The sequence below is a fragment of the Phycodurus eques genome, chromosome 7, assembly GCF_024500275.1.
Source record: "Phycodurus eques isolate BA_2022a chromosome 7, UOR_Pequ_1.1, whole genome shotgun sequence".
NCBI lineage: Eukaryota > Metazoa > Chordata > Actinopteri > Syngnathiformes > Syngnathidae > Phycodurus > Phycodurus eques.
In genome coordinates, this window is record NC_084531.1 from 1814461 (window position 1) to 2100727 (window position 286267).

Consider the following 286267-nt stretch of genomic DNA (forward strand, 5'->3'; position numbering starts at 1 on the left):
TTCGTTGAACTTATCGTTCGCGATCTGTTCGACACGAGTGATTCAGTCGTTGAACTTCGCTTGTGATCCGCTAAGGAGCTATGTACTAGTACGATGAGTGATTCGTTTACACAAGGGACGGCGTACTACGCCGTGAACGTAATCATGAGTGATTTGAACCGCGAGGAGCTTTCACTAGCGGCCGTTTCTTCACGCTAACGTTGAGTTGGTCAAGTACATGAAAACAAGCACACGTATTTCAAATAGAATATTTCAAATACATGTCAATTCATTATTACAGCTTTTTATTTCATACTAGTACATTCAACTTTTAGAGCAAGACATTCAGACGCTTTCCACCAATCAGATGACAATAACAGTCAGGTGAGCCCGGGCGGCGGGGTCTGGCGTCAGGGGACGCGGTAGGATGTTCGGTGGCTGAGCTCGCTGCACGCATGTTCACGTCTCACAACCGAAACCGAAACTACCACTGAATTGAAAACATTCATTGAAAAAAAAATCTATGAGATATCGCAACAACAGTCCAGTTCTGGGGGACACTCCACCACCCCGGGCCTCCAACAAAAGTGGTCCCACCCAAATCTGATGTGGCATTTCAAAATAAAAGTCCCCTGAAATATTCCTATTTCACTGTACCGACCACTGAATGAAAACATGAATGAAGGAGCCACGCACGCAGTAACTGCTTCACGTGCACGAACAACTACTTCGTTGTAACTATTTCGTGCGCACGAAGAAGAAGTTTGTGCATCCAAATGAGTCGCTCGTGTGCACAAATGAGTAGTTTGTGCGCACGAACTAGTATTATTTTGTACATGTCATGTCTGGGGCTCCGTCGGTAGGTGATAATTGAGATCATTTTTTTCAAAATGTCCCCGCCTTTCCTCGTTTTCAATACGGGACAACAACGCATAGTCATTCGGCGAACGTGTTGAGTGACCGTGAACCTCAGGATCGTTAACTAAACGAGGAAGCACTTGAATGCCATCGCTTCTCCTCGCTAGGGTCGTTGACTCTTTCTGAATTTCAGTTTCCTCTTTCTGAATTTGACTTCTTTCTGGAACATTTTCTTATCTGGGTTGTCATCTGGAGTGATATTGTCTCAATTGAGCACATTTGTCATTGGGACAGCATCGGTATCATGTTTTACAAATGCTGTACACATACACAGCATATGGATATATGTATAACGCACCAAACACTTTTTATGATGTATTTATATTTCAAGTTTATTATTGATGTAACTAACAAATGTGTGGTTAATTCCAAAATAATGACTCCCCCCCCCCCCCCCCCCCGAGGAAACATCCAGGGGCCCTGTTGATGCTTTGATTTAAAATTAAGCAACCAAAATGTCCTCAAATGTAATGAGTTATATTACTTTGGGAAAGTCATTGAAATACTAGTTACCCTACTTTGGAATGTTCAACTCGGGAACTTATTGCAATCAACTCATTGTCATATTATTTACCTGAAAATAACCGTGCTCGTCGTGTCGTGAATTTAGGCTTAATTCTAAATTCCACTTGCTCGAGCGTTCGAGGCACACTCCATCCAGCCCGGTAGGTGGCGGTGATGCACCTGAACGCTGGTGGCCAACCGCCATTGTCTCGAACCGACGCGAAGAAGACCTTGAGTCGTTCGTTCGCCACCAGGAAGGAGATTATTTAGCCATTTATGAATGAAGAACTCATCAAACACGACTTAATCCCCCGAAAATGAGGGGAGGATGGGAGCCAAAGAGTCGAGGATTGGCTTCCTTCCGTACGACGAGGCAGTCAAGAGAGGTAAATTCCCAAGCAACGGGCCAAAGCCGTTATCATTTGCACGAGATAAGGTAACGAACTAACTGCTCGAGCGGAGTCTATTCCGAGGGTGCGAGCCTTACATTTTCGCGACCCAAGAACGTCGACTTTGGCCGTTTTGCAGCGACAGGCTACCGATCACTGACGTCCTTTCATTTCACAATGTCACGGACATTTTGGAGCCCTTATAAGAGCGGCACCTTTTTGAATTGTTTTCCAAAATCTCGTGAACAGGTCAATTGTGCTATCTGGAAATATATGTGAAAGCAGGCGTCACACCAGCCGTGTGACGCGATGGTTAACGGGAGCATAAATGCTACGTTTGACGTCCTCAATTATTCCGATTTGTCTAATTACGCCGACAATGGAGAAGTTGAGCTATACGTAACCGGGAATACTCCTCCTTTTATGGACTTGAAAGCAATATGTGACCCGTTCTTCTCCAGCATGAACAACTCCACAGTCGGAGTGACTTCCCATTCAGAGGCGAGATTGCACGAGTTGGGTCACAAAAGATACACTTCAAGACCAAACGACGACTTTTTCCCCTTCAGTGTCGGCGCGCCGATCCGAAGAGAGATCCTGCCGCGTCTGATTTGGTCAGTGTGCGAGAAAAGACGAGGAGGAATGTGGCTTCTTCACCACGGCGAGGCCGGTACCGACTCACAATGCCCCCGCGGACCTGATAGTTCCTGGCCAAGAAGAATATCGCCATGGCCCGACCTCCCCGCTCCGTTGTGACTTGTTTTCCCTCTTCCGAAAGTTCAATTTATCGAGGGGACTGACTCGTTTTGAAGATGCGGAGGACATTCAGATTAAGCATTGAGGACTCCTTCCGGGACTTGCATGAAGGCGTGGCAGAGAAGGCTGGGAAAATGTGTTACAAGCCAGGGGGATGACTTCCAAGAGGAACGTTCGTAGTTTGGATTCTGAGTAAATCTTATGCGACGCCCGACACTTTTTGAAAGTAAGACACAAGAAATCACCTTGACGCTTGTGAATCCACGATGACACAAATGAGGGCAAAATCTCTTCAATTTGAGACGCGAGCTATTGTAAACCATGGAAATTGTGAAAATCTGTAAATCTTAACAAAGGTAACATATTCGGAAGCGTTTCATTTTTAGACACCCCTGTCCCCTTTTTTAAAGAAAAGATACCCTGACTATGAAATGACGTGTACAGTATTCTATTTCTGTGCATAAAACTCTGCCTTTAGTCACAGTGGTTGGTTGCACTCCAAAGTTGAGGCCTAACACCTCTCCAGATCCTTTGGACAGACAAGAACGTATCAGTCTTTGTATTTTACTTTAATGCATTTGGTGAGGCATCATTTTCTATTCTTTAAGTCAGGGCTATCAAATACATTTTTTCTAGGGGCAACATTGCACTTATGCTTTCCTACGGCGGGCCGTTTTGACAGGGAAACCATATAAATATATAATTGACTTATATTATTATATACAGCAGATGCGAAAAATTGATGGATAATTTGTTTTGAAGAAAGTCAAGGAAAATAGTTTGTCCAACTGGTGCTGAATGTATTTTAAAGAGGGGTTTGTTCCCGAAAATGTTTGCAATCTCTCAGCGTTGTTAAAAGTGAAGCCAATTTACAGTATCGGTGCAGATTTTAGCAAGAAACATGACGGACAGTCCTCTCCAAAAATATTGGAACGACAAGGTCAATTCCTTGTTGTGGACATTTGGGTTTCAGATCAAAAGATTAATATGAGGCAAAAGGTCAGAATTCCAGCTTTTATTTCATGGTATTTACATTGAGATGTGTTAAAAGAACTCAGGACAGAGCACCTTTTGTTGGAACCCACCCACTTTTCAAGTGAGCAAAACAAAAGTGTGTCTTAACTTTGTGAAAATAAATGACAAGTCCTCCCCAGTGCAACACTTGGAATAAGATTATATTGTGCAAAGGAGTCTGACGTGCACCCTCCCATTCCGAGCCTCACCCTACACCGCGCGGAAGTTCAGTGAAGTCAAATTGGGTGAGTGAAACAATAAAATAGGTTTATGCCAACATTAAGGCAGCTAACAAGTTAATTGGTTGGTTGCACTTTTGAGCTAAAACTTCACCCACCAAAGGTCAAACTAGCAGTTTTACATCAGAATTAATTGGGCCAAAATTCCCACACTCAAACACTAATCTTGTGCCTCATTGGTGGGTAGGTAAAGGAATCAATTCCATTCATTATTCTTTTTCTTGCCGTCTCGATTAACTTTTGCTTTCAAAATTCTCCGGTTGCACGTGAAGTTACCTTTCCTGCCAAAACGATGAGTTGCGGTGCATACCCTTCAAAATAAAGGGCTACAAGCTTAAACCGGGAAGTCAAGTGAAACCTTGCACATACAGCGGCTGCAATAAATATTTAACACGTCACCGCTTTTCTCACTAAATACAGTGGGTACGGAAAGTATTCATCCATCCATCCCTCCATTTTCTGAGCCGCTTCTCCTCACTTGGGTCGCGGGTGTGCTGGAGCCCATCCCGGCTGCCATCGGGCAGGAGGCGGGGTACACCCTCAACTGCTTTGCCAGCCAATCGCAGGGCACATACGAACAAACAACCATTCGCACTCACATTCACACCTACGGGCAATTGAGAGTCTCCAATTCATGCATGTTTTGGAGCGCCCGGAGAAAACCCACACAGGCACGGGGAGAAGATGCAAGCTCCACACAGGCGGGACCGGGGATTGAACCCCGGTCCTCCGAACTGTGAGGCTGACGCTCTAACCAGTCGGTCACCGTGCCGCCGGAAAGTACTCAGACACCCTTAAATGTTTCACTCTTTGTTATGTTGCAGCCATTTGCTAAAATCATTTGTTCATTTTTTTCCCTCATGAATGGACACACAGCACAGAAAAACACTGAATTGGTAAATGTTTTGTGGATTTATTCAATAAGAAAAACTGAAATATCACACAACCATAAGTATTCAGACCCTTTGCTCAGTATTTAGTAGAAGCACCCCTTTTGAGTGAATACAGCCATGAGTCTTTTGGGGAAAGTTTTTCACACCTGGATTTGGGGAGCCTCTGTCATTCGTCCTTGCAGATCCTCTCCAGTTCTGTCAGGTTGGATGGTGAACGTTGGTGGACAGCCATTTTAAGGTCTCTCCAGAGATGCTCAATTGGGTTTAAGTCAGGGCTCTGGCTGGGCCATTCAAGAACAGTCACAGAATTATTCTGAAGCCACTCCTTCGTTATTTTAGCTGTGTGCTCAGGGTAATTGTCTTGTTGGAAGGTGAACCATCGGCCCAATCTGAGGTCCTGAGCAGTCTAGGGAAGGTTTTCGTCCAGGATATCCCCGTACCTGTCCGTGCAGCTGAAAAACACACCAACAGCATGATGCTGCCACCACCGTGCTTCACAGTTGGGACTGTATTGTACAGGCGATGAGCAGTAACGCTTTGAATTAAGGCCAAAAAGTTCTATCTTGGTCTTATCAGACCAGAGAATCTTATTTCTCACCATCTTGGAGTCCTTAAGGTGTTTTTTTTTTTTTTAGCAAAGTCCGTGCAGGCTTTCATGTGTCTTGCACTGAGGAGATGCTTCCGTCGGGCCACTCTGCCATAAAGCCCCGACTGGTGGAGGGCTGCAGTGATGGTCGACTTTCTAGAAATTTCTCCCATCTCCCGACGGCATCTCTGGAGCTCAGCCACAGTGATCTTTAGGTTCTTCTTCACCTCTTTCACCACCTCATCTCCCCCGATTACTCAGTTTGGCCGGACGGCCAGCTCTAGGAAGGGTTCTGGTCATTCCAAACGTCTTCCATTTAAGGATTATGGAGGCCACTGTGCTTTTAAGAACCATATGTGCAGCAGAATTTTTTTTTTTTTTTTGTTACCTTGGCCAGATTTGTGCCTTGCCACAATTCTGTCTCTGAGCTTTTCAGGCAGTTCCTTAGACATCATGATTCTCATTTGCTCTGACATTCACTGTGAGCTGTCAGGTCTTCTATAGACAGGTGTGTGGCTTTGCTAATCAAGTCCAATCAGTATAATCAAACAGCTGGACTCCAATGAAGGTGTAGAACAATCTCAGGGATGATCAGAAGAAATGGACAGCACCCGTGTTAAATATATGAGTGTCACAGCAAAGGGTCTGAATACTTATGACTGATATTTCAGTTTTTCGTCTTTTAATAAATCTGCAAAAATGTCAACAATTCTGTGTTTTTCTGTCAATGTGGTGTGCTGTGTGTACAACCCCAATTCCAATGAAGTTGGGATGTTGTTAAACATAAATAAAAACAGAATACAATGATTTGCAAATCACGTCCAACCTTGAATTGAATACACTACAAGTAAATTACTGTAAGTTAAGACACGTTATTTCTGTCATGTTGTAATGTTGATTTGACCTCACTGATTAGAATACATGAGCTGACTAGAGCAGTGATTTCCAACCTTTATGGAGCCAAGGCACATATTTTACAATTGAAAAATCTCACAGCACACCAACAAACAAAAATGTCACAAAAAGTGGATACATTAATTACTGTATGTACAACCCCAATTCCAATGAAGTTGGGACCTTGTGTTAAACAAATAAAAACCGAATACAATGATTTGCAAATCATGTTCAACCTATATTTAATTGAATACACTACAAAGACAAGATATTTAATGTTCAAACTGATCAACTTTATTGTTTTTAGCAAATAATCATTCATTTAGAAGTTTATGGCTGCAACGCGTTCCAAAAAAGCTGAGACAGGTGGCAAAAAAGACTGATAAAGTTGAGGAATGCTCATCCAACGCCTGTTTGGAACATCCCACAGGTGAACAGGCTCATTGGGAACTGGTGGGTGCCATGATTGGGTAGAAAAGGAGCTTCCCTGAATTGCTCAGTCATTCACAAGCAAAGATGGGGCAGTTTAAGGACACAACGTATAATTGCAAGGAATTTAGGGATTTCATCTACGGTCCATAATATCATCAAAAGGTTCAGAGAATCTGGAGAAATCACTGGATGTGAGCGGCAAGACCGAAAACTAACATTGAATGTTCAATACCCTGGCGGCACTGCATCAAAAACCGACATCCATATGGAAAGGATATCACCACATGGGCTCAGGAACACTTCAGAAAACCAATGTCAGTAAATACAGTTCTTCGCTACATCTGTAAGTGCAACTTGAAACTCTACTAGGCAAAGCAAAAGCCCTTTAGAAACGCCGCCGGCTTCTCTGGCCCTGAGCTCATCTAAGATGGACGTCGTGTCCTCCGGACCAAAGAGGAAAATAACCATCTGGACTGTTATGGACGCAAAGTTCAAAAGCCAGCATCTGTGATCGTATGGGGCTATGTTAGTGCCAATGGCATGGGTAACTTACACATCTGTGAAGGCACCATTCATGCTGAAAGGTACATACAGGTTTTGGACAAACATATGCTGCCATCCAAGCAACGTCTTTTTCATGGACACCCCTGCATATTTCAGCTAGACAATGGCAAACTACATTCTGCACGTGTTACAACAGCATGGCTTTGTAGTAAAAAGGTGCGGGTACTCGACTGGCCTGCCTGCAGTCCAGACCTGCCTCCCATTGAAAATGTGTGGCGCATTATGAAGCGTAAAATACAACAACAGAGACCCCGGATCAGGCAAGAATTGGAAAGAATTCCACCTACAAAGCTTCAACAATGAGTGTCCTCAGTTCCCAAACGTTTATTGAATGTTGTTAAAAGAAAATGTGATGTAACACAGTGCTAAACGTGACCCTGTCATAGCTTTTTTGGAACGTGTTGCAGCCATAACATTCTAAGTTAATGATTATTTGCTAAAAACAATAAAGGTTATCAATTTGAACATTAAATATCTTGTCTTTGTAGTGTATTCAATTCAATATAGGTTGAACACGATTTGCAAATCATTGTATTCGGTTATTATTTATGTTTAACACAACGTCCTAACTTCATTGGAATTGGTGTTGTACATCAGTCTACCCCCCTACTGGTCCCCTTAACCCCCACAGTCAACACTGGTAACCCATGTATTTGAAGCGAGCTAGCTTTAAACAACAAACAATGGCAAGCCATCTCATTTTCTGGGTCAAACTGATCAAGCGCATCATCAGATTTACTTGAAACTTCCCAGAAAACGAGAATAATAATGGAGAATCACATCCATATGGTTTTCTGTTGTCTGAGTACTATGAACGTGTGATTTTAAACGCTGAAAAAACTTTTTGCAGTCAGATTTGCGCTGTAACAACCCCAATTTAATTTTCTGCAATGCGTTTTTCATCCAACAACAGAGCAGGAAAAATTTAACGGTAATAGTTACTAGACAACTTTAAATGTGTGAGCGGATGCTTTCGTGTCCGAATCCTATGAACGTGTAGTTTTCGATGCCGAAATCGAGGAACATTTTCATCTTTGTCAAAATGTTGAATGAACACAAACGTAATGTAGATGGCGTGAATGAAAACCTCCTCAGAAAAAGTATTCCTGCACACGTCATTGTCTCCGATCCAATAAGTTGCCGTTATTCGCCAGTGTAATGCAGTCACTTTCACATTTAGTTCTTCTGCAATGCGTTTTTTCCTGGTCCATCTTCATTCAATTGACAACAAACGGAGCTTCCAAAATTAGCAGTAACAGTTACTAGAATATTTTCCAATGGGTACGGAAAGTATTCACACCCCCCATAAAATCTTTCACTCTTTGTTATATTGCAGCCATTTGCTGAAGTCATTTGTTATTTTTTTACACTCATCAATGTACACACAGCACCCCATATTGAGAGAAAAAAACAGAATTGATGACATTTTTGCTGATTTATTAAAAAAGAAACACTGAAATATCACACAGCGACATGGTAGCGAGGTGTAGTTTCTGCTCTACACCGCGACACATCCCTCATGGGCTTCAGGCCACAAATCCCATCTGAACGGCTTACTGGGACACAGGTAATGGATGTCTTTTGTGAGGATGCACATGTGCAAATTTGGCGCCAGATACAGATCAAGATTACTATTGTGATAGGCGACTACGGCAGGAGTACGGATTCAGACGCAAGTGTCGCTTTGCCAGATGCCAACATTAATTGCGTCTTTTGGCGATAGATGTTACAGGAGTCGGTAATTGGGAGAGTAACAATCTGCGTGTGAGCATAATCCTTTAGGAGCAGCGACAACAGAGAGGTTGTGATCTGCCTATTACGGTTAAGGGTTGCACTGCAAGCGTTGAGAACTAAGTTGGCTACTCTTAGGGGGGTGCTTAGCGACCAGGAATTGGTTGCTGTGTTAGCCATGCGTTGTCGTGTGGTGGAGATTTGGATTGGAAGCTGCGAGGTTGTGTCGCCGTCCCCCCCCCTCCCCCTTTTGCACCGTGAGGGCACGAATGGCTGTGAAGTGGAGGCGCAATAACCAAAGTCCACGATAATGCAAATGAGCAGGTGCAAAGCCAAGGATAAACCTAAGTCAAGCTTGCGCAGCGTGCAGGAAGGAAGAAAAGAATGAGTTCCATCCGAGGCGAGCCACAGAAAGATCAAATGAAAAGCAGGCAACTTCGACATCACGAACAACGTGGAACAGACAAGGAAGACTGGGAACCAGCACAGAAGGAGGCTTTCAACACCAGAGGTTGCTGCAGGTGCAATAGAAGAGTTGCCTGAGGGAGCAAAGGGTGGGTTGGGAGGGTAAAATGTCGCAGAGGTGCCCTTTGCAAGGTCCAGAGAAGCAGTGCACAGGAAGTCTGAGGTCTCGAAGGAGAGGCAAAACCCACATGTCCTGTACTGTTGAAGCCTAGCATGTGTGAAAGTCACGAAAGAAGCAACTTGACTTAGCGGCCATAGACGGAGCAAGCCAGCTATTTAGAGAAGTCACTACGCAGCGCCGCGTGATGGCTGAAAATGCAGTCCGTTGTTTAGGGACAGAGTCCACAAAATGCGTTTCGATAGGCGCAATTTTCCTATTCATTAGGGGGTCGAGTGGGCTCAAAGGGCCGAGAGCAGGTCCCGTGTCTCAAGCGCGACCCCTGGTGGACCTGTTTGCCATCACCGGTGTGGTCCCCCCTTTTGTAAAATCGTCAACTGGTTGCGGTTGTAATGGAAGGGTCGGAGTGCGGCCCATGTGCAAGTCGGTTAGGCTGCAGTCGAGTGAGTCTTTAGCGAATGAAGCGGCGTGTTTGATGAGCACTTCCCTCAAACGCTGTCGTTCGTCATCGGAACTCAGGGCGACAGCATCCGCTAGTACCTGCTGCACTTTAGTTTCAGAGTCGGGATAAGGGAGCGGGCGACGATCACACGGTGTTACCGGTGAGTTGGTTCACGAGGAGTCCGAGGGAGTGGGAGGATTCGCGGGAGAACCGTTTTCGGGTGCAGCTGGGATTGTACTGAGCGTATGGATCACCAGGTGTTGGTCCGTAGCCAGGTCCGCTCTGATAATGTCATCACCCTCAGTAGGTCTCATTGGAACGATAGCAATGTGTCGCGAAGGAACAGTGAGTTGTACTCCACCAGAGCTCGGCAACGGGAAGAGGTCTTGTGGAAGGTGACCAATCATGGGGACCGTGATGTACAATTTTGGCTTCTCTCTTCACCTATGGTGGCAACCTAGTCTGCTCTAGACATTCGCCTGGTTTGTTTGTCTCAACGACATTAATAGCCAAATGATGACTTTCTAAATGTGTTCTTACAGTGACTTTGTTTCCTTTTCTTTTTCTTTCTATGAACTATTCTTTTTTTTAAATAAATGTTTTTTTTTTTTTTTTTGATAACCCTACCCCTATAAACTATTCTAAATGACTGTTTTCACTTAGTATTTACTGACAATTGTTCTCTCATTGTCCCTCTGTAGTTACAGATTTGGAATTGAAACGACTGAAGGATGCCTTCAAGAGAACGAGCGGCCTCTCCTTTTACATGACTCCACAGTGCTTCTACAGGGAGGTGTTGGGAAATGGAGTTCCACCAAATGTTGCAGAAGTAAGAAGTATTTTCTAGGACTTTTTCAAATAAACAGTATTTTTAGATGCGATTGTCATGTTTGACAGATAGATAGATTTGGGTACATAATAGGTTTAAACTTCCTCTAGCAAGTGTTGTGGATCAATATCTTGGCAGTAAATCTTTAGATTTTAAAAGCATGCATGCGTGTCTCATAATATACATACTCTATCTACAATATATTTTTTTATATTTGGATATACATTAATATATATATATATGTATGTATAATATGTCATACATATATAAATACTATCAATTTATTAGACTTGACACCGATCTGATCGGGTTGATCGGTATTGGCCGATAATTAGTATTTTATGCTGATCGCCTGTTGGGCTTTAATGTCATAATTCAACGATCCGATCAATGACGTCATTGATTGGCTCCCCAAAAGACATTTAATCCGCATCGCCATCGTGTAGAGTATATTTAAATCCAAAAGCTAGTTTATTTTTAGCCTTGTCGCGTGTCTTTTGACATTATTTACGATTACTGAGCTTTGCCACGACGACAACGCGTGTGTATTCTGTTGGTCATAAAAGAACAAAATGGGGAAAAACCTTATGGTGGTGGTGGTCACTGGTGCTCGGGACAAGACGATCGTTTTAAGGATTCCTTGAGGTATGTTCACGTAGTTTTAATACGATACGGCACACAAGCAGCCAACAAAACATTATGTAGCCTAGCAAGCTAGTGCTAGCACTGACGGTTGTACGTAAACATGTCAGCATTCTGTCGAATCATGCTCTAAAGTTTCGGTGTGTGTGAAGTAATGTAATTACAATTGAATTACAGTAAGTTAGCACCCATTATTTCTGTCAACATGACGATACAGTTTGTTTCCTTATAAACATAATTTGGTGCGGCGCATCCAAACGACACACTTCCTGTATCGGTCACATGGTTTTTTTTTTTTCTTCAAGTGATACACGCACCAATACGGGGTTTCACTATTGTGCGCTCGGCACAGTGCTGACGCACCAGTGTTGTTCGTCCCATCACTGAAGTATATACAGTAAATGAACAAGTAATTGAAAGAGACGCGTTGCTCCATCTTGTGATGGGATTGGTGAACGGTTATAGTTTCTTTTAACTCGATGATCAGTGATCGGCCCCAAAAATCCTGATCGTGTAAAGCCTAATAGTTATAATATACAGTGGGGCAAAAAAGTATTTAGTCTCTCAGGTGAGGTATACCTATGATGAGAGAGGTATACCTCTCTCATCTTTTTAAGTGGGAGAACTTGCACAATTGGTGGCTGACTAAATCCTTTTTTGCCCCACTGTAGTACTACTACTGTTGTTTAAAATGTGGATTTCATGTGCAGTTTAGTTGTTTAAAGTACAGAACAACTACAAATGTTACAACATTTTGCAATAGGCATGATGTTTTGTCAGGTGATTGACATTCCAGAAAATAAGTTGTATGTATGACTCGTGTTGATCAGGTAGGCATTTTGTTAACAATTCATTATAGTTTAGCCATGACTTTAAATAGAAATTCTGCAATGTTTTTATGTTTTTTATTTTTATAAATGTATCAAAAACAACTTTTGGCCCACCCTGCATATAAAACAATTGACCTGTGTTGTCAGCCACTGCTTGTTGCAGACAGACCTCTTGTTCCCAGGAAAATATTTTGACAAATATCTTAGAATATCTATCTTGTCCATTTTTACTTCACAAAACTACGCCATGCCAATGAAGACAACTATTCATCAGCCTGCATGGTCATGCTGTACCTTCCCAAAAAAGGGTGCGAACAAATCATGTGCTGGTGTGACCAACTGAAAAGGTTGGTTGCACAAGCGCGACCAGTGCAAAAGTTAGTGTAGAGCCCTGTTGTGGATTATGTCACACTACAAGGATTTTTGTTCCTTACAAAATATGTGGAGCCCGATCTGGGAAATTAGCCCAATTGTAAGGCAAGCCTTATCTTATCGCTATTTTTTATGGTGTGCTAGAATTCTCGTCAGCCCCTGCTTGTATATCAACATTGACTTTACTGGTGGCCCGCAATGAAAATTATCCAGTTGTAATTACACAGCACAAACTCTGAATTGTTCCGATTTATTTTTGCTGTGTGAGGTCAGCGACACATTTCTCCACCTACTGGTGGAAACCTTTATAACTACACTCCTCTTGCACCTGGGTAAATGCACCAGCGAACACCCATCTGCATATCGACATGAAATCCAAGCTCTATAACTCCAAATGTTCAGATTTTCCCAGGGTTTTGCCTGTTCGTTGCTGTTTCCAGCTTGAATTTTATCTATTTTTTCCCTGTCCATTCAGGTGATCTACACTTCATTTGGGGGTGCCTCTAAAGGACTTCACTTCAACAATGTTGTAGTGGGTCTGGTACTTCTGACACGGGGACGAGACGAGGAGAAGGCCAAGTGTAAGTGTAGCTTTTGTTGCAGCCTCTTTTGGTATGTTCTGTTGTCTCAAATTGAATGTTTTTTTTTATTTCCTTTGCTATCTTTTCTTAATTCTGAACACATTTTATATCTTTTCATGGGACAACACTGAAAACAATGACACTACAATCTGGAGTGGTCACTGTAACACTGCAAACTTACTGTCCCCTGAAAAAAACTCAACACACAGCCAGTGTTGTGAAAGTTCATTTTCTATGTGAACTAGTTCAAAGTTCAGTTCACTGTTCCAAAAATAAACTAGTTTATAGTTCATGAATACAAATTTTGAACAAAGTTCAACATTCCAAAAATGAGCTAGACCTGTGAGTAGCTATTAAGGGCCCTCGCACCCGTGGCCACGTTGGGGTTAGTGGCACATTGCGGATCCATTGAATAGCACCACACAAGTCTGCATATTGACAAGAAGTGAGACGGCTGGAGCTGAACACGCTCAAGACTGTAGAGATGATCTTTCCGTCCTGAAAAAGGCCCAGCAGAGGATGTACTTCCTGCGGCTTCTGAGAAAGCACAGCCTGCCACAGGAGCTGCTGAGGATGTTCTACACAGCGGTCATCGAATCAGTCCTGTATTCTTCCATCACAGTCTGGTTTGGTGCTGCTACAAAAAAGGACAAGCTCCGACTGCGACAGACAATCAAAACTGCTGAAAGGATTGTCGGTACCCCCATACCCACCCTTGAGGTGGGTATGGGGGTACCGGTACCACCCTTGAGGTGGGTATGGGTCATCTCGGACCCGCCACATCCCGGTCACCAGCTCTTACAGCTCCTTCCCTCAGGTAGGCGCTACCGATCAATGCAAACTAGAACGAGCAGACATTCCAACAGCTTCTTCCATCCATCCATCTTTTACTGCTTATCCGGGTCGGGTCGCGGGGGCAATAGCTTTAGCAGGGACGCCCAGACTTCCCTCTCCCCAGCCACTTCATCCAGCTCTTCTGGGGGGATCCCGAGGCGTTCCCAGGCCAGCCGAAGGACGTAGTCTCTCCAGCGTGTCCTGGGTCGTCCTCGGGGTCTCCTCCCGGTGGGACGGACACCTCACCAGGGAGGCGTCCGGGAGGCATCCGAATCAGATGCTCCAGCCACCTCATCTGGCTCCTCTCAATGTGGAGGAGCAGCGGCTCTACTCTGAGATCCTCCCGGATGACCGAGCTTCTCACCCTATCTCTAAGGGAGAGCCCGGACACCCTGCGGAGGAAACTCATTTCGGCCGCTTGTATCCGGGATCTTGTTCTTTCGGTCACGACCCACAGCTCATGACCATAGGTGAGGGTAGGAACGTAGATCGACCGGTAAATAGAGAGCTTCGCCTTTCGGCTTAGCTCCTTCTTTAGCACAACGGACCGATACAAAGTCCACATCACTGCAGACGCTGCACCTATCCGCCTGTCGATCTCCCGTTCCATTATTCCCTCACTCGTGAACAAGACCCCAAGATACTTGAACTCCTCCACTTGGGTCAGGATCTCATCCCCGACCTGGAGAGGGTACGCCAGCGTTTTCCGACTGAGGACCATGGTCTCTGATTTGGAGGTGCTGATTCTCATCCCAGCCGCTTCAGACTCTCCTGCGAACTGCTCCAGTGAGAGTTGGCGCTCACGGCTTGATGAAGCCAACAGAACCACATCATCAGCAAAAAGCAGAGATGCAATGCTGAGGCCACCAAACCGGACCCCCTCTACGCCTCGGCTGCGCCTAGAAATTCTGTCCATACAAGTTATGAACAGAATCTGCGACAAAGGGCAGCCTTGGCGGAGTCCAACCCTCACCGGGAACGAGTCCGACTTACTGCCGGATATGCGGACCAAACTCTAACTCTGGTCGTACAGGGAGCGAACAGCCCGTATCAGGGGGTTCGGTACCCCATACTCCCGCAGCACCCTCCACAGGACTCCCCGAGGGACACGGTCGAACGCCTTCTCCAAGTCCACAAAACACATGTAGACTGGTTGGGCGAACTCCCATGCACCCTCGTGGACCCTGCCGAGGGTGAAGAGCTGGTCCACTGTTCCACGGCCAGGACGAAAACCACACTGCTCCTTCTGAATGTGAGATTCGACTTCCCGACGGACCCACCTCTCCAGCACCCCTGAATAGACCTTATCATGGAGGCTGAGCAGTGTGATCCCCCTGTAGTTGGAACACACCCTCCGGTCCCCCTTCTTAAAAAGGGGGACCACCACCCCAGTCTGCCAATCCAGAGGCACTGTCCCCAATGTCCACACGATGTTGCAGAGGCGTGTCAACCAGGACAGCCCCACAACATCCAGAGCCTTTAGGAACTCCAGGCGAATCTCATCCACCCCCGGGGCCCTGCCACCGAGGAGCTTTTTAACTACCTCTGTGACCTCAAACCCAGAGATAGGAGAGCCCGCCTCAGAGAGCACGCCTTCCTCATGGGAAGGCGTGTCGGTGGAATTGAGGAGGTCTTCGAAGTATTCTCCCCACCGACTCACAACGTCCCGAGTCGAGGTCAGCGGTGCCCCATCCCCACGGTACACAGTGTTGGTGGTGCACTGCTTTCCTTTCCTGAGACATCGGATGGTGGACCAGAATTTCCTCGAAGCCATCCGGAAATCTTTCTCCATGGCCTCACCGAACTCCTCCCATATCCGAGTTTTTGCTTCAGCGACCATCAGAGCTGCATTCCGCTTGGGCAGCCGGTACCCATCAGCTGCCTCAGGAGTCCCACAAGCCAAAAAGGCCCAATAATACTCCTTCTTCAGCTTGACGGTATCCCGGGGATTTCCGCCACGACCGGCACCGACCACCTTATGGCCACAGCTCTGGTCGGCCACCTCACCAATGGAGGCGTGGAACATGGTCCACTCAGACTCGATGTTCCCCGCCTCCCCCGGAACATGAGCAAAGTTCTGTTGGAGGTGGGAGTTGAAACTCCTTCTGACAGGGGATTCTGCCAGATGTTCCCAGCAGACCCTCACAATACGTTTGGGCCTGCCACGTCGGACCGGCATCTTCCCCCACCATCGGAGCCAACTCACCACCAGGTGGTGATCAGTTGACAGCTCCGCCCCTCTCTTCACCCGAGTGTCCAAGACATATGCGGCCGCAAGTCCGATGACACGACCACAAAGTCGATCATCGAACTGCGACCTCGGGTGTCCTGGTGCCAAGTGCACGTGTGGACACCCTTATGCTTGAACATGGTGTTCGTTATGGACAATCTGTGACGAGCACAGAAGTCCAATAACAGAACACCGCTCGGGTTCTGATCGGGGGGGGGGGCCGTTCCTCCCAATCACGCCCTTCCAGGTCTCACTGTCATTGCCCACGTGAGCATTGAAGTCCCCCAACAGAACAATGGAGTCCCCAGCGGGAGCGCTCTCCAGCACCCCATCCAAGGACTCCAAAAAGGGTGGGTACTCTGAACTGCTGTTTGGTGCATAGGCACAAACAACAGTCAGGACCCGTCCTCCCACCCGAAGGTGGAGGGAGGCTACCCTCTCGTCCACCGGGGTGAACCCCAACGTACAGGCGCCGAGCTGGGGGGCAATAAGTATACCCACACCTGCTCGGCGCCTCTCACCGTGGGCAACTCCAGAGTGGAAGAGAGTCCAACTCCTCTCGAGAGGACTGGTACCAGAGCCCAAGCTGTGTGTGGAGGCGAGTCCGACTATATCTCGTCGGAACGTCTCGACCTCACACACCAGCTCGGGCTCCTTCCCTGCCAGAGAGGTGACATTCCACGTCCCTCGAGCCAGCTTCTGTAGCCGTGGATCGGATCGCCAATGTCCACGCCTTCGGCCGCCGCCCAGCTCACACTGCACCCGACCCCTATGGCCCCTCCCACAGGTGGTGAGCCCATGGGAAGGGGGACCCACGTTACCCTTTCGGGCTGTGCCCGGCCGGGCCCCTTGGGTGCAGGCCCGGCCACCAGGCGCTCGCCTTCGACCCCCACCACCAGGCCTGGCTCCAGTGGGGGGCCCCGGTGACCCGTGTCCGGGACGAAGTCCATTGTTTGTCGTCATCATGAGGGGTCAACAGCTTCTTCCCTCTTGCAATCAACTTCTGAAACACTGAACCTACAATTCCATTGCAACATGCTGGCAATTGAGTTTGAGTTTGTTGTCAGATTTCTGTGGGGCCAATTGTACATTACTCGTGCACTCACTGTCGTAGTCTCGCCACGCTGCACTATTTGCATATCTGTTTTTGACCAATACTGGCCACTCATGCCAGAGTAGCATCTGCTCCATTTGCACACTGACTGAAGAGTATCTGTAACATTTGCACAATCAACATTGTCCCAGATTATCGTACTACTTGCTTGAAGTCTCGGCGCCTTTTGAAAGTCAACCATCATTGCAGCCCTCCACCAGTCGGGGCTTTATGGCAGAGTGGCCCGACGGAAGCCTCTCCTCAGTGCAAGACACATGAAAGCCTGCACGGACTTTGCTAAAAAACACCTTAAAGGTCTCCAAGATGGTGAGAAATAATATTCTCTGGTCTGATAAGACCAAGATAGAACTTTTTGGCCTTAATTCAAAGCGTTACTGCTCACGGCCTGTACAATACAGTCCCAACTGTGAAGCACGGTGGTGGCAGCATCATGCTGTGGTTTTTTTTTTCAGCTGCAGGGACAGGGAGACTGGATGCAACCAAATACAAGATGAATGCGGCCAAGTACAGGCATATCCTGGACGAAAACCTTCTCCAGAGTGCTCAGAACCTCCAGACTGGGCCGAATTTTCACCTTCAAAAAAGACAATGACCCTAAGCACAAAAATAATAAAATACCGAAGGATTGGCTTCAGAACAGCTCCGTGACTGTTTTTGAATGGCCCAGCCAGAGCCCTGACTTAAACCCAATTGAGCGTCTCTGGAAAGTCCTGAAAATGGCTGCCCACCAACGTTCACCATCCAACCTGACAGAACTGGAGAGGATCTGCAAGGAGGAATGGCAGAGGATCATTGCATCATGGCATCATCATTCCCAAAAAGACTCATGGCTGTATTAGCTCAAAAGGGTGCTTCTACTAAATACTCAGCAAAGGGTGTGAATACTTGTGGCTGTGTGATATTTCAGTTTTTATTTTTTAATAAATGAGCAAAAATGTTCTGTCAATATGGGGTGCTGTGTGTACATTAATGTGGGAAAAAAATGAACTTAAATGATTTTAACAAAGGGCTGCAATATAAAAAAAGAGTGAAAATTTTAAGCGAAAGAGGAGCAAATGGGACAGCGCGTGTGCGGCTGTCAATGTTGTGGGGTCGGAACAGCGCACACATGCTGAACTACAAAAGAAATGGTCAGACATTAAGGTGGATGTGAAGCGGAGGAGAGCATATCAGCATATCAAAGAGGATATCAAAACTTTGAGTCCTTTTTCCATCCATTCATCCATTTTCCTCCGCTTATCCACGGTCGGCTTATCGGGTCGCGGGGGCAGCAGCCTCAGCAGGGAAGCCCAGACTTCCCTCTCCCCAGCCACATCGTCCAGCTCTTCCGAGGGGATCCCGGGTCTTTTCCAGGCCAGCCGAGAGACATAGTCTCTCCAGTGTGTCCTGGGTCATCCCCAGGGTCTCCTCCTGGTGGGACGTGCCCGGAACATCTCACCAGGGAGGTATCCTAATCAGATGCCCGAGCCACTTTATCTGGCTCCTCTCAATGCGGAGGAGAAGCGGCTCGACTCTGAGCCCCTCCCGGATGACCAAGCTTCTCACAGAGAGCCCGGGCACCCTGCGGAGGAAACTCATTTCGGCCGCTTGTATCTGGGATCTTCTTCTTTCTGTCACGACCCGGCGCTTGTGACCATAGGTGAGGGTAGGAACGTCGATAGGGGAAAATAAAGTAATTCGGGAGCTTCGCCTTTTGGCTCAGCTCCTTCTTCGTCACAACGGACAGATATGAAGTCCGCATCACTGCAGATGCTGCACCGATCCGCCTGTCGATCTCCCGTTCCATTCCAAAAATATCAGTAGTTACCCACTATTTACTCAGTACTGGAGTCATTATTTCACTGTGTACTTTTGACTCTAAAATCATTTTTGGGAGGACTACTTTTTACTTTTACTTGAGTCACATTGTCAACGAACAGGATTCTTACTTGAGGACAATATTTGGCTACTCTACCCACTTCTGGAGCGGACATCCTCTATTGCTACTCTTACGTTTAAGCTACATTTTTGCTCATCAGATCAGCCAGTGTCGTATTTGTTCCACTGGTCTTTTGTATTTTCGCAATGAGGTGCTGCGGGTTGTGGCACACGTAGCATCGTACGCACACGTAGCATCGTCGACGAGTTGATCCACTAGTACATCTTGTATTAATTAGATAAATTTAGGCGCGTTTCCTAATTAGTTTACGGACGTTAAAGTTAAATGTATTAAGCGACGGAGCGATGTTAGGGATTATGTCACAACACAGAATGAACTCACTTCAAATTCTGAAATGGCCAATAAAAACAGACAAATATTGTACTTGATATTTTTCCTGGAGGATGCATTTGGGATGAGCCTTTGAAGTTGGTAATAGTGAAAAGTGAAGTGAAACAGACAATGGTTTTCATCAATTCTTTTCCAGAATGAGAATGCTTAAAGAGGAGGGTGCTTTTCATGTGGGACAGCTTGAAGCAGGCATCAGGTGCAGGTGAGATGGGCCTGGCTCAAGTTGGAGGCCAGAACAAAAACTTTTTAAATTTAATCTTAAATTTGTTCATCAACATGTACTAGAGCGGTGTAAATAAATGTTTTTCTGCGTGAAGACAATTTGTCTATTTTGCCCTATTGTACTCGCCAGAGTCTTCCACATTGCTTGCTTTATGTTGGAATAGAAAACATTCTCTGCGGGAGCCCAGGGGGATCCGCCCAGATCCTCCCTCTGCAATGTTTTTTTTTTTTTTTGGGTCACCTTTTTCATGCCTTTGGTGTTTGCATGTCTGGAATTGACAAAGGGTGTGTGTATAGTAATTTTAAATAGATTGGGTACTACGTGTTCTTTGTTGTTGTTTTTCTTGACAGTTTTCAGAAAATATTAATATTAAAATATATAATATTTAAAGAGGGTGAAACAAACATAGAACATGGGAAACAAACAGTAATAAGGGGATAATATGGTGTGTGGTAGTTGTTTGTAGTGCACAAGGAGAGTTTTGTGTGACTTGTGTGTGCGGAAACAAGCAGAGCAGGAAAACAGAAAGGAGTGAGAATTCATGCTCGTGGCATGCATGATTCCGTTCTTTTGTCTAAGCAAAAAGGAAAGAATGAAACAAAATACAATGCAATTAATGACAACTGATCGGACGTAGTACTTATCTAGAAGAGCCAGGGTGTGATGTTGCCATCACAAAGAAGTTGGCCGTCGACGTTTAGCTTGTCGACAATCAGCCACGCTCGTGTGCCTTTCTCACGGCGGTTCGTCATCACTTGGGTACAAGATTTTACGCCTTTCGTTCATTTCCTTGGGGAACTGGTCGTTCGTTCCAAACAAAGTCCCTTTGAGCTCACAAGCTTTTGATTTCACGAATACTTTTTGTTGAAAGTGTTCAAACTTTGCAACGATGGGATTTGGTCGGTTTCCTGGACAAGGCCCTCTTAATCGATGAACACGGTGAAAGGTAATCTTGTCGACTGTATCTTGGTGTATCTTGAGCGCGAACATCATGAACTTTTTAATTGAGCCTCAGGGTCTTCCGCTGCGTATTGTGAAATGCTTCGTGACTGAATGCCCAGCGTTGTTTCTTTCTTAGTTTTGTATTCCAGTCTGAGTTTGAAGTTCCGCTGACGTTGACGTCATGTTTGATAGGAGCGCAGCATTAACTAATCCTCTCTCTCCTCCACATCCGACTCACCACCTATTCCAGCTCCTTCCGTCAGGAGGGTGTTATTGAACAATGCAAACTAAAACCAGCATTCTAACACCTTCTAACCCTCTTGCCATGAACCTCTTAAGCAGTCGACTTGAAGCTCGAATTCACTGCTTTTTTTTATTTCCGTAAAAAAAATATTTTCACCCAAGACAATACTAGAGAAGATGACAAAATGCTTATTAAGCCTGTCATCTCCTCTAACATCTTGCTGTATTCTTAAATCGTTTATTTTTTCATAATTTGTGAATGCCCGATTCATTTACCGCGCGGGCCCAGTTGGTGGCGCACCAAAAATGACGTAGAAAGGAAACGACAGCACGGAGATGAGGCATCTTGCCGAGCAATGGCCGGAGCGTGGTTGTAAAACGCTCACTAAAAGTTTTATTTTGCGTTTCTGTAGCATAAAATAGTCATATAATAATTACTGTGTAAATGAAAACACTAATAAAAATGGTTGCAAATGAGCAACATCTACCTCTTTTCGAGGAGCTGTTGGCTGCCAGCAGCTGTGTGAGGGTGGTCACGACCCAGCACTCCTTTCGTCATGACTAATCTGTTTTCGTTGCTTGGGTTGATCTCATTTCTTTTCTTTTGCTTGATCCACTTGATTATAACTGAGTGTTGTAACGCTGCTGGCACTTCACCACCTGAGTTTCTCCCTGCCGGCTGCCGCAACTTCCTTATTCTCCCTACGGACATTGATCGCCGTTGACATACAGCTGAGGTCCGGAGACATGACACGAAAAGCACGATTGAGATCGGAAAGAGGAAGAACTGGACGAGAGGCGAAAAACGTCTTCCACATACGCGAAGCCCGTTTTATTTATCTCGCTGCTTTCAACAGCTTTATTATACAGCACGTTGGTTTATATTCACCCGCAAGGGCTTGGGAGAAGGGCAGGTGGGGACAGTTGGACTTGGTACAGCCTACGTCATATCGAAGAGATGGACCACTTTGTTGTAAGGCCGAATTCCAGCAGTAGGGTGTGCCAAAAATCGCAGATTATAGATTTAATATTTTCATGGTAACATGCTGCCAATTTTGCACATCTCTGTCATTTTTTTTCAGCACACCATCCAGAAATTATGGCGCATGCGCAACCAAATCGGTCGCACTATAGAGTCCTGCTGAAGTTGGCCGGGTTTTGTGTAATTCACTATTGCCATCTTGCGGTGGAGTAAGTCACATTTTTGCCCGCAATACAAAGCTAAAAATCTAACAAGCGACCGCTCTTAACTCTGAAAACCCATATATTGCACTTTTAAGTTAAGGTTTCATTGTCTTGTGAATGTACAGTACGTGGACATATCCCAATCTTGTCTGTGAGCTACTTTAATTTGCAAAGTTGAGCTTTTTTATGGAATTTCTCCAAATTTGCCACTGACATTTGCTCCATTTGCCTGTGATAAAGCAGCATTTCTGACATTGTGTTTTAGCCCTTCTGTCCATGCTCATGTGCCCACAGACCTCTTCAGTCTGTTCACCAGTGATCCGGGTGGATATGCTGCCAAGGAGGACGTAGAAGCCGTGCTGCAGGTTTTGGATGGAGAAGTTCCAGCCTCCCTTGGGAAATGCTTTAACAAGGTTAGCAAACAAACTTGTCATAAGGACTGTATGTTTGGATTTTATACAGGCACCACTATGTTAGTATTTTTGTGAAGGAATCTATTGCAATAAAAATTTTTTTAACATGAATCATGTAGAATTATGCACTAAAACTATTGATTGAAGTCTGGGCGAGAAGATTATTGCACTTGAGATGCACATACTAGCCTTAATGAATTCACTGCCCTCGGTCACATTCTCTCACACTTATCGAGTAACTGGCTGAGGAGGAGGAATTGCAGCAATTTTTCAACACAGCTTTGTTGACAAATCCAAAAATTTAATTTGAAATCATTTGAAAAAGGTTTTCTTAATTGCTTAATTCAGCTAGAAAAGGGAGAAAAAAGCATTTTGTCCACCACCCTCCTGTTGCTTCCGGAATTTTTAATTTATTATCCTCATCATAACCCCTCAGGGGGAAATTCAACTTTCACTCTGCTGTATGTGGAAGCTGAGAAAGGAAGAGTGTTGTGCCGCTTTTCGAGAAGAAGTGAGACAGGCTCTAGGTGGAGAGGAGGAGCTTCCAGAAGACTGGACTACTACAGCCAAGGTGATCAGATAGAGAGGCAGGAGAGTACTTGGTGTATCTTCTGGTTGGTAAGGGGAGAAGGAGACTCAAAGTACAGGAAATCATATACGGAAACAGCAGATGGAGGAACAGTTACAAAGGTGGAGGCATGCACTGGAAAGGAGAGGAATGAAGATTCGCCAAAGTAAGACAGAATATAAGTGCATGAAGGAGAGAGTTGGAGAGAGAAGATTGAGGCTAATGGAGAAGAGATCGCGAGGGTGGAGGACTTTAAATACTTGGGGTCAACAGTCCAGAGCAATAGTGAGTCTGGTAAGGAAGTGGAAAAAACCTGTCCAAGTAGGTTGGAACGGGTGGAGGAAGCTGTCAGGTGTGTTACATGACAGAAGAGTGTCTTCTAGGATAAAAGACAGTGGTGAGGCCAGCCATGATGTACGGATTAAAGACAGTGGCACTGAAGAGACAACAGGAAGCAGAGCTGGAGGTGGTGGAAATGAAGATGTTGAGGTTCTCTCTTGGAGTGACCAGGTTGGATAGAATTAGAAATGAGCTCATAAGAGGGACGGCCAAGGTTAGATGTTTTGGAGGCAAATTTAGAGAGAGCCGGCCACGATGGTTTGGACACGTCCAGAGGAGAGAGAGTCAGTATATTGGTGATGAGGATTGAGCTGACAGGCAAGAGAACTCGAGGAAGACCAGAGAGAAGGTTGAAGGATATGGTGAGGGAAGACATGAGGGCAGTTGGTATGAGAGAGGAGGATGCAGGAGATAGGCTGACATGGAAAAGATGACATGCTGTGGCTACTCCTAACAGGACAAGCCAATCGGAGAAGATGATGTTAAAATGTAACTTTTTAAGCTGTTAAGATGTTTTGGCCTCCTCATGCTTCAAATTCAACTAACGACTTTTTTCAGCTCTTTAAAATCAATAATGTCTTGAAAATCCATTGTGCATAATTTGGAACAGTGAAATTTAGTTTTTTTAATTTATTTATTTATTGAAACCGGGGTCCTCAGAACTGTGAGGCTGACGCTCTAACCAGTCGCCCACCGTGCCGCCACATAGAGACATAAAGACATTTAATAAACAAACAAACAAAACAAAAAAGTCACGGAGCAATAAAAGGTTGCCAGTAATGTGGTAATGCCGGTACAATTTTATTCTATTTATTTTTTAGACAATTGTGCAAAAAGATGCAGAGTCCTCTAGCAATTAGAGCAGTTTGAAATGACAGATTGGAAGGTGCTGACCAGGATGTGGAGGGTCCAAGAGGATTTTGCATGCTCTTAGTTCTGGCAACGTGCAAGTCTTCAAGGGTGGGTAGGCGGGTACCAACAATCTTTTCAGCAGTTTTGATTGTCCGTTGCAGTCGGAGTTTGTCCTTTTTTGTAGCAGCACCAAACCAGACAGTGATGGAAGAACACATGACTGATTCAATGACCGCTGTGTAGAACTGCCTCAACAGCTCCCGTGGCAGTCCGTGCTTCCTCAGACGCCGCAGGAAGTACATCCTCTACTGGGCCTTTTTGAGGACGGAGTTGATGTTGATTGCCCACTTCAGGTCCTGAGAAACCTGAAGTGGGGAATAATTCCCAGGAACTTGAAGGTCTCGACGGTTGACATAAGGCAGCTGGACTCCTGAAGTCCACGATCAGCTCTACCGTCTTGAGCGTGTTCAGCTCCAGGTTGTGTCGGCCACACCACAGCTCCAGCCGCTCCACTTCCTGTCGATACGCAGACTCGTCACCGTCTTTGATGAGGCCGTTGACTGTGGTGCCATCTGCAAACTTGAGGAGTTTGACAGCCGGGTGCGTTGAGGTGCAGTCGTTCGTGTAGAGAGAGAAGAGCAGCGGAGAGAGGACACAACCTTGCGGCTCCCAGGTGCTGGAGGTGTGTGTAGATGAGGTGGTGTCCCCCAGCCTCACCTGCTGTTTCCTGCCTGTCAGGTAGCTGTAAGTCCACTGGCAGATGGCAAGCGAGACGCTGAGCTGGAGAAGCTTGGAGGAGAGGAGTTCGGGGATGATGGTGTTGAACGGAGAGCTGAAGTCCGCGAACAGGATCCTCTCGTAGGTCCCCGCGCCGTCGAGGTGTTGTAGGATGATGTGCAGTCCCATGTTGACTGCATCATCCGCAGACCTGTTTGCTCAGTGCGCAAATTGCAGTGGGTCCAACAGGGGACCTGTGACTCTCTTGAGGTCGACTAGCACGAGGCGTTCAAAGGACTTCATGACCACAGATGCCAGGGCGACAGGCTTGTAGTCATTCAGACCCGAGATTGCAGGTTTCTTGGGGACTGCGATGATGGTGGAGCGTTTGAAACAGGATGGTACGTCACACATTTCCAGAGATCTATTGAAGATCTGTGAGAAGACTGGAGCGAGGCAGAATGGGGACACAAGGTCTGGGCCTTCCGCTTTGTTAATGTTTTGTTGTTTGAAGATGCGTCCTGTTCGTGGATGGTCAACGCAGAAGTCAGAGGTATGATGGTGGTCGGTGGTGCGGCGGTGTGGGGTGTGAAAGTGGCCTTTTCAAATCTGCAGTAGAAGGTGTTCAAGTCGTCGGCTAGTCTTTTATTGTTCTCAGCTTGGGGGGTTGGTCGCTTGTATTTGATTAGCGATTGTAAGGCATGCCAGTTAGGGGTAAACTGTTTTTCTAACCCTAGAGAATAGTTTCTCTTTGCAGTGTTTTCACAAGAAAGAATATATAATGCAATAATATATATAACATAATATAATATCATATCAGTTTCATAATCATTTGGAACAGGTGTAGTTGTGTATTCAACCAAACTTCTGAAGTGGGAGGAAGGAGACTGATGTCCATCCAATCTCAAATCTAACAGCAACGGCATTAGATTTGTGATTGAGATTTAGCGGGAGTACTGTACTTGGCAGCGCTCATGTCTGCTTTGGCTCACGATAGTTGGGTCAAACTAGGACTAAACACAGCATCAAAACCAGTGCAATCTGTAACAACCCATTTAAGACGTTTTTAAACCAAGGTCAATTGTTTCAAACCCCTAATATGTATTGGCTCTGTTCGTATTTTCATTGTTGTTATTTTACAGATTTTTGAGTCATTGATTTGCATGCATTTTGCGACCATGCTGCCTCCACCAACACACACAATAGCTCACTGCCAACCTTGGCAACCTCCGTGGTCGATGGGTTTCCAGAGCTGCCAAATGTAACGCAATGTCCGTATTTTGTTACGGGAATCACTGAACATTGACTCGTTACGGCCGTAATATTGATCGTTCCGGATGTTGGGGGGGAAAAAAAATCCAGCGTCTGACATTTACCGTCACGTCCACATTGAACAGCTGCTTAATGCACGCTGTTTTACTGCGCTCCTCGCCTGTCAAGTCGCGGAGGCGATCGTTCTCTTTGAGTTGAGTGTCAACTCGTGAGATGTGGCTAAACATCTAAATAAGTGATTCGGTGATACAGGGATGGAACAGACTTTTTGCTGAGAATAACCAACTTTGAACAGCAAAATAACAGGCCAATTAATGTGTGTGTAGAGATATAAAATAATACACTTTCACACAGGACACCGCATCTGAACCAAAAATTAATTAGTATGTCACTGCACACGTCACTTCAGAATGTGGGCAGGTTAAAAGTGTTGCGTTGTTATCAATAAATATTTGTAACATAACCTTTATTAGTCTCACAGTGGGGAAATTTGTTTCGTTTCAGTTGCAATTGTGGATATAGGAAATATAAGTATGTTCTATAAGTGGCATGAAAGAGAAGATGGACAAGAAGTACTGTACATTGCACAAAGTAGAAGCCAAAACTATTGTCCATACATAAACTATCAAATTCAATCTATCAGCAATGTTAGTTGTTTGTTTGCAAAATAGAGTGCTGAGTTTTAATTTTGACGTTTGAGTTCTGATTACCCTGCTTTAATAGACTTGCTTTTTTTGGTACCAGGGTTGAAAACAGAATTGGCAAAATGCAAATTAATCCATCGACACAGATATTTTTGATAATGGAACGACAAACTCTCATATACTGGTACTTTGATTCAGGCTGCAACTGCGTCCCCCATTACAAGGTTGGTACAATAAAAACAAAACGGCAAATATTGAAGCCATAAGTTATTTATGATTATGACTGTCGCAAGGAAATGTTCTTGACTAAGTTTTGAAAATATGGAAATTAAGACAAGTTTGGACAAATTGTTCTGAAAGTGAATTTTTATAGGTTGGCAGCTCTGGGTTTTCGATTTGTCGCAAACCATTTAATGTCAATTATACCTATCACAAAAGCAAGGCATGTTTGTGAGAGTTTGTTTTGAAATTCTACCTTTCTAGTTTTGTCTCTGCGGATATTTACTTTTATACCTTATTCATACCCACTTTAGCTGAATTGACAAACCTTTTTTCCTTGCGTTTGAATCTTGGCAGGGGGATAAGGTGAACTATGAGCACTTCAGGGACTGGCTCTTGGAGAATAAAGAAGCCTTCACTTTGTCCAGATGGCTTCTGTCAGGAGTGTGTGCCATTCTAACGGATGACAGTGACACACCTACTTTCTACCAGACCCTGTCAGGCGTCACACACTGTAAGTTCAAATGGCACTTGTATCCATTTTCAAGACAATGAAATAATTGTTCAAATACTGTCTGGATCATTTAAAGGGTGTAAGTGTTCAACGAGATACTTGCAGTGGTGAAACCTAAATGGTGTCGCTTTTGTCAAAGTTACTACCTGGTGTCTGAATTGATGGATTATGGAAATTTGCAATACAGTGGAATTTCAATTTAACGGACTGAAAGGACGGGGGGTCGACAGTTACAACCGATTGTTTGTTATATTGAAGCCCTTGTTTTGTGGCCATATGCACCTATATTACTTACTGTACAGTACAAAACTATTTAGTAATTTTTTTTTTCGTGGTCTAAAACAGCCAGTACACTACAAAGTTACTGTAAATAAATCCAAATTTACCACGCTGGTGTGCTTGATGGTGACTTTTTTTGTTTTGTTTCTTTTTTTTTTTTTTTTTTTAAACCTGTCCTGTCCAGCTGCATGGCCTTGCAGAATGGTGGATCTGTATGCCTTTGTGCTGGAACTGTTTTGCTGTGCAACAGGGAGTTTGAAATACTCCCTCTGCTTATTTTCATTTTTTAAATTTTTTTTTTACTCTGTTTATTGAAAATCCAGCCGGACAGAAAAGGGGACAGACAGACGGAGAGAGTGGACAAGGGGACTAGGGGCAAGAACCATAGCAGAACAATAGTGAGACAGTCTAGATATTTGGACACAAGTAACATGACAGCAGTTATTTTTAGATTGGGGGGGGGGGGCATGCCCCCGGTGAGGACATGCAATAACAAACCCAGAGAACAAGAAGACAGAAAAGGGCAGGACAGGATGTGGGAAAATGAGCAAGGCAGTGCGACTGACTCGTGGTGAGTTGGGGATTCTTTTTTTAGTGTCTAAACACCTGTAAGAACCTGTGAGTTGATATGTTTGTATAACCTGTGTTGTTGTCAGTGATCCCAGCACAAGTAATTAAAGCCTATAGTGTATCTATTGAACTTATTAGGGAATGAACACCATATTACATGCTTAATCAACTAGTGTACGGAGTTGCCGAGGAAGGGTGAGAACGGCCCCCCCCTTCCCCCAGCCGGCCAGCAGGGGACCCAGCCATGGGGATGTTGTTTTTTTGTCCTTTTTGGCTGTTAGGTCAAGCGGAATGGAGGATCTGTATCCCTTTTATGCCGGAACAGTTTTACTGTGTCACAGTGAAGTTTTTAAGCTTCCGCTGTGGTTTCTTAGTATTATAATTGATGTTAATTGAGAATCAGAATCGATCAGTCGAACAGAGCAAAGTTTCTAGAGGGGAGCGAGAAACTAAGACAAAAGACAAAGCACTAATTGTAAACAGGATGAGAAAAGTAAATCATTACATATCTACAACAATGAAACCTTAGATATGAATGTTGCATGGGACTGTAGTGCTCCACCCTGTGAGGGAAGGACAGGACAAGATAGAACAGGACAAGGACAGGAGAAGAAGCATGCAGGACAAGGGTCGTGAACGACTGAAGTGTGGTGGTATTGACTTTATAAATGATAGAAGTCTACAGGACGAGAGTGTGAGTCAGGGGATACACAAGCAATTTGCATATTCATGAGTTATTTGTCGCAATAAGTGAGTGGCCCCACACCCAGCGAAAGAGTCCCAAGTGCGTGTGCCTGCGGACACATGCAAATGAATTGACACCGTTTCGCATGCACAAAGACTGACAGAAGTGTCCTGTAATTGCTGTGCCTGCACTGCGGAGACTGGGGACCCCACCCAATCAATTGAGAGGCGGGATCGGGCCCAGGGGTCCACCGAGAGCAGGCCGGTGGACGGGACACGTCCCACACCGAGGGACCAAGGGTGGTCCGCCGGCCCTATCAAGGCACCCCGACAACTGGCCACCCGGTGGAGGCCGCAGGGACCCAATGCCACCCCCTGCCAAACCCCCCTCCACCCACAGGAGAGCCAGATGCCCCCCAACCTGCTGGGACAAGAGAAGATCCACACTCCATGCATGTGTCATCCCACCTTGCGAACCGATCCAAAATGTGAGAAAGACAAAAACAAAAAATGGGGAAAAGAAAAAGAAATAAATAAAAAGAATTATAATAAAACAACAATCTTGAAAACAAAGAATACAGAAGTCAAAAGTTTACTTTCACACTTACAAAAATAGTATTGTTATTGTCAGAGGTCACACTACCCAGGAAAAGTAATCAAGAGTCTAGATTTAGCATGTTGAGGAAAGGTGACCAGCTTTCTACGTATATATATATATATATATATATATATATATATATATATATATATATATATATATATATATATATATATATATTGATTACTATATATATTCTATGATGAGATTTAGCCACTGATTGATGTTACTAGCTTGTTTGTTTTTCCAGTTTAATAGAATTGTTTTCTTGGCGGTAGCTAACGCGACGAGTAATGATTATGAATATTTATTAGGGAGGTCGATTGTCCTTAAGTCGCCAAGTATGCGCAATCTTGGGGAAAGTGGAATCCTGAAATTCAAAATATAAGAGTGTTTTTGTGTAACCGAAGACCAAAAGCATTGAATTGGTGTGCATTCCCATATAGCATGAAAATAGGTGTCTGGGGTATTTTTGGTGCATTGCGCCCATATATTAGATGGAGAGAAGCCCATTTTATGCATAGTGTACTGAGTAAAGTGTGTTCTATGGAGCGCTTTATATTGTAGAAGCTGTAGATTTGTGTTTTTTATTGTTACATATCTGTATCCAGTAGCTACGGTCAGCCGACATGGAAAGGTTATCTTCCCGTTTGGTGATTGGTAAGTGCATTGATTTAGGGCATGAAATTAATTGATCAACTTTTGAGAGATTTCTTTTACTTTGCGGGGTAAGCTTCACTATTTGCTTGACAAACTCCAGCAGTTCGAGGGTGCTCTGGAGTGTTGGTATTTTATTCTACTTTTTTATTGCTGCATTTAATTTATTGTATTTCCGCCTGTTATTTTGGAATTCTTGGAACAGTTCATCAGAATCAGAATCATAGTCATCTTTATTTGCCAAGTATGTCCAAAACACACACAAGGAATTTGTCTCCGGTAGTTGGAGCCGCTCTAGTACGACAACAGACAGTTAATTGACAGAGAACACATTTGACACATAAAGACATTGACAAAAAAAAACAGTCACTGAGCAAAAAAGGGTTAATAGTTATCTGGTAATGCAGGTAAATAATTTTTTTTTTTTTTTGACAATTGTGCAAGAGATGCAGAGTCCTCTAGCACTTGGAGCAGTTGGAATGACTAATATAGCAATAGTCCGGTGCAATGACCATTGTGCAAAGGGCGCCGAGACTTCAAGGAGTGTATGCGGTTTAAAGTGACGAGTAGCGCGATAATCTGGGACAATGTTGATTGTGCAAATGTTGCAGATAATCCTCAATCAGTGTGCAAATGGAGCAGATGCTACTCTGGCATGTGTGGCCAGTATTGGTCAACAACAGATATGCAAATAGTGCAGCGTGGCGATACTACTACAGTGCGTGCACGAGTAATATATAATTGGTCCCACAGAAATGTGACAACGAACTCAAGTCCCAAAAATTGCCAGCATGTTGCAATGGAATTGTAGGTTAGCTGTTTAAGAAGTTGATCGCAAGAGGGAAGAAGCTGTTGGAATGTCTGCTAGTTCTAGTTTGCATTGATCGGTAGCGCCTACCTTATGGAAAGAGCTGGTGACCGGGATGCGGAGGGTCCGAGAGGATTTTGCACACTCTTGTCTTAGTTCTGGCAGCGTGCAAGTCCTCAAGGGTAGGTGGGTAGGGGGGTACCGACAATCCTTTTAGCAGTTTTGATTGTCCGTTGCAGTCGGAGTTTGTCCTTTTTTGTCGAAGTACTGATTCGATGACTGCTGTGTAGAACTGCCTCAGTAGCTCCGGTGGCAGGCCGTGCTTTCTCAGAAGCCGCAGGAAGTACATCCTCTGCCGGGCCTTTTTGAGGACGGAGTTGATGTTGGTCGCCCACTTCAGGTCCTGAGAGACTGTAATTCCCAGGAACTTGAAGGTCTCGACAGTTGACACAAGGCAGCTGGACAGCGTGAGGGGCAGCTGTGGCGAAGAATGCCTCCTGAAGTCCATGATCATCTCTACAGTCTCGAGCGTGTTCAGCTGCAGGTTGTGTCGGCCGCACCAGTGGTGTCATCTGCAAACTTGGAGTTTGACAGCCGGGTGCGCTGAGGTGCAGTCGTTCGTGTAGAGAGAGAAGAGCAGTGGAGAGAGGACACAACCTTGGGGCGCCCCAGTGCTGATGCTGCGTGTGGATGAGGTGGTCTTTCCCAGCCTCACCTGCTGTGTCCTGCCTGTCAGGAAGCTGTAAAACCACTGGCAGATGACAGGTGAGACGCTGAGCTGGAGAAGCTTGGATGAAAGCAGTTCAGGGTTGATGGTGTTGAACGCTGAGCTGAAGTCCACGAACAGGATCCTCGCGTAGGTCCCTGCACTGTCGAGGTGTTCAAGGATGAAGTGCAGTCCCATGTTTACTGCATCATCCGCAGACCTGTTCGCTCGGTAGGCAAACTGCAGGGGTCCAGCAGGGGACCTGTGATGCTCTTGAGGTGGTCCACCACGAGACGTTCAAAGGACTTCATGACCACAGATGTCAAGGTGACAGGCCTGTAGTCATTTAGACCCGAGATTGCAGGTTTCTTGGGGACTGGAATGATGGTGGCGCGTTTGAAACAGTATGGTACCAAGCACAGTTCCAGAGATTTATTGAAGATCTGCGTCCGCGCAGACTTTGAGGCAGGATGGGGACACATGGTCTGGGCCTGCCGCTTTGGTAATATTTTGTTGTTTGAAGATGCGTCTCACATCCTGTTCGTGGATGGTAAACGCAGAAGTCAGACGTGTGATTGTGGTCGGTGGTGCGGCCGGATGGGTGTGGGGTGTGAAAGTGTTAGCCCAGCTATCTTCGGGCGAGAGGCGGGGTACACCCTGAACTGGTCGACAGCCAATGGTAGGGCACATATAAACAACCATTCACACTCACATTCACACCTATGGGCAATTTAGAGTCTTCAATCAACCTACCAAGGATATCTTTGGGATGTGGGAGGAAACCAGAGTACCTGGAGAAAACCCACACGCAGGCACGGGGAGAACATGCCAACTCCACACAGGCGGGGCCGGGATTTGAAACCCGGTCTTCAGAACTGTGAGGCAGATGTGCCAAACAGTCTTCGACCATTCTTCCCCTTAATAAATCGAATTTGAATATAGTAGACACAGTTACCATGCACACGTTTCTTTGACTTCCTTCACTACAGTGTCCAACTCGTCCTCAATTCGAACAGGGGTCAGAGTCCATGGTCTCTCAGTCACTTGTGAGCCCCCAGTAGCTCTGCGATAGTCAACGCTGGCCGCATGTTCCAGGTCCTTCAGTTCAGGAGAGGAAGCACTGTTGTTGACGACGACCATGACTCCGTGTTGTTTTCCACATCAAGTATGAATGGAGGTGAAGCAGATGACAAATCTGGATATTTGTGTTGCTCTTCCCTGTGTTGTGGGCATTTGAGGTTCTGGCTGCTGTCTTTGCCGTTGTCTTTCTGGCAGCGCTGGGTCTAGATCAGGATCCGGATTCGGATCCATGATTCAAACTGGGACTGAAATGTCAATGGGGCCGCCCTGCCATGGCACGCACTTCAGGTGGCTGGATCAGGCCAATTAGTATTAAATTTAATGCGCCTTGTAAAAGTTTCTTTCATCATTTGGCGTAGCTATTCTTTTCCTTTTCTTCTAAGTTTATTTGTACATCATACAGTCGTGCTCACCATTATTGGCACCCCTTCATTTTTGGCATAACCTGTATAATAGCTTCAGAAATAAATGGAAATGTACCAAACAAACATATATCATCACAATGTTTGAATTGGATGATTGTTTTCAACTTAGATTTTGTCATTTCAAAGATAAAAAACAGAAAACAGCATTTTCAGCTAGATTGGCACCCCTCCTTAATATTTGGTTGCACACCCTTTGGCAGCGATGACAGCCTCCAAACATTTCTTGTATCTATCTGTAAGCTTTTTGCACTTCTCAGGTGGTATTTTCTCCCACTCTTCCTGTGCTGTTTGTTCATGCTCTTGAGCATTTGCAGGGTTCTTTTCCTAATGGCAGATTTCCCCCCCCAAAGATTTTCAATTTGATTGAGATCAGGACTTATTGTTGGCCATTTTAAAACAAAGTTTTCCTTTTTAACGGTTGCTGTGTGCTTTTGGATGTGTGCTTTGGGTCTTTGTCTTGCTGGAGTAACCGTTAGCTTTTCCTCAACCCAAGTTTTCCGACACTGGATAAAACATTTCGCTCTAAAATCACTTGATAATTTTGTTATTTCATGATAACTGTGATACAGTCAAGGCCTCCAATACCAGATGAAGAAACCCCTTTCCACCCTGCTAGATTTTTGGTAGGGTGTTCTTTTTCTTGAAGGCACTGTCTGTAAACATACTGTTTGTGTGCATTGCTATAAAACTCTATTTTTGTTTCATCTGTCCATAAAATATTATCATTTGCTCTTTTGTATCAAACACAAGTTTTCTCCAGAAAAATGTTGTTTCACTTGATTTATTTTCTTCAGGAGATATTCCACATTTAGTACTTAAACTTCATGGGTGCCAAAAATGGTGAGCAGGATTGTACATGAGTAAATTGAGTTACAAGCTTCTTCAGACTTTTTTTTTTTTTTAGGATTTAACATATTCCAAACTAATCGCTCTGTTTTTCATTCTTTAGTGGCAGAATCTGACATTATAGACTTGGAGAAGCACTATTGGCTGCTGAAAGCACAGTCAAGAACTGGCCGCTTTGACTTAGAAACTTTCATCCCACTGGTCTCGCCTCCAATCCATATCTCCTTATGTGAAGGTTGGTGGAATATTTCTCTCGTGTTGATAACTAAGGATTAGAAACTGCAGTGGTAATGTTGCTTCTTGTATTTTTAGTTTTTGTATTGTTCTATTTTTTGTTTTTCCAGGTTTGTTTTTTGCCTTTGATGAAAATCGGGACAACCACATTGATTTTAAAGAAATATCTTGTGGACTCTCAGCCTGCTGTAGGGGACCTATTGCTGAAAGGCAGAAATGTAAGTCCATCGGTCCGTCTTTAATACGGAACCCTTTTCTATATAAATGTCTGTATTTTCTATTATACTGTGGATATTTGTCTAAAGGAAATCCTCTCACTATTCTGGCATTGAGTAAATAGAAATAATTTTGGTAATCGAAAGGTTTAGTCTGATTTCATGTCAGATAGTCAAGAAAAAAAGCATAATGTGTCATTTTATTGACATATGAATTCAGCTAAATAAATAATTCTGGGGAAAATGTGCATGTTGGTTTTTCTGTCTATTTAGATGACTATCAATCTCAAACATATTTGCTAATTAGTTTCTAAGGTCAGTATCGTGAAAGGAAAATCAATTTGAAGTTTTTGAGTAGAATATACTTAGAGTAGAATATTCGCATGCCTTGTGAAAACAATGAAAACACTTGACATTTCAAGAAAACAATTGCATTTTTGACTTCTTAGGCTTGTTACTCAGACACCAAACAGGTTTGCTAAGAATAAGGCGAATAAATGAACGTTGCTGTCAGGCAAATGCACATTAAAGTCCCTGTAAAGTGCAAATAAAAATTAGACACACAGAGAACAGTGTTGAATGCCAAAGACCGGCGGCAGTGTCGCTCACTATGCCACCACCTCGTTTATTGAACACAGTGGCTTGCATTATTTAGCCTGTGGATCACAAATCATAACAGACATTTTCGCACATATTCTTGCGAGTGAGAAACCCCGCAATGTTTTGCGTTTCAACTTATTACGGTATATATATATATATATATATATATATACATACATCTACATCTATACATATGTATGAATATATGTATGTATATATATGTGTATATATGTATATATATATATATACATATATATATATGTATGTGTATATATATGTGTGTGTGTGTGTATGTATATATATATATATATGTGTGTGTGTGTGTGTGTGTGTGTGTGTATATATATACACACATACATATGGAAAAAAAATGAAATGTTGCAATTTTAGCAGATTTATTAAAAAAGATAAACTGAAATATTACACAGCCATAAGTGTTCAGACCCTTTGCTCAGTATTTAATAGAAGCACCCTTTTGAGCTAATACAGCCATGAGTCGTTTTGGGACTGATGCAGTTTTTCACACCTGGATTTGGGAATCCTCTCCCATTCCTCCTTGCAGATCCTCTCCAGTTCTGTCAGGTTGGATGGTGAAGGTTGCTGGACAGCCATTTTCAGGTATCTCCAGAGATGCTCAATTGGGTTTCAGGCCCTGGCTGGGCCATTCAAGAACAGTCACGGAGTTGTTCTGAAGCCACTCCTTTGTTTTTTTAGCTGTGTGCTTATGGTCATTGTCTTGTTGGAAGGTGAACCTTCAGCCCACTCACAGGTCCTGAGCACTCTGGAGAAGGTTTTCGTCCAGGATATCCCTGTACTTGGCCACATTAATCTTTCCTTCGTTTGCAAACAGTCGTCCTGTCCCTGCAGCTGAAAAACACGGCCACAGCATGATGCTGCAACCACCATGGTTCACTGTTGGGACTGTATTGGACAGGTGATGAGCAGTGCCTGGTTTTCTCCACACATACCGCTTAGAATTAAGGCCAAAAAGTTGGTCTCATGAGACCAGAGAATCTTATTTCTCACTATCTTGGAGTCCTGAAGGTGTTTTTTAGCAAAGTCCGTGCAGGCTTTCGTGTCTTGCACTGAGGAGAGGCTTCCGCCGGACCACCCTGCCATAAAGCCCTGACTGATGGAGGGCTGCAGTGATTGTTGACTTTCTAGAACTTGCTCCCATCACCCGACTGTATCTCTGGAGCTCAGCCACAGTGATCTTTGGGTTCTTCTTTACCTCTCTCAATGAGGCTCTTCTCCCCCGATTGCTCAGTTTGGCCGGACAGCCAGCTCTAGGAAAGTTTCTGGTCGCCCCAAACGTCTTCCATTTAAGGATTAAGTAGGCCACTGTGCTCTTAGAAACGTTAAGTGCAGCAGAAATATTTTTGTAACCTTGGCCAGATCTGTGCCTTGCCACAATTCTGTCTCTGAGCTCTTCAGGCAGTTCCTTTGACCTCATGATTCTCATTTGCTCTGACATGCACTGTGAGCTGTAAGGTCTTATATAGACGGGTGTGTGGCTTTCCTAATCAAGACATTCAGTATAATCAAACACAGTTGGATTCCAAAGAAGGTGTAGAACCATCTCAAGGATGATCAGACACCACCCAAGTTAAATGACTGTCACAGCAAAGGGTCTTCATGCTTATGGCTGTGTGATATATCAGTTTTTCTTGTTTAATAAATCTGCAAAAATTTCAACAATTCCGTTTTTTTTCTTACAATAATGGGGTGCTGTGTGTACATTAATGAGGAAAAAAAATAACTTAAATGATTTTAGCAAATGGCTGCAATGTAACAGAGAGTGAAAAATTTAAGGGAGTCTGAATAGTTTCCGTACTCACTGTATATACATATATATATAATTTATACGGCTCATGAGACCAGGAGGAGAACGCTGAAATTGTACTCGCGATCTCTACATTAAATAATTACACATAATGCAAGACTCGTTTTTGTATCTGTAATTGTGACTACAAAAATGTCAGGAAAAGCCACTTAGAGCAGCTATACTTTATTTGGGTTAATCAGAAGCATTTTCAATGGTGGCAGGTGTCTGCTGCCCAATTTAAGTTTGAAACCTGTTGCAAATTTCACCAAATTGTGTGCCGTTATGCACATTACCATAAAAATAATAAATGAGTTTTAATCACCTTCACTCACATTATATGAAAGCGTATATTACGTCTTATTTTTTGTTGTTGTTATGTAGCTCATATTTTGTTATTCTTCACATGTTTTTCATTTTTAGTCTGCTTCAAAGTGTTTGATGTGGACCGGGATGGAGTTCTGTCACATGATGAACTCAGTGATATGGTTCTGGTCTTGCTGGAGGTCTGGAAGGACAATCGCATTGACATGGTCCCTGTAAGCTCACTTTCGTTAACAATAGAATGAGGATATACAGACCCTTTCCAAAAAATAAGAATATCATGGGTAAGTTTATTTATTTCCATCATTCCATTATCAAGTTAAACTTTCATAGATTATAGATTTGTGGCCCAAAATCTAAACAATTTCAAGTATTTATGTTTATTTTTACATAATTTGGGCTGCCAGCTCATAAATCCCACAAAATCAGAAATTCAAAAAAATTAGAACACTGAGAAGAAATCAACATTTACTTCAGTTTTTGTAGAAAAAAAGAGAGAAAGAAAGTTGGGTCACATTAAATCAATCCAAATATGGTACTTTCAAAACAATATGGTAATCTTCAATACTTGGTTGGGAATCGCTTTGCTTTAATCACTGCCTCGATGTGCTGTGGCATTGTCTGGGAGTTATGGAAGCCCAGATTTCCTTGACGCTTGCTGTCAGCTCTTCTTTGTTTTTGGGTCTGGTGTCCCTCATTTTCCGCTTAATACCACATAGATTCTCAATGGGGTTTAGATCTGGCGAGTCGGCTGGCCAGTCAAACACTGTGATGGCATGGGCATCAAACCAGGTTTTGGTGCGTCTGGCGGTACGGGCGTGGGCTAGGTCCTGCTGGAAGAGGAAATCTGTATCTCCATAAAGATCCTCAGCAGAAGGAATCATGAAGTCGTCTCAAACTTTCTGGTAGACTCTTGCGGTGACCTTGGATCTAAGAAAGCAGAGTTTACCAACACCTGCACGAGACATTGCACCCCAAATTATGACTGACTGTGGATATTTCACACTGGACCTCAAGTAGCTTGGGTTCTGTTCTTCACCCATCTTCCTCCAAACCCTCTGACTTTCATTCCCGAATGAAAGGCACACTTTACTTTCATCGGAAAAGAGGACCTTGGACCACTGGCCAACAGTCTAGTCCTTCTCCTCTCCTGAGACGCTTCCTACGGTGTCTCAGGCTTAGAAGTGGAAGGATATACCCCATCTCCCGGGTGTGTCTGAATGTGGTAGTTTTTGAAGCTGTGAACCCGCCTCATTCCACTCATTCTGGATCCCTGCTAGATTCTTGAATCTTCTCTGTTTGATAATCCACTGAAGCCCACGGTCATCTCTTTTGCTGGTCCATCTTCTCCTGCCACATTTTGTCCTTCCACTAGACTTTCTATTGATATTCTTGGACACAGCACTCTGTGAGCAGCTAGCCTCCTTAGTTATGAACGTTTGTGGCTTACCCATTCTGTGGAGGGTATCAATGATGGTCTGGCTAGTTGTCAAGTCTGCAGTCTTCCCCATATTGAACCCAACAGAGACAATTGAACCAAACTGAAGCAATTCGACACCTGGGGAAACCTGTGCATACGCTTTGAGTTCGGTAGATGATTAGTGTGTGACGCTCAATTTAAAACATTTATGGTCTGCAAAATTTGGTCTGATTTCTTCACAGCATTCACATTTTTTGAATTCCTGATTTCGTGGGTTTTATGAGCTGGAGGCCCAGATTATGCAAATATAAACAAATAAATACTTGAAATTGCTTAAATTGTGGGCCCTGAATCTATAATCTATGAGAGTTTAACTTTTTGAATGGAATTATGGAAATAAATACATTTTTCCATGATATAATTTTTTGGGGGAAAGCGTCTGTATATGGATACTGACTATAAACTAGGGCTGTCAAAACGTTAACGCCTATGATTAATCACAGATTATTATTAATCCCGCCTGTGTGGAGTTTGCATGTTTTCCCCGTTCCTGCGTGGGTTTTCTCCGGGCACTCCGGTTTCCTCCCACATCCCAAAAACATGCGTGGTAGGTTGATTGAAGACTGTAAATTGCCCGTAGTTGTGAATGTGCGTGTGAATGGTTGTTTGTTTATAGGTGCGCTGCGATTAACTGGCGACCAGTTCAGCGTGTAACCCGCCTCTCGCTCGAAGACAGCTGGGATAGGCTCCAGCATGCTTGTGACCCTAGTGAGGATAAGCGGTATGGAAAATGAATGAATGAATGTATTGATGCTGATTAATCACACAATTAATTTTACAATCATGCTCCTTCACCTTAGCCGTGGATGGATATCTGAAAGTCGGCGCAGGTTGCTTTTACGTCAGTGATCAGGTCGTTGCTTTACGCCAGTGCAAAGATGAGTGCGAAGACTCCAGTTGGTGTCCTCAGTGGCAAGTTTCTCTTCAAAAGTCACCCCAATGGCACTTTAGCAAAGGTAATTTGCATATATTGCAGCACTGACTTTTCTTTTCTTCAAAGCACATCAAGTTTGAAATACTATCTCAAAGCAGAACACGTTTTTGAGGCACCCGCCTAGCAAGAATGCTACTATATCGGCAACATTCGCAGGACGACAAACAACGCTGGAGGGCTGTACCTGTGGCAATGTTATCAGCAAAAATACCCAGGATAAATTCAGCAACACACTTGCTAAATTGATAGCCGTCGGCCAGTTAACATCGTTGAAGACCAGGGGCTGCAAAATATGTATATCGCCACAGGTGAAATGTGCAATGTCACTGCAGAATGGTTCAAAATGTCCACTTAGTTCTTACTAGGCTGTTACAAATACATCCATCCATCATAGATCGCTTATCCTGTTCAGGGTCACGGGGTGCAGCAGGCAATCCCAGCCGACTTTGGAGTGTTTGCCAGTCAGTCGCAGGGCAGGCTGTTACCATGTTTTGAGCAAATAAATTGAACACGTTACACATTGAAGTCAAACATTTTAAAACATGTCCTCGTATGACATTTTGTCAAAATATTGGGGTCTTTTTAAAAGTTGCTTCAAATTCTGCAAGAAAGTAATGAATCGTGATTCATCAAAATTTTAAAGTGTGATTCAGTAATAGGATTTAAAAAAAAAAAAAAAAAAATCTATTGACAGCCCTAATACAAACATTGAATTATTGCTTATTTCTGTTTTATGACCAAACTTGTTTTTTTTTTAATTAAGCATGGCCTCATGTAAGGATTATAGCACAACTATATATATATATATATATATATATATATATAATTCATGGAATAGTTTACTGTCCTGAGAGTTACTGTGCTTCATTTTATTTTGTGTCATTTGTTTGTGACTTGCAGTCAAAATCTTTCTCCGTAAGTAATCACCAGCGATAGTTTACTGGTATAGTTGAGTTCATTTCCTCATTAGCTACTTGAACATAAAAACTTACAGATTTTTCAAGGTTTTTGTACAGTGACTCAACATTACAAAGGTAATCCTGTTGTCCTCGGGCTTTCCTTTTACTACCTAATGGTCTGTCTTGCAGGAGCTGTACAATAATGTGTCAGACATCGCCAAGGGCATTTTAAAAGTGCATGACACAACCAAAGTAAGACACAACTCCTGCCGATTGCTTTTGTTTGGAAATATTCTCCTTGACGATAGGAATTAGTCGTTACATTTTATATTTGAACAGAGAAATGTCACTAACTCTCATTTTCTTTCATTCTTGGATTTTCTTTTGCTCTTACTGTGTATTCTTTTGTGAATTAGTAATTCTGATCGTTTTCTTGTTTGTTATGCCTACCTCCCAGCTCGGCTACCTGACCCTGGAGGACTACCAAATCTGGAGTGTACAGAATGCTTTGGCTCATGAATTTTTAAACCTTCTGTTCCAGGTCAGGAGGTGTTGATTTTAGGCTTTGAATAATTAGTTTTGCCACACTCCGCGAGTGGGATGCACAAGTTCAGCATCCGATTCAAGATACCGTTACCCATGCCCCTCCCTTTGGGACTGGTCGGGGTGCTTCATTTGGGATTCCCTGGGTCCTGGGGAGTGGGTGCCGTCGGTCGAAGAGTTTTTAATAGCTAACAAAATGTATCTCTTTTCCTGGCACATTTTTGCCCACTGGGCAACAAGAAGCAACCAGTGCTACTCTAAATTTAGCAACTAAAATTACATAGATAATCGCAGTGCATCTTTTCTGATGAAAGACAACAACAGAGCTGACTTAGCTTATTAGTTGAAAGTTTATTGTTTTTCTCTGGACCACAGCAAACTGCCATCGAAAACTTGTGGCTGTTACACCAAGCTGTCAAGGAAAACAACACATCTTCTTATTTTGACAGACCAGCCACACTTTTTGCCACACTTGACTGTGTTGTTGATCGTCGCTCCCTCGAGTGCGTGCCTTTCTCGTTGAGTACAATACAGTAGACCCCCGCATATTTGCGTTTCTGCACCCACGGATTTAGCTATTCGCAGATATTTTTTTCCAATTGTATTTATTTATTTATAAAAACTGTTGGGGGGGGGGGTAACCAACCCCCCCCAAATGCTTATTTGTAGTATATCCCCACTTATTCAAGAATTTCTTTGGGTTATAAAAATAATAAAATTAAAAAGATATATATATATTTTCAAATTGATGTTAATTATTTGCGGATTTTCGCTCTTCACGGTCAGGCCCAGTCCCTATCCCCCTCAAATAGCAGGAGTCCACTGTTTTTCCATTGGGATGTGTTGTGGTGGCCAACCATTCTTCTTTTATGTCTTTTCCAACTACAGTGGTGCCTCGACATACACGTTTAATCCATTTTGTGACCATGCTTGAAACTCAAATGACTCGTATCTCAAATCAACTTTGTCTGTTAAAATGAAGAGAAACGCCAATTATCCGTCCAGCCCACCCAAAACATCTCACATTAAAATGTTTTTATAATTTAAAAAAAAGCACTTTATCACAAAATATTGAAACAAAAACGGAATAAAACATAATAAAAGTGAATGTGAAGAACTGTTTTTATGAAGCGTAATTAAGCCGAAAGTGACACACGCACGCTCGCGCGCACACACAGACACACGTACACACTGTTGTACATGCATGTGTTGATGTGACGTGGAGCTTCCCCCCCATACATTTCTGTACCGTCTTTATTTTGGAGGTGGTTATGTTCCAAAAACACGGTTTGCTCTACTGGAGACTGGCAGCGACCACTTGGGGTGCTGCGTTTCCTTTGTTGTAGGAGCAGAATTCCATCCCTCTGTACTGCTTTTATATTGCTCTTCAGAAGAAACAATTCAAAAAGGTGCTGTGGCGCCACGTGCGCAGCCCCGCCCGTGAGAGCTCAGTGGACACCGCCGTAACTGTGGCACTTTGCATAGGTTCCTCATAACACAATCAATTGCACTTTTCACTTTCTTGGGAGCCATATGCAGGGTTAATTTACAGCAAAAGAAACCTGGTACCACGTTTACACTGTGTGAGAGACAGCACAACTGAGCATTCCACGTGGATGCCAAGACATGGGGAAGAGAAGCAGAGTTTCGACCTGAATCGCACCACTCGAGCGGTGGCATATCTGAAGCTTGAGCAAACCTCCGATTTCGGCTCGCAACACAAAGCAAAGGAAAATTGACCAAGCGACGGCCCGTAACTTGAAAAACTCGTCATTTAGGACATTCATAAGTCAAGGTAACACTGTACCATATTTGAACAGTTTTGTTGTGTTGGTTGGTGCAGGTTTGCCACATAGTATTGGGGCTCACGCCTGCTACCTCTGAGGAGGAGGGACAAATAATCAGGTAAAGAAATACTGTTTCTTCTTTCATGCAATGTAAGTGCTGTCTCTTGACATTAGAATGTGTTTGTGTATTTATGTGCAAATAGGGGTTGGTTAGAGAGAGAGAACAGACTTGGGCTACAGCCTGGCCAGAGCTGGTTTCTCATATCTGTGCAATGGTGGCAGCAGTGGAAGAACTACACGAATTACGTGAGTCAGATTAAAGTCGGTCCGAGTTTTGCTTCAAACAGAGGTCCCCAACCACTGGGCTGCAGGCCATATAGAACTGGCTGCACAGATAGACTGGTTCTGATAATCCTCAGCCCGGTGGTGGAGGACTAATGTGTGTTTGCGTGTACGTGTGTGCGTGTATGTGTGTGTGTGTGTGTGTGTGTGTGCGTGCGCGCGTGCGTGTGTGTACTCACACACTATATTGCCAAACGTATTCGCTCACCTGCCTTGACTCGGCTATGAATTTAAGTGACGTCCCATTCCTAATTCATAGGGTTTAATATGACATCAATCCACCCTCTTAAAGTCTCCTGGAAAGGCTTTTCACAAGGTTCAGGAGTGTGGTTATTGGACTTTATGACCATTTTTCCAGAAGCGCATTCATGAGGTTACACGCTGATGTTGACCAAGAAGGTGTGGCTCTCAGTCGCCGCTCTAATTAATCCAAAAGTGTTCTATAGGTTTGAGGCCATTATGATGCAGGCCAGTCACGTTCATCCACATCAAACTCTTTATGAACCTTAATTTGTGCACTGATGCACAGTCATGTTGGAACAGAACACGGTCCATCTCCAAACTGTTCCCACAAAGTTGGAAATGTCCAAAATATTAGCCCCTGAGCTCGAGTGTAAGGAACTCTGAATGCTTCAGCATACCAAGATATTTTGGACAGTTTGGGAAATACCCCTTCCTGTTCCAATGTGTCTATGCGCCACTGCACAAAGCAAGGTCCATGAAGACGTGAATGAAAGAATTTGGCCTGGATGAACTGAACTGGCCTGTACAGAGCCCTGCCATCAGACAGAACAACTTTGGGTTGATTTTGAGTGGACAGTGAGCCAGACCTTCTCGTCCAACATCAGTGTGTGACCTCACAAATACGCTTCTGGAGGTTACGTGCTCTGTCGTACTGTCTGTTTTTGTGTTTTTCGTTCGTCTTTGGAGACATTACGCGACTCACTTACACAAGGGAAGACTTGCTCAACAATAGGGACTCTACCCCGGACTTTCTTGCACCAACTTTTGCAAATCCGCTCAGTTTTTTCTCCGAGTTACTCACCGGTGGGGCGGCTGCGGTCTACGGCGCATGGAGGCGAAGAAGGGGGAAGCGCAGCAACATCCAAGTGACGCTCCGTAAGAGAGGATTTCGAATGGCGCTCCCGTCGATTCACCTTGCGAATCTATGCTCCCTACCCAACAAAATGGATGAACAGTAAAGACTTGGAACGTACCGCAGCAATGTGCCTTACGGAGACATGGCTTTGTGAACACGTACCTGATGGCGCCGTAATGCTTCCGAGCTTCCAACTACAGCGGCAGACCGCGTCACGGAGTTATCGGAGGAAAAATAAAGCTGCTTTATCAACAAAAAATGGTGTACCGACGTCACGGAGCTCAGCACACACTGCAGCCTGGAGTCGCTGTTTTTGAACTGTAAGCCTTTCTACTCGCCGCGTGAGTTCGCATCTTTCATTCACACTGGTGTTGACAGTCCTCCTCAAGCTAAAATGTACGCCGCACTGCTAACACCTGCTGAACAACGAAACAAAATTGAAAAAAAAAACACCCAGACTCATCCCTCATTTTTCTCGGGGACTTGAACGAAACTAAACTCAACCACGAACTCCCTAAATACAAACAACACATTGACTGTCCTATCAGGGAAAATAACATTTTAGACCACTGCTCTACTATGCTAAATAACTCATACCGTTCTATACCTCGTGGAGCTCTGGGCTTGTCTGATCACTGCTTAATTCACTACGGTGATAACAGTGAAGAAATGGACCAACAAAGCAAAGATAGAACTTCAAAGCTGTTTAGACTACAGAGACTGGAGTGTCTTTGAAAATTCAATTGGCAGCCTGGATGAATATACGGACACTTTCACATCCTAGATCAATTTCTGTGAAGAGGTGTATGTACCAACAAAGTCATTTCGCAAGTTCCATAACAACAAGCCGTGGTTCACTGCCATACTGAAGTAACTTTGCCAGGCTAAAGAGGATATTGCATATCGAAGTGGGGATACAGCCCTGTATAATTGCACGAGAAACCAGCTGACTAAAGAAATGAACATCGCAAAGAGAAATTATGCAGTAAAGTTAGAAACACAGTTTACCGCAAATGACTCTAAATCAGTCTTGCATGCATTACAATCGCGAACCAATTACAAGCGACCATCTGCCAAAGAAGAATAAAAGACGAGCTGACAACTTGAACGCCTTCGACTACAGATTTGAAAAGGACACTTTCACACCCCACACCCACCCAGTCGCACCACCGACCACCAGCACACCTCTGACTCCCCCTCCTTCGTTGACCATCCACGAACAGGAGGTGAGACGCGTCTTCAAACAACAAAAGATCAACATCGCGGCAGGCCCAGACCTTGTGTCCCAATCTGGCCTCAAAGTCTGCGAGGCCCAGCTCACTCCAGTCTTCACACAGATCTTCAATAGATCTCTGGAACTGTGTGAAGTTACCAGCCTGTTTCAAACGCTCCACTATCAACCCAGTCCACAAGAAACCTGCAATCTCGGATCTGAATGACTACAGGCCTGTTGCCCTGACATCTGTGCTCATGAAGGCATTTGAAAGCCTTATGCTGGACCACCTCAAGAGCATCACAGATCCCCTGCTGGAGCCCATGCAGTTTGCCAACCGAACAAAAAGGTCTGCGGAAGACGCAGTCAACATCGGATTGCATTTCATCCTAGAACACCTCGACGACGCGGGGAACTATGCGAGGATCCTGTTCATGGACTTTAACTCTGCATTCAACACCATCATTCCCAAACTCCTCTCGTCCAAGCTTCTCCAGCTCAGTGTCTCGACTGCCATCTGCCAGTGGATTTACAGCTTTCTGATGGGCAGGACACAGCAGGTGAGGCTTGGGGACACCACCTCATCTACATGCACCAGCAGCACTGGGGCGCCCCAAGGTTGTGTCCTCTCTCCGCTGCTCTTCTCTCTCTACACGAACGACCGGCTGTCAAACTCCTGAAATTTGCAGACGACACCAAAGTCGTCGGCCCCATCAAAGACAGTGACGAGTCTGCGAATCGACAGGAAGTGGAGCGGCTGGAGCTGTGGTGCAGACGACACAACCTGGAACTGAACACGCTCAAGACGGTGGAGATGATCGTGGACTTCAGGTGGCATCCTTCGCCAGAGGTGCCCCTCACGCTGTCCAACTGCCCTGTGTCAACCGTCGAGACCTTCAAGTTCCTGGGAATGACAGTCTCTCAGGACCTGAAGTGGGAGATCAACATCATCTCCATCCTCAAAAAGGCCCAGCAGAGAATGTACTTCCTGCGGCTTCTGAGGAAGCACGGCCTCCCACAGGAGCTGTTGAGGCAGTTCTACACAGCGGTCATCGAATCAGTCCTGTGTTCTTCCATCACAGTCTGGTTTGGTGCTCCGACAAAAAAAGAGAAACTCCCACTGCAACGGACAATCAAAACTGCTGAAAAGACTGTCGGTACCCCCCTACCTACCCTTGAGGATTTTCCTTGCCTAAATACCCTCAAATTGAAGCTGAAAGTATGCAGTTAAAGCACATCTTGTTCGTTTCAATTAAATCCATTGTAGCTGTATATAAAATGCTTAAAAATAACAGATGACATGGGGACAGACCAGAAGTATATCCATCCATCCATCCTTTTTCTACCGCTTATCCGAGGTCAGGTCGCGGGGACAGTAGCTTTAGCAGGGACGCCCCGACTTCCCTCTCCCAAGCCACTTCATCCAGCTCTTCCGGGGGGACCCCGAGGCATTCCTAGGCGAGCCGAAAGACGTAGTCTCTCCAGCGTGTCCTGCGGCGTCCCCGGGGTCTCCTCCCGGTGGGACATGCCCGGAACACCTCACCCGGGAGGCATCCGAATCAGATGCCCCAGCCACCTCATCTGGCTCCTCTCCATGTGGAGGAGCAGCGACTCTACTCCGAGATCGTCCCAGATGACCGAGCTTCTCACCCTATCTCTAAGGGAGAGCCCGGACGTCCTGCGGAGGAAACTCATTTCGGCTGCTTGTATCCGGGATCTTGTTCTTTCGGTTACGACCCAAAGCTCGTGACCATAGGTGAGGGTAGGAACGTAGATCGACCGGTAAATTGAGAGCTTCGCCTTGCGGCTTCGCTCCTTCTTTACCACTACGAACCGATACAAAGTCCGCATCATTGCAGACGCTGCACCGATCCACCTGTCGATCTCCCGTTCCATTCTTCCCTCACTCGTGAGCAAGACCCCAAGATACTTGAACTCCTCCACTTGGGGCAGGATCTCATCCCCGACCTGGAGAGGGCACGCCACCCTTTTCCGACTGAGGACCATGGTCTCAGATTTGGTGGTGCTGATTCTCATCCCAGCTGCTTCACACTCTGCTGCGAACTGCTTCAGTGAGAGTTGGAGATCACGGCTTGATGAAGCCACATCATCTGCAAAAAGCAGAGATGCAATACTGAGGCCACCAAACCGGAACCCCTGTACGCCTCGGCTACGGCTTGAAATTCTGTCCATAAAGGTTATGAACAGAATCGGGGACAAAGGGCAGCCTTGGCGGAGTCCAACCCTCACCGGGAACGAGTCCGATTTACTGCCGTATATGCGGACCGAACTCTGACTCCGTTCGTACAGGGACCGAACAGCCCGTATCAGGGGGTTCGGTACCCCATACTCTCGAAGCACCCCCCACAGGACTCCCCGAGAGACGCGGTCGAACGCCTTCTCCAAGTCCACAAAACACATGTAGACTGGTTGGGCGAACTCCCATGCACCTTCGAGGACCCTGCCGAGACCTGGCCCACTGTTCCACGGCCAGGACTAAAACCACATTCCTCCTCCTGAATCTGAGATTCCACTTCCCGACGGACCCTCCTCTCCACCACCCCTGAATAGACCTTACCAGGGAGGCTGATGAGTATGATGCCCCTGTAGTTGGAGCACACCCTCCGGTCCCCCTTCTTAAAAAGGGGGACCACCACTCCAGTCTGCCAATCCAGAGGCACTGTTCCCGATGTCCGCGCGATGTTGCAGAGGTGTCTCAACCAGGACAGCCCCGCAACATCCAGAGCCTTTCGGAACTCCAGGCGAATCTCATCCACCCTTGCCACTGAGGAGGTTTTTAACCACCTCGGTGACCTCAAACCCAGAGATAGGAGAGAGAACCCACACTCTGCTTCCTCATGGGAAGGTGTGTCGGTGAAATTGAGGAGGTCTTCGAAGTATTCTCCCCACTGACTCACAACGTCCCGAGTCGAGGTCAGCCGCACCCCATCCCCACTATACGCAGTATTGGTGGTGCACTGCTTTCCTCTCCTGAGACGCCGGATGGTCCACCAAAATTTCCTCGAAGCCGTCCAGAAGTGTCACCGAACTCCTCCCATACCAGAGTTTTTGCTTCAGCGACCACCAAAGCTGCATTCCGCTTGGCCAGCAGGTAACCATCAGCTTCCTCAGGAGTCCTATTGGGCTTTTTTGGCCAACAGAACCACATCATCTGCAAGAAGCAGCTTCTTCAGCTTGACGGCATCCCTGTTCGGGGATTGCCGCCACTACAGGCACTGACCACCTTATGGCCACAGCTCCGGTCGGCCGCCTCAGCAACGGAGGCGCGGAACATGGTCCACTCGGACTCGATGTCCCCCGCCTTCCCCGGAACATGAGCAAAGTTCTGTCGGAGGTGAAACTCCTTCTGACAGGGGATTCTGCCAGACGTTCCCAGCAGACCCTCACAATACGTTTGGGCCTGCCACGTCGGACCGGCATCTTCCCCCACCATCGGAGCCAACTCACCACCAGGTAATGATCAGTTGACAGCTCCGCCCCTCTCTTCACCCGAGTGTCCAAGACATGGGGCCACAAGTCCGATGACACACACGACCACAAAGTCGATCATCGAACTGCGACCTTGGGTGTCCTGGTGCCAAGTGCACGTGTGGACACCCTTATGCTTGAACATGGTGTTCGTTATGGACAATCCGTGATGAGCACAGTCCAATAACAGAACAGCGCTCGGGTTCTGATTGGGGGGGGGGCGTTCCTCCCAATCACCCCCTTCCAGGTCTCACTGTCATTGCCCAGGTGAGCATTGAAGTCCCCCGGCAGAACGATGGAGTCCCCAGCGGGAGCGCTCTCCAGCACCCTCTCCAAGGACTCCAAAAAGGGTGGGTACTCTGAAATGCTCTTTGGTGCATAGGCACAAACAACAGTGAGGACTCGTCCCCCCACCCAAAGGCGGAGGGAGGCTACCCTCTCGTCCACCGGGGTGAACTCCAACGTACAGGCGCCGAGCCGGGGGGCAATACGTATACCCACACCTGCTCGGTGTGGAGGCGAGTCCGACTATATCTAGTCGGAACTTCTCGACCTCACACACCAGCTTGGGCTCCTTCCTTGCCAGAGTGGTGACATTCCACGTCCCTAGAGCCAGCTTCTGGAGCCGGAGGTCGGATCGCCAAGGTCCCTGCCTTCGGCCACCGCCCAGCTCAGACTGCACCCGACCCCAATGGCCCCTACCACAGGTGGTGAGCCCATAGGAAGGGGGACCCTCGTTACCCTTTCGGGCTGTGTCCGGCCGGGCCCCATGGGTGCAGGCCCGGCCACCAGGCGCTCGCCTTCGAGCCCCACCTCCAGGCCTGGCTCCAGAGGGGCGCCCCGGTGATCCGCGTCCGGGCAAGGGAAAAACAAGTCCATCGTTTGTCGTCGTCATAAAGGGTCTTTGAGCTGTGCTTTGTCTGGTCCCTCACCTAGGACCTGTTTGTCATGGGTGATCCTGCCAGGGGCATAAAGCCTCAGACAACTTAGCTCCTAGGATCATTGGGACACACAAACCCCTCCACCACGATAAGGTGACGGCTCAAGGAGGGAGTCTCGCACCTGTAAAATCCATTGCTCTCTACAATCTGTCAGTCAATACAGTTCAATGGAGTGCTCTGGCAACTCTACTGGCACATAGACGCCATTTCCGTTCTTCAGCCGATAACAGTTTCACGCAACATGGCGCCCCCCTTACGTTGATCAAGTATTCTGTTTAATTCTTAATCCAAAAATGTAATATTCATCAGAGTAGCGTCTTTTGACTAGTGCTGGCACATAAAATGTATTCTTGTTTTACACATTTTTGGATTTAGTTCCCCTTTAAGTTACAATGAAATAAATTACTTTCACTGGGAAACTTGGTAGCTTGTTTGAATTTTGTAACTGCTGGAGTTGTTGAACGCGCAAACGTTCTGACCAGTATGGCAGAAAAGATGAGATGTTGGCTTGGTTGTGCTGTATGTCAATCAATTGACATGTTAACGTGAGCATGGATGACAGGCTGACGTCAGTTTGTTTCGAATGCCATGCCGTCCACCCACAGTAACTGCGATCAACCAATAAATCATGATCGTTGTTATGGACATGCATGTGCTATACATATTTCGTCTCACAACTGGTTCTTTAGTTGCAAATGTGAAAAATCTAATGAAATCAGGGAGAATAATCATCAGTTGATCTGGTGCTGTGCCTGCCAGCTCAGCAAAAATGTATATTTGTTCAGTTTTTGTAAAAAGCCTGCTATTGTTCCTTGCCCAGGATCAGCCATCCATCTTAAGCTCTCTTCAAACTCTGAAATCAACAGCCACCTTAGCAGCTGCCTCTTCTGATAGATCAGATGAGCTGGAAGGAATTATTCATGCACCTGAAAGGTCTCCTGATGGTCTGGGACGTGCAGAGACTGCAAAAATTGGTCAGTATTTACACTTGTTGTTGTTTTTTTATACAGTTTTTACAGTATTTACCAGGGAAGTCAATTGAGAAGCACTTGTCCTTCAGCATGACAACTTTGCCATTAACAATGGGCTCTTTGCACATAATCTCTCATGTTATCAAAATACTGCTGTCTTTTCCTGATTTGAAAAATGACATTCTTCACTCTGTTTTTACAGGACTTGCCCAAACTAACCATTCCAGACATACATTGTTTTTTTAAATCCTCCTTCAAAGCACCGAGCAGAAATTTAGACAAGGGCTTTAAGATCTAGGCCTCTTCTTAAATCCACAGATATCAAGGTACAGTGGACCCCCGCGTACTTGCTGTTCGGCACCCGCTGATTCACCTATACGTGGATTTGTCCATGAATGATGGTGGTTGGTGGTGGTCAGAGGGGCCATAGGTGCAGAATGACTGCCATGCTTCCATCAGACTGCTGCCTCCCACCAGGGTGTGACTGTGGAGTGAATAAATAGTGCCTGCAATTGTAACTCCTCTTTGAGTGTCACGAATAGCGCTATACTCATTTAATACTTTTGTTTGTTTTCAAAATTCCTTTTCCTTGTTTTTTTACTTTTTTTATTTTAGCAATTTTTCTTTTTCTTTTTCCAGGGGAACCAACCCCGAAAACACTTTTTGGCGGTTTATCCCTGCTGATTCAAGAATTTTGGGGGGTTAATTAATTTATTCATTTTGTTCAATGCAATTATAATGGGCGCAAATGGCAGGATTCACTCAATATTCTTCCAAACAATGTGGTTACATTAGATAGATCTTATCAAAAGGCAAATGAACAATCCCGGTGAGTGATAGAATAGGCGTGTGGCATTGTATTGATGTTAGTATGAACATTTCAGTTATTTAAGCAGAAAATATATCGAACATTGTGTTCTGTGTATTAAATTTTTTGTTGTTGTTTTTTTTAAATCTGTGTTCGGCATTAGTGGTGTCAAATAAAGACAGACAGACATGGGAAGTAAAATGGCTATCTGCTTCAGATCCATAAAGAAGCACGGAAAAAGCTCACAAATGTAAACGCTTTCCCCCACATTACCTTAAGAGAAGCAAATGGCAGAATCGGATTGGGTGAATGTTTGTCCATCCATCCATTTTCACACAAGCCCTAAACTGAGTTACGACCACCACGACGAGACTCGCCCTGCCAAATCAAACCACGCGGCTCGAAGTCCCCAAAGAGGCCATTTTGCATATTGAGGACGTCGCCCTCTACCACCTGCCAACTGAAAATTATGAGAGCGATATCGAGATTTCGAACTTTTTCGGACAGTACAAATTGGAAGTTGATCCCGAGACGTTTACACAGATTCAGTTTGAAGGAACTCAGGCAATTGACATCACCCACATTGACAACACATTACGCGCTATTAGCAGTGAGGACAGAACACCCGAGCTCCGGCTCATGCATTTCTGGTCCACAGCAGATAACATCTTATTTGCCCTGGTCAGTCTCGGTTACTCCATGACCTTCGGCAACGCCTACCTGCGCTACCGAAAGACTCAGAACTTGCAGGGTCATCTTAACCAGTGCTCAGGTGCGCGACCCAAAAATTTCTGTCGGAAAAGAAGGACTGAACCTGAACCTAACCCCATACAGACGGGAGGAGGTCCTCCTTGACCTAAATTGCCCCCAGGACCTCTCTACCCGATTTTGTATCTAGACTAGGAATCAGTTCTCCCCAAGATCAGAACCTCTACTTAGCACCTTCCCTCTCATTGATTGATTTGTCGGGTTCTGCATCTCACCGCTGTGCCCCCTACGTGCCAAGTTGGAACTAGCTACCTTTTCTATCTATGTCTTTCTCCTCCGTAGAGCCATGTTGAGTTCTCCTCTTGTTTTTGTTTTGCTTTTTGTGTGATTTTTACATCGAGCCGGATCCAGCCGCCGAAGGGGGGATATGTGGCGGACATGCCACGCAAAAGATGCCACCCGGCACCCCAGCCTCACACTACCGCCGCTCCCCGCCGAGGTAGACGTTAACTACAGAGTCACACGCAGACTCTAAAAGGATCAACACCATAAACTATCTTCAACAAGACACAGACATTTGCTTTGCCATGCCGACGCTAAGTGAATCACTGCTTCCTGGCGCTTCAAAGCGGAGACCCAAGGATGCAGAGTTCGCCCCCGGACACTAAATTAATTAACTCCCCGCCAGTCGAAGGATTTCACCAACAAAGGTCCCTCCACCCTGTTGAGTACTGCCACTTGGGAGTTGGAACAGGCAACAGCGACACCCACGGGCGACGGAACGACACTACAGACATCAGAATCAGAATAATCTTTATTTGCCAAGTATGTCCAAAACACACAAGGAATTTGTCTCCGGTAGTTGGAGCCGCTCTAGTACAACAAACAGTCAATTTACAGAACACTTTGGGGACATAAAGACATTGACAAAAAACAATTGTGCAAAAAGATGCAGAGTCCTCTAGCACTTAGAGCAGTTCGAACGACTAATATTGCAATAGTCCGGTGCAATGACCATTGTGCAAAGGGCGCTCAGACATGGGTTCATAAGGACAGTCTGTGACTCGACTGGGAGTTAATATTTTAAGAACTTTACATGAACGCCACTAGTGACTGTATTGCTGCAAACTTGAAGGTCTAACGTCGAATACGTTGTTCACTGAACCAGATGAGATGTTCCACCCCACACCACAAATGTCACATGGGAAATAGTAATGTTCTCCACATCACACAACAGTTGAAACATTAATCACAGGTATGAAAGAGGATGAGCGTGGAACAATGCAGGGTGAGGGTATGGTCTCGTTATCTTAAATCCAATAATTAATATTCTAGTCCACTGATTTTAAATCACAAAATAATCCTAAAATGGAAAAATAACGCTAAAAGGCAGTCCAGCCCTCGATCTTTGCGAAGGTGGTAGAAAAGGAGGGGGGGGCCTTTTGGACCCGCTCCAGCCATAAAAGGGGCCAGAGCTGGGATCAGTGGAGAAGCTTTTGGGAGTTTTGGTGGATAAGTCTTCCTTTGGTCTCACCCGACCAACTCGCCAACGACAGGGCCAGGCAGGACGCCCACCTCGCCCGAGGTGGCAAGGACACATCGGACGATCCCCGCCTGCAGCGTTTCCTGCAAGCACTGGCCCGAACTCATTCCGAGGGAACGGAGGTGGACGCAACGTGCCCGCTCCGAACGTAACGCGCCCGCTCCAAACATCTGGCAAACAGAGACACCCGAGAGACGTCCTGCCTGGGAACTCGTTGGCGTCCTGCTTTTCCTCCCTTTTTTCTGTCTTCGCTTCCGTCGAATCCACCTGTGCCCGGTGCGGACCGGGCCGGCCGAACACTCGGGAGCCTGACTCGCCTGCCTCAAACGTGTTCCAGACACGTAAGTCTGGAACACGAAAATCCTCTCGGAACCTCCACATCCCGGTCTCCAGCTCTTCCAGCTCCTTCACTCAGGAAGGCGCTACTGATCAATGCAAACTAGAACGAGCAGACATTCCAACAGCTTCTTCCCTCTTGCAATCAACTTCTGAAACACCGAACCTACAATTCCATTGCAGCATGCTGTCAATTTTTTTGTCTTGAGTTTGTTGTCACATTTCTGTGGGGCCATATATATTATATTATTCGTGCACTCACTGTAGTAGTCTCTCCACGCTGTGTTGACCAATACTGGCCACTCATGCTAGAGTAGCATCTGCTCCATATGCACACTGACTGAGGAGTATCTGCAACATTTGCACAATCAACATTGTCCCAGATTATCGTACTACTCGCTTGAAGTCTCGGCGCCCTTTGCACAATGGTCATTGCACCGGACTATTGCAATATTAGTCATTTGAACTGCTCTAAGTGCTAGAGGACTCAGCATCTTTTTGCACAATTGTCAAAAAACAAATACAAAAAAATATGTACCGGCATTACCAGATAACTAGCAACCCTTTACTGCTCAGTGACTTTTTGATACATTATAGTCAAGTAACAGTACTCTTACTTGAGTACAATGTTTGGCTACTCTACCCACCTGTGGAGTGGACATCCTCTATTGCTCCTCTTCAGTTTAAGCAACATTTTTGCTCATCAGATCAGCCAGTGTCATATTTGCTGCACTGGTCTTTCGTATTTCGCGTTGAGGTGCTGCAGTTCGTGGCCCTGGTTGTGGTCCCAGCAGAACCGCGAAGCACACCTACATAACATCGCCGACAAGAGTTGATCCGCGAGTACATCTTGTATTAATTAGGAAACGCTCTTACAATTATCTAATTAGTTTATGGGTGGTGATGTTAAATGTACTAAGTGAGAGAGCGATGTTAGGGATTATGTCACAACACTGAATGAAGTAACTTCAAATTTAGAAATGGACAATAAAAACTGAAAAATATTGTACTTAATATTTTACTGGAGGATGCAGTTGGGATTAGCCTTTGAAGTTGGTAATAGTGAAAATGAAGTGAAACAGACAATGATTTTAGTCAATTCTTTTCCAGAATGAGAATGCTTAAAGAGAAGGATGCTATTCATGTGGCACAGCTTGAAGCAGGCATCAGGTGCAGGTGGAGATGGGCCAAAAGTTGGAAGCCAAAACAAATAGCAAAGAAATGAGGCAACTTTAATTTTAATCTTAAATTTGTACATCACCATGTACTTGTGTGTAAATAAGATTTTTATGATTTATTTATTTTTTATTTTTTGCCTTGTTGTACCAAACCTGTATTGTTCCAAATTGCTTAATTTATGTTAAAATAAAAAAGGGACCCCCGCCCCCACAATATATTATTTTGTCACTTTTTTCATGCCTTTGGTGTTTGCATGTCTGTACTAATAAGGCAAAAGCAGAGTAGAAAGTAGTGTCTAAAACAGGGGTGGGCAAACCTTTTGGCTCATGGGGCCATATTGACTTTTGAATTTGACAGGCGGGCCAAGCCAGGACCAGATGCTTACATATAAAAAATAAACCAAAACAGGCATTTTTTGGTACAATTGATTATCATGTAAACTGAATCTTTTCGGATCGTCCTTCAGAATCAGAATCATCTTTATTTGCCAAGTATGTCCAAAAAAACACAAGGAATTTGTCTCCGGTCGTTGGAGCCGCTCTCGTACGACAACAGACAGTCAATTGACAGAGAAGACTTTGGAGACAGAAAGACATTGAGAAAAACAGTCACTGCGCAATAAAGGGATGCTAGTTGTCTGGTAATGCCAGTACATTTTTTTGTTTTTGATTTTTTGTTTTTTGTTTTGACAATTGAGTCCTCTAACACTTAGAGAGCAGTTTGAATGACTAATATTGCAGTAGTCCGGTACAATGACCATTGTGCAAAGGGCACCGAGACTTCAAGGAGTGTATGCGGTTTAAAGTGACGAGTAGCGCGATAATCTGGGACAATGTCGATTGTGCAAATGTTGCAGATACTCCTCAATCAGTGTGCAAATGGAGCAGATGCTACTCTGGCATGAGTGGCCAGTATTGGTCAGCAACAGATATGCAACGAGTGCAGCGTGGCGAGACTACTGCAGTGAGTGCACGAGTAATATATAATTGGCCCCACAGAAATGTGACAACAAACTCAAGACAAAAAGTTGCCAGCATGTTGTAATGGAATTGTAGATTAGGTGTTTAAGAAGTTGATCGCAAGAGGGAAGAAGCTGTTGGAATGTCTGCTAGTTCTAGTTTGCATTGATTGGTAGCGCCTACCTGAGGGAAGGAGCCGGAAGAGCTGGTGACCGGGATTCGGAGGGTCCGAGAGGATTTTGCATGCTCTTGTCTTAGTTCTGGCAGCGTGCAAGTCCTCAAGGGTGGGGAGGGGGTACCGACAATCCTTTCAGCAGTTTTGATTGTCCGTTGCAGTCGGAGTTTGTCCTTTTTTGTAGCAGCACCAAACCAGACTGTGATGGAAGAATCAATTGAATCGGCAAACACAAATCGTTATACAAATCGAATCGCTGCTAAAATGAATCGTTACACCCCTATTAACGCAAAATTCAGTTTGCCCATTCTCGCACATGCACACACATTTATTCAACAGGACCCAATATTTAACAGGGTTAAGATTTTTTACTCAGTGAACTTTGCAATCAATTTTCTCATGATTTATGAATCCCTCCCAATTGACACATTTCTTAACGTACCCAACCCACATTTCCCCATGGCATTATTTGGGACCTTTGAGGTCATGCTGCCAAAAGCTGTGTCAGATGTAAGAATGACAGTGAACATGTTTGTTTGTTTTTTTCCCTCAGCCCATGGGCACATTTCCCTCCAAGCAGCACAAAGGCCTGGAGCCATTGACAACCAAGATCTGGTCGCTATTGACCCCATCAAGGTAAAGGATTTCCAATGATATCTGCAATAGCTGTTGCAGCATTATACTCATATCAGTATTTTATTTGCAATAGAGTATATTGTACGAAGTGGACTGCTTTAGACACAAAGTGTAAGATTATTGTCATTTTATTATTTTTTATTATTGTAAATTTTATGTTTCCATGTTCATGGCTGTTATGCTAAAAGCTCAGTCATAATGTTTACAATAATTAAGCAAAAGACAGCAACAAAAATTATGACTATCTCTACAGAGATAAGGAGGAAGTTTTGGAATCTCAAAAGATTTGGTACAGTGGATGAAAAGTGACACTCACCTCTAAAATGTTCATGTATATTTCATGTAATGTAAAAAATGTCATGACACAATTTTACTCTACTACTTTTTGAATTTAGTTGAAAAACTAAATTCTTTGGAAATAAGAATAAAAGAGTGCAAGTCCAAGTCCTTTCTATTTTGTATCATGCATTTCTCTTGTATTACAACATGTAGTCTTTTTAGGAAGGACCCTATCATCATAGCATTTCTTGATTTAAACATTTTCCCAGCCAAGCAAAACTTTTCAATCTCTCAGATCGCAAAGTCATCTCGATAGCACTTTTCAGGTCTGAATTTTACCGTTATTGCAAATCCAAATTCCTTCCATCATAACTAATACCCTGAAAAAGAATTGCTTGGTGATGGTGTACTTTTGACAATGTGCTGCATTGTACATTTTGAATTAAGTCAATGTTATTTGAAATAATCCATCCATCCATTTTCTTCCGCTTACCCGAGGTCGGGTCGCGGGCGCAAAAGCTTTAGCAGGTAAGCCCAGACTTCCCTCTCCCCAGCAACTTCCTCCAGCTCTTCCGAGGGGATCCCGAGGCGTTCCCAGGAAGCTGAGAAACGTAGTCTCTCCAGCGTGTCCGGGGTCTTTCCCGGGGTCTCCTCCCAGTGGAACGTGCTCGGAACACCTCACCGGGGAGGCGTCCAGGAGGCATCCTAATCAGATGCCCGAGCCATCTCATCTGGCTCTCCATGGCCTCACCGAACTCCTCTCATGTTCTAGTTTTTGCCTCAGCGACCACCAAAGCTGCATTCCGCTTGGCCAGCCGGTACCCATCAGTTACCTCAGGAGTCCCACAGGCCAAAAAGGCCCGATAGGACTCCTTTTCCAGCTTGACGGCTGGTGTTCACCAACGGGTTCGGGGATTGCCGCCACGACAGGCAGCTCCGGTCGGCCGCCTCGGCAATCGAGGCGCGGAACTCAATGTCCCCCGAGACGTGGGTGAAGTGTTGCCGGAGGTGGGAGTTGAAACTCCTTCTGACAGGGGATTATGTCAGATGTTCCCAGCAGACCCTCACAATACGTTTGGGCCTGCCAGGTCGGACCGGCATCTTCGCCCACCATCTGAGCCAACTCACCACCAGGTGGTGATCAGTTGACAACTTCACCACTCTCTTCACCCGTGTGTCCAAGACATGTGGCCGAAAGTCCGATGACACCCTTATGGTTGAACATGGTGTTCGTTATGGACAATCCATGGTGAGCACCGAAGTCTAATAACAGAACACCACTCGGGTTCTGATCGGGGGGGGGGGGTGTTCCTCCCAATCTCCCCCTTCCAGGTCTCACTGTCATTGCCCCCGTGAGCATTGAAGTCCCCCAGCAGAACGATGGAGTCCCCAACGGGAGCGCTCTCCAGCACCCCCTCTAAGGACTCCAAAAAGGGTGGGTACTCTGGACTGCTGTTTGGTGCATAGGCACAAACAACAGTCAGGATCCGTCCCCCCACCCGAAGGCGGAGGGAGGCTACCCTCCCGTCCACCGGGGTGAACCCCAATGTACCATGGGCAATTCCAGAGTGGTAAAGAGTCCAACCCCTCTCAAGAGGACTGGTACCACAGCCCAAGCTGCATGTGGAGACGAGCCCGACTATATCTAGTCTGAACTTGTCAACCTCACACACCAGCTCGGGCTCCTTCCCTGCCAGAGAGGTGACATTCCACGTCCCTATAGCCAGTTTCTGTAGCCGGGGATCGGATCGCCAAGGTCCCCGCCTTCGGCCACCGCCCAACTCACACTGCACCCGACCCCTCCCACAGGTGGTGAGGTCATGGGAAGGATGACCCACGTTACCCTTTCGGGCTGTGCTCGGCCGGGCCCCATGGATGCAGGCCCGGCCACCAGGTGCTCGCCTTCGAGCCCCATCTCCAGGCCTTGCTCCAGAGAGGGGCCCCGGTGATCCGCGTCCGGGACAGGGAAACCTACATCCGTTTAATGTATTCTTCATCGGGGTTTTGGGAGCCGTGCTCTGTCTGGTCCATCAGCTAGGACCTGTTTGCCATGGGTGACCCTACCAGGGGCGTGAAGCCCCAGACTACTTTGCTCCTAGAATCATCGGGACACACAAACCCCTCCACCACGATAAGGTGACGGTTCAAGGAGAGGCTTTCAAAATTAACGAATTAATAAACCAATTCTCATTTGATCATTACCTCTGTAATTAGTTGTAATCATGATCATAAATGCATTAAAAATATAATAATAATTGGTGTATTTATCTATCCTTCTGTTCTGTGCCTGCAGGTTCCAACATTAACGATGGAGGGCGGTCGGCTGAAACGCAGCTTGCGGAATCATAGACATTTTGAGATTGTGCCAGAGCCGGTTTGGCGAGCACTTTACCACTGGTATGGTGCCAACCTCAGCCTGCCACGACCAGTGAGTCATCCCAACAACATGGCACATCTTCGCCAGAGCAGCTTCCCCTCACTTGATTAAATCTTGTAGGAATCAAATTTAATCTGGTTGAGCAGATTAGGCAAACCATCTTGCAAATTGTGATAGAAGCAAGCATTAGAATTGTTCTCCATGTCACTTTTTCTGAAAAAGGTCAAGCCACTGTTAAATGTTTTTGCTCGTAAACCATAGTGTTAATTGTTTTATAAACAGGAAATTTCCTTGTGGGTCACTTTTTGACATCAGTAGTCGTGTAAAAAAAATCAATATGACAACCTGAGAGGTCACTTTTTTATAAAAATGTGCTAGCAGAATAGAATCTATTTTTAAAAGCTGCCTTGAACTGACGAAGTGTAGATGTAAGATAAATTGTGTTGTCGACCAATGCAAGTGCTCAAAGCTTGGCAGAATAGTTTGTTGTAGTTGATTAGCCAAGTCTAAAGTTGAAACAATCAATACGATCAATACGTGAGACAGTTTCAAAGTTCCGAATCGTTTTTTTTTTTTTTTTTAAATGCTGAGTCTCAACCCTTACTAAGGGCGTGGCTCACGCAGTTATAACAAAATTAACAATGAAAGTCGATGGGTGTCGTGTTCTTCCCCCACCTCAGTTGGCACAAAAAGCCTCAACCCTTCTTCTCACTGTTCTTGGCTTTCTCTTTTTCCTGGCTAACATCTTTCCAGTTACGGAGCTTGGCTTCAGCCAACCCCTCCCCCCCTTCCTCCTCCTTTGTTGTCACCATATAACTTGAGCGACCCCGGACCATGACGGCAGCGCTGTCCAAAGCCTGCCATGTGGCGTCGATCTGTTTTTCCGGCCTTGATCTGTTCACGGGGCACCCAGGAAGTCACTCCTGGCATTCTTACCAGTTACGCCTGCAGTTGATAGCAAGAACAGGGCCCGTCAAACGACAGGAAAGGTTACGAGTGCACCCTAACGGGACAACGACTTTCTTTTTGCATCTCTTTTGTTTTTACTTTTTGTGCATCATCTTCTTCAGCTACCTCCGTTCTTCCTGATACGACTGTGAAAGACCAGACCTGGTCGCGAGGAAAACATTGCAGTGATTACAAGAAAGTACAAATGCATGCATAGTAACTTGGGGGTTAAGTTAGCGAGCTCCCACGAGTCCCAACTTTACTCTCCCTCACTATGATTCAACTCATTTCACGGTCACATTACGAGTTCAGTCATTCACTCTATCTTGTTCTTGACGTACGTTTTTCTGTCATTTTTGTAGTTAAGTCCCTTTTCATTTGTCCCCGAATTCCCCTGTAGTTTTATTTGAATTTTCTTGAAAATTCCACTTCCTGTCTGTATTGTTTATTTGAGTCCAAAACAGTTGACGGCTGAAATCGAGAACCTTTATTTCTATTAATGTGGCGAGCCTTCTAAAATACCGAGATTGATTTGAAGTTTTTCGTCACTTTTCCTAACATTTATGAGTATAAAAAGAGACGTGGTGCCCTACACGAGACAAAGATAGTTTGATTGTAACCTTCGACGTATGTCAAATCACACCGGAAGTAAATGCAGGCGTTTACTGTCCGATGTATTCCTTTTCCAAATGAATTACACTTTTATCCAAAGCCAATATACGCACACAAGTGACAACTGCACTATGAAACATGAGAGCTTTGCTTTGGTAATAGTGAGCAAGCTCGCATGTTTACATGAATGTTTTCCATGTACAACACTAAATTAGGTCACAAATAGCATAAAGGCCCCTCCTTGAGCCGTCACCTTATCGAGGTGGAGGGGTTTGTGTCTCCCATTGATCCAAGGAGCTAAGTTGGATCAACTTTATGCCCACGGCAGGGTCACCCATCGCAAATAGGTCCTAGTTGAGGGACCAGACAAAGCACGGCTCAAAAGACCTCTATGATGTATTAAAATATTGGAAGATGTCTTCCCTTGCCCGGACGCGGGTCACCGGGGCCTCCTTCTGGAGCCAGGCCTGGAAGTGGGGCTCGAAAGCGAGCGCCTAGTGGCGGGGCCTGCACCCATGGGTCTGAAAGGGTAACGTGGGTTCCCCTTCCCATGGGCTCACCACCTGTGGGAGGGACTATAGGGGTCAGGTGCAGTGTGAGCTGAGTTGTGGCTGCAGGCAGGGACCTTGGCGAGCCGATCCCCGGCTACAGAAGCTGGCTCTAGATGCAATGTCAGGAAGGAGACCGAGCTGGTGTGTGAGGTCGAGAGGTTCCAACTAGATTTAGTCGGGCTCGCTTCGATACACAGCTTGGCCTCTGGTACCAGTCCTCTCGAGAGGGGTGGGACTCATTTCCACTCTGGGATTGCCCACGGTGAGAGGCGCCGAGCAGGTGTGGGTATACTTATTGTTCCGGCTCGCGCCTGTACATTGGGGTTCACCCCAGTGGACGAGAGGGTAGCCTCCCTTCGCCTTCAGATGGGGGGACTGGTCCTGACTGTTGTTTGTGTGTATGCACCAAACAGCAGTTCAGAGTACCCACTCTCACGACAGGTACCGAATACCTTACGGCCACAGCTGCGGTTGGCTGCCTCAGCAATGAGGCACGAAACATGGTCCACTCTGACTCAATGTCCCCATCTCCCCCGGGACGTGGGTGAAGTTCTGCCGGAGGTTGGAGTTGAAACTCCTTCTGACGGGATTCTGCCAGACGTTCCAACCCTTCCAGGTCTGAGCGTCATTGCCCACGTGAGCATTGAAGTTCCGCAGCAGAGCGATGGACTCCCCAGCTGGAGCGCTCTCCAGCACCCCCTCCAAAGACTCCAAAAATGTGGACACCAGTGGTGAGCGTTGCTGTCAAGCCAAAGAAAGAGTCCTTTTGGCCTGTCGGACCCCTGAGGGAGCGTCATACAGCTTTGGTGGTCTCTGAGACAAAAAGTCAGGCGTGGGAGGGGTTCGGTGAGGCCATTGAGAATGACATCTGGACGGCTTAGAGGAAATTCTGGTCCACCATCTGGCATATCAGCAGGGGGAAGCAGTGCACCATCAATACTGTGTATCATGGGGATGGGGCGCTGCTGACCTCGACTCGGGACGTTGTGAGTCAGTGGGGAGAATACTTCCAAGACCTCCTGAATTTCACCAACACGCCTTCCCATGAGGAAGCAGAGGCTCTCTCTCTCTGAGGCGGGCTCTCCTGTCCCTGGGGTTGAGGTCACCAAGGTGGTTTAAAAGCTCCTTGGTGTGAAGGCCCCGGGGATGGATGAGATTCGCCCGGAGTTCCTAAAGGCTCTGCATGTTGTGGTGCTGTCCTGGTTGACAAGTCTTTGCAGCATCACGTGGAGATCGGGGACAGTGCCTCTGTGTTGGCAGACTGAGGTGGTGGGCCCCCTTTTTAAGAAGGGGGACTGGAGTTTGGGAGACCATGGTCCTCAGTCCGAAAATTGTGGAGAGCCCTCTCCAGGTCGGGGATGAGCCCGTAGTATCTTGGGGTCTTGTTCACAAGTGAAGGAAGAATGGAATGGGAGATCGACAGGCAGATCGGTGCAGCGTCTGCAGTGATGCAGACCTTTTATCGGTCCGTTGTGGTGAAGAAAGGATCTAAGTCGAAAGGCGAAGCCCTCTATTTACCGGTTTCTTACCCTCACCTATGGTCCACGAGCTGTGGGTCATGATCGAAAGAACAAGATCCCGGATACAAGCGGCCGAAGTGAGTTTCCTCCGCAGGGTGTCCGGGCTCTCCCTTAGAGAGAGGGTGAGAAACTCGGTCATCCGGGAGGAACTCAGACTCAAGCCGCTGCTCCTCCACGTTGAGAGGTGCCAAATGAGGTGGCTCGGGCATCTGATTAGGATGCCTCCTGGACACCTCCCTGGTGAGGTGCTCCGGGCATGTCCCCCCGGGAGGAGACCCCGGACTTTATTTATATTTGGAATGATTTCCTTATGAACCCCTGTCAAAAATTGTCACTGAAAAAAATCTATATATTCAACATGTAACATAACAAACTACTTTGGGGGTCAACATCTTAACAGTGTCAGTAATGAACACAAGCACACACTCATGGAATAAATATGAATTGGTGTTTTTTTATTTCTGTGTGGCTTTCATTTTGATTTAGTTAATGAAAATAAAAAACTCACAAAGACTGACATTTTAACCATTGACCTTCCATTTCAACAGGTAATCCTGAACAGTAACACAGGCCAAGCTGAATTGGAGCTTTTCCCTTGTTACCTCCTCTTCCTACGGCATGAGTCAGCCACGCCCTCCTCACAGTCCAATATCTGGAGCAATATAGGTAAGAAAGCCTGCAAATGTTTCCCGTTAGATCAGGTAGTATAAACCTGGAGCAAGACTGGAGCATGTAATCATCTACATTCTACAATTACTTGATCAAGCAAAACACCACCTTTGAGTTGCTTGAGCGGCAGTGAAACGTGCCAAAATCCGATGTCAGGAGCTCAGACAGGGTGAGAGACTTATTCCATACTGGGTGAGGTTTAACCAAATGAGAAATAACTGAAATTAAGGTTTAAACATTTCTACAGAGGTAGCCGCTCTAAGTAGAGGCAGGAGAGCCGCGACTTCCCTTTCCAATAGCCACTTAGTCCAGCTCTTCCAGGGGGATCCCAAGCAAGACTTACTACGTCCAAAGTTGAGGTCAGTCGTGCCCCATCCCTATTCTTACACATTATTGATGGTGCACCGGTTCCCACTCCTGAGCTGCTGGATGGTGGCCTATCATTTCCTGGAAGCAATCTTTGTTCTTTCACCCACGTTTTGCCTTCTCAACTGCTGAAGCCGCATTCCGCTTGGCCTGCCAGTACCCATGAGCTGTCTCAGAACTTGAACTTGACGTCATCTTTCACCAACGGGTTCAAGTACTACTGCCACGACAGGCACTGACCTTACCTTATGGCTGCAGCTGCTGTCGGGAGTTCAAACTCAGATGGAGAACTCTTGGACCTGAATCCTCCCCTACCATCGGCGCCAACACACCACCAGCGGGCCTGGCAGCACGTGGCAGCAGCCGCCCATTGGTGTATGAATGTGTGTGTGAATGTGAGCCCTCGGTAAAGTGCTTTGGGTACCGCGGTGGTAAAACTAAAAGTGCTTTATAAGTGCACTCCATTTAACATTTACAGTTAAAATCAAGTGTTTGCATACACTATCGAAAAAGACACATGCACCCCAAACCCCCACCCCACTGTCTGTTTTAGGTCAATTAGGATAACCAAAATTATTATCATTTGCTAAATGTCAGAATCAAACATTTACATACAGTAAGAATTCTATGCCTTTGAACTATTTGGGAAAACCCAGATGGTGTTATTTCTTTGGAAGCTCCTGAGAGATTTATTTACAATATTTGAGTTAATTACAGACCTACAGGCCCCTCCAAAAATATTGGAACGGCAAGGTCAATTCCTTTGTTTTGGTTGTATACTGAAGACATTTGGGTTTCAGCCTGCGTGGGTTTTCTCCGGGCACTCCAGTTTCCTCCCACATCCCAAAAACATGCATGCTAGGTTAATTGACAACTCTAAATTGCCCGTAGGTGTGAATGTGAGTGCAAATGGTTGTTTGTTTATGTGTGCCCTGCGATTGGCTGGCAACCAGTTCAGGGTGTACCCCGCCTCCTGCCCGATGTTAGCGGGAATAGGCACGCCTGCGACCCTAGTGAAGAGAAGCGGCTCAGAAAATGGATGGATGGATGGTTTTGATCTTATCTCTCAGCTCAGACGCACCATGTAATCCATGGTAATGTGATTTTTGAGTATTATAATGTCACTTGCGGAGTCGCGCAGGGATCGGTACTTGGCCCTCTTCTGTTCAGTATTTATATGATGCCACTTGGAGATATCATACGCAAATATAAGATTGGTTTTCCACTGTTATGATGACGATACTCAGCTGTACATGCCATTGAAACTAACCAACCCACAACTGCTCTAATCTGGAGGCGTGTTTTTGAGTTTAAACAATGGATGTCCTGCGCACCTTAACCCTGAGAAAATTGAGCTGTTGATTATTGCTGGATTAGGTTTGAACTCATCTCCTAACTCAGGTGTGAACTGCCCCATCTTGTCACCATTGTTCTGTAAATGAGGCAATTACTCTCTACTCAATTACTGAAAGGGAACTGATGTTTCTTTGCCTTTATCTTAATATATCAGTATGTTGTAATGTAACAAGAGAGAGGTAGAGGTTTAGAACTAGTGTACAATATTTTATCACACCACAGTATATTCAACAGGCTCCAATTAGTAATAATATTTCCACTTTTGTGATCACAATGAAACATTATTTTATTTCCTTTTTTTTCCCCCCCAATTTGTTTTTCATTTGTTGCTGATATTTATTGCTGATGCACGAGGCTTTTTTACTTCGCAATTACTGCAATGAAATATACATGAACACAAATCTGTGCTTCATGTGGATAAAGTGATGTAGAATAAAAATACCCAATGCAATTAGGCTACAAAAATCTCACATGCCGAGACGGTGGCTTGTCCTTGTTTGTGTGTTTGACCGTTGTTTCAGCGCTTCAACCGTTGACATTGTCTGAAGATACTTGGCACTGCCACACCCATCTCCGTTCTGCATTTGACACGTGTACTTGTAGAAATCAACACAACATAGAGTGGCGTGATTGTTCTTGCACCTGCAGTCAAGGAGTCAAGCCAAGAGAAATGTGAAAACCAGGTCCCCGACTGCCAACCATTATCGCTGTACCGTAATTGTGTGTGGTGGAGTGTAGTGCGTTCAAATTGGAGAAACTGTTGGGGGTGAGGCAAGACGGTCACAGGGTAATACTGACCCGCAACCGTCACCCCCACCCAGGCCAACCAGCACTCCAGGGACGTGCGAATGTATGTAGTGCGTTAAAAATCTGGGGGAGGAAGGCATGGCTGGGCAGATAGCAGGCCGGAGTGCCGGGACACCTGGCCGAGTGTCCTCCCCAGCCCGACCCTGCACTCCCCCCCACAGACTGGCGTATGATCCATTAAAACTGGAGGACCGGCAAAGCGGGTTGGGGGGTGGAGGATCCTGAGCATATGGCTTGCAAAGTGGAGGGATTATGGAAATTAGTGAGTTATTTCCACTCTCTCTGAGCAAGGTATTGGCCAAAAAGTATTTGCAAACTTCGAGGAAGTTCTCCAGCAAGTCTCCCACTGTACTAGACCACAACACACACATGGATCACTGTGCCTGGCATTTGACATTACCTAGTGCTGTTCTAGAGCATCGTATCAGGTGTGGGAAATTGCTGAGTGGCTTGGAGTTTCGAAGAGGGCAATTAGAAGGCGCAAGTAACATACTTGCCAATTTATTCATCGTTAAAGCCATAGCTTTTACTAAAATGTCTCGATTATATTATGGAAGAGCTCTTGCAGGAAGATCAGGCTAGATCAGCTCTGGTTTTTTCTCTCTCTGAAGCTGTTGACTGACATTGGACCCCTCGACGGGCTGGTTCTGACCTGTGGACCATATGTTTGACACCCCTGATTTAGAACCTAACTTGAACCTAACATACAGCACTACTGAAACGTTTGGACACACTTTTCCACTCAATAGGATGGAAGATGGTTTTGACTTGTACTGGTATGTTGTTTTGCTCTGAAGTAGGTCGAGTGTCCAAACAGAAAGCCTCAAGCTCAGGTAGAACATGCAAGCCTTCAAATTGGTCTGGTCTAACAGATTCAAACTCATGAACTTACGAGGTCAATGACTCTTCAAGGTTTGGATAGTGTTCCTTTGGCTAAATGAGTAAAATGACTTGTTCCCCTGCTGTATTTCTAAATTAGGTAATGTGCCACCCCCCAGCGTTCCTCTGACGCGAGTGTTGGTCTACACTGCCTGCTTTAGCCGTAAGGCATCCATCAAGGACATTCATCTCTTCGTGTCTCACAGACTTCGCATCAAGGAGGAAACCATTAGACTGTGGCTCTATAACAGCGAGGTAACTATTGAGCCGGACGTATGTTGCCTTTTTTTTTTTTTTTTTGCTCAGGCACATCGATGTACAGTGGACCCCCGTTATTTGTGCGAAATAGCCAGGTTAAAATTTGTGATGAAGTCATAGTTATAATTGCCTATGTTAATAGTTGAAACCATAAATGCACCACAAACTATGATCTAAAAAACACTCATAAAAGGGGACGGAAACATAAAAATGATGGGCAAGAAAATGTTGTATGTGCCCTCAATAGTCCAAACACAGTACTCTGATTAATATTGCGTTTGTGGTATAAGAATTAAACAGACGAATTCATCAATTTTCACCGATCTCAGCGTGCGGCCATGTTGGGCGATATTGCCCTCTGCTGTCGACTGAAATGAACATCACAGGTGCTCTCGCGAACGTCACGTGACCAAACCCAGAAACCAGGATATCTGGCTCCCTTTGTATGCAGGCTGCGATAACTAGCAGAACTACAGGTTGATTACATGATGGTTTGAATAATATTCGAGCAAGTTTGGGTTCAAACAATCATGTAATCAACCTCTGGGTGGGGTAATGGAAGCCAGTTATTTTGAACTTGTTTAATGCCAGCCGTTTTTCCCAAATTGTGAGAGCCGGGTGCCAGCCATTTTTGACAATTCTGACTGATTTTGAAGGCCTACAGAAAATTGTGTTCTGTAGTTATAGTAACATGGAACCCACCAAAAGAAAGATTTAACCCTCTTCTTTCATCAGGAAAATAAAATCCATTTCCACCTTCTACCATTCTTTTGTAAGCAGCAGTTGAACGTAGGCATGTTTCTTGAAAATACCCGTTTCCAAGAAAAAAACAGAGCTTTTTGTGAAATGGTCCATTTCAAGCAGAACCTTCACTTTGATGCGAAATTTTTTTTGACTTTTATGATAGCTCAAATAGCTAAGCAATGTTTGCCCCATATATAACAACATAAAAAAACAAAAAAGGTTATTTTAATCGCAAAGTAACAGTTTATTTACAAGTCTAACATGCATTTTCAAATTGATGATGCATGAACTTTCAAGTATGTACAGCTGTATGCGTGTGCGCATGCGTGTGCGTGTCAGTGTGTGTGCATGTGGGACTTTTGGGGGTTCCCAGTCAGCAGACGACTCGCCATGAACAGCTTGATGCAACTCCTGTAGATGATAAAAAAAAAAATAAACAATTAGCATAAAAATTAAACATATTGTTGCTGCAGTTTGAAGTGGACAAAAATAAATTTGTCACCTTTCTTGCCAACAGGTGTGGGAGTGCATCTGCTGCTGGTTGCACCAACTGCAATTTATAGAAATATGTACATTTACCACAAAATGTTTATATTGTTGCTACAGTGTGATGAGGAAAGGAAAAGGAATTTCTACATTACATACATCACATTGTCAGAAAATTATACTTTGGTGCACTACTGTCTATAAAAAAAAATAAAAAATATGTCCAATTCATCTAGCTATCGATGCTCCGCGTTTTTGTCGACAGGAGGACAATCGTACGACAAACTGTCATGCTTTGTATGATAAAAATGGTAAAATGGAGCAATTGCTCAGTCTATGGACGTTAGCGTTGAAGTTAGCAGGTTCTTACCTTGTCGGTGACTTTCTGCGGGTTTATGGAGGAAGCCCTGGTACTCCCAGATGATAACCCGGATCAGGTTTATTGTAATCTGAGTCCGGACGTCCGATGGCAGTCCACGTTTCAGGGGGAAGTGGATCGGGATATGGTCGCGATCTCACCGCGGGCCTTCGGCTGGTCGACGCGACCAGCGTTACATGCCGTAACGTTGTCATAGCGTCATCGCTTTCTTTTTGGGGAAAAGAATGATGATGTGTCCATAATCCTTTTGGATGTGAGCAAAACGCTGTTTTCGAGTAAACCGTCTGTATTTATCCATTGTTTTTCCACGCTAACTGGCTCACCGTGTCTCTCTCTCTCTCAACCACTCCCCTGCAAACGCTCCACCGTCCGATATAGTCAGAGATGTGGTCTTCCTCTGACGTGCTGACAAAATTCTGATCAAAGCTTCTGGTGTCGAATTAACATACAAAAATCCTTCCAAACCCGTAGATACTTGTGGAACTGCGCCAAACCCTCTATGGCAATATTGTATATATATATATATATATATATATATATATATATATATATATATATATATATATATATATATGTAAAAAAAACACTGAAAACATATTTATACGTCCGTGGCACCAAACGGATGGGTTTATGAAAACGGATTAATACGTCCGCACTAAATGAGTTAAAGAGCATTATCACCCCTGTAGTTATAGCATCGAATAGAATGACATTGTTTTGGTGTGATCGGAAATGCCCAGGTGTCACACTGATTTTGAAACCAGGGAAACCTCCGACGGAACGCTCCTCTTTTAGACCAATAAGCTTAATGGGTTGTGGTACTAAGATACTGTGCAAATTGTTAGCTAAAAGGTTGGAAAAACACATCCCATATTTGGTGCATAATGATCAAAATGGTTTTGTGCAGAAACTCCAAGGATTTCATAATATAAGACAAGTCCTCAACATACTTCATGAAAATAGCGTAATGCTAGGGATACAGCTCTGTTATCGCTGGATGCCAGGCAGGCCTTTGATAGAATAGAATGGCCGTGCTTATTCAGTCTTCTGCCGAGATATGGACTTGGCGATAACTGCCGTCATAAAATATGTGAATAATCAATCAAGATATTGCAGGGGGGAAAAATAGCTGCATAACCAAAAGAACGTGTTTCTCTATCAAGAAAATCGAGTGATTTTGTTTCTGTCCAAAAGGTCTCTGTTGTTCCCTATTATGTACTTGTGGCGAGAAATTATGTTTGTGGTTAAGGGACCATGCTATTAGAATTTGCTTTTGTCAGTAAGTTTTACCGGAATTTGGTCCACCTCATAATGGCAAACGAAGATAACATTCAAGCCACCAAATTGTGCAAAAATGAAAATTTGAAACAGGATTTTTGTAAGTCTTTAGCCCAATTAATTTTAAATATATATTTTTTAGTGTTGTTAAATCTAATACATTGAGACCTCCAGACTCATAGCTTTTTTCTTCCTCTTTTCCTTTCGGTTTGTCCCGTCAGGGGTCGCCACAGCGCGTCAGCCTATCTTCTGCATCCTCCTCTCTCACACCAACTCCCCTCATGTCTTCCCTCACGACATCCATCCATTTGGTCTTCCTCTCGCTCTCTTGCCTGGCAGCTCCATCCTCATCATCCTTCTACCAATATCCACACTATCTCTCCTCTGGACGTGTCCAAACCATCAAAGTCTGCTGTCTGGAACTTTGTCTCCAAAACATCTAACCTTGACTGCCCCTCTGATGAGCTCATTTCTTATCCTATCCAACCTGCTCACTCCTAAAGAGAACCTCAACTTCTTCCTTTCTGCCATCTCCAGCTCTGCTTCCTGTCGTCTCTGAAGTGCCACTGTCTCTAATCCGTGAATCATGGATGGCCTCACCACTGTTTTTTTTTTTTCATACTTTTCATACCTTCATCCTTGCAGAGATTCTTCTGTCACATATTGCACCTGTTTCTTCACTTCCTGACCACACTCACCATTGCTCTGGACTGTTTACCCCAAGTCCTCCTCTATCTCTTCTCTCGCCACCCCTCTAATTCAGGCACATATATTCTGTCTTCCTTCGGCTAAACCTAATTCCTCTCCTTTCCAGTGTATGCCTCCACCTTTCAAACTGTTCCTCCACCTGCTGACTGAGCAGTTTTACTACACACAACGATCCCTACTTTTATTAGACAGCTTGAAGTCTATCTTGTGGCATCTTATGGCGTTTCAGAAAGAGCACCAAAACAGTGAATAGATAAGTTTTCAACAATTAACTCAGGATAGGTTCCCGCCAAAAAAATCATGAATAGGAAAGGGAAAGCTCGATCACGCCGAAATAGTCAAGATGATAAGGAGCTGTCCGTCCAATACTGATCTGAAAGAATTGTAGAAAATAAAGGTTTACTGGACGATAATGCTTTTTACATCTCTTTGCAAAGCCTAACATTTTTACTTTATTTTGGCAGAACTACCTCACTCTCCTGGATGATGAGGATCATACACTTGAGAGTTTGCAGATCCAGGATGAGCAGCAGCTAGTCATTGAAAGTAATTCTGAAATTCCATGCACAACTAAGTTTTCCGGCCTACTTTTTATGAAAGCATTTTGTATGTGGTCAAATGAGTGGTTAATGGAAATGTATTTATCCTTCACCATAGTCAGGAACAAAGACATGAGCTGGCCTGAAGAGATGTCTTTGATTACCAACAGCAGTAAGATGGAAAGACATAAAGGTAAGCAAACTTATTTTCTATCACAATTCAAGGGATTACCAGTTACTCCAGTACAAATCATGCCAAATTCATAAAACATAGAGATGCCAAGTGTTGTCATTTCTATATTTGTTCCTATGGTCATATATATATATATTTCCAAAGGTCCTATTGACATGGAATTTTCACCAGATGTGGGGAACAACCCAAGTACTCCATACATACAGAGAAAGTAGAACAAATAAGATCAGAAATTAAGAAATTAATTAAATTAATTAAAATGACGCAGGGAAAAAGTATTGAACACGCCATCGATGTACGAAAGCCTTTGTTTGTCTCTCGCTCTCGTACAATGCAGAGGCTTTTTTGCTTGCTCTGCTTGCTTCGCTTCTGTTTACATTTTTTCTTGCTGATAAGCTTGTTTTTGTAGAAGAAAATAGAAGCAGCGACTCCTGGATATTTTTAAACCTGTGGGACTGTACTTTTTTTTTTTATAGATACAGTCAGTTGTTTCTATAGTCCAATATTTTCTGATACCATCGCACCATTACGTGAGCGTGGCCTGCTAATTAGCACAACCCTGCTATTAGGAACAAGACCAGCAATCAAGATGCCTCCCTTTTCCACTGAGGACTATCACGGACTGCTGCAGAGGATGTCAATCCTGGAAGCAAAAATCCACCGTCTTGAAGTGTATGTAAATGGACAGTCGGGGAATGAAACCACTCTTGCGATGTCTCAAAATGGTGAGCATAAGTGTGCTAACAGACATCCACTTATCTCAACAAAGAAAACGGATGTGGACTGTGGAAATGGTAATGACCATCCACCAGTTCTCCCTGGAATTTACTGGGAGCAAAGCCAAAAGATATGGGACAACATCTAAAAGGGAGGACACAACACCAGCAGAATACCGAGGAATCCGGCTTGCCTGCGTTGCGGGCTGCTTCAACCCCGGTGAGCGGCCGTGGTCGGTCACGACCGCAAAGGGCAAGAAAGAAGGACACGAGTGAATGCAAAACATTGACATCAGATTTACAAATAGATTTGAGACACTTTTACAAGACCCTGGCCAAGAATGCTCATCCCCCACCACCACTGAAAGGTATGAAACTTAATCATACAAGAAAGAAATGGCACCCCAAACGTTAATAGTTGGTGATGGAGCTGTCAAGGATGTGAAACGTTTTTGCAGTGAGAAGTACGCCAAAGTACTGTGTTTTACCAATGACATTGTGTGTGATATCTCCAAAAAAAATCCTGGAGATCACTATTCGGCACGCAACTGTGAAATATGTCATTATACACACAGGGGCCCTGGATGTTCTCAAGCAGCAATCAGAGGTACTGAAGCGAGATTTCATTGATCGCCTCACAAAAGTGCAATGTTTGGATGCTGAGGTTTTTATTAGTGGACCTCTCCCACTTGTACGATTTGGAGATTGGAGATGAATGTTTCTATAGCGGCACGGTGGTCGACTGGTTACAGCGTCTGCTTCAATCCCCGGCCCCGCCTGTGTGGAGTTTGCATGTTCTCCCGGTGCCTGCGTGCGTTTTCTCCTGGCACTCCGGTTTCCTCCCACATCCCAAAAACATGCATGGTAGTTGATTGATGACTCTAAATTGCCCGTAGGTGTGATTGTGAATGCGAATGGTTGTTTGTTTATATGTGCCCTGCGATTGGCTGGCAACCAGTTCACGGTCTTGTGAGGATAAGCGGCTTGGAAAATGGATAGATACATGTAAATATCAGATAAAGATAAACCAAAATGCAATTTTATTTAAGCTGCCCGATGATAGCTGGGATAGGCTCCAACGCTCCCGCGACCCTTGTGGGGGTAAGCGGCTCAGATAATGGATGGATGGATGTTTCTCTCGGCTCAGTCAATTAAATAAGTGGCTCAAAGAAGTGTGTACTGCACTATCCGTGAGTTTCATTGACAATTTTTGCGTTTTTTGGGAGCGAAGACATCTTTACAACGGTTTCTGTCTAAATAGACGAGGGGTTAAGTTATTGGCGACCAATATTTTTTACTGTGTATGTCATTCAGCGGCCCCAAAAGAAAACACTGGCTTTGGTGACACGGCTGAAGGACAAAAAGATGCAGTTTTTCCCAAACAATCGGAGGAACAGGAGATAAGGCGACACGAGGCGCAGATGGATTCATCAGCATCATCCAAACAATCGGCAAATGACAAATGAGATGAGCCAGCACTTGGAATCTCCCACACCCCTCCCTACCCCATTGGAGCAAAGCCCAACGCAAAACTCAATCTCTACTAGCCTAAATTCTCTGCTCGGTGTGACGGAGAGGATCAAGAGAATTGTCAATATTGGAATCCAACCCACACCACACCAAGATCTTCCTCCCATCCCTCCTCGCCTGAAACCACCGTCCACTAAGATGCGAAGGGCCCCTCCTCCACCCATGAAGAACCTTATCTGCGAATCTGACTGATATCTGGGGGGTCTTTTCCAGAATAAGTCAGACCCCTGTAGAGATCAGGCATTTCTCATCCCTGGAGTTACAAGGGACAGAAAGTTGGTCAAAGAAATATGGCACAAAAAAAGTACAACTACAAACTTAGTGAGGATAAAACGTGAATCTATGAAACCATTGACTCCAGTTATCTCTGCGAGCCTAGCTCTTTTCAATATCAGGTCACTGGTTAATAAATCAATGTTCATTAATGACATCATTACAACTTATGATCTGGACTTTTGTTACTAAATGAAACATGGTTAACAGAAAGTAGCTGTAATACCAATTTAAATGAGGCAACAGCAGCAAATATTTATTTTATGAATAGTATTATTCATTTATGTCGAATAGTGAAAAAAGGCGGTGGTATTGCTGTTATTTTTAAGTCATTATTTTCAATGGAAAGAAATGATACTGGGTGATTTTAGCTCTTTTGCTCTTTTGAATATATTTTTTAGTTAAAGGTGACCCAAAGGTTATTGTTTTAATAATTTATAGGCCTCCAAGATACAAAAGAACATTTATGGAGGACTTTTCAAAACTGGTGTCAGTTATTTGTACTGTCTCCAACTATTTTGTCATAACGGGAGACTTTAACATTCATGTTGACAATAACATGGGAAAGAAAATCGAAAGAACTCTCTCCTATACTAGACGCATTTGACCTCTCTCAACATATTAAGAGTCCAACCCACACTCAAGGTCACACTCAAGGATGTTGAAATTCTATCAATTGACATTAAGGATATGGCTATTTCTGACCATTTTTGTGTATTAAGAAAAGGTACATAAATGAGAGTACCGCCACTAAGTTTATGGAGACCATTGCTGTGCCACAAACTGGGAATGCTGAGACTGTTGATGAACTTTTGGATAATTTCACCTGTAAAATCTCAAATGTCATGAATGCTCTCGCGCCTTATTAAGACAATCTTGAGGCGACCAGGAACACTGTGGAGGAGCACAATGATGGTAAAGACCTCAAAATCAAAGTGTAGGAAAGCAGAACGTAAGTGGAGAAAGACTAAAGTCCAAATTCACTATGACCTCTGTAGACAAAGCCTTTGTAATTTTAACCAAGAATTAGTCAGGGCTAGACAGCAACACTTTTCTGAAATCACCTGTAAGAACTTCAACAATACTCGCACTCTGTTTGCTGTGGTTGACAAGCTCACAACCCCCCGAATCAGATAGCTCCTAACAGCAGATAAATGCAATGAATTAGTTTATTGTTGTGGAAAAAAATACAATCCATCAGGTTAAATATGAGCACAAATCACAAATGACATCTGAAGCCACCCAGGAAAAACTCTATGACCATGTCAGAATTTTATACAGTTGACCAAAAAACAACAGCTGAAACCATCAACGAGCTGTCTTGACTCAATACCATCTGACTTTTTCAAAGCTGTTGCAAAGTCTGTGCTAGCTGATTTGCAGCAAATAATCAATTGCTCACCTAAGTCAGATGAGTTTTCTGAAGCTCTTTATGTAGCTGGCATTAAGCCTCTGCTAAAAAAAAAAAGCAAACATGGTGAAGCAGCTTTTAGCTACTATGCTGCACACAAATGGAATAAGTTGCCAACAGAAGTGACATCAGCCCCAAGTGTGCATGTTTTAAGTCCAGGTTAAAAACTCTTCTTTTTCCCGATGCTTTTTAGAGCATTTCCACTTTTAAATGATATTTCTTGCACTGTACGCTGTTCTAATTGTATTTTTATTTGTTTTCTCTTTGTTCTAAATGTTTGTTTTTCAATGCTTTTAATCATGTAAAGCACATTGAGTTACCTTGTGTATGAAATGCGCTATATAAATTTGCTTTGCTTTGCTTTAGTAGATGATCAGTGTCTGACACTCAGTTCAAAACATTATTGACACGTAAAATTTGGGCTGATTTCTTCACAGTATTCAATTTTTTTGATTTCCTGATTTTGTGGGTTTTATGAGCTGGAAGCCCAAATTATGTAAAAATAGCTTCAATATGCCTCCTGTATGGAGAAACAAGCCTCATGCATTGCTCTGGAGTGAGTTTGGCCCATTCCTCCACACAAGCCGTCTTCAAATCTTGAAGGTTCCGTGGGCTTTTTTTATGGACCTTGAGTTTCAGTTCTTTCCATAGATCTTTGATTGCATTCAAGTCAGGTGATTGGCTGGGCCATTCTAGCAGCTTTATTTGTTTTCTTTCAGAATCAGAATCATCATTATTTGCCAAGTATGACCGAAAAACACACAAGGAATTTGTCTCCGGTAATTGGAGCCGCTCTAGTACGACAACAGACAATCAATTGACAGGGAACACTTGTTAAATAAATTGTGCAAGTTATTATTTATTTGCTGGCTTGCATTGGTATTGTGGATGATTTTGATGGTTGCTTGCTGACCGTGGGGGAAAGGAAGATGTCTCTCCTTCGGGAAGATGACTCAGCGGGAATCGTCAGAGAGGGGCGCCTTGACCAAGGACACGTGGCCGGGTGTTGGTCTCGTGTCTTCACCTTGAAACCCTCCCCTTACTGTATTATGTCTTGTAACTTAGATACCTCCCTATTTCAAATAAATACAGGAGCAATGGGGGAGATTGTTTCGAGCGTGATAGGAGACTGTAATTGAACAATCTCCCATACATCCTCCTCATGACCAAAAAGAATAGCTAGATCCAACAACACTTTGGAGACATAAAGACATTGACAAAATAATGGCACAGTATGGCCATTCGTCGAGCAGTCCCACCTCCACCTTAAATTCATCTGTCACACCTACAGCACACCTTCGTACATGTCCTGTATTATTCTAACATACGTCTCTGCCACTCCAGACGTCCGCAGGCACTACCACAGTTCCTCTCTGGGTTCTCTGTCATAGGCTTTCTCTAGCTCTACAAAGACACAATGTAGCGCCTTCTGACCTTCTCTGTACTTTTCCATCAACATCCTCAAGGCAAATAATGCATCTGTGGTACTCTATTTCTACGCATGAAACCATACTGTTGCTCGCAAATACTCACTTCTGTCCTGAGTCTAACCTCCACTATTCTTTCCCATAACTTCATTGAGTGGCTCATCAACTTTATTCCTCTATAGGTCCCACACTATATATTTTTTTTTAAAATATTTTGAAAAACTTTGAAACCAATTGAGAGTTTCCTTGGCAGTTTTGGATCATTGTCCTGCTGAAATGTCCAACCTCATTGCATTTTCATCGTCGTCGTAGATGGCAGCGGATTTTTGTCACGGTAAATTTGCCATCCATCCTTCCTTCAATAATGTGAAGCTTACCAAAACCGTTTGCTGAAAAGCAGCCCCACACCATCATGTTCCCACCCGCGAACGTCACTGTTGGTATGGTGTTTTTAGGGTGATGTTCAGGGCCATTTCTCCTCCAAACGTAGTATGCCTTATGGCATCCAAACAGTTAAATTTTGCTCTCATTCTGTATTCTCATCAGACTATATTCTGCCAGTATTTAAAGGTCAGGTAAAAAAATATCTTGATAACTCGAGAACCCCTTTACAAACCACATCTGCCATTTCAAAGTGATTATATAGCAGTTATACAGCAGTTAAATCAAGAAATATGATGCAGAATGCGCCTTCTGCGTTTTGCATCTAGCGCCTTCCAGTCTTCGGCTCTAACCGGCACTGTGACATATCACTAGCCAAACAAGCCTGTTCATTCGGCATTGTGTGCTGTTGTTCCCGTCCGTGTATATTTGTCATCGTATGTTTGAACGATGTCACGATTGTTTGTTGCGTGGCATTTGGTTGTACAAATGGTTCAGGCAGTGGCAAGAGCTTCTTTGGCTTTCCGAGTGCAAAAGGAATACGTGACCAATGGATCGGGAAAGTCAATCGACAGGGGAAGAAATGTGGTCAGCTACGGGTGTCGAGCAAGCATTGCAAACTCTGTAGTGATCACTTTGAACTGGCATTTTTGAGAAAGACTTAGCGGAAAGCATTGGATACACAGGTGTAGTTAGGCAGAGGCTGAAACCAGCTGCGTTGCCAACTATATTTCCTACGGCCATCGGGACCTCAACCACCAGCAAGAGAACTAAATCTCGCAGCTCCTATGGTGCAGCGGCGAAGCGGCACAGACGAGATGAGGATTTCCTTGTTTATACCTACGACTCTATTATGGTTATTATTCACTGGGCGGTAGGAAAAAAAGACCCACGCAGTACTTTTCAGAACTGTCGTCTGTACTTTTGCCTATATGATAAGCCAACAGACATGGCAAATACTTTCTGTGCGGCCTGTTCTAAAGCTACTCGAGCGAGTAGCACACAATATAGAGGAATACTGCCTACCATGTAAAAATGTGTCACTTAAACATACATGAATATATAACACGTACCTGTATAGTCGTGCTCAAAAATATTGGTACCTCTAGGGGTGCCATTATTTCTAGCCATGACTGTATAAAAAGACATATTTATGACATACCGTCACATCGACCCAGTGGCCAACCTTTTTCTGTTGTACAGCTGCTACTTGGCTGCTCGTCGTCGTCACTGTCAGGTTCCGACCTCCTGTTCGACTCAAACGTACGGTTTGACGACGTCAATTGCAACGTCACTTCCGGTAGCCCTTGCTGTGGAGAGAGTCACCACAACCCGGTGTCTTGAGCTTCGGGCATGTTCGGGGAGTGCTCAGTATGCGTAATAAAACCTCATTTTTTGGTAAACTATAGTTGACAACTTGCTGGAAGTGACTTGCATGTATTACATAACATAAACAATGAAAATATTAATTTTAACTGACCCTGTAATATCTATGTCTGACCTTGAACAGTCTTGTCCAAATGTTGTTCAGCAAACTTTAAACGAGCTTTGACATGCTTTTTTTCAGCAATTGGGATCTTGCGTGGTGAGCGTGCATACAGGCCATGTCGGCGGAGTGCATTACTCACTATTTTCCGTGTGACAACAGCACCTTCTAATTCCTGGTCTTTTTGAAGCTCTCCACAGGTGGACCTTGGCTCTTGGACAACTCTTCTGATTATTCTTTGCACTCCCTCTGTCAGAAATCTTGCGAGGATCCCCTGATCGAGGCAAATTTATGGTGTTATGATTGCTTTTCCACTTACGTATTGTGACCCCAACCGTGCTCACTGGAACATTCAGAAGCTTAGATATGAGCCTGTAACCAATGGCATTATGTTTTGCAACAATAAGTTTGCGATGGTCTTGAGAGAGCTGTTTGCTCTTACTCATCATGAGATGTATCCTGACTCACACCTTGGCAATGACACCTTTTTGTAGGCCATCAATTAGGACTGAACCAAGTAATATTCATTAGCACTGACAAGGGTCTGGATTGCTGTTTGATTATTGATAGATTTTAGGAGTTGTCTTGGCTTTCCATGCCTTTTTGCACCTCCCTTCATGTGTTCAATACTTTTTCCCTGTATCATTTCCCATTATTACACGCACCTTAATTACTGGTCTTATTTGTTCTACTTTCTTTGTATGCATGGATTACTTGGGTTGTTCCCAACATTTGGTGAACATTTCATGTCAATAGCACCTTTGGAAATATATTTAGTGAGAAAAATGGTGACGTGTTAAATACTTATTTCAATCTGTGTGTGTGTGTGTGGATGTATATATATATATATATATATATATATATATATATATATATATATATATATATATATATATATATATATATATATATATATATCTACAGTGCCACCAGAAAGTATTCATACCCCTTCAATTTTGACATTTTGCTATTAGACATTTTCTAAAGCTGATTTGAGTATAGGTTTCTGGAGTATAGTTTGTAGTTATCAAATAGTTATATATAGTTAGTATAGTTGTCAAACATCGATATAAAACATCCCATAATGACAAAGTAAAAACATATTTTGTCAACATTCAAACATAATAGTAACATAAATATTCACGCCCTTTGCAATGACACTCAGACTTAAACTCAGGTGCATCTGATTTCCACTAATCATCCTTGAGATGCTTCTACAACTTGAATGGAGTCGACCTTTGGTAAATTCAGTTTATTGTACATCATTTGGAATGGCACACATCTGTCTATATAAGGTCTCATCGTTGGCAGTGCATATCAGAGTAGAAGAAAAGCAATGCAGTTTAAGGAATTGTCAGAAGACCTCCGAGACTCGATTGTGTCAAGGCACAAATCTGGGGAAGGATAAAGAGTTTTAAAAGCATTAAAGGTCCCAAAAAGCACTGTGGTCTCGGTTATTCGGAAATGGAAGAAGTTTGGAACCACCGGGACCCTTCCTAGATCTAGCCGTCCGACCAAGCTGAGTAACAGGGGAAGAAGGGCCTTGGTCAGAGGTGTAATCAAGAACCCTGTGGTCACTAAGGCGGCGCTCCAGTCCTTCCTTACAGAGATAGGAGAACCATCCAAAAGGTCAACCATTGCTAACGCACTCCACCAATCAGGCCTCTATGGTAGCGTGGCCAGACAGAAGCCACTTCCCACTAAAATGCACATGGCAGCCCGCTTCGAGTTTCCCAAAAGGCACCTTAAGGGTTCTCAGACCTGCAGAAACAAAATTATCTGGTCCGATGGAACCAAACTAGAACTTTTTGGCCTGTATTGCAAGCATCATATCTGGAGAAGAAGAGGCACTGCTCATCACCTGGCGAACACCATCCCTACTGTAAAGTATGGTGGTGGCAGCATCATGCTGTTGGTCTGTTTCCCTGCTGCAGGAACAGGGCAACTAGTCCGCATAAAGAGTATAAGATGACAGCTGCCAAATATTGAGAAATTCTTCAAGAGAACTTGTTCCAGAGTGCTCTGGAAATCAGACAAGCATGTCGATTCACCTTCCAACCCGACAATGACCCAAAGCACACAGCCAAGATAACAAAGGAGTGGCTCAATGACTTTCACAGGAGCAGCCTGTGAATGTCATTGAGTGGCCCAGCCAAAGCCCGGACTTGAATCCAATCGAACATCTCAGGAAAGACCTAAAAATGGCTGTTCACCGACGCTGGCCATCTAACCTGACTGACCTTGAGAGGATCTGCAGAGAAGAATGGAAGAAAATTGCCCAAAACAGGTGTGCCAAGCTCGTAGAGACATACCCAAGAAGACTTAGGTACCTATTATGTGTAAATGTTTACATTTTTAATACATTTGCACAACGGTCTGAAAATGTTTTTACTTTGTCATGATGAGATATTTGATGTAGATTTTTCTTTTTAAAAGAAAACTATACTCAAATAAGCTTAATAATAAGTCTTTGCCACAGCAAAATGTGGAAAACGTGATGGGGTATGAATACTTTCTGATGGCACTATATATATATATATATATATATATATATATATATATATATATATGCACACACACACACACACAGTGGCTACGGAAAGTATTCAGACCCCCTTAAACTTTTCACGCTTTGTTATATTGCAGCCATTTGCTAAAATCATTAAAGTTAATTTTTGCCCCTCATTAGTGTACACACAGCACCCCATAGTGACAAAAAAACCGGAATTGTTGAAATCTTTGCAGATTTATTAAAAAAGAAAAACTGAAATAGCACACAGCCATAAGTATTCAGACCCTTTGCTGTGACACTCATACATTTAACTTGTGTGCTGTTCACTTCTGATCATCCTTGAGATGATTTTACACCTTCAATGGAGCCCAGCTGTGTTTGATTATACTGATTGGACTTGATTAGGAAAGCCACACATCGGTCTATATGAGACCTTACAGTTCACAGTGCATGTCAGAGCAAATGAGAATCATGAGGTCCAAGGAACTGCCTGAAGAGTGCATAGACAGAATTGTGGTAAGGCACAGATCTGGCCAAGGTTACAAAAAAGTTTCTGGTGCACTGACAGTTTCTAAAAGTACAGTGGCTTCCATAATCCTTAAATGGAAGACGTTTGGGATGCCTAGAACCCTTAGAGCTGGCTGTCCGGCCAAACTGAGCAATCGGGGGAGAAGAACCTTGGTAAGAGAAGTAAAGAAGAACTCAAAGATCACTATAGCTGAGCTCCAGAGATGCCGTCGGGAGATGGGAGAAAGTTCGACCATCATTGCAGCCCTCCACCAGTCGGGGCTTTATGACAGATTGGCTCAACGGAAGACTCTCCTCAGTGCAAGACACATGAAAGCTCGCATGGAGTTTGCTCAAAAAAAAAAAAAAACACCTGAAGGACTCCAAGATGGTGAAAAATAAGATTCTCTGGTCTGATGAGACAAAGATACAACTTTTTGGCCTTAATTGTAAGATGTATGTGTGGATTAAACCAGGCACTGCTCATCACCTGTCCAATACAGTCGCAACAGTGAAGCATAGTCGTGGCAGCGTCATACTGTGTGGGTGTTTTTCAGCTGCAGGGACAGGATGACTGGTTGCAATCGAAAGATGAATGCGGCCAAGTACGGGGATATCCTGGACGATAACCTTCTCCAGAGTGGTCAGGACCACAGAGTGGGCAGAAGATTTACCTTCCAACAAGACAATGACCCTAAGAATCAGAATCATCTTGATTTGCCAAGTATATCCAAAAAATACACACAAGGAATTTATCTCCGGTCATTGGAGCCGCTTGAGTACAACAACAGACAGTCAATTGACAGAGAACACTTTTGAGACATAAAGACATTGACAAAGAAGGGTTGCTAGTTTTCAGAATCAGAATCATCTTTATTTGCCAAGTATGTCCAAAACACACAAGGAATTTGTCTCCGGTAGTTGGAGCCGCTCTAGTACAACAAACAGTCAATTTACAGAACACTTTGGGGACATAAAGACATTGACAAAAAACAATTGTGCAAAAAGATGCAGAGTCCTCTAGCACTTAGAGCATTTCGAATGACTAATATTGCGATAGTCCGGTGCAATGACCATTGTGCAAAGGGCGCTGAGACTTCAAGGAGTGTATGCGGTTTAAAGTGACGAGTAGTGCGATCATCTGGGACAATGTTGATTGTGCAAATGTTGCAGATACTCCTCAGTCAGTGTGCAAATGGAGCAGATGCTACCCTGGCATGAGTGGCCAGTATTGGTCAACAACAGATATGCAAATAGTGCAGCGTGGCGAGACAACTTCAGGGGTTTTACAGCCGGGTGCGCTGAGGTGCAGTCGTTTGTGTAGAGAGAGAAGATCAGCGGAGAGAGGATACAACCTTGGGGCGCCCCAGTGCTGATGCTGCGTGTGGATGAGGTGGCCTCCCCCAGCCTGACCTGCTGTGTCCTGCCCGTCAGAAAGCTGTAAATCTACTGGCAGATGGCAGATGAGACGCTGAGCTGGAGAAGCTTGGTTGAAAGGAGTTCAGGGATGATGGTGTTAAACAGCTTTGAAGTTCCATCTCTGCTTCATTGGTCCACTTTTTCACTGTTTTCACTGTAGGCTTAGCGCATTTAAGTTCTTGCCTGTACGTCGGTATTAAGTGAATTAAGCAGTGATCAGACGAGCCCAGGGCGGCACGAGGTATAGCACGGTATGCGTTTTTTAACGTAGTATAGCAGTGGTCTAAAATGTTATTTTCCCTGGTAGGACAGTCGATGTGCTGCTTGTATTTCGGGAGTTCGTGGTTGAGTTTAGCTTTGTTAAAGTCCCTGAGAATAATGAGGAGTGAGGCCGGGTGTTTTTTTAAAATTTCGTTGACTTGTTCGGCGAGCATTAGCAGTGCGGCGTTCGTGTTAGCTTGAGGCGGAATATAGGCTCCAGTGAGAATGAATGATGCGAACTCACGCGGCGAGTAGAATGGCTTACAGTTCAAAAACAGCGACTCCAAATGCGGGCTGCAGTGTGTGCTGAGCTCCGGAACATCCGTACACCATTTTTCGTTGATATAGAAGCGTATCCCGCCGCCTTTTGTTTTCTCCGATGATTCCATGTCGCGGTCTGCTCGGCTAAGATGGAAGCCGGGAAGCAACCAACGTTCACCATCCAACCTGACCGAACCGGAGAGGATCTGCAAGGAGAAATGGCAGAGGATCCCCAAAATCCAGGTGTAAAAAAATTATTCCCAAAAAGACTCATGGCTGTATTAGCTCAAAAGGGTGCTTCTACTCAATACTGAGCAAAGAGTCGGAATACTTATGGCTCTGTGATATTTCAGTTTTTTTTTTGTTTTTTTTTTTTAAATAAATCTGCAAAAATGTCAACAATTAATTTTTTCTCTGTCAATATGGGGTGCTGTGTCTACATTAATGAAGAAAAAATGAACTTAAATTATTTTAGCAGCCATGGCTGCAATATAACGGAGTGAAAAATTTAAGGGGGTCAGAAGACTTTCCATACCCATTGTCTATACAGATATACGGTATGTATATATTTACACAGACACGCACACACGCAAGCGCATCCTTTTAACGTCTCTTCATAAGCAGTGACGCCGCATTGATGCTCATGATCAAAAAGATCAGCAGCTGCAGAACCATTGCACCCTAAATGTTCTTTATTTTCTGCAGTACCAACAGAGAAGGGGGCCACAGGCCTTAGTAACCTTGGCAACACCTGTTTCATGAATTCTAGTATCCAATGTGTGAGTAATACAAGGCCTCTCACAGACTACTTCATCACCGGGGGACATTTCTATGAGCTTAACAGGTCCCATTTGATTTATTTACAGAGGCATTAATATTAAAATCATTAACCTGTACTTGTCGTTATATTTAACACTCATGCGTTCATTTGTCCAACAGATCCAACCCCATTGGTATGCAAGGTCACATGGCAAAATGTTATGGCGATCTCGTGATGGAGCTGTGGAGTGGGACACAGAAGAATGTGGCTCCTCTCAAACTCAGGGTGAACCTATCTGCCTGAAAAGTTTTCGATACAGTAATGGGGGGTTTTAGTATTATTCATTATATGTAGTGTAGATTTATTTATTATTTATTGTGATATTATTATTTATTTGTTGTTTGTCCCAATGATCCTTGGAGCTAAGCTGTCTGGGGCTTTATGCCCCCAGCAGGGTCAAGTAGGTCCGATGTACAACAACTTTGGAAGATGTTTTCCCTCACCTGGATGCGGGTCGCTGGAACCCCCATCTTGAGTCAGGCCTGTAGGTGGGCCTCACCACCGGTGGAAGGGCCCAAGGGGTTGTGGTGCAGTGTGAGCTGGGTGACAGCCAAAGGCAGTCCCTTCCCCGTCTCCAGAAGCAGGCTCTTGGAACCTGGAAAATCACCTCTCTGGCAGGGAAAGATCCTGAGCTTGGTGTGTGAGGTGGAGTTCTGACTTATATATACAGTGCCGTGAATAAGTATTGGCCCCCTTCTCAAACTCTTAGGGCGTTCCCCACTTTAAGATCCTCAAACAAATGTAAATATCAGAGAAATAAAAACCCAAGTGAACTTAAACTGCTGTTTTTAAATGATTTCATTTATTAAGGGGAAAAAAAATCGAACTTACCTTAGAAAAAGTAATAACCCCGCCCCTCTGTTAAATCATTAGCTATTTGTGGGTAATCACAATTTTGGGCTAATTTTCACTGATCACACCCAAGCCTGATTACCTCCAGACCTGAGTTGGACAAAAGATCTAAAAAAAAAAAATAAAAAAAAAAGCTGCAACAAAATGACACGATCCCAAAAATTCCAGAAGCCTCGAGAAATAAAGTAATTGACAACAGTCAAAGGGTTACAAAAGCCATTTCTAAAGCGTTACGATTCCAGCAAACCATAGGGAGAGCCATTATACTCACATTGAGAGACATGGAACAGTGGTGAACGTTCCCAGGAGTGGCCGGCCTTCCAAGATTGTTACCCCAACAGAACAGCAATGACTCATCCAGGAGGCCACAAAGGAACTCAGGACAACTTTGAAAGAACTGCAGGCCTCCTTTGCCTCAGTTAAGGTCAGTGTTCATGACACAAGTATAAGGAAGAGACTGGGCAAAAATGGCATCCATGGCAGAGTTACAAGGCAAAAACCACTGCTGACCAAAAATAACAGAGAACCTTTGCAAAAAAAACATCTGAATTATTCTCAAGAATTTTGGGAGATTATTATATTGACTGACGAGATGAAAGTTGAGCTCTTTTGGAAGGTGTATGTCTTGTTACATCTGGTTTAATTGTAGTACAGCATTTCAGAAAAAGAACAAACCAACAGTCAAACATGGTGGTTGTAGTGTGATGGGCTTGGGCTGCTTTGCTCCTGCAGGATCTGGACAACTTGCTGTGATTGGTGAAACCAGAACAGAACAGAAAACCCTGAAGGACAATTGTTAGGCATCAGTTTGTGACCTTAAGCCGAAGTGCATTTGGGTTCTGCAGCAGGATAACGATCCAAAACACACCAGCAAGTCAACTTCTGAATGGGTGGAAAACAAACCAAATGAAGGTTTTGGAGTGCCCTCGTCAAAGTCAAGACTTTAATCCGATTGAAATGCAGTGGCATGACCTTAAAAAGGCCGTTCATCAGAATCAGAATAATCTTTATTTGCCAAGTATGTCGAAAAAACACACAAGGAATTTGTCTCCGGTAGTTGGAGCCGCTCTAGTACGACAACAGACAGTCAATTGACAGAGAACACTTTTGAGACATAAAGACATTGAGAAAAACAGTCACTGAGCAATAAAGGGTTGCTAGTTATCTGGTAATGCTGGTACAATTTTTATTTTTTTTTTGACAATTGTGCAAAAAGATGCTGAGTCCTCTAGCACTTAGAGCAGTTTGAATGACTAATATAGCAATAGTCCGGTGAAATGACCATTGTGCATAGGGCGCCGCGACTTCAAGGAGTCTATGCAGTTTAAAATGACTAGTAGCGCGATAATCTGGGACAATGTTGATTGTGCAAATGTTGCAGATACTACTCAGTGTGCAAGTGGGGGAGATGCTACTCTGGCATGAGTGGCGCCAGTATTGACGGTTGACACAAGGCAGCTGGACAGCGTGAGGGGCAGCTGTGGCGAAGGATGCCTCCTGAAGTCCACGATCATCTCTACAGTCTTGAGCGTGTTCAGCTCCAGGTTGTGTCATCCGCACCACAGCTCCAGCCGCTCCACTTCCTGTCGCTATGCAGACTCGTCACCGTCTTTGATGAGGCCGATGACAGTGGTGTCATCTGCAAACTTCAAGAGTTTGACAGCCGGGTGCGTTGAGGTGCAGTTGTTTGTGTAGAGAGTGAAGAGCAGCGGAGAGAGGACACAACCTTGGGGTGCCCCAGTGCTGATGCTGCGTGTGGATGAGGTGGCCTCCCCAACCTCACCTGCTGTGCCCTGCTCGTCAGAAAGCTGTAAATCCACTGGCAGATGACAGGCGAGACGCTGAGTTGAAGAAGATTGGAGGGAAGGAGTTCAGGGATGATGGTGTTGAACGCTGAGCTGAAGTCTATCAATGGGATCCATGCTCAAAAACCGTCCATTTTTGCTGAATTCAAACAATGCTGCAAGGAAGAGTGGGCCAAAATTTCTCCACAGAGATGTGAAAGACATATTGCCAGTTATCGAAAATGCTTGTTTTCAGTTGTTGCTGCTGAGGATGGCCCAACCAGTTATCAGGTTTAGGGGGTCATTATTATAACCCCCTCGGTCATTATTAGAGTTAACCCTAACCCTATTTTTTTCCCCCTTACTTAATTAAATCATTCAACAACAGCATTTTAAGTTCACATGGGTTATATTTGTCTGATATTTACATTTATTTGATGATCTTAAACATTGAAGTAGGGAAACTATGCAAAAATATAACAATTTGCGAAGGGGGCCAATACTTTTTCACGGCACTGTAGTTGTACTCGCCTTGACACACAGCTTGGGCTCTGGTACCATTCCTCTTGAGAGGGGTTGGAATCTATTTCACTCTTCAGCTGCCCAAGGCAAGAGGCATCAAGGAGGTGTGTGCATATTATTGCACCACGTTTATGAGAGAGGGTAGCCTCCCTCCACCTTCGGATGGGGGGGAAGGGGCCTGTCTGTTGTTTGCGTATATCCACCATACATGAGCTCAGAGTTCCCACCCTTTTTGGAGTCCTTGGAGGTGGTGCTGGAGAGCGCTTCCGCTGGGGACTCCATCGTTCTGCCAGGGGACTTCAATGCTCACATGGGCAATGACAGTGAGACCTGGAGGAGCGTGAGTGGGAGGAACGCCATCCCCCAACCAGAACCCGAGTGTCTTTTCTGATAAGACTCATGTGGTCATCGGGGATTGTCCATAACGGACACCATATTCACACACAAGGAAATCAATACGTGGACTTGGCACCAGGACACTCTTGGCCGTAGGTCGATGATCGACTTTGTGGTTGTGTCATCAGACTTGTAGCTGCATGTCTTGGACACTTGGATGAAGAGAGGGGCGGAGCATTCAACTAATCATCACCTGGTGGTGTGTTAGCTTTGATGGTGGGAGAAGTTGCCGATCCGACCTGAACATATTGTGAGGGTCTGCTGGAAACACCTGACGGAATCCCCTGTCTGAATGAGTTTCAACTTCCACCTCTCTCAGAACTTCATCCATGTCCTTGGGGTCGGCGGGGGACATTGAGTCTCAGTCATTGTTGAGGCAGCTGACCGCAGCTGTGACCATAAAGTCGTCAGTGCCTGTCTTGGCGGAAATCTCCCGAACCCGTTGGTGCACAGCAGCAGGAAGCTGAAGAGTGAGTCCTATTGAGCCTTTTTGGCCTGTGGGATTCCGGAGGCAGCAGATGGTACCGGCGGGCCAAGCAGAATGCCGCTTTGGTTGTCACCAAGGCAAAAACTCGTAAATCGGATTAATTTCTATTGAGGATTGGACTCCGCCAAGGCTCCTCTTTGTCACCGATTCTGTTCATAACCTTTATGGACACTATTGCGTTGCTGCTTTGCAGATGATGTGGTTCTGTTGGCTCAAAGCTGCGATCTTAAACTCTCGTTGGAGTTTTTTGCATCCAAGTGTGAAGCAGTTGGGATGAGAGTCAGCACCTCCAAATGTGAGACCATGGCCTACAGTTGGAAAATGGTAGAGTGCTCTCTCCGGGTCAGGGATGAGAGCCTGCCCTAAGTGGAAGAGTTCAAGTATCTTGGGGTCTTGTTCACGAGTGAGGGAAGAATGGAGCAGAAGATCGACAGTTGGATTGGTGCAGCATCTGCATTGATGCAGACTCAGCCTTGGTCTGTCGTGGTGAAGAAGGAGATGAGCCGAAAGGTGAAGCGCTCAATTTACTATTCGATCTACCTTCCCACCCTCACCTACGAGCTGTGGGTTGTGATTGAACGAACAAGATCATGAATACAAGCGGCTGAAATTAGTTTCCTCCACGGGGTGTGTGGGCTCTCACTTAGATCTAGAGTGAGAAGCTCAGTCATCCGAGAGGACCCAGATGAGGTGGCTTGAGCATCTGATGAAGATACTTTCTGGACGCCTCCCTGGTGAGATGTTCTGGCAAATCGACATGTGGGAACGAATCAGGAACCCCCTGGAGGAGCTGGATGAAGTGGCTCGGGAGAGAAAAGTCTGGGCTTCCCTGCTAAAGCTGCTGCCTCCGTGACGTGACTCTGGATAATCGGAAGACAACGGATGGAGAGATGTATTTTGCTGTCTTTATAAATAAACAATTGCTCTTTCACTTAATAACTCACAGTAGTGAGTTGTTTAATGGAAGATTCAGAAAGAATTCCAGTTCACAGTGGCGCGTTCAAATCTGTTCGTGGTGTTACAATTAGATATGCCTCTGGTACTGCCTGTGTCAGCTATTTTCTAATTGCTTTCTTTCCAGTGGACAATAGCAAAGTACGCTCCACGCTTTAATGGCTTCCAGCAGCAGGATTCCCAAGAGCTGCTGGCATTCCTGTTGGATGGTCTCCATGAAGACTTAAACAGAGTCCACGAGAAGCCCTATGTGGAGCTTAAAGACAGTGATGGCCGGCCTGACTGGGAGGTGGCTTCTGAGGTTAGAGTTTCACACTCTTTATCAGCTTTTAAATTCAAAAAGCACAATACTACTAAAGGAGAACTACATCTGTGTGAAACGTTGATTTCACTGCACATTTACAGTGGGTACAGAAAGTATTCAAACCCCCTTAAATTGTTCACTCTGTTATAGTGCAGCCATTTGCTAAAATCATTTAAATTCATTTTTCCCCTCATTAATGTATACACACAACCCCATTTTGACAAAAAAAAAGGCGGAATTGTTGAAATTTTTGCAGATTTATTAAAAAAGAAAAACTGAAATATCACACAGCCTTAATTATTCAGACCCTTTGCTGTGACACTCATATATTTAACTTGGGTGCTGTCCATTTCTTCTGTTCATCTCTGTCAGAGCAAATAAGACTCATGAAGTCAAAGGAACTGCCTGAAGAGCTCAGAGTCAGAATTGAGGCAAGGCACAGATCTGGCCAAGGTTACAAAAAAATTATTGCTGCACTTAAGGTTCCTAAGAGCACAGTGGCCTCCATAATCCTTAAATGGAAGACGTTTGGGATGACCAGAACCCTTCCTAGAGGTGCCCGTCCGGCCAAACTGAGCAATCGGGGGAGAAGAGCCTCATTGAGAGAGGTAAAGAAGAACCCAAGGATCACTGTAGCTGAGCTCCAGAGATCCAGTTGGGAGATGGGAGAAAGTTCTAGAAAGTCAACCATCACTGCAGCCCTCCACCAGTCGCGGCTTTATGGCAGAGTGGTCCGACGGAAGCCTCTCCTTAGTGCAAGACACATGAAAGGCCGTATGGCGTTTGTTAAAAAAACACCTGAAGGACTCCAAGATTGTGAGAAATAAGATTCTCTGGTCTGATGAGACCAAGATAGAACTTTTTGGCCTTAATTCTAAGCGGTATGTGTGGAGAAAGACAGGCACTGCTCATCACCTGTCCAATGCAGTCCCAACAATGAAGCATGGTGGTGGCATCAGCATCATGCTGTGGGCGTGTTTTTTTAGCTGCAGGGACAGGACGACTGGTTGCAATCAAAGGAAAGACTAATGCGGCCAAGTACAGGGTTATCCTGGACGAAAACCTGCTCCAGAGTGCTCAGGACCTCGGACTGGGCCGTAGGTTCCCCTTCCAACAAGACAATGACCCGAAGCACACAGCTAAAATAATGGAAAAATGATTTTAGCAAATGGCTGCAATATAACAAAGAGTACCGACTGTATGTTGTTCCACATTTTATACCTGAATCATATTATTTCTATCTGGATGAATGAATCATATCTGAGAACATTTCTATATATACTGTAACTTTACTGAACTTGTAAAACAGATGGTTAAAAAGCAAATATACATGCTACATGCCTCATAGTAATTGCAATCTGCACTGCTCAAGACCTCGCTCTGCCCAATCACGTGATTAGCAGTGAAATATACTCCCATCCCGCGGGAATCCGGTGGCACCCATGGGACTTGGTGAGAGTCCAGAAAAATGCCAGCCTCTTTGAGGAACATCTATATTATCTGTGCCAGGTTGAGGGGCTGTGTCATGTGATGAAGTGGCTGGCTGTTGATTGGCCGTACTTGTGTGTAAAATGGCACCTCATCGCGTCATGACAAATTAATCTCAATGCCAAACCAAGTCTGAAATATTCATTCTGGCTGAGAAATGAGCAAAACGTTAACACTGTGGTAAATGGAGGAGTTGATTGACTTCACTAAAAGTGAAATAAAAGATACAAAGTAGCTTGTTTGTTCAAACTATAATCTGTAAATTCTGTCGCTCCCTAGGCTTGAATTCAGTATTAAAACAACAGAAACTGTTGCCTCGATATGATTTAGGGGGCCACTAGTATGTGATGAGTCTGCAGCATTCTACATTTTTATTTTGTTCTGAATGACGGCCAGTGTGGAAAAAAGACAGATTCTTCGGAAGAGACAATTGTTTTAAAGTCTCTACTACTGCTGCCTTTTGTGCATGCATTGCTGGGACGTTGCTGGTTCGTTTTAAGTTCGGCACCTTGTCGGGCAGCTAAGGGGTCCTCGGGAAGATGTGTGCATTTCGGTTGCGGCAGAGGGCTTTTATTGTTTTCTTTTATCATCAAACCCTGTCTGCTTTTGTGATGAAGATATCAGACGAGGGCGGCATGGCTCAAGTGGTAGCGTGGTCGTCTCCCAAACCAAAGGTTCAATGGGTTCAATACTCGACCCCTGTGACCATGTCCACGTGTCCCTGAGCAAGATACTGAACCCTCAGCAGTTGAATGAGCAAAGTGTTAAAGTGCTTTTAGTACCTTGAAGGTAGAAAAGCATTATACAAGTGACAGCCCATTTACCATTTAGAAATGTTCTTGGCAGTACAATGCAGACAGAATCAGTCATTCCCTATTGTTGCTGCGTTTGTGCACGCATTGCTTGGTGCGTGGATTTAATGTCAGCCACCTTGTTGGGCAGCTAAGAAGAGGTTTTGTTCGTTAGCGAGAATTATTATTATGATGATTGTTTAGTGGGTTAAGTGTCTTATGCAGGGACACGTTGACAACATGCGCTCAGGCGGGATTACGAACCAGCGACCCTCCGGTTGCAGGGTGCGCTCTTACTCTCGGTGCCACGTCGCACACAACACAACCAACAAACGCCGCCGGCTTCTGTGTGTCCGAGCTCATCTGAGCAAAGTGGAAAAGTGTGCTGTGGTGTGACAAGTCCAAATTTCAAATTGTTTTTGGAACTCATGGATGCTGTGTCCTACGGGCCAAAGAGAAAAAGGACCATCAAAATGACGAGGAAGGAGGAGGTTGCAGTATGACTGATATGATCAAACACCTCCGGATATCATGGAGTAGAACTATCACAGTCCACAATTTTGGACTCGCCGACATTCATTAATTCATTGATTTTCCGTACCGCTTATCCTCACTAGGGTCGCGGGGGTGCTGGAGCCAATCTCAGCTGAATCTGGGCGAGAGGCAGGGTACACCCTGAACTGGCCGCCAGCCAATCGCAGGGTGCATATAAACAAACAACAATTCGCACTCACATTCACACCTATGGACAATTTAGAGTTTTCAATTAACCTACTATGCAGGTTTTTGGGAGGTGGGAGGAAACAGGAGTACAGGGAGAAAACCCCCGCAGCCATGGGGAGAACATGCAAACTCCACACAGGTGAGGCCGGATTTGAACCCGGGTCCTCAGAACTGTGAGGCAGATGCGCTAACCAGTCGTCCACCGTGCCGCCCTCGCCAACATACGGAGTATCAAAAATCATACAAAAAGGGAATACACTTTCTTCAGTACACCGCTCCTAGAATTGATAACTTTCTTACAAATAACTCAGCTGCTAAAAACAATACTTCCAAAATACATCCAATGATCATCAGCGATCATGCTCCAATTTCTCTTTGCCTCAAACTTGAATCAAACATGATACCATTTCCAACTTGGCGCTTTAATACTTTTCTCCTGAAAGATCCAGGATTCGATATGTTTGTTGGGAAGGAATGGAAAGATTTTCTTGATATGAACGATTCCACGACTATATCTCCATCCTTTGGGAAACATGGAAAGCTGTAATTAGAGGCAAAATCATTTCATACTCTTCCTACAAGAAAAAAAAAAAAACGAGCAAAAATTAGAAAGTGAATTGGAGTTGAAACTCAAACAACTTACAGAAGAATATGCAATAAATCAGACAGACCTACTTAGGAACCAACTGTATAATGGAAAACAATAACTTGATTGCATATTATCAAAAAGAACATAGTTCCTACTACAACAGCTAAGATCCACAAATTTTTAGCACTAATAAAACAAATTCTCGCAAACCAACTTCGTAACAAAAAAAAACCCACTAATTACAACCACACAAGATTCAAATGGCAAACTTAATCACCACAGGATATTAATGATATATTCTACAACTACTACAGTAGCTTATATTCATCCCACAATAAACTGAATAAAAATGACATTGAAAATGTTAGCAATAACCTAAACTTCCCTCAATTAACTTCAGAAACTCTAAAGAGTTTTAGACGCCCCATGAACCCTCACAGAATTGCATAAAACGAAACAATATGCCAACAGGTAGAACTTCAGGCAATGATGGATTTTCCACAGAGTTTTATAAACATTTCTGGTCTATACTAGAACCACTATTTTTCAGAACGGTGACAGAGATAAAAGATAAAGGCCTAATTAGAACCCATATGAACACAGCCGCAATGAAACTACTACTTAAACCAGGGAAAGACCCCACTCATCCAGCTAATTACCATCCACTGTCACTAATTAATGCGGACATCAAAATCAATTTTTAGGCTTCAACCAACCGACAAGATATTTTGTTCATCTCAAAATCGGGATTGTACCAGATTGCGGAGCAATGATATGGTGCTAACTGCAATTGTGTGGTTTCTCGACTTTCCCACCAAGATGATAAAGTGGCTGCAATAATCGGATTCTTAAAAAAAATTGTTGTGATAAATGGGAGGTCTGAAAGTTTGCCGCTATTGCAGTTTATCTGTTCTAGTTCCAGCCAAGATTGTTGTTCAACGTTTGGATATAACCATTTAATGAGGCCCCTCCTGGAGCCGTCACCTGATCGTGATGGAGGGGTTTGTGTGTCCCAATGATCCGAGGAGTTAAGTTGTCTGGGGCTTCACGCCCCTGGTAGGGTCACCCATGACAAACACGTCCGTGGTGAGGGACCAGACAAAGCACGCTCACAGACCCCTTATGATGAGTACAAATATTGGACCTCGATTTCCCTCGCCCAGAGGCGGGTCACCGGGGCCCCCTCTGGAGCCAGACCTGGAGGTGGGGCTCGAAGGCAATTGCCTGGTGGCCGGGCCTGCACCCATGGGGCCCAGCCGGGCATAGCCCGAAAGGGTAACGGATTTTCAACTCCCACCTCCGGCCAAACTTCACCCACGTCCCAGGGGAGGCGGGAGACATTAAGTCCGAGGGGACCATGTTTCGTGCCTCCATTGCTGAGGCGGCCGACCGGAGCTGTGGCTGTCGTGGCGCAATCACCGAACCCGTTGGTGGACACCAGTGGTGGTGAGGGATGCCGTCAAGCTGAAGCAGGAGTGGAGCCAGATGAGGTAGCTCGGGCATGTGATTAGGATGCCTCCTGGACTCCTCCCTGGTGTGGTGTTCCGGGCATGTCCCACCGAGACAGGCACTTTGGCCTGCTCTCTGGCCCGCTGATTTTTAATGCACCGCATACATTCACACATCCTTTGGGGATCTGGTTGGCCTGGGTGGGGGTGACAGTTACGGGTCATAATTGCCCCGTCACTGTCTCGCCTCACCCTCACTAGTCTCCCAATTTGAATGCACGACCCCACACCACACACTATTACGGTACAGGGATGATGGTTGTCAGTCGGGGACCTGGAAACCATAGTAATCGGGTGGGTCGTGGATATTCACATTTCTCTTGGCTTGACTCCTGACCCCCCCACCCCCCACCTTGGGTCCCAACCTTCCTCTCCCCTCTCCTGGTGCCCTCGCGCGTCATTGCTCGCGACGGGCGCTTAACATTGGCTCGCTTTTAGCAGGCTGTGATCTTTTTCTGGTGGCAGCTGGCTCCTGTGTTGGGCCCTGTTGGTGGCTGGGGCCCCCATGCTCTCTGGGGATGGTGGCGGTGGTGGGGCGTGCTGGGTGGAGGGGGGAGGTTGATTGTTGCACTGGGGATGGTTGTCCGGTACTCGTGCCCCTCACTTTAGGACTGGTCGGGGCACTTCGGTTGCGTTAGGGGACCGCCCTGGGTCCTGGGCAGTGGGTGGCGTCCCCCTGGCTGGGTCTCACTTGCGGGTGGTTAGGGTGGTGCCAACCCTTCCTCAATGTGCTGGCTCTACAACTCTGTACACTAGTTGACTAACATGCATGTGATTTGGTGTTCATTCATTAGTAAGTGTCATAGACATGCTATAGGCTTTAATTGTTTGTGCTGGGACCTATACCCATATCAACTCACAGGTTCTAACTGGTTGGTTAGTGTTTTGCATGTCTTCACTGGGTGCCCCCCCTCCCCCTTCCATTCACAAATAAGAACACGATTTGGCTTTTGTAACGTTACTTGTCGTCAAATATCTAGAGTAACTATTGTTCTGCTGTGGTTTGCAACCCTATTCCCCTAGATCATTCTGTCCCTCTGTCTGTCCCCTTTTTAAAAAAAAAAAGAATGTTTCCGACATCAGACACTCATGCAGGAATGTTCATGAGGTTTTCAAAAATAAAGCGCTTTTAAAAAATCCAAGTTCATCGGTGTGATATGAGTATACTAGTTAAAAATAGCACTGTGAGAAATTTAGAGTGAAATCCGTCAAATGTAAAAAGTTAATATAATTACATTTTATCGCGACTTTCAAATAAATTCATCCCAAAAATAACTGGTTTGCTCCCTCATTTGAACTATGCAAACGTATTTTTACCTTTCCCCCGAAAAGAATCTGAATCAAAAATCATTTGAAACCAGAAATTGAAACGAGGAACCGGAATCATCCCATTTCAAACAATGCCCAACCGTAATAATATTTAGGATGCATAAAACAAATAAAACGGTGAAGCAAGCAATTAAAATTTAAAGTGGCCAAGAAGTGCAAAGTCACGCTATTTCGGTAATTTGCCACTTCACAACGTTAGTCATACATGCAAATTAGTCACCTTTCGGCGAAATCCGCCGTTTTGAACTCAAAATAGGCAAATTTACGTAAATGGTACAGATCCGATGAGTTTTTCCAGGGGGGCATGGGGGGTGCCGTCACTGACGTCATAGGCTGTTTCGTACTCCTTGAACAGTGGCAGCTAGATCCATTCCATACATCCACCATCAACACACAGATGTTTGTGAATATTATTCCGCGGCGGACTAATATGCGGCCTGAGGTTCCGCTCGTATGAGGTTCATAGCCTAACAGGCCGACACGCCTCGAAGTCACAGGAGTTGACGAGAAAAAAACCTCCGTCCCTTCTGCTGTTAATTTGTCACGGTACCTTTGCTCCGTTACAAGGATCTAACTGTCGCTCGCTACTTTTATTTATCAGTTATTGCTTATCAACTATATATCTCAGTACTTGAGTAATCATTTCACTGTGTACCTTTTACTCTTAAGTAACTTTTTGGAGGACTACTATTTACTTATACTTGTCACATTGTCACGTATCCGTACTCTTACTTGAGGACAATGTTTGGCCACCTGTGGAGCGGACATCCTCTATTGCTACTCTTATGTTGAAGCAACATTTTTGCTGATCAGATCAGCCAGTGTGGTATTTGTTCCGCTTCTTTTGTATTTTTGCATTGAAGTGCTGTGGGTCGGGGCCCTTGTTGTGGTCCCAAGTGGAACCGCGAAGCATACGTAACATCGGCGACAAGAGCTGATCCGCGATTACATTTTGTATTAATTAGGAAACACGGCGTCAATGATCTAATTACAACCCCAATTCCAATGAAGTTGGGACGTTGTCCATCCATCCTTCCATTTTCTGAGCCACTTATCCTCACGAGGGTCGCGGGTGTGCTGGAGCCTATCCCAGCTATCATCGGGCAGGAGGAGGGGTACACCCTGAACTGGTTGCCAGCCAATCGCAGGGCACACATAAACAAACAACCATCCGCACTCACATTCCCACCTAGGGGCAATTTAGAGACTTCAGTTAACCTACCATGCATGTTTTTGGGATGTGGGAGGAAACCGGAGTGCCCGGAGAAAACCCACGCAGGCGCGGGGAGAACATGCAAACTCCACACAGGCGATTGAACCCGGGTCCTCAGAACTGTGAGGCTGACGCTCTAACCAGTCGACCACCGTGCCGCCAACAAAAAAGCAACGAGGCAAATTTAATTTGAATCTTAAATGTCAATTGATGTACTTGAGCGGTGTCAACACGATTTTCTGCGTGAAGAATAGTTTTTTTTGCCTTATTGTACCCTTTAGAGTCTTCTAGATTGCTTAATTTATGGTAAAATAAAAACTATTCTCGGCGGGGGCTCGGTGGATCCCCCCCACCCCCCTCCTAAAATGGATTTATTTTTGTCACCTTTTTCATGCCTATGGTGTTTGCTTGCCTGGTTAGTGTAAGTAGACAAGTGGAACGTTGGCCAGTGCACTCAACCACACTCCCTAAAGCACTTTGTTTTCCGTTTATCTTGCTCTCTGATGGAGAGAGGTCAGATGGTTCATCTGATAATGTTATTGATAACTGTTAGTGTTGCTGCTGTTGCAATTAAAACATGACAAAGTGCAACAAGATTTATCTGCGGTTTGATTTAGAGCCCCAACTACAATGTTTTAGATGATGGCCTCCTTTTGTTTTGTCAAATTTTCAGTGGTCAGACTCTCAAGGAGTGGCCAAGGAGATGAATTCACATTGTTGTATTTTCTGGTTCAATATAAACAAGCAGAGGTTGATCTTTGTGTAAAAGGAGACTATGTTCAACTTCAAGGCATGGGAGAATCACCTGCGTAGGAACCGCTCTATTGTGGTGGATCTTTTCCATGGTCAACTAAAGTCACAAGTAAAATGCAAGACCTGTGGCCACATCAGCTCACGTTTTGACCCTTTCAACTTCTTGTCCCTGCCTCTACCCATGGATAGATCCATGCATCTGGAGATAACCGGTGAGTGTTGACCGTTTTAGCTTATTTGCTACATTTCAGCTTCTTGATGAATAATAATGTTTTGTGGTGTATTTCCAGTTATTAAACTGGATGGTTCCACTCCTGTGTGCTATGGCTTACGGTTAAATATGGATGAGAAATACACCGGACTAAAAAAGCTGCTGAGTGACATGTGCAAACTGAAGCCTGAACAGATTCTTCTCGCTGAAGTTCATGGTGCCAAAATTAAGGTACTCAAGCCTTTCCACGACAACAATTACTAACTGTTCCCAAAGTAGGGGACAATGAGCCTCCCCTCAGTCAACATACAAACAGTTGGGTACGCTGTATAAATTAATCATAAAAAGGTTGCATTTACTGTATTTATGTCAATTTAGATGTTGTGACTGTTTGTGAACTGAAGTATAATTTATGCACCGATGCACTATTTCTCCCATAATTCTGATGATAAACAAATGTATTCGTTAACATGGGCATTTGTGAACTGTGATTCCACAGTATATGAAGATACAGTTAATCCATCATAATTCTTTCCCGCAAGCAAATTCACTAGGATTTGACGTCACCTCCTTTGGTCACTGGGATACACTAAACATCAGCCTCCGGTGTCACTAATGCCAATTTCACATGCTTAACTCATTCCCTGCCAATGCCGTCATGAAGAATCCATCTATTCCCTGCCAATGCCGTCTAAAGACGCCAATGGTGTTTTTTAACGGGGATGGGTGAGGGAGGGTCTTGTGCAGTTTTTGTGTGATTGTCAAGCCTCTGGATAACTGCAATGAGGAATGCCACCCTGTAGAAGGCAACAATGCCTTGAGCTGAACGTCCCTCCCTCAGAGGCGAAAGAAGGAGGGGCCGGGGTGCAAGAGACAATGAGAAGACAATGTATAGTGCAAACATAATGGCAGAAAAGAGAGAAGACAAAATAAAATAAAACCTCTAAAAAAAATGCTTTCGGTACTCGAAATGTATTGTGCCAAGGCATGAAAAATATTCCTGGGACCGACAGGAAATGACGCCTTAGATCATGCGGGGAAATAAAGGATGACGCTCTGAGCCGATCGCTTTGTTGTAAAGCTATCGCCCAAAATGCTGGTCCATACATATGGCGAGTTGCTCCCTTTTCTACCTGATCGTCTGCCGACCAGGATTTTAATACATGGGATCCAAAATCGTTAAGATGAGTGAACTCCCTTTTGGATAGCCAGCCAAACTTCATCCTGAGCTTTCTCAGACGAAGGCGAAGACTAAGGTAACTCATTTGCAGCTAGCGTTAGCTACATTTAGCGAGCAAACAGGCTCCTTCAATCCTTCTTACATCTTCTGCCTCCAGCAGACGTTCAACTCCCATTCCAGTACGCAGTGCGGACAAAAAAGGTAATTGAAAGCTTTTTTTTTCTCCACGTCCCACGACTCCAATTTCAACAATTCATTTTTATCTTCATAGTTATATTTCTAAACTGCACAGGTAGTGCTTCGAGCAGAAGTAGGGACTGGTTTCAAGGAGAATGACAACCACACAAGGTCCCATTCACTGCCACAGAAGAATAAAATCCATATGTGGATAAAACCTTGCTACATTTTATGCGCAAGGTAACAAAAACCTGGACGAAACGGTAGAGGAGGACAATTTGGAGGAAAAAAGTGCAAGTGGTTCTGTCTCTAGTTATACTTGTAAATAAATAATTTTTCTGTCAAAAGTACGTTCTCAGTATTGAGAACGTAAAGTTCCACAGAAATGTTGGTGTCAAAGTCATTGGTCTGCTTTCACAAAAAGGCTATTTTCTCAATTTCTTTCCTCCGGAAACAGATTTGGCTGAAAGTAGCCGATATTTGACTGCTGATTACTAAACAACTGTATAAGCTAGAAACATGATGAAAGAAGAGAGTCTCACTTTTCTTTTGGTGGTTTTGGTGTTTACATCGTCATAGTACACAATGTTCGGTGGGGCTTTAAAAATCTGTGAAATTGCTCGAAAATGCCTGGCAGTCTTGGGGTTCCCTGCTCAGGAAACGGCTGGCAGTGAATGAGTTAACAGTGTATAGTAATTGCCAAAACCCATGGTCAAGGGTGCACCTCAAGCTATGCCCCCACCAAACAGTCACCCAACCTTCCTGATTTCCCATCGACTTGGGTTGCGTCAAGAGAATGGTTCATACGGGCCTCCTCGACGACAGTGGGTGTTTGAAGATCCTGTATAACGTTCTAAATTACTAATCCTCGCCTCGCTAACAGATTACACATGATGGAGTAATAAAACACACATCAAGCAAAGGAGATTCGGAGAATACAGAGAAGCCAAGGGAATTCGTAAAATAACTTTGTCAAGTAGTAAACAACGGAAAATGAGGGCTTAGATCGTACACCGAACAGTAGTTTAAAAGAGTAGAGCAGTCAACTATGAATGTTATATTAAGTTTTGATGAATATGCTTGGTTCCAATGATGGGTGGGTGTGAGGAGGTTTGTGTTGGAGGATCGGCAATGTCAACTGGAGGAGTGATGGGGCTGGAGGTCTAATGAGTGCTTTTAGGTGATGAGCCTGAGTTAATATTTAATAGGGTGCTGGATGGAGAGACGGGTGACATGGTCTGTGGAGTGTGTGTATTAGTAAACAGCCGGAATCAGTAGAGAATTGTATTGCAAAAGGCGTGTCGGCCTGTTAGGCTATGAACCTCATACGAGCTAAGTAACATAGCCTCATACTGTATGAGCTAAGTGACAACCAACCACTGACTGGTAATCATTATACCTGCACCGTGTGGTCCACTTACTGGTAAAATAAATACAAGCATCCCAAAATAAATTCAGCTGGCATTGGTCCATTGTTGCTGGTGTAGACACCACACACAACATTCAGTACATCAACAAATGAGACAGTATAGGACAGTATTTATTGTTTTTCATGTTCATTCAAAAACTTTGAACGAGGCAAATTTCATGTAAATTGCAATTTTTCTTGGCATTGCCTTGTTTCAGTGACACTAAACACAATTGTCTCACTTGACAAATGCAACTTTATCTGATTTCTGCTATGTGTTATGTTCAGAATTTCTCCCAGGATCACCAGAAGGTCCGTCTGACTGTAAGCAGCTTTTTGTGTGCTTTTGAGATCCCAGTGCCAGGTTCTCCAGCATCAAAACCGCCAGGTAAGCCTTCCCAATTATTACTCCAGGACTGGGTTTGAATTATTATTCAGGTTGGAAGTAATCCACACAATAAATTCTCTCTTTTCCACTTTCTTTTTACTCATCATATTAATACAATGCTGTAGTCAACAGTATAACATCTAATGGTCACCAAGAAAATGACCCCGTCCTCATTTGGAATGAATGGCCACCCAGTGCAGTCTGCAATCCAGAAGCATCACTGGCGAAGGGGTTCCTAAATGTGCAAAATCTCCCGGGAAATGGTAGTGCTGTTACTGGCTACATCATTGCCATGCACAGAAAGATGGTGAGAATCACATTTGAATTATAGTGTACCAGTCATTAGTTTTCCAGGTGCAAGAAAAATTCTGTACTATTTGGATTTACCTTGATTTCTGCATAACGTCGCCGTCGGGTGGAATATCGCAAACCGCTTCTTTTCAGGGAATAAAAGAAGACGCCATATTGCTTGAGTTACCAACCACTGCATCTTTCAAATTGGTATTATACGGACACGTGGCAAGTGTGATGTAGGACCAAACCACCAGAATAGGATTTTAATGAAGGCTGAATCCATGTGGCAGATTGACTCAAAGCCAGAATACAGAGTAGTCAACTTGCACAGATGACTGTCGGACACTCTGACACTGATTGCGTTGCCAGCAAAGCCTTAAATAGGCAGTGGAGCTGGCAAACTGATTGGCTGGCTTTGGCTGGTGACAGAGGAAATGGCAGGCAGACTGTGACATATACAGTGGGTACGGAAAGTATTCAGACCCCCTTAAATGTTTAAGTATGTTATAGTGCAACCATTTGCTAAAATCATTTAAGTTCATGTTTTTCCCCTCATTAATATACAGACAGCACCCCATTTTGTTGAGATTTTTGCAGATTTATTGAAGAAGAAAAACTGAACTATCACACAGCCATAAGTATTAAATACAAGCAGCACATCGACTGTCCTACCAGGGAAAATAACATTTTAGACCACTGCTACATGACGGTAAAAAACGCATACCGCGCTATACCTTGTGCAGCCCTGGGCTCGTCTGATCACTGCTTAATTCACTTAATACCGACGTACAAGCAAGAACTTAAATGCGCGAAGCCTACAGTGAAAAACAGTGAAAAAGTGGACCAATGAAGCAAAGATGTAACTTCAGAGCTGCTTAGACTGCACAGACTGGAGTGTCTTTGAAAATTCAGCTGGCAGCCTGGATGAATATACGGACACTGTCACATCCTATATCAGTTTCTGTGAAGATGTGTGTCTACCAACAAAATAATTTTGCACATTCAACAACAACAAGCCGTGGTTCACTGCTAGACTTAAGCAGCTCCGCCAAGCTAAGGAGGACGCATATCAGAGCGGGGACAGGGCCCTGTATAATCGAGCTAGAAACCAGCTGACTAAAGAAATTAACATTACCAAAGAGGATCTATGCAGCAAAGTTGGAAAATCAGTTTAGCGCTAACGACTCTAAATCAGTCTGGCATGCATTCCAATCGCTGACTAATTACAATAGCACACTAGCCAACGACTTGAATACCTTCTACTGCAGATTTGAAAAGGACAGTTTCACACCCCACACCCACCCGGCCGCACCCCGACCACAACCACACCTCTGACTTCTGCGTTAACCATCCATGAACAGGATGTGAGACGCATCTTCATACAACAAAAGATTAAGGCCCAGACCATGCGTCCCCGTCCTGCCTCAAAGTCTGCGCGGACCAGCTCGCGGCAGTCTTCACTCAGATCTTCAATAGATCTCTGGAACTGTGTGCATGTACCATCCTGTTTCAAGCACTCCACCATCATTACAGTCCCCAAGAAACCTGCAATCTCGGGTCTAAATGACTACAGGCCTGTCGCTTTGACATCTGTGGTCCTGAAGTCCTTTGAACGTCTCGTGCTGGACCACCTCAAGAGCGTCACAGGTCCCCTGCTAGACCCCCTGCAGTTTGCCTACCAAGCGAATAGGTCTGCGGATGATGCAGTCAACATGGGACTGCACTTCATCCAAGAACACCTCCACTGTGCAGGGACCTACGCGAGTATCCTGTTCGTGGACTTCAGCTCAGCGTTCAAAACCATCATCACTGACCTCCTTTCATCCAAGCTTCTCCAGCTCAGCGTCTCACCTGCCAGTGGATTTACAGCTGTCTGACGGGCAGGACACAGCAGGTGAGGCTGGGGGAGGCCACCTCATCCACACACAGCATCAGCATCATCAGCGCCCCAAGGTTGTGTCCTCTCTCCGCTGCTCTTCTCTCTCTACACGAACGACTGCACCTCAGCGCACCCGACTGTCAAACTCATGACAGTCGGGTGCGGATGACACCACTGTCATCGGCCTCATCAAGGACGGTGACGAGTCTGCATATCGACAGGAAGCGGAGCGGCTGGAGCTGTGGTGCGGACAACACAACCTGGAGCTGAACACGCTCGAGACTGTAGAGATGATCGTGGACTTCAGGAGGCATCCTTCGCCACAGCTGCCCCTCACGTTGTCCATCTGCCTTGTGTCAACCGTCGAAACCTTCAAGTTCCTGGGAATTACAGTCTCTCAGGACCTGAAGTGGGCGACCAACATCAACTCCGTCCTCAAAAAGGCAGAGCAGAGGATGTACTTCCTGCGGCTTCTGAGAAAGCACGGCCTGCCACCAGAGCTGGTGAGGCAGTTCTACACAGCGGTCATCGAATCAGTCCTGTGTTCTTCCATCACAGTCTGGTTTGGTGCTGCTAAAAAAAAGGACAAACTCCGACTGCAACGGACAATCAAAACTGCTGAAAGGATTGTCAGAACGTTTGTTGTCACATTTCTGTGGGGCCAATTATGTATTACTCGTGCACTCACTGTAGTTGTCTCGTCATGCTGCACTATTTGCATATACTGGCCACTCATGCCAGAGTAGCATCTGCTCCATTTGCACACTGATTGAGGATTATCTGCAACATTTGCACAACCATCATTGTCCCAGATGATCGCACTACTCGTCACTTTAAACCGCATACACTCCTTGAAGTCTCGGCGCCCTTTGCACAATGGTCATTGCACCGGACTATTGCAATATTAGTCATTCCAATTGCTCTAAGTGCTAGAGGACTCTGCATCTTTTTGCACGATTGTCAAAAAAAAAAAAAAAAAAAATGTACCGGCATTACCAGATAACTAGCAACCCTTCACTGCTCAGTGACTGTTTTTTGTCAATGTCTATATGTCTCAAGTGTTCTCTGTCAATTGGACTGTCTGTTGTCGTACTAGAGCGGCTCCAACTACCGGAGACAAATTCCTTGTGTGTTTTTTGGACATACTTGGCAAATAAAGATAAAGATGCTTCTGATTAAGACCCTTTGCTCAGTATTGAGTAGAACCACCCTTTTGAGCTCATACAGCCGTGAGTCTTGTGTGAATTATGCAACAAGTGGATTTGGGGATCCTCTGCCATTCCTCTTCAGTTCAGTCAGGTTGGATGGTGAGCGTTGGCGGACAACCATTTGCAGGTCTCTCCAGAGATGGGCTGGGCCATTCAAAACAGTCACGGAGTTGTTCTGAAGCCACTTCTTCGTTATTTTAGCTGTGTGCTTAGGGTCATTGTCTTGTTGGAAGGTGAACCTTCGGTCGAGTCTGAGGTCCTGAGCACTCTGGAGAAGGTTTTCGTCAAGGATATCCCTGCACTTCGCCGCATTCATCTTTCTTTTGTTTGCAACCAGTCGTCCTGTTGCTGCAGCTGAAAAACACCCCCGCAACATGATGCTGACACCACCATGCTTCACTGTTGGGACTGTATTGGACAGGTGATGAGCAGTGCCTGTTTTTCTCCACACATACTGCTTAGAATTGAGGCCAAAAAGTTCCATCTTGGTCTCATCAGACCAGAGGATCCTATTTCTGACCATCTTGGAGTCCTTCAGGTGTTTTTCTTAGCAAACTCCATGCGGGCTTTCATGTCTTGCACTGTGGAGAGGCTTCCGTCGGGCCACTCTGCCATAAAGCCCCGACTGGTGGAGGGCTGCAGTGATGGTTGACTTTCTAGAACTTTCTCCCATCTCCCAACTGGATCTCTGGAGCTCAGCTACAGTGATCCTTGGGTTCTTCTTTACCTCTCTCACCAAGGCTCTTCTCCCCCGATTGCTGAGTTTGGTGGACAGCCAGCTCTAGAAAGGGTTCTGGTCGTCCCAAACGTCTTCCATTTATGGAGGCCACTGTGCTCTTAGGAACGTTAAGTGCAGCAGATTTTTTTTTGTAACCTTGGCCAGATCTGTGCCTTGCCAACAAATCTGTCTCTGAGCTCTTCAGGCGGTTCCTTTGACCTCTTGATTCTCATTTGCTGTGACATGCACTGTGAGCTATAAGGTCTTACATAGACAGGTGTGTGGCTTTCCTGATCAAGTCCAATCAGTATAATCAAAGACAGCTGGAATCCAATGAAGGTGTAGAACCAGCTCAAGGATGATCAGAAGAAATGGATAGGATCAGAGTTAAATTCAGTGGGTACGGAAAGTATTCAGACCCTTAAATGTTTCACTCTTTATATTGTAGCCATTTTCTAAAATCATTTTTTTCCACATTAATGTACACACAGCATCATTGACAGAAAAAAACAAAATGGTTGAAATTTTTGCAGATGTATTAAAAAAGATAAACTGAAATATTCAGTATTCAGACCCTTTGCTGTGACACTCACTTTAACTCGGGTGCTGTCCATTTGTTACCTTTAAGTCTTAAAGGTAAGGAGACAGTACGAATACAAGCAGGTTCATGGCTGTTAAGAAGTGCCTGTTTTTCGAAAGTCATGTCACTTAGAAACATGAACAGTTATCTTCTGTCTTGACACAACTGGCACCAACAAACTTATCATGTTTGATCTGTTTTGTAATAGTATGGTTTCAGAGAGAAACATAAGGAGACAGGCGCAAGATGACCTCTTTCTGTCCTCTTTCTGGAGCAGAGTTCATATAATGTTATAATTATACATCCATCCATCCATTTTCGTCCGCTTACCCGAGGTTGGGTCGCAGGGGCTGTAGCTTTAGCAGGGAAGCCCAGACTTCCGTCTCCATAGCCACTTCCTCCAGCTCTTCCGAGGCGTTCCCAGGCAAGCCGAGCGACGTAGTCTCTCCAGCGTATCCTGGGTTGTCCCCGGGATCTCCTCCCGGTGGGACGTACCCAGAACACTTCACCAGGGAAGTGTCCTGGAGGCATCCTAAACAGTTGCTTGAGCCACCTCATCTGGCTCCTCTCAATGCGGAGAAGCAGCGGCTCTACTCTGAGCCGCTCCCGGAAGACGGAGCTTGTTACCCTATCTCTAAGGGAGAACTCGGACACCCTGCGGAGGAAACTCATTTCAGCCTCTTGTATCCGGGATCTTGTTCTTTTGGACCCACAGCTTGTGACCATAAGTGAGGAAAGGAACGTAGATCGACTGGTAAATAGAGAGCTTCGCCTTTGGGCCTAGCTCCTACTTCACCACAACGGACCGATACAGAGTCCGCATGACTGCAGACGCTGCACCGATCCGCCTGTCGATCTCCCGCTCCATTCTTCCCTCACTCGTGAACAAGACCCCATGATATTTGAACTCCTCCACTTGGGGTAGGATCTCATCACCGACCTGGAGAGGGCACTCCACCCTTTTCCGACTGATGACCATGGCCTCAGATTTGGAGGTGATTATTCTCATCCCAGCCGCTTCAAAGTTGGCTGCAAACCGCTCCAGCGAGAGTTGATCATCAAGATCATGAAGCCATCAGAACCACATCATCTGCAAAAAGCAGGGACGAAATAGTGATGTCACCACAACCCTCAACATCTCTGGTACGCCTAGAAATGCTGTCCCTAAAGGTCCCTTGGCGGAGTCAACCCTCACTGGAAACGAATCCAACTTACTGCAGGCAATGCGGAGCAAGCTCTGAAACCAGTCATACAGGGACCGAACATCCCTTATCAGGGGATCCCCGTACCCCATACTCCCGAAACACCCCCCACCGAACTCTCCGAGGGACACAGTCAAATGCCATATCCAAGTCTACAAAACACATGTCGACTGGTTGGGTGGACTCCCATGCACCCTCAAGGACCCCGCTGTGGGTGTAGAGCTGGTCCACTGTTCCATGGCCAGGACGAAAACCACACTGCTCCTCCTGAATCTGAGATTTGACTTCCAGATGGACCCTTCTCTCCAAAACTCCTGAATAGACATTACCAGGGAGGGTTAGGATTGTGATAAAGGCCAACACATGACATTTAGCCGCCGGCAAACTTGGTGTAGAGAGGTGAGGGCATCCAAAGAGAGCCGTGCATGGGTTCGGGTCAAAAGTTCACGTCAAGCACCACTGACAATGTGTTAAAGATCTGACGCCAAAAACCGATGAGACTAGGACATGACCAAAACATATGCGTGGGATTAGCAGGTGAATGCTTGCACCTATTGCAACTGTCATTGACGGTTGGGTAAATCTTGGCAAGTCTAGCATTAGTACAGTGCACCTTAAAGAGAACTTTGCATTGCAGTCGACCATGTCCGGCACAAATTTAGGAGGAATGACCAAGCTTAAGAATTTGTTCCAATTGATCATCTAATATGGACACCCCGATCGCCTCCTCCCATCCCTGTTTTATATAATTAAGATGTTGGGGATTAAATGATACCATGGAGTTGTAAAAAACAGAAAAAGAGCACTTCTGAACTGAATCAAAGTTGAGCATTGAGTCGGCCAGAGATCTAGGGGGTGAGTTAGGGTAACTAAATAGGTAGTTTAAACAAAATGCCTAGTTTGTAAAAAAAAAAAAAAAAAAAAAAAAAAAACTGTAAAAGTGTGATTGCGGTAAATCAAACCTATTTGCAAGCTTGTTAAAATCTGTAAATAGTCCATCCGTGTAGAGGTCCTCAACTAGTACCAGACCCTTGCAACGCAGTTAACAAAAGTGGGATGAGAATTAGATGGCAGAAAGAAACTTTTTTGGGAATTGAACCCAAATGCTTAATGAGTTGATAACAACAGGGTTCTGAGAAACATTGTGCACTTTGAGAGGAAGGTGCGCAGTTAGGAGGGACTGTAATGAAAACCTTGAAGATCCTCTCTCAATTTGAGCCCAGGAGGGGCATGTGTCAATTCCTCCATCCAACCAACAGCTAAACTTATCAATATTACATGCCCAATAATGGTAAATAAAGTTCGGCAGTGCTGCGCCCCCTTTGTCGTTTAGGTAACTGTAAGACAGTGACAGACACCTTCTTGATACGAGGTGGTTTGTTCAGCCATAGAAATGAAGAGATCGAGCAACCAGCTGACAAAAAAGAAAAAGACTTCCTCACGAAAATTAGGATGTGTTGAAACAAATATCGAAACTTCGGAACCATCACCGTTTTTACTAAATGAACTATACCAAAAAGAGGAAGAGCGGACCAGCGTGCCATATCAAGCTTTCATTTATTAATTAGTGAACAAAAATTCTCATTAAAAAGGTCTTCAAAGGATGGCGTTATAAATACTCCCAGGTAACGAAACCCCTGTGAGGCAACCATAAATGGAAAGGACAACTCTGATATCATTGTTGACAAGTGGTTGATGGGAGATGTTCACTCTTCTAAAAATTCAACTTGTAGCCAGAATATGTACCAAATAGATGACAAGGGGTTTGACACAAAAAGCAACAGATCGTCTGCAGAAAGGGGCAGTTTGTGGGTGATGGCGTACCTTGTGATACTGTTGGATCTATCTCGCCCAAGACCTAAAAGAATAGACACAAAGGAATGAAGACGCTTGTTTCTTTTTGCTCATGAGGAGGATGTGTGTGGGAGATTGTTCAGTTACATTCTCCTATCACACTCTGAACAATCTCTTCCGTTGCTCCTGTATTTATTTAATTTAGGGAGGTATCTAAGTTACAAAACATATCATACTAAGGGGAGGGAGTCAAGGTGAAGATATGAGATGAACACCTGGCTATGTGTCCTTGGTAAAGGTGTCCTTTCCTGTTGATTCCAGCTGAGTCATTTTCTTGAGGGTGAGACATCCCCCCCCCCCACGGTCAGCAAGCAACCATCAAAATCGTCCACAATACCAATGCAAGCCAGCAAATAAATGATAACTTCAATTTATTGAACATTTCCCTCCTGTTTATCATGTATTTGCGCAAATTCTCATATCATCTTACAGTCACTTCATTTCGGTATTTTAACTGTAGAATCATTTTTGTCAAACAAATACATTTACACGTGAACGTTGTAGTTTAAACATCGTAATCACCTGGATCAGGAAACAAATCAGGTAAAGCAACATCATCATCATCATCGTCATAATCGTCATTATCAACAACCAGTAAAGGATACATCTGCTCCATACGGTTCTCCATGGGGGTAATTGCTGTGGTGATTAATCTACTGATTAAAGCCCGAATGCATGGGATACAACAACATCCACACAATGTCAGAATGGCTGTAAAAACATTTTGCAAAAAAAAAAAAAGTCTGATATTTGAGTCGTCCATAAAAAAAAAAAAAAGAGTTTCCATTGTGGATTTGGCGCTTTATAATTTGGGAAATTGTCTTTCCGAGGTGGGAGCATGATCGGAGATTACGATGGAGGGATATTAACTAGTATCCACCCAGTTCAGTGACCTGTTATCTATTAAGAAGAAATCAATTCGAGAATAGGTGTGATGGACATGGGAAAAGAAGGAATAAACTTTGTCGGTTGGGTTGAGAAATCTCCAGGCGTCACTTAGACCAAGTTGGTACGCAAACGCCTTCAGTGTGTTGGCAGAAATGGATAAAGCATGAGAAAATGTATGTTTCATATATACCAAATTTTACTTCAATTAGTTTATACAACCTTCACATGCTTTAGTGTTCCATGTTGCGACTACTAACTGTTTACCGGCCATGCTGTGTGTGCTAGTTGTTCCCAGCCATGTCATGACTACGAGCTGTTTTTCGATAGAGATAAGTTGAGTGCAGCTGGACAGAGATAATTGTTTTACTTTCCCTTCTCTGTCTCTCTCACTTCTGTATAACGGAGGTGATTCTTTTGTTTGGACTTGGAGTAAGGGGTGACAACTCGTGACGACTTGTACCTTTTTCTCTCTTTGCAAAGATTATTCTTTTTTTCCTTGTAATCAAAACCCACAAAGACAAGATTGCTTCCTTACTTATTCTGTTAGAAAAAGATTTGCCGAAACAGTTTGTGTCAGAAGTGGGACTGTAGGATTTATCGACGATCCAGGGGACCCCAGGAGAGATTGATCATCCAGGACCAACGCACAAGTTCTGCTTCCACCCAAAGAATTAGGACTGGGGGGGAGGGCTGCCGGGGCGCTGGATGTCCGCTGTCACCTCAGGATCCAAACGGACCTGTTGTCCTCCAAACAAAGAATTACGGTCAAGAAAATTTTAATTCCTTAAAAATTGGACCATTTCATATGGTGTACTGTATTTGAAACAAGTATTAGTAATTGCTCTCCCCACATTCCATTGGTAAGGTCTGAGTTCTTACGTTCGGGTTAACGTCTAGGTCAAGGTCCTGGATTGAAGTCCTTCTTACGAATTGAACTTTATGCGCAATGTTCTTTTGTTCTGTTCGCATCACACGTTGCATTATTATTGTATTTGACACATAATTGATTGCCACAAATTCCGAATTTCACTTAAGATTCACTTAAAGCCAATTCAACAGGCTGCAAACACAGCACCAATATTGGCATTATCATAGTGATGCATATGATGATCGTTCCACAAACATTTGTCAGTAATCTTGAAGTCTTTATGGAAGATTCACTTATTTGGGTTGACATGTGAAGTGATATAGACTAAATTGTGGACATTTGTCATTAGGTCAAGATGGTATGATATAGTGACTTTCCCCATGCGGTTCGCATATCACAAATGACACAATTTACAAGACTTGTAGACTACAGGTTGAAAAGGGAACACAAGGGCCTTACTGAAATTCTGAGCTGATACTGGTATACAGGCAGCAGATATATATTTTAACTGTGGTCTCAAAAAATTAATTTCTAAATTTCAAACCCCAAACTTAAGATGAAAATCTCATGATGGTACAGATGTCACGTTTGGGCATGACAAGTTATTGCAGGTCCCGGATCACTAATTATGCTTAACTGACCATGTCATTAGCATCCCTTGGAAAAAAAAATGCTGAGGCAGATTTTATCCAACGGAAGAAAGTCCTTTGATTGACAAACTCTTCAAAACCCTTCACTCATTATTTACACGACCCCGTGTTGACACGCTTGTATCTGGGATCTTGTTCTTTCGGTCACGACCCACAGCTCGTGACCATAGATGAGGGTAGGAACGTAGATCGACCGGTAAACGGAGATCTTCGCCTTTCGGCTTTGCTCCTTCTTCACCACAACGGACCGATACAAAGTCCGCATGACTGCAGACGCTGCACCGATCCTCCTGTCGATCTCCCGTTCCATTCTTCCCTCAGTCGTGAACAAGACCCCAAGATGCTCGAACTCCTCCACTTGGGGCAGGATCTCATCCCCGACCTGGAGAGGGCACGCAACCCTTTTCCGACTGAGAACCAAGGTCTCAGATTTGGAGGTTCTAATTTTCACACCAACCGCTTCACAGGTGCTAATTGGAGGTGCTAATTTTCATACCAACCGCTGAAAGAGCTACGTGGGTTCATGCGTCACACTGCAAGAAGGTCCAAGCGCCTCCTATGGTCCCGACTCCTCCACTTCCCTCACCTTCTACGACGGATGATCGTAAAGGTCGGCCGAATAAGGCTAAGTCATCACCTCTAAGAAAGAGGATTCACGGTTAGCATACACTTTTAGCTACAGTCAGTGCTAGTAACCGATTGCGCGTTGATTGGTCATAGAGGAGCAGAACATAGGTCATAAAAAGCAAGCAACGACCAATCATCTGTCTGAACTGACGCGCACTCCCCACACACACACACATGCACGCACTTGCGTAACTCGGCAGAAGTACAGAAGAAAGAGATGACATCTCCCAGGGGTCTTAAACCCCTCCTTGGTGGTTTGGCATTAATTGGCATAGTTATTGTGATTAAAATGTGTATTGATGCTCTCACTTTGACAGTTGACACAATTTTGTACCTTACGAGACGTGACAGCTGTGACAAGCTTCTTTGGTTACATGCGATCACCACTACCCCTGCTAATTTCACCTCCTACAGCATGCACTCACTGTAGTAGTCTCGCCACGCTGCACTATTTGCATATCTGTTGTTGACCAATACTGGCCACTCATACCAGAGTAGCATCTGCTCCATTTGCACACTGATTGAGGAGTATCTGCAACATTTGCACAATCAACATTGTCCCAGGTTATCGCACTACTCGCTTGACGTCTCGGCGCCCTTTGCACAATGGTCATTGCACGTGACCGGTTGGGCACGTTGCCTTTTGAGGACGTGTACTGGCTTTGTGGACACAGTGTCTAAACGAGACTCGTTCCCGATTGGACCCAACAAAGACAAGATTGTTTCCTTACTTGTTCTGTCAGAAAAATATTTGCCAAAACAAGCAAAAGGTTTCAGGGAGGACCTATCCAACGCAGGATCTTGGACAAGGTTAAAATTCCCGCCGATGATTGGGTAGTGGCAATCAATGTCAGGAAAAGAAGAAAAAAGACAAGTGATAAAGTGGTCATCATCCCACACGGGGGCAGAGACACTCATTAAAATAACTGGAATATCAAACAGTTTGCCTGACGGTGACAAAACAGCCATTCGGATCGTCAATAGACTTTGTGGGTTCGAAAGGTGTCTTCCTGCCAATAATAATTGCTGCACCCCTTCCCCTTGCATAAAACTTACAGAAATTCATGCCACGTCCCGGGGTCTTTTAAGACAAGAAACCTCAGAGCTTTTAAGGTGTGTTTCTTGAATGAAACAGATGTCACCTCTAAATTGTTTCAGATGCGAAAGTACTTTATTCCTTTTGGCAATACCATTAATCCCCCTGACATTCCACGACACAAACTGACAGCCACGTATTCGTGATGTAAAAGTATCAGTCATAACTAAAAAAAAAAAACTAAAAAAAGAGGGGGATGGGGTTGGAAGTGGATGGAAACAAAACACACACACGCAAACACTTTGGACACACAACGCTCATACTTATCACATAGCTCCCAGCTTCTGTACATATCCATTAATTCCCATGTCTTTACTACTCCCACAGAACAATATGCAACCATATCGTTTAACAAATTATAAAATGAATATATGTACACTCTTCCTAATGACGACGATGTAATCTGATGGAGGTTACCGACTGTAAGGTGTGGTAGGGGAGAGTGTGGCTCGACAGCATAGGATGGTGGTGTGTAAGATGACTCTGGTGGTGGGGAGGAAGATGAAGAAGATAAAGGCAGAGCAGAGAACCATGTGGGGGAAGCTGAGACAGGACGAGTGTTGTGCGGCTTTTCGGGAAGAGGTGAAACAGGCGCTGGGTGGACAGGGGGAGCTTCCAGAAGACTGGAACACTGCAGCCAAGGTGATCAGAGGGACAGCAGGAGAGTACTTGGTGTATCTTCTGGCAGGAAAGGAGAGAAGGAGACTTGGTGGTGGAACCTCACAGTACAGGAAATCATAGAAGGAAAAGGGTTAACTCAGAACACTCAGTGGGACACTGAGAGGACCAAGGAGAGGCGAAAGGAATATATTGAGATGTGATGTAGGGCAAAGGTAGAGGTGGCAAGGATGTGCAGCAGGTTAGGGTGATCAAGCATAGAGATGGAAATGTGTTGACTGGTGCCAGTAGTGTGCTGGACAGATGGAAATAATTCTTTGATGAATGAGGAAAATGAGAGAGGAGGAAGAGTAGAAGAGGCAAGTGTGGTGGACCAGGAAGTGGCAATGATTAGTAAGGGGGAAGTTAGAAAGGCATTAAAGAGGGTGCAAAATGGAAAGGCAGTTGGTCCTATGGAGGAATGGAAGCATCTAGGAGAGGCGGCTGTGGAGATTTTGACCAGCTTGTTCAACAGAATTCTAGCGGGTGAGAAGATGCCTGAGGAATGGAGGAAAAGTGTACTGGTGCCCATTTTTAAGAACAAAGGTGATGTGCAGAGCTGTGGGAACTATAGAGGAATAAAGTTGATGAGCCACACAATGAAGTAATGGGAAAGAGTAGTGGAGGCTAGACTCAGGACAGAAGTGAGTATTGGCGAGCAACAGTATGGTTTCATGCCTAGAAAGAGTCCCACAGATGCATTATTTGCCTTGAGGATGTTGATGGAAAAGTACAGAGAAGGTCAGGAGGAGCTCCATTGTGTCTTTGTAGATCTAGAGAAAGCCTATGACAGAATACCCAGAGAGGAACTGCGGTACTGCATGCGGAAGTCTGGAGTGGCAGAGAAACACCGTCTTGTCAGTTAGATAGTACAGTATATGCTCTCAGAGTCTCAAATACTTTAAATTATTTTTTCGTCATTTTAATATCTGTAACGCACATGGGTTAGTTTTATGATGTTACGAGTCCCAACTTTATTCTCTCAACACGTATCAATTATTTCACGCTCATCTCGCGAGTTCAGCCATTCACTCTATATTCTGCTGTATGTATGCTTGTCTTTGTTTTCGTAGTAAATTTCCTTCGCATTTGTTCCCGTATTTCCTTGTAGTTTCACATTAAATTTGATCTATATTAAGCATCCTATTGTGTACTGTGTGCGTGTTTGAGTCAAAGATATTGACCTCTGCAGTCGAGAACTAATTTATATAACTGTGGCCAATGTTTTTCGTCGTGTTGTCCTGCTGTCCCTGTAAACATCTTCAGTCTTCATCCTACCGTTTCACTTGAAACAGACCCCAGGGAAAGGAGAGCTCAAGCGTTATCCTCTGAACTCCTTCACAAATCATATACTCATTCAGTACCAGGCCTCCCAGTTAACATGGATATTTGACTTCTTAAGCAGTCAGTGGCACTGAATGTGTTAATTACATTGCACATGAAATAGCATGCCACCGAGCAGCTTTTTCTCTCCCAGCAAAAATGGAGGGTTTTCGAGCATGAACGGCCTTTTTAAGGTCATGCCACAGCATTTCAACTGGATTCAAGTCTGGACTTTGACTAGGCCACTCCAAAACCTTCAATTTGTTTTCTTAAGCCTTTCAGAAGTTGACTTGCTGGTGTGTTTTTGGCCATTATGGTGCTGCAGAAGCCAACTGTGCTTCAGCTTGAGGTCACAAACTGATTGCTGAACATTCTCCTTCAGGATTTTCTGTTAAAGTGCAGAATTCATGGTTCTATCAATCACAGCAAGTTGTCCAGGACCTGAAGGAGAAAGCAGCCCAAGACCATCACACTACCACCACCATGTTTGACTGTTGTATGATATAATTTGGTGCTACATTTATATCCATCCAGCCATATACATTTATATGTACACATACAGACCCTTTCCAAAAAATGTGACTATCATGGAAAAGTTTATTTCCGTCATTCCATTAAATTTTTTTTAAAGATTATAGATTCAGGGCCCACAATTTAAACAATGTCAAGTATTTATTTGTTTATTTTTACATAATTTGGGGTTCCAGCTCATAAAACCCACGAAATCAGGAAATCAAAAAATTAGAATACTGTGAAGAAATCAGCCCAAATTTTACAGGCCAATAATGTTTTGAACTGAGTGTCACACACTGATCATCTACCGAACTCAAAGCTGCTGAAAGGATTGTCAGAACGTTTGTTGTCACATTTCTGTGGGGCCAATTATACATTACTCGTGCACTCACTGTAGTTGTCTCGTCATGCTGCACTATTTGCATATACTGGCCACTCATGCCAGAGTAGCATCTGCTCCATTTGCACACTGATTGAGGATTATCTGCAACATTTGCACAACCAACATTGTCCCAGATGATCGCACTACTCGTCACTTTAAACCGCATACACTCCTTGAAGTCTCAGCGCCCTTTGCACAATGGTCATTGCACCGAACTATTGCAATATTAGTCATTCGAACTGCTCTAAGTGCTAGAGGACTCTGCATCTTTTTGCACAATTGTTTTTTGTCAATGTCTTTATGTCCCCAAAGTGTTCTGTAAATTGACTGTTTGTTGTACTAGAGCGGCTCCAACTACCGGAGACATATTCCTTGTGTGTTTTGGACATACTTGGCAAATAAAGATGATTCTGATTCTGATGAAATAGTTCACAGTTGGGTGCTGATTAGTGACCTCCAGGATTTTTTTCGAGATATCAGACACCATGTCATTGGTAAAACACAGTACTTTGGTGTTCTTCTCACTGCAAAAACGTTTCACATCCTTGATAGCTCCATCACCAACTATTGACGTTTGGGGTGCCATTTTTTTCTTGTATGATTTATTTTCATACCTTTCAGTGGTGGTGGGAAATGAACATTCTTGACTCAAATCTATTTGTAAGTCTGATATCAATGTTTTGCATTGACCCGCGTCCTTTTTTCTTGCCCTTCGCTGTAGCTACCATCCACGGCCGCACACTCGGGGTTCAAGCAGCCCGCAACACAGGCCAGCTGGATTCCTCGGTAATTGCTGGTTTTGTGTCCTCCCTTTTAGATGTTGTCCCATATCTTTGGGCTTTGCTCTCAGTAAATTCCAGGGAGAACTGCTGGAAGGTCCATTACCGTACAGTCCCACAGGTTTCAAAATATCCAGGAGTCTCTGCTTCTAATTTTTTTTTTTTTTTTTTCTTTAAGAAAAACAAGCTTATCAGGAAGAAAAAATGTACACAGAAGCAAAGCAAGGCACCTGCACAGGTTTCCCCAGGTGTCATTAAATTGTTTGGTTCAATTGTCTCAGTTGGGTTCAATATGGGGAAGACTGCAGACTTGACAACTGGCCAGAAGAACATCATAGGATGGGGTAAGCCAGAAAAGTTCATAGCTAAGGAGACTGGCTGTTCACAGAGTGCTGTGTCCAAGCATATCATTGGAAGGACAAAATTTGGCAGGAGAAGATGCACCAGCAAAAGAGATGACCGTGGGCTTCATTGGATTATCAAACAGAGAAGATTCAAGAATCCATCAGAGATCCAGAAAGAGTGGAATGAGGCGGGAGTCACAGCTTAAAAAATCACCACATTCAGACACATCCGGGAGATGGGCTACAACTGTTGGGTTCCTCGGGTCAAGCCACTTCTGAGCCTGAGCCAACGTAAAGTGTCTAAACTGGGCCAAGGAGAAGGAGGACTGGACTGTTGGCCAGTGGTTCAAGGTCCTCTTTTCCGATGAAAGTAGTGTGTGCCTTTCATTCGGGAATCAAGGTCCAAGGGTTTGGAGGAAAACTGGTGAAGAACAGAACTCAAGCTGCTTGGGGTCCAGTGTGAAATATCCACAGTCAGTCATGATTTGGGGTGCAATGTCCAGTACAGGTGTTGGTCAACTCTGCTTTCTTAAATCCAAGATCACCGCAACCAGAATGTTTTAGAGGACTTCATGATTCCTTCTGCTGAGGGTCTGAATGGAGGTGCATATTTCATCTTCCAGTAGGACCTGGCCCCTGCCCATACCGCCAGAAGCATAAAAACTTGGTTTGATGCCCATGCCATCACAGTGCTTGATTGGCCAGCCAACTCGCCAGATCTACAACCCATTGAGAATCTATGGGGTATTATCGAGAGGAAAATGAGGGGCCAGACCCGGAAACAAAGAACTGACAGAATGCATCAAGAAAATCTGGGTATCCATAACTCCCAGGCAATGCCCCACAGGCTGATGGCCTCAATGCCACGGCGCATCGAGGCAGTGATTAAAGCAAAGGGATTCCCAACCAAGTATTGAAGATGAACATATCATTTTGAAAGTACCATATTTTAATTGATTTAATGTGACCCTAATTTCTTTCTTTTTTTCTCCAAAAATAAAAAATGAGAGAGAACTAAATGGTGATTTCTTCACAGTATTAAAATTTCCTTAATTCCTGATTTTGTGGGTTTTATGAGCTGGAAGCCCCAAATTTGTAAAAATAAACAAATAAATACTTGAAATTGTTGAAATTGTGTGCCCTGAATCTATTATATGAAAGTTTAACTTTTTGAATGGAATTATGGAAATGGTGGGTACCGGCTGGCCAAGCAGAATGCAGGTTTGGGGGACTTCAACGCTTCAACTTCAAATTTGTTTGGAAAGGGTCTGTAGATTTTCGTGACATTACGCGTCATAATACTTTTGGCTGGGAGATGCCATCGTCATCTGATGACATGGGAGCCTGCAGCCAAAGTCCATGTCTGTGACACAATGCCACCTACAGAAACGCCGTTGTCTTTTGAAACATCAAAGAGCCATTTGTTGTGCAATATACAAAATTGAGCTGACATATGTGGGAATGACATGCATTGCAAGAATTCTTGTGGGATGACATGGCTGTCTTAGTTCCTCAAGGAGGCATTTCAACGGTCGATTTTTTTTTTTTTTTAAACACCCTACCTTCCAACATGTTGCACCGTCACCATTGTCGAAGAAAAAAAAACTTTCATCCATCCATCCATTTTCAATACCGCTTATCCTGGTTCGGGTCACAGGGCGCCGGAGCCTATCCCAGCAAACTTCGGGCGAAAGGCGGACTACACCCTGAACTGGTCGCCAGTCGGTCGCAGGGCACACAGGCACGGACAACCATTCGCACTCACATTCACACCGTCACTGAGTGGGAACCAAACCCACGCTGCTCGCACCAAAGTCAGGCGAGTGTACCACTACACCATCGGTGTCTCATCCAGACTTTCAATGTCGGCAATTTTGACACCAAAGAATGCATACAAATTCAGTGAGGAAATGTAATCCGCTCCTGCTTGCTACGTCCAAATTGCGGGCGGACCCAAATCTGGCTGAAAATCAAATATTGCATCCGTCTTTTTGGGGAAGATTTTTTCTGCAAACATCATTTGTAAGTCCAGAACTGAAATAAGTACAAATGTTCTCACCATTAACTAGTTCCTTTAAGAAACCTTGGAAAAACTTGAGGTTGTGCCTTGTGACTTGACAGTGATGAAGATCAGATCATGTTAATAAGATAACCTTTATTTGTCCCACAATGGGGAAATGACCAATATGCAGAAATCCAGGTAATTTCAAGGGTTCACATACTTTTTTGCGACTCCATCTTAGGTTCTAGTTTGCCAAAAATGTACAGTATAAATCTGCTTACAGAATAATATGACATCTCTTGCTCTTTCAGATGCGTACAGAGCTTTACTTCTTGTCATCTCAGAAGAACCGACCCAGTCTATTTGGCATGCCACTGATTGTTCCCTGCACTGTCCACACCACTAAGAAAAATCTGTATGATGCTGTCTGGATGCAAGTATCTCGACTTGTCAGCCCACTGCCGCCTCAGGATTCAAGCAACCATGCCCAGGATTGGTAGGCTTATTCTTTGCAGTTAAAGAAGATGCTTAGCATATTTTGCTTGGAGTACAGCACAAGACAACAGCAAACAATTTTTCGATGAGTTCCGTGGTGAAGTTTTAACATTTTTCCAAATCCGTACACATTAAACCGTTCATAGCAGTATTCAGATCTACTCTGCCAGGTGCACACTCTCATTGGGCCAAAAGCGTGACGTTATGTCTGCGATGCAAATTCAAATCAAGCTGTGAAGCTATCATTCTTTTTTTTTTTTTTTTTTTTTTTTTTTTGTCTCCATGCAAAGACTGGTTAAAAATTTTACATTGTAAAGACACAATAATTATGATAACAATTACGACTAATAATAATGATTTCTTCACATTTAAAGAAACCTAACATGGGTGCACACGAAAAAAAATTTTTAGAAGAAGAACAAGCTTATCAGCAAGAAAAAATGGAAACAGAAGCCAAGCAAGCAGAGCTAGCGAAAAACTGCGCTGTACGAGAGCGAGAGAGCCAAGTCTGTGTTTCCGGAACCAAAAGAGGATTAGCGGCCTCGAAGTAGGAATAAAATCATAAAATGGCGCAATATTTCTTGAAAATGGACTGCAATTGTGCATATTTTCCCTTCTCTCCAGATATGTAATGTGAGTTGGAAAATGTATGTTTTATATACACCCAATATGACTTCTATTAGTTTTACACAACCTTCACGTGCTTTATTGTTCAATTGTGACGACGAGCTGTTTTTTCGATAAAGATAAATTGAGTGCAGTTGGACAAACTTTTCTTCTCTGTCTCCCTCACTTCAATATAACAAAGGTGTTTCTTTGCTTGCTCTTCAATAAGGGGGGACAACTCGTGACGACTTGTCCCTTTCCCTCTCTTGGCAAAGAGTTTTCTTTTTTTCCTTGTAATAAAACCCCACAAATTTTCTCCGGGCACTCCGGTTTCCTCCCACATCCCAAAAACATGCATTAATTGGAGACTCTAAATTGTCCGTAGGTGTGACTGTGAGTGCCAATGGTTGTTTGTGTCTATGTGCCCTGCGATTGGCTGGCAACCAGTTGAGGGTGTACCCCGCCTCCTGCCCGATGGCAGCTGGGATAGGCTCCAACACGCCCGCGACCCTAGTGAGGAGAAGCGGCTCAGAAGATGGATGGATGGATGGATGGATGGATAAAACCCCACAAAGACAAGAGCGTGCTGGAGCCTATCCCAGCTATCTTCGGGCGAGAGGCGGGGTACACCCTGAGCTGGTCACCAGCCGACTGCAGGGCACATATAAACAAACAAACCACGCAGGCACGGGGAGAACATGCAAAACTGCACACCAGGCCATGCCGCCTCATAAGCACACGAGAAATCAAATTTGCGATACAAGACGTGGTATTTGAGAATTTAAATAGATCTATCTAGCTGTAGCCTTTTGTGTTTCGGTTTTTGGAAATCTTATTTCAAAGGCCAACAACAAAAACAATCCAACAAATAAGAATGTCCTTCAATAAAAGTTCAACCTTTCAACTATGAACAAGAGTTGAAAGAGTGCATCAAGAAAACATTTATTGAAGCTATGTTATATTCTTCCCACAAGATTAACAGGGCTGTCCTTCACTTTTGTGACCAGATAGTATGTCCCACCTGTCTCAAAAGCTCCTGATTTCCATCTTTAGTTTGGCCATTTTTCGGAATGGTGTAAATTTACCCGAGGAGACTGGTAGCATACTTGCTAATGACTGCAACAGAAAAGGAAGGGCCACTTGCTGGGCTTGACTGATGCGCCAACACACTCGCAAAGCATTCTAGGATTTGTAGTGTTAGCGGTGCATGCGGTATTTACCGGATGGTGGGACACCTCTAATAATACACATTTGATATGGTCTCGTGGACCAAATATAATGACACCGCGGTCCAAATCTGGCCCGCAGGCCTGAAGTTGACATTTAAATCTTAGTCTATTTATATTTCAATTTGTATTATTACCAACTATGATTCATGTTGCACCATGGGACCGAGACCAAATCCTAGTTGTGAATGGACCTTACACTCACAATGGCAATAAACCATCCATCCATCCATCCGTTTTCTTTACCGCTTATCCTCACTAGGGTCTGATTCATTCCGATTCTGAGTCTCGCCATGAGCCTAGCGACTACCCATCCCCCACCCTACTACTATGATCACCTGGCGCCTCATGTACAAAAGTTTCACGGCAAAGGTCGGCTGTATCAAGAGTGACATGACCGTGGAAATGTGCGGTGCCTCGCGCCAACTGCATGGCTGGCGCACGCACGTTTCTGCAGCTTTTGGTGCTTTGGCGAAATTGTTCCCATAAATCTGCACACCAGAGACGCAGGAATCATTAGCACCGATGAACAATTCATGCCGGGCAACATTTGATTTCAACAACGCAGTTGAGGCAAGGACTGAGAATTCATTTGTTAACCAGTGTACTTAATGAACCCCTGATATTCGCGAGGGCGCCTATTAATTGATCGAGGCGATCATTTCTGCCGCCTATTGCCCTCGCGATCGCTTCGTGACGCCAGCACAAGCACTGAAAAAAAAGTCCTTTGAATTTACTTCACTTGAACATGTACATCGGTTGCACATGATTAAAATGTGTTGAAATTGACATCATGTACCCCTCGTCTCCGAAAAAAAACAACCAAAAAAAAACAATTTTTTTCAGCGTGCGTGTCCTCTCCTGTGTATTAAAATAATACATTGAGTCATCAAAAAGGAGTCAACGTTTTTGATATCCTCTTTGATATGCTGATGTGCTTCTATTTGAATTCCAAAGATTTATTACAAATAGCACACATACAACATTGACGCGTGAACCTTGATCTCACAGGGCTGAGTGTAGGTTACTGTATGAACACATTTGTTAGGAGTTCTAAAAAAATACATGGAATTAACCTTGTGGGGTGATCATAGTCAGCCACGTGTCCTCCCATCACCCCTGAGAGAGCAGCGTCTCCCATGATTCTCTCCTCGAACGGGGTGTGGCCCGCCGCGCCGGTTCTTCCGCCTTCTTTTGGCCCCACTTTGGCGGTGGGCAGCTGTCGTCCGCTTCACATGCACCTTAATGTCTGACCGCTTCTTTTTTTAGTTCAGCGTGTGCGCGCTCTTTTGTCTCCACAGCATCGGCAGCCGCACACGCGCTTTCCCATTCGCTCCACTTTCGCGTGTTGTTAACGCCGTAGGGCAGCGCGCCAAAGAATATTTTCTTGCGCGCCTCCACGTCATTGAGCAACTTCCACATTCAGAACAAATATTTGTCTTCATTACCTTGCTCATTTTCCTTTTTTTCTGATCCTGCAGAGATCGGCATCTCGGGCGCAGGGTTCGTTTCAATGTGATTTGCATATTCAAATGTGGGTGTGGGCAGGGAGGAGTCGGCTCCTCCAACACGTGCGCTCATTTCCACGTCGATTGGAACGTACGAAGGAAACGTGCTCGGATTCATGAGTACGCGGAGTTTCATACATCTGAATATTTTTGTGCGTACGACGTTTTGTGGATTCGAGCGTACGCCATGTTTTAGGAGGAAATCCGCGCAAGTCTTTGTGCATGAGGCCCCTGGTCCCTGACTGGCAATCATTGTCCCTACACCGTATTTGTGTGGCCCTCATTTGAGTGGAGTGCATTAACATTGGACAGGCTTGTGGGAAGGCTACAGGGCACCGCAGAACTTTAGCCTGACCCCCAATCCAAATCACACAGGACACAGGCCCCCAATGCATGCTATGTGGTGCATGTGGAAGCCCATATTTCTTAAATATGGATTTTCCTGTTTTTATCTTTAGTGATGACAGCATGGGTTACCAGTACCCCTTCACTTTACGGGCTGTGGATAAGGACGGTACCTCATGTGCCTTTTGCCCTTGGTATAGGTAAGAGACAAAATATTTCCCAAATCCCAAATGTAATATGTAGAGAGAGTTACTCATCAAAATTACAAGTTGATATTGCAATTCTAGGCATATAATGGAGCTTCTTATGTGTATTTGCTTGGGCATGTGTATGTTTTTTTTTTTTTTTTTTAAATTCAGGTTCTGTAGTGGCTGTACAATTTCGTGTACAGACGAAAGAGCATCATTAAGCAATGCTTACATTTCTGTGGACTGGGACCCGACTGCCCTGCACCTCCGCTACCAGACCTCCCTGGAGAGAGTGAGACACTCATTAATCCCTTATAAATGGTTTATAATTGGAAGCGAAGTCGCCAAATACCAAAACCATCCTGCATGTTTATTTTAGTCTCAAGCTCAGAATAACCTTGCTCTTAGGCACGTCTGAAAAGTATGAGTCAAAAAAGAAATTGTTATACCCTCAGAAATTGCCTGTGCTAACTGCAGTGGAAAGGAAAAATTCGAACGTTCTATTGATTTCTACAGCGGGTACGGAAATAATTCAGACCCACTTAAAATGTTCGCTCTTTGTTATATTGCAGCCATTTGCTATCATGATTTAAGTTCATTTTTTCCTCCTCATTTATGTACCCACAGTACCCCATATTGACAGAAAAAAACCAGTATTGTTTGCAGATTTATAAAAACAAAAAAACTGAAATATCAAACAGCCACAAGTATTCCGACTCTTTGCTCAGTATTGAGTAGAAGCACCCTTTTGAGCTAATACAGCCATGAGTCTTTTTGGGAATAAGTTTTTTTCCACCTGGATTTTGGGGATCATCTGCCATTCCTCCTTGCAAGATCCTCTTCAGTTCTGTCAGGATGGATGGTGACCATCCCAGACTGCAAGCTCCCAAAATTACAGCGCCACTACCGGAAATGACCCAGAGTAGCCTGAGGTGCCCCAAAATGTTGACTCAATGAACAAACCCGCAGAGGATGATCGTGAGTGGTCTTAAACAGCACACAACCCACCCCCACACCTGTCGCGCACAGCTGCGCATTTTTTGGAGAACCATCAAAAGTTTTTGATGACATTGCATTTGACAAAATACATTTGTTTTTTTAAAACCACTCCTTGCTGCTCGAATACTGTGAACAACTGGTTCAGTGTTCATAAAACATGTCACAAATAATTTAATAGTTATCTTTACAAACATTGTACATTATAAACATTCAGTGAATTATGCCATGTAAAAAAGATTATTTATTCTACACTTAATTTGAAAAAGTATATGTTAAGTGAAGTCGAGAAAGACGTGTATTCTTTTTTTTTTGTAAAAACACGTAGCCTATTTAAGGAAAATCAAGACTGACATTTTATTTTTTAATAAAAACAAGTATTTAAGTCGAGACTTATTTTTCATAAAATCTTTATTATGAAACATTGCTATGAAAAATGCACTTGCAGTAAAGTATTGTTTAAACCGGTTGACATTTTTATAACAAGGCGGTGTTGTCGACAGCTGCGGAACGTAACTCCAAAAAAGTGAGTTGTAAACGAACTTAGTTACTTTGGAAATCGAGGAATCGGTAAAGTGACGAAGTTCCTTTTCAAATCGAGTTCCTTTTTCAAGGTAACTGCAGCAGTATTGGTCTTACCAGGGGGACAAAGATGGTGAAGAATAAGCCACGTCAATTTTGCGAGGTGCTGGTGTTAAATGATCACAATTGAAATGACTGGATTGCAATTGAGTTTTTAAAAATTGGAAATTGACTGTCTAACAGCGCTGCCGATTGTTGTCTTCTCCAGGATGTGCTCATTTGGCAAGCTTGTCTCCGTAGGTTTTCGAGGAACATTGCAGTGTGGAGATGTCTCATCAGACCCAAGCTGAGCCAATCAGTCTCGATAGTTGCCTGAATGCCTTCACAAGCGAGGAAGAGCTCGGGGAAGATGAGCTCTATTATTGCTCGAAATGTGAAACCCACCGGCTGGCCACGAAGAAACTTGACCTCTGGAGACTTCCACCAATACTGGTCAGTGGTCGTGGTTTATGACGTAAAAATACTCAAAAGCATTATTGAAACATCGTCTGACGTGCAGTTTGGTCCAGTTTATTATTTTGCCTTTATACATCACCAACTTGAAATAAATTAACCAGGATTTGTGTGAAGGGTAGACGTAGATAATGCGTCAATTTAAAAGGGAAATAGGATGGAAAAGTGACTTTAATTAGTCAGTGAATTGGTGGTGTCAAAACATTGCTCACCCAGTAAATGTGGAATTGCACAACGAAATATTTTTGGGAAACTGCCTCATTTAGAAAGTATGTCGGTCACCAAGCTGTTTAGCCTTTGATCCAACTGTGACATCACATGAGTAGGTACAGTGGAACCTCGATAAAATGGACCCCGACATAACGGATATCGGTTAAAACAGACCGTAGGGACTGAACAATGTGTCCAAAAATAGTTTCCGTTTGTCACTTAAAATGCCGTTGACAGTCTGTTAGTTCCAGAATTGGCCGCTTTTTTTTTTGTCAAGCCGTTCGACTTTGGCAACAGATTTGGAACTGTGAAGCACGCAAATCCTGATGGCTCATGAAAGCGACTCGCCTACGATGAATACTGTACGTCAACAATGTCACCATGACCAAGCACACGTGGTAAATTTGGATAAAATGTGAAACATTTTCAAGCTTTTTGAAAATTATTTATTGACAATAACTTTGTACTGCGCTGGGCACTTTTAGGCCACTAAAAAAAAAAAAAAAAACTACAAATCTATAATTTTGTACCGTACAGTAATACGGCTGCTTCTTCTTCTTTTCCTCTCGGCTTGTCCCGTTAGGGGTCGCCACAGCGCGTCATCCTTTTCCATGTCAGCCTATCTCCTGCAGCCTCCTCTCCAACACCAACTGCCCTCATGTCTTCCCTCACGACATCCATCAACCTTCTCTTTGGTCTTCCTCTCGCTCTCTTTCTTGCCTGGCAGCTCCATCTTCATCATCCTTCTACCAATATACTCACTATTTCTCCTCTGGACGTGCCCAAACCATCGAAGTCTGCTCTTTCTAACTTGGTCTCCAAAACATCGAACCTTGGCTGTCCCTCTGATGAGCTCATTTCTAATTTTATCCCTGATGTAGTCCCACCTCCACTTTAAATTCATCTGTCACACCTACAGCACACCTCACCGCTGTCCTGCTGCCTTCGTACATGTCCTGTATTATTCTAACATACTTCTCTGCCACTCCAGACGTCCGCATGCAGTACCACAGTTCCTCTCTGGGTACTCTGTCATAGGCTTTCTCCTGATCTACAAAGACACAATGGAGCTCCTTCTGACCTTCTCTGCCTTTCCATTTTTCATCCTCTTTAATGCCTTTCTAACTTCCCCCTTACTAATCATTGCCACTTCCTGGTCCACCACACTTGCCTCTTCTACTCTCCCTTCTCTATCATTTTCCTCATTCTTCAACTCCTTGAAGTATTCTTTCCATCTAGCTAGCACACTGCTGGCACCAGTCAACATATTTCCATCTCTAGCCTTCATCACCCTAACCTGCTGCACATCCTTCCCATCTCTGTCCCTCTGTCTGGACAGCCTGTATAGATCCTTTTCTCCTTCTTTAGTGTCCAACCTGCCATACATGTCATCCTATGCCTCTTGTTTGGCCTTTGCCACCTCTACCTTTGCCCTGTGTCGCATCTCAATGTATTCCTTCCGCCTCTCCTCGGTCCTCTCAGTGTCCCACGTCTTCTTAGCTAACCTTTTTCCTTGTATGGTTTCCTGTAGTGTGAGGTTCCACCACCGAGTCTCCTTCTCACCTTTCCTGCCAGAAGATACACCAAGTACTCTCCTGCCTGCCTCTCTGTCCACCTTGGCTGCAGTGGTCCAGTCTTCTGGAAGCTCCTCCCGTCCACCGAGAGCCTGTCTCACCTCTTCTCGAAAAGATTCACAACACTCGTCCTGTCTCAGCTTCCACCACATGGTTCTCCTCTCTGACTTTGTCTTCCTAATCTTCCTCCCCACCACCAGAGTCGTCTTACACACCACCATCCTATGCTGTCTACCCACACTCTCCCCAACCACTACCTTACAGTCTGTAACCTCCTTCAGATTACATCGTCTGCACAAGATGTAATCCACCTGCGTGCTTCTACCTCCGCTCTTTTAGGTCACCCTATGTTCGTGCCTCTTCTGTGTTCACTACAGCCATTTGCATCCTTGTTGCAAAGTCTACCACCATCTGTCCCTCCAAGTTCCTTTCCTGGATGCCGTACTTACCCATCACTTCTTCATCACCCCTATTTCCTTCACCAACATGTCCATTACAATCTGCACCAATTATGACTCTCTCTCTGTCTGGGATGCTCAGAACTACTTCGTCTAGCTCCTTCCAGAATTTCTCTTTCACCTCTAGGTCGCATCCTACCTGTGGGGCATAGCCGCCAATCACATTATACAGAACACCCTCAATTTCAAGTTTCAGCCTCATCACTCGATCTGATACTCTTTTCACCTCCAAGACATTCTGAGCCAACTCTTCTTTTAAAATAACCCCGACTCCATTTCTCTTCCCTTCTACACCATGGTCAAATAATTTAAACCCTGCCCCTAAACTTCTAGCCTTACTGCCTTTCCAGCTGGTCTCCTGGACACACAATATATCAACCTTTCTCCTCATCATCATGTCAACCAACTCCCGAGATTTTCCTGTCAAAGTCCCAACATTCAAAGTCCCCACATTCAGTTCTAGGCTCTGTGCTTTCCTCTTCTCTTTCTGCCAAAGAACCCGCTTTCCACCTCTTCTTCTTCGACTTCCACAGTAGCTGAATTCCATACCGGATCGGTCGTGGCCCAGGTTAACAACGTCAGCCACCAGCGCCGGAGGCTGACGTTGTTAACCTGGGCCACGACCGATCCGGTATGGAATTTTTTGGATGAACGCCTATTTGTTAGGCAAAGTTTTAAGCCGGATGCCCTTCCTGACACAACCCTCTGGATTTACATTTATCCGGGCTTGGGACCGGCCTACACTTTGCACTGGCTTGTGCCCCCCATTGGGCTGTATTGCATGAAGTACCCCCCCACCCCCACACTCTATTTAAAGCACAAAATCTGGTTATGGTTGTTTTTTTTATATATTCAAAACTCAATATTAAAAGATATTGTTCAGAAATGGTATTTTAAATTTTGCCAATATCACATTTTTAAGCTTGAGTCCAGTAACTCATACCAACAGAAGCAACACAATATAAAACTGCATTTTTAAAAACATTATTTTGAACTTTAAAGAGCTTACATTACATTTAATTGTTTTAGTTGTATTAAACAACACCTGAAGTTCATTCACTCATAGCAACAGAAGCAACAACATAAAACTGCATTATTCAGAATTGTATGCATTTCGAACTTTTTATGGGCATACATTTTTGCAGTAGTCTGACAGTGCAACTGTGAAAGAGCAAATTTGTCTTGTCGTCTGATCCGGGCATTACGTGTTGTTGTTTTTTTTTTAATAAATAACTTCATTGGCCATCAGATATTTACAGTACTACGTCAAAAGACACGCGACAAGGCTAAAAATAAACTGGCTTTGGAATTCAAATATACTGAGCAAGATGGCGACGCGGAGTTAATGTCTTTTGCGCATTGATCGGATCGGCGAATTATGACATTAAAGCCGATCAGCATGAAATGATAAATATCGGCCGATACCGATCAGCCCGATAAAATCGGTGTCAAGTCTAGTGTTTAGTATTCATGATCTGTGTATATATCTCTGTTTGCCCGTCTGCAAAATTATCTGTTGTAAATCAGTGCTTGTACAGATGACATTTGCTTGAAAGTCTTTCAATGAATGAATGGCTATGTTTCCTGTTTTTGTGTGTGTTAAATGTACTGTACATGTTGATTTTTAATGCACAGCCTAAAAACACGTGAAATTGTTTCATTGTGCCCGAGTTGCCCATTTAGGTGTTGAAAGAAATCCCTTTCTGTTGCTCGTTTTCTGCAAGAACACACATGGCACTGGAAGGTAATGCCTCTCATGGCTTTGGAGTTGTCTTGTTTAGAATGGGTAGTATTTGTGTGATTTAATGACTTACTCCTTTCCTTGTATTCCACGTACAAGGACAATCTTTGTATGGAAGTGGAAAACGATAGCTGCCCCTCAAATGCCCATGTGCTTGCCTGAAATGCTTAAGCAAAAAATATCTGCTAGCAAGTTCTACAGTGCACTCTTTGCACTTCCACATGAATTATCCTGAAAAGGAAAATAAAAGCAATTAGCACAAACTGAGCGCGACGATCATACAAATAATGGCCTGGCATTCAGTAGGCAGTCTATTACTGACAGTCACTGAGAGGTTGCCTCCAGTGCCTTGGTACCGTTGATGAAACTGCAAAATATGAGACAAATGTATTGAGTGAAGATACTCAAAATGTCATCAAGAAGACTATGTTTAACCGGAGCACTTATTTAAAAATCCAGCAGATATTCTGTGTTTTGGGAGGAGAGAGCAAGAGACTCCTTATTTGCTCTGCCGCAACTGCTGTTTGCTCAGTTAAAAGACAGAGCCTGCATAATGATGTTCATAAAATCATTCGAATTTCACCTGAAATCATTCTCATGAATTGTCTCTTCGAATGCAAATGTGTTTTTCTTCATCTGGCCCATCTCCCTTCCTTTTCTCAAACAAACAAAAGCACGTCACCTAATGAATATGCTGAATCATGTTCTTCTTCACTGTTGTGTTCACATAACCAAGTAATCCCATACACCACTGACACTATGGTTTTGTAATGGCAATTACACACATTATACATTACTGAATGCATGATACAGGTTACGCATAAACAGGCAAGATTAACAAGTCAAAAAATATCTCACTACCTGAGTATAATATGACAAGTTAGCTCCCAAGCTTTACCCAGAATACAATGGGACAGAATATAATGTGTGCACGAGCCCTCTAGCACGTAACGCAGCGGTGGCACAGCAGCTACAAATAGCAAGTCTGTGTACACCTGCATCACTATTTTAGCAAATAGTACATTTAAAAAAGTTCAGTGTTAATGTGGACAATAATAAGTGCTGCACTCTGCTAATGTATGCACAACACTTCGTCACAAACTCGTAAATACAACCCCGATTCCAATGAAGTCGGGACGTTGTGTTAAACATAAATAAAAACAGAATACAATGATTTAGAAGCTGTACATCAAGCAAGAATGGGAAAGAATTCCACCTCCAAAGCTTCAACAATGAGTGTCCTCAGTTCCCAAACGTTTATTGAATGTTGTTGAGAGAAAAGGTGATGTAACACCGTGGTAAGCATGACCCTGTCCCAGCTTTTTGGGAACGTGTTGCAGCCATAAAATTCCAAGTTTATGAGTATTTGCTAAAAACAATCAAGTTGATCAGTTTGAACATGAAATATCGATATATTTGTAGTGTATTCAATTCAATATAGGTTGAACATGATTTGCAAATCATTGTTCCTGTTTTTCCTGTTTTTATTGATGCTGAACGCAATGTCCAAACTTCCTTGGAATTGGGGTTGTACTTGCTCCCGACTTGATTCGCTGGCAGAAAAAGTAAAGGAGTGAGGAGGGGAAGGGGAACGGGGAGGATGAGAAGGAAGAAGAGGAGAAAGGGAGCGGAGGCGGGCACATGCCAACCACCGGGTGCTACTCTTCTCTCAATTTGCTATTTAGCGACGTTTCGGTGGTTGAACCATATACTGTACTATAAATGTCCCACATTGCATACAGTGTTTTTCGACAAGTGAATAACGTCCTTAAACTTTCTATTTATGTATTCAACAGAATCCACAAGTGTGGGTTTGGGGGGCAGCTTCAGACCAAAAAGATTAAGAGTTCATAATTTACATTCGTGTCCACTTTAACCAAAAAAAGAAATGTTGCATGAAAGAGCTTGAATCGTTTTCATGAGTGTATGTTAATCAGAATCATCTTTATTTGCCAAGTATGTCAAAGACACACAAGGAATTTGTGGTAACATTTATCAAAAGAATCTGATTCCAGAACATGCGAGGCTTTCGTCAATACAGATGCATCTATAAACACAGGGGTACCTTGACTTACACGTTGAATTTGTTATCCGTGACCAAGCTTGTAATCCGCTTTCCTCATAATTTAAATAAAAAATGCACTGGATTGTATAAAAACATCATAAAAAGAGAATGTAATGAAATTAACTTAACTATACACTATTATGTATAGATGGTAAGTTTGTATTTAAGGTTCACTGCGATGTTCAGGAAAGCAGGTTCTGGGAGAACAAATTGTTATGAGTGAGTTAAACAGCGGTAAAATCCTGTGGTAACTTAAAATATCATGGCAATTGTGTGATAATTGGCACAATGTAGCACAGCAATGTTCATTGTATTGTTTGTGTTGCTTTTGGGAAGAACATCTCTTATTTTCAGGCTCAGACTCAGCTGTTTAATCAAAGCTATAAATACACAGCTGTCATATTTCACCCAACCAAAAAATGGTCATCCGTGTCATCCGCAACGAAAATGACCTTGGCGTGACCTGCAAAGAGCCGATACAATTTTTTTTTTAATAATCCATCCATCCTTCCATTTTCTGAGCCGCTTCTCCTCACAAGGGTCGCGGGCATGCTGGAGCCTATCCCAGCTACAACCGGGCAGGAGGCGGGGTACACCCTGAACTGGTTGCCAGCCAATCGCAGGGCACACATAAACAAACAACCATTCACACCTAGGGGCAATTTAGAGACTTCAATTAACCTCCCTTGCATGTTCTTGGGATGTGGGAGGAAACCGGAGTGCAGTCACCCACCGTGAAATTTTACATTTTTTAAAAATCAACCAAGTGAAGGCTTCCAACTCGAAAAACCCGTCAGCTTGGGCTCTCTTAAGTCACGGTACCGCTGTATGTGTTTTTGGTAAGGGCAAATATCACTTTCCTGGACCCCACAATTTGTAACCATCTCTATTTGTTATATATTGATCTGATCTGCTTACATTCTCTTGTATTCTTGAATTGACTGTGTTCATTTGTTTCTTTCTTCACCAAGGAAAGGATTTTGCCATCATATACTTGCGTTATCTTCTGTCTGTATCAAGGCAGAGCTTTTAATTCTTTGTCATTTGGCCGAATATTTCTGAGCTTAACTCGTTTGTGTTTTCTATTAGATTGTCCACTTCAAGCGGTTCCACTTTGTGAATGGTTGTTGGATCAAGTCTCAAAAGATTGTTAAGTTCCCAAGAGAGAATTTTGACCCCAGCAACTTCTTGGTTTCCAGGGACCTTGAACTGTGCTTGCCTCATTCATACAGTAAGTGTTGGTTAGTTGGAGGTTTCTCCATTTGGGTCCTTACTGTGTTCTCCAACCATCCTCCAGGTAACCCATGATTGAATATTCCGAAATCACCCTGCAAATCACACTTGCAAACTTTGAAATGTATTTTACTTTTTGGAAATATGAACATTTGGACAGACTGAAACCCTGACTGCTGCAGCAGTCCACGGTGTGCGACCCAACAGTCAATCGAAAAAAGAAAAAAAAAAGAAGAAGCAGGCGAAGATCCATTAGTCAACCAATATTGAGTTTACGTTGACATCTTTGTGCTCAAATGACCAATCATTGTCTTCTTTTCGATACGGTTAGAAAGTAGGCATCCCGTAGGAGCCAAAATCAGGTATTTAGAACATGGGTCAGCCATTTTGACCAATTTTCATTCAAGATATAAATTTTACATCTCAGATTAAATGTGATTCTCTCCATAATGTATATAATGTAAACAACATCAACCCTGGCGTTTATGGTAGGTATGTCTCTTTTCAGCCACTTTTTGGTCAGGGCCTTCTTGCTTGCCATTATAAATCGTCTTAATCGACTCTATTGCCAAAAGTATTCACTCACCCGCGTTGACTCATATCTGAATTTAAGTGGTATCCGATTCTTAATTCATAGGGTTTAATATGCCATCGGTCCACCCTTTGCAGCTATGACATCTTAAACTCGTGGGAAGACTTTCAACAAGGTTTAGGAGCGATGTTTATGGGAATCTATGACCATTTTTAAAGGAGCATATTTGTGAAGTTACACACTGATGTTGGGCGAGAAGGCCTAGCTCTCAGTCTCCGCTCTAATTCATCCAAAAGTGTTCTATAGGGTTGAGGTCAAGATTGTGCAGGCCAATCAAGTTCATCCACATCCAATTCTCCCATCCGCGTCTTTGTGAACCTTGATTTTTGCACTGATGCACAGACATGATGGAACAGGGAGGGGCAATCTCCAAACTGTTCCCACACAGTTGGAAATGTTCAAAAGCTCTTGGTATGCTGACGCATTGACACTGTCCTTCACTGGAGCTCAGGGGCTAATATTTTGGAAAGGTTTGACTGAACCTGACTGGCCTGCACAGTCTTGACCTCAGCAATGTCACATTAAAACCTATGGTTTAAGAATGGTACATCACTTAAATTCATTGGTGAGTCAAGGCAGGTGAGCGAATACTTTAGGCAATATAGTGTAGATATCTCCCTTTGCACATTTAAGTTCCCCTGTCATTGAGGTACAAGGTTTTAAAATTAAATCAGATTTTAAAGTTTAAAAAACGTGTCCAGAAGGTCAAGGAAACATCTCCAAAATGGAGCCACGGAGGGATGATCCCAAAAGACATGAAATTGGTTTGCCACCCACAGTATTTCCACAGGACCTCCAGCATCAGTCTGATCAGAGTATTTAGTCTTTGAGAATGGGGTGCAAAAAAATTGCCAGGTTCTTCCAGCTGTATTCCAGTTTGTTGTCAACCATTGCTGTCTGAAGATTCTGTCCCATTCTATACTACAATGGACCCAATACAGACTCCGCATCACTGCAGATACTGCACCATATCCACCTGTTGATCTCACGCTCCATTCTTCCCTTACTTGTGAACAAGACAGCAAGTTATTTGAATACTTCTGCTTGGGGCAGGATCTCATTCCTGACATGGAGAGGGCACGCTACTCTCTTCTGTCTGAGAACCCTGGCCTCAGATTTGGAGGGACTGACTTTAATCCCACTCGACACACTCTTCTGTGGACCGCTTCCGCAACAGTTGAAGATCCCAATTTGATGAAGCCAACAGATGGTTAAAAAGCAGAGATGCAATGGCGAGGCCCCCAAACCAGACCCCCTCAATTCTGTCCAGATAAATTATGACCAGAATCAGTGACAAAGGTCAGCCTCTGCGGAGTCCAACCTTCACTGGAAACGAATCCGGCTTCCTGCCGGCAATGCGGACCAAATTGTGACACCGGTCATACAGTACATACAGTACGTGGACCGAACAGTCTGTATCAAGGGGACCGGTACCCCATACTCCGGGAACCCCCTCCAAAACACTCCCCCGCCTGCCCCATTCTGACCGCCTTGTTAAAGAAAAATGCATTTTGTGTTAACAGTCGGACCCAATTTCTTTTATAATTCACTAACTATAGCCACTAACAAGACATGATAATCTCAGATTAACATTAAAAAAGATATTTATTGTGAGGTTTCCATGGAAAATATCCCTCACATATGGTACATTTGGGAAATAGTCAATTGCATTGCATGGTGACGTTATGTCATGCTGGGTGACACTATGGTGCCCACGCATGTCACTGTCCAGACTTTGTTTTCTACGGCTTTGGTCCCTGCACCCTGCCCTGTGTGGCACACCAAGAAAACTAAGTGCACTGTGAAACCGCCTTGACACTTCCGAACACAACGCTTTAACATTTCAGAACAACAACACACTCATGCTGTTTGTTACAACGTATCTTAGCGAACGATCCTTTTCGAGAATGGTCGTCAGAAAAACAAAGAAGAGACTTGGTTATGAAAATGATATGAGAGTGGCATCTGCCAAGTTGAAAGGCAAGAGCAAAAAGTCACATTCAATTTGAGTCAAAATGCTGAGTGTGTGTGTATGCACGTGCGTGTGCATGTGTGTGTACCGTATGGTAAAAGGTAGAGTTCCCTCTCAAGTGGAGGAGTTTATCTCAGGATCTTGTTTCTCGAGTGAGGGAATAATGGAGCGGCAGATCGGTGCAGCATCTGCAGTGATGGGGACTCTGTATCGGTCTGTTGTGGTGAAGAAGGAGCTGAGCTGAAAGGTGACGCTCTCAATTTTACGGTCAATCTCCGTTCCTACCCTCACCTATGGTCACGAGCTGTGGGTCGTGACCGAAAGAACAAGATCACAGATACAAGCGGCCAAAATGAGTTTCCTCCACAGGGTGTCCGGGATCATAGAGTGAGGGTGAGATTGTCGGTCATCCGGTAGGGGCTCAGAGTCAAGCTGCTCCTCCTCCGCTAAGCTCGGCATCTATTTAGGATGCCTTCTGGATTTTCCCTGGTGAGGTGTTCTGGGCACATCCCACCGGGAGGAGGCCCCAGCGACGACTCGGGACACGCTGGAGAGACTACGTCTCTCGACTGGCCTGGGAACGCCTCGGGATCCCCCCGGAAGAGCTAGACAAAGTGGCTGGGGAAGTCTGGGCTTTCCTGCTAAAGCTACTGCCCCCACGACCCGACCTTGGATAAGCAGAAGAAAATGGATGGATGGATGGATGATTTGAAATAACATTGACTTGATTCAACATGCGCACACTGTGAGCGTCCAGACTGCACTCGCGTCAGACACACATCCGATTTATATCCACATATGAAAGAGGCCGAGGTCGGATATGAAAAAAGCGGAATTGTACTGTTCACATTGACATGAAAAAATCAGACACGTCACATTGGACAAAAAAAAAAAATCCGAATTGACCTGCAGTATGAACATCGCCTTATTTGCTGACTTTGATTCTGCTTTTTAATAAGATGCAGCTTCATACCTTAATTGAATGCCTCGCTGCTATTTTTAGGCCCCTGGATCAAATCTTATTTTTGATTTTAAACTTTCTAACAGACGGAAGTGAAGCGTGTCTTCATTAATGAGCAGGTCTAACCCCAGTGTGAGAGCTTCACACGAGGGCAGTCATTTAGTTAACTTCTCTGACGACATCGCCCTGCTGACTCTTCTTCAAGATCCACAGTGTAATGATGGTTCGGCTTGAAATGATTTGATCAAATGGTGCGATGACAACTTCTTGGATCTGAATGGAACAAAATCAAAATGACTTAGCCATTGAGTTTAGAAATAATAGTGCCGAGCACAAAAACAGCCAGTCTAAATAGTGGAAACCTGTAAATACTAATACAAAAACACATTTGACTCATTTCAAGTTCAACAAAAACACAATCACTTGTCAAATGGGGACAACATAAAATCTCTCAAATATTTGTGTTTCTAAAACCATTTTTTGTTCTTTTTCATCTTTCTTTTATTGAGTCTGTTAGCATTGATTTGTTGGTTTAATGGTCCATCTGTGAAGACCAAGAACAGTCTGAATCAGATAGTCATGGTCTGATCCAAGATTATTGGGAGTCCAGCCTGCAGACCTGTGCGTGCTCTGGGAAAAATGTGTGGTGCACAAATCAAAATGCATTATGAAGCAAGGAGACAACGTCATATCCAGTGGATTTCTTTTCATGGCCAGAGGGCGGCATTACTGCGCACCCCTGTTGAAGATCAAAGAAAGAAATCGCTACTCAAACACTTTTATCCCTTCAGTTATCAGGCTGATGAATGCCAATTTTATTGATGGACATTCATGCTTTGTCACTTTATTCATCTATTTGTTATCATTATCCTATTGATTCATGCTTTTTTGGTTTTTCATATTCATATTTTTCAAAGTATCACTGCTGGGAAACCATTAGTTCGACTGATTCACTGACAAGTGAGAGTTGAATGTTCGTTGTATGTCGAATGAATTATTATTTTACTTGAAGTAAACTGGGAGCTGTCACCCGAATTTTCCGCATGGGATAAATGTTTCAGTTTTCTGAATCTGAAATCCTTTTTTTTTTTTTTTAAACCAACAGCCTCTCCTGCTTTGAGCAGGGAGCCACCACCGTGCCAGAACAGCAGCACATCTGCCAACCCCAAAGCTTGCGGTGGAGGTTATGAGCCCATATGTCAACATCCGCCCCAGATGAACCGCAGACATCGCCTTTCCAATAGCAATGAGTACCTGGAGGAATCTGCTGAGGCTGAGTCACAGGACTACACACCACAGGATGACACGGCTGGAGGAGATGAATTTGGCCTTAGGTCAGAACATCTACTTGAGTCAGTTTCAGCATACAGTCTCAAGGCTTCTACAAGGCACACTGATGTGATCAGAATTCATGACTTAACCACAAACTGCAGCACAGAGAGCCGAAAAAGAAAGGGTTTTGATTCCATCTACAGCCTCTATGCAATATCAGTAAGTACTGCTCATCGTTCATTCTTAACCTTGAACCCTTACAAGGGTTCTTCTATTGAATTTAAATAATTGAACCAATTATTTCCTGTTTGTCAGATCATAGCTTATTACCTGGGAAAGAGAGAGAAGAGGAAGAATTTTTTTTTTTTAGATTTAACACTTTAAATCATCTTTACTTATCTCATCTTCAGCAGTACTCTAACTCAGACTTTCTACGATTAAGGTCCCACCTTCCTGCATTGAATGAAGAAACATTGTACTTGAACTGAATTATTAGATATATAATAACTCTTGTCCGACTGAGGACGATGGTCTCAGATTTGGAGGTGCTGATTCTCATCCCAGCCGCTTCACACTTGGATGCGAACCGCTCCAGTGAGAGTTGGAGAGCACGGCTTAATGAAGCCAACAGAACCACATCATCTGCAAAAAGCAAAGATGCAATACTGAGGCCACCAAACCGGACCCACTCTACGCCTCAGTTGTGCATTGAAATTCTGTCCATAAAAGTTATTAACAGAATCGGTTACAAAGGGCAGCCTTGGCTGAGTCCCAACCCTCACCGGGAACGACTCCGACTTACTGCCGAATATGCGGACCAAACTCTGACTCCGGTCGGACCGAACAGCCCTTATCAGAGGTTCGGTACCCCGTACTCACGAAGCACCCCCCACAGGACTCCCCGAGGGACGCGGTCGAACGCATTCTCCCAAGTCCACAAAACACATGTAGACTGGTCGGGCGAACTCCCATGCACCCTTGAGGACCCTGCCGAGGGTGTAGAGCTGGTCCACTGTTCCACGGCCAGGACGAAAACCACACTGCTCCTCCTGGATTTGAGATTCGACTTCCCGAAGGACCCTCCTGTCCAGCACCCCTGAATAGACCTTACCAGGGAGGCTGAGGAGTGTGATTCCCCCTGTAGTTGGAAAACACCCTCCGGTCCCCCTTCTTAAAAAGGGGGACCACCACCCCAGTCTACCAATCCAGAGGCACTGTCCCCGATGTCCACGCGATGTTGCAGAGGCGTGACAACCAGGACAGCCCCACAACATCCAGAGCCTTTAGGAACTCTGGGCTAATCTCATCCACCCCCGGGGCCTTTCCACCGAGGAGCTTTTTAACCACCTCGGTGACCTCAACCCCAGAGATAGGAGAGTCTACCACAGAGACCCCACACTCTGCTTCCTCATGGGAAGGGGTGTCGGTGGAATTGAGGAGGTCCTCGAAGTATTCTCCCCACCGACTCACAAGTCGAGGTCAGCTGCGCCCCATCCCCACTATACACAGTGTTGATGGTGCACTGCTTCCCCCTCCTGAGACGCCGGATGGTGGACCAGAATTTCCTCTAAGCCGTCTGGAAGTCTTTCTCCATGGCCTCACCGAACTCCTCTCATACCCGGGTTTTAGCTTCAGCGACCACCAAAGCTGCATTCCGCTTGGCCAGCCAGTACCCATCAGCTGCCTCAGGAGTCCCACGGGGCAAAAAGGCCCGATAGGACTCCCTCTTCAACTTGACGGCATCCCTCACCGTTGGTGTCCACCAACGGGTTAAGGGATTGCCGCCACAACAGGCACCGACCACCTTACGGCCACAGCTACGGTCGGCCACCTCAGCAATGGAGGCGCGGAACACGGTTCACTCGGACTTACTGTCCACCGCCACCCGAGATGTCTGCCAGAGGTGGGAGTTGATTCTGGCAGACGTTCCCAGCAGATCCTCACAATACATTTGGAGCTGCCAGGTCGAACCGGCATCTTCCCCCACCATCTTAGTCTACTCACCACCAGGTGGTGATCAGTTGAGAGCTCCGCCCCTCTCTTCACCAGAGTGTCCAATACATGCGGCCGCAAGTCCGATGACACGCCCACAAAGTCTATCATCGAACTGCGACCTAGGGTGTCCTGGTGCCAAGTGTACATGTGGACACCCTTATGCTTGAACATGGTCTTCGTTATGGACAATCCGTGCACAGAAGTCCAATAACAGAACACCACTCGGGTTCTGATCGGGGGGGCCGTTCCTCCCAATCACGCCCTTCCAGGTCTCACTGTCATTGCCAACGTGAGCATTGAAGTCCCCCAGCAGAATGATGGAGTCCCCAGCGGGAGCGCTCTCCAGCACCCCCTACAAGGACTCCAAGAAGGGTGGGTACTCTGAACTGCTGTTTGGTGCATAGGCACAAACAACAGTCAGGACCCATCCCCTCCAACCGAAGGCGGAGGGAGGCTACCCTCTCGTCCACCGGGGTGAACCCCAACGTACAGGCGCCGAGCCGGGGGGCAATAAGTATACCCACACCTGCTCGGTACCAGAGCCCAAACTGTGTGCGGACCCACGTCCGGGCAAGGGAAAACTGTGTCCATATTTTGTCGTCATCGTAAGGGGTCTTTGAGACATGCTTTGTCTGGTCCCTCACCTAGGACCTGTTTGACATGGGTGACCCTGCCAGGGGCAGAAAGCCCCAGACAACTTAGCTCCTAGGATCATTGGGACACACAAACTCCTCCTCCACGATAAGGTGACGGCTTCCAGGAGGGGCCATTTTGTGCAGACGATGTAATCTGAAGGAGGTTACTGACTGTTAAAATAGTGGTAGGGGAATGTTTGGCTACACAGCATGAGCATGGTGGTGTGTAAAAAATGACTTTGGTGGCGGAGAGGCAGATTAAGAAAAAAAAGGCAGAGCAGAGAACCAGCTGGGAAAGGAAGAGTGTTGTGCGGCTTTTCGGGAAGAAGTGAGAGAGTGGACAGGTGAAGCTTCCAGAAGATTGGACCACTACAGCCAAGGTGATCAGAGAGACAGGCGGGAGAGTACTTGGTGTATCTTGTGGTAGGAAAGGGGAGCAGGAGACTTGGTGGTGGAATCACAAACGACAGGAAACCATCCAAGGAAAAAGAGGTAAGCAAAGAAGAAGTGGTACACTGAGAGGACCGAGGAGGGGACTCATTAGAATCATCGTTATTTGCCAAGTTTGTAAAAAAAAAAAAAAAACACAAGGAATTTGTCTCCGGTAGTTGGAGCCGCTCTAGTACAGAATACTTTTGATACATAAAAACATAGAACATGAACATAGAAACACAGTCACTGAACAATAAAAGGTTACCAGTAATGTGGTAATGCTGATTTTTTTTGACAATTGTGCAAATGATGCCGAGTCCTCCGGCAATTTGGAGTAGTTTGAAATGAGTAATAGCACGATAGTCTGGTGCAGTGACCATTGTGCAAATGGCGCAGCGACTTCAAGAAATTTATGCAGTTTAAAGTGACAAGCAGTGCGATAATCTGGAACAATGTCAATTGTGCAAATGGTGGAGATAATTCTCAAGCACATGAGTGGCCAGTATTGGGACAGCAGTCCATGGAGATGTGACGTAGGGCGAAGGGAGAGGTGGCAAAGGCCAAACGAGGCATATGATGACATGTTTGCCAGGTTGAAAAACACAATAAAGCTAAAAGTCTAGACTTCAGTCACGTCAGCAATGTTTTATTTTAAATCCACTGTTCTGAAACATAATTTACCTCCACAGTGCCATACAGGAATCATGGGTGGAGGCCACTATGTGACATATGCCAAAAACCCCAATGGGAAGTGGTACTATTACAACGATAGCAGCTGTAAGGTAAGTGTTGTTTTTTTATCCTCAGTATCAACGATATAAATGGTTGAACTGCAAAGTAAGCAGGTTTTTCTACTGTTTTTGGTTTGGTTTTACATAATTTCTTTAGCTCACCAGCCACTTGTGGTTTCCCAGCATTACTAGCCACGCAGCATTTTTACTAGCCACAATTTTGTTGTTGGATTATTATGTTTAATATGATTGAAGATAGAATAAAGAACTAGTCATATTTACTCGCGATTGAAAAGTTTGCAACCAGTGTGAACAGCTAAAAAAATCAATGCTGGGGAAAGCATGAAAAAGCAGAAAAAAAACAGTTAACTTTTTTTTTTTTTTTTTTTTTTTTATAAATATTTCAAATATGCATCAGGTTATTTGACGTATGTAATGGACAAAACTAGAATTTACAGTACCCTCCAAAAGTATTGGAACGGCAAGGTCAATTCCTTTGTTTTTGTTGTACACTGAAAACATTTGGGTTTGAGATCAAAAGATGAATGAGACAAAAGTTTCAAAAAAAAAAATTCAAAAACAAAATTCCAGCTTTCATTTCATGGTATTTACATCAAGATGTGTTAAGCAACTCAGTACAGAGCACCTTTTGTTTGAAGCCACCCACTTTTCAAGTTAACAAAAGTATTAGAACAGACATGATTAAATTAACTTGAAGTGAAGAAGATTTTAATATTTGGTGGCATAACCCTTACTTGGAAGAACTGCATCAAGCCTGCAACCCATTGACTTCACCAGACTGTTGCGTTCTTAATTCGAAATGCTTTTCCAGGCCTTCACTGCAACCTCTTTCAGTTCTTGTTTGTTTCTGGGGGGTTGTTCCTTCAGTCTCCTCTTCAGGTGGTAAAATTCATCCTCTATTGGGTTAAGGTCCGGTGATTGACTTGGTCAGTCTAAAGACCTTCCACTTTTCACTTCCGATGAAGTCCTTTGTTGTGTTGGCAGTGTGTTTTTGGTCTTTGTGTTCTTTGCAAAATCCAGTCTGGCCTTCAGATTATTTTTGCGGTGGAAAAGGGACAATGACCCAAAACACAGCTCAAACTCAGCACGTGGGCAGATTCTCAGCTCACTGGACCCAATTCTGTTCTCAGTCGGTGAAAGTCACATCAGCTCACGGGAAACGTTCTTCACCTGTCCACTATCAGTTCTTCAACCAGTCGGTCCAACATGCTATGGAATATATCCATCCATAAAAACCAAGATGGCGCCGACCAGTGTGGTCGCCTCGGTAACGCGCTCTCGAGTATTGTTTTTGTTGTTGTGTTTTTCGTCCGTCTTTGGAGACCTTACACGACTCACTTACACAAGGGGAGACCTGCTAACCATCAAGGAGGCTACTCCGGACTTTGTGTCACCAACTTTCGCAAATCCGCTCAGTTTTTTCCCCGAGTTACTCACCGGAGCGGCGTCCGCGGTTTTCGGCGCATGGAGACGGAAGCGGCGCCACAGAGGGAAGCGTGGTGGCATTCAGGTGAAACTCCGCAAGAGAGGACACAGATTGGGGTTCCCGTCGATCCACCTCGCGAATGTACGCTCCCTACCCAACAAAATGGACGAGCTTCATCTTCTGTTAAAGACCAGTAAAGACTTCGGACATTCCGCGGCCATGTGCTTCACGGAGACCTGGCTTTGCGAAGCTGGACCCGATGGCGCCGTCGTGCTTCCCGGCTTCCACATTCATCGAGTGGACCACGACATGGAATCATCGGGGAAAACAAAGGGCGGCGGGATATGCCTCCATATAAACGAAAAATGGTGTACGGACGTCACGGTGCTCAGCACACGCTGCAGCCCGCATTTGGAATCGCTGTTTTTGAAATGGAAACCATTCTACTCGCCACGTGAGTTCGCATCATTCATACTGGCTGGAGTCTACATTCCGCCTCAAGCTAACACGAACACCGCATTGCTAACGCTCGCCGAACAAGTCAACGAAATTGAAAACAACACCCGGACTCACCTCTCATTATTCTCGGGGACTTTAACAAAGCTAAACTCAACCACGAACTCCCTAAATACAAGCAGCACATCGACTGTCCTATCAGGGAAAATAATACTTTAGACCACTGCTACACTACGGTAAAAAACGCATACCGTGCTATACCTTGTGCAGCCCTGGGCTTGTCTGATCACTGCTTAATTCACTTAATACCGACATACAGGCAAGAACTTAAATGTGCGAAGCCTACAGTGAAAACAGTCAAAAAGTGGACCAATGAAGCCAAGATGGAACTTCAAAGCTGTTTAGACTGCACAGACTGGAGTGTCTTTGAAAATTCAGCTGGCAGCCTGGATGAATATACGGACACTGTCACATCCTATATCAGTTTCTGTGAAGAGGTTTGTGTACCAACAAAATCATTTCGCACATTCAACAACAACAAGCCGTGGTTCACTGCTAAACTTAAGCAGCTCCGCCAAGCTAAGGAGGACGCATATCAGAGCGGGGACAGGGCCCTGTATAATCGAGCTAGAAACCAGCTGACTAAAGAAATTAACATTGCAAAGAGGGTCGATGCAGCAAAGTTGGAAAAACAGTTGAGCGCGAACGACTCTAAATCAGTCTGGCGTGCATTCCAATCGCTGACTAATTACAAGCGACGATCCCCCCAAGCTGAGAACAATAGCACACTAGCCAACGACTTGAATACCTTCTACTGCAGATTTGAAAAGGACAGTTTCACTCCACACACCCACCCGGCCGCACCCGCGACCACAACCACACCTCTGACTTCTGCGTTAACCATCCATGAACAGGATGTGAGACGCATCTTCAAACAACAGAAGATTAACAAAGCGGCAGGCCCGGACCATGTGTCCCCATCCTGCCTCAAAGTCTGTGCGGACCAGCTCGCTCCAGTCTTCACTCAGATCTTCAACAGATCTTTGGAAATGTGCGAAGTTCCATCCTGTTTCAAACGCTCCACCATCATTCCAGTCCCCAAGAAACCTGCAATCTCTGGTCTGAATGACAACAGGCCTGTCGCTTTGACATCTGTGGTCATGAAGTCCTTCGAACCTCTCGTGCTGGACCACCTCAAGAGTGTCACAGGTCCCCTGCTGGACCCCCTGCAGTTTGCCTACCAAGCGAACAGGTCTGCGGATGATGCAGTCAACATGGGACTGCACTTCATCCTAGAACACCTCGACAGTGCAGGGAGCTACGCGAGGATCCTGTTCGTGGATTTCAGCTCAGTGTTCAACACCATCATCCCTGAACTGCTTTCATCCAAGCTTCTCCAGCTCAGCGTCTCACCTGCCATCTGCCAGTGGATTTACAGCTTTCTGACGGGCAGGACACAGCAGGTCAGGCTGGGGGAGGCCACCTCATCCACACGCAGCATCAGCACCGGGGCGCCCCAAGGTTGTGTCCTCTCTCCGCTGCTCTTCTCTCTCTACACGAACGACTGCACCTCAGCGAACTCGACTGTCAAACTCCTGAAGTTTGCAGATGACACCACTGTCATCGGCCTCATCAAGGACGGTGACGAGTCTGCATATCGACAGGAAGCGGAGCGGCTGGAGCTGCGGTGCGGCCGTCACAACCTGGAGCTGAACACGCTCAAGACTGTAGAGATGATCGCAGACTTCAGGAGGCATCCTTCGCCAGAGCTGCCCCTCACGTTGTCCAGCTGCCCTGTGTCAACCGTCAAGACCTTCAAGTTCCTGGGAATTACAATCTCTCAGGACCTGAAGTGGGCGACCAACATCAACTCCGTCCTCAAAAACGCCCAGCAGAGGATGTACTTCCTGCGGCTTCTGAGAAAGCACGGCCTGCCACCGGAGCTGCTGAGACAGTTCTACACAGCGGTCATCGAATCAGTCCTGTTTTCTTCCATCACAGTATGGTTTGGTGCTGCTACAAAAAAGGACAAACTCCGACTGCAGCGGACAATCAAAACTGCTGAAAGGGTTGTCGGTACCCCCCTACCAACCATTGAGGACTTGTACGCTGCCAGAACTAAGACAAAGGCGTGCAAAATCCTCTCGGACCGTCTGCACCCCGGTCACCAGCTCTTCCAGCTCCTTCCCTCAGGTAGGCGCTACCGATCAACGCAAACTAGAACTAGTAGACATTCCAACAGCTTCTTCCCTCTTGCGATCAACTTCTTAAACACCTAACCCATAATTCCATTACAACAAGCTGGAAAGTTTTTGACTTGAGTTCGTTGTCACATTTCTGTGGGGCCAATTATGTATTACTCGTGCACTCACTGTAGTTGTCTCGCCATGCTGCACTATTTGCATATACTGGCCACTCATGCCAGAGTAGCATCTGCTCCATTTGCACACTGATTGAGGATTATCTGCAACATTTGCACAACCAACATTGTCCCAGATGATCGCACTACTCGTCACTTTAAACCGCATACACTCCTTGAAGTCTCAGCGCCCTTTGCACAATGGTCATTGCACCGAACTATTGCAATATTAGTCATTCGAACTGCTCTAAGTGCTAGAGGACTGTGCATCTTTTTGCACAATTGTTTTTTGTCAATGTCTTTATGTCTCCAAAGTGTTCTGTAAATTGACTGTCTGTTGTACTAGAGCGGCTCCAACTACCGGAGACAAATTCCTTGTGTGTTTTGGACATACTTGGCAAATAAAGATGATTCTGATTCTGATATTTATTCTTCTCTAACACCCCGATTTGTGGTCTCCGACGATGAGTGCAGCCTGTATCCCGGTAGGAGAGCTCCAAGCTGGATTTCCGTGCGGTGCGCACCAGGTGCTAAGGCGTCTCATGCTCTATCGATCTCCTGCTAGTAACACTGACTCTCGTGTGCATCGAATGTCGAATTTGCCAAACAGCCCAGGAAAATCCACTGCATATAACACTGACTTTGATCACAGAGTCTCGTGAGCTGCAACTCTGAGGTTATTGTCCCAGTGGCTAACGCTGACGCATGCTAACGTGTCTGCAAGAGGCAGGAGCTCGTCGGCAGTTTGAAGCCATTTCATTCTCCCGGCTCCCACACAGTCGTGCCCACACACAGGACCCTCATGCCTCACGCCACACTTAAAGGCATTTTCTAACTTTTCGGGAGTCATTGGCTGACTGTTAGCTTTTTGTGTACTGACCGTTAAGACAACATATGAGCGCTGTCGCATATGTTTTTTGATGTATTCTTTTAAGTACCAGTACTAAAAAAAAAAAAAAAATCGCAAAAATGGTACCGTGCTATGTTTTATGTCAAAATATGGTACTGGTACCAGTACTTGGTGCAACACTAGTTGTTAGTCAACTTGATGAATTCTAATCACAACCTGACCGGGCATTGTCAGCATGAATTAACTGCATGCTTCTAGCTCACATTAGTTAACCTTACCACAACCTAGCAAGCCCACAACAGTAGCCTATTATAATAAATGTTATTGATATAGGCCTACTCTGTTGCTGAAATTTGGTGAATTTCTGCCTTTAAAATCGGGAGTATGTGATGCATAGATGTCTGGCTTCAGCTAATTTTCAGTCTTTGTCTGTGATCAAGCTTGAGAATACAATGAAAGAATGTACTGATTCCAATTTAAAAAAAAAACAGTTTACTCATACAATGAATAAATCATTTTAAATGGAGCGTGTTTGTGTTTAAAACTGTGCCTCTCTCACAAACCGCTGGCCCCAGCTCAGCCCCCCCCCCCCCCCAGTAAAATTGGTCTAGCAGCACACATATATGCTATAACATTCTGACTTGACTCATTTCAAATACATCAACCTCAAAGGGAAATAGGTTAGGTAACCTGTTTTGAAATTCGAAACAAAATGGAAGTTGACCAGCTCCTCAGATCAGATCGCATTCAATTTAGGAAAAAGATGAAAAAACTATCGAAGTCTTGCTTCCAATAATTTTCAGAGGTTATAATTTAGAATTTTGATGTATTTCAATGAGCTCCTTACAAAGGGCAATTCTTGTATCAGCCAAGGTTTGGTAAACGTTAAGAATGTTCATGTTATCACTGGACTGATTGTATTTCTTTTTAAATTAAAGCACCAATTGTTTTTTGCAGGAAGTGCATTTTGAAGAGATTGATACCGACTCAGCCTACATGCTCTTTTATGAGCAACAGCGAGTCAATTACTCACAGTTCCTGCCAAAGATGGACGGCCAGAAGATGGCGGACACCAGTGGCATCGATGAAGACTTTGAGTCAGACTACAAGAAATACTGTGTCATCCAGTGATCTGGTCTCACTTTTCATCAACCATGACCACATCTGCTTCCTGTTTTCTCCTGCTCCTCTGAGAAAGTTCCAGATCATCTAATTATTCGGAACAATAATAAACTATCATTACTATCGACAATACCCCTTAAAAAGTAAGGGGTATTCTACTTTTGACTGAAATATGCACATAAAATGCATTATAACCGTTATTATAATGATGAACCGTTATTAGACCATCTGTAAACCTTTGAATGCAAATCCACACAAAAGCCCAATATCCCTAAGGTTTTGTGAGAAGTGTATAGGCTATCCAATTTTTATTGGCCAGTCACAAGGAATACCATATGACTTTGCTAGTACCATTGATACCAACAGTCTATCTCTGATGTATTAATTATTTGCTCCTTTGTCTTTCGCAGGATTACTGATAAGACACTGCCTGACCCCCAAAAAACAAAAAAATTCCCCTGGATTTGCATTAACAATCCCCTCCAAAAGTATTAGAACGGCAAGGTCAAGTCCTTTGTTTTTGTTGTATACTGAAGATATTTGGGTTTCAGATCAAAAGATGAATATGAGACAAAAGTTCAGAATTCCAGCTTTTATTTCACGTTATTTACACCGAGAGCGACAGAGCACCCTTTGTTTGAAGCCACCCAACGTTTCAAGTGAGCAAAGTATTGGAACAGACATTAAATTAAAGTGAATAACATTTAATATTTGGTGGCATAATCCTTACTTTCAATAACTGCATCAAGGCTGCGACCCATTGACATTCTTCATTTGAAATGCTTTTCCAGGCTTTTACTAACGTCTTTCAGTTCTTGTTTCTGGGGGTTTCTCTGTTCAGTCTCCTCTTCAGGAGAGGAGGTCAAATGCATGCTCTATTGGGTTAAGGTCCGGTGATTGACTTGGCCAGTCTAAGACCTTCCACTTTTTGTCCCTGATCAAGTTCTTTGTTGTGTTGGCAGTGTTTTGGGTCATTGTGTTGTTGCATAATGAAGCGTCTCCCGATTAGTTTGGATGCATTTTTCTGTAAATTGCCAAACAAAATGGTTTTGTAGACTTCAGAATTCATTCTGCTGCTGCAATCATGAGTTACATCATCAATAAAGACAAGCTCAAGCCATGACATGACCTCCACCATGCTTCACAGATGAGCTTGTGTGTTTTGGATCAGAAGCAGATCCTTTCTTTCTCCATACTTTGGCCTGTCCATCACTTTGGTCGAGGTTAATCTTGGTCACATCTGTCCAGAAAACATTGTTCCAAAACGTTTGTGGCTCATCCCTGTACTACTTTGCAAAATCTGATGCCTTCTGATGCTTTTTGCTGATGAGTGGTTTGAATCTTGCGGTATGGCCTGTATATTTCTTCTCTCGAAGTCGTCTTTGGACAATGGATTGTGATACCTTTACCCACTGCCCTGTGGAGGTTGGCAGTGATGTCACTGGGTGGTTCTTCACAGCTCTCACGTTTCTGTCATCAAGAGCTGTTGATACCCTTGGCCGACCTGTTCAATGTCTGTTGCGCAGTATACCAGCAGTTTCTTTCTTTTTCAGGACATTCCAAATTGTTGTATTGGCCATGCCCAATGTTTGTGCAATAGCTCTGATCTATTTTGCCTCTTCTCTCAGCTTCTAAATGGTTTGCTTTTCTCCCAAAGACACGTCTTTGGGCTTCATGTTTGCTTAAGAGCCAATGCAGTTTTCACAGGTGAAACCCAAAGCCAAACGCAAGCACTATCTAATGTTTACGCAGTCAATCTAAAAGGCAACACATGAGCAACTTGAAACACCCATCAGTCACATGTTCCAATACTTTTGCTCACTTGAAAAGTGGGGGGCTTCAAACAAAAGGTGCTCTGTCCCGAGTTGTTGAACACATTTAGAAGTAAATACCATGAAATAAAAGATGGAATTCTGAACTTTTGTCTCCTATTCATCTTTTGATCTGAAATCCAAATGTCTTCAGTATACAACAAAAACAATTGAATTGACCTTGAGCGGACTGTATGTTCAGAAGTGTGGACAATAGCAGTTTTTATGATTTTGTACTGATACACAACCACAATCTATTTGAAATAAAAACAAGATGTGATAAAAGTGTACACTGTCAGCTTTAAATTCAGGAGTTTCACAGCAATGGGACCATTTTACGCAGAGTACCTGGGTACTGTTGGAGTGTTGGCGTTATATCCTATGCAGGGCCCGAGGCCCCAGATTAGAAATTAATAAACTACCACCACACTCACCAATTTTTGCGTGTTTGTTTTCTCTCAGGAAAGGTAAAACCAATCAACAAACTCACACTGATAGAATTTTGAGCCGTTTATGATTCTCAAGAGCTCAGCAAAATATGTCGACAGAATTCTGGGCATTTTCTCTCTTCCCAAGAACTGAGCCTCGTGTCGGCGTCGCAGGCGGAGAGAAAATGGCGCATCTTTCCCTGGTCGCCCCACAATTTGTATATTACAACACAAGTAATGGGACGGGCGCCAGCTTCTGACAGCCGGGAAGCGTCAGTTGACTCCAAGCCATCGTGCTCTGGCGTTCTCTCCTTGTTTTTCGTTCGTGTTGATCGCAGCCGTTTGAGAGAGTAATGACTGGAGAAGGTGGGTTTCAAAATCTACACTCAAGAGAAGACAACTTTGTGAATGTAAAAATGTGCAAAACATTGAGAACACATTGCAGCCAATGACAGATGTATTCCTTGCAGCATAAGTCAAAAACATAAATCCACCACCTCCTTGCTGATGTCGCAGCCTTGTTAGGACGTGGTGGCCATCCACCAACTATCCACTACTCCATCTGTCAGAAAGATCCAGGGTTACGCAGCACTCACCAGTGAACAATCTCATGCTGCAAGGAATCCGTGTGATTCAATGGCAAATAATGGGCATAAAAGGACAGAAACTCATGGCATGGCCCCCAATCCCCAATCCTCCCCTGACCTCAACCCTGTTGGGAACCTTTGGAGCATCCTCAAGCAAAAGATCTATGAGGGTTGGAGGAAGTTCACATCCAAAGAGCAGCTCTGGGAGGCAATTCTGACATCCTTTGAAGAAAATCAAGCAGAAAATCAAAATACATGCTCAATTGATGTCATAATTGCTGTCAAATTCTTATGTTAAACTGTTTGTTTCTGTTTGTACTCGCTTTTGATTTCAGTAAATCTCACCTCATGCTTCAAACTCAACTGACTATTTTCATTTTTTTTTAAACATAAAATGTCTTGAAATTCTGTTGTATGTAATAATTCGGAACAGTGCAAGTTTATTTTCCCCCCAAAAAGCTATCATTGGGAGGTTTCTTCAAAAACATTCCAATTATGTGCTCACAGTTGATAACCTGAAAATTATGTTGTCATTTGCATTGACTATTTGTAGTGATGCACTCACAGTTCGGCCGAAAATATTCCAAAAGTCCATTTTTGGTTTCGGTCCGAAATACTTTTTGCGCCGCAGTTCGATGAACGAAATAACACCATCAAGCCATTTATCTGAACCGCTTATCCTCACTGGCTTGCACTGGCACCTATCCCAGCTGACGTCGGGCAAGAGGCGGTGTCGACCCTCAACGGGTCGCAAGCCAATCGCAGGGCAAGATGAACATCTCTTTTACTGTAATCATTGAAGTTTGCATGTGACAATAAATTATGGGAACCGCATGGCTTTTCTGTCATCATGCTAGCGGCTACTAGCCCAAACTCGCTGCTTTCCGCTGTTCGGGCAATAAGGGGAATGCTTGTTGCCGCTCCAGATACAGCTAAATACGAGGCCGAGCCACAAAGACCAAAGTTTTAAGAAATTCACTTTGCTGTAAAAGGTGCCGCACATGCCACAGAGGAGCAGTCAGATCAAGGGACTTAAATGGTCATGTTCCACTTCCAAAGCTAAAACCCTTACTGATTCTGCCATCATACAGATGATTGCTTAATTTCTCTCACGAGATGAATGTGTACTGTATCCATAGACTGCCCAGATTGGAGTGTCTTTGAAACTTCAACTGGTAGCCCGGATGAATTTGCAGTCACTCTTACGTCCTGCATCAGCTTCTGTGAAAACGTGTGAACCAACAAAGACATTTTGCACGTTCAATTACAGCAAGCTGTGGCTCACCACCAAACTTAGACAACCTTACCAGGCTAAAGAGGATGCCTATCGGAGTGGGGACAGAGCCCTGTAGAATCGGGTTAGAAACCAGCTGACAAAGTAAATTAACATCGCAAAGAGAAATTATGCAGAAAAGCTGAAGAACCAGTTTAATGCAAATAAGACTGGGGTGGTCTACAATTGCTAACCATCTACAAGCAATCATCCCCCCCAAGCGGAGAAGAATAAAGGACTGGCTGACGACTTGAACACCTACTGTAGATGTGAAAATGACAATTTCACACCCCACATCCACTCAGCCGCACCATGACCACCATCACACCTCTGACTCCCCCTTCTGCATTGTCCAGCCATGAACAGGATGTGAGATGTATCTTTAAACAAGAAAAGATCAACAAAGCGCCGGGCTCAGACCTGCTGTCCCCATCCTACCTCAAAGTCTGCGCAGACCAGCTCGCTCCAGTCTCCACACAGATCTTCAATAGCGCTCTGGAACTGTTTGAAGTACCATCCTGTTTCAAACACTCCACCATCATCCCAGTCCCCAAGAAACCTGCAATCTCGAGTCTGAAAGACTGCAGGCCTATCGCCCTGAGATCTGCGGCCATGCAGTCATTTGAACGCCTTTTGCTGGGCCATCTCAAGAGCGTGACAGGACACCTGCTGGATCCCCAGCCCAAGCTCATCTAAGATGGACTGATGAAAAGTGGAAAAGTGTTCTGTAGTCTGACGAGTCCACATTTCAAATTGTTTTTGGAAATTGTGTACGTCGTGTCCTCTGGGCCAAAGACGAAAAGAACCATCCGGACTGTTATGGATGCAAAGTTCAAAAGCCAGCATCTGTGATGGTTTGGGGCTGTGTTAGTGCCAATGGCATGGGTAACTTACGCATCTGTGAAGGCACCATTAATGCAGAAAGGTAGGTACGGGTTTTGTAGAAACATATGCTGCCATCCAAGCAACGTCTTTTTCATGGTCGCCCCTGCTTATTTCAGCAAGTAATGCCAAACCACATTCTGTACGTGTTACAATAGCGTGGCGTCGCAGTAAAAGAGTACTAGACTGGCCTGCCTGCAGTCCAGACCATTATGAAGTGTAAAATACGACAACGGAGACACCGGACTGTTGAACAGTTGAAGCTGTACATCAGGAAAGAATGGGAAACAACTCCACCTACAACAATTAGTGTCCTCAGTTCCCAAACGTTTACTGAATGTTGTTAAAAGAAAAGGTGACGTAACACAGCGGTAAACATGCTTAAGCTGTCCCAGCTTTTTTGGAACGTGTTGCAGCCACAAAATTCTAAGTTAATGATTATTTGCTAAAAACAATAAAGGTTATCAATTTGAACATCAAATATCTTTGTAGTGTATTCAATGAAATATAGGTTGAACATGATTTGCAAATCATTGTATTCTGTTGTTATTTATGTTGAACACAACATCCCAACTTCATTGGAATTGGGTTTGTTTATACTTGTGTACTGTATACTGAGTACTGTATCCATCCATCCATCCGTCCATTTTCTGTACTGCTTATCCTCACTAGGGTCGCGGGCGTGCTGGAGCCCACCGCAGCTCAAATGATTCTCGAGCTTTTTAGACAAAAGTGAAAACATCAATGACCTCTAGGGAGCATTCAAGGATTGGCCACTGACATAAGTTTAGGTCAAATTAACATTACAACATGACAGAAATAATGGGTGCTAACTTACTGTAATTACTTTATTTTGCAATGAAATTACTTTCATCAATACTGGTAATGACATTCTTACTCTAACTTTCACAATGTCCCGGTTATATGGACGGGTGTTGTGCAAAGTTTGCATTCATTTGGCTTACCACCCCCCACTGCGTCGCTTGAACGCGGCACGTTCCTCCTTGTGTACATTCTTGCGGTGCACGATCACATTTGTTGTGTTGAAGCATTAAGACGACGTTCCCCACGACACATACTGCAAATCACTTCAACAGCAAACAAATTCTCGGTATCCCAGTACCCTCTCTTGAGGACTGGCACGCTGCCAGAACTAAGACATGAGCATGCAAAATCCTCTTGGACCCCCCCCACATCCTGGTCACCACCTCTTCCAGTTCCTTCCCTCGGGTAGGCGCTATTGAACAATGCAAACCAAAACCAGGACACTCCCAACAGTTTCTTCCCGCTTGTCATTAACCTCTTAAACAGTTAACTTACAATTTCATTGTAACATGCTGCCAATTTGGCACATCTTTGTTGGGACACTACTACATTATTCGTGCACTCACTTTGCACATCTGTTGTTGACCAATACTGGCCGCTCAAATGCTTGAGAACTATCTGCACCATTTGCACAATTGTCACTGTTCCACATTATCGCGCTGCTCGTCACTTTAAACTGCTTAAATGTCCTAAAGCCTCTGCACCATTTGCACAATTGTCACTTTGGCAGCTAATAGTCTGCTATTAGTTATTTCAAACTGCTCAAAATCACTTGAGGTCTCTGCATCTTTTGCACAATTGTCATTGTACCAGATTATCACACTATCAGCCATTTCAAACTGCTTTACATTTCTTGGGGACTCCACCATTTGTTCAATTGTCATTGTATCAGCATGACGTTACTGGCAACCCTTCATTGCTAAGTGACTCTCCGTAGTGTGTTTTTATGTCCTAAATTTATGTTTTGTCACGATAGCTGGAAAATGTGAATTTCAGGGTCAGTGTCACCATCATAGAATTCTATAACTGCCTGCAAAATATTAATTGTTCAGGCAATGTTATAGGAACACTTTCACATTCTTGACTACTTTACAAGTGAGCGAGACGTTTACTGTATGAAGGGAATATAGAATACTTTATATTCTAATATGTAATAGAATATAATATAGAGTTTCAGGGTCTAACTAGTTTGGAAGAGGATGTGGATTACAGTATAATCAGAAAAGGGGGTAGGAGTTTTTATTGCAGGAAAACTTTCTGATATATTTCTTGCAATGTACGCCGTTTTAATTGTAGTTTTATTTTTCTTTCTTTGTTTTTCAATGCTTTTCATCATGCAGAGCACATTGAGTTACCTTGAGTGTGAAATGCGCTATATAAATAAATGTACTTTGCTTTGCTGCAAGGTGGGAGCATATGACAATTTTCCGAAGGACTGAAATAAATGCCCCTCAAATATCAAAACACTGTGGGTGGAATTGAGGACCGAGGGGGTAAATTTACATTTTTGTCAACACGTAAAGCTGTTTTCCCAATATATTATAGTGTGTGAAAAGGTGAATGAGAGGCACTAACGTTGTGCACTTTGTAGAAAAGGCGCTTTATGAAGTTCCGTTCATTGATTTGCATGACTTGACTGCGCAGATGTAGCACCTTCAATATGGCGGACGTGGTTACGTATTTCGGCTGCGCGCACACCCACTCGAGGCGGGGTCTATTCATTTTCGATTTCTATGCTTTTACTTTGTTGGGTGGGTGTGAATTGAGGGGAATAGGGGTCGATGAAGCGATACGTGGGAGAAGAAAATCGAAGCCGAAGCCGCAATTTAGCGTGAGGACAATCATTTGTACCGCCCTTCGAAGTAAGCGAAACGGTGGGGCATCTAATGTTCGGAGGTGTCTAAGGGAGGATTGTGACTGGCCTTTTTTGGAGAAGGAAAACAACATGGCCGCGGTGGAGCTCGAGTGGATCCCAGAGTCACTATATAACACCGCGATATCGGTCGTGGTGGACAATTACATTCGCTCAAAGAAGGACATACGGTCGCTCCCGGAAAACATACAGTTCGATGTTTACTACAAGGTAAGAATATCCAGAAATTAATATCCATTAATTGTGTGTGTTTTTTAAAAAATATATATATTTAACTGACGAGTTACGTGAACCGGCTCAATGCACAGTTATGGCTCACCGATTGTTCTCTCGTGAGCGGAGGGATATTCGTCATCTTAACAATTGGATGCTGACCATATGGACGATGACGGCAGTAAACCGTCTCCGAGTGAATCTGTGAATCTCGTCGTTCATCCGGGTCGTTGAATCGCTCGATCGTCCGGTTGCGATCGATTCAAAACCTGAGAATTGAGTGCCGGTGTGAAGAGTCAGTCATTGTTTTTGTTTGGTTGTTCAACGTCAACTTGTTCAATGAGGCTCAATGAGATCAGGAGCAGCTCTCAATATCCTACACCACACGAAAACTACCACCGCCGTTGTACACAATTTGTTTTGATTCATAGCTCGCACAGTGTCAATCGAAAGTGAACATGAACACGAACGATCCTGAGTGAAACGGATACTTTTGGAGACGGCGCTCAAAAAAAGAAAAGCTATATATATCTATTTATATATATATATATATATATCTGTGTGTGTTAGACTTTACACCGATTTTATCGGGCTGATCGGTATCAGCCGATATTTCGCATTCTATGCTGATCGGCTTTAATGTCATAATTCGCCGAGGCTCCGCAAAAGACATTAACTCCGCATCGCCGCGTGCACAGTATATTTGAATCCAAAAGCTAGTTTATTTTTGTAGCCTCGTCGCGTGTCCTTTGACGGAGTACTGTAAATATCTGATGGCCAATGAAGTTATTTATATTAAAAAAAAAACGAAAAAAAAATACCTCGGAGGTGTGGGACAGACAACACGTAAGACTACAAGACACATTTCAGACTACTGCAATAAAATCTTGTATTCCGATACCACCATATCCCGTTTTTTTACGATCAGTGGGCTTTATCTTGTCAACTCATGCGACCGGGTCCACTCGTTACCTGGGCGACGACAACAAGAGTGGATCACGCCGACTGTATTATAAAAACAAAATGGGGGAAAAACGTGTGTTGGTGGTCACTGGTGCTCAGGACAGGAGAGGACGTTCATTTAAGCCTTGCTTGAGGTATGTTGACGTGCTTTGAATACGATACGGCTCACGTGCAGGCAATAAAATGTTACGTAGCCTAGCAAGCTACTGCTAGCACGAACAGTTGGATGTAAAAATGCCGCCGTTCTGTCGAATCATGCTCGAAAACTTCGGTGTGGGTGAAGTAATTTAATTAAAAATAAAGTAATTGAATGACTATAAGTTAGCACCTGTTATTTCTGTCATGTTATGCTGGTTTATACATGAACGCGATCAATTTCAAGTCAGAATGTGTCACGCCGGTGGGAGAGAGAGGGAGGGGGTTGGCCTGGCACGCCCCTACGACTTATCAGTGTACTCCCCCGGCGGGGTGTAGTTTTCCACCACAGTGCGTTTCAGCAGCTTCTGCGTCAGGTTTTGGGAAGCGCTGAGCAGGCGGGAGTTGTAGCAGCGTGTCAAGGTCGTCGACAGGCCCCCCACCATGGCTGCCCTGGGTCGGTCCTCGTTCCACCGGGTCAAGCCATCCAGCAGGTAGACCTGGAAGTGGAGGACGTTGGCCACGGTGCCTGCCAAAGAGAACAGAAGGAGAGTTACGCTTGCTCGCCCGCCAACGACCCCCGCCACAAAACGCTTGCGCTCCTCACCTGGAATGAAGCGGCACTGGTGGAGGTGGAAGCACTCCTCGCGCGCACCTCTCGTCACCTCCCCCACCTTGGTGTCTATGGGGACGCCGGGCGGGTCCTGGATGCAGGCCATGTGCTGGCGCTGCGTGTCCCAGATGTGCCGAGTCCTGGCCTGGTCGAGGAGAGCCATGCCCATCGTATCCTTGGCCTCCCAGAAGTGGTCCAGCACCTCCTGGATGAGCCGCTCCGTCTCCTTGGCCTCTCTCGTGCGGCAACGGAAGTGTCGGACCAGCTCCCTGGCCGAAAGAGTGACCGGTCGGCCGCCGTCCGCGCCCTGCTCGGCCTGCTTGGCCCGTCTCAGCAGGTTCCTGTCCTCGGCGTCCCATTCGAAGATGGCCAGGGACAGCCTGGCCATGAAGGGACCGTAGAGGATGTGGGAGTCTGTGGTCACCCCCCTGGCGAAGCGCCGCATGAGGTGCCACACGTCCAGCCGCACCATCAGATCCTTCCAATCGCCGAACATGGCCGCGACCCAAGGCACGCGGCAAAAGAGAGAACGTTAGAGTGGGCCGCGAAAGAGCCTGCGCGCCGAAGAATCAATTTCACCTACCTTGCCCTTCCCGGTTGCGGAGCAGCAATCGCGGTCCACGTACAGAAGCTGAGGCGAGGCCTGTCCCGACTCCCTGTACCGCCGCATCAGTCCGCTCGCCATGCTCGACAGCCCTTCGCCCTGAGCGACAGTGAGCACGGACATGAGCACCTGCCCGTTGCCCACGTTGGTGACCCAGGCGGCGGTTCCGGCGGCCGCCCCCGCAAGCTTCTTGGCCATCTGTAAGCACAAAGGCACGGGGTGAGTGTCAGCAGCGGGCGGTGTGGCGTGGCGGCAATGGAAACGATACGCACCCTCGGACGACTACGTACCTTCTTGGTGGAGTCCATCTTCAGCACGCTACCGAAGACCGACGTGATGCGGGCCTTGTTCTCAGGAAGGTGTGGAATCACCGCCCTCACGAAGGCAGCCAGAAACCAGACCTAGCTGCTCCAACGAGCGGTCCTTCAGCATGTGCACCACCTTCAAGTCGCAGGCCAACCGAGCGGGAAGCAAAGTGATGCGGCGATGTGCGAGGCTGAACCGACGACCACCGCTCGCTCGGTTCCTTTCTTACTTGTACGTGAGGACGGCCGGGAACTTCTGATGTTGGTACATGCTCATCTGCTGGATGATGGCTTCTTCCCAGGCCGAGTACTTCCGGCGCCAGCCGTTCTTGGAGGTCCAGCACCCGCCGCACGGTCTGGTACAGCCCGCCTCCGGTCAGCCGGTGCCGGCAGTGGGGGCAGGCCAGCTTCAACCCCCACATCTTGTACGGCGCCCAGAGGAAGAAGCAGTGGTGGAAGAAGGCCTAGGAGGAGGTGGGGGGCTGGGTGTAATAAAGTGGCGTTTTGGGGTGTCCCACCATAGCTGGAACTCCGACGTCAGGACCATTTTCCCACGGGAGCCTTTGACGTAGAGCGCTTTGGCCAACCATTCGTGCTCGGTCTCCGGCAAAGTTTGGCGCCAACCTTTCGGCAGCACCTGCGACAGACGGACGATGACGACCCTCTGGTAATAAGTGCCTGCCCGCGTTGCAATGCCTACCTTTGTGTCGGGGGTCGACTCTCTGACAGCTGTCTGCCCTCTGGCAAGTGCGCGTCCGGCAGACACTGTCGAGTCGAGACATCGCTGTCAGTCTAATTTCATTCTCACTCAGACTACGCAGTAGAGACATTCAAATTCACTCACGCTGAGACTCGACTTCTGCGGCGGCTTCCGTTAGCTGCTGGTCAGACTGCTCACCCTCTCCTGTAAAGAAACGCCTGTAAGTGTCAACAATCATTTTTAATAATGATGATGGTCTCTATGATGACCACGTTTACCTGCGTTGTACTTGGCCTGTCTGTCTCGGCCCAGGATGTACTGTTGGAAGGAGGGCAACCGCGAGCCCTGGAACACCTTGGTCTTCCTCATCCATGCCACGTATCTAGGATAGGATAATTTCATTTAAGCTAACCTCGCTCATTTTGGTTAAGGCATTTTTCACAGGCAATAAGACAACTTACGATCGATGCTCCTTGCCGGGGGAGTCGTACAGGAAGCGATAGGTCTCATGGCAGTACTCCCCGAAATCCAGCAGCTTGTCATCCATCTCCCTGACCACCGGCGCACCCATGAGCATCATGCGGTTGCGGACGGCCAGGGAGATGTCCGGGAACAGCTGTGCGTAGGATGCCAGGGCGTCTTTGTTCCGAGCCAGGGGCGACTGTGACGTGTCTCCGCCGTCCCACTCCTTCTGGTAAGAGGCCAGGATGCAGCAGGCGTAGCCCATGTCATTGATTAGCAGCCACTTGAAGGTCTGGCCCCGGTACTGACCAAACTGGAGCTCACACTCGCTGAGCACCAGCTGCCAGCACCCGGGGTCTCCTCCACCCTGGACCACACGAGCCTTGGCGTCCGCCGTCACCTGATCCGCCATTTTGCATGTCGTGACCGTAGCTTCAGACCTACGACCATGACCAATTTGTCATTATAATCAAATAATGTCACACGTGATAGCAATGTAAATTTATTGGGGGGGTGCCATCGTCATCGTCATCACGCTCATCCTACAGTGTACCGAGAGGCTCGGGCTATCTTGGAGGCTTCCTTGGAAGACTCCAGAGTAAGCTGTTTCAAGAAAGCCAGGTAGCGGAATTGAGGATGGAAATCCATCGTGCTGAAAATAAAATCATATTGTAATTTCTATCTACCATTAACAACTTTCTGACTGACTGGAAAGCCACGTGTGTCAACACAAACAATTAATGTGACCCAATAACAACGACATAATAGGCTGAATACTATTATATCATCATTCAGTTAGAATTTTCACAGACAACTGTTGCACTAATGACTCGGAAGCAACGTGTGTGGACACAAACAAATTCATTCGACGACGCAAATAAGTCATTAGACGGACCCTATAAAAACGATGTAAAGTGAAGAACGGCAATGGCGTCTGTATTCCGAACGGAGGCGCAGGGTGGGAGGCACCCTCACTGAAGACAGCCAATCGTGAGTGTAGAGAGTTTATGGTGTACGCTGATTGGCCATCCTAATAAGTTAAGTGGACCCATCAGTGAACCCAGAGTATGGCTTCCCACGGATGCGTTCTACTGGGATACAGCAGCCATTCACAGTGGAGCGGCCCGTGTCCTGGAACCAGTAATATTGGAGCAGGGCGTGTTCTGCCAGGAACGCACGTGGGATTCCTAATAACAACTCCGTTCCCACGGGGAGGCTAACCTAAAGGAGGTCAAAGTCGGCAGCGCATTCGTTGTGTGTGGATGGCAAGAAAATCAAAAGATCAAAGATGCCAGGATACGGTTGCGTAAAACACAGTACAATTACGCAAGGCAATTGGGAGTCCCTTTCCCATGAAAAATACTTTATTGTGCTTTTTTTCAAATGTTGTGCATTGATGGCATACACTGGCGTTGAAAAAAAAAACAGTAACGTGAGCGTTTTTAGACTCAGTGATATTTTTCGTGAGCTGGACTCAAAGATCTAAAATGTTTTCTCCACGCACAAAAGGCCATTCCCCTCAAGTATTGTTCACAAATCTGTCTAAATCTGTGTTAGTGAGCATTTCTCCTTTGTCGAGATAATCCATCACACCTCATAGGTGTGGCATATCAAGATGCTGATTAGACAGCATGATTATTGCACAGGTGTGCCTTAGGCTGGCCACAATAAAAGGCCACTATGGAATGTGCAGTTTTGCTTTATTGTGGGGGTCTGGGGGGGAGGTCAGAAAACCAGTCAGTATCTGGTGTGACCACCATTTGCCTCACACAGTGCAACACATCTCCTTCGCATAGAGTTGATCAGGTTGTTGGTTGTGACCTGTGGAATGTTGGTCCACTCCTCTTCAATGGCTGGATAGATTCTTGCAACATGGGGCCGTGCATTATCATGCTGCAACATGAGGTGAAGGTCGTGGATGAATGGCACAACAATGGGCCTCAGGATCTCGTCACGGTATCTCTGTGCATTCAAAATGCCATCAATAAAATGCACCTGTGTTCGTTGCCCATAACATACGCCACGCCCTGGCTCTTCGAGATAAGTTCTTCTTTTGATCCGTTGTCGTTATGCATTGTCAAAAGTGTTTTGTAGTTTGTGTCATTCCTTCCACTTTTGCCCTCACTCACACTCTTGTCCTACAGACTTTTATAATTTACATAGTCAATCCCACCACACTTCAGTTATACAGCCGGGTTTACGACCCTTGTCCTGCATGCTTTTTCTCCTGTCCTTGTCCTGTTCTATCTTGTCCGGTCCTTCCCTCACAGGGTGTAGCACGACAGCCCCATATAACACTCATATCTGTTTCATTGTTGTAGATATGTAATGATTTACTTTTCTCATCCTGTTTACATTCAGTGTTTTGTCTTCGTTTCTCTCTCCCCTCTAGAAACTTTGTTCTGTTCGCCTGATCGACTCAGATTCTCAATAAACATCAATTACAATACTAAAAATCCAGAGCAGCAGCTTAAAAACTCCACCGTGACACAGTAAAACTGTTCCTGCATAAAAGGGAGACAGATCCTCCATTCTGTTTGACCTAAGAGCCGAACAGGACAAAAAAAAAGAGAGTTGCTCGTGACAGACCGAACAGGACACATGCGGACTGAACAGAAATAGTCGAACAGAACCATTTCGCTGGTTTTCAAAAACCGTTCCACCTCCAATGCCGACTGTGACTATTTAAGAAAATCAGAGAAAAATATCACTTGCATAATAATTTGGAATGCACTGTGGCTACTAAAAATATTCAAATTGCTAAATGAGCAGATAGCCTTTTCACATTTTGTGTTCAAAACAGAATTCTCTTTTTATGTGTCTCAGCTTTACCAGCAGGGCAGGCTCTGCCAACTGGGAGGGGAGTTTTGTGACCTGGAGGTGTTTGCTAAAGTTCTTCGGGCTTCAGACAAAAGGTAAGACTATGACAAAACACATCAAAACAGAAAACAACAAACATAAAAGTGACAATTCATCCATCCATCCATCCATTCTCTACCGCTTATCCGGGTCGGGTCGCGGGGGCAGTAGCTTTAGCAGGGACGCCCAGACTTCCCTCTCCCCAGCCACTTCATCCAGCTCTTCAGGAGGGATCCCGAGGCATTCCCAGGCCAGCCGAAGGACGTAGTCTCTCCAGCGTGTCCTGGGTCGTCCCCGGGGTCTCCTCCCGGTGGGACGTGCCCGGAACACCTCACCAGGGAGGCGTCCGGGAGGCATCCGAATCAGATGCCCCAGCCACCTCATCTGGCTCCTCTCAATGCGGAGGAGCAGCGGCTCTACTCTGAGATCCTCCCGGATGACCGAGCTTCTCACCCTATCTCTAAGGGAGAGCCCGGACACCCTGCGGAGGAAACTCATTTCGGCCGCTTGTATCCGGGATCTCGTTCTTTCGGTCACGACCCGCAGCTCATGACCATAGGTGAGGGTAGGAACGAAGATCGACCGGTAAATTGAGAGCTTCGCCTTTCGGCTTAGCTCCTTCTTTACCGTTCTTTCGGTCACGACCCACAGCTCATGACCATAGGTGAGGGTAGGAACGAAGATCGACCGGTAAATTGAGAGCTTCGCCTTTCGGCTTAGCTCCTTCTTTACCACAACAGACCGATACAAAGTCCGCATCACTGCAGACGCTGCACCGATCCGTCTGTCGATCTCCCGTTCCATTCTTCCCTCACTCGTGAACAAGACCCCAAGATACTTGAACTCCTCCACTTGGGGCAGGATCTCATCCCCGACCCGGAAGAGGGCATGCCACCCTTTTCCGACTGAGGACCATGGTCTCAGATTTGGAGGTGCTGATTCTCAGAAAATTGACAATTTGAAAGGGAAATAAAAAATGGTAGACTTACTGTTGGGTTTAGTGTATGGCTCCAAGAGACTTATTTGTAGGTCTTGGGCTGCTACTTATGCCTCCCAATTTTGGGAGACCGAGGTGAAACGTTCAGGTGGGGCTGCTTTGTTGTAAATTTGTAGGGGACACACCATTGTTTAGAAATGACACAATAAACGTAAAAAAAAAAAAAATTCATCAGGCTTGATGTGAATGCAAAGTTTCATGATATTTAGACCCTCAAAAAAAATAGGTCAGAATAGAACATTTTATTAAAAATGGCGGACTTTCTGTTGGGTTTAGGGTACAACTCCAAGGAGACATTTTTGTAGGTCTTGGGCTTCTACATATTCCACCCAATTCTGATAGACTTAGGTGAAACATACAGTTCGTAATTGTAATAATAATAAGAATAATTTCTAGTCGACAGTGAGGCGACTAGAAATTAGTCGACTCACTGTGTATAATATTGAATGGACGACTAAATACTTTTTCACTGAAGTCTGGTCAAAGTCTGTATGTCTAATTTGTTCAGAAACCATTGCGGTTTTAGAGGAATATAACATCAGCTGTCACTTTTCTACCAAGCATGCTGATTATGCTAACAGCAGTGATTTCCAACCTTTATGGAGCCAAGGCACATATTTTACAATTGAAAAATCTTATGGCACACCAACAAATAAAAATGTCACAAAAAGTGGATACGTTAATGACTGTATGTACTTCCTGCCATCTAATAGAATAGCATTTATTTGCTTTCTGTCTGTCACTATGCCTCACTAGCATAAATAGATGAACAGATACATTTCTTGTGAAGAATTTGTTTTTTGAGCAATTACAGAAAATGTTATAATTTCCCACAAAGAGCGCTCACAGCACACTAATGTGCCCCGGCACACTGGTTGAGAATCACTGGCTAACAGCAGTCAACGCAGGAACTGATCGCTACGGCTCAGTGGTTAAAATCAAGCTTTCAGGATCAGCAAAACACCTTTATCTGACAAACTGCCATCCAGGATTCAGTCACCAAGGCTAGTTTTTTGCTGGCATTCAAACTAGCAAAGACCAGCAAGCCTCTTTCCCAAGGAGAGTTTCTGAAACAATGCATGGTAGAGACGGCAAGTATCTTGTGTCCTGAGCGCAAGAACAAATTTGAAATCACCTTATCACCCAGGACAGTGACTCGCCGTGTTCCATCCATCCATTGTCTTCTGCTTATCCGAGGTCGGGTCGCGGGGGCTTCCTTCTCCTCAGCCACTTCCTCCAGCTCTTCCGAGGGGATCCCGAGACGTTCCCAGGCAGGCCGAGAAACTTAGTCTCTCCAGCGTGTCCTGAGGCGTCCCCGGGGTCTCCACCCGGTGGGACGTGCCTAAACGGATGCCCGAGCCACCTCATCTGGCTCCTATCAATGCGGAGGAGCAGCGGCAGTACTCTGAGCCCCTCCCGGATGACTGGCCTTCTCTCTCTCTAAGGGGGAGCCCGGACACCCTGCGGAGGAAACTCATTTCAGCCGCTTGTATCCGGGATCTTGTTCTTTCGGTCACGACCCACAGCTCATGACCATAGGTGCGGGTAGGAACGTAGATTGACCGGTAAATAGAGAACTTCGCCTTTCGGTTTAGCTCCTTCTTCACCACAACGGACCGATACAAAGTACGCATCACTGCAGACGCTGCACCGATCCGCCTGTCAATCTCTCGTTCCATTCTTCCCTCACTCGTGAACAAGACCCCCAGATATTTGAACTCCTCCTCCTCTCATCCCCGACCTGGAGAGGGCACTCCACCCTTTTCCGACTGAGAACCATGGTCTCAGATTTAGAGGTGCTGATTCTCATCCCACCCGCTTCACACTCTGCTGCGAACCGCTCCAGTGAGAGTTGGAGATCACGGCTTGATGAAGCACATCATGAAGCACAGAACCACATCATCTGCAAAAAGCAAAGATGCAATACTGAGGCCACCAAACCGGACCCGCTCTATGCCTCGGCTGCGCCTAGAAATTCTGCCCATAAAAGTTCTGAACAGAATCGGTGACAAAGGGCAGCCTTCGCCGGAAACGAGTCCGACTTTCTGCTGGATATGCGGACCAAGCTCTGACTCCGGTCGTACAGGGACCGAACAGCCCGTATCAAGGCTGTGCAGTCTAAACAGCTTTGAAGTTCTATCTTTGCTTCATTGGTCCACTTTTTCACTGTAGGCTTCACGCATTTAAGTTCTTGCCTGTATGTTGGTTTTAAGTGAATTAAGCAGTGATCAGACGAGCCCAGGGCTGCACGGGGTATGGCACGGTATGTGTTATTTAGCGTAGTATAGCAGTGGTCTAAAATGTTATTTTCCCTGGTAGGATAGTCAACGTGCTGCTTGTATTTAGGGAGTTCGTGGTTGAGTTTAGCTTTGTTAAAGTCCCCGAGAATAATGAGGGGTGAGTCCGGGTGGTTTTTTTTCAATTTCATGTACTTGTTCATTGAGCATTAGCAGTGCGTGGCGTTCGTGTTAGCTTGAGGCAGAATGTAGACACCGGCGAGAATGATTGATGTTAACTCACAAGGTGAGCAGAATGCCTTACAGTTAAAAAACAGCGACTCTAAATGCGGGCTCCAGTGTGTGCTGAGCTCCGTGACATCCGTACACCATTTTCCGTTGATGTAGAAGCATATCCCGCCGCCTTTTGTTTTCCTCAATGATTCCATGTCGCCCGGTGAAGCTGGAAGCCAGGAAGCATGACGGCGCCATCGGGTATCAGCCTCACAATGCCAAGTCTCCGTAAAGCACATGGCAGTGGAACGTCCGAAGTCTTTACTGGTCTTTATCAGAAGATGAAGCTCGTCCATTTTGTTGGGTAGGCAGCGTAGATTCGCGAGGTGGATCGACAGAAACCCCAATCGGTGTCCTCTCTTGTGGAGCCTCACTTGGATGCCGGCACGCTTCCCTCTGTGGTGCCGCCTCCGTCTCAATTCCCCAAAGACCGCGGTCGCTGCTCCGATGAGTAACTCAGGGGAAAAAACTGAGCGGATTTGCGAAAGTTGGTGAAAGAAAGTCCGGAGTAGCCTCCTTGATGTTTAGCAAGTCTCCCCTTGTTTAAGTGAATCGTGTAATGTCTCCAAAGACAAACGAAAAACACAAAAACAATACTAAAGAGCACGTAACCGAGGCATCCACAAATATAACCCTTAAATATAACTATTTAAAATTAAAGGAAACTTAAAATGCTGTTTTTAAATGCTGATTTTATTTATGAATGAATATAATAAATATGAAAAATATAAATATAAAAAAAAAATATTCAGTGCATAATGGCTTAATCGTAAAATGGCTTAATCGATTAAAGTGGGTAAAACTCAAAACATTTGGGGAAGAATAATAATTTTAAAAAAAATTAAGAATTTTTAGGGCTTGATGTCATGGCCTAAAATTCATATCATGGTATGAGTTGAATCCTTTCACGTAATGGTTTATACAATGATATAAACCTGTGTAAAATGTTACAATGGTGGTATTTTTTAATGGATTATATGGTCCTTTAGCAAAGATAAATTGGTGTAACCATTCATTATATCGATATATACATTTATATTCGACCCAACTGGATTGATCTCTGCATTTCAATCATAAATATGTTGATTTAAATTGTTTGAAAAATTAATCAATCGATGAGTATCGATATGAAATGATGCATGCCAACCTTTATATGCAAGCGTGTTGATTTATTTATTTTTTTAGCAATTTTAATGATATAGACACATACTACTTACTCTTAAGTTTTCCTCTCCGTGACATTGCAGGGGATCATGGGCGTATCAAACAGTGGAGTTTTTTTTCTGCCGCTACTACAGAGCTTGCCAGTCTCAGGAGCAGACCACATCTTCCATGATCCCCTGCGCACTCATGGGAGATGCAGATGCGCGGTGTATTCTAGGGGCACCGCAGAGCGCAAAACAAACGCGAATGTCCTGCGAAGCTTTAATCAACTTTTGGTTTGCAGGAATCAAAAACAATCGAGGAGGAAACATGACGGGCATTCAAAAAGCTGTTTGCTGACCGCAGTTGTCTACAAGTCAGGGAATACAAGTATCAGAATCAGAATTCTCTTTTATTTGCCAAGTAAGTCAAAACCACACAAGGAATTTGTTTCCGGTAGTTGGAACCGCTTTAGGTATGACAATAGACAGCCGTTTTGATTTTTTTAAATTAATACTTTAAAGACACTATGGAGAGTCACTTAGCCTCTAGCAATTTGATGGCAATAGGGAAGTCTGCTGGTTTTAGTTTGCATTGATCGGTACCACATATGTGAGGGAAGGAGCTGGAAGAGGTGGTGACCAAGATGTGGAGGTTCAAGAGGATTTTGCATGCTCTTGTCTTAGTCTTGGCAGCGTGCAAGTCCACAGGCGTGGGTAGGGGGGTACCGTCGATTTTTCTGGCAGTCCTGATTGTCCGTTGCAGTCGGACTTTGTCTGTTTTTGTGGCAGCACCAAACCAGACTGTGATGGATGAACACAGGACTGATTCAATGACTGCTGTGTAGAACTGTCTCACCAGCTCCTGTGGCAGGCCATCCTTCCTCAGAAGCCTCAGGAAGTACATCCTCTGCTGTGCCTTTTTGTGGATGGATTTGATGTTGGTCTCCCACTTCAAGTCCTGAGAGACTCATTCCTAGGAACTTGAAGCTCTTGTTGGTTGACACGGGGTAGTTGGACAGCCTCAGGGGAAGCTGTGGTGAAGGACGTTTCCTGAAGTCCACGATCATCCCTACAGTCTTGAGTGTGTTCAGCTTCAGGTTCTGTCAGCCGCACCACAGCTCCAGCCAGTCCACTCAGACGCAGACTCGTCACTGTCTTTGTTAAGGCCGACGACTGTGGTGTCGTCTGCAAGCTTCAGGAGTTTGACAGTCGTGTACATTGAGGTGCATTCCGCTTAGAGAGAGAAGAGCAGCAGAGAGAGGACGCCCCAGTCCAGATTGTGCGTGTGAATGAGGTGGTGTCCCAAAGCCTCACCTGCTGTGTCCTGCCTGTCAGGAAGCTGTAAATCCATTGGCAGATAGCAGGCAAGACGCTAAGCTGGGAGGGGAGTTTGGGTTTGATTATGGTGTTGAACGTAGAGCTGAACTCCACAAACAGGAACCTCTCATAGGTCCCCGCGCCGTCGAGGTGTTGTAGGATGAAGTGCACTCCCATGTTGACTGCTTCATTCACAGATGTCAGGGGGACAGGCCTGTTGTCATTCAGACCTGAGATTTCAGGTTTCTTGGGGACTGGGATGATGGTGGTGCGTTTGAAACAGGATGGTACTTCACACAGTTCCAGAGAGCTATTGAAGATCTGTGTGAAGACTTGAGAGAGATGGTCCGCGCAGACTTTAAGGTAGGAAGTTGACACAAGGTCTGGACCCGGCGCTTTGTTGCTCTTTTGTAGTTTGAACATGCGTCTCACATCCTGTTCATGAATGGTCAATGCAGAAGACAGAGGTATGATGGTGGTCGGTGGTAAGGCTGGGTTGGTGTGGGATATGAAAGTGTCCTTTTCAAATCTGCAGGAGAAGGTGTTGAAGTTGTCAGCAAGTCCTCTTTTGTTCTCCGCCTGGGGGGGATGGTCGCTTGTAGTTGGTTAGCGATTTTAATCTTCACCAGACTGACTTAGAGTCGTTGGCAGTAAACCTTTTCCAGCTTTTCTGCATAATTTCTTTTGTCAGCTGATTTTTACCGCGATTGTACAGGACTCTGTCCCCACTTCGATAGCCGTCCTCCTTAGTCTGGTGAACTTGCTTAAGCTTGGCAGTGAACTGCGGCTTTTTGTTATTGAACATGTGAGATGTCTTTGTTGGTACACATTTAGCGGCTGAAATAAGTATTTAACACGTCACCATTTTTCTCATTAAATATATTTTCAAAGGTGCTATTGACATGAAAATTTCACCAGATGTTGGGAACAACCCAAGTAATCCATTCATACAAAGAAAGTAGGACGAATACGATCAGAAATTAAGTTGTGTAAGTTAATGATGGGAAATGACACAGGGAAGAAGGATTGAACATGCCAACTGGTATTTATTTAATACTTTGTACAAAAGCCTTTGTTTGCAATGACCGCTTCAAGATGCCTCCTGTATGGAGAAACTAGTCCCATGCATTGCTCTGGTGTGATTTTGGCCCATTCGTCCACACAAGCAGTCTTCAAATCTTGAAGGTTCCGTGGGCTTCTTTTATGGACCTTGGGTTTCAGTGGTTTCCATAGCTTTTCAATTGGATTCAAGTCAGGTGATTGGCTGGGCCATTCTAGCAGCTTAATTTTTGTTCTTTGAAAACCAATTGATAGTTTCCTTGACAGTCTGTTTTGGAACAATATCTTGCTGAAAGGTCGACCCTCGTTTCATTTTCATCGTCCTCGTAGATGGCAGCAGATTTTTTTCAAGAATGTCTTGGTACATTTGCCCATTCGTGCTTCCTTCAATAATGTGAAGCCCACCAATACCGTTTGATGAAAAGCAGCCCCACACCATCATGTTCCCACCCCCCGAACTTCACTGTTGGTATGGTGTTTTTAGGGTGATGTGCAGTGGCATTTCTCCTCCAAACGTGGTGTGCATTATGGCATCCGAAGAGTTAAATTTTGCTCTTATCAGACCAGACTATATTCTCCCAGTATTTAACTGGCTTGTCCAAATGTTGTTCAGCAAACTTTAAATGAGCTTTGACGTGCTTTCTTTTTTTCAGCAATGGGGTCTTGCATGGTGAGTGTGCATACAGGCCATGGAAACGGAGTACATTACTCACTTTTCCTTGTGACAACAGTACCTGTAAATTCCAGGTCTTTTTGAAGCTCTCCACAGGTGCACTGACAAAGGGCTGGATTGCTGTTTGATTATTGATAGATTTTAGGTTTTGTCTTGGCTTTCCATGCCTTTTTGCACCTCCCCGTCCTCCTGTGTTCAATACTTTGTCATTTCACACGTTTACACATAACTTTATTTCTGAGCTTATTTGTTCTACTTTCTTTGTATGTATTGTAACGGACACGCCATTAAAAGATGACACCCGGCACCTCAGTCTCGGGCTACTGCCGCTCTCCCCGCCGAGGTGGACGACCACGGAGTGGCGAGATTCAACTTCACGTACAGATGCCAAGTGAATTACAAGCCAGGAGCATCAAAGTGAGACACATATATTTGGTTTTGCACGCCGACGCTAAGTGAATTACCAGCACCAGGAGCATCAAAGCTGAGACAAAAGACATCTGTTTTTGCACCAGAATGCTAAATTAATGAACTTCCACCACCAGCCGGCCTGGAGAGTCTCACCAACAAAGAAGTCTCCTTCCTGCTGTGTACCGCGCCACTTGCCACTGGACAAGGGACGGGGCACTAGCGACATCTAGAGCTGCCGGGGAGCCATTGCAAATGCAGGTTCACTAACCACAGTCTTCACTGGACTTGACTGGGATCTAATATTTTAAGAACTTTACATGAACGCCACGAGTGACTGTATTTCTGCAAACTTGAATGTCTGATATTAAATCTTTCACTCCACACCACACAAATGCCACGTTGCAAATATTACAATGTTCTCAACAAACGCATACAGTTGAAACATTCGTTACAGGGATTAGAGAAGATGGCCGTGGGACAATGCAAAGCGGAACAATGGTCTCGTTATCTTAAATCCAATAATATTTTATTCCACTGGTTTTAAACCACAAATAATACTAAGATGAAATGCAATTCTAGAGGTGCCGTCTGCCTTCCATTTTGTCAAAAGGGGCCGGGCCTCGCTCTCTGAAGCGGATAAAAGGCCGAAGCTTCTTTGGTTCGCTTTCTCTCTCTCGTTGTTCCACCTGCCGAAGGCCTGGCCCAGCCCCGGGAGCCCCCAACCTCACCGCGAGGTGGCGGAGGCTGGGAGACACCGAACTTCCCTGCTGTTTAGGCACGTCCTCTGGTATCTCGGTTGAGCTATCTTGTCCCTGTGTGAGCACATTCCGTTACCATAACGACCAAGTTCCGAGCACTTGTTAACGAGAGAAACTAAGGTTAGCCCTAGTGAAACTAGTGTTTTTGCATTGCAAATGTTATTTGGATATCCATTTTGTACGCTGCATGCTTTGAACTGAGGGGAGATTCCCTCCGCGAACGGGTCACGAATCCTGAGCATTTGTATGGTCCTCGTCTGGAGTAGCTAACCAGACTAGCTATATGCCCGTTGTGGTTTTGGGAACTTTATTCTGAGCTGCGCTGTGTAAATAGGTTTGGGAAGTCACTGATCACGAGAACGTGTTCTATACCGAGAATCTCTGTTGTGCATCAGCTAAAGTGCTAGCTCTTTGCGTGTGGAATTTTTTTTCTTTTTCGCTTTGTGTTAAAACCACAAGCTTCTGAGTTGAACGCCATTTGGCCATTTAGACTTAAGGCTTCGCAATTCCTCTTCTTTTGGGGAGACGTGACGTCATCGTGACATTGCCACCTTTGTTTCCTCCTTCGTGGCCGTGACCCGTGGCATAAGCTCCGGGTTGTCCTCGATGGGCCCCCTCATGGAGGTTCATTCCATCACGCAACGTCCGGCTGTGCGACTTGAAGCTGTTTGCTAACTAGTCGCTGCTCAGCCACTAGTAAGCTATTACCGAATGCACGCTAAGGCATCGCGTTCATCTTAGGTCGTTGCTTTTGAAACAATAAACATGGGCTTTCATAATAGCACCGCCATGTGCTTTGTCTGGTGGTAAGCTACCTGTGTGCGCTGCTCTGCTGCGGGCACAGCGAGACCTGGCGTCACCGGTTGCCCAGCAACTGAACACACCCGAGATCTTGGCTAACTGGCCGCCTCAATTCACAATCGCTATCAATTTAAACCCTCCATTTTCGCTAGTTTTCTTTAAAAACAAAATTAGACGCCGCGATTGGGTTCTAAAGCTTTATGCCTGGTATTTTTGACCAATTTTGAGATTTACAACGTGAGACAATAATGAGTCTCACCAACACTAACCCTTTTTGAATTTTTTTTTATTTTTTTGGGCAGGGGGGAATTTTCTTTGGATTGTGTTTTTTTTTGTTTTTGTTTTGTTTTGTTTGTTTTTTTCCTCTCCTTGGATGGCCTTTCCCTCTGCCAGAAGCCCATACCATTACTAGCCATACAAGCAATGAATTAATTCACAAGCCTGACTTTTACCAAAGTTAAATAAAACTGAATCAGCTGAAGTCCTAAATTGCTTTACAAATTAAATTGACTTGCAGTGATAGCCATCAAGCAGAGTCGAATCAAGTTGCTTAACTAAATGTAATTTATTTATCAAAACTAAATAAATTGGTTATGTTAGTTTACAATTTAGTCGACAAGCTGATTCGCTTCACTCCACCGAGTGGCCTTCGCTACTATTTTAAATCACCAATTAAATTGCCAACTCTCACGTGGCTATTTAATTTGCTAATTTGATACCTTTTTGTGCGCATAGCTTGACGCCGTCAACACTTGTGCTACTCGATCACTGCTTCTACGTACATTCTCAAACACCTTTTAAAAGTCACGTGATAAACCCTCACACCATAATTTGCGAACGCCATTTATTTGTTTCATGAGGAATTGCATCGCCTATATTGTGCCTCTATTCCAAACTAGACGTGCTACTCAAACGAGCCCACATTACAAACAATTTAGCTGCGTACCTCGTACAACTACTGCACACGCAACGCGATCATGGCAGAACCTTCAGAAAGTCCTAGTCAATATGACAATCTGGACACACTGGAATAGCTCGCCAGCAATTTAACTAGGGACCTTGTCCCGGGTTATGCAGAGTCTGTAAAAAATGCTGGCCTTGAAGCCCTCAATGATAACATCGCACAACTTATGAGTGACGCCGAGAACAAAACCTTAAAAGATAAAGGTCTCGCTTGAACGCTTGGTTGCCTGGCGCTGAACTTGGTGTCCCAACTCAAATGGAGCGACCGCGAGGAAGCTCTGGTGAAACGCGACTGGAGGCTGAACAGCATAAACAAGTCCAGTTAACTGCACAATTGAAAGACACCACCGCGTGCTTAAACTTGGTGGAAGCCTTCCTCTCTGACGCTGAAATACAATGCGATGATGCTGAGGCTCGGATAGCCGACCTCACTGCTGCAGCTGAGGCTGCACAGTTGCCGTCTAAAGACAGCGGCGAATAAAACTATTGATGACGATAAACCAACCCAAGCCCCTACCTCGAGCGAACTAACTTCCGGAGGTCAACAAAACCAGCTACAAGATGCTTATGCCGAAAATGCCCACTTAAAAGCTAAATTGGTAGAATTAGCCGACCGACCGTCAAATGACCAAGTGCTTGAATTATGGGTCGAACATCAGCGAGCAACTCTTCTGCTGCGTAAAGCGTCCGGTGACAGCCAGCGGCTCATTGAACGCACCGAAACACTCAAAGCAAAACGTTCCAAAGAGATGGAACAGTCCTACGAGCTCAAGACACAGATGACAGTCCGGGAGACGCAGCTGTCCCGCCTCCACCAACAGCTCCGGGACCAAGATGATGAGTTAGCCCATGTCAGGCGTGAGCTAAAATTAGCTCGACAGCTCTCCGCTGACTCTCTAACTCATCCCATTGCTCCGGCCCCTGCTACAGACAGCCTGGGCCCCTCCCTCACCAGAACTTTCACAGAGCCCTACAAAACATCTCCAACCTTAGGGCCGGAACCCACCTTCAGGGGGTGCCGTGCGGCCTCCTCACGGGTGGCGGCCCCACCAGCCGCAGCTCATCTTTTTGACTCACCCCCGACTCTCCCTCCGCCCAGCGCTGCTCCAGGTATGACTCTAAAAGACTTAGACAAAGTTGTGCGCAACATTCCGAGGTTCGAACCTAAGCCAAACGGGTCACACGACACAGCCGCTTACCTTAGAGACCTCAAATTTCACCTTAAACGATTCCCTTCTGCTACTACGGACGACAGACTATACCTTATCAAAGCCAAGAAGTAAGTAGCTTAATTGAACGACAACCGGCTCGTGTGTTGGCCGATTACCCGGCACTCTGCCAAGCATTGTCTCAGGAATTTGATGACCCAGAAGTCACAACCGACTTATCTGCAGGGGAGACTTGAGACTTATTACTGCCAGTTGCATAAACCGTACTTTGGAAGTTTAAATGAGCCGAATATGGAAGAGGACAAAAATTTCAACACACTGTTTGTCGAAAACCTCCACCCTAACACTAGCCACCAGCTGGGCGTAGCAGCGTGCCCGCGCGGGCACACTATCCAGTGCCCAACTGCGTTAACTGGCCGCCAAAGGTTTCGCTAAACAAAAACACCCTCCCTCTAAAGCACAAGACACAGGCGTCTTCTTGACAAACGAACAACCGCAGACGGAGGGCGCTACGTGCACCACGCGTGTGACTGACACACAACATTCTGGTGATGTTAAACCCGACAATCAAAATAAATCGTTTAACCCATACAAACAATCTCGGCCCGCGAACAACAATGGTCCTCGTAACCAACAACTCCAATCCAATGATAAATCAAATCATGGAATGACCGGAACTCTAATTCATGTCAAAATTACATGTCAAAACGGGGTACACGCAACGACCAGCCTAAATCTGACTCGTCTAACCGAGACCCTGAAACGACTAGTGACAACCGGGAAACTGGCTCCCGAACTAACCGCTCCCAAAGGGAATTTAGTGCCGTGGCAGAAGAATTACTTGAGGTGCTCCGCCTGTCCAAAGACAAAAAGCAGGACTCATCATTATGACCAGGCCGGACTGAGTCGAACAGGGCCACAGAGGACACGATAGGTCAACAAATTAACCTCCGTTGTTCCCCCAATGACCTGCCAAGTGGCTCTGTGACCCCAGCTGACTCTACGACGACCTCACCTCGCCATAACCTTAGCAGACCACTTTGTGATGACCAATCCCTAAACCCCTCTCGTCCCGTCCTAATCGTCCGACTAGACTCAGGGTTGGCCCCTGACTTGTGTGACATCACGCTCCTTAATAACGTTCTGCCATTCTGACAGCTTTTGGGTGAACTAACCGCTAAAGGTACTTCTCTAAAGTTCTATTTAACCATTACACTTGAGCAGCAGCTTGTCCGTGGAGCTCTGATTGACCCCGCGGCAGACATCACAGTTATGTCCCACGCCGTGTTCAATCAACTTCTGACATTACTACAAGCCAGTGGCCGCGACCTTCAACTGCAACGCTGCGCACTATCTGCACATTTTCAGTGAGTAACACCGAGCTAAACACCTTAACTATGCTCCACTGGACAATTGGCCCCATGATATAAATCCATCCAGTCTACGTGTCTCCAATTGAAACCGTCCCCCTGCTCAACAGCCAAGACCTGCTCTGCCGCTTCGAGCCTCTTAATTGATTACAAATATCTTCAGCTGTGGGGGCAGGTGGAACAACCATTACCACCACCAACTCGGGAACTGTCCTTAGACCATTGCCTGGTGTTGGACCACTCGGAGGACGGCGACCTGTCATGCCGCACTCCTTCAAGTGACGACACCCCCATTGACGATACCGCCGAGTCCCCTGTAGCCACCACACCCCCGCTGAACCGACTTAGAGAACTTGACACGTTTCTCTGCCATCTTGTCCAGCCACCGCATGAAGCATCCTTTCTAAAGCTCTAGCAAGCCCCATTAGCCCTGTCCAAGCCCACTTGGCTTTTTCTCTCGGGAGTTCCACTGTCTTGTATGTCAACCCTGAGTTCTGAGAAATAGCCTTCCTTGTTACTCTTCCCGGTATCAACTCCCACAACCTCTATCGACTAAAAGACGTAATTAACGTTGGCATCTCGCAGCACGACACTTCAAATCAGTACTCCCGCGGTAGTCGCCTATCATGATAGGAATCCTGATCTGTATCTGGCGCCAAATTTGCACGTGCATCCTCACAAAAGACATCCATTACCTGTGTCCCAGTAAGCCGTTCATCTGAGATGTAGCAGATGGGATTTGTGGCCTGAAGCCCATGAAGGATGGGTCGTGATGTAGAGTAGAATCTACACCTTGCAACCAGTTTCCTACTACTCACGTGGAAATTGTTGGGTCCAAATGGCTAGTCAACACGCCAGCCCTAAGCGCAATTCTGAATTTCGACCACAAGGACACCACGACGAGACTCGCCCTGCCAAATTAAACCATGTGGCTCGACGTCCCCAAAGAAGACATTTTGCATATTGAGGACGTTGCCCTCTCTCAGCTGCCAGCCGACAATTACAAGAGCGAAATCGAGATTTCTAACTTTTTCGGACAGTACAAATTGGAGGTTAATCCTGAGACGCTTAAACAGATTCAGTTTGAAGGACTCGGGCGATTGACATCACCCACGTTGAAAAGACCCTACGCGCCATTAGCAATGAGGGTAGAACACCCGAGCTCCCGCTCATGCACTCCTGGTCTGCAGCACATATCTTAATTGCCTTGGTCAGTCTCGGTTACTGCATGACTTTCAGCATCGCCTACCTGCTCTATCGAAAGACTCAGAACTTGCAGGGTCTACTGAACCAGTGCTCAGGTGCGCGACCCAAAATTTTCCATAATAAAAGAACAACTGAACCCGAACCTAATCCCATACAGATAGGGGAGGAGGTCCTCCTTGGCCTAAATTGACCCCCCCCCCCCGACCTCTCTACCCCCTTTTGAATCTAGACTAGGACTCAGCGATCCCCAATATTAGAACCTCTCCGTGGCACCTTCCCTCTCCTTGATTGATGTGTCAGGTTCTACAGCCGACCGCTGTGGCCCCTACGTGCCAAGTGCCCTTTTTTTCCTCTTCCTTTCTCCTGCGTAGAGCCGTATTTTCTCATTTTGTTTTTGTTTTGTTTGACTTTTACTGAGAACTCTACACCTCGTTATTTACCCTGAGTTTTAGCTTCGCCCCTCCCCCGAATTACTGGTCTCACTGCCATCCCAATAGACACACCTACACACATCCATTCACACGTCAATCCTGACACCAACACCTATATCCACATATAGGCTGACCTTAAGTAAGAAGTTGCCATGAACAACTGTTATAGCCATAAGGTGGGGTGGTGGGGGATATGCACTAATGTTGTACTTTGGTAACTGCATTGTTGTGTGTGTTCCTGCCAACCTGTGCCATCTTCCAATGAGACATCGCCTAGATCCGCCATCAAGCCGACGAAGGGGCGGATATGTAACGGACACGCCATCAAAAGATGACATCCAGCGCCCCAGTCTCAGGCTACCGCCGCTCTCCCCGCCGAGGTAGATGACCACGGAGTGGCGAGATTCAACTTTGCATACAGACGCTAAGTGAATTACAAGCCAGGAGCATCAAAGTGAGACACAGAAACTGGTTTTGCATGCCGACACGAAGTGAATTACCAGCACCAGGAGCATCAAAGCTGAGACAAAAGACATCTGTTTTCACACCAGAACGCTAAATTAATTAACTTCCACCACCAGCCGGCCTGAAGAGTCTCACCAACAAAGGTGCCGGGGGGGCACTGCAAACGCGGGTTCACTAACCACAGTCTTCACTGGACTTGACTGGGATCTAATATTTTAAGAACTTTACATGAACGCCCCAAGAGACTGTATTTCTGCAAACTTGAATGTCTGATGTCGATTCTGTTGTCAACTAAACCAGATGAAATGTTTCACACCACACAAATGGCACATTGCAAATATTAGTGTTCTCAACATACACATACAATTGAAACATTCATTACGGGGATTAAAGAGGATGGGCGCGGGACAATGCAAAGCGGAACAGATCCCCAAAGCCACCCTTTTGGGTGTGGGGCAGTTTACGGACGAGGCTCCGTTGGGAAGGAATTTCGGTGCGAGTTTCCCCTGACCGCGTGGCAAGCATTGCCACTGCCAGCGCGACGGACCACCTGCACTTGAAGTGCGTCTTTTTCTCTTTGCCTCCTTTTCCTGCAAACCATCCCTCGTGAGCACTCTTGCCAACTCCCGAAGGTCGACCCGCCTGCCTGAATTGGTCAACACACGCAAGTCAAATTTGCGGTCTACTAAAAGTACAGATTAGTCCATATTTTGGTTTTAAACTAGCGAGAACAGGAATTCCAGCTATACGCTTTGACACCCCATGCTCACTACCAATCTCACATCACTAGTCAGTTTCCTTTGCCAATGTTCGTCTGTACTTTGGTTGTTTTGTGTTTTTCTGTATTGCTTCCCTGTAGATTCCCCTTGTTAGATTATTAAATTTTCCATAAAATTCACTACCTGCATTGTTGTGTGTGTTTGGGTTCGAGGAAAGAAACCTCTGGCCGTCAAGAACTCTTAGCAAGATTTCAGAAAGTGTAGCAACCTTCAGATAACGCGACTGATCAAAAGGTTTCTCGTCACTTTCCCTAAATTTTATCCACATATAAAGTGACGTGGTGCTCCTTTTACGAGATAAAAGCTTGATTTATAACACTAATTTAAAATTACGCAAAACCGGAAGTAAGGCAGGCGTCGCTTCCATTTTATTATTTTATCCTCAAAATTAATTACATTTTTATTCAACTAATATACGCTACAGTATGGATTACTTGGGTTGTTCCCAACATCTGGTGATATGTTCAGGTCAATAGCACCTTTGGAAGTATATTTAGTGAGAAAAATGGTGACGTGTTAAATACTTATTTCAGCCGCTGTACATCTTCACACTAACCGTTATAGGATGTGACACTGTATTCATAATTTGTATAATATATATGTATAATATATACAATATTCATCCAGGCTGTCATCCAGGTTGACGTTTCAAAGACACTCCAGTCTGTGCAGTCGAAACAGCCTTCAAGTTCTATCTTTGCTTCATTGGTCCACTTCTTCACCGTTTTCACCAGAGGCTTCACACATATAAGTTTGTACCTTTATGTTTGTATTAAGTCAATTAAGCAGTGATCAGACGAGCCCAGAGCTGCGCGGATGATAGCATGGTATCCGTCATTTAGCGTGGTATAGCAGTGGTCAAGAATGTTGTTTTGCCTGGCAGCACAGTCAATGTGCTGTGTGTATTAAGTGTGTTCGTGGTTGAGTTTAGCTTTGTTAAAGTCCCCAAGAATAATGAGGGTGCTTTTTATTTTTTTTGGGGTTTTTTTTCAATTTCGTTTAGTTGTTCAGTGAGCGTTAGCAGTGTGGCGTTCATGTCAGCCTGGGGAGTAACGTAGACACCCGCAAGGATGGAAGAGGCGAACTCTTGTCTGTTGTCGTACTCGAGTGGCTCCAACTACCGGAGACAAATTCCTTGTGATTTTTGGACATACTTGGCAAATAAAGATGATTCTGACTCTGACATGCACTGTGAGCTGTAAGGTCTTCTATAGACAGGTGTGTGGCTTTCCTGATCAAGTCCAATCGGTATAATCAAACACAGCCGGACACCAATGAAGGTGGAGAACCATCTCAAGGATGATCAGAAGAAATGGACAGCACCCGAGTTAAATATAGGAGGGTAACAGTAACAGCAAAGGGTCTGAATACTTATGGCTGTGTGATATTTAAATGTTTCTTTTTTAATAAATCTGCAAAAATTTCAACAATTCCATTTATTTTTTCTGTCAATATGGAGTGCTGTGTGTACATTAATGAGGAATAAAGTGAACTTAAATGATTTTTGAAAATGGCTGCAATATAACCTTGAAAAATGTAAGGTGGTCTGAATACTTTCCGTACCCACTGTAGATTGTGTTCAATTGCAGTAAGTGTTTATTGGTAACATTTGTATTATTTCTATGTTGAAAAACAAAATCAGAATTAGCAAGTAAACCTAGTGTTAATCCAACCCGAAAAGATGTTACTTGCCCTTAATTCAACTAAAGTCTAAATGCATTTGCTATTAATGGTTGTGAATAGTTTGTATTTAACCTGATATGTTTACAAGAAACCAATGTAATTTCGGAAATTTCACTTGCACTGTCCAATATCCAGGCATTTATTTAACAGTCACACTCGTTGAATTTTTGGCAAAAAGGTACCGAATTGAATTCAAGCCACTGAATAGTTTCGGATTCAGTCGTTCGAGATGAAACAATATTGTCCTTGAATCAAATCGGCAACCACGACTCGTGATGCAAATCGAATCGTTGTTAAAATGAATTGTTACACCCCTAAAAATAAGATAAAGACATCGAGATCTCAAAAGTCAGAAACAAACTATATGATGCAAACAAACAAATATCATTGCTGGTATGATAAACCTATAATACAATCCCCTCCAAAAGTATTGGAACGACAAGTTAAATTCCTTTGATTCTGATTTGTTTCATCCTGAAGACCTTAGGGTTTCAGATCAAAAGACGAATATGAGGCAAAAGTTCAGAATTCCAGCTTGTATTTCATGAGCAAAAGTATCGGAACAGACATCCATCCAGTTGTTTTCAGTTCAAGTTTCAGCCTCATCACTCGATCTAATACTCTCGCTAGGGTCGCGGGCTGCTGGAGCCTATCCCTATCGGGCGAGAGGCGGGATATACCCTGAACCGGTCGCCAGCCAATCGCAGGGCACATAGAAACAAACAACCATTCACACTCACATTTACACCTACGGGCAATTTAGAGTCTTCAATCAACTTTCCACGCATGTTTTTGAGATGTGGGAGGAAACCGGAGTGCCCGGAGAAAACCCACCCAGGCACGGGGAGAACATGCAAACTCCACACAGGCTGGGTCGGAATTTGAATCCCGGTCCCCAGAACTGTGAGGCAGACGTGGTAACCAGTTGTACACCGTGCTGGCGGAACAGACATTATTAAATTTAATTCAAGTGAACAACACTTAATATTTGGTGGCATAACCCTTACTTGCAATCACTGCATCAAGCCTGCGACCCATTGACTTCACCAGACTGTTGTGTTCTTCATTTGAAATGCTTTTCCAGGCCTTTACTGTAGCCTCTTTCAGTTCTTCTTTGTTTCTGGGTGTTTCTCCCTTCAGTCTCCTCTTCAGGAGGTCAAATGCATGCTCTATTAGGTTAAGGTCCTGTGATTGACTTGGCCAGAGTAAGACCTTCGACTTTTTCTCACTGATGAAGTTCTTTGGTGTGTTGGCAGTGTGTTTTGGGTCATTGTCTTGTTGTATGTGGAAGCTTCTCCTGATTAGTTTGGATGCATTTTTCTGACAAAATGGTTTTGTAGACTTCAGAATTCTTTCTGCTGCTATCATCATGAGTTACATCATCAATAAAGACTAGCGAGCCCGTTCCAGAAGCAGCCATGCAAGCCCAAGCCATGACATTACCTCCACCATGCTTCACAGACGAGCGTGTTTTGAGCCTTGCTTTCTCCATACTTTGGAAGAAGTTAATCTTGGTCTCATCACTCCATCAAACTTTGTTCCAAACATTTTGTGGCTCATCTCTGTCCTTCTTTGATAAATCCAATCTGGCCTTCCGATTCCTTTTGCTGATGAGTTGTTTGCATCTTGTGGTACAACCTGTATATTTATTTTCTCAGTCTTCTTTGAACAGGGGATCGTGATACCTTCACCCTGCCCTATGGAGGTTGGCAGTGATGTCACTGACTGTTCTCTTTGGGTGTTTCTTCACAGCTCTCACAATGTTTCTGTCATCAGCTGCTGTTGATACCCTTGGCCGACCTGTTTGATGTCTGTTGCTCAGTACACCATGTTTTAGCAAATCTTTTTCTAACAGAATAAGTTAGGACCCAATCTTCTCTTTGTAGGATTTTATTACAAAAAAGAAAAATGTTTGCAAAGAGAGGAAACGGTACCCCATCACGAGTTACAGTGGGGCAAAAAAGTATTTAGTCAGCCACCAATTGCGCAAGTTCTCCCACTTAAAAAGATGAGAGAGGCCTCTAATTGTCATCATATGTATACCTCACCTATGAGAGACAAAATGAGGGGGGAAAAAAATCTAACCTAACCCTAAACCCTTTTAAAGAATTTTTGAGCAAATTGTGGTGGAAAATTAGTATTTGGTCAATCACAAAAGTTAATCTCAGTACTTTGTTATATACCCTTTGTTAGCAATGACAGGTGAAACATTTTCTGTAATTCTTCACAAGGTTTTCACACACTGTTGCTGGTGGTGGTTTTGGCCCATTCCTCCATGCAGATCTTCTCTCCAGGAGTGATGTTTTGGGGCTGTCGCTGGGCAACACATGCTTTCAACTCGCTCCAAAGATTTTCTATGGGGTTGAGATCTGGAGACTGGCTAAGCCAATCCAGGACCTTGAAATGCTTCTTACGTAGCCACTCCTTCGTTGCCCGGGCGGTGTGTTTGGGATCATTGTCATGCTGAAAGACCTAGCAACGTTTAAGCTTCAATGCCCTTGCTGATGGAAGGAGGTTTTCACTCAAAATCTAACGATAAATGGCCCCAGTCATTCTTTCCTTGACACATCAGTCGTCCTGGTCCCTTTGCAGAAAAACAGCCCCAAAGCATGATGTTTCCACCCCCATGCTTCACAGTTGGCATGGTGTTCTTTGGATGCAACTCAGCATTCGTTCTCCTCCAAACACGACAAGTTGAGTTTTGACCAAAAAGTTCTATTTTGGTTTCATCTGACTATATGAGATTCTCCCAATCCTTTTCTGGATCATCCAAATGCTCTCGAGCAAACTTCAGCCTGGACATGTACTGGCTTAAGCAGGGGGATATGTCTCGCACTGCAGGATTTGAGACCCTGGTGGCGTAGTGTGTTACTGATGGTAACCTTTTGTTACTTTGTTCCCAGCTCTCTGCAGGTCATTCACGAGGTCCCCCCGTGTGGTTCTGGGATTTCTTTGGTCAGTTTGACCCAGGAGGTTGAGATCTTGCGTGGAGCTTCAGATGGAGGGAGATTATCAGTGGTTTTGTATGTGTTCCATTTTCTAATAATTGCTCCCACAGTTGATTTCTTCACACCAAGCTGTTATTGCAGATTCAGTCTTCCCAGCCTTGGTCAGGTCTACAATTTTGTTTCTGGTGTCCTTAGACAGCTCTTTGGTCTTGGCCATAGTGGAGTTTGGAGTGTAACTGTTTGAGGTTGTGGACAGGTTTCTTTTATACTGATGAGTTCAAACAGATGCCATTAATACAGGTAACAAGTGGAGGACAGAGGAGCCTCTTAAAGAAGAAGTTACAGTTCTGTGACAATCTGCACAAGATGTAATCCACCTGCGTGCTTCTACCTCCGCTCTTCTACCTCCGCTCAAAAACACTGGAAAAAAGTGTTCACTACAGCCATTTGCATTCTTGTTGCAGTCTACCACCATCTGTCCCTCCAAGTTCCTTTCCTGAATGCCGTACTTACCCATTACTTCTTCATCACCCCAATTACCTTCACCAACATGTCCATTACAATCTGCACCAATTACGACTCTCTCTCTGTCTGGGATGCTCAGAACTACTTCATCTAGTTCCTTTCAGAATTTCTCTTTCACCTCGAGGTCACATCCTACCTGTGGGGCATAGCCACTAATCACATTACACATAACACAACACCCTCAAGTTCAAGTTTCAGCCTCATCACTCGATCTGATACTCTTTTCACTTCCAAGACATTCTTAGCCAACTCTTCTTTTAAAATAACCCCGACTCCATTTCTCTTCCCATCTACACCATGGTAAAATAATTTAAACCCTGCCCCTAAACTTCTAGCCTTACTGCCTTTCCACCTGGTCTCCTGGACACACAATATATCAACCTTTCTCCTCATCATCATGTCAACCAACTCCCGAGATTTTCCTGTCATAGTCCCAACATTCAAAGTCCCCACATTCAGTTCTAGGCTCTGTGCTTTCCTCTTCTCTTTCTGCCGAAGAACCCGCTTTCCACCTCTTCTTCTTTGACTTCGACCCACAGTAGCTGAATTTCCAACGGCGCCCCGCAGGTTGACGGCGCCGGTGGCGGACGTTGTTAACCCGGGCCACGACCGATCCGGTATGGAATTCTTTGGATGAACGCTGATATTTGTTCGGCAAAGTTTTAAGCCAGATGCCCTTCCCGACGCAACCCTCTGCATTTATCCGGGCTTGGGACCGGCCTACAGTTTGCACTGACTTGTGCCCACCATAGGGCTGCATTGAAGCGGGGCATGGAATAAAAAACGTAAAATGTGTATTAATTCGCCACAAGAAAATAATTTTTGGTTTGAAAATGGAAGATGGAACGATATGTCACAGCCACCAAGAAATCGTACGACGAGTTAAAGAATTTTATACAAACCTATACAGTGACGCTCACTGAATGATTACTGGAAAGCTAGAAGGAGACCCAGTTCCATGTATCCTGAATGAAGAGGTTGAAAATGCGATTAATTCACTTAAGGCCGGACAAGCTTGTGTCTGGGTGAAATTTCTGTTGAAATGCTTAGAGCAGGAGGGAACGAAAGATCCTTGTAAAACTATTTCAACGCTGCTTGGACTTGCAAGAAGTACCGCCGACATGGAAAGACGCAGAATTAATTTTGCTACATAAATAAGGCGATAAAATGGACTTAAGCCAATAAGCCTGCTCTCAACGATTTATAAAGTCTTTGCAAAGATATTGGACAAACGAATTGGAATCAAACTCAGTGAAGCACAGCCGATAGAACAACAGGTTTTTGTAGCAGTTTTAATACTATGGACCACATACAGACAGTTCAACAAAGAATCGAACGACACGAGTACGAAATGCTTCTTTGTGTGGCCTTCATCGACTATGAAAAAGCATTTGACTCAAGTCACCACCACTTCGATACTGCAGACTCTAGTAAATCAAGGGATATAGCCGACCTATATCAGCATTCTACAATCAATATACAACGGTTCTTCAGGTTCAATACGAATTTATGATGAAAGAGTGCAAATAAGTCTCGGAGAAGGGGTCAGGCAAGGCGACACACTGTCTCCGAAGCGATTTACAGCTTTCCTTAAGAAATATTTAAAAAGCTCAATTGGGAAAAAGAAGGATTAAAAATGAACGTCGCTTATTTGAGCCATCTTCGTTTTGCAGACAGCATAATTTTATTCTCCTACGCTGCTGATCAACCACAGCGTCATATTCAGGAATTAGAGTTAGAAAGCCGTCGCTCAGGTCTGAAAATGAACAAAAGCAAAACAAAGGTCATGTTCAATCGTTACTGTCCACAAAAAGATATCAAAATGGAGGACTATGTCCTCGACGCCGTCGACAACGAAATCTATTTCGGCCAACTTGTAACAGCGAATGGAAATACAAGCACTGAAGTTGAACGCCGCATAAAGCTTGCCTCACAGGGTTATGGAAGACTTAGTGTTTTATTCAAGAACAATCTTCCCATTTGCTTGAAAAGAAATTTTTCGATCAATGTATTTGACTAGTCCTCACTTACGGCAGTGAAACGTGGACTACGAATGCCAAAGGTATACAAATACTATGTGTAACCCAAAGGAACGTGGAACGCCAAATGTTGAGAATTAGCATTCAGTTGGATAGCATTAGCATTCAGTTGGCAGTTGGATAAGACAGCAGACACGAGTTACCGACGTCATTAAAAAAATAAAAAGCCTTAAATGGAAATGGGCTGGCCACGTTGCCCAAAGAGCGAACAAAAGGTGGACCACAGAAACTATCAATTTGATACCACTGGACACAAAGCGACCACGGCAAAGACCTAAAAGTAGATCGATAGATGAAAACATTAAACACACCGGAATACACTGGCAACAAATTGCAAAATGTCGAAGAAGTTGGAAACGTGAAGAAGAGGCCTTCATCCCGCAGTGGATAGATAATGGCTGATGATTATAATGATCATATATAAACCTATATTATTATGATATATAGTACTCAAACGTAAGTCCTTGTAGTATTACTCAGTCTGGGAAAAAAAATAGTATCAGTGCATCCCTAATTTGCAATGTATTGTATCAAGCTTTAAAATTTCTTGCGCTTGATGTCACATCTTTGCATCTTCCTTGACGAGGTCACGCTAGTAAAAGAGATCAATGAGGGTGAAATGAAGGCTCAAAATGTGCGTTATTAATTAACATTCTTTGTTCTTCACCCTAGGCACCTCCTACACCACTGTTTCCAAGCCTTAATGGACCATGGGGTGAAAGTTGCCTCAGTGCTGGCCAACTCTTTCAGCCGCCGCTGCTCCTACATTGAAGATTCTCACACTCATGTCAAAGAGAAGGCGATCCAATTCGGCTTTGTGCTCGGTAAATGACGGGGGAGGCTGGTCTTGAATGTTGAATGTGACTGATTGTGATTAAAATGGAATCATCGGTGAGTTGAGAGTCGAATAGTTTTTCTTCTCATTGATACAAAAACCAGCTAATTTGTTTTTATAATTTTCATGAGTTTAAATGAAGAGCAAAGGCCCCTTTATACTCGCACGGGCGACAGCAGCCGCATTGCATCACGTGACCGACGCATTGGGCGGCGCGGCACTTGACGCGCATGCGGCACAAATTGTAGCCGAGCGCAGAATGCCGCGGAGATTATCTCTTGTGATTGGTCCGTTTTAGTCACATGCTATGATGACGTACCCAGGTACTCAGCCGCACATACCACCTACGCCTTCTTGATCGATTTTGGAATGCGGAATTGCCGTAGTGACGTCAGCGCGGTTGCTGCTCGCACGAGTATAAAGAAGCCTTGAGCCTTGAGACATCGTTTTTTTTTTTAAACCCCATCACTTTGGACAGCATGATGAAACATTTATTACATTTTTAATAAACGGTAAGGTAGGGCGATCAATCTAAATGTAATTGTGATTGAAATTTTGGTTCTCACGATCATAAAAACATTATCATCGAAGGAAAATGGTGAATATGGCACGAGTTGTGTATGCAAGTTCCTACCTTGTAAAAGCCCCCTGAACGCGCACCTGTGTTGCTTAGAGCAAGCCTATGACTTATCAGAATCATCTTTGTTGGCCAAGTATGTCAAAAACACACAAGGAATTAGTGTCCGGTAGTTGGAGCCGCTCTCGTACGACAACAGACAGCCATGAGACAGAAAAGACATAAAGAGACATAATAACTAGGCTTTAGACGATCAGGATTTTTGGGGCCAATCACCGATCAGCAAGTTTAAAAAAAAAAAAAACGATAACCATTCACCGATCCGATCACAAGATGGAGCAATGTGTCTATTTACATGACTTGTTAATTTATGGTATATACTTGTGTACCCCCTCCTCGAGCCGTCACCTTATCGTGGTGGAGGGGTTTGTGTGTCGCAATGATCCTAGGAGCTAAGTTGTCTGGGGCTTTATGCCCCTGGCAGGGTCACCCATGGCAAACGGGTCCTAGGTGAGGGACCAGACAAAGCACAGCTCCAAAAACCCCTATGACGAATACAATTAATGGATTCAGGTTTCCCTTACCCAGACGCGGATCACCGGGGCTCCTCTCTGGAGCCAGGCCTTGAGGTGGGGCTCGAAGGTGATCGCCTGGTGGCCGGGCCTGCACCCATGGGGCCCGGCCGAGCAAAGCCTGAAAGGGTAACGTGAGTCCCCCTTCCCATGGGCTCACCACCTGTGGGAGGGGCCACAGGGTTCGGGTGCAATGCGAGCTGGGCGGTGGCCGAAGGCGGGGACCTTGGCGATCCGATCCCCGGCTACAGAAGCTGGCTCTAGGGACATGGAATGTCACCTCTCTGGCAGGGAAGGAGCCCGAGCTGGTGTGTGAGGTCGAGAAGTTCCGACTAGATATAGTTGGACTCGCCTCCACGCACAGCTTGGTCTCCTCTGGTAGCAGTCCTCTCAAGAGGGGTTGGACTCTCTTCCACTCTGGAGTTGCCCACGGTGAGAGGCCCCGAGCAGGTGTGGGTATACTTATTGCTCCTCGGCTCGGCGCCTGTACGTTGGGGTTCACCCCGGTGGACCTGGTGGGTAGCCTCCCTCCGCCTTCGGGTGGGGGGACGGGTCCTGACTGTTGTTTGTGCCTATGCACCAAACAGCAGTTCAGAGTACCCACCCTTTTTGGAGTCCTTGGAGGGTGTGCTGGAGAGCGCTCCCGCTGGGGACTCCATCGTTCTGCTGGGGGACTTCAATGCTCAAGTGGGCAATGACAGTGAGACCTGGAAGGGCGTGATTGGGAGGAACGCCCCCCCCCCCTCCCGTATTGTACTTCTGTGCTCATCATGGATTGTCCATAACGAACACCATGTTCAAGCATAAGGGTGTTCACACGTGCACTTGGCACCAGGACACCCTAGGGCGCAGTTCGATGATCGACTTTGTGGTCGTGTCATCGGACTTGCGGCCGCATGTCTTGGACACTAGGGTAAAGCGAGGGGCGGAGCTGTCAACTGATCACCACCTGGTGGTGAGTTGGCTCCAATGGTGGGGGAAGATGCCGGTCCGACGTGGCAGGCCCAAACGTATTGTGAGGGTCTGCTGGGAACGTCTGGCGGAATCCCCTGTCCGAAGGAGTTTCAACTCCCACCTCCAACAGAACTTTGCTCATGTTCCGTGGGGGACGGGGGACATCGAGTCCGAGTGGACCGTGTTCCGCGCATCCCTCACCAACGGTGATCCGTCAAGCTGAAGAAGGAGTCCTGAGGCAGCTGATGGGTACCGACTAGCCAAGCGGAATGCAGCTTTGGTGGTCGCTGAAGCAAAAACACGGGCATGGGAGGAGTTCGGTGAGGCCATGGAGAAAGACCTCCAGACGGCTTCGAGGAAATTCTGGTCCACCAGGAGGGGGAAGCAGTGCACCATCAACACTGTGTACAGTGTGGGGTTGGGGCGCTGCTGACCTCGACTCGGGACGTTGTGAGTCGGTGGGGAGAATACTTTGAAGACCTCCTCAATTCCACCGACACGCCTTCCCATGAGGGAGCAGAGTCTGGGTTCTCTGAGGCGGGCTCTCCTATCTCTGGGGTTGAGGTCACCGAGGTGGTTAAAAAGCTCCTCGCTGGAAAGGCCCCGGGGGTGGATGAGATTCGCCCGGAGTTCCTCAAGGCTCTGGATGTTGTAGGGCTGTCCTGGTTGACACACCTTTGCAACATCGCGTGGACATCGGGAACAGTGCCTCTGAATTGGCAGACTGGGGTGGTGGTCCCCCTTTTTAAGAAGGGGGACTGGAGGGTGTGTTCCAACTACAGGGGGATCACACTCCTCAGCCTACCTCTCAGATTCAGGAGGAGCAATGTGGTTTTCGTCCTGGCCGTGGAACAGTGGACCAGCTCTACACCCTTGGCAGGGTCCTCGAGGGTGCATGGGAGTTCACCCTACCAGTCTACATGTGTTTTGTGGACTTGGAAAAGGCGTTCGACCGTGTCCCTCTGGGGATCCTGTGGGGGGTGCTTTGGGAGTATGGGTACCGAACCCCATGATACGGGCTGTTCGGTCCCCGTACGATCAGAATCAGAGTTTGACCGCATATCCTGCAGTAAGTCGGACTCGTTTCCGGTGAGGGTTGGACTCCGCCAAGGCTGCCCTTTGTCACCGATTCTGTTCATAACTTTTATGGACAGAATTTCTAGGCGCAGCCGAGGTGTAGAGGAGGTCCGGTTTGGTGGCCTCAGTATTGCATCTCTGCTTTTTGCAGATGATGTGGTTCTGTTGGCTTCATCAAGCCATGATCTCCAACTCTCACTGGAGCAGTTCGCAGCAGAGTGTGAAGCGGCTGGGATGAGAATCAGCACCTCCAAATCTGAGACGATGGTACTCAGTCGGAAAAGGGTGGCGTGCCCTCTCCGGGTCGGGGATGAGGTCCTGCCCCAAGTGGAGGAGTTCAAGTATCTTGGGGTCTTGTTCACAAGTGAGGGAAGAATAGAACGGGAGATCGACAGGCGGATGCAGTGATGCGGACTTTGTATCGATCCGTTGTGGTGTGTGTGTGTATGTGTGTGTGTGTGTGTGTATGTATATATATATATATAGGTCTCTCATCATTATATATATAATATATAATGATGAGAGACTTTGATGTGGATGAACTTGACTAGCCTGCAAAATCCTGACCTCAAACCTTTGGAATAATTTAGAGCGAAGACTGAGAACCATGCCTTCTCGTCCAACATCAGTCTGTAACCTTACAAATGCGCTACTGTATAAATGGGCATAAATTCCCATAAACACTCCCGAACCTTATGGAAAGCCTTTCCAGAAGAATTTAAGAGTTTGTAATTGCAGCCAATGTAATATTAAACCCTATGGATTAAGAATGGAATGTCACTTAAATTCATATCTTTTAGGTTAAGTCCTTTTGGTCCAATACTCTTACTTACTTAAAAGTGTGTTTTGTCGGAAATACTTCCTGTTTCATATTCAAATGTTCATGTCAAACCGAAAAGTTTTGATTTTTCAGCACTAATAAAGGTCTTGACCTCACTGTTCCAATGCTTTCGTGGCTATCCACACTTTCCCATGGGTGACTGTCAATGGCGCTTTCAGACATAGTCATGATTTTTACATAACTAATGTAATTCTATAAACTAGCACTAACTTGGTTACCATAACCCTTCACATTACTTTGGTCAGAAATGATGTGTAACTAATGACTATGAATAACTATGGCCTGGGTTACTGATAATCCTTCAATAGAAATTGTTTTTAAAGAAATTTCAAAATCTTAAATCTCGTGGTATAATCACAATGATTTGAATACCAGTTTTCTGAAGATTATGTTCATTCATCAGATTGTGCTGAATTTACATCTCATGTTTATTTTAGGGGGGTTCTTGTCTGACGCTGGCTGGTATGGAGATGCTGAGAAAGTGTTTCTTTCCTGCTTGCAGCTCTGTGCTCTCCACATTGAGGTGCTACATTGTTACAGGGCTGTGGAATGTTGTGTCAGGTCAGTCTCATGTTTATTGTTTTCAATTTTTGAATCAATCGTTTTATTGGCCTACAGTGTAGTCTCTTGTGTCCAGGAAGTCCGAATTTCAGTTCACTCTTGAAAAACCCGACTTGTGCTACCTGTGCAAGTGAAACCAGATTATAAACAGCAATACACTCGAAACATCTGAGTAATATTTCAAAATCTTCAAAACTGCAGAGAAAAACAGAAGCAGAAGCCTCTGCTTCATGCAGCAACACATGCGTGACTAGCATAGCTTGCCTACTGGAGGACGGCAGAGCGAGCATTTCGGCACTTTTGCAGCTGTGGAAACTACATTGGACAAAATTCAGGCCACAGTAACAGAACATGGACAACCTCTTGACTCTCTGGAAAAATGACAGAGAATTAAATATTCAGCGTATTCAAGCACTGGAGGAAACATTTTCAGCCCTGGTGAATAGCTGTGCGAAGCTAACGCCGAAGACTGTTGACTTGGTTAGTTTAATTTAGCCTCTTTAACAACCGTCCTTTTGCATCCCAAAAGAGTCAAAATATTTGTGGTTTTGGGGCGTACCTCTAACTTGGAGGATAAATAGTTGGGTTTTTCACCAATACCACAGGGTAGGGCTGTTTAGTGGTGTCACAATACCAACATTCTGACTTCAGTACTATACTTGGATAAACTCCCTCGATACCGGTACTGAAACGATGTGACAACAAAAATCTAAAACGTCAGTAGGAAGCAGTGGAATGAAAACAGACAAAACTGCTTCCACTATTTTTAGTTATTTTTATTCATTCAAAAACATTAGGATAAACTTAAAACTTATGTAATAATGGAATTAGCCCATTGTTAACATTAGTCTTTTTAAAAATAATTCGATCAATGCCTACATTAATGTGTATTATATGACGAATACGTGTATTTTATGAATATATATATATATATATGTATACACACACTCATTCATTCATTTCCCGTACCACATATCCTCACTAGGGTCGCAGGCGTGCTGGAGCCTACCCCAGCTATCTTTGGGTGAGAGACGGGGTACACCCTGAACTGGTCGCCAGCCAATCGCAGGGCACAAACAACCATTCACATTCACACCTATGGGAAATTTAGAGTCTTCAATTAACCTACCATGCATGTTTTGGGGACGTGGGAGGAAACCGGAGTAGCTGGAGAAAACCCTCGCAGGCACGTGGAAAGCACATGCAAACACCACAGAGGCGAGGTCGGATTTTAACCCGGGTCCTCAGAACTGTGAGGCAGACGTGCTAACCACTCGGTCACCGTGCCGCCCAAACACTCCATAAATAGTTAAAATACACAGGAAGGAATAATTCTATAGGGTATTCATGAAATTAGTTTTGGTGATATCACTTGCACTGATCCGGCTCAGAAACGTCGTCAACTTTGAATTGTGCCATTCGGGTTTCTATGATACAATGATATGATACAATTCTATGATTTAGGGTCAATTATCAGGCGTCTTTTTCTTAAGGCACTGGTTGCTATGGACGTTTAAAAGATGTATGTACCAAAACTTGAAACCTTATTTTTTCAAAATAAGGATTTCATTGTGGCAACATTAAAAGTGCTATAACTTTTTCAAGTTTTGAGGTATGCGGATGTATTATATCATGATATAATTATGTAATTAGAAGGGAATTCAATGTAAAATTTGACGATATGAATATCTCAATTAGCGTTTTTTGACCCACGAGAACCTTTGAGCCAGAGCCGGTCACATATTTTTAATTCATTGTACATTCCAAAAAATACAACTTCAAATTGGTAACATTTCGTGTAACATTGCGTGCTCACAGCCTACCCAAAGTGCACTGTACGGCGGCCAGGCGAGCGGGATGCACTGGTCCCTTCCTCCAGGCCATATCCAGCAGGCAATCTACACTCTCGTGGCCTACCGAGGTACACTCCGAGGCGCGCGTGCACCCCGGGTCTCTTCCTGGATCTGAAGTGAAGCAACATTCAAATATTGCTAGCTGGTTTAAAACTGCATGCTATATACCCTTAAGGGTTTTTATTAGCTGTAAGCTATGAGAAGAAGAAGAAGAATCACCTTGTATTGTCATGAACATGCACGCATGTTACACGAAATGTGTTCTCTGCATTTAACCCATCCCAGTGAACACATACACATGTTAGTGGAACACACTGGAGCAGGGGGCAGTTGTAGCGCCCGGGGAAAAGAAATTAAAGATAGATCTCAAACCAAGTTTCCCTAAAATGGCACAGTTTCTAATCGTGTCACAACAGATCCAATGTCACACGTTACCTCACTTGCTAGTTTATAACCGTGTCTCAGCACTCTTATTGATATTTTTTCATACAATTAAGTCATGCAATGGAATGTTACTCAGAGTTTCTTGCTTTCTGCTGGTGTCTGACAGACAGGTATTTACATAAATCATCTGTCACCCGCTGTTATTCGAGTACGGGCTACCAGAGTTTTGCCCAAGAGTCAGCACATTGTGAAGGACACCACTACAAGAATAATTCTGAATATTAATGACTTACATCAATAATTTAATTACTTACAATGCTAATATTCCACAGTATTCAAATCATCGGCAAGTCCTTTGTTGTTTTCCGCTTTGGGGGATGACCGGAGAGTCGTTAGCAGCCGACTGGTTTCCCATCTTTTCTGCGTCATTTCTGGGGATGTTCCGATCACATTTTTTTTTTTACATACGAGTTTTTGATGCCGATACCGAGTCCTGATCCAATACATATAACTGCTAAAACTCCGTTTTTGATATTTAAAAGAACAACCACAAAATAAATTAGCAACAAGTAAAATAATCCTATTAAAAAAATAGAAATAAAAACAACAATATATATTGAGCAAATAGAAATAATTTTGGCAATCCTAATTGACCTAAAGAGGAAAATTTCAGTCTGTTTTCATGTCAGACAGTCTGGGGCGGAAATGAGTGGTGTTCCTGCTCTCCGTGCCTTGACCTCTTAGGGGTGGTGTGGTACGATGCATGCATGGAGCCACACGTTTGCAGTAAAAAAATAAATCAAAGACGAATTAGAATTCCTGCGAGATGAACGAGCTTTAAATGGAAACTTCAAATCAGTACTGGCAACACATGTTACATTGTAATGTGAACTAGTGGGACTAAATTCGGTTTTTATGTAACAAGGATTGAAGGAGCGTGTTTGCTCGCTAAATGTAGCTAACGCTAGCTATAAAGGAGTTACCTTCGTCACCATCTCGCCATATGTATGGGCCTGCATTTTGGGTGATAGCTTTGCAACAAAGCGATCGGCTCGGAACGTCATCCTTATTCACCCGCTTGATCTAAGGCGTCATTCCTGGCGGTCGCAGGAATATTTTCTTGCCTTGGCGCAATAAATTTCGAGTACCGAAAGCTTTTTTTTTTTTTTTAAGATTTAAAAAAATGTTGTGTTCTCTCTTTTCCGCCATTACGTTTGCACTATACATTCTCTTCTCATTGTCTCTTGCACCCCTCTCCCTCCTTCTTCTTCCTCCTCTTTGTATTCAATGAATTAAACGGTGATCAGACAAGCCCAAGGCTGCACAGAGACTAGCAAGGTACGAGTCCTGGTAGACAACTGCTATACCACATACTTGGCAGGCCAGCATCAATACAATATACGTACGTGGTGGTCACTGGCCAGACATGACACCATACTTTGTGTATATGTGGTGCATATGTCTGCAATGGTGCTGTTGATATTAGCGTGTCTTATCTGGAAGAAGCAGTCAGTTATGTTGCAGCAGGCAGACAATCATATTGCAGCGGGTCAAATGCAATTCATCACAATGATTGAGACTCACACGATCATCTCTCTCTCTCTCTCTCTCTCTCTCTCACACACACACACATAGGAGGTGAAGATTGCAGTGGAAAAAAGGCGACGTTCAACCATTAGAACATGCAGTCACGCAATAGCACAAGCTGAAAAAAAGGTCACATATGTGACGAGTACGTTCGCAGTCTCGATCCCTTAGTACATTGTCACGCAAGACAATGCCTATACATATTTACATGATTTGGTTACCCAACAGCGCCACCATGCAAAATGCTCTTTTAAAAATAAGATTCAAACATACAGCCCTTTTTAGGTAAACTTTTATGGGGCTTTGTTTGTTTTGCTGCTGACAACATGTACCACTTTACTTTGAGGTAACTGTGTAAAATTGCATGCAAAAAGGATGAGCTCTGAGAAATTTGATTCCTCACAAGTACAAGTACTATTAATATTATTCCGCCTGCAAGAGTTGTTGAAATGTGCACAATGCATTGATAGAGGCTTCACAGAGGGAAATCAATTTGTTTTGGTTTTGAGTTCTGAAATATACATGTTTTATCTCAATAGGATTCTTCATGTGCGCAATGGCAATTGTAAGTACCACCTGGCAGAAGAGACCTTCAAGCTTGCTCAGTCTCATATGGAAAAATTAGCCAAACATGGCCATGAGGCCAACAAGGCAGCACTGTATGGGGAGTTTTGTGCCTTGCTTTTTGCCAAAAGTCATTATGATGAGGTATAGATCACCTACACTTTCTGAGAACAATTGTGCAATCACAAATACATTGTATCTTTTAATTTAATACTACCATTCTTCATTGACTTTTCCCCAGGCATACAGATGGTGTGTAGAGGCCATGAAGGAAATTACTCCAGAGCTGCCAGTAAAAGTAGTCATTGATGTCCTTCGCCAGGCTTCCAAGGTCTATAATGTTCTTTATATTAACATTTACGTATGTTTTTCATGGTCAGCAAATGTATTTATGACATGCAGGGGAATCTACTATTTCAGTGTGTTAAATGTATCAATCTACTGCAGGCCTGTGTGGTGAAGAGAGAATTCAGAAAAGCAGAACAGCTGATTAAACATGGTGTGTTTCTAGCAAGGTAAAATCTGTCACCGGACTCTCCATTATTGATGTTGAAGGCCATGATCACAATGACATGACAAATTTTTCCTTACAGAGAACACTTTGGGCTCAAGCATCCTAAATACTCTGACACGCTGCTGGATTATGGGTTTTACTTATTAAATGTAGACAACATATGCCAGTCAGTTGCTATTTACCAGGTATGTAATTACTACAATTCCTGTTATCCAAATGCTTAATGCCTGGTTTGTTTGATGATAACTTACTGTAGGTGTTAAGATCATCTTAATCATTTTTATTATCATGATAGCACAATAATCACTCACTTTCTTTACATGCATGTATATAGTTTGTCCTCTGTACAGTATGTAACCCATCACAGTAATTATGCACACACTGCAGCAGAGTGCGATTTATCGCACCCTGTGATTCAGCGCCTTCCTTAAGCTGCTGGTGGGAATTGGGGTTGCCACGGTATAGTGACAATTGTTCCTCAAGATGTGAGCCCGCATCGATACGGAATGTCTTTTTTATTGTCCTGTTCGGCTGTTAGGTCAAGCAAAATGGAGGATCTGTTTCCCTTTTATGCCAGAACAGTTTTACTGTGTCACAGTAGACTTTTTTTAAGCCGCTGCTGTGGTTTCTTAGTATTATAATTGATATTTATTGAGAATCAAGAGTCGATCAGTCGAATAGAACAAAGTTCCTCGAGGGGAGTGAGACATGAAGACAAAAGACAAAGCACTAATTGTAAACAAGATGCGAAAAGTAAATCATTACATATCGAGAACAATGAAACATTAGATATGAGTGTTGTATGGGGCAGTAGTGCTACACCCTGTGAGGGAAGGACAGGACAAGATAGGACAGGACAAGGACAGGAGAAGAAGCATGCAGGACAAGGCTCGTGAACCCGGCTGTACAACTGAAGTGGGGTGGAAGTGACTATGTAAATTCTAAGTCTATAGGAGGTGAGTGTGAGTGAGGGGATACCCAAGCAATTAGCATATTCCTGAGTTATTTGTCGCAATAAGTGAGTGGTCCCACACCCAGCAAAAAAGTCCCAGGGGTGTGTGCCTGTGGACACATGCAAGGGAATTGACACACACATGAATGCATAATGACTGACAGAAGTGTCCTGTAATTGCTGTGCCTGCACCGCGGAGGCTGAGAACCACACCCAATCAATCGAGAGGCGGGATCGGGCCCAGGAGTCAACCCGAGAGCAGCCCGGTGGACGGGACACATCCCCACACCGAGGGACCCGGGGCGGTCCGCCGGCCCCACCGAGGCGCCCCGAAAACCGGTCACCTGGAGGAGTCCACAGGGACCCAATGCCACCCACCCCACCATTGGTGGTGCATTAAAGGACACATGGGGATGAGTGTGTGTGTGATGCATTAAAATCAAGGGGGGCAGGCAGGGCGGGGGGGGTGTATGGGGTCGGGAGGTTACACCCATAACCTCCCGACCCCATACCAGTTCCCCAGGAAACCCTGGATATGTATGTGTGCCCAGATGGGCCTAGTGAGAAAAATATATACAGTGATTGGTGTGAGTGTGTGCTAGGTGAGTGATTAAGAGGCATGGCTGCTGTAGGTCGGGCCCATCAGGAAGGACAACCACAGACGAAGAGGGCCGCCCCACCCAGCCAGCACCCACTACCCACCCCCGAGTGTGGGAGGTGCCCCCCCCCCAAACCAGGCGGGGACGAAAACCCCACAGTCGGTAGGGGACCACCCGGCCCCCCCAGGAGAAGAGGAAGAGGCGACCGCAGCAGGACGCAAGGAACGGAGAGAAGAGGAGGAAGCATGCCTGAGGAGTGACAGGGAGTCCCACTGTCCCCACCAGGAGCTCCAGAGCAGGGGACCCAGGCAGGCGCCAGCTGGATACGGAATGTATTTTAATAGGAGTATTTTACTTTTGGCCTATGAAATACTTAAAAACATAAAATGTACATTTTGTTTACAAATGTTTTGGGGAATATAGATTGCACTGTGATATGCAGTGCAATCTAATTTTAAAGAAAACATTTTGGTTTAATATCAAAAAGATGACTATGAGGTGAAATCCACATTTAAACTTTTATTTCCAGCTACAGTTGTACCTTGGTTCACAAACATAATTCGTTTGAAGACTCGGTTTCTGAAACGAAACAATGTATCCCATCCGTATCCCAATCCGTTCCAGCCCCAGAACAAAGTTGTTTACCTTGTTTTTATCGGTGTGTTGTTACAAATTCTGTATATACACTACCAGTGGTGGGTGGTGCATTTTACACATGAGTCTTATATAGGAATTTATGTGACCTAATCCATTTCTCAATACCATGACTATCACGTCACAATTTTAAAAAATCATACACAAAAATGCAATATAACTATGGGAAGCATTACAGAGAGGGAGAGAGGCTTTTTCCGTATTTGGCATGAATACCATTTTTACTGAGGCTGGAACAGTTCTGTATCGAAACCAAAAATGTGTCAGCTTTGAAAGGCCAGAACCGCAACACATCAGGTCCATTGTGTTCCTCCATTCAGACACATGAGCTCACAGTGCTACCAACCCTAATATATATATATATATATATATGTGTGTGTGTGTATATATATGTATATGTATATATGTATGTATATATGTGTATATGTATATATGTATGTATATATGTGTATATGTATATATGTATGTATATATGTGTATATATATATATATATATATATATATATATATATGTATGTATATATGTATATGTATATATATGTATGTATGTATATATATATATATATATATGTATGTATATATGTATGTATATATGTATATATATGTATGTATATATATATATATATATATATATATGTATATATGTATGTATATATATATATATATATATGTATATATGTATGTATATATATATATATATATATATGTATATATATATATACATATATATATATATATACACACTTATATACACATACTTATATACACACATATACACTTCTACCCCTGTAGTGTAATGTGGTGGTGTAGTGTAGTCAGTGTTTGTAATGTGTACTTTGTTCACATTGTTGTTACGGTGTTAACTCAGTGTTTAACTTGTTGCATTTTGTGGCACAGACAGCAAGTTTGTTTCCTAAACTCCACAGTATTGTTAAATATTTATTGTATTTTAAAATGTAGCTATTTTGTGAGAGAAATGTTTCTTTGTTTTTACACATTTAATTTCTTATTTATCGTGTCATTCGATGTACGTTTTAACGTTACAACCAAACTAGATTTGTTGCGTAAAGGGCACTATGTCGCTTTTTATATTCGTAAAATTTAGGAAAAGTGACGAAAAACCTCGATCAATCTCAGTACGTAGTAGGCTCGCAACATTCATAAAAATGAATAGTTCTCGATTACAGCAGTTTTTACTATTTCACTCAAACACACAAAACGACAACAGGAGGTGGAATTTTATCGAAAATGTCATTAAACCTAAGGGGGAAAACTACAGGGAAAAATGCAGAGGGACTGGACTACAAAGATTACAAGCAAACGTACGTAAAGAACAAAATATAAGGTGAATGGCTGAACTCGTGATCTGAGGGTGGAATGAGAATGTGCGTTGACAATGCGAGAGCTGAGAACTTTGTGACCGTGAGTTAAGCCCGATTATGCATGAATTTGTACCTAGGAAACAGCATGCTGTACTCACGTTGGATAGAACAGAATTTAGACAGGCAAGTCGCTTCTCCCGCTGGATGGGCAAGGGCGCCATCAGGTGGATTTGAAGAAAAAGGAATCTTGGGGTGGCGTTGGTCCGCCACGGGCTTAGGGAAAACTTGCACCGCAATTCCTTCCTGACGGATCTTTTATTTGTAAGCTGCCCTACACGTACAAAAATGTAGTTTCGTCTCCGCCACCTCGTGGTGAGAGGTGGGGCTCCCTGCCGGTGCGCCAGTGTCTTCGGCAGGCAGGAGAAGCAAAGAGCTCAGAGTAACAAAGGCTCTGGCTTTTTGTACCAAGGAGCGAAGACGGTTGACCTCGAGGGTTTCTAGTGAGAGGAGAGACCACGCCTCTGACTTTTAAAATTCGTTCTAGAATTTACCAGTGGAATACGAAATTAATTATTGGATCTAAGATAAAGAAATTGGTTCCCAGCTTTTGCATTGTCATGCACACACCCTAATATATGCAATGAGTGTTTCAGCCTTATGCGGTGGCTAAGAGCACTTAATATTTGTGATTCAGTTGACAAACAGATTTAACCAGCAGACCTGTGGGGAAACAATCATTGGTGACAATGATGTCATAATCTGCACTGAGCGCAAAGTTTGTAAAATATCAAAACAGACATTTAAATTCTGTGAAAACTGGGCACAGTTCGCGGCCTGCTTGCAGTATCTCTCCACCGCCAGCGTTCCAGCAATTGTCCCAGAGCGCTTGGCCAAGAGAAAACAACAAATGGTCCATTGAACTTTATTTTGAGTTCCTAGTCACATTTGGGAAGAGGTTCTTCCAACCTTTTGCTCGGCATCTCAGTTCTGCACAACAAAGGGTATTTGATGAATGAAACCCAGATTTGTAGGGGAGCTGTTAATTAGTTTAAGGTCCGGGTGACATAAACCAGGGTTCCTGTGACCGTCTGGCTCAGCGGGGCAGCAGGGAGGAATGCAGAGTTTATCATTTGTGGGAGTTGCTGTTGGCACTCGCTACAAATCCCGCCTTCATTGGCTTGATCCAGCTCGACGGTGGGTCTAGGCGACGTCTCCTTGGAAGGTGGCACAGGTTGGCAAGTACACACAACAATGAAATTACCAAACTACATTAGTGCATAATATTCCCCTTTTCGGCCATAAAAGTTGTCTATGACAATTTCTTACTCAAGGTGTGCCTGTATGTGAATATAGAAGTCATTGTAGGTATAGATGTGTGTGGAGAGAAAAATGTATAAATGTGTTGGGATGGCAGCGAGAACAATAATTCGGGACCGGGGAGAAGCTAATACTCGGGATAAACACTAACTATGTGTAGAGTCCTCGGAAAAAAACAAAAACAAGAGGAGAACTCAACAGGTTCTGAAGAAAAAGGAGAAGCGAAAACTAGCTTCAACTTAGCACACAGGGGGAATAATAGTTAGGTGTAGAACCTAATTCATCAATCAAGGAGAGGGAACGTGCCAAGTAGAGGTTCTAATCTTGACGAAAGAATGAAACCTTAATCTAGGATTAAAAGGGGGTGGAGCGGTCCGGGGGGGCAATTTAGGTCAAGGAGGACCTCCTCCACTGTCTGTAGGGGGTCAGGTTCGGGTTCAGCCCTATGGAAGACCTTGGGTGGGTATTGTAGTGCTGTTCTAAGCAGTTCCACAGCTTCTGGGTCTTTTGGTAGGGCAGCTTGGCTATGCTGAAAATTATGCAGTGACCGAGGATGGTTAGGGCCACGAAGTTAAGGTCTGTAGCAGACCAGGACTGCGCAAACAGGGGATCTGGCGTCTTAGCGTTGCTGATGTCAATTGCCCGAGTTCCTTCAAATTTAAATTGTTAAAATATTTCAGGGTCACATTCGAATTTATGTTGCTTGAAAAACGTAGAAAACACAATTTGGCTGTCGTAACTGCCAGGCGGCAGGTGGTGCTGTAGGACATCCTCAATATGCAAAGTGGCATCTTTGAGGGCGTTGGTGATTGGGCGAGTGACAAAGAAGGCTCTCTCTCGGAATTTAGGATTGACATGCAGAGCTGCGGCACTTATAAGGACAAAAACCCGAGATGGGCCGGATTAATGGGGCCTGTCTGGGCCATAGAATGAACAATTTTGATTCAGCCGAGGGGTCCCAAATTTTGGAGAATTCTATCCATTGCTAAACTGTCTAGCGAGGGAGCAATTTCACGTAGCCTGTCATTCATCAAAATGTTAGCAATCTGCGTGTGAGCGTAAACCGTCAGGAAGAGCGACAACAGCATGGTTATGGTCTACCTATTTTAGTTTAGGGTTACACTTCAAGTGTCGAGAACGACAATGGTTACTCTTCACGTGGTACTTGGCGACCAAGAATTGGTTACTTCGTTAGCCATGCGTTGTCGTGTGGTAGGGATCTCTGAGTGGAAATCCCGAAGTTGTGTCTCGAGAGTAGTTTTTTTTTTTTTTTATATAGAAAATGTAATTAAATCTAACGGGGGAACTACAGGGTAACATACAGAGGGACTCTACTACAAAAGTTTCAGACAAACGTAAAGAAAAAGATACAGGGTGGATGACTGAACTGTATAATGTAAAACCCTAACCCAATTATAGAAATATCTCTTTCTTGTCATAATCCAGTGATTCTGAGGACTATACAGTTTTATATAAAGTCAAAAAAGCCATATATTTTATTGTAATATTACTTCACAAATGTGCTGTCAAGTTATCCATAAATTGTATAAAGGGTGTCCACATATAGAATTATTCAGCTTTACCTCTTATACGTTAATTTCTTGTAATGCAAAAGTATAGGACATTTCTTTAATCCATTGTTTAGTGTTTGGTCTCTCTTGCCTGAAGAAGACAAAAAAAAATACAGAAAAATAACATGGCTGCTCCAAGCTAAGCCGCCCAATAATATAGTTTCATATGAGGCAATTTAAATCCTCCCCTATCATATGGTAAATGAAGTAAATCTCAGTTGTTTTATTTTTCCAAGAAAAGGGAGAATATTTTTTTTCCCCCTTAGTGTAGAAAAGAAGGATACCGGTAAAGGAAAGGGATTTGATTGGAATAAGTAAAGAAATTTAGGCAAACTTGACATTTTCATAATATAGATTCGCCCAATCATAGAAATTGGCGAATAATTCCATTTATTCAACATTTCCGTCATGTTTTCCATCATCCATCCACCCATTTTCTGAGCCGCTTCTCCTCACGCGGGTCGCGGGAGTGCTGGAGCCGATCCCAGCCGTCATCGGACAGGAGGCGGGGTACACCCTCAACTGGTTGCCAGCCAACCGCAGGGCACATACAAACAAACAACCATTCACACTCACAGTCACACCTATGGACAATTTTAGAGTCTCCAATTAATGCATGTTTTTGGGACGTGGGAGGAAACCGGAGCGCCCGGAGAAAAGCCACGCAGGCACGGGGAGAACATGCAAACTCCACACAGGCGGGGCCGGGGATCGAACCCGGGTCCTCAGAACTGTGAGGCTGACGCTCTAACCAGTAGCCCACCGTGCCGCCTGTTTTCCATCAATGGATCATAATTTGTTGATACAATGTTTTCGTCAGACGTTATTTTAATTCCTAAATACATGTATGTAAACCCATCTGGCGCAAATGCGCAACTTGTGTGAATTGTTGGATACTCTCTCTCTTCTTTATTTAGTAGCAACAGAGCACTTTTACAATTATTAATTTTATAATTGTCCAAATGTGATCAGAAGTTGATATAATGATTTAGTTGAGGTACAGACCAGGAAATAGCGAATAAAAGCGGGATGTTCAGTCTCTCCTATCGTGACACCTGTGATTTCTGATGATTGGCGTATTGCCATGGCTAAAAGTTCTGAATACAAATAAATAATTAATTAATATGAAATTTGATTAATTGTTATAATTTCAACTGTTGGTTCAGTGTATAGTAGTTTATTCCACCTAAGATGACTTTCCCCCGAATCCAAATCTTTTGAAGACCTCAAACAAATATCCCCATTCGATCTTGTCAAAGGCTTTATCGACGTCTGATGACAGAATTGCATGTCCTTCAGCGTTTTGTTTGAGAAATAATACACTTGTATTATGAAATGCTTGTCTACCAAAAACAAACCCATTTTGGTCTTTATTAATCAGATATGGAATGATAGTTTCTATCCTTTTAGCCATGGCCTTTTATCGTATTTTGGGTGGGAATCTAAATTTAATAAGAGACTGTTTGCTTTTCGGGATTATCAGGATACTCGGATTTATATAATTCTTTATATAATAGTTTGTAAATGTTGCATTTATTTCAACTCGATCAATTAAACTCTTTCCATCTTCCATTTTGATTAAATTGATGACCATGTCTGTCTGCATTATTTTTGATCATCATCATTTCTTTCCAGGAGATTTCTAGCTTTCTCCCCTTCATCTTAATAGGACTGATTTGGTCACATCAAATTTGAGGCAATTTTGCTCGTCGTTAATTCATTGTATTGACATTTTAATTGTAGTAATTCCTTCTCTTTTCTTGATTTACACTATGATACAATTGATGTTCTAACAAATTTTCTTTTTAAAATATTTAATTGCATGTAATCGGATTTATTTTTGTTCATTAAAACTTTATTATTGTGTATATATATATATATGTTTCTATGTGCCCTGCGATTGGCTGGCGACCAGTTCAGGGTTGTGCCCTGCCTCTCGCCCGAAGATAGCTAGGATAGGCTCCAGCACGCCCGCGACCCTCGTGAGGGTAAGCGGTACAGAAAATGGATGGATGGATTATTTCACCTCTTAAACAGGGTGGGGCAGAAAGGACAGGTGTTTTTGAAAAGCTCACAAAGTAAAAAATGGTGGCTCCAAAAAAAATTATCAATGTGTTCGTATTGAAATAGCATTTGACACAATCAAGTGTGGAAAAGAACATTCATCCTGTGGTGTCCGTTTTCCTTGATGCATTTCTGAAGGCGTTGCTGTTTATTTGGGTGACTTCCATGTGAATAGCTTCTTTCAACTCGTCCCGTTTACGGGCTCTATGCGCATACACACGTGCTTCGAGGTGTCCCCACATAAAATAATAACAAATGGACACATCAGGGGACCAAGGGGGCCAGAGTGTCAGCAAACCTGGAAATGAGGTGGTCACCAAAAATAGGACGAGGAACGGCCATTGATGCGCTGGCTGTGTAAGCCGTCGCCCCATCCTGCTAAAACCCCAAACATCGGACAGGTATGTGTCTTCGTCGCAATTCAGGCACAAATAAGTTTATTTATCATCTCAAGGTCAAAGACCACAGACCAAATCAACAGAGCAATGTTGGAGAGATGTTGCATGTTGTTTTCCCCACTTTTCAAATGCTATTTCAATAATATGTCCTAAGTCTGGATTTTAACATTTCTACTGAGGTATCAGCTCTAATATCTACGGGTACGGCATTCCAGAGTACTGTAGCCCGAATAGAAAATGCTCGAGAGCCTGCGGACGTCTTTCTGGCTCTCGGAGTCACTAAAAGACCAGCATAGTTTTCGGGATGGAACATACGGTACAACTAAATCAGCGAGATTAGAGGGAGGTGACCCGTGGAATATTTTATGAGTAAGTAACAGGACCTTAAAATCGCATTTCAAGTAGCCCGGGAGCCAATGCAAGTGGGAATGAGGGTAACATGATCGAACTTTCTCGTCCTCGTCAAAAGTCTTGCTGCAGTGTTTTGTACTAATTGCAGGCTTTTAATACGAGACATGGGAAGACCAGAAAGCCACGTTACAATAGTCGAGGTGAGGTGTAATAAATGTGACTGTGGTCTATGATCTCTGTGTCACTAGTGGACAGGACGGGCCGTAGCTTAGCGATATCGCGAAGATGAAAAAACGCACATTTGGTAATATTCTTAATGTGCGTTTGAAAGGAGAGAGTTGAATCAAATATCAAGCCGGGTATTTTTGCTGACTCACTTTGTGTAATGGTGCTTTTGTCAAAACTCGTGTCCTTAAAGAAGTGTCTATCTTTAGCAGGGCCAATAATCAACAGCTCAGGTTTTTTTTTTGTGGTTAAGGAGCGAAAATTTACAGGACATTCACTGTTTAATCACAGCAGGACACAACTCCAGATTAGAGCAATCGCATGGGCTAGTTAGTTTTAATGGCATGTAAAGCTGAGGATCGTCAGCATAACAGTGAAAGCTGATCTTTTGTTTGCGTATGATACTAACAAGCAGGAGCATATTAATACGGAAGGAAAGAGGGACGAGTACCGATCCCTGCGGGACTCCGCAAGTGACATTATAATACTCAGAGGTCACATTACCATGAATTACAGACCCTTTACAAAAAATGTGATTCTCATGGAAAATATTGTTTATTTCCATGATTCCATTCTAAAAGTTAAACTTTCATAGGTTATAGATTCAGGGCCCACAATTTAAACAATTTCAAGTTTTTGTTTATTTTGACATAATTTAGGCTTCTAGCTCATAAACCCCACGAAATCAGGAATTCAAAAAATTAGAATACTGTGAAGAAATCAGCCCAAATTTTGCAGGCCATAAAAGTTTTAAACTGAGTATCACACACTAATCATCTACTAAACTCAAAGCACCAGCACAGGTTTCCCCAGGTGTCATTAAATTGCTTCAGTTTGGTTCAATTGTCTGAGTTGGGTTCAATAAGGGGAAGACTGCAGACTTGACAACTGGCCAGAAGACCATCATTCATACCCTTCACAGGATGGGTAAGCCACAAAAGTTCATAGCTAAGGAGGCTGGCTGTTCACAGAGTGCAATGGAAAGTCTCGTGGAAGGACAAAATATGACAAATTAAATTGTGGGCCATGAATATATAATCGATGAAAGTTTAACTTTTTGAATTGAATTAGGAAAATAAAGAAACCTTTCCATGATATTAAAATTTTTTGGGAATGGGTCTGTACATGGTGCGAGGACGGATGTGTACTGTGGAAACAGTAATGGACCATCCAGCAGTTCTTCCTGGAATTTACTGGGAGCAAAGCCCAAAGAGATGGGACAGCACCTAAAAGGGAGGACACAACACCAGCAGATTACCGAGGAATCCGGCAGGTCTACGTTGCGGGCCGCTTCAACGCCGAGTGAGCGGCCGTGGACGGTCGCTACAGCGAAGGGCAAGAAAAAAGGACGCGAGTCAATGCAAAACATTGACATCAGACTTACAAATAGATTTGAGCCACTTTTACAAGACCCTGGCCAAAAATGCTCATCCCCCACCACCCCTGAAAGTTATGGAACTCAATCATCCAAGAAAAAAATGGCACCCCAAACATTAATAGTTTGTGATGGAGCTGTCAAGGATGTGAAACGTTTTTGCAGTGAGAAGAACACCAAATTACTGTGTTTTACCAATGACATGGTGTCTGATCTCTCTAAAAAAAAATCCTGGAGATCACTAATCAGCACCCAACTGTGAAATCAGTCATTATACACACAGGGGTCCTGGATATTCTGAAGCACCAATCAGAGGTACTGAAGCAAGATTTCATTGATCTCCTAACAAAAGTGCAATGTTTGGATGCTGAAGTTTTTATTAGTGGACCTCTCCCACTTGTATGATTTGGAGATGAACGATACTCTAGGCTCAGTCAATTAAATATGTGGGTCAAAAAAGTGTGTACGGCAGAATCCGTGAGTTTCATTGAAAATTTCTGAATTTTTTGGGAGCGCAGACGGTTTCTGTCTAAATAGACAAGGGGTTAAGTTATTGGCTGCCAATATTTTTTTACTGTGTACGTCATTCAGCGGCCCAAAAAGGAAACACTGGCCTTGGCGATGCAATTGTTCCCAAACAATCAGAGGAACAGGAGATAAGGCAACACGAGGCGCAGACGGATTCAAAGCCCAACGCAAAACTCACTCTCTACTAACCTAAATTCTCTGCTCGGTGTGACGGACAGGATGAAGACGATTGTCAAGATTGGAATCCAATGCACACCACGCCAAGATGTCCCTCCCATCCCCCCTCGCCTGAAACCACCGTCCACTAAGATGCGATGGGCCCCTCCTCCAGCCATGAAAAATCTGTGAATCTGACTGATATCTGCGGGGTCTTTTCCAGAATAAGTCAGACCCCTATAGAGATCAGGCATTTCTCATCCCTGGAATTACAAGGGACAGAAAGTTGGTCAAAGAAATATGGCACAAAAAAAGTACAACTACACACTTAGTGAGGATAAAATGTGAATCTATCAAACCATTGTCTCCAGTTATCTCTGCGAGCCGAGCTCTTTTCAATATCTGGTCACTGGGTAATAAATCAATGTTGATTAATGACATCATTACAACCGATGATCTGGACTTATTGTTACTAAATGAAATGCGTTTAACAGAAAGAAGCTGGAATACCATTTTAAAAGAGGCAACACCAGCAAATGCTGAGACAGTTGATGAACGTTTGGATAATTGCATCTGTAAAATCTCAAATGTCATGAATGCTGTCGCTCCTATTCAAACTAAGACAATCTTGAGGCGACCAGGAACACTGTGGAGGAGCACAATGATGGTAAAGACCTCAAAATCAAAGTGTAGGAAAGCCGAACGTATGTGGAGAAAAACTAAGCTCAAAATTGACTATGACCTCTACAGACAAAGTCGTTTTCATTTTAGCCAAGCGTTAGTCAGGGCTAGACAGCAACACTTTTCTGAAATCATCAGTAAGAACTTCAACAATACTCACACTCTTTTTGCTGTGGTTGACAGGCTCACACACCCCCAGCCCCCACCCCCACCCCCGCATCAGATAGCTCCAGAACTCCTAACAGCAGATAAATGCAATGTATTTGATTGTTATTTTAGTGAAAAAATGCAATCCATCAGGTTCAATATTAGCAGAAATCAGCTAAATTATACAATGATACTACATCTGAAGCCACCCGGGAAAATGTATGTTACCATGTCAGAACTTGATAAAATTTATCAAAAAACTGTAGAGAAAACGGTTCAGTTGCTGAAACCATCAACGAGCTGTTTTGACTCAATACCATCTGACTTTTTCAAAGCTATTGCGAAGTCTGTGCTAGCTGATTTGCAGCAAATAATCAATTGCTCACTTCAGTCAGGAGAGTTTTATTAAGCTCTTAAAGTAGCTGCCATTAAGCCTCTGCTAAAAAATAGAGCGCTGGACGCTTCCATGTTAGCAAGCTAAAGACCCATCTCAAATCTCCCTTTCAAGATTGTGGAGAGTTTTTTTGAATCAACTCAGCAATTTCTTGAACTTAAATGGACTTTCAATCACTACAGAATCTGCTCTTATCAAAGGGCTAAATTATATAAGGTTGAATACTGACTCGGGAAAGGTGTCAATTCGGGTCCTGTTGGCCCTCAGTGCGGCTTTTGATATGGTAGATCATAATATACTGCTGAAGAGGTTGGAAACGTGGGTAGGACTACATGGAGCAGTCCTACCTGGAGGAAAGGAGTTATTGTGTAATCATTGGAATTGCTCAATCTCATCAAATGGCAATGACCTATGGGGTCCCTCAAGGGTCAGTTCTTCGACCCCTCCTGTTCAGCCTGTATATGCTACCCTGGGTCAAATTCTACAGAACTTTAATATTGACTATCATAGCTATGCATATGACACACAGTTATATCGAGCAGTCTCTCCAGATGACTACAGTTCAATTCAGGTGTTATGGCACTGTCTAAAACAGATACATATCTGGATGAGCCAAAATTATCTTGAATTAAACCACAACAAAACTGAGATAATTGTTTTTGGCAATAAAGAAAATAATTGCTGTTAGTAAATACCTGGAGTCACTCTCTTTAAAAACCAAAGATCAAGTCCGAAACCTTGGTGTTTTGATAGATTCCGACCTGACTTTCAATATTCATATCAAATCAATTACTGAAACGGCCTTCTAGTACATATCCAAAGTGAAGGCTTGCATATGTCAAGCAGACCAGGAGAAGCTCATCCATGCTTTTATCTCAAGTAGACTTTACTATTGTAATGGTCTTCTGACTGGACTCCCTAAAAAGAGCATTAAACAGCTGCAGCTCATTCAGAATGCTGCGGCTTGGGTTCTGAGCTGAACAAAAAGGTCAGAGCATATTACTCCAATTCTAAAGTCTTTACACTGGCTTCCAGTCAGCTTTACAATAGATTTTAAAGTTCTGCTGCTGCTCTATAAATCACTAAACGGTTTAAGACCTGAATACATGAATGAAATGCTAATGGGATATAAAACCAGTAGGGCTCTGAGATCGACAGACTCAGGTCAAATAGGGGGCACAGAGTCCAAAGCAAACATGGCAGCATTTAGATATTATGCTGCACACAAATGGAATAAGTTGCCAACAGAAGTGACGTTAGCCAAGTGTGCATGTTTTTAAGTCCAGTTTAAAAATTATTGTTTTTTTTCCCATGCTTTTTATAGCATTTCCACTTTTAAATGGTATTTCTTGCACTGTATGCCGTTTTGTATTTTTATTTTTTCTCTTTGTTTTAAATGTTTATAAGCTGTTTTTTTTTTTTTTTTTTTTAAATGCTTTTAATCATGTAAAGCACATTGAGTTACCTTGTGTATGAAATGCGCTATATAAATACATTTGCTTTGCTTTGCTACAGCTGCTATAGTTTGGTTTTGGTCAGAATGATGGCAATGGGCCAAGACTTTAAATTTTATGAAGTCATGGTCGGACAAAGGTATAGGGAAGTGCCATTACATTTGAGGTCGCAATGCCCTGGGTTAAAACTAAATCTAAAGTATTACCGTTATTATGGGTCGGTTATGTATTAATTGCACAAAACCAAAAGTATCAATTATTGTCTGAAACGCTACTTTAAGAAGTTCCGACGGGGAATTCATGCGAAAATTAAAGTCACCCATGATTAATATATTTTCTGCGTGGGTCATCAAGTCAACAGTAAATTCTTAGAATACATAAAAAATGCCAGAGTAAGATAACAGCAAGAGAGAATGGCAATGGTGTTGTAGATCGCATAACAAGAGCCTCGATGTTTTTATTTTATTTATTTTTTGCCTAGGGATAAGGTTGAAAATGGATTCGGAGATGAGGGCAACACCTCCTCCCTTCTTAATAGAACACGCAGCATGTGAACTCACAAAGTTTGGGGGAGACGCCTCATTAACGGGTAGAACTCATTTGGTTTTAACCAAGTCTCTCAAAGACCAATCATATTAAGATCATGGTCTCTGATAAGATAATTGACTCGTAAAGCTTTTGAGGAAAGTGATCTAATATTCATAAGACCGATTTTTATTAAAGTGGGCTGAACGTTGCTATTTGCCCCATGAGTATTTTTGTAGTAATATTAATAAGATTGATTGTTATATTTCGAGTTGCTGTGGGCTCGGCAAGAGATTAATACTGCAGGAATCTGGTAGTTCTTTTTCAACTTGTCATCGGGGGAACGAACCGGGAAGAGTGCTTAATCTCATCAAACAGTGCTACTTCAGTAGAAAGCATAACGATCTGCAATGCATAAGTGGGTAGTGGATCAGAATGTGTAGTATGCCGCTGTCATCTACATAAGGGCTATTGGTGTTCTTAGAGTCCAGCATAGCGCTAGTTAACCTGAACCTTATAGACTCCACACCCGTTCTAACAGGCTCGCTAATCACCTGTGTCCCGGCTTGCTCTAGTGTGTACTGTCATGGAAAGCTCAAACAGTAATCTATGATTCTAGAACGAGTGATGGCGTCTACAACGTTCGGGTGAAGGCTGTCCACCCTCATCAAGCTGGGAGTCTTCCGGAACTAAGGCCAATTATCTACAAACTCAGAATCAGAATCATCTTTATTTTCCAAGTCAGTCCAAAAACACACAAGGAATTTGTCTGCGGTAGTTGGAGCCGCTCTAGTACGACAACAGACAGAGAATGCATTTGAGACATAAAGACATTGAGAAAAACAGTCACTGATCAATAAAAGGTTGCTAGTTATCTGGTAATGCTGGTACAATTTATTCTTTTATTTTTTTTTACATTTGTGCAAAACGATGCAGAGTCTTCTAGCAATTTGCATGACTAATCATGCAGTTTGAATGACTAATATAGCAATAGTCCGGTGCAATGACCATTGTGCAAAGGGCGCCGAGACTTCAAGGAATGTATGCAGTTTAAAGAGACTGGTAGTGCGATAATTTGGGACAATGTCAATTGTGCAAATGTTGCAGATACTCCTCAATCAGTGTAAAATTGGTGCAGATGCTACTCTGGCATGAGTGGCCAGTATTGGTCAACAACAGATATGCAAATAGTGCAGGGTGGCGAGACTATTAGACTACAGAAATGTGACTCGAGACAAAAAATTTACAGCATGTTGTAATGGAATAAATTAGCTGTTTAAGAAGTTGATGGCAAGAGGGAAGAAGCTGTTGGATTGTCTGCTAGTTCTAGTTTGCATTGATTGGTAGCGCCTACCTGAGGGAAGGAGCTGGAAGAGTCAGTGACCGGGATGTGGAGGGTCCGAGAGGATTTTGCACACTCTTGTCTTAGTTCTGCCAGCGTGCAAGTCCTCAAGGGTGGGGAGGGGGGTACCGACAATCTTTTCAGCAGTTTCGATTGCCGATGCAGTCGGAGTTTGTCCTTTTTTGTAGCATCACCAAACCAGACTGTGATGCAAGAACACAGGACTGATTCGATGACCGCTGTGTAGAACTGCCTCAGCAGCTCCTGTGGCAGGCCGTGCTTTCTCAGAAGCCGCAGGAAGTACATCCTCTGCTGGGCCTTTTTGAGGACGGAGTTGATGTTGATCGCTCACTTCAGGTCCTGAGAGACTGTAATTCACAAAAACTTGAAGGTCTCGACGTTTGACACAACACAGCGGGACAGCGTAAGGGGGAGCTGTGGCAAAGGATGCCTTCTGAAGTCCACGATCATCTCTACAGTCATGAGCGTGTTCAGCTCCAGGTTGTGTGAGCTGCACCACAGCTCCAGCCGCTCCACTTCCTGTCGATATGCGGACTCTTCACCGTCTTTCATGAGGCCGATGACAGTGGTGTCATCTGCAAACTTCAGGAGTTTTGACAGCCCATTGCTGATGCTTCGTGTGGATGAGGTGGTCTCCCCCCCAGCCTCACCTGATGTGTCCTGCCCGTGAGAAAGCTATAAATCCACTGGCAGATGGCAGGCGAGATGCTGAGTTGGAGAACCTTGGAGGAAAGGAGTTCAGTGATGATGGTGTTGAAAGCTGAGCTCAAGTCCACGAACAGGATCCTTGCGTAGGCCCCTGCACTGTCGAGGTGTTCTAGGATGAAGTGTCGTCCCATGTTGACATCCGCAGACCTGTTCGCTCGGTACGCAAACTGCAGGGGGTCCAGCAGGGGACCTGTGACACTCTTGAGGTGGTCCACCATGAGACGTTCAAATGACTTCATGACCACAGATGTCAAGGCGACAGGCCTATAGTCATTTAGACCCGAGATTGTAGGTTTCTTGGGGACTGGAATGATGGTGGAGCGTTTGAAACAGGATGGTACTTCGCACAGTTCCAGAGATTTATTGAAGATCTGTGTGAAGCCTGGAGCGAGCTGGTCCGCGCAGACTTTGAGGCAGGATGGGGACACATAGTCTTGTTTTAGAGGCGAAGGCTGTGGGATAGCCAAAAACCCTCGTTGGTGTCTGGCAGTGGTGCGGCTGATGCTAGTAGGCCTGAAAACGGGCTACTCCACTCAAAAATTCAAAATAATCTGAAAAAGTAAAAATGAAGATAGAAATAAAACATAAAAATGTAACAAGATGAGGGGAAAAACGTTAAAAGTTAATCTCTCGGACGCACACAGTATTGCTGGACTCGAGGACCGATCCCTCACTGCATCAAATACCGACATCAATTTGTAAAGGATATCACCACATGGGCTCAGGAACACTTCAGAAAACCAATGTCAGTAAATACAGTTCGGCGCTACATCCGTAAGTGCAACTTGAAACTCTACTATGCAAAGTAAAAGCCATTTATCAACAACACCCAGAAACGCCGCCGGCTTCTATAGGCCCGAGCTCATCTAAGATGGACTGATGCAAAATGGAAAAGTGTTCTGTGGACCGACGAGTCCACATTTCAAATTGTTTTTGGAAAATGTGGACGTCGTGTCCTCCTGTTATGGACACAAAGTTCAAAAGCCAGCATCTGTGATGGTATCGGGCTGTGTTAGTGCCAATGACATGGGTAACTTACACATCTATGAAGGCACCATTAATGCTGAAAGGTACATACAGGTTTTGGAGAAACATATGGTGCCATCCAAGCAACGTCTTTTTCATTGACGCCCCTGCTTATTTCAGCAAGACAATGCCAAACCACATTCTGCACCTGTTACAACAGCGTGGCTTCGTAGTAAAAGAAGAGACTGGCCTGCCAGCAGTCCAGACCTGTCTCCCATTGAAAATGTGTGGCGAATTATGAAGCGTAAAATACGACAACGGAGACCCCGGACTGTTGAACAGCTGAAGAAGAATGGGAAAGAATTCCACCGACAAAGCTTCAACAATTAGTGTCCTCAGTTCCCAAACGTTTATTAAATCTTGTTTAAAGAAAAGGTGATGTAACACAGTGGTTAACATGACCCTGTCCCAGCTTTTTTGGAAAGTGTTGCAGCCATCAAATTCTAAGTTGATGATTATTTGCAAAAAAAAAAATTATTAGTTTGAACATTAAATATCTTGTCTTTGTAGTGAATTCAATTAAATATAGGTTGAATATGAGTTGCAAGTCATTGTATTCTGTTTTTATCTATGTTTAACAGAACTCCCCAAATTCATTGGAATTGGGGTTGTACAAACAGGAATTCCCTTCACTTATTTTCCTTGCCTTGCGCTTTGGCAAACGCAGCATTTTCCGCAGGCTGGAGGACCTGCTGACTGGCAAGGTTTTTTATTTTTATTTTTCGCCCGTGACTGATTTGCGTTGAAAACCCGCCATAGGAGGGACCCCTACGACCAGCCTTGTGCCGATGTACAGCTCCTCTGGTCCAGCTGAGGGAGACGCGCTCGCCCCTCTCTAGCTGGTTGGTCTGCTTCTTCATGAAACCCAGACGGCTTGGCTGCCGCGGACCTCGCCGCTTTACAAATGCGCTTCTGGAAAAATGGTCATAAATTCCAGTAAACACACTCCTAAACCTTGTGGAAAGCCTTTCCGTAAGAGTTTAAGATGTTATAATTGCAGAGGGTGGTCTGATGTCATATTAAACCCCAAGGATTAAGAATGGGATGTCACTTAAATTCATATCGGAGTTAAGGCAGGTAAGTGAATACTTTTGGCAATATAGTGTACATACAGAATGCAATGTATGAAATATATACATAGTGTCCAAATGAATGTTTATTGCTACAGGTCTGTATAGTATGTAGCCTACAGGCTTTTTAGCAGCTGTGAACTTGCTCAGACTATGGCTAATACAGTAATATGTAAAGCACACACAAAAAGACTTAAGAGGAGAAGAAACTGTGTTGAGGTAATTAAACAAAAAAGTTTAATTCCTTTCTTTGTACAAAAAATAAGTAAGAAATATGACTTATACGAAGAGACATGAGTTCATCCAGTGAGTTCGGTGGGTCATGAAAAAAATTAGCACCAAGCAACAACCTCTGGTGCTCATTTGAGAACCAGACAAAATGTTTGTCCACCCCTGTTAAAAGGTTTTTCTATGAAAGAGAAAAAAATTAGGAATTAGGAAGACAAAGGCAGAGCAGAGAACCATGTGGTGGAAGCTGAGACAGGACGAGTGTTGTGCAGCTTTTCGGGAAGAGGTGAGACAGGTTCTCGGTGGACAGGAGGAGCTTCCAGAAGACTGGACCACGAAAGCCAAGGTGATCAGAGAGGCAGGCAGGAGAGTACTTGGTGTATCTTCTGGCAGGAAAGGAGAGAAGGAGACTTGGTGGTGGACCCTCAAAGTACAGGAAATAATACAAGGAAAAAGGTTAGCTAAGAAGAAGTGGGATACTCTGAGGACCGAGGAGAGGCGAAAGGAATACATTGAGATGCGACACAGGGCAAAGGTAGAGGTGATATGATGAAGTGTATGCCAGGTTGGACACTAAAGGAGGAGGAAATGATATATACAGGTTGGCCAGACAGAGGGATAGAGATGGGAAGGATGTGCAGCAGGTTAGGGTGATTAAGGATAGAAATTGAAATATGTTGACTGGTGCCAGTAGTATGCTAGATAGATGGAAAGAATACTTTGAGGAGTTGAGGAAAATGAGAGATAAGGGAGAATAGAAGAGGCAAGTGTGGTCCACCAGGAAGTGGCAATGATTAGTAAGGGGGAAGTTAGAAAGGCATTAAATAGGATGAAAAACTGAAAGGGAGTTGGTCCTCAAGACATTCCTGTGGAGGTATGGAAGCATCTCGGAGAGGTGGCTGTGGAGTTTTTGACCAGCTTGTTTAATAGAATTATTGCGCGTGAGAAGATGCCTGAGGAATGGAGGAAAAGTGTCCTGGTGCCCATTTTTAAGAACAAGGGTGATGTGCAGAGCTGTAGGAACTATAGAGGAATAAAGTTGATGAGCCACACAATGAAGTTATGGGAAAGAGTAGTGGAGGATAGACTCAGGACAGAAGTGAGTATTTGCGAGCAACAGTACTGTTTCATGCCTAGATAGAGTAGCACAGTTGCATTATTTGCCTTGAGGATGTTGATGGAAAAGTACAGAGAAGGTCAGACGGAGCTACATTCTGTCTTAGTAGATCTAGAGAAAGCCTATGACAGAGTACCCAGAGTGGAACTGTGGTACTGCATGCGGTCGTATACAGTGGCAGAGAAGTATGTTGTAATAATAATAGACATGTACAAGGGCAGCAGAACAGCGGTGAGGTGTGCTGTAGGTGTGACAGACGAATTTAAGGTGGCGGTGGGACTGCATCAGGGATCAGCCCTGAGCCCCTTTGTGTTTGCAGTGGTGATGCATAGGCTGTCAACTGAGGTTAGACTGGAATCCCCGTGGACGATGATGTTTGCAGATGACATTGTGATCTGCAGTGAAAGCAGGGAGCAGGTGGAGGAACAGTTAGAAAGATGGAGGCATGCACTGGAAAGCAGAGGAATGAAGATTAACTGAAGTAAAACTGAATATATATGCATGAATGAGAGGGTGGTGGGGGAAGAGTGAGGCTACAGGGAGAAGAGATAGCAAGGGTATAGGACTTTAAACAACCGTCCAGAGCAATGGTGAGTGAGGTCAGAAAGTGACGAAACGGGTCCAAGCAGGTGGGAATGGGTGGAGGAAGGTGTCAGGTGTGTTATGTGACAGTCTGCGAAGATGAAGGGCAACATTTATAAAACAGTGGTGAGGCCAGCCATGATGTACGGATTAGAGACAGTGGCACTGAAGAGACAACAGGAAGCAGAGTTGGAGGTGGCGGAAATGAAGATGTTGAGGTTCGCTCTCGGAGTGACCAGGTTGGATAAAGTTAGAAATGAGCTCATGAGAGGGACAGCCAAGGTTCGAAATGTTGGAGACAAAGATAGAGAGAGCAGACTTCGATGGTTTTGGACACATCCAGAGGAGAAATAGTGAGTATATTGGTAGAAGGATGATGAGGATGGAGCTGCCGGGCAAGAAAGAGAGCGAGAGGAAGACCAAAGAGAAGGTTGATGGATGTCGTGAGGGAAGACATGAGGGCAGTTGGTGTTCGAGAGGAGGATGCAGGAGATAGGCGTACATGGAAAAGGATGACGCGCTATGGCGACTCCTAAAGGGACAAGCCGAAAGGAAAAGAAGTTCCGATCGTTCAATTGTCACAGGTTGACATGGCCCAAAGCAGAGATGTCCACATAGATTTCGGTTACGATTGCTTGCAGTTTTATGACATTAAGCTACATAAAGGTTTTTCTCTTCAGTGAGCATATAGAGGAGTCACCAAAAGGTCTCACCCCGACTCCTTGGCAACCCAGCTCGTCTCCAGGAGACGTCGCGTAGACGTTTCTGCAACCAGCTGAGATTCGGGTTGCCATCAGGTCGCCAGCTTGTAAAAAAATAATAATAATAATGTACTGGCATTAACAGATAACTAGCAACCCTTTATTGCTCAGTGACAGTTTTTCTCAATGTCTTTATGTCTCAAAAGTGTTCTCTGTCAATTGACTATCTGTTGTCGTACGAGAGTGACTCCAATTACCTGAGACAAATTCCTTGTGTTTTTTGGACAAACTTGGGAAATAAAGATGATTCTGATTCTGATTAAAACAAATCTTAAGACATTTCTTAAATTGTCTGCCACAACACAATAGTGTAGTAACTTTGATTGTGAGTCCTCTGTGTCGCCCATCCAGTAGGTATCATTAAGAAAGTCCTGTTAGCTTTTTCTGTTTTTCAATAAAAAACACATGTATGCATCTAAAACTAATTTCTTTTTGTGCATATCCCAGACAGCATTGGACATCAGACAGTCTGTATTTGGAGGAAAAAACATCCATGTTGCCACAGCTCATGAAGACCTGGCCTATTCATCCTATGTTCACCAGTACAGCTCTGGAAAATTCGATAATGCTCTGTGAGTACATGTGAATTAGAATATGAATACTGTTGAACATAAAATATACAATATAACGTACCTTAACAAAATGCACCCAACCCATGATTGAGTAATACTGTGTCATGATCATTTTTGTTGTTCTTGAACTAGAACTGACTTTTTAGCCATGATAGAGGGAAATATAAAACTTTCCTAACAGTGGTCCCTTGAGATATGAGCAACGCGACACAAAGTTTTTCGAGATACAAGCTGTCACCCGGATGATTTTTTTTGCTTTCACTTGCAAGAGCAAACTTGACATAATAGCTTTAAAGGTATGGTGGCAATAAACTCAACTCAACTCACTTCACAATAAGCAGCACTTTGACAATTAGAGGACAATTAAAAAAATTATCTTAAAAAAAAAAAAAAAAGGATTCAAGCTGTTTAATGCCACTCCCAGTTAAAAGTTACTGTAAAACTAAACTGAACTAAAAACAGGTGCCTATATAAGTGTAATGCATTATTGAGTGAATGCTGAAAGCATGCACACGTTATTGTACACCAACATTCTTTATTATTGTATTGCATTGTGTTTTTCTCATTCAAACATGAGCAACATTTCCCACACTTCCACATTTTACACCCCAAAATTTCCCGCATTAAAATACCCTAATTTTCCCCACATTCCCCCATATTCTACCTTATTCCCTCCTGCTTCAACATTTCTTGACAAAGTCAAACCTTTCCAACTACAAAATATTTTCCACATTACCCCAATCCCACATATTTCCATCCATCCATTTTCTACCGCTTATCCGACGTCGGGTCACGGGGGCAGTAGCTTTAGCAGGGACGCCCAGGCTTCCCTCTCCCCAGCCACTTCATCCAGCTCGTCCGGGGGGGATCCCGAGGTGGGTCTCCTCCCAGTGGGACATGCCCCGGTTCACCTCACCGGGGAGGCGTCCAGGAGGCATCCTAATCAGATGCCCCAGCCACCTCATCTGGCTCCTCTCAATGTGGAGGAGCAGTGGCTCTACTCTGTGCTCCTCCCAGATGACCAAGCTTCTCACCCTATCTCTAAGGGAGACCCCAGACACCCTGTGGCGGAAACTCATTTCGGTCGCTTGTATCAAGGATCTTGTTCTTTTGATCACAACCCACAGCTCGTGACCATTGGTGAGGGTAGTAGCATTGATCGACCGGTAAATTGTTTTGCTCCTTCTTCAGCACAACAGACCGATACAAAGTCCGCAACACTGGAGATGCTGCACCGGTCCGCCTGTCAATCTCCCATTCCATTCTTCCCTCACTCGTGAACAAAACCCTAAGATACTTGAACTCCTCCATCACATCCCTGACCTGGAGAGGGCACGCCACCCTTTTCTGGCTGAGTGTCATGAATGGAACAGAGGATAGGACCCAAAAACGCACAACTCCAAAACAAATGGACAGTTTCAAAAAGAGAGGTTTAATATTCGGGCAGAGGTCGGTACACGGGCAGGCAATCCAAAAAAGGCAACAGTATCCAAAAACGTGAGGCAAAAAGGCAAGGTTGATAATCGGAACAGGGTCTAGTCTTAGTGTGAGTCGCTGACGTGGAAACAAGGAATGCTGGAACGCGACGACAAGGTACAACGAACTGGCGACGAGAAATAATGAGACACGAAGTTAAATGCAAGGTGTAATTAGGGTGAACGAGGCACAGGTGGTGAAGATGCTCTCAGGAGCAGGTGTGTGTGAAACAGGGGGAAGACAAAAACTGGAACACACACCCATGATAGTACCCCCCCCCCCCCCCACCCCCCACCCCTCCTTAACGGCCGGGACACAGTCGAACGTCTTCTCCAAGTCCACAAAACACATGGTTGGGCGAACTCCCTTGCACCCTTGAGGACACCTGCCTAGGGTGTAGAGCTGGTCCACTGTTCCATGGCCAGGACAAAAACCACGCCGCTCCTCCTGAATATGAGATTTGACTTCCCGGTAGACCCTCCTCTCCAGAACCCCTGAATAGACCTTACCGGGGAGGCTGAGGAGTGTGATCCCCCTATCGTTGGAACACCCCCTCCGGTCCCCCTTCTTAAAAAGGGGGGAATACCATCCCAGTTTGCCAATCCAGAGGCACTGTCCCCGATGTCTATGCGATGTTGCAGAGGTGTGTCAACCAGTACAGCCCCACAACATCCAGAGCCTTTAGGAACGCCGGGGGAATCTCATCCACCCCTGGGGCCTAGCCACCGAGGAGCTTTTTAACCACGTCGGTGACCTCAACCCCAGAAATGGGAGAGCCCGCCTCAGAGACGTCAGATTCTGCTTCCTCGTGGGAAGGCATGTTGGTGGACTTGAGGACTTCGAAGTATTCTCCCCACTGACTCACAACTTCCCGAGTCGAGGTCAGCAGCGCCCCATCCCCACGATACACAGTGTTGATAGTGCACTGCTTCCCCCTCCTGAGACGCCGTATGGTGGACCAGAATTTCTTCAAAGCCGTCCAGAAGTCTTTCTCCATGGCCTCACAGGAATTCCTCCCATGCCCCAGTTTTTGCTTCAGCGACCACCAAAGCTGCATTCCGCTTGGCCAGCCGGTACCCGACAGCTGCCTCAGGAGTCCCATAGGCCAAAAAGGCCCGATAGGACACATTCAGCTTGACGGCATCCCTCACCGTTGGAGTCCACCAACAGGTTCGGGGGTTGCCGCCACCTTACGGCCACAGCTCTGGTCGGCCGCCTCAGCACTGGAGGCGCGGAACATGGTCCACTTAAACTCAATGTCCCCTGCCTTGCCCGGAACATTTTAACATATGATGAACAGGTATATCTCATATCTTATTATTGCCATAAAACATATTCCGACAGGTTTTACTACAGTTATGTGGCCTGTGTGTCCTCCTAACCCAACCCCGATGAGCGATAAAATTTTTGTTAGCACACAGATGTTGTCCGCGCATTGTTGGACATTATTAATCTGGCAACAAAATCGCCATGGAAGTGATTTAGTGATGAGATGATCAGTGACCGTGACTTCGTTGCACGGGCAGCTCCTCTCTGGCATTTCCACAGCTGTGCGCGACAATCTTGGTTATTCCAGGGATGTTCCGTGCTGCCGTCTTGTGCCAGCAACAAAGCCGCAATGGAGGTGATGATTAGTAACTTACTGACGCGATGATTAGTCACGCTAACTAGGTAGCTAGCCTACCTAATCACGGTGCAAAACTGCGGAGCCGGCTGCCCAACACAATCTCATGTCGCGCTGCTGTTTTGTTTGCATTATTGGATATAATGATCTGGCGACGAGTGACACTCGCTGGCTTGCTAGCTTGGCTTATCACGAGGCAGACAGACAGAGTGGAGCTTTTTCTGTGCCTGTACAGTGCATGTTTTTTTTTTTTTTTTTTTTTAGGAGTGGTGTGGGCGGGGGATTATAATTTCATTTTCTTGGGCAGCTGTCAGTTTACTTGGGCGACCCACCCAATTAAAGCTTTTGTTGGGGAAACACTGCAGGTGTTCCGCAAAAAATACGGCATCATTTGGAGTGCCTAGTACCATCTCCAAATTGACGGGGATGTTGGAGACAGACCTCGAAGTGGGTGTTCCAAGAAGACAACACCCCAAGAAGACCTCACCGTTTCCTCGTCGTGTCTGCACTTAGGTACCATAACAGGTCTTCTACAGATTTGCAGCACCATATGGCCTCCGGCTCACTGCCCAGACAATCCGGAACAGACTGCACGCAGCTCATCTCCTGTCTCATAATGCTGCCAGGACACCTGCAATGACTGCCATTCACCATCAGGCCCTTTTGTGCTGGTGTTGACAACAATGTTTTGACATACAATATGAATAGCCAATGATAATTTTTTAAAATTATTTCTCCAGCGCCATTCTTTATGACAAAAAAAATTTCAGAGACAGAAATATCACGAATGCAGTCGCTAACTGAATCGTAATAGACATGATACTACCAGTTAGCACGCCGGTTCGAAGTGATCAACACAGAGTTTGGAATGCTTGGTAGGCACAGACTGGACCTCAACGCACGCGGCTGTCAAACTCCTGAAGTTTGCAGACGACACCACAGTCATCGGTCTCATCAAAGACGGTGACGAGTCTGCGTATCGACAGGAAGTGGAGCGGCTGGAGCTGTGGTGCAGCCAGCACAACCTGGAGCTGAACACGGTCAAGACTGTAGAGATGATCGTGGACTTCAGGAGGCGTCCTTCGCCACAGCTGCCCCTCACGCTGTCCAACTGCCCTGTGTCAACCGTTAAGACCTGCAAGTTCCTGGGAATTACAGTTTCTCACGACCTGAAGTGGGAGACCATCACCAACTCCATCCTCGAAAAAGCCCAGCAGAGGATGTACTTCCTGCAGCTTCAGAAGAAGCACGGCCTGCCACAGGAGCTGTTGAGGTAGTTCTACACACCAGTCATCGAATCAGTCCTGTGTTCTTCCATCACGGTCTGGTTTGGTGCTGCCACAAAACAGGACAAACTCCAACTGCAACGGACAATCAAAACTGCTAAAAAGAATTGTCGTCAACCCCCTATCTTCCTGAACTGCCTGAACTAAGACAAGAGCATGCAAAATCCTCTTGGACCCTCCACATCCTGGTCACCACCTCTTCCAGCTCCTTCCCTCAGGTAGGCGCTATTGAACAATCCAAACTAGAACCGGCAGACATTCCAACAGATTCTTCCCTCTTCCCATTATCTTCTTAAACAGTTAAGTTCCAATTCCATTGTAATAGGCTTCCAATTTTGTCTTGAGATTGTAGTCACATCTCTGTCGGGCCAATTATACATTATTCGTGCACTCACTGTAGGAGTCTCACGGCTCTGCACTACTTGCATATCTGTTGTTGACTAATACTGGCCACTCATGTGCTTGAGAAGTATCTGCACCATTTGCACAATTGACATTGTTCCAGATTATTGCACTACTAGTCACTTTAAACTGCATACATTTATTGAAGTCTGCACCATTTGCACAATGGTCACTGTACCAGACTATTGTTTTATTAGTCATTCCAAACTGCTCTACATTGCTAGAGGACTCGGCATCATTTGCACAATTATCAAAAAACAAAATTTTATCGGCATTCCCACATTACTGGTAGTATTTTATTGCTCAGTGACTGTGTTTCTATGTTTTTATGTCTCAAAAGTATTCACTGTCAATTGACTGTTGTCTTACTAGAGCGGCTCCAACTACCGGAGACAAATTCCTTCCGTTTTTGACTTGGCAAATAAAGATGATTCTGATTCTGTACCTATCATGGATGTTTTTGGGATGTGGGAGGAAAGAGGAGTACCCGGAGAAAACCCACGCAGGCACGGGGAGAACATGCAAACTCCACACAGGCGAGGCCGGATTTGAACCTGGGTCCTCAGAACTGTGAGGCAGATGTGCTAACCAGTCGGCCAGTTGAAGTTTTAAGGACACTCAAATCTTTGCACATTTAAGTTTATGCCTGTATTTCGGGGTTAAGCGGATTTGTGAACGTTGGTGAAAGAAAGTTCGGAGTAGAGTCCCTTATGTTTGGCAAGTCTTCCCTTGTGTAAGTAAGTTGCGTAGTGTCTCCAAAGACGAACGAAAAACACAAAACCATAGACAGTACTAGAGAGCGCGTTACCAAGGCAACCACTCGGTTTGGCACCACCTTCAACCTGTCGACCTGTTTACTTTAACAATTTTGTACTGAGCACATGCCTAAATAGATGATGGGGATGTAGGCAAGAGACGTCATTTGGGATCAATGGAGAATTGGTAACAATTTTATGTTGGAGTTGTTCATATTATTACAGTATTATAACCATATCCCGCATACAGCCCCCAAAAGTGGCACATTTGTACGTATCTGAAGATTGATCCGAATCACTTTATTCGCCAAATGCATCAAGTAGACACACAGGAATTTGACTTGGCCAATTTTATATATTGGCATACAGTGTATACAGTGGTGTTAAAAAAGCAACGGCACCAGCCTAATCCACTTCTGAATGGCTGAAGAAAACCAAAAGAAGACTTTGTAGTGGCCTGGTCAAAGTCCTGGCCTGAATCCTATTGGTAGGTTTTTACGGGAGCAGGTGATTGGCCCACTGCCAACCCCAGCACCTGGTATTCCTAGATGTTCTCCCATCCAAGTACTAACCAGGACCGACCCTGCTTAGCTTCCCAGATCTGACGAGATCTGGCACTCCCAGGGCACCATGTAGGGCTTCACTTGTGTTGGCGTTGATTAATATTTAAACAATTTTGATGATGGGAAAAGTGACAAACATGCACAAAACAAATAAGACATTAGGAAGGGGGAAAACACTTTTTCACACCACTGAATATGCTACATATCGGGGTTGTCAAACTCCATTTTGTTGTGGGCATAGTAGTTATGGTTTCCTTTGGAGGGCTATTATGACGGTGAACCCATACAAATGAATGATCGCCTTATTTTATGACTGATCGATGGACAGTTGTGAAACCAGAAGCCAATAAAAAGTTGTTTGTTCAACTATTATTCAGTTTATTTTGAAAGCGGGATGAAACATGAAGTCTCGACGCAGATGATTTGCTTTCGCGGGCCACATAAAATGATGTGGCGGGTTGGATTTGGCCCCTGGCCTTTCGCTGGACACGTGTGCTTAATATCTATTACAAGCTATAAAGTCTTAAACATTATTTATTAAGTCAAAAATACTGAGTGAATTTGAGTTTCCATTTTCCAATTTTTCTGGTGCTGTGACACAGGAATGTCCCCTAATTGGGGGTTAGTATTGTTTACAGTATGAATCTTGCATCTGAATGAGCACAGTTGCTATTGACCAAAACTTGTCTTTCTCTGAAGTGTTTATCTTAAATCAGAATCAGAATCAGAATCATCTTTATTTGCCAAGTATGTCCAAAACACACAAGGAATTTGTGTGTTTTGAGAGAAATACCGGCAAGACATAAGACTGGAATACATTATCTAGCTGAGTAAAGTCACCTAAATGTTTAAGAAGGCTTTTTGTGTGTTCTTAAGATTCCATGCAGAACGTGCCATCGACATCATTACTCATATTCTACCTGAGGATCATCTGCTCCTGGCCTCCTCCAAGAGAGTCAAAGGTAAGGCATTGGCAATATTGGTTATCCTGACAGTACTAGGCAATCGAAGCCATTCAATGGTTTACAGAAATAGTCATAGCCCTTGAACTTTTCCAAATTTTGTCACCTTACAATTTCAAATGTAAATGTATTTTATTGAAATTTCATGTGATTGACCAACACAAAGTTATATGTAATTGAGAATTAGAAGGACAATGATACATGGGTTTCTTTTTTTATATTACAAATAAAAATTGGCCTGTCTTTTACACAGTTGAGTCTTAGAAGGAAAATGAAGGAAGGCTCTTTTGGCTTGTAAAAGAAGCTGCTTTAATGGGCAAGAGACTGACGTGACGCCACCTATTGGTGCAGTATGCAACGGCCGCCATCTTTGAGGGGATGCCTTTGTAAACACATAATAGATTTCGTGCGGGGGACTGATTTTAAATGGACTGAGATAGCTGAGGCTAATTGTCAGTACTCGTTAGTATTTTGTCGATACCATCCATCCATTTTCAACACCGCTTATCCTGGTTAGGGTCGGGGGACGCTGGAGCCTATTCCAGCTGACTTCGGGCGAAAGGCGGACTACACCCTGAACTGGTCGCCAGTCAGTCGCAGGGCACACATAGACACGGACAACCATTCGCACTCACATTCACAACGTCACTGAGTGGGAACTGAACCCGCGCTGTCTGCACCAAAGTCAGGCGAGTGGACCACTACACCTTTGTCGATACCAATGGTAAACAATTATGCTGTTTACGGCTGAACAGAGACAATAAATCCTTCTTTGTGATACCGGGGTTCAATCCACGGCCCCACCTGTGTGGAGTTTGCATGTTCTCCCCGTGCCTGCGTGGGTTTTCTCCGGGCACTCCGGTTTCCTCCCACATCCCAAAAACATGCATTAATTGGAGACTCTAAAATTGCCCGTAGGTGTGACTGTGAGTGCGAATGGTTGTTTGTTTGTTTGTATGTGCCCTGCGATTGCCCATATTTAACAAACTACTGGTCACATAAACACTCATTTGTGACAAACGCAGCTCACACGTGAGCTCACGCAGCTGTGATGTACCTGCCGTGAATGGCGGCTGTGGCCGCACTGAATTGGTTGCCAAATCCAGCGTTTATCCACGACATACGAAGGCTCGTAAATCGTGTATTCAGATGGGTTTGTCCTGTAAGTCCCGAAAAAAACCCAACACTCTTGAATGAAAATGAACTTTAGTTCGAACACCGTTCTTTGACGCCAGAATGAGCATGTTCTCAATTACCTCAGAAATAAACAAAGTTCGGTTCACGTTCGCACAAAATATGAAATAGTTCAATGAACGAAAGTTGTGCAATTGTGCAATTAACCAATGAAAAGCAGACATTGTTTTTTGATTGTGGTTCAACGGCGTTGTTTTAAAAAACAAACTCATGTAACAGGCCTGGACAAAAATGATGGTACCCCAAGAAAGGATTTGACCATAGGGACATGTTCAACCAAGGTGTGTCCTATAATTAGCCTTCAGATTCAAGTTACTTCTGTGACCACTGTGGGGTTTTCTTTCTGTAACAGATGGGTACCAACAATTTTGCCCGTGTTTATGTACCGAGCGCCATCATTCCATCAGTGCCTATTTGACGCCAGTTCCTTAGTAATGATAACTTGGTTCAATTGTACCACTATAGCGTGTGTAATTGGCCATCCTGCCTACAATGCAGCTTCCCTGAAATGTTTTGTTATTTGGGCTAGCGTGTTTCTCGTGTGGAGAGCCTGCTACCGGCGATTGGACAGTCCAATTCACCACGTGGTCTCGCATACCGGGGGTACGGCCATCCAATTCGCCATCGCTCGCTCTGTGCGCCGCACCTAAGTGACTTCAGACACCAGAGACACTTTTTATTACGTTCGCTCGCGCGCATGTTAGCGGGCCAGCTAGCCTGATGGCGGTGTCGTCTAATACATCACCATCTGGCTTGGTGTTGTGCCGGTGGTGTGGGTCCACATAACAGAGACGTCACAACTATGCTCTACTTTGCGTTGGTCTGTCATTTGGTATCCCAATAAGATAGACTGAAAATATGGAAAAGTTAGTCATTAATCGTCATATGTTGAACAAAACAGACATCAAATTTAACCACGTCACCACTGAATGAACAGAAACAATTATTAGAAAGGTACATGACCTTGCTGATCGTTTTTCTGAGAAATGTATTTGTTGACAATGCTTTTTTGTTTTGTTTGTTTTTTGCTTTTTTACATTAGCCCTGATCTTGGAGGAAATTGCTATTGATTGCCACAATAAGGAGACAGAAGAGCGCCTACTGCAGGAGGCTCATGATCTGCACTTGTCCTCATTGCAGCTGGCAAAGAAGGCCTTTGGAGAGTTCAACGTCCAGACAGCCAAACATTATGGCAACCTAGGACGACTCTATCAGTCCATGCGAAAGTTTAAGGTTTGATGATTTTTCTTTTACACAGATTCTGTTAACATAATCCAATCATATCACATGAACAGTGAACATACAACTAAATACCAGCTTTTTCCGATATTTAAAAAGAAAATACATATAACCTCCATCCATTTCCGATAGAGCTTCACCTCATTAGGTTTGCAGGTGAGCCGGAATCTATCCCAGCTAACTGTGGGCGAGAGGTGCTTTCCACTGGACTGCATGGTCACCAGCCAATTGCAAGGCACCTGTAGACAACAACCATTCACAATTAAGTCCGCCACACACCGTGCGATGCGGTCAAACCCGATTGGACGGGACCATTGCAAAAAAAGACAGTTGACAACTCACACCGGCCCTGAACGGCGAGCATCTGTAGGCTTTTGAGGCTTCACATACAATATATTGTACTTCATCACATGTATTAAACCATCCATCCATCCATTTTCTGAGCCGCTTATCCTCACAAGGGTCGCGGGAGTGCTGGAGCCTATCCCAGCTATCATCGGGCAGGAGGCGGGGTACACCCTGAACTGGTTGCCAGCCGATCGCAGGTCACCGATAAACAAACAACCATTCACACTCACATTCACACCTACGGGCAATTTAGAGTCATCAGTTAACCTACCGCGCATGTCTTTGGGATGTGGGAAGAAAGCGGAGTGCCCGGAGAAAACCCACACAGGCACTGGGAGAACAAGCAAACTCCACACAGGCGGGGCTGAGGATTGAACCCCGGACCACAGAGCTGTGAGGCAGACGCTCTAACCAGTCGTCCACCGTGCCACCTGTATTAAACCATAAAAAGATTATTTCTAGTTCAGGAAGAACAGGATAGCTACAGAGAAAGGGCGTGTGTGTAATTAAGAGAGAAGAGTGGGGATAATATGAAAGGCTGAGTTCACTCCCATTCACTTGAAAGTAACTGGAGAGGTACGTACCGCTCGCATACGTTTGGCGAGAGAGAATTCAAGCTTCGCTATTTCAGCCACAGTTGCATATTAAATTATACATTGAGGTAAGTATTGTTCTGTCCTTTCTACTGTATTTATATGGCTGTCAGTGTTGCAGCGGCCGGTTGTGTCTCTCTTGCTTAAAACCCAGAAATGTATCTTTAGTGTGTCGGTCACTCCCCTTTAAAACCTTTTTCTGTCCGACTAAGATTCTCAGTAAATATCCATCATAACGACAGTGAAAGTATAAAAAAAGTTCACTGTTGCACAGTAAAACTGTTCCAGCATAATAGGGATACAGATCCTCCCTCCGTTCTGTTTGACCAAGCAGCTGAACGGGATAAATTAAGTAAAAAATAAATAAAATAACATGCTCTTTACGTGCTCTCTAGTATTGTGTTTTTCACCAACTTTCGCAAATCCGCTCAGTTTTTTTCTCCACGTTACTCAACGGAGGGGCGGTTGCGGTCAATGACGCATGGAGGCGAAGATGACGAAGGGGGAAGTGCGCCGGCATCCAAGTGAAGTCTACAAGAGAGGATACAGATTGGCGTTCCCGTCGATCCATCTTGCGAATCTACACTCCCTACCCAACAAAATGGACGAGCTTCATCTTCTGACAATAACCAGTAAAGACTTTGGACGTTCCGCCGCCCCAGCTTGACATGGCTTTGTGAACGCGTCCCTGATGGCGCCGTAATGCTTCAGGGCTTCCAACTTCACAGGGCAGACCGCATCACGGACTAATCTGGGGAAACAAAAGGTCGCAGGATATGCTTCTATAGCAACGGAAAATGTTGCACCGACGTCACGGAGCTCAGCACACACTGCAGCCCGGAATTGGAGACGCTGTTTTTGAACTGTAAGCCATTCTATTCGCCGCATGAGTTCGCATTTTTCATTCTCGCCGATGTTTAAATTCCTTATCAAGCTAATATAAATGCTGCACTGCTAACACTCGCTGAACAAGTAAACGAAATTAAAAAAAAACACCCAGACTCTCCCCTCATTATTTTCGGGGACTTTAACAACAAGTTTGCAGACGACATCACAGTCATCGGCCTCATCAAAGACGGTGACAAGTCTGCGTATCGACAGGAATTGGAGCGGCTGGAGCTGTGTTGTGGCCGACACAACCTGAACCTTGAACACGCTTAAGACTGTCGAGACTTCAGGAGGCATCCTTTGCCACAGCTGCCCCTCACGCAACTGCCCTACGTCAACCGTCAAGACCTTCAAGTTCCTGGGAATTACAGTCTCTCAGGACCTGATGTGGGAGATCAACATCAACTCCATCCTCAAAAAGGCCCAGCAGAGGATGTACTTCCTGCGGCTTCTGAGGAAACATGGCCTGCCACAGGAGCTGTTGAGGCAGTTCTACACAGCAGTCATCAAATCAGTCCTGTGTTCTTCCATCACAGTCTGGTTTGGTGCTGCTCCAAAAAAGGACAAACTCTGACTGCAACGGACAGTCAAAACTGCTGAAAAGACTTCCACCATTTGCACAATTGACATTGTCCCAAATTATCGCACTATTATTCACTTTAAACTGGTCTAATTGCTACAAGTCATCTTTTTGCACAATTGTCAAAAAAATAAAAATAAATTGTACCGGGATTACCACATTACTGGTAAACCTTTATTGCTCAGTGACTGTGTTTTTTATGTCTTTATGTCTCAAAAGTATTCTGTCAATTGACTGTCTGTTGTCATACTAGAGCGCCTCCAACAACTGGAGACAAATTCCTTGTGTTTTTGACATACTTGGCAAATAAAGATGATTCTGATTCTGTTGTGAGCACCATTTGCACAATTAACATTGTCCCAGAATATTGCACTGCTAGTCACTTAAACTGCATCAACTTCTTGAAGTCTCTGCGCCCTTTGCACAATGGTCATTGCACCGGACTATTGTTCTATTAGTCATTTCAAACTGCTCTAATTGCTAGCGGACTCTGCATCTTTTTGATAATTCTGATTCTGATATAGTCGGGCTCACCTCCACATACGGCTTGGGCTCTGGTACCAGTCCTCTTGAGAGGGATGGACTTTCTTCCACTCTGGAGTTGCCCACGGGGGACTCCATTGTTCTGCTGGGGGACTTCAATGCTCACGTGGGCAATGACAGTGAGACCTGGAAGGGCGTGATTGCGAGGAACGGCCACCCTGATCAGAACCCGAACGGTGTTCTGTTATTGGACATCTGCGCTCATCACGGATTGTCCATAATGAACACCATGTTCAAGCATAAGGGTATCCACACATGCACTTGGCACCAGGACACCCAAGGTCGCAGTTCGATGATCGACTTTGTGGTCGTGTCATCAGACTTGCTGCCACATGTCTTGGACACTTGGGTGAAGAGTGTCAACTAATTCCACCACCATCGGAGTTGGCTCCGATGGTGGTGGAAAATGCCGGTCCGACTTGGCAGGCCCAAACGTATTGTGAGGGTCTGCAGGGAACGTCTGGCAGAGTTTCAACTCCCACCTCCAACAGAACTTTGCTCATGTTCCGGTGGAGGCGGGGGACATTGAGTCCGACTGGAGCATGTTCCGTGTCTCCATTGCTGAGGCGGGTGGCCTTTGAGGATAATTCTTGTCCACCATCCGGCGTCGCAGGAGGGGGAAGCAGTGCACCATCAACACTGTGTATAGTGAGGATGTGGCGCTGCTGACCTCGACTCGGGACGTCGTGAGTCGGTGGAGAGAATACTTCAAAGACCTCCTCAAACCCACCGACATGCCTTCCTACAAGGAAGCAGAATCTGGCGTCTCTGAGGCGGGCTTTCCTATCTCTGGGTTTGAGGTCACTGAGGTGGTTAAAAAGCTTCTCGGTGGCAAGGCCACCGGGGGTGGATGAGATTCGCCCGGAGTTCCTAAATGCACTGGAAGTTGTGGGGCTATCCTGGTTGAGGCGCCTCTACAACATTCTGTGGACATTGGGCACAGTACCTCTGGATTGGCAAACTAGGGGATGTGGTCCCCCTGGTAAGGTCTATTCAAGGGTGCTGGAAAGGAGGAGCAATCTCAGATTCAGGAAGAGCAGTGTGGTTTTCGTCCTGGTCGCGGAACACACCCTCGGCAGGGTCCTCAAGGGTGCATGGAAGTGTGTGTTTTGTGTACTTAGAGAAGGGGTTCGACCGTGTCACTTGGGGAGTCCTGTGGGCAGTGCTTCGGGATTATGGGGTACCGAATCCCCTGATACGGGATGTTCGGTCCCTGTACGACCAGTGTCAGAGTTTGGTCCTTATTGCTGGCAGTAAGTCGGACTTGTTTCCGGTGAGGGTTGGACTCCGCCAAGGCTGCCCTCCTGTCACGAATTCTGTTCTTTACTTTTATGGGCAAAATTTGTCGGCACAGCCAACGCGGAGTGGGGATCCAGTTTGGTGGCCTCAGCAATGCATCTCTGCTTTTTATAGATGATGTGGTTCTGTTGGCTTCATCAAGCCGTGATCTCCAACTCTTACTGGAGTGGTTCGCAGCCGAGTGTGAAGCAGCTGGGATGAAAATCAACAACTCCAAATCTGAGACCATGGTCCTCAGTCAGAAAAGGGTGGCATGCCCTATCCAGGTCCAGGATGAGATCCTGCCCAAAGTGGAGGAGTTCAAGTATCTTGGGTTCTTGTTCACGACTGAGGGAAGAATGGAACAGGAGATCGACAGGCGGATCAGTGCAGCGTCTGCAGTGATGCAAACTTTGTATCGGTCCATTGTGGTAAAGAAAAACCTAAGCCGTTAGGCAAAACGTCCAATGTCAACCAGTACAGCCCCACAACATCCAGAGCTTTTAAGAACTCTCTGCGAATCTCATCCACCCCCGGGGCCTTGCCACCGAGGAGCTTTTTAGCCACCTCGGTGACCTCAACCCCAGAGATAGGGCAGCCCGCCTCAGAGACCCCAGTCTCTGCTTCCTCATGGGAAGGCGTGTCGGTGGAATTGAGGAGGTCTTCGAAGTATTCTCCCCACCAACTCACAACGTCCCACTATACACAGTGTTGACGGTGCACTGCTTCCCCCTCCTGAGACGCCTGATGATGGACCAGAATTTACTCAAAGCCGTCCGGAAGTCATTCTCCATGACCTCACCGAACTCCTCCCATGTCCGTGTCACACACCAGCTCGGGCTGTTTCCCTGCCAGAGAGGTGACATTCCACATCCCTAGATCCAGTTTCTGTAGGTGGGGGTCGGATCGCCAAGGTCCCCGCCTTCGTCCACCGCCCAGCTCACACGACACCCGACCCCTATGGCCCCTCCCACAGGTGGTGAGCACATTGAAAGGGGGACCCACGTACCCTTTTGGGGTGTGCCCATGGGTGCAGGCCCGGCCACCAGGCGCTCACCTTCGAACCCCACCTCCAGGCCTGGCTCCAGAGGGGTGCCCCGGTGACCCGCGTCCGGGCAAGGGAAACCTATATCCATTTATTTTGTTCGTCATAGGGTTTTTTAGATCCGTGCTTTGTCTGGTCCCTCACCTAGGACCTGTTTGCCATAGATGACTCTACCAGGGGCGTGAAGCCCCAGACAACTTAACTCCTAGGATCATTGGGACACGCAACAAACACCTACAAAGCTTTAACAACTAGTGTCCTCAGTTCCCAAACGTTTACTGAATGTTGTTAAAAGAAAAGGTGATGTAACACAGTGGTAAACACGACCCTGTCCAAGCTTTTTTGGAAAGTGTTGCAGCCATAAAATTCTAAGTTAATGATTATTTGCAAGTTTTTTATCAAGTTTATCAGTTTGAACATTAACTATCTTGTCTTTGTAGTGTATTCAATTAAATATAGGTTGAATATGATTTGCAAATCATTATATTCTGTTTTTATTTATGTTTAACACAATGTCCCAACTTCATTGGAATTGGGGTTGTACAAAACCAATGTGATTGCTGCTTCAGAGAGGAGACCGAAACATGCTACAAAGTAAACTCAGCATTTTTGGGGATAGAAATGGAATGCTCTTTCAATGTCCCATATTTTGGCTATTTAGACTTCTATAGAGTGACTCTATAACATGGACTTAGTATAAAAGTGTCAATGTCATTTTAAAAAATACCTTGGTTTTGTTATGCTTGTGTCCAGAAATGTCCCCTCTGACAGCTTCTTCTGTTTGACCCAGTTTTGTCTCCGCTTTGTCCATTTTTGGCTAAGACCACCCCGTATCCTTTGATTGGTTGGCTCCGTGTAGAAGAGCCAACCCCCATTACTTGTGAGAGCACACATATTTGTTACGTTGGCAACGCTGGCTCGGGGGTGGAGACGTAGATAAGCTCCAGAAATTCAAATGACCTGATTTCCGGTCTCTCGGTAGAAAAACGTCTGTAAGTAGGGAATGCGTGGAAGATTTTAATTCGTTTCACCTGTTTCCTGAGGCACAATAGAGCCAGTATCCCAAATACTAGAAAAGGTTGTTTTGCTGAAATATGGGCCCTTTAGTGGCCACGTCAGTTGCCTTGCCTCAAGCCAAAAGAGTACACTCAGTAATTACTGAAAAACAGAAGGCTCCAAGACCCCCCAAAAAAGCAGCAATTCAAAGTGGAGTGACTGCACTCAAGGTCATTCAGGTACTTCAGCATACAAGGGCTGTATTCCCTAATGGTAAAAGTTACATTCGTGTGACATCTCAATTTGTATTGAACAATGTGCATATTAATTAGCATAACAAGAAATTAACATTTAAATGACAGGAACAGTGGTTTTTCAAAGGTTTCGTCTTTACCCATCTGTGGATAGTCATACAAATTTAAATAAATATATAGATCTAAAAAAAAAAAAAAAACAATGTTTCTGGGTTTCTGGTCAATTTATTGTCATTTTAGTTGAATAAGATTTATCATTTTCCTGCATCTCAATATGCTGTTTTTACTTTGACTTTTACTAGGAAGCAGAGGAGATGCACATCAAAGCCATCCAGATTAAGGAGCAGCTTTTGGGCCATGAGGACTATGAGGTGGCACTATCTGTGGGTCACCTCGCCTCCCTTTACAACTACGACATGAACGCCTATGAAGATGCAGAGAGGCTCTACCTGCGCTCCATTTCTATCGGTCAGTCAATTTCTGTCGTTTCTTTAAGATACTTTGTTTTCAGATTTAAAACAAGCACACAATCCATGTGTCATTACGTAAGGTAAAGTATAGTGCATTGTTTTTTTTAACCTTGTTGGAAGTACTGAATCCGCCAAGTTTGATGCATGCATTCACCAAATATTTTGTAATTGGAAGAAAGGGGGAAAAAAATTCTAATTCAAAACATAGGTGTATATTTTATGAGTGCACAAAATGAACCATTGCACTAGTTGAACACAAAATCACTGTGTTCACAGATCAAAACCAACAAAACATTAATTTGACTCAAAAAACAAAAAAATGAAGTTTTACTGTTTCATTTAAATATTTACTGCAACTCAATGTGACTTTTCCTTTTGAGATTATATTTACAACATCAATTATCTCAAGGCACTTAGAACCCAGGCTGTTTGCCTTGAGATGGCAAGACAGAGTCGAGGGACCTCTACAGAGAGAAGTTCAGAAATGTGCATCTCCACCTTGGCAAGTGCCACCCCATATCATTTTCTCAACAAAGTCTGTTAGCAAAGATTGCTCTGCAACATACCTTCTAACAAACAGGAGGAGTCTCATGGGCTTTCTCAGCAATAAGGGGTATGCTATGATTTGGTGACAGCAAACTGCAAACCTACCAAGACATGGCCATCCACCCAAACTGACAGAGTAAGCAATGAGAGCAGTGGTCAGAGAAGCAGCCAAGAGGCCCATGCTTGCTATGGATAGACTGAGAAATCCACAGCTCAAGTGGGAGAACGTGTCCAAAGGACAGCTGTAAAGGCCTCTTTATGCTCCCGCGGTTGCGCGGCCGACAACGCCCGCATTGCATCACGTGACCGACGAATTGCCCCGCACAGCACATCGGTTGCCGTCCGAAGAAGCCTTAAGTCATGCACTCCACAAAACTGTTCTTTATGGAAAAAGGAGCAAAAAGAAAGCCGTTGTTGAAAGAAAGGCAAAAGAAGTCCCGTTTGCCATGTCCGCAAACGTGGAAGAAGTTGCTTTGGTTAGATGAGACCAGATTTTCAACTTTTTGAATATTTTGGAATTTTTGGCCTAAATGCAAAGTGCACTCCTCATCACCCTGAACACACCATCCTCACGGTGACACATGGTGGTGGCAACATGATGCTGTGGGGATGCTGTGCTTCAGTCGAGACAGGGAAACTGGTCACAGTTGAGGGGAAGATGGATGGAACTAAATACGAGGCAATTCTGGAAGAAAACTTTTGAGGCTGCAAAAGACGAGACGAGGAAGGAGATTTGGGCCGGTTCTGGCCAGTGGGCCATAAGTTTGACACCCCTGATTTGGATCAAAGAATATTCATGTGTTAGAATGGTGTCGTGAAAATCTAGACCTAAATCTCATTGAGCATCTGTCTTACAGACGCTCTCCATCCAACTTGGCTGAGCTTGAGCTATTTTCCAAAGACATATGGGCAAAATTCTCAGGCTAGATGTGCAAAGCTGCTAGAGACGTTCCCAAAAGACTTCCAGCTGTAAGAGAAAAGTGGCTATACAGTAGTATCGACACAGGGGGGCAGGCAGACGAAAACATTTTTCAAAAGATATTTGTGTGTGTGCGTGTGCGTGCTTGTTCCGACTCGATATAGTCGGACTCGCTTCCACGCACAGCTTGGTCTCTGGTACCAGTCCTCTTGAGAGGGGCTGGACTCTCTTCCACTCTGGAGTTGCCCACGGTGAGAGGCGCCGAGCAGGTGTGGGTATACTTATTGCTCTCCAGCTCGGAGCCTGTACATTGGGATTCACCCTGGTGGATGAGAGGGTAGCCTGCCTTCGGGTGGGGGGACGGAAGGGCGTGATTGGGAGGAACGCCCGTGATCAGAACCTGAGGGGTGCTCTGTTATTGCCCTTCTCTGCTATATCACGGATTGTCCTTGAAAACACCCATGTTCAAGCAAAAGGGTGTCCATATGTGCACTTGGCACCAGGACACCTGAGGCCACAGTTCGATGATCGACTTGGTCGTGTCATTGGACTTGTGGCCGCATGTCTTCGACACTGGGGTGAAGAGAGGGGCAAAGCTGTGAACTGATCACCACCTGGTGGTGTGTTGGCAAGGTTCCTAAGAGCACAGTCTCCTTCATAATCCTTAAATGGAAGACGTTTGGGACGACCAGAACCCTTCCTGGAGCTTGGCCGTGTGGCCAAACTGAGCAATCGGGGGAGAAGAGCCTTCGTTAGAGAGGTAAAGAAGAACCCAAAAATAACTGTGGCTGAGCTCCAAAGATCCAGTTGGGTTATGGGAGAAAGTTCTAGAAAGTCAACCATCACTGCAGCAGGGCTTTAGGGTCCCAACCCTAGGCAGTGGCCCGACGGAAGCCTCTCCTCTGTAAGACATATGAAAGCCCACATGGAGTTTGCTAAAAAAAAAAAAAAAAAAAAAAACCTGAAAGACTCCAAGATGATAAGAAATAAGATTATCTGGTCTGATGAGACCAAGATAGAACTTTTGGCCTTAATTCTAAGCGGTATGTGTGGAGAAAACCAGGCACCGCTCATCACCTTTCAATCGAAGGAAAGATGAATGTGGCCAAGTATGGGGATATCCTGGACGAAAACCTTCTCCAGAGTGCTCAGGACCTCAGACTGGGCCGAAGGTTCACCTTCCAACAAGACAATGACCCTAAGCACACAGCTAAAATAACGAAGGAGTGGCTTCAGAACAACTCTGTGACTGTTCTTGAATGGCCCAGCGAGAGCCCTGACTGAAACCCAATTGAGCATCTCTGGAGAGACTTGAAAATGGCTGTCCACCAACGTTCACCATCCAACTTGACAGAACTGGAGAGGATCTGCAAGGAGGAATGGCAGAGGATCCCCAAAATCCAGTTGTTGCATCATTGCCAAAAAGACTCATGGCTCTATTAGCTCAAAAGGGTGCTTCTACTCAATACTGAGCAGAGGGTCTGAATACTTATGGCTGTGTGATATTTCAGTTTTTCCTTTTTAATAAATCTGCAAACATTTCAACAATTACCTCTTTTTTTTATGTTAGTATGGGGTGCTGTGTGTACTTTAATGAGGAAAAAATGAACTTAAATGATTTTAGCAAATGGCTGCAATATAACAAAGAGTGAAATTTTTAAGGGTTTCTGAATACTTTCCGTACCCACTGTATATTTCCTTTTTCTGCTCTCTTGTCTTGCTGTATCAGTTCTTCCATAATTATTTGGCTTCAGAATAAGACGTTTAATGAATCCTAATACTCCAATGACAATGTGCAGTGATCGCAAATACATCATGTCATACTTCACTTTGTTCTTATAGGAAAGAAGCTGTTTGGAGAGGGATACAGTGGGTTGGAGTACGATTACAGAGGCCTGATCAAACTCTACAACTCTGTGGGTAACTTTGAGAAGGTATTTGAATACCACAATATACTATCCAACTGGAATCGCCTGAGGGACCGACAATTTGCTGTGGCAGATGCCCTTGAGGATGTCAACACTACGCCCCTACTGACCCAGGAAGTGGTTCATGGGTTCTTGTTTGTTCAAAGCTTACCCAACCAAACACCAAATCCAGCCTTTCCTTGGGTGACATAGTAGGAGATCAAAACACGCGTGGGATTACGATCAGTGAGAACATAAAATTGTGATTTATGTGACTGCTTGGTCGCAAGCGTTATTCAACTGTTGTTCATTCTGATGGTTATGTCACTGCAGTTGCCTGCACATGAACAGACAATAAATAGATTCATGGGATGGAGAGGCGAAACATCTCAACGCAACCATCGAAATCCACCTGTAGTCTGAATCTTTTTGCATCTTAACCTCACAGAGCAGATTGAGTAAAATACCCTCAGAACCCTGAATGAATTGTTCTCAGAAAGCGTGGATGGAAACTGTTGCGAAAATGGATTTTAGTTTCCAAAACAAGGTTTGTCACATCTGTAAGGGCCAATCAAAACACAAGTAAATGGTGCTGAAGTGTAGTCTACAATCTGCTTGATTGACATCCAGCCAATGCTGTGAATATGTACTTTTATCAATAAATGCTTCCAGTGCTGTTTTTCTAGTCTTCTCTTAAGAAGAAATGTCACTTTCATTCAAATTAGCAGCTATGCACTTGGACAAAATGGTTGGTAGCCCTCTGTTATTGAAAGAAAAAGCCACAGTGTTCACATAACTTGAATCTGGCAAAAGTAATAATACATTAAAAAAAAAAATGAAAATTCACCAATGAAAATCAGACATTGCTTTTGAATTGTGGTAAACCTGAATATTTTCTTGCACAACTTTTAAGGGAATCAATCATCAAATGATTTTTGAAACTTTCAATTCGACTTCTGTACCTCACAGCAGGTTTTTTGGCTTCCTCTCCATGAGCAAACTGCTCCAGTTGTCGCAGGTTTGAAGGGTGCTTTCTCCAGACAGAATGTTTCAGCTCCTTCTCCACATGTTCAATAAGACTTAAATCTCATACAAGGGCAATTTCTGTCAATATGGTACATTGAGGGGAAAAAAATGAACTTAAATGATTTTAGCTTGCACTATAACAAAGAGTGAAAAATGCAAGGGGGTTTGAATACTTTCCACACCCGCTGTAGATAGAGCTGATGTGCCTTGCCAAAAAGTTTGTTTTGTCTCACCTGTCCCGAGGACATTCTCCCAAAAGCTTTGCGGCTTGACAACATGCAGTTTGGCGAATATCAGTCTTGCTTTTGTATGATTTATTTTCAACAGTGGTGTCCTCCTTGGTCGTCTCCCATCAAGTCCACTTTGGCTTAAAGGACAAATGGATGGTGTGATCTGACACTGATGTGACTTGACCTTGGAGTTCACCCATAATTTCTTTGGAGCTTGTTCTGGGCTCTTTTGTTACCATTCGTATTCTCCGTCTCTTCAATTTGTTATGAAGTTTCTGCATGCGGCCACGTCCGGGGAGGTTGGCCCGCAGTCCTGCGGATCTTAAATTTCTGAATAATATGTGCAACTGTCGTCACAGGAACATCAAGCTGCTTGGAGATGGTCTTCTAGCCTTTACCTTTAACGTGCTCGTCTATAATTTTCTTTCTGGTCTCCTGAGACAACTCTCCTTCGATTTCTCTGGTCCACGTTTGTGGTTCAAACCACATCAGCAAACAGCACATCGATTACTCGTCACCCTTTAAATCGGCCGACTGACTGATTACAAGTTTGAAGAGACCTGGGATGCTAATGAGAGGACACACCTTGTTTGAACATGTCCCTGTGGTCAAATTATTTTCAATCTTTTGGAGGGGCATCATAGGTTTTGTCCAGGCCCGTTTCATGAGTGTGTTTTTTTGAAATTCTGTTGAACTACAATTTCAAACTGATTTTGATTGGTTAATTTTCATTCTTTTTTTTTTATTTATGATTATGTTTGTCAGGTTTCAGTTATGTGACCACTGTGAATTGTTTTGTTCATTAACAGAGGGATACCAAACATTCTGTCCACATGTGTGCTGCATCTCAACATGTCTTATGAGCATGCACCTTCTCACTTTCTGCACATGAAACCTTAAACTGATTGTGTTGATCCCATTCACAGTCATATCAGTTCAAAATTGTGCCAAGTGGATGTCCATTTGGAAGATGAATATGCTTGTACTCTCATACAGTCATGCCACAGTCTTACAAGATTAGTTTCAACCAGGGTTGGAGTTACCTGGGAGCCAAGCCTCCACGAAACATACCTGAGCTCCCATAATTGCAGTCAGTTCATCAATGTGTGGAGGAATTTTATTCATGGTCAAAATGTATTATTTTCTTGAAAGTATTGCATTTTCTCATGGAAAACCGCAACTTGTGGATGACAACATTGGTTTGTCTTTTAAGACGGTGTTCCCCAACCTTCTTTGCACTGTGGACCGGTGAGGAGGCAGCATTTTTCTCACGGACCGCCTGTGGTGGCGCGAATACACACACGCATGATATAATATACACACACACACACGTTTGCGCTTTGTCCTTTGTGGTGCGTCCACTGTGGGTGCGACGCAGGGGTGGGGGTCGGAGTTACTGTAGGCAGCCAGACCGGACTGCACTTCCCTAGCTCCTCGAGAATAATAATAACAATAAGAGTGGACTTTGAACTCCGTAAAAGTAGTTCTGCCTGTGTCGAGCAGCAACCTACGACTGTATCTGTATCAGAGCGGACTTGGTGTGTGAGAGTTAACTGTTGCGGTAAACCCTATTTTAAGTAGGACTCCTGATATCGTGTCGTTTCATTCGCAAGTGTTTCGTTCAAAAGAGCAAATCTTTTCAGTCAACGTCATGAACTGAATTAGTTTATGAAATGATATTCATTGTTTGAGCTCTCCCGCCGTGAGTCAGCCCGCTCGGACCGGAAACGGAAGCGTCCGAGCCGGCTGAGACCGGAAACGGAAGCGTTCTGTGCAGTCTCGACGTGTCAATTGAGACACGCAGCTGGCGCGGTGGAGAAGATCCGGTCAATTTTCAAAAGAAAACACATTGACACGTGAATTGCAATACGACAGAAATGATATGAATTGGTCATTGTTTCTCTGCGGCCCGGTAACAAATGCCTCGTGGCCCGGTACCGGTCCGTGGACCGGTGGTTGGGGACGACTGTTTTAAGAGACTGAGAGACTTTTTGTTTTCTTCATTTTCTGACTTGAACATTATGAGCTCAAAGGACCGTGACAGAAGCCTCATGTCACTTTGGTCCATTCTTTTTGCAGTAAGACGAAAGTTTTAGCTCGACAAATCTCTTGTGTTATGTGCTGAGTACCGCGCCGTCATATTTTTTTTTTGCAGAGTTAGTCTTAGAGTATGTGTTTGTGTCCTCACGATAAAAGTCAAACCCTGGTTTCAACCCACACTTTTCCACACACACGAGATGGACTTTTTTTTTTTTTTTTCTTCTTCCTTCTTCACAATATATGAAGAACTTCTAAAATGTGTGATGAGCCATTTAGTATATTGTTACACACACACAAACACATGCACAGGCAACTCTGTTGTTTCCCCAGCCAGGCCCATAAAATCAATCCATTTCAAAAATGAAGAAATGTCCTGTAAATGAAGATCTTTTGTTAGCGGATGCTTTCGTTCCAAAGGAACACGTCTTAAAAAGTAGGAAGATGCTACATGTACAGTCTCATGATAACGCTGTGAAACACACCAATATTTCGGTTTGAGTTGAAACGATCTGTGGATCAGGATATGCAGAATTCTGGATGCCGAAATGTTCATTGATCAGTGCCAGCTTTCACGAGTTTGCTGTTGTCAGTCTTTACAGAACTATTCTTAAAAGTGCTAAATAAATACTAATGCCTTCAAGAGAACGACCCTGGGGAGTTTGTGTGTGTGTGTGTGTGTGCGTGCCCCTGTCTGTCAATTTTCTACCTGTTAATTTTGTTCAGGGTCATGGGTGAGTAGACCTCCTAGTAGATTTGGGGCAAGAGGAGGGGTCCACTGGATTGCTTGCCAGTCAACACACAAACGGCCTTTCTTCTCCACTGTGTCCTGTCAAATTTCTCATGAAAGCAAAATCATGTTTGCCCACGTCTGTTGCACAGTTTTGTTGAATTCCAATTGTTGAATTGACTCACACCTTCCAAAAGGTTCAGCTTTCTTCTCGTCAGTGCATAGAATTCAGATGTTATTTTTTTTTGTTGGTTTTTTTTTTTTTTAATAAAAGAAAGACAAATAGATGTAATGTCATGGGTGTGTGTTCCGGCTTTTGTCTTCCCCCCCTGTTTCACACACACCTGCTCCTGAGAGCATCTCCGCCACCTGTGCCTCGTTCCCCCTAATTACCCCCTCGCATTGAACCTCGTGTCTCATTCTTTCCCGTCGCCAGTTCGTCGCGTTCCAGCGTTCCTTGTTTCCACGTCACCGACTCACGGTAAGACTTGACCCTGTTCCGATTATCGACCTCGCCTTCTTGCCTCACGTGTTTGGATACTGTTGCCTTTTTTTTTTTTTTGCCTCTGCCCGTATATGAAACCTCCCTTTTTGAAACTGTCCGTTTGTTTTGGAGTCGTGCATTTTTGGGTCCTATCCTCTGTTCCGTTCATGACACGGAGTTAAATATTCTAAATGACATTAAAAAAAAAAAATGACCCGATTTAAAACTTTAGTGCATACAGCTACGGTAAAAAAAATGATTAATTATGAATGAAATATTTTCAGTGATCCCATTCAAACTGCCGTTAAGGAGGTGAATTTGCTTTTTATGTGTGTATGTGGAGGGGGTTAGGAAAGTGAGGCTTGAACCCTTCCACCCCCGATGGTTAAAAGCCTCCGGCCGACCGCCGGAGCGAAAGGGAGGTGCGCTGGCCTTCCACCCTTGGAGTCTTCCTCCACCTTGATTCCCAACCCCTGTCTGATTTCTATTTTGGCCTCAGCGACCATACCGGGCCACTGTCCATCCCTCGTCCATCGTTTTGTTGTAAATTTGTGTCATTTTGATTTTTATCAACTCTTTTTTTTGTTGTTGTTTTTTATACTTTTAGTTTTGTAATTTTTGTTGTTGTTCTGTTTCTTAGTTTTCTGTCTTTGTCATTTAGTTACTGATTTTCCTGTCGCCTTTGCTATATAATTAATCAATGTTCAATTAGGTTAGGTGAGGGGAACCGAACCCGCCCTCTCCCAGTATAGGGGAAATAATTCCCCTTCCGGGAATCGGGGGGGAGATGCACGGTCCATCCAACATTTTTTTTTAATTCCAAATGAATTGTATAGAGTCGCCTTTGTTATTTATGTAATATTTTTTTCTTTTAGATGTGCTATTTATTAATGGGTGTGAATTTGTCATATGTTTCTAATCATAACCAAAACCCACAAAAAAAAAAAAAAAAAATCCCACAAAAAAAAAAAAAAACTTTTTTTTGTCGACCAAACGGTGTGCCTCGACAACGTTTCGGCTCGAAGGAGCCTTCCTCAGGTCCTGGCACACCAAATAAAAAAAAAAATACAATGCACAATGAGGCGATGTTTACGATCCAAACCAAACGGAGTCAGTAAAAACGTTGTTCCCTTTCATACCCACTGTTTTTTGTCCTATGTTTAAAAAGATCTTTGAAAAGAAGAATATGTGCAAAGTGCTTGTGTGCGTTGTGCCACGTGTGATTGTGTGTGCATCCAGGGGTTGGTGCGTCCCATGAGTAAAAGCAGCATGAAGCTGAAGATCATGGCCAAGGTGAAGAGGGAGAAGGGAAAAGCTCCACAAGCAGAAGTCAAAGCGCTCGCTCTCAGGTTGGAACAGCCGATAAAACACACCCAAAGTCATCCAGCAGACAAATTGGAATTTGGACTGTTGTTTTGAGCAGGTTACTTTGCTTCCCTCTAGCGGCCCGGTGAGGTAGAATTTGCAGCTGCATGGCCAGCGACTTGAAGCTGCTTTCACACAGCATTCCTTTTCCCCTCCTTATTATTATTATTATATTGTCCACCGATTTATTCTCCTTCCCTTTTTGAGAGCCTCACCCACCGAAATCGCCTTTGTCCTGAGAACGTGCGTGCTTGCACACTGCCGGTGTAGGTTGCAACATGAACAGAATTAGATGTCAGCGTGCCAGCTCCGATTGTTTTCAACACAAAGTAGCATGCGTAGTGAGTTTTTTAAAAAAATGAATACCTCTCTTGACATTTTCAATCCAACAAGTATTTTATACATGATAATTGCTCCCGAAGTTGTGGCCAGTTGGTAAAGACGTACTGTTTTTAGAAGAACTTTTGTCAATCATTTTTGTGCGCACGTGTATATAGTGTACATATTGCGGGCATCGGGCCAAAATCGTCCGTGTCCAAATTTAGTCCGTCCATCCATCCATTTTCAACACCGCTTATCCCGGGAAAGGCCGCGGGGAATTGCGCCGGAGCCTATCCCAGCTGACTTTGGGCGAAAGGCGGACTACACCCTGAACTGGTCGCCAGTCAGTCGCAGGGCACATATAGACGGGCACAACCATTCGCACAGTCACTGAGTGGGAACTGAACAAAGTCAGGCGAGTGCACCACTCCGCCATCAGTGACGTACCCAAATCTGTTCAATTTCATATTTTTTCACCGATTTATACTGTTGTTCAGTCCACACGTGGGTCTGTTATTCTTCCAAATGACTGAGTGTTGTAAATTGCTTGCTCTTTGATGATTATACAGTGTTAATTAAGACGTCGTTATTTTGTTTTCCTGAAAAGTCATGCTTTTGGACATGCTAGTATTCCACCCAACGCCAATGAGATCCAACCTATAGGATACAGCGTGGTTTTTGTACGAGCGCGCAATTGGAGTTTGTAATCGCTTGCGGTCGTGCCGCTTTAGGAACATAGGATGTCGAGTGTACGACTCCTGAAGCAGAGTCGCCAGGCAACCGATGATCTATTCCGGCCCCGAACCTTGACCGCCGCGAGTGAGGAGATGCTGTCCTGACTGCGGCGGAGGCGGCAAGGGTTAGCTGTTTTGCGTTTCCTTACTGTGCATTTTTTTTTCGAAGCGGTGTCACTCGCATTGCTCCTCCACTGGCCTGCTGTGCTCATGAAAGAGCCTACAATGATGTCATTTTGTCATAAACCGTGTCTACACGTTGCTTGCATGCAGCAGAGTACAGAACATCTTTTAGAAACGACACGATCGAAACCGCCTTCAGACTGAAATGAGACTTTTCGGGGACGCCTTGTTTCTACGCCACGCAACCTTCAAAGACACCAGAAGCCGATGTGCAGAAATCTTGGACGTTGAACAGAAAAGAAAAACATTGAATGTATTTGTGTGTTGAGCTGTTAATAATACAACTGATAATGATGTGCGCATGCAAGGTGCTCAAGTGGTTTTGACTTTGTTTGGCTTGTCGTGACCTCAACTAAAGAGGTCATGGGGGTGGTTCGTGATCAGCTGACTCTAGATGTAATGCACCAATGTGAATGTTTGCTTTGCCAGTAGTTCCCAATTGCTCAAATGGTCATCATTCTGCAGAACAACGATGACGTCAGATTAGACCACGGACCAATCGGACGACAGCGATTCCATACTGGCCCGTTTGAAACATTGTATAAGTCTGGGGTAGAATCAGATACTTTTTGTTCGACTACTCTATCTGCTAAGGATAAGATAGGGATAGTTACGAACCCAGAGCTCTTCTCCTCTGTCAGGAATAAATTGGTTGGTTTTGAATACATCGTCATGAACGGAGTTCTTTCACGAAAACGAGCACGCTGGGAACCACGAGAGTCATGGGAGATTTTAAACACAGGTTCCTTCAGCACATACCTCAACGTCGGCGAGCTTGATGTAAAGAAAAAAACTAAAAAGAAAAGAAAAACACCCTTGACATGCTAACGTTAGCACCAACAGTCACAATTTTATAACCCTTGAAGCAACGGATATTTAAACACATGCAGATAAAATAACAATAATCACAAGGCATATATTCTTCAACCCCTTCAAAAAAAACAAGTATTATAGCGACTTATTGAGTTAGTATGACAGCAGAAGAAGTCTATTCTTCGTTGTTTGTCCACATGACTATATTATACTGTACGGTACGACCTCCCGGTGACCACGAATATCTTATTAGTACGTCCAAACAGGTCTCTCTGCTGGTCACTTTACTTACAGTTGATTCACTTGTATGTGTGCACGCACACAGTATAAAAATTGTTTTTTTCATTTTGAAATATTTGTTTTCATTCTGTTGTTTGCTTTGTTAATAAAGTTGAATTGGATTGGAAGCAATCCACCTCCTTTGGGACCTTGTAAATGAAACCTACCCGGGATTTCAAATGTTCCCGTTGTTCGTTTGACTGCTGGTATGGGCGAGAAGCTCTGAGAGGGATATTTAAAAAAGTATTCATGAACCTGCTTCTTAAAATTGACTGACAACGAATGACTGGGGTGGAAATAGTACCTTCGCTGGAACTTGTTTGCGGCCGTTGACCTGATTTGGTTTCTTCATTTTCTGGAGTTGAAAGACATGCAGGTCCTCATTCTTTGAACGAGGGAAGAGGGAAAATCGAATTAGTCAACACTGTCAAAACAGAGAAGGACATAAGGAGACCAAGCTCGGATCCTCATACTCTGTTATCTCAAGAAATTGTAATATGATCAGATTGGACAAGGATATACTAAAAAGAGGTTTCTGCAGATGCTAAGTAAATAGGGTGTTCTGTGGGACATACATTTAGATTTCTGTGGCATTACAGCTTCCGACTATTCAAAACTGATAGACACTTGATAAAAACAGTTTGAAGGTTTGATAAATTTTAGTAAAGCAGAAAAACTATGGAAAATTTACTTTTTATTGTTTGGATACAAATAGTTGGGTCTCTGGGGTGCCTGCTCAGCCTTCAAGTGTGAATTTATTGAAAGAATGTCACTGGACGGTTGTGGGGCCGAGCGGCGACCGTCCAAATATTCAGTTTCGCTCCAGGAGTAGGCATTTATTGCCAAAATTGTAACATGAGGACCCCTGTGAATTTGGTGCGACTTTTAGGGTGCTTAATTTCAAACTAGTGGGCTAAGATTTGACAAAAAAGATCGGTGGGAATCCAGATTTCATGGGAGGCCTCCCCCGAGTCTCTGGACGGTTGTGGGGCCGAAAGGCGACCGTCCAAACATTCAGTTTCGTTCCAGGAGTAGGCCTTTATTGCCTAAATTGTAACATGAGGACCCCTGTGAATTTGGTGCGACTTTTAGGGTGCTTAATTTCAAACTAGTGGGCTAAGATTTGACAAAAAAGATCGGTCGGAATTCAGATTTCAGGGGAGGCCTCCCCCGAGTCTCTGGGCGGCTGTGGGGCCGAGCGGCGAGCGTTAAAGCACTCAGTTTCGCTCCAGTAGTAGGCCTTTATTGACTAAATTGTAACATGACGACCTATGTGATTTTGGCAGGACTTTTTAGCGCTTACGTTTGAGCTAGTGGGCTAAGATTTGAAATAAACGATCGGTGGGAATCCAGCTTTCAGGGGAGGCCTCTTCCAAGCCTTTCGGAGCTCGTGAGGCCGAACGGCGAGCGTCAAAGCACTCGGTTTCGCTCCAGTAGTAGGCCTTTATTGACTAAATTGTAACATGACGACCTATGTGACTTTGGCATGACTTTTTAGCGCCTACTTTTGGGCTAGTGGGCTAAGATTTGAAACAAACGATCGGTGGGAATCCAGCTTTCAGGGGAGGCCTCCCCCGAGTCTCTGGGCGGCTGTGGGGCCGAGCGGCGAGCGTTAAAGCACTCAGTTTCGCTCCAGTAGTAGGCCTTTATTGACTAAATTGTAACATGACGACCTATGTGATTTTGGCAGGACTTTTTAGCGCTTACGTTTGAGCGAGTGGGCTAAGATTTGAAATAAACGATCGGTGGGAATCCAGCTTTCATGGGAGGCCTCTTCCAAGCCTCTCGGAGCTCGTGAGGCCGAACGGCGAGCGTCAAAGCACTCGGTTTCGCTCGAGTACCATGACGACCGATTTGACTTCGGCACGACTTTAGGTCGCTTAATTTCAGCCTAGCGCGCTAGGAATTCACGCAGAAAATCCTTGGGAATCCAGCTTTCAGGGGAGGCCTCTTCCAAGCCTCTCAGAGGTCGTGGGGCCGAACGGCGAGCGTCAAAGCACTCTGTTTCGCTCCAGTAGTAGGCCTTTATTGACTAAATTGTAACATGACGACCTATGTGATTTTGGCAGGACTTTTTCGCGCCTACTTTTCAGTTACTGGGCGAAGATTTGAAACAAACGATCGGTGGGAATCCAGCTTTCAGATGAGGTCTCTTCCAATCCTCTCGGAGTTCGTGCAGCCGAAACACGAGCTTCGAAGCATTCCGTTTCGCTCCAGTAGTAGGCCTATATTGACTAAATTGTAACATGACGACCTATGTGATTTCGGCAGAACTATTGAACCCTTAAGTTTGAGCTTGTGGGCTGACGTTCGACGCACTCGATCGTTTTGAATCCACCTTTCAAATGAGGTCTCTTCCAGTCCTCTCGGAGGTCGTGCGGCCGAAACACGAGCGGCGAAGCATTCCGTTTCGCTCCAGTCGTAGGCCTTTATTGACTAAATTGAAACATGACGACCTATGTTATTTTGGCAGAACTTTTGAACCCTTAAGTTTGAGCTAGTGGGCTGACATTCGACGCACTCGATCGTTGTGAATCCACCTTTCAGATGAGGTCTCTTCCAATCCTCTCGGAGTTCGTGCGGCCGAAACATGAGCGTCGAAGCATTTCGTTGTGCTCCAGGAGTAGGCCTTTATTGACTAAATTGAAACATGACGACCTATGTGATTTCGGCAGAACTTTAGAACCCTTAAGTTTGAACTAGTGGACTGACGTTCGACACACTCGATCGTTGTGAATCCACCTTTCAGATGAGGTCTCTTCCAAGCCTCTCGGAGGTCGTGCGGCCGAAACACGAGCGTCGAAGCATTCCGTTTCGCTCCAGTAGTTGGCCTTTATTGACTAAATTGTAACATGACGACTTATGTGATTTCGGCAGAACCTTTGAACCCTTAAGTTTGAGATTATGGGCTGACGTTCGACACACTCGATCGTTGTGAATCCACCTTTCAGATGAGGTCTCTTCCAAGCCTCTCGGAGGTCGTGCGGCCGAAACACGAGCGTCGAAGCATTCCGTTTCGCTCCAGTAGTTGGCATTTATTGACTAAATTGTAACATGACGACTTATGTGATTTCGGCAGAACCTTTGAACCCTTAAGTTTGAGCTTGTGGGCTGACGTTCGACACACTCGATCGTTTTGAATCCACCTTTCAAATGAGGTCTCTTCCAAGCCTCTCGGAGGTCGTGCGGCCGAAACACGAGCATCGAAGCATTCCGTTTTGCTCCAGTAGTAGGCCTATATTGACTAAATTGTAACATGACGACCTTTGTGATTTCGGCAGAACTTTTGAACCCTTAGGTTTGAGCTTGTGGGCTGACGTTCGAGACACTCGATCGTTGTGAAACCACCTTTCAGATGACGTCTCTTCCAAGCCTCTCAGACTTCGTGCGGCCGAGCGGCGACTGTCAAAGCATTCAGTTTCGTTCCAGTAGTAGGCCTTTATTGACTAAATTGTAACATGACAACCAATGTGATTTCGGCAGAACTTTTGAACCCTTAAGTTTGAGCTCGTGGGTTGACGTTCGACGCACTCGATCGTTTTGAATCCACCTTTCAAATGAGGTCTCTTCCAATCCTCTCTGAGGTCGTGCGGCTGAAACACGAGCGTCGAAGCATTCCGTTTCGCTCCAGTAGTAGGCCTTTATTGACTAAATTGTAACATGACGACCTACGTGATTTCGGCAGAACTTTTGAACCCTTAAGTTTGAGATTGTGGGCTGACGTTCGACACACTCGATCGTTGTGAATCCACCTTTCAGATGAGGTCTCTTCCAATCCTCTCGGAGTTCGTGCAGCCGAAACACGAGCTTCGAAGCATTCCGTTTCGCTCCAATAGTAGGCCTTTATTGACTAAATTGTAACATGTCGACCTATGTGATTTCGGCAGAACTTTAGAACCCTTACGTTTGAGCTAGTAGGCTGACATTCGACACACTCGATCGTTTTGAATCCACCTTTCAGATGACGTCTTTTCCAAGCTTCTCGGAGGTCGAGCGGCCGAAACACGAGCATCGAAACATTCCGTTTCGCTCCAGTAGGAGGCCTTTATTGACTAAATTGTAACATGACGACCTATGTGATTTAGGCAGAACTTTTGAACCTTTAAGTTTGAGGTAGTCGACGGACATTCGACACACACGATCGTTTTGAATCCACCTTTCAGATGAGGTCTCTTCCAAGCCTCTCTGAGGTCGTGCTGCTGAAACACGAGCGTCGAAGCATTCTGTTTCGCTCCAGTAGTAGGCCTTTTTTGACTAAATTGTAACATGACGACCTATGTGATTTCGGCAGAAATTTAGAACCCTTAAGTTTGAGCTTGTGGGCTGACGTTCGACACACTTGATCGTTGTGAATCCACCTTTCAGATGAGGTCTCTTCCAAGCCTCTCGGAGTTTGTGCAGCCGAAACACGAGCTTTGAAGCATTCCGTTTCGCTCCAGTAGGAGGCCTTTATTGACTAAATTGTAACATGACGACCTCTGTGATTTCGGCAGAGCTTTTGAACCCTTAAGTTTGAGCTAGTGGGCTGACGTTCGACGCACTCGATCGTTTTGAATCCACCTTTCAAATGAGGTCTCTTCCAATCCTCTCGGAGGTCGTGCGGCTGAAACACGAGCGTCGAAGCATTCCGTTTCGCTCCAGTAGTAGGCATTTATTGAGTAATTTGGAACATGACGACCTATGTGATTTCGGCAGAACTTTTGAACCTTTAAGTTTGAGCTAGTAGACTGACATTCGACACACTCGATCGTTTTGAATCCACCTTTCAGATGAGGTCTCTTCCAAGCCTCTCGGAGGTCGTGCGCCCGAAAACACGAGCGTCGAAGCATTCCATTTCGCTCCAGTTGTAGGCCTACATTGACTAATTTGTAACATGACGACCTATGTGATTTCGGCAGAACGTTTGAGCTCGTGGGCTGACGTTCGACGCACTCGATCGTTTTGAATCCACCTTTCAAATGAGGTCTCTTCCAATCCTCTCGGAGGTCGTGCGGCTGAAACACGAGCGTCGAAGCATTCCGTTTCGCTCCAGTCATAGGCCTTTATTGACTAAATAGTAACATGACGACCGATATGATTTCGGCAGAGCTTTTGAACCCTTAAGTTTGAGCTAGTGGGCTGACGTTCGAGACACTCGATCGTTGTGAATTCACCTTTCAGATGAGGTCTCTTCCAGTCCTCTCGGAGTTCGTGCAGCCGAAACACGAGCTTCGAAGCATTCCGTTTCGCTCCAATAGTAGGCCTTTATTGACTAAATTGTAAGATGTCGACCTATGTGATTTCGGCAGAACTTTAGAACCCTTAAGTTTGAGCTAGTAGGCTGACCTTCGACACACTTGATCGTTTTGAATCCACCTTTCAGATGACGTCTTTTCCAAGCTTCTCGGAGGTCGTGCGGCTGAAACACGAGCGTCGAAGCATTCTGTCTCGCTCCAGTAGTAGGCCTTGATTGACTAAATTGAAACATGACGACCTATGTGATTTCGGCAGAACTTTTGAACCCTTAAGTTTAGCTAGTGGGCTGACGTTCGACACACTCGATCGTTGTGAATCTACCTTTCAGATGAGGTCTCTTCCAAGCCTCTCGGAGGTCGTGCGGCCGAAACACGAGCGTCGAAGCATTCCGTTTCGCTCCAGTAGTAGGCCTTTATTGACTAAATTGTAACATGACGACCTATGTGATTTCGGCAGAACTTTTTAACCCTTAAGTTTGAACTAGTGGGCTGACGTTTGACACACTCGATCGTTGTGAATCCATCTTTCAGATGAGGTGTCTTCCAAGCCTCTCGGAGGTCGTGCGGCCGAAACACGAGCGTCGAAGCATTCCGTTTCGCTCCAGTAGTTGGCCTTTATTGACTAAATTGTAACATGACGACCTATGTGATTTCGGCAGAACTTTTGAACCCTTAAGTTTTAGATTATGGGCTGACGTTCGACACACTCGATCGTTGTGAATCCACCTTTCAGATGAGTTCTCTTCCAATCCTCTCGGAGTTCGTGCAGCCGAAACACGAGCTTCGAAGCATTCCGTTTCGCTCCAATACTAGGCCTTTATTGACTAAATTGTAACATGTCGACCTATGTGATTTCGGCAGAACTTTAGAACCCTTAAGTTTGTGCTAGTAGGCTGACCTTCGACGCACTCGATCGTTTTGAATCCACATTTCAAATGAGGTCTCTTCCAATCCTCTCGTAGGTCGTGCGGCTGAAGCACGAGCGTCGAAGCATTCCGTTTCGCTCCAGTAGTAGGCCTTTATTGACTAAATTGAAACATGACGACCTGTGTGATTTTGGCAGAACCTTTGAACCCTTAAGTTTGAGCTAGTGGGCTGACATTCGACGCACTCGATCGTTGTGAATCCACCTTTCAGATGAGGTCTCTTCCAATCCTCTCGGAGTTCGTGCGGCCGAAACACGAGCGTCGAAGCATTCCGTTGCGCTCCAGGAGTCGGCCTTTATTCACTAAATTGAAACATGACGACATATGTGATTTCGGCAGAACTTTTGAACCCTTAAGTTTGAGCTCGTGGGCTGACGTTCGACGCACTCGATCGTTGTGAATCCACCTTTCAGATGAGGTCTCTTCCAATCCTCTCGGAGTTCGTGCGGCCGAAACACGAGCGTCGAAGCATTCCGTTGCGCTCCAGGAGTCGGCCTTTATTGACTAAATTGAAACATGACGACCTATGTGATTTCGGCAGAACTTTTGAACCCTTAAGTTTGAGCTAGTGGGCTGACGTTTGACACACTCGATCGTTGTGAATCCACCTTTCAGATGAGTTCTCTTCCAAGCCTCTCAGAGGTCGTGCGGCCGAAACACAAGCGTCGAAGCATTCCGTTTCGCTCCAGTCGTAGGCCTTTATTGACTAAATAGTAACATGACGACCGATATGATTTTGGCAGAGCTTTTGAACCCTTAAGTTTGAGCTAGTGGGCTGACGTTCGACGCACTCGATCGTTTTGAATCCACCTTTCAAATGAGGTCTCTTCCAATCCTCTCGGAGGTCGTGCGGCTGAAACACGAGCGTCGAAGCATTCCGTTTCGCTCCAGTAGTAGGCATTTATTGAGTAATTTGGAACATGACGACCTATGTGATTTCGGCAGAACTTTTGAACCCTTAAGTTTGGCCTAGAGGGCTGACATTCGACACACTCGATCGTTTTGAATCCACCTTTCAAATGAGGTCTCTTCCAAGCCTCTCGTAGGTTGTGCGGCCGAAACACGAGCATCGAAGCATTCCGTTTCGCTCCAGTAGTAGGCCTTTATTGTCTAAATTGTAACATGACGACCTATGTGATTTCGGCAGAACTTTTGAACCCTTAGGTTTGAGCTTGTGGGCTGACGTTCGACACACTCGATCGTTGTGAAACCACCTTTCAGATGAGGTCTCTTCCAAGCCTCTTGGAGGTCGTGCGGCTGAAACAAGAGCGTCGAAGCATTCCGTTTCGCTCCAGTTGTAGGCCTTTATTGACTAAATTGTAACATGACGACCTATGTGATTTCGGCAGAACTTTAGAACCCTTAAGTTTGAGCTTGTGGGCTGACGTTCGACACACTTGATCGTTGTGAATCCACCTTTCAGATGAGGTCTCTTCCAAGCCTCTCGGAGTTTGTGCAGCCGAAACACGAGCTTTGAAGCATTCCGTTTCGCTCCAGTAGGAGGCCTTTATTGACTAAATTGTAACATGACGACCTCTGTGATTTCGGCAGAGCTTTTGAACCCTTAAGTTTGAGCTAGTGGGCTGACGTTCGACGCACTCGATCGTTTTGAATCCACCTTTCAAATGAGGTCTCTTCCAATCCTCTCGGAGGTCGTGCGGCTGAAACACGAGCGTCGAAGCATTCCGTTTCGCTCCAGTAGTAGGCATTTATTGAGTAATTTGGAACATGACGACCTATGTGATTTCGGCAGAACTTTTGAACCTTTAAGTTTGAGCTAGTAGACTGACATTCGACACACTCGATCGTTTTGAATCCACCTTTCAGATGAGGTCTCTTCCAAGCCTCTCGGAGGTCGTGCGCCCGAAAACACGAGCGTCGAAGCATTCCATTTCGCTCCAGTTGTAGGCCTACATTGACTAATTTGTAACATGACGACCTATGTGATTTCGGCAGAACGTTTGAGCTCGTGGGCTGACGTTCGACGCACTCGATCGTTTTGAATCCACCTTTCAAATGAGGTCTCTTCCAATCCTCTCGGAGGTCGTGCGGCTGAAACACGAGCGTCGAAGCATTCCGTTTCGCTCCAGTCATAGGCCTTTATTGACTAAATAGTAACATGACGACCGATATGATTTCGGCAGAGCTTTTGAACCCTTAAGTTTGAGCTAGTGGGCTGACGTTCGAGACACTCGATCGTTGTGAATTCACCTTTCAGATGAGGTCTCTTCCAGTCCTCTCGGAGTTCGTGCAGCCGAAACACGAGCTTCGAAGCATTCCGTTTCGCTCCAATAGTAGGCCTTTATTGACTAAATTGTAAGATGTCGACCTATGTGATTTCGGCAGAACTTTAGAACCCTTAAGTTTGAGCTAGTAGGCTGACCTTCGACACACTTGATCGTTTTGAATCCACCTTTCAGATGACGTCTTTTCCAAGCTTCTCGGAGGTCGTGCGGCTGAAACACGAGCGTCGAAGCATTCTGTCTCGCTCCAGTAGTAGGCCTTGATTGACTAAATTGAAACATGACGACCTATGTGATTTCGGCAGAACTTTTGAACCCTTAAGTTTAGCTAGTGGGCTGACGTTCGACACACTCGATCGTTGTGAATCTACCTTTCAGATGAGGTCTCTTCCAAGCCTCTCGGAGGTCGTGCGGCCGAAACACGAGCGTCGAAGCATTCCGTTTCGCTCCAGTAGTAGGCCTTTATTGACTAAATTGTAACATGACGACCTATGTGATTTCGGCAGAACTTTTTAACCCTTAAGTTTGAACTAGTGGGCTGACGTTTGACACACTCGATCGTTGTGAATCCATCTTTCAGATGAGGTGTCTTCCAAGCCTCTCGGAGGTCGTGCGGCCGAAACACGAGCGTCGAAGCATTCCGTTTCGCTCCAGTAGTTGGCCTTTATTGACTAAATTGTAACATGACGACCTATGTGATTTCGGCAGAACTTTTGAACCCTTAAGTTTTAGATTATGGGCTGACGTTCGACACACTCGATCGTTGTGAATCCACCTTTCAGATGAGTTCTCTTCCAATCCTCTCGGAGTTCGTGCAGCCGAAACACGAGCTTCGAAGCATTCCGTTTCGCTCCAATACTAGGCCTTTATTGACTAAATTGTAACATGTCGACCTATGTGATTTCGGCAGAACTTTAGAACCCTTAAGTTTGTGCTAGTAGGCTGACCTTCGACGCACTCGATCGTTTTGAATCCACATTTCAAATGAGGTCTCTTCCAATCCTCTCGTAGGTCGTGCGGCTGAAGCACGAGCGTCGAAGCATTCCGTTTCGCTCCAGTAGTAGGCCTTTATTGACTAAATTGAAACATGACGACCTGTGTGATTTTGGCAGAACCTTTGAACCCTTAAGTTTGAGCTAGTGGGCTGACATTCGACGCACTCGATCGTTGTGAATCCACCTTTCAGATGAGGTCTCTTCCAATCCTCTCGGAGTTCGTGCGGCCGAAACACGAGCGTCGAAGCATTCCGTTGCGCTCCAGGAGTCGGCCTTTATTCACTAAATTGAAACATGACGACATATGTGATTTCGGCAGAACTTTTGAACCCTTAAGTTTGAGCTCGTGGGCTGACGTTCGACGCACTCGATCGTTGTGAATCCACCTTTCAGATGAGGTCTCTTCCAATCCTCTCGGAGTTCGTGCGGCCGAAACACGAGCGTCGAAGCATTCCGTTGCGCTCCAGGAGTCGGCCTTTATTGACTAAATTGAAACATGACGACCTATGTGATTTCGGCAGAACTTTTGAACCCTTAAGTTTGAGCTAGTGGGCTGACGTTTGACACACTCGATCGTTGTGAATCCACCTTTCAGATGAGTTCTCTTCCAAGCCTCTCAGAGGTCGTGCGGCCGAAACACAAGCGTCGAAGCATTCCGTTTCGCTCCAGTCGTAGGCCTTTATTGACTAAATAGTAACATGACGACCGATATGATTTTGGCAGAGCTTTTGAACCCTTAAGTTTGAGCTAGTGGGCTGACGTTCGACGCACTCGATCGTTTTGAATCCACCTTTCAAATGAGGTCTCTTCCAATCCTCTCGGAGGTCGTGCGGCTGAAACACGAGCGTCGAAGCATTCCGTTTCGCTCCAGTAGTAGGCATTTATTGAGTAATTTGGAACATGACGACCTATGTGATTTCGGCAGAACCTTTGAACCCTTAAGTTTGGCCTAGAGGGCTGACATTCGACACACTCGATCGTTTTGAATCCACCTTTCAAATGAGGTCTCTTCCAAGCCTCTCGTAGGTTGTGCGGCCGAAACACGAGCATCGAAGCATTCCGTTTCGCTCCAGTAGTAGGCCTTTATTGTCTAAATTGTAACATGACGACCGATGTGATTTCGGCAGAACTTTTGAACCCTTAGGTTTGAGCTTGTGGGCTGACGTTCGACACACTCGATCGTTGTGAAACCACCTTTCAGATGACGTCTCTTCCAAGCCTCTCAGACTTCGTGCGGCCGAGCGGCAACTGTCAAAGAATTCAGTTTTGCTCCAGTAGTAGGCCTTTATTGAGTAATTTGGAACATGACGACCTATGTGATTTCGGCAGAACTTTTGAACCCTTAAGTTTGAGCGAGTAGGCTGACATTCGACACACTCGATCGTTTTGAAGCCACCTTTCAGATGACATCTTTTCCAAGCCTCCCGGAGGTCGTGCGGCCGAAACACGAGCGTCGAAGCATTCCGTTTCGCTCCAGTAATAGGCCTTTATTGACTAAATTGTAACATGACGACCTATGTGATTTCGGCAGAACTTTTGAACCTTTAAGTTTGAGCTAGTAGACGTCACATTCGACACACTCGATCGTTTTGAATCTACCTTTCAGATGAGGTCACTTCCAAGCCTCTCGGAGGTCGTGCGGCCGAAAACACGAGCGTCGAACCATTCCATTTCGCTCCAGTAGTAGGCCTACATTGACTAATTTGTAACATGACGACCTATGTGATTTCGGCAGAACTTTTGAACCCTTAAGTTTGAACTAGTGGGCTGTAGTTTGGCACACTCGATCGTTGTGAATCCATCTTTCAGATGAGGTCTCTTCCAAGCCTCTCGGAGGGCGTGCGGCCGAAACACGAGTGTCGAAGCATTCCGTTTCGCTCCAGTAGTCGGCATTTATTGACTAAATTGTAACATGACGACCTATGTGATTTCGGCAGAACTTTTGAACCCTTAAGTTTGAGCTTGTGGGCTGACGTTCGACACACTCGATCGTTGTGAAACCACCTTTCAGATGACGTCTCTTCCAAGCCTCTCAGACTTCGTGCGGCCGAGCGGCGACTGTCAAAGCATTCAGTTTTGCTCCAGTAGTAGGCCTTTATTGAGTAATTTGGAACATGACGACCTATGTGATTTCGGCAGAACTTTTGAACCCTTAAGTTTGAGCGAGTAGGCTGACATTCGACACACTCGATCGTTTTGAAGCCACCTTTCAGATGACGTCTTTTCCAAGCCTCCCGGAGGTCGTGCGGCCGAAACACGAGCGTCGAAGCATTCCGTTTCGCTCCAATAATAGGCCTTTATTGACTAAATTGTAACATGTCGACCTATGTGATTTCGGCAGAACTTTAGAACCCTTAAGTTTGTGCTAGTAGGCTGACCTTCGACACACTCGATCGTTTTGAATACACCTTTCAGATGACGTCTTTTCCAAGCTTCTCGGAGGTCGTGCGGCCTGAAACACGAGCGTCGAAGCATTCCGTTTCGCTCCAGTAGTAGGCCTATATTGACTAAATTGTAACATGACGACCTATGTGATTTCGGCAGAACTTTTGAACCCTTAAGTTTGAGCTCGTGGGCTGACGTTCGACGCACTCGATCGTTTTGAATCCACCTTTCAAATGAGGTCTCTTCCAATCCTCTCGTAGGTCGTGCGGCTGAAGCACGAGCGTCGAAGCATTCCGTTTCGCTCCAGTAGTAGGCCTTTATTGACTAAATTGAAACATGACGACCTGTGTGATTTTGGCAGAACCTTTGAACCCTTAAGTTTGAGCTAGTGGGCTGACATTCGACGCACTCGATCGTTGTGAATCCACCTTTCAGATGAGGTCTCTTCCAATCCTGTCGGAGTTCGTGCGGCCGAAACACGAGCGTCGAAGCATTCCGTTGCGCTCCAGGAGTCGGCCTTTATTGACTAAATTGAAACATGACGACCTATGTGATTTCGGCAGAACTTTTGAACCCTTAAGTTTGAGCTAGTGGGCTGACGTTCGACACACTCGATCGTTGTGAATCCACCTTTGAGATGAGGTCACTTCCAAGCCTCTCGGAGGTCGTGCCGCCGAAAACACGAGCGTCGAAGCATTCCATTTCGCTCCAGTAGTAGGCCTACATTGACTAATTTGTAACATGACGACCTATGTGATTTCGGCAGAACTTTTGAACCCTTAAGTTTGAGCTAGTAGGCTGACATTCGACACACTCGATCGTTTTGAATCCACCTTTCAGATGACGTCTTTTCCAATCCTCTCGGAGGTCGTGCGGCCGAAACACGAGCGTCGAAGCATTCCATTTCGCTCCATTAGGAGGCCTTTATTGACTAAATTGAAACATGACGACCTATGTGATTTCGGCAGAACTTTTGAACCCTTAAGTTTGAGCTCGTGGGCTGACGTTCGACGCACTCGATCGTTTTGAATCCACCTTTCAAATTAGGTCTCTTCCAATCCTCTCGTAGGTCGTGCGGCTGAAGCACGAGCGTCGAAGCATTCCGTTTCGCTCCAGTAGTAGGCCTTTATTGACTAAATTGAAACATGACGACCTGTGTGATTTTGGCAGAACTTTTGAACCCTTAAGTTTGAGCTAGTGGGCTGACATTCGACGCACTCGATCGTTGTGAATCCACCTTTCAGATGAGGTCTCTTCCAATCCTCTCGGAGTTCGTGCGGCCGAAACACGAGCGTCGAAGCATTCCGTTGCGCTCCAGGAGTCGGCCTTTATTGACTAAATTGAAACATGACGACCTATGTGATTTCGGCAGAACTTTTGAACCCTTAAGTTTGAGCTAGTGGGCTGACGTTCGACACACTCGATCGTTGTGAATCCACCTTTCAGATGAGGTCTCTTCCAAGCCTCTTGGAGGTCGTGCGGCTGAAACAAGAGCGTCGAAGCATTCCGTTTCGCTCCAGTTGTAGGCCTTTTTTGACTAAATTGAAACATGACGACCTATGTGATTTCGGAAGAACTTTTGAACCCTTAAGTTTGAGCTAGTGGGCTGACGTTTGACACACTCCATCGTTGTGAATCCACCTTTCAAATTAGGTCTCTTCCAATCCTCTCGGAGGTCGTGCGGCTGAAACACGAGCGTCGAAGCATTCCGTTTCGCTCCAGTAGTAGGCATTTATTGAGTAATTTGGAACATGACGACCTATGTGATTTCGGCAGAACTTTTGAACCCTTAAGTTTGCCCTAGAGGGCTGACATTCGACACACTCGATCGTTTTGAAGCCACCTTTCAGCTGACGTCTTTACCAAGCCTCTCGGTGGTCGTGCGGCCGAAACACGAGCGTCGAAGCATTCTGTTTCGCTCCAGTAGGAGGCCTTTATTGACTAAATTGTAACATGACGACCTATGTGATTTCGGCAGAACTTTTGAACCCTTAAGTTTGAGCTTGTGGGCTGACGTTCGACACACTCGATCGTTTTGAATCCACCTGTCAGATGAGGTCTCTTCCAAGCCTCTCGTAGGTTGTGCGGCCGAAACACGAGCATCGAAGCATTCCGTTTCGCTCCAGTAGTAGGCCTTTATTGTCTAAATTGTAACATGACGACCGATGTGATTTCGGCAGAACTTTTGAACCCTTAAGTTTGAGCTTGTGGGCTGACGTTCGACACACTCGATCGTTGTGAAACCACCTTTCAGATGACGTCTCTTCCAAGCCTCTCAGACTTCGTGCGGCCGAGCGGCGACTGTCAAAGCATTCAGTTTTGCTCCAGTAGTAGGCCTTTATTGAGTAATTTGGAACATGACGACCTATGTGATTTCGGCAGAACTTTTGAACCCTTAAGTTTGAGCGAGTAGGCTGACATTCGACACACTCGATCGTTTTGAAGCCACCTTTCAGATGACGTCTTTTCCAAGCCTCTCGGAGGTCGTGCGGCCGAAACACGAGCGTCGAAGCATTCCGTTTCGCTCCAGTTGTAGGCCTTTATTGACTAAATTGAAACATGACGACCTATGTGATTTCGGCAGAACTTTTTTACCCTTAAGTTTGAGATAGTGGGCTGACGTTCGACACACTCGATCGTTGTGAATCAACCTTTCAGATGAGTTCTCTTCCAAGCCTCTCGGAGGTCGTGCAGCCGAAACACGAGCGTCGAAGCATTCCGTTTCGCTCCAGTAGTAGGCCTTTATTGTCTAAATTGTAACATGACGACCTATGTGATTTCGGCAGAACTTTTGAACCCTTAAGTTTGAGCTTGTGGGCTGACGTTCGACACACTCGATCGTTGTGAAACCACCTTTCAGATGACGTCTCTTCCAAGCCTCTCAGACTTCGTGCGGCCGAGCAGCGACTGTCAAAGCATTCAGTTTTGCTCCAGTAGTAGGCCTTTATTGAGTAATTTGGAACATGACGACCTATGTGATTTCGGCAGAACTTTTGAACCCTTAGGTTTGAGCTAGTAGGCTGACATTCGACACACTCGATCGTTTTGAATCCACCTTTCAGATGACGTCTTTTCCAATCCTCTCGGAGGTCGTGCGGCCGAAACACGAGCGTCGAAGCGTTCTGTTTCGCTCCAGTAGTAGGCCTTTATTGACTAAATTGTAAGATGTCGACCTATGTGATTTCGGCAGAACTTTAGAACCCTTAAGTTTGAGCTAGTAGGCTGACCTTCGACACACTCGATCGTTTTGAATCCACCTTTCAGATGACGTCTTTTCCAAGCTTCTCGGAGGTCGTGCGGCTGAAACACGAGCGTCGAAGCGTTCTGTTTCGCTCCAGTAGTAGGCCTTTATTGACTAAATTGAAACATGACGACCTATGTGATTTCGGCAGAACTTTTGAACCCTTAAGTTTGAGCTAGTGGGCTGACGTTCGACACACTCGATCGTTGTGAATCCACCTTTCAGATGAGGTCACTTCCAAGCCTCTCGGAGGTCGTGCCGCCGAAAACACGAGCGTCGAAGCATTCCATTTCGCTCCAGTAGTAGGCCTACATTGACTAATTTGTAACATGACGACCTATGTGATTTCGGCAGAACTTTTGAACCCTTAAGTTTGAGCTAGTGGGCTGACGTTCGACACACTCGATCGTTGTGAATCCACCTTTCAGATGAGGTCACTTCCAAGCCTCTCGGAGGTCGTGCCGCCGAAAACACGAGCGTCGAAGCATTCCATTTCGCTCCAGTAGTAGGCCTACATTGACTAATTTGTAACATGACGACCTATGTGATTTCGGCAGAACTTTTGAACCCTTAAGTTTGAACTAGTAGACTGACATTCGACACACTCGATCGTTTTGAATCCACCTTTCAGATGAGGTCTCTTCCAAGCCTCTCGGAGGTCGTGCGGCCGAAAACACGAGCGTCGAAGCATTCCGTTTCGCTCCAGTAGTAGGCCTTTATTGTCTAAATTGTAACATGACGACCGATGTGATTTCGGCAGAACTTTTGAATCCTTAAGTTTGAGCTTGTGGGCTGACGTTCGACACACTCGATCGTTGTGAAACCACCTTTCAGATGACGTCTCTTCCAAGCCTCTCAGACTTCGTGCGGCCGAAACACGAGCTTTGAAGCATTCAGTTTCGCTCCAATAGTAGGCCTTTATTGACTAAATTGTAACATGTCGACCTATGTGATTTCGGCAGAACTTTAGAACCCTTAAGTTTGAGCTAGTAGGCTGACCTTCGACACACTCGATCGGTTTGAATCCACCTTTCAGATGACATCTTTTCCAAGCTCCTCGGAGGTCGTGCGGCCGAAACACGAGCATCGAAACATTCCGTTTCGCTCCAGTAGGAGGCCTTTATTGACTAAATTGTAACATGACGACCTATGTGATTTAGGCAGAACTTTTGAACCTTTAAGTTTGAGCTAGTAGACTGACATTCGACACACTCGATCGTTGTGAATCCACCTTTCAGATGAGGTCTCTTCCAAGCCTCTCGGAGGTCGTGCGCCCAAAACACGAGCGTCGAAGCATTCCGTTTCACTCCAGTAGTTGGCCTTTATTGACTAAATTGTAACATGACGACCTATGTGATTTCGGCAGAACTTTTGAACCCTTAAGTTTGAGCTAGTCGGCTGACATTCGCCACACTCGATCGTTGTGAATCCACCTTTCAGATGAGTTCTCTTCCAAGCCTCTCAGAGGTCGTGCGGCCGAAACACAAGCGTCGAAGCATTCCGTTTCGCTCCAGTAGTTGGCCTTTATTGACTAAATTGTAACATGACGACCTATGTGATTTCGGCAGAACTTTTGAACCCTTAAGTTTGAGATTGTGGGCTGATGTTCGACACACTCGATCGTTGTGAATCCACCTTTCAGATGAGGTCTCTTCCAATCCTCTCGGAGTTCGTGCAGCCGAAACACGAGCTTCGAAGCATTCCGTTTCGCTCCAACAGTAGGCCTTTATTGACTAAATTGTAACATGACGACCTATGTGATTTCGGCAGAACTTTTGAACCCTTAAGTTTGAGATTGTGGGCTGATGTTCGACACACTCGATCGTTGTGAATCCACCTTTCAGATGACGTCTTTTCCAAGCCTCTCGGAGGTCATGCGGCCGAAACACGAGCGTCGAAGCATTCCGTTTCGCTCCAATACTAGGCCTTTATTGACTAAATTGTAACATGTCGACCTATGTGATTTCGGCAGAACTTTAGAACCCTTAAGTTTGAGCTAGTAGGCTGACCTTCGACACACTCGATCGTTTTGAATACACCTTTCAGATGACGTCTTTTCCAAGCTTCTCTGAGGTCGTGCGGCCGAAACACGAGCGTCGAAGCATTCCATTTCGCTCCAGTAGTAGGCCTATATTGACTAAATTGTAACATGACGACCTATGTGATTTCGGCAGAACCTTTGAACCCTTAAGTTTGAGCTAGTCGGCTGACATTCGACACACTCGATCGTTTTGAATCCACCTTTCAAATGAGGTCTCTTCCAAGCCTCTCGTAGGTCGTGCGGCCGAAACACGAGTATCGAAGCATTCCGTTTCGCTCCAGTAGTAGGCCTACATTGACTAATTTGTAACATGACGACCTGTGTGATTTCGGCAGAACTTTTGAACCCTTAAGTTTGAACTAGTGGGCTGTAGTTTGGCACACTCGATCGTTGTGAATCCATCTTTCAGATGAGGTCTCTTCCAAGCCTCTCGGAGGGCGTGCGGCCGAAACACGAGTGTCGAAGCATTCCGTTTCGCTCCAGTAGTCGGCATTTATTGACTAAATTGTAACATGACGACCTATGTGATTTCGGCAGAACTTTTGAACCCTTAAGTTTGAGCTTGTGGGCTGACGTTCGACACACTCGATCGTTGTGAAACCACCTTTCAGATGACGTCTCTTCCAAGCCTCTCAGACTTCGTGCGGCCGAGCGGCGACTGTCAAAGCATTCAGTTTTGCTCCAGTAGTAGGCCTTCATTGAGTAATTTGGAACATGACGACCTATGTGATTTCGGCAGAACTTTTGAACCCTTAAGTTTGAGCGAGTAGGCTGACATTCGACACACTCGATCGTTTTGAAGCCACCTTTCAGATGACGTCTTTTCCAAGCCTCCCGGAGGTCGTGCGGCCGAAACACGAGCGTCGAAGCATTCCGTTTCGCTACAGTAATAGGCCTTTATTGACTAAATTGTAACATGACGACCTATGTGATTTCGGCAGAACTTTTGAACCTTTAAGTTTGAGCTAGTAGACGTCACATTCGACACACTCGATCGTTTTGAATCTACCTTTCAGATGAGGTCACTTCCAAGCCTCTCGGAGGTCGTGCGGCCGAAAACACGAGCGTCGAACCATTCCATTTCGCTCCAGTAGTAGGCCTACATTGACTAATTTGTAACATGACGACCTATGTGATTTCGGCAGAACTTTTGAACCCTTAAGTTTGAACTAGTGGGCTGTAGTTTGGCACACTCGATCGTTGTGAATCCATCTTTCAGATGAGGTCTCTTCCAAGCCTCTCGGAGGGCGTGCGGCCGAAACACGAGTGTCGAAGCATTCCGTTTCGCTCCAGTAGTCGGCATTTATTGACTAAATTGTAACATGACGACCTATGTGATTTCGGCAGAACTTTTGAACCCTTAAGTTTGAGCTTGTGGGCTGACGTTCGACACACTCGATCGTTGTGAAACCACCTTTCAGATGACGTCTCTTCCAAGCCTCTCAGACTTCGTGCGGCCGAGCGGCGACTGTCAAAGCATTCAGTTTTGCTCCAGTAGTAGGCCTTTATTGAGTAATTTGGAACATGACGACCTATGTGATTTCGGCAGAACTTTTGAACCCTTAAGTTTGAGCGAGTAGGCTGACATTCGACACACTCGATCGTTTTGAAGCCACCTTTCAGATGACGTCTTTTCCAAGCCTCCCGGAGGTCGTGCGGCCGAAACACGAGCGTCGAAGCATTCCGTTTCGCTCCAATAATAGGCCTTTATTGACTAAATTGTAACATGTCGACCTATGTGATTTCGGCAGAACTTTAGAACCCTTAAGTTTGTGCTAGTAGGCTGACCTTCGACACACTCGATCGTTTTGAATACACCTTTCAGATGACGTCTTTTCCAAGCTTCTCGGAGGTCGTGCGGCCTGAAACACGAGCGTCGAAGCATTCCGTTTCGCTCCAGTAGTAGGCCTATATTGACTAAATTGTAACATGACGACCTATGTGATTTCGGCAGAACTTTTGAACCCTTAAGTTTGAGCTCGTGGGCTGACGTTCGACGCACTCGATCGTTTTGAATCCACCTTTCAAATGAGGTCTCTTCCAATTCCTCTCGTAGGTCGTGCGGCTGAAGCACGAGCGTCGAAGCATTCCGTTTCGCTCCAGTAGTAGGCCTTTATTGACTAAATTGAAACATGACGACCTGTGTGATTTTGGCAGAACCTTTGAACCCTTAAGTTTGAGCTAGTGGGCTGACATTCGACGCACTCGATCGTTGTGAATCCACCTTTCAGATGAGGTCTCTTCCAATCCTGTCGGAGTTCGTGCGGCCGAAACACGAGCGTCGAAGCATTCCGTTGCGCTCCAGGAGTCGGCCTTTATTGACTAAATTGAAACATGACGACCTATGTGATTTCGGCAGAACTTTTGAACCCTTAAGTTTGAGCTAGTGGGCTGACGTTCGACACACTCGATCGTTGTGAATCCACCTTTCAGATGAGGTCACTTCCAAGCCTCTCGGAGGTCGTGCCGCCGAAAACACGAGCGTCGAAGCATTCCATTTCGCTCCAGTAGTAGGCCTACATTGACTAATTTGTAACATGACGACCTATGTGATTTCGGCAGAACTTTTGAACCCTTAAGTTTGAGCTAGTAGGCTGACATTCGACACACTCGATCGTTTTGAATCCACCTTTCAGATGACGTCTTTTCCAATCCTCTCGGAGGTCGTGCGGCCGAAACACGAGCGTCGAAGCATTCCATTTCGCTCCATTAGGAGGCCTTTATTGACTAAATTGAAACATGACGACCTATGTGATTTCGGCAGAACTTTTGAACCCTTAAGTTTGAGCTCGTGGGCTGACGTTCGACGCACTCGATCGTTTTGAATCCACCTTTCAAATTAGGTCTCTTCCAATCCTCTCGTAGGTCGTGCGGCTGAAGCACGAGCGTCGAAGCATTCCGTTTCGCTCCAGTAGTAGGCCTTTATTGACTAAATTGAAACATGACGACCTGTGTGATTTTGGCAGAACTTTTGAACCCTTAAGTTTGAGCTAGTGGGCTGACATTCGACGCACTCGATCGTTGTGAATCCACCTTTCAGATGAGGTCTCTTCCAATCCTCTCGGAGTTCGTGCGGCCGAAACACGAGCGTCGAAGCATTCCGTTGCGCTCCAGGAGTCGGCCTTTATTGACTAAATTGAAACATGACGACCTATGTGATTTCGGCAGAACTTTTGAACCCTTAAGTTTGAGCTAGTGGGCTGACGTTCGACACACTCGATCGTTGTGAATCCACCTTTCAGATGAGGTCTCTTCCAAGCCTCTTGGAGGTCGTGCGGCTGAAACAAGAGCGTCGAAGCATTCCGTTTCGCTCCAGTTGTAGGCCTTTTTTGACTAAATTGAAACATGACGACCTATGTGATTTCGGAAGAACTTTTGAACCCTTAAGTTTGAGCTAGTGGGCTGACGTTTGACACACTCCATCGTTGTGAATCCACCTTTCAAATTAGGTCTCTTCCAATCCTCTCGGAGGTCGTGCGGCTGAAACACGAGCGTCGAAGCATTCCGTTTCGCTCCAGTAGTAGGCATTTATTGAGTAATTTGGAACATGACGACCTATGTGATTTCGGCAGAACTTTTGAACCCTTAAGTTTGCCCTAGAGGGCTGACATTCGACACACTCGATCGTTTTGAAGCCACCTTTCAGCTGACGTCTCTTCCAAGCCTCTCGGAGGTCGTGCGGCCGAAACACGAGCGTCGAAGCATTCCGTTTCGCTCCAGTAGGAGGCCTTTATTGACTAAATTGTAACATGACGACCGATGTGATTTCGGCAGAACTTTTGAACCCTTAAGTTTGAGCTTGTGGGCTGACGTTCGACACACTCGATCGTTGTGAAACCACCTTTCAGATGACGTCTCTTCCAAGCCTCTCAGACTTCGTGCGGCCGAAGCGGCGACTGTCGAAGCATTCAGTTTCGCTCCAGTAGTAGGCCTTTATTGAGTAATTTGGAACATGACGACCTATGTGATTTCGGCAGAACTTTTGAACCCTTAAGTTTGAGCGAGTAGGGCTGACATTCGACACACTCGATCGTTTTGAAGCCACCTTTCAGATGACGTCTTTTCCAAGCCTCTCGGAGGTCGTGCGGCCGAAACACGAGCGTCGAAGCATTCCGTTTCGCTCCAGTTGTAGGCCTTTATTGACTAAATTGAAACATGACGACCTATGTGATTTCGGCAGAACTTTTTTACCCTTAAGTTTGAGATAGTGGGCTGACGTTCGACACACTCGATCGTTGTGAATCAACCTTTCAGATGAGTTCTCTTCCAAGCCTCTCGGAGGTCGTGCAGCCGAAACACGAGCGTCGAAGCATTCCGTTTCGCTCCAGTAGTAGGCCTTTATTGTCTAAATTGTAACATGACGACCTATGTGATTTCGGCAGAACTTTTGAACCCTTAAGTTTGAGCTTGTGGGCTGACGTTCGACACACTCGATCGTTGTGAAACCACCTTTCAGATGACGTCTCTTCCAAGCCTCTCAGACTTCGTGCGGCCGAGCAGCGACTGTCAAAGCATTCAGTTTTGCTCCAGTAGTAGGCCTTTATTGAGTAATTTGGAACATGACGACCTATGTGATTTCGGCAGAACTTTTGAACCCTTAAGTTTGAGCTAGTAGGCTGACATTCGACACACTCGATCGTTTTGAATCCACCTTTCAGATGACGTCTTTTCCAATCCTCTCGGAGGTCGTGCGGCCGAAACACGAGCGTCGAAGCGTTCTGTTTCGCTCCAGTAGTAGGCCTTTATTGACTAAATTGTAAGATGTCGACCTATGTGATTTCGGCAGAACTTTAGAACCCTTAAGTTTGAGCTAGTAGGCTGACCTTCGACACACTCGATCGTTTTGAATCCACCTTTCAGATGACGTCTTTTCCAAGCTTCTCGGAGGTCGTGCGGCTGAAACACGAGCGTCGAAGCGTTCTGTTTCGCTCCAGTAGTAGGCCTTTATTGACTAAATTGAAACATGACGACCTATGTGATTTCGGCAGAACTTTTGAACCCTTAAGTTTGAGCTAGTGGGCTGACGTTCGACACACTCGATCGTTGTGAATCCACCTTTCAGATGAGGTCACTTCCAAGCCTCTCGGAGGTCGTGCCGCCGAAAACACGAGCGTCGAAGCATTCCATTTCGCTCCAGTAGTAGGCCTACATTGACTAATTTGTAACATGACGACCTATGTGATTTCGGCAGAACTTTTGAACCCTTAAGTTTGAGCTCGTGGGCTGACGTTCGACGCACTCGATCGTTTTGAATCCACCTTTCAAATGAGGTCTCTTCCAATCCTCTCGGAGGTCGTGCGGCTGAAACACGAGCGTCGAAGCATTCCGTTTCGCTCCAGTAGTAGGCCTTTATTGACGAAATTGTAACATGACGACCTATGTGATTTCGGCAGAACTTTTGAACCCTTAAGTTTGAACTAGTAGACTGACATTCGACACACTCGATCGTTTTGAATCCACCTTTCAGATGAGGTCTCTTCCAAGCCTCTCGGAGGTCGTGCGGCCGAAAACACGAGCGTCGAAGCATTCCATTTCGCTCCAGTTGTAGGCCTACATTGACTAATTTGTAACATGACGACCTATGTGATTTCGGCAGAACTTTTGAACCCTTAAGTTTGAGCTCGTGGGCTGACGTTCGACGCACTCGATCGTTTTGAATCCACCTTTCAAATGAGGTCTCTTCCAAGCCTCTCGGAGGTCGTGCTGCTGAAACACGAGCGTTGAAGCATTCCGTTTCGCTCCAGTAGTAGGCCTTTATTGACAAAATTGAAACATGACGACCTATGTGATTTCGGCAGAACGTTTGAACCCTTAAGTTTGAGCTAGTCGGCTGACATTCGACACACTCGATCGTTTTGAATCCACCTTTCAAATGAGGTCTTTTCCAAGCCTCTCGTAGGTCGTGCGGCCGAAACACGAGCATCGAAGCATTCCGTTTCGCTCCAGTAGTAGGCCTTTATTGTCTAAATTGTAACATGACGACCGATGTGATTTCGGCAGAACTTTTGAACCCTTAAGTTTGAGCTTGTGGGGTGACGTTCGACACACTCGATCGTTGTGAAACCACCTTTCAGATGACGTCTCTTCCAAGCCTCTCAGACTTCGTGCGGCCGAAACACGAGCTTTGAAGCATTCAGTTTCGCTCCAATAGTAGGCCTTTATTGACTAAATTGTAACATGTCGACCTATGTGATTTCGGCAGAACTTTAGAACCCTTAAGTTTGAGCTAGTAGGCTGACCTTCGACACACTCGATCGGTTTGAATCCACCTTTCAGATGACATCTTTTCCAAGCTCCTCGGAGGTCGTGCGGCCGAAACACGAGCATCGAAACATTCCGTTTCGCTCCAGTAGGAGGCCTTTATTGACTAAATTGTAACATGACGACCTATGTGATTTAGGCAGAACTTTTGAACCTTTAAGTTTGAGCTAGTAGACTGACATTCGACACACTCGATCGTTGTGAATCCACCTTTCAGATGAGGTCTCTTCCAAGCCTCTCGGAGGTCGTGCGCCCAAAACACGAGCGTCGAAGCATTCCGTTTCACTCCAGTAGTTGGCCTTTATTGACTAAATTGTAACATGACGACCTATGTGATTTCGGCAGAACTTTTGAACCCTTAAGTTTGAGCTAGTCGGCTGACATTCGACACACTCGATCGTTGTGAATCCACCTTTCAGATGAGTTCTCTTCCAAGCCTCTCAGAGGTCGTGCGGCCGAAACACAAGCGTCGAAGCATTCCGTTTCGCTCCAGTAGTTGGCCTTTATTGACTAAATTGTAACATGACGACCTATGTGATTTCGGCAGAACTTTTGAACCCTTAAGTTTGAGATTGTGGGCTGATGTTCGACACACTCGATCGTTGTGAATCCACCTTTCAGATGAGGTCTCTTCCAATCCTCTCGGAGTTCGTGCAGCCGAAACACGAGCTTCGAAGCATTCCGTTTCGCTCCAACAGTAGGCCTTTATTGACTAAATTGTAACATGACGACCTATGTGATTTCGGCAGAACTTTTGAACCCTTAAGTTTGAGATTGTGGGCTGATGTTCGACACACTCGATCGTTGTGAATCCACCTTTCAGATGACGTCTTTTCCAAGCCTCTCGGAGGTCATGCGGCCGAAACACGAGCGTCGAAGCATTCCGTTTCGCTCCAATACTAGGCCTTTATTGACTAAATTGTAACATGTCGACCTATGTGATTTCGGCAGAACTTTAGAACCCTTAAGTTTGAGCTAGTAGGCTGACCTTCGACACACTCAATCGTTTTGAATACACCTTTCAGATGACGTCTTTTCCAAGCTTCTCTGAGGTCGTGCGGCCGAAACACGAGCGTCGAAGCATTCCATTTCGCTCCAGTAGTAGGCCTATATTGACTAAATTGTAACATGACGACCTATGTGATTTCGGCAGAACTTTTGAACCCTTAAGTTTGAGCTAGTCGGCTGACATTCGACACACTCGATCGTTTTGAATCCACCTTTCAAATGAGGTCTCTTCCAAGCCTCTCGTAGGTCGTGCGGCCGAAACACGAGTATCGAAGCATTCCGTTTCGCTCCAGTAGTAGGCCTACATTGACTAATTTGTAACATGACGACCTGTGTGATTTCGGCAGAACTTTTGAACCCTTAAGTTTGAGATTATGGGGTGACGTTCAACACACTCGATCGTTGTGAATCCACCTTTCAGATGAGGTCTCTTCCAAGCCTCTCGGAGGTCATGCGGCCGAAACACGAGCGTCGAAGCATTCCGTTTCGCTCCAGTTGTAGGCCTTTATTGACTAAATTGAAACATGACGACCGATATGATTTCGGCAGAGCTTTTGAACCTTTAAGTTTGAGCTTGTGGGCTGACGTTCGACACACTCGATCGTTTTGAAGCCACCTTTCAGATGACGTCTTTTCCAAGCCTCTCGGAGGTCGTGTGGCCGAAACACGAGCGTCGAAGCATTCCGTTTCGCTCCAGTCGCTGGCCTTTATTGACTAAATTGTAACATGACGACCTATGTGATTTCGGCAGAACTTTTAAACCCTTAAGTTTTAGATTATGGGCTGACGTTCGACACACTCGATCGTTGTGAATCCACCTTTCAGATGAGGTCTCTTCCAAGCCTCTCGTAGGTTGTGCGGCCGAAACACGAGCATCGAAGCATTCCGTTTCGCTCCAGTAGTAGGCCTTTATTGTCTAAATTGTAACATGACGACCGATGTGATTTCGGCAGAACTTTTGAACCCTTAAGTTTGAGCTTGTGGGCTGACGTTCGACACACTCGATCGTTGTGAAACCACCTTTCAGATGACGTCTCTTCCAAGCCTCTCAGACTTCGTGCGGCCGAGCGGCGACTGTCAAAGCATTCAGTTTTGCTCCAGTAGTAGGCCTTTATTGAGTAATTTGGAACATGACGACCTATGTGATTTCGGCAGAACTTTTGAACCCTTAAGTTTGAGCGAGTAGGCTGACATTCGACACACTCGATCGTTTTGAAGCCACCTTTCAGATGACGTCTTTTCCAAGCCTCTCGGAGGTCGTGCGGCCGAAACACGAGCGTCGAAGCATTCCGTTTCGCTCCAGTTGTAGGCCTTTATTGACTAAATTGAAACATGACGACCTATGTGATTTCGGCAGAACTTTTTTACCCTTAAGTTTGAGATAGTGGGCTGACGTTCGACACACTCGATCGTTGTGAATCAACCTTTCAGATGAGTTCTCTTCCAAGCCTCTCGGAGGTCGTGCAGCCGAAACACGAGCGTCGAAGCATTCCGTTTCGCTCCAGTAGTAGGCCTTTATTGTCTAAATTGTAACATGACGACCTATGTGATTTCGGCAGAACTTTTGAACCCTTAAGTTTGAGCTTGTGGGCTGACGTTCGACACACTCGATCGTTGTGAAACCACCTTTCAGATGACGTCTCTTCCAAGCCTCTCAGACTTCGTGCGGCCGAGCAGCGACTGTCAAAGCATTCAGTTTTGCTCCAGTAGTAGGCCTTTATTGAGTAATTTGGAACATGACGACCTATGTGATTTCGGCAGAACTTTTGAACCCTTAGGTTTGAGCTAGTAGGCTGACATTCGACACACTCGATCGTTTTGAATCCACCTTTCAGATGACGTCTTTTCCAATCCTCTCGGAGGTCGTGCGGCCGAAACACGAGCGTCGAAGCGTTCTGTTTCGCTCCAGTAGTAGGCCTTTATTGACTAAATTGTAAGATGTCGACCTATGTGATTTCGGCAGAACTTTAGAACCCTTAAGTTTGAGCTAGTAGGCTGACCTTCGACACACTCGATCGTTTTGAATCCACCTTTCAGATGACGTCTTTTCCAAGCTTCTCGGAGGTCGTGCGGCTGAAACACGAGCGTCGAAGCGTTCTGTTTCGCTCCAGTAGTAGGCCTTTATTGACTAAATTGAAACATGACGACCTATGTGATTTCGGCAGAACTTTTGAACCCTTAAGTTTGAGCTAGTGGGCTGACGTTCGACACACTCGATCGTTGTGAATCCACCTTTCAGATGAGGTCACTTCCAAGCCTCTCGGAGGTCGTGCCGCCGAAAACACGAGCGTCGAAGCATTCCATTTCGCTCCAGTAGTAGGCCTACATTGACTAATTTGTAACATGACGACCTATGTGATTTCGGCAGAACTTTTGAACCCTTAAGTTTGAGCTAGTGGGCTGACGTTCGACACACTCGATCGTTGTGAATCCACCTTTCAGATGAGGTCACTTCCAAGCCTCTCGGAGGTCGTGCCGCCGAAAACACGAGCGTCGAAGCATTCCATTTCGCTCCAGTAGTAGGCCTACATTGACTAATTTGTAACATGACGACCTATGTGATTTCGGCAGAACTTTTGAACCCTTAAGTTTGAACTAGTAGACTGACATTCGACACACTCGATCGTTTTGAATCCACCTTTCAGATGAGGTCTCTTCCAAGCCTCTCGGAGGTCGTGCGGCCGAAAACACGAGCGTCGAAGCATTCCGTTTCGCTCCAGTAGTAGGCCTTTATTGTCTAAATTGTAACATGACGACCGATGTGATTTCGGCAGAACTTTTGAATCCTTAAGTTTGAGCTTGTGGGCTGACGTTCGACACACTCGATCGTTGTGAAACCACCTTTCAGATGACGTCTCTTCCAAGCCTCTCAGACTTCGTGCGGCCGAAACACGAGCTTTGAAGCATTCAGTTTCGCTCCAATAGTAGGCCTTTATTGACTAAATTGTAACATGTCGACCTATGTGATTTCGGCAGAACTTTAGAACCCTTAAGTTTGAGCTAGTAGGCTGACCTTCGACACACTCGATCGGTTTGAATCCACCTTTCAGATGACATCTTTTCCAAGCTCCTCGGAGGTCGTGCGGCCGAAACACGAGCATCGAAACATTCCGTTTCGCTCCAGTAGGAGGCCTTTATTGACTAAATTGTAACATGACGACCTATGTGATTTAGGCAGAACTTTTGAACCTTTAAGTTTGAGCTAGTAGACTGACATTCGACACACTCGATCGTTGTGAATCCACCTTTCAGATGAGGTCTCTTCCAAGCCTCTCGGAGGTCGTGCGCCCAAAACACGAGCGTCGAAGCATTCCGTTTCACTCCAGTAGTTGGCCTTTATTGACTAAATTGTAACATGACGACCTATGTGATTTCGGCAGAACTTTTGAACCCTTAAGTTTGAGCTAGTCGGCTGACATTCGCCACACTCGATCGTTGTGAATCCACCTTTCAGATGAGTTCTCTTCCAAGCCTCTCAGAGGTCGTGCGGCCGAAACACAAGCGTCGAAGCATTCCGTTTCGCTCCAGTAGTTGGCCTTTATTGACTAAATTGTAACATGACGACCTATGTGATTTCGGCAGAACTTTTGAACCCTTAAGTTTGAGATTGTGGGCTGATGTTCGACACACTCGATCGTTGTGAATCCACCTTTCAGATGAGGTCTCTTCCAATCCTCTCGGAGTTCGTGCAGCCGAAACACGAGCTTCGAAGCATTCCGTTTCGCTCCAACAGTAGGCCTTTATTGACTAAATTGTAACATGACGACCTATGTGATTTCGGCAGAACTTTTGAACCCTTAAGTTTGAGATTGTGGGCTGATGTTCGACACACTCGATCGTTGTGAATCCACCTTTCAGATGACGTCTTTTCCAAGCCTCTCGGAGGTCATGCGGCCGAAACACGAGCGTCGAAGCATTCCGTTTCGCTCCAATACTAGGCCTTTATTGACTAAATTGTAACATGTCGACCTATGTGATTTCGGCAGAACTTTAGAACCCTTAAGTTTGAGCTAGTAGGCTGACCTTCGACACACTCGATCGTTTTGAATACACCTTTCAGATGACGTCTTTTCCAAGCTTCTCTGAGGTCGTGCGGCCGAAACACGAGCGTCGAAGCATTCCATTTCGCTCCAGTAGTAGGCCTATATTGACTAAATTGTAACATGACGACCTATGTGATTTCGGCAGAACCTTTGAACCCTTAAGTTTGAGCTAGTCGGCTGACATTCGACACACTCGATCGTTTTGAATCCACCTTTCAAATGAGGTCTCTTCCAAGCCTCTCGTAGGTCGTGCGGCCGAAACACGAGTATCGAAGCATTCCGTTTCGCTCCAGTAGTAGGCCTACATTGACTAATTTGTAACATGACGACCTGTGTGATTTCGGCAGAACTTTTGAACCCTTAAGTTTGAACTAGTGGGCTGTAGTTTGGCACACTCGATCGTTGTGAATCCATCTTTCAGATGAGGTCTCTTCCAAGCCTCTCGGAGGGCGTGCGGCCGAAACACGAGTGTCGAAGCATTCCGTTTCGCTCCAGTAGTCGGCATTTATTGACTAAATTGTAACATGACGACCTATGTGATTTCGGCAGAACTTTTGAACCCTTAAGTTTGAGCTTGTGGGCTGACGTTCGACACACTCGATCGTTGTGAAACCACCTTTCAGATGACGTCTCTTCCAAGCCTCTCAGACTTCGTGCGGCCGAGCGGCGACTGTCAAAGCATTCAGTTTTGCTCCAGTAGTAGGCCTTCATTGAGTAATTTGGAACATGACGACCTATGTGATTTCGGCAGAACTTTTGATCCCTTAAGTTTGAGCGAGTAGGCTGACATTCGACACACTCGATCGTTTTGAAGCCACCTTTCAGATGACGTCTTTTCCAAGCCTCCCGGAGGTCGTGCGGCCGAAACACGAGCGTCGAAGCATTCCGTTTCGCTACAGTAATAGGCCTTTATTGACTAAATTGTAACATGACGACCTATGTGATTTCGGCAGAACTTTTGAACCTTTAAGTTTGAGCTAGTAGACGTCACATTCGACACACTCGATCGTTTTGAATCTACCTTTCAGATGAGGTCACTTCCAAGCCTCTCGGAGGTCGTGCGGCCGAAAACACGAGCGTCGAACCATTCCATTTCGCTCCAGTAGTAGGCCTACATTGACTAATTTGTAACATGACGACCTATGTGATTTCGGCAGAACTTTTGAACCCTTAAGTTTGAACTAGTGGGCTGTAGTTTGGCACACTCGATCGTTGTGAATCCATCTTTCAGATGAGGTCTCTTCCAAGCCTCTCGGAGGGCGTGCGGCCGAAACACGAGTGTCGAAGCATTCCGTTTCGCTCCAGTAGTCGGCATTTATTGACTAAATTGTAACATGACGACCTATGTGATTTCGGCAGAACTTTTGAACCCTTAAGTTTGAGCTTGTGGGCTGACGTTCGACACACTCGATCGTTGTGAAACCACCTTTCAGATGACGTCTCTTCCAAGCCTCTCAGACTTCGTGCGGCCGAGCGGCGACTGTCAAAGCATTCAGTTTTGCTCCAGTAGTAGGCCTTTATTGAGTAATTTGGAACATGACGACCTATGTGATTTCGGCAGAACTTTTGAACCCTTAAGTTTGAGCGAGTAGGCTGACATTCGACACACTCGATCGTTTTGAAGCCACCTTTCAGATGACGTCTTTTCCAAGCCTCCCGGAGGTCGTGCGGCCGAAACACGAGCGTCGAAGCATTCCGTTTCGCTCCAATAATAGGCCTTTATTGACTAAATTGTAACATGTCGACCTATGTGATTTCGGCAGAACTTTAGAACCCTTAAGTTTGTGCTAGTAGGCTGACCTTCGACACACTCGATCGTTTTGAATACACCTTTCAGATGACGTCTTTTCCAAGCTTCTCGGAGGTCGTGCGGCCTGAAACACGAGCGTCGAAGCATTCCGTTTCGCTCCAGTAGTAGGCCTATATTGACTAAATTGTAACATGACGACCTATGTGATTTCGGCAGAACTTTTGAACCCTTAAGTTTGAGCTCGTGGGCTGACGTTCGACGCACTCGATCGTTTTGAATCCACCTTTCAAATGAGGTCTCTTCCAATCCTCTCGTAGGTCGTGCGGCTGAAGCACGAGCGTCGAAGCATTCCGTTTCGCTCCAGTAGTAGGCCTTTATTGACTAAATTGAAACATGACGACCTTTGTGATTTTGGCAGAACCTTTGAACCCTTAAGTTTGAGCTAGTGGGCTGACATTCGACGCACTCGATCGTTGTGAATCCACCTTTCAGATGAGGTCTCTTCCAATCCTGTCGGAGTTCGTGCGGCCGAAACACGAGCGTCGAAGCATTCCGTTGCGCTCCAGGAGTCGGCCTTTATTGACTAAATTGAAACATGACGACCTATGTGATTTCGGCAGAACTTTTGAACCCTTAAGTTTGAGCTAGTGGGCTGACGTTCGACACACTCGATCGTTGTGAATCCACCTTTCAGATGAGGTCACTTCCAAGCCTCTCGGAGGTCGTGCCGCCGAAAACACGAGCGTCGAAGCATTCCATTTCGCTCCAGTAGTAGGCCTACATTGACTAATTTGTAACATGACGACCTATGTGATTTCGGCAGAACTTTTGAACCCTTAAGTTTGAGCTAGTAGGCTGACATTCGACACACTCGATCGTTTTGAATCCACCTTTCAGATGACGTCTTTTCCAATCCTCTCGGAGGTCGTGCGGCCGAAACACGAGCGTCGAAGCATTCCATTTCGCTCCATTAGGAGGCCTTTATTGACTAAATTGAAACATGACGACCTATGTGATTTCGGCAGAACTTTTGAACCCTTAAGTTTGAGCTCGTGGGCTGACGTTCGACGCACTCGATCGTTTTGAATCCACCTTTCAAATTAGGTCTCTTCCAATCCTCTCGTAGGTCGTGCGGCTGAAGCACGAGCGTCGAAGCATTCCGTTTCGCTCCAGTAGTAGGCCTTTATTGACTAAATTGAAACATGACGACCTGTGTGATTTTGGCAGAACTTTTGAACCCTTAAGTTTGAGCTAGTGGGCTGACATTCGACGCACTCGATCGTTGTGAATCCACCTTTCAGATGAGGTCTCTTCCAATCCTCTCGGAGTTCGTGCGGCCGAAACACGAGCGTCGAAGCATTCCGTTGCGCTCCAGGAGTCGGCCTTTATTGACTAAATTGAAACATGACGACCTATGTGATTTCGGCAGAACTTTTGAACCCTTAAGTTTGAGCTAGTGGGCTGACGTTCGACACACTCGATCGTTGTGAATCCACCTTTCAGATGAGGTCTCTTCCAAGCCTCTTGGAGGTCGTGCGGCTGAAACAAGAGCGTCGAAGCATTCCGTTTCGCTCCAGTTGTAGGCCTTTTTTGACTAAATTGAAACATGACGACCTATGTGATTTCGGAAGAACTTTTGAACCCTTAAGTTTGAGCTAGTGGGCTGACGTTTGACACACTCCATCGTTGTGAATCCACCTTTCAAATTAGGTCTCTTCCAATCCTCTCGGAGGTCGTGCGGCTGAAACACGAGCGTCGAAGCATTCCGTTTCGCTCCAGTAGTAGGCATTTATTGAGTAATTTGGAACATGACGACCTATGTGATTTCGGCAGAACTTTTGAACCCTTAAGTTTGCCCTAGAGGGCTGACATTCGACACACTCGATCGTTTTGAAGCCACCTTTCAGCTGACGTCTTTACCAAGCCTCTCGGAGGTCGTGCGGCCGAAACACGAGCGTCGAAGCATTCCGTTTCGCTCCAGTAGGAGGCCTTTATTGACTAAATTGTAACATGACGACCGATGTGATTTCGGCAGAACTTTTGAACCCTTAAGTTTGAGCTTGTGGGCTGACGTTCGACACACTCGATCGTTGTGAAACCACCTTTCAGATGACGTCTCTTCCAAGCCTCTCAGACTTCGTGCGGCCGAGCGGCGACTGTCAAAGCATTCAGTTTTGCTCCAGTAGTAGGCCTTTATTGAGTAATTTGGAACATGACGACCTATGTGATTTCGGCAGAACTTTTGAACCCTTAAGTTTGAGCGAGTAGGCTGACATTCGACACACTCGATCGTTTTGAAGCCACCTTTCAGATGACGTCTTTTCCAAGCCTCTCGGAGGTCGTGCGGCCGAAACACGAGCGTCGAAGCATTCCGTTTCGCTCCAGTTGTAGGCCTTTATTGACTAAATTGAAACATGACGACCTATGTGATTTCGGCAGAACTTTTTTACCCTTAAGTTTGAGATAGTGGGCTGACGTTCGACACACTCGATCGTTGTGAATCAACCTTTCAGATGAGTTCTCTTCCAAGCCTCTCGGAGGTCGTGCAGCCGAAACACGAGCGTCGAAGCATTCCGTTTCGCTCCAGTAGTAGGCCTTTATTGTCTAAATTGTAACATGACGACCTATGTGATTTCGGCAGAACTTTTGAACCCTTAAGTTTGAGCTTGTGGGCTGACGTTCGACACACTCGATCGTTGTGAAACCACCTTTCAGATGACGTCTCTTCCAAGCCTCTCAGACTTCGTGCGGCCGAGCAGCGACTGTCAAAGCATTCAGTTTTGCTCCAGTAGTAGGCCTTTATTGAGTAATTTGGAACATGACGACCTATGTGATTTCGGCAGAACTTTTGAACCCTTAAGTTTGAGCTAGTAGGCTGACATTCGACACACTCGATCGTTTTGAATCCACCTTTCAGATGACGTCTTTTCCAATCCTCTCGGAGGTCGTGCGGCCGAAACACGAGCGTCGAAGCGTTCTGTTTCGCTCCAGTAGTAGGCCTTTATTGACTAAATTGTAAGATGTCGACCTATGTGATTTCGGCAGAACTTTAGAACCCTTAAGTTTGAGCTAGTAGGCTGACCTTCGACACACTCGATCGTTTTGAATCCACCTTTCAGATGACGTCTTTTCCAAGCTTCTCGGAGGTCGTGCGGCTGAAACACGAGCGTCGAAGCGTTCTGTTTCGCTCCAGTAGTAGGCCTTTATTGACTAAATTGAAACATGACGACCTATGTGATTTCGGCAGAACTTTTGAACCCTTAAGTTTGAGCTAGTGGGCTGACGTTCGACACACTCGATCGTTGTGAATCCACCTTTCAGATGAGGTCACTTCCAAGCCTCTCGGAGGTCGTGCCGCCGAAAACACGAGCGTCGAAGCATTCCATTTCGCTCCAGTAGTAGGCCTACATTGACTAATTTGTAACATGACGACCTATGTGATTTCGGCAGAACTTTTGAACCCTTAAGTTTGAGCTCGTGGGCTGACGTTCGACGCACTCGATCGTTTTGAATCCACCTTTCAAATGAGGTCTCTTCCAATCCTCTCGGAGGTCGTGCGGCTGAAACACGAGCGTCGAAGCATTCCGTTTCGCTCCAGTAGTAGGCCTTTATTGACGAAATTGTAACATGGCGACCTATGTGATTTCGGCAGAACTTTTGAACCCTTAAGTTTGAACTAGTAGACTGACATTCGACACACTCGATCGTTTTGAATCCACCTTTCAGATGAGGTCTCTTCCAAGCCTCTCGGAGGTCGTGCGGCCGAAAACACGAGCGTCGAAGCATTCCATTTCGCTCCAGTTGTAGGCCTACATTGACTAATTTGTAACATGACGACCTATGTGATTTCGGCAGAACTTTTGAACCCTTAAGTTTGAGCTCGTGGGCTGACGTTCGACGCACTCGATCGTTTTGAATCCACCTTTCAAATGAGGTCTCTTCCAAGCCTCTCGGAGGTCGTGCTGCTGAAACACGAGCGTTGAAGCATTCCGTTTCGCTCCAGTAGTAGGCCTTTATTGACAAAATTGAAACATGACGACCTATGTGATTTCGGCAGAACGTTTGAACCCTTAAGTTTGAGCTAGTCGGCTGACATTCGACACACTCGATCGTTTTGAATCCACCTTTCAAATGAGGTCTTTTCCAAGCCTCTCGTAGGTCGTGCGGCCGAAACACGAGCATCGAAGCATTCCGTTTCGCTCCAGTAGTAGGCCTTTATTGTCTAAATTGTAACATGACGACCGATGTGATTTCGGCAGAACTTTTGAACCCTTAAGTTTGAGCTTGTGGGGTGACGTTCGACACACTCGATCGTTGTGAAACCACCTTTCAGATGACGTCTCTTCCAAGCCTCTCAGACTTCGTGCGGCCGAAACACGAGCTTTGAAGCATTCAGTTTCGCTCCAATAGTAGGCCTTTATTGACTAAATTGTAACATGTCGACCTATGTGATTTCGGCAGAACTTTAGAACCCTTAAGTTTGAGCTAGTAGGCTGACCTTCGACACACTCGATCGGTTTGAATCCACCTTTCAGATGACATCTTTTCCAAGCTCCTCGGAGGTCGTGCGGCCGAAACACGAGCATCGAAACATTCCGTTTCGCTCCAGTAGGAGGCCTTTATTGACTAAATTGTAACATGACGACCTATGTGATTTAGGCAGAACTTTTGAACCTTTAAGTTTGAGCTAGTAGACTGACATTCGACACACTCGATCGTTGTGAATCCACCTTTCAGATGAGGTCTCTTCCAAGCCTCTCGGAGGTCGTGCGCCCAAAACACGAGCGTCGAAGCATTCCGTTTCACTCCAGTAGTTGGCCTTTATTGACTAAATTGTAACATGACGACCTATGTGATTTCGGCAGAACTTTTGAACCCTTAAGTTTGAGCTAGTCGGCTGACATTCGACACACTCGATCGTTGTGAATCCACCTTTCAGATGAGTTCTCTTCCAAGCCTCTCAGAGGTCGTGCGGCCGAAACACAAGCGTCGAAGCATTCCGTTTCGCTCCAGTAGTTGGCCTTTATTGACTAAATTGTAACATGACGACCTATGTGATTTCGGCAGAACTTTTGAACCCTTAAGTTTGAGATTGTGGGCTGATGTTCGACACACTCGATCGTTGTGAATCCACCTTTCAGATGAGGTCTCTTCCAATCCTCTCGGAGTTCGTGCAGCCGAAACACGAGCTTCGAAGCATTCCGTTTCGCTCCAACAGTAGGCCTTTATTGACTAAATTGTAACATGACGACCTATGTGATTTCGGCAGAACTTTTGAACCCTTAAGTTTGAGATTGTGGGCTGATGTTCGACACACTCGATCGTTGTGAATCCACCTTTCAGATGACGTCTTTTCCAAGCCTCTCGGAGGTCATGCGGCCGAAACACGAGCGTCGAAGCATTCCGTTTCGCTCCAATACTAGGCCTTTATTGACTAAATTGTAACATGTCGACCTATGTGATTTCGGCAGAACTTTAGAACCCTTAAGTTTGAGCTAGTAGGCTGACCTTCGACACACTCGATCGTTTTGAATACACCTTTCAGATGACGTCTTTTCCAAGCTTCTCTGAGGTCGTGCGGCCGAAACACGAGCGTCGAAGCATTCCATTTCGCTCCAGTAGTAGGCCTATATTGACTAAATTGTAACATGACGACCTATGTGATTTCGGCAGAACTTTTGAACCCTTAAGTTTGAGCTAGTCGGCTGACATTCGACACACTCGATCGTTTTGAATCCACCTTTCAAATGAGGTCTCTTCCAAGCCTCTCGTAGGTCGTGCGGCCGAAACACGAGTATCGAAGCATTCCGTTTCGCTCCAGTAGTAGGCCTACATTGACTAATTTGTAACATGACGACCTGTGTGATTTCGGCAGAACTTTTGAACCCTTAAGTTTGAGATTATGGGGTGACGTTCAACACACTCGATCGTTGTGAATCCACCTTTCAGATGAGGTCTCTTCCAAGCCTCTCGGAGGTCATGCGGCCGAAACACGAGCGTCGAAGCATTCCGTTTCGCTCCAGTTGTAGGCCTTTATTGACTAAATTGAAACATGACGACCGATATGATTTCGGCAGAGCTTTTGAACCTTTAAGTTTGAGCTTGTGGGCTGACGTTCGACACACTCGATCGTTTTGAAGCCACCTTTCAGATGACGTCTTTTCCAAGCCTCTCGGAGGTCGTGTGGCCGAAACACGAGCGTCGAAGCATTCCGTTTCGCTCCAGTCGCTGGCCTTTATTGACTAAATTGTAACATGACGACCTATGTGATTTCGGCAGAACTTTTAAACCCTTAAGTTTTAGATTATGGGCTGACGTTCGACACACTCGATCGTTGTGAATCCACCTTTCAGATGAGGTCTCTTCCAAGCCTCTCGGAGGTCGTGCGGCCGAAACACTAGCGTTGAAGCATTCCGTTTCGCTCCAGTTGCAGGCCTTTATTGACTAAATTGAAACATGACGACCTATGTGATTTCGGCAGAACTTTTTTACCCTTAAGTTTGAGATAGTGGGCTGACGTTCGACACACTCGATCGTTGTGAATCCACCTTTCAGATGAGTTCTCTTCCAAGCCTCTCGGAGGTCGTGCAGCCGAAACACAAGCGTCGAAGCATTCCGTTTCGCTCTAGTCGTAGGCCTTTATTGACTAAATTGTAACATGACGACCGATATGATTTCGGCAGAGCTTTTGAACCCTTATGTTTGAGCTCGTGGGCTGACGTTCGACGCACTCGATCGTTTTGAATCCACCTTTCAAATTAGGTCTCTTCCAATCCTCTCGTAGGTCGTGCGGCTGAAGCACGAGCGTCGAAGCATTCCGTTTCGCTCCAGTAGTAGGCCTTTATTGACTAAATTGAAACATGACGACCTGTGTGATTTTGGCAGAACTTTTGAACCCTTAAGTTTGAGCTAGTGGGCTGACATTCGACGCACTCGATCGTTGTGAATCCACCTTTCAGATGAGGTCTCTTCCAATCCTCTCGGAGTTCGTGCGGCCGAAACATGAGCGTCGAAGCATTCCGTTGCGCTCCAGGAGTCGGCCTTTATTGACTAAATTGAAACATGACGACCTATGTGATTTCGGCAGAACTTTTGAACCCTTAAGTTTGAGCTAGTGGGCTGACGTTCGACACACTCGATCGTTTTGAATACACCTTTCAGATGACGTCTTTTCCAAGCTTCTCGGAGGTCGTGCGGCCGAAACACGAGCTTCAAAGCATTCCGTTTCGCTCCAGTAGTAGGCCTATATTGACTATATTGTAACATGACGACCTATGTGATTTCGGCAGAACTTTAGAACCCTTAAGTTTGAGCGAGTAGGCTGACCTTCGACACTCGATCGTTTTGAATCCACCTTTCAGATGAGGTCACTTCCAAGCCTCTCGGAGGTTGTGCGGCCGAAAACACGAGCGTCGAAGCATTCCATTTCGCTCCAGTAGTAGGCCTACATTGACTAATTTGTAACATGACGACCTATGTGATTTCGGCAGAACTTTTGAACCCTTAAGTTTGAACTAGTGGGCTGACGTTTGACACACTCGATCGTTTTGAATCCATCTTTCAGATGAGGTCTCTTGCAAGCCTCTCGGAGGTCGTGCGGCCGAAACACGAGCGTCGAAGCATTCCGTTTTGCTCCAGTAGTAGGCCTATATTGACTAAATTGTAACATGACGACCTATGTGATTTCGGCAGAACTTTTGAACCCTTAAATTTGAGCTAGTGGGCTGACGTTCTACACACTCGATCGTTGTGAATCCACCTTTCAGATGAGGTCTCTTCCAAGCCTCTCGGAGGTCGTGCGGCCGAAACACGAGCGTCGAAGCATTCCGTTTCGCTCCAGTAGTAGGCCTATATTGACTATATTGTAACATGACGACCTATGTGATTTCGGCAGAACTTTTGAACCCTTAAGTTTGAGCTCGTGGGCTGACGTTCGACGCACTCGATCGTTTTGAATCCACCTTTCAAATGAGGTCTCTTCCAATCCTTTCGGAGGTCGTGCGGCTGAAACACGAGCGTCGAAGCATTCCGTTTCGCTCCAGTCGTTGGCCTTTATTGACTAAATTGTAACATGACGACCTATGTGATTTCGGCAGAACTTTTGAACCCTTAAGTTTGAGCTTGTGGGCTGACGTTCGACAAACTCGATCGTTTTGAATCCACCTTTCAAATGAGGTCTCTTCCAAGCCTCTCGGAGGTCGTGCGGCCGAAACACGAGCATCGAAGCATTCCGTTTCGCTCCAGTAGTAGGCCTTTATTGTCTAAATTGTAACATGACGACCGATGTGATTTCGGCAGAACTTTTGAACCCCTAAGTTTGAGCTTGTGGGCTGACGTTCGACACACTCGATCGTTGTGAAACCACCTTTCAGATGACGTCTCTTCCAAGCCTCTCAGACTTCGTGCGGCCGAGCGGCGACTGTCAAAGCATTAAGTTTCGTTCCAGTAGTAGGCCTTTATTGACTAAATTGTAACATGACAACCAATGTGATTTCGGCAGAACTTTTGAACCCTTAAGTTTGAGCTCGTGGGCTGAAGTTCGACGCACTCGATCGTTTTGAATCCACCTTTCAAATGAGGTCTCTTCCAATCCTGTCGGAGGTCGTGCGGCTGAAACACGAGCGTCGAAGCATTCCGTTTCGCTCCAGTAGTAGGCCTTTATTGACTAAATTGTAACATGTCGACCTATGTGATTTCGGCAGAACTTTAGAACCCTTAAGTTTGAGCTAGTTGGCTGACATTCGACACACTCGATCGTTTTGAATCCACCTTTCAGATGACGTCTTTTCCAAGCTTCTCTGAGGT

The 286267-nt window shown here is 44.9% G+C and overlaps 2 protein-coding genes across 13 annotated transcripts; both read left to right on the top strand.

Annotated features, from left to right (window-relative positions):
* Positions 1–1615: 1615 nt before the first annotated feature.
* On the top strand, positions 1616–152196 carry usp32 (ubiquitin specific peptidase 32). 9 transcript variants are annotated; one of them, XM_061682538.1, is made up of 35 exons: positions 1616–1787; positions 2360–2772; positions 10626–10753; positions 13073–13178; positions 22513–22631; positions 27600–27756; positions 34513–34644; positions 34754–34861; positions 37704–37819; positions 41107–41169; positions 41375–41458; positions 43304–43365; positions 43451–43553; positions 51152–51305; positions 57564–57646; positions 60219–60353; positions 64482–64599; positions 68111–68265; positions 72328–72409; positions 72521–72595; positions 85485–85623; positions 85719–85824; positions 90722–90895; positions 99330–99504; positions 99583–99734; positions 102557–102656; positions 102782–102963; positions 120832–121016; positions 124814–124900; positions 125060–125180; positions 126707–126898; positions 134057–134198; positions 138831–139216; positions 142749–142841; positions 148860–152196. In XM_061682538.1, exons 2-35 carry the CDS (start codon positions 2748–2750, stop codon positions 149031–149033), a joined length of 4413 nt encoding a protein of 1470 aa, XP_061538522.1. In that variant the 5' UTR covers positions 1616–1787; positions 2360–2747; the 3' UTR covers positions 149034–152196. The 9 variants fall into 9 exon arrangements, 8 of the variants coding, with proteins under 8 accessions (XP_061538522.1, XP_061538521.1, XP_061538523.1 ...); XM_061682537.1 differs by lacking the exon at positions 2360–2772; XM_061682539.1 differs by lacking the exons at positions 2360–2772; positions 102782–102963 and adding an exon at positions 118117–118181.
* Positions 152197–156580: 4384 nt separating this feature from the next.
* appbp2 (amyloid beta precursor protein (cytoplasmic tail) binding protein 2) lies at positions 156581–243378 on the top strand. 4 transcript variants are annotated; one of them, XM_061681809.1, is made up of 13 exons: positions 156581–156913; positions 163525–163613; positions 187479–187630; positions 192100–192223; positions 196587–196755; positions 196853–196942; positions 197014–197126; positions 197205–197310; positions 219141–219265; positions 226248–226333; positions 228570–228760; positions 235594–235759; positions 239069–243378. In XM_061681809.1, exons 1-13 carry the CDS (start codon positions 156776–156778, stop codon positions 239344–239346), a joined length of 1827 nt encoding a protein of 608 aa, XP_061537793.1. In that variant the 5' UTR covers positions 156581–156775; the 3' UTR covers positions 239347–243378. The 4 variants fall into 4 exon arrangements, with proteins under 4 accessions (XP_061537793.1, XP_061537794.1, XP_061537795.1 ...); XM_061681810.1 differs by having other exon boundaries at positions 197032–197126; XM_061681811.1 differs by having other exon boundaries at positions 197059–197126.
* Positions 243379–286267: the final 42889 nt, after the last annotated feature.

Excerpts from the sequence above, each read along its gene's own strand:
- usp32 (XM_061682537.1), top strand. The coding sequence starts at position 1,730 with ATGGGAGCCAAAGAGTCGAGGATTGGCTTCCTTCCGTACGACGAGGCA. Across the intron at positions 72,596-85,484 it reads TAAGATGGAAAGACATAAAG|TACCAACAGAGAAGGGGGCC; the intron begins GTAAGCAAACTT and ends TATTTTCTGCAG. Across the intron at positions 121,017-124,813 it reads AGCAACCATGCCCAGGATTG|TGATGACAGCATGGGTTACC; the intron begins GTAGGCTTATTC and ends TTTTATCTTTAG.
- appbp2 (XM_061681809.1), top strand. The coding sequence starts at position 156,776 with ATGGCCGCGGTGGAGCTCGAGTGGATCCCAGAGTCACTATATAACACC. Across the intron at positions 163,614-187,478 it reads CTTCGGGCTTCAGACAAAAG|GCACCTCCTACACCACTGTT; the intron begins GTAAGACTATGA and ends TCTTCACCCTAG. Across the intron at positions 228,761-235,593 it reads AGTCCATGCGAAAGTTTAAG|GAAGCAGAGGAGATGCACAT; the intron begins GTTTGATGATTT and ends GACTTTTACTAG.